At 39.0% G+C, this 205311-nt stretch overlaps 34 protein-coding genes across 42 annotated transcripts; 20 read left to right on the forward strand and 14 right to left on the reverse strand.

Moving 5' to 3' along the window:
• The first annotated feature begins 5473 nt into the window (after positions 1–5473).
• On the forward strand, positions 5474–11209 carry LOC145897756 (octopamine receptor Oamb-like). The gene is made up of 10 exons (XM_082986181.1): positions 5474–5963; positions 7224–7366; positions 7451–7610; positions 7842–7962; positions 8382–8497; positions 8703–8782; positions 8905–9074; positions 9235–10211; positions 10459–10660; positions 10878–11209. Exons 1-10 carry the CDS (start codon positions 5554–5556, stop codon positions 11100–11102), a joined length of 2604 nt encoding a protein of 867 aa, XP_082842307.1. The 5' UTR covers positions 5474–5553; the 3' UTR covers positions 11103–11209.
• Positions 11210–12300: 1091 nt separating this feature from the next.
• LOC145895233 (uncharacterized) lies at positions 12301–12933 on the forward strand. Its single transcript, XM_082984008.1, has 2 exons — positions 12301–12509; positions 12659–12933. Exons 1-2 carry the CDS (start codon positions 12390–12392, stop codon positions 12920–12922), a joined length of 384 nt encoding a protein of 127 aa, XP_082840134.1. The 5' UTR covers positions 12301–12389; the 3' UTR covers positions 12923–12933.
• A 545-nt stretch (positions 12934–13478) lies between these two features.
• On the reverse strand, positions 13479–21926 carry LOC145895222 (glycerol-3-phosphate acyltransferase 1, mitochondrial-like). The gene is made up of 19 exons (XM_082983998.1): positions 21658–21926; positions 21500–21600; positions 21325–21435; positions 21103–21258; positions 20932–21028; positions 20704–20840; positions 20544–20637; positions 20188–20236; positions 19905–20068; positions 19730–19843; positions 19540–19668; positions 16132–16303; positions 15784–15939; positions 15293–15662; positions 15071–15228; positions 14417–14625; positions 14070–14243; positions 13813–14005; positions 13479–13655 (listed from the first exon to the last, which is right to left on the reverse strand). The coding sequence occupies exons 1-19, from the start codon at positions 21772–21774 to the stop codon at positions 13486–13488; spliced, it is 2871 nt and encodes a 956-aa protein (XP_082840124.1). The 5' UTR covers positions 21775–21926; the 3' UTR covers positions 13479–13485.
• Positions 21927–22246: 320 nt separating this feature from the next.
• LOC145908925 (glycerol-3-phosphate phosphatase-like) lies at positions 22247–25256 on the reverse strand. Its single transcript, XM_082996248.1, has 6 exons — positions 25109–25256; positions 24852–25036; positions 24666–24793; positions 24461–24606; positions 24131–24252; positions 22247–22762 (listed from the first exon to the last, which is right to left on the reverse strand). Exons 1-6 carry the CDS (start codon positions 25215–25217, stop codon positions 22535–22537), a joined length of 918 nt encoding a protein of 305 aa, XP_082852374.1. The 5' UTR covers positions 25218–25256; the 3' UTR covers positions 22247–22534.
• A 3380-nt stretch (positions 25257–28636) lies between these two features.
• Positions 28637–30724, reverse strand: LOC145913101 (glycerol-3-phosphate phosphatase-like). Its single transcript, XM_083000676.1, has 6 exons — positions 30693–30724; positions 30386–30521; positions 30103–30230; positions 29905–30050; positions 29620–29741; positions 28637–28864 (listed from the first exon to the last, which is right to left on the reverse strand). Exons 1-6 carry the CDS (start codon positions 30722–30724, stop codon positions 28637–28639), a joined length of 792 nt encoding a protein of 263 aa, XP_082856802.1.
• Positions 30725–30839: 115 nt separating this feature from the next.
• LOC145897661 (long-chain fatty acid transport protein 2-like) lies at positions 30840–35827 on the forward strand. The gene is made up of 13 exons (XM_082986054.1): positions 30840–31092; positions 31151–31292; positions 31414–31594; positions 31694–31789; positions 31859–31951; positions 32015–32173; positions 32321–32445; positions 33178–33375; positions 33684–33754; positions 33816–33942; positions 34084–34273; positions 34330–34450; positions 34780–35827. Exons 1-13 carry the CDS (start codon positions 30920–30922, stop codon positions 34961–34963), a joined length of 1860 nt encoding a protein of 619 aa, XP_082842180.1. The 5' UTR covers positions 30840–30919; the 3' UTR covers positions 34964–35827.
• Positions 35828–37541: 1714 nt separating this feature from the next.
• Positions 37542–42449, forward strand: LOC145898602 (long-chain fatty acid transport protein 2-like). The gene is made up of 13 exons (XM_082987122.1): positions 37542–37912; positions 37973–38114; positions 38221–38397; positions 38503–38602; positions 38672–38764; positions 38828–38986; positions 39124–39248; positions 39884–40081; positions 40367–40437; positions 40515–40641; positions 41055–41244; positions 41296–41416; positions 41500–42449. The coding sequence occupies exons 1-13, from the start codon at positions 37740–37742 to the stop codon at positions 41681–41683; spliced, it is 1860 nt and encodes a 619-aa protein (XP_082843248.1). The 5' UTR covers positions 37542–37739; the 3' UTR covers positions 41684–42449.
• An 873-nt stretch (positions 42450–43322) lies between these two features.
• Positions 43323–48731, reverse strand: LOC145913189 (cholinesterase-like). The gene is made up of 11 exons (XM_083000797.1): positions 48579–48731; positions 48056–48257; positions 47843–47967; positions 47506–47702; positions 47024–47309; positions 46817–46962; positions 46168–46332; positions 45865–45991; positions 45270–45408; positions 43652–43818; positions 43323–43379 (listed from the first exon to the last, which is right to left on the reverse strand). Exons 1-11 carry the CDS (start codon positions 48729–48731, stop codon positions 43323–43325), a joined length of 1764 nt encoding a protein of 587 aa, XP_082856923.1.
• Positions 48732–50634: 1903 nt separating this feature from the next.
• On the reverse strand, positions 50635–53875 carry LOC145913276 (crystal protein-like). The gene is made up of 10 exons (XM_083000916.1): positions 53858–53875; positions 53545–53746; positions 53350–53480; positions 52785–52993; positions 52435–52693; positions 52218–52375; positions 51691–51861; positions 51371–51497; positions 50961–51173; positions 50635–50655 (listed from the first exon to the last, which is right to left on the reverse strand). The coding sequence occupies exons 1-10, from the start codon at positions 53873–53875 to the stop codon at positions 50635–50637; spliced, it is 1509 nt and encodes a 502-aa protein (XP_082857042.1).
• Positions 53876–56413: 2538 nt separating this feature from the next.
• On the forward strand, positions 56414–60531 carry LOC145899658 (crystal protein-like). The gene is made up of 10 exons (XM_082988551.1): positions 56414–56794; positions 57459–57570; positions 57723–57924; positions 58027–58151; positions 58262–58458; positions 58646–58931; positions 58995–59149; positions 59696–59860; positions 60044–60170; positions 60234–60531. The coding sequence occupies exons 1-10, from the start codon at positions 56514–56516 to the stop codon at positions 60396–60398; spliced, it is 1815 nt and encodes a 604-aa protein (XP_082844677.1). The 5' UTR covers positions 56414–56513; the 3' UTR covers positions 60399–60531.
• A 2350-nt stretch (positions 60532–62881) lies between these two features.
• On the forward strand, positions 62882–66611 carry LOC145899648 (para-nitrobenzyl esterase-like). The gene is made up of 10 exons (XM_082988540.1): positions 62882–63246; positions 63728–63839; positions 64008–64209; positions 64310–64434; positions 64549–64745; positions 64887–65187; positions 65250–65410; positions 65483–65647; positions 65917–66043; positions 66137–66611. Exons 1-10 carry the CDS (start codon positions 62927–62929, stop codon positions 66293–66295), a joined length of 1869 nt encoding a protein of 622 aa, XP_082844666.1. The 5' UTR covers positions 62882–62926; the 3' UTR covers positions 66296–66611.
• Positions 66612–69463: 2852 nt separating this feature from the next.
• Positions 69464–73650, reverse strand: LOC145913368 (acetylcholinesterase-like). The gene is made up of 10 exons (XM_083001027.1): positions 73361–73650; positions 72848–72965; positions 72383–72584; positions 72051–72181; positions 71678–71886; positions 71323–71548; positions 71074–71228; positions 70839–71012; positions 70523–70649; positions 69464–69805 (listed from the first exon to the last, which is right to left on the reverse strand). The coding sequence occupies exons 1-10, from the start codon at positions 73648–73650 to the stop codon at positions 69464–69466; spliced, it is 1974 nt and encodes a 657-aa protein (XP_082857153.1).
• Positions 73651–76832: 3182 nt separating this feature from the next.
• On the reverse strand, positions 76833–80452 carry LOC145911517 (terminal uridylyltransferase 4-like). The gene is made up of 9 exons (XM_082998901.1): positions 80320–80452; positions 79622–79706; positions 79150–79364; positions 78535–78693; positions 78055–78258; positions 77739–77801; positions 77516–77659; positions 77103–77258; positions 76833–76874 (listed from the first exon to the last, which is right to left on the reverse strand). Exons 1-9 carry the CDS (start codon positions 80449–80451, stop codon positions 76851–76853), a joined length of 1182 nt encoding a protein of 393 aa, XP_082855027.1. The 5' UTR covers position 80452; the 3' UTR covers positions 76833–76850.
• A 710-nt stretch (positions 80453–81162) lies between these two features.
• LOC145900883 (afadin- and alpha-actinin-binding protein B-like) lies at positions 81163–87869 on the forward strand. 3 transcript variants are annotated; one of them, XM_082988892.1, is made up of 15 exons: positions 81163–81287; positions 81388–81469; positions 81580–81771; positions 81903–82127; positions 82206–82306; positions 82377–82525; positions 82705–82766; positions 82828–82981; positions 83612–83683; positions 83880–83989; positions 84294–84408; positions 84774–84871; positions 85372–85523; positions 86027–86167; positions 87449–87869. In XM_082988892.1, exons 1-15 carry the CDS (start codon positions 81259–81261, stop codon positions 87585–87587), a joined length of 1821 nt encoding a protein of 606 aa, XP_082845018.1. In that variant the 5' UTR covers positions 81163–81258; the 3' UTR covers positions 87588–87869. The 3 variants fall into 3 exon arrangements, with proteins under 3 accessions (XP_082845018.1, XP_082845016.1, XP_082845017.1); XM_082988890.1 differs by having other exon boundaries at positions 86552–87590; XM_082988891.1 differs by having other exon boundaries at positions 82831–82981; positions 86552–87590.
• Positions 87870–88465: 596 nt separating this feature from the next.
• On the forward strand, positions 88466–92505 carry LOC145913451 (neurotensin receptor type 1-like). Its single transcript, XM_083001147.1, has 5 exons — positions 88466–88475; positions 89699–89947; positions 91190–91409; positions 91485–91649; positions 91956–92505. The coding sequence occupies exons 1-5, from the start codon at positions 88466–88468 to the stop codon at positions 92503–92505; spliced, it is 1194 nt and encodes a 397-aa protein (XP_082857273.1).
• A 608-nt stretch (positions 92506–93113) lies between these two features.
• On the forward strand, positions 93114–95972 carry LOC145913528 (L-dopachrome tautomerase-like). The gene is made up of 8 exons (XM_083001272.1): positions 93114–93385; positions 93552–93764; positions 93990–94249; positions 94534–94695; positions 94833–94988; positions 95051–95219; positions 95364–95518; positions 95779–95972. The coding sequence occupies exons 1-8, from the start codon at positions 93114–93116 to the stop codon at positions 95970–95972; spliced, it is 1581 nt and encodes a 526-aa protein (XP_082857398.1).
• A 2660-nt stretch (positions 95973–98632) lies between these two features.
• Positions 98633–101575, forward strand: LOC145904007 (L-dopachrome tautomerase-like). Its single transcript, XM_082992217.1, has 8 exons — positions 98633–98904; positions 99137–99349; positions 99782–100041; positions 100167–100328; positions 100448–100603; positions 100666–100834; positions 100979–101149; positions 101389–101575. The coding sequence occupies exons 1-8, from the start codon at positions 98633–98635 to the stop codon at positions 101573–101575; spliced, it is 1590 nt and encodes a 529-aa protein (XP_082848343.1).
• A 1557-nt stretch (positions 101576–103132) lies between these two features.
• Positions 103133–106580, forward strand: LOC145906802 (ciliary microtubule inner protein 2B-like). Its single transcript, XM_082994259.1, has 7 exons — positions 103133–103385; positions 104404–104578; positions 104798–104897; positions 104977–105155; positions 105385–105523; positions 105613–105864; positions 105927–106580. The coding sequence occupies exons 1-7, from the start codon at positions 103303–103305 to the stop codon at positions 106022–106024; spliced, it is 1026 nt and encodes a 341-aa protein (XP_082850385.1). The 5' UTR covers positions 103133–103302; the 3' UTR covers positions 106025–106580.
• A 1807-nt stretch (positions 106581–108387) lies between these two features.
• LOC145893342 (proline dehydrogenase 1, mitochondrial-like) lies at positions 108388–114826 on the reverse strand. Of its 2 annotated transcripts, XM_082982073.1 has the most exons (12): positions 114411–114826; positions 114236–114343; positions 113943–114069; positions 113636–113765; positions 113493–113574; positions 113245–113349; positions 112411–112575; positions 111172–111411; positions 110674–110837; positions 110380–110490; positions 110227–110318; positions 108388–109106 (listed from the first exon to the last, which is right to left on the reverse strand). In XM_082982073.1, exons 1-12 carry the CDS (start codon positions 114762–114764, stop codon positions 108919–108921), a joined length of 1866 nt encoding a protein of 621 aa, XP_082838199.1. In that variant the 5' UTR covers positions 114765–114826; the 3' UTR covers positions 108388–108918. The 2 variants fall into 2 exon arrangements, with proteins under 2 accessions (XP_082838199.1, XP_082838200.1); XM_082982074.1 differs by lacking the exon at positions 113245–113349.
• Positions 114827–115282: 456 nt separating this feature from the next.
• On the reverse strand, positions 115283–118353 carry LOC145910358 (putative RNA polymerase II subunit B1 CTD phosphatase RPAP2). 2 transcript variants are annotated; one of them, XM_082997456.1, is made up of 11 exons: positions 118169–118353; positions 117708–117806; positions 117272–117420; positions 117103–117203; positions 116698–116939; positions 116525–116636; positions 116332–116462; positions 116170–116270; positions 116023–116097; positions 115678–115746; positions 115283–115605 (listed from the first exon to the last, which is right to left on the reverse strand). In XM_082997456.1, the coding sequence occupies exons 1-11, from the start codon at positions 118304–118306 to the stop codon at positions 115467–115469; spliced, it is 1356 nt and encodes a 451-aa protein (XP_082853582.1). In that variant the 5' UTR covers positions 118307–118353; the 3' UTR covers positions 115283–115466. The 2 variants fall into 2 exon arrangements, with proteins under 2 accessions (XP_082853582.1, XP_082853590.1); XM_082997464.1 differs by having other exon boundaries at positions 116323–116462; positions 116525–116602; positions 116673–116939.
• Positions 118354–119386: 1033 nt separating this feature from the next.
• On the reverse strand, positions 119387–123650 carry LOC145904175 (chloride channel CLIC-like protein 1). 2 transcript variants are annotated; one of them, XM_082992351.1, is made up of 13 exons: positions 123400–123650; positions 123036–123210; positions 122868–122935; positions 122708–122806; positions 122516–122638; positions 122290–122430; positions 122123–122238; positions 121990–122065; positions 121600–121768; positions 121084–121198; positions 120305–120771; positions 119862–119931; positions 119387–119660 (listed from the first exon to the last, which is right to left on the reverse strand). In XM_082992351.1, exons 1-13 carry the CDS (start codon positions 123544–123546, stop codon positions 119483–119485), a joined length of 1944 nt encoding a protein of 647 aa, XP_082848477.1. In that variant the 5' UTR covers positions 123547–123650; the 3' UTR covers positions 119387–119482. The 2 variants fall into 2 exon arrangements, with proteins under 2 accessions (XP_082848477.1, XP_082848478.1); XM_082992352.1 differs by having other exon boundaries at positions 119523–119660; positions 119824–119931.
• A 196-nt stretch (positions 123651–123846) lies between these two features.
• Positions 123847–125970, reverse strand: LOC145913624 (sialate:O-sulfotransferase 2-like). The gene is made up of 7 exons (XM_083001388.1): positions 125829–125970; positions 125663–125771; positions 125413–125594; positions 125081–125285; positions 124777–125027; positions 124299–124493; positions 123847–124196 (listed from the first exon to the last, which is right to left on the reverse strand). The coding sequence occupies exons 1-7, from the start codon at positions 125968–125970 to the stop codon at positions 123847–123849; spliced, it is 1434 nt and encodes a 477-aa protein (XP_082857514.1).
• Positions 125971–126918: 948 nt separating this feature from the next.
• Positions 126919–134901, forward strand: LOC145902023 (uncharacterized). The gene is made up of 16 exons (XM_082989862.1): positions 126919–127131; positions 127349–127464; positions 127855–127968; positions 128546–129338; positions 129604–129842; positions 130616–130841; positions 130986–131226; positions 131310–131455; positions 131621–131702; positions 131761–131920; positions 132026–132182; positions 132407–132563; positions 132627–132794; positions 133108–133287; positions 133605–133835; positions 134034–134901. Exons 1-16 carry the CDS (start codon positions 127007–127009, stop codon positions 134172–134174), a joined length of 3276 nt encoding a protein of 1091 aa, XP_082845988.1. The 5' UTR covers positions 126919–127006; the 3' UTR covers positions 134175–134901.
• Positions 134902–139214: 4313 nt separating this feature from the next.
• Positions 139215–149944, forward strand: LOC145906953 (uncharacterized). The gene is made up of 8 exons (XM_082994404.1): positions 139215–139596; positions 142899–143047; positions 145304–145424; positions 145652–145788; positions 146343–147092; positions 147279–147428; positions 147627–147775; positions 149020–149944. Exons 1-8 carry the CDS (start codon positions 139571–139573, stop codon positions 149140–149142), a joined length of 1605 nt encoding a protein of 534 aa, XP_082850530.1. The 5' UTR covers positions 139215–139570; the 3' UTR covers positions 149143–149944.
• A 245-nt stretch (positions 149945–150189) lies between these two features.
• LOC145910511 (kelch-like protein 23) lies at positions 150190–153624 on the reverse strand. Its single transcript, XM_082997658.1, has 9 exons — positions 153487–153624; positions 153232–153415; positions 152662–152871; positions 152015–152563; positions 151584–151720; positions 151172–151324; positions 150981–151101; positions 150811–150902; positions 150190–150388 (listed from the first exon to the last, which is right to left on the reverse strand). The coding sequence occupies exons 1-9, from the start codon at positions 153560–153562 to the stop codon at positions 150264–150266; spliced, it is 1647 nt and encodes a 548-aa protein (XP_082853784.1). The 5' UTR covers positions 153563–153624; the 3' UTR covers positions 150190–150263.
• Positions 153625–154387: 763 nt separating this feature from the next.
• LOC145907917 (uncharacterized) lies at positions 154388–156632 on the forward strand. The gene is made up of 3 exons (XM_082995036.1): positions 154388–154702; positions 154765–154886; positions 154941–156632. Exons 1-3 carry the CDS (start codon positions 154441–154443, stop codon positions 155748–155750), a joined length of 1194 nt encoding a protein of 397 aa, XP_082851162.1. The 5' UTR covers positions 154388–154440; the 3' UTR covers positions 155751–156632.
• A 271-nt stretch (positions 156633–156903) lies between these two features.
• Positions 156904–158616, forward strand: LOC145913719 (4-galactosyl-N-acetylglucosaminide 3-alpha-L-fucosyltransferase FUT6-like). Its single transcript, XM_083001502.1, has 5 exons — positions 156904–157011; positions 157233–157331; positions 157398–157474; positions 157575–157694; positions 157839–158616. The coding sequence occupies exons 1-5, from the start codon at positions 156904–156906 to the stop codon at positions 158614–158616; spliced, it is 1182 nt and encodes a 393-aa protein (XP_082857628.1).
• A 783-nt stretch (positions 158617–159399) lies between these two features.
• LOC145903592 (4-galactosyl-N-acetylglucosaminide 3-alpha-L-fucosyltransferase FUT6-like) lies at positions 159400–162437 on the reverse strand. The gene is made up of 5 exons (XM_082991690.1): positions 161999–162437; positions 161483–161581; positions 160841–160917; positions 160628–160747; positions 159400–160481 (listed from the first exon to the last, which is right to left on the reverse strand). The coding sequence occupies exons 1-5, from the start codon at positions 162260–162262 to the stop codon at positions 159704–159706; spliced, it is 1338 nt and encodes a 445-aa protein (XP_082847816.1). The 5' UTR covers positions 162263–162437; the 3' UTR covers positions 159400–159703.
• Positions 162438–168500: 6063 nt separating this feature from the next.
• LOC145894914 (D-aspartate oxidase-like) lies at positions 168501–171603 on the forward strand. Of its 3 annotated transcripts, XM_082983622.1 has the most exons (9): positions 168501–168629; positions 168958–169003; positions 169341–169429; positions 169593–169761; positions 169874–170074; positions 170138–170268; positions 170326–170434; positions 170523–170658; positions 170732–171603. In XM_082983622.1, the coding sequence occupies exons 3-9, from the start codon at positions 169343–169345 to the stop codon at positions 170889–170891; spliced, it is 993 nt and encodes a 330-aa protein (XP_082839748.1). In that variant the 5' UTR covers positions 168501–168629; positions 168958–169003; positions 169341–169342; the 3' UTR covers positions 170892–171603. The 3 variants fall into 3 exon arrangements, with proteins under 3 accessions (XP_082839748.1, XP_082839737.1, XP_082839726.1); XM_082983611.1 differs by lacking the exon at positions 168501–168629 and having other exon boundaries at positions 168834–169003; XM_082983600.1 differs by lacking the exons at positions 168501–168629; positions 168958–169003 and having other exon boundaries at positions 169070–169429.
• Positions 171604–173225: 1622 nt separating this feature from the next.
• Positions 173226–179879, forward strand: LOC145908168 (uncharacterized protein C1orf87-like). Its single transcript, XM_082995375.1, has 12 exons — positions 173226–173468; positions 174227–174371; positions 174640–174751; positions 174816–174960; positions 175090–175229; positions 175297–175390; positions 176086–176256; positions 176459–176584; positions 177110–177270; positions 178336–178470; positions 178797–178940; positions 179330–179879. Exons 1-12 carry the CDS (start codon positions 173347–173349, stop codon positions 179515–179517), a joined length of 1683 nt encoding a protein of 560 aa, XP_082851501.1. The 5' UTR covers positions 173226–173346; the 3' UTR covers positions 179518–179879.
• Positions 179880–181417: 1538 nt separating this feature from the next.
• On the reverse strand, positions 181418–187559 carry LOC145896065 (pancreatic lipase-related protein 2-like). The gene is made up of 11 exons (XM_082984894.1): positions 187465–187559; positions 187027–187238; positions 186703–186962; positions 186447–186626; positions 186130–186373; positions 185645–185743; positions 183630–183754; positions 183369–183519; positions 183171–183297; positions 182828–183025; positions 181418–182657 (listed from the first exon to the last, which is right to left on the reverse strand). Exons 2-11 carry the CDS (start codon positions 187139–187141, stop codon positions 182411–182413), a joined length of 1746 nt encoding a protein of 581 aa, XP_082841020.1. The 5' UTR covers positions 187142–187238; positions 187465–187559; the 3' UTR covers positions 181418–182410.
• A 3061-nt stretch (positions 187560–190620) lies between these two features.
• Positions 190621–194447, forward strand: LOC145913815 (putative serine/threonine-protein kinase nek2). Its single transcript, XM_083001610.1, has 8 exons — positions 190621–190756; positions 191229–191428; positions 191652–192125; positions 192185–192414; positions 192467–192637; positions 192711–192815; positions 192888–192956; positions 193346–194447. Exons 1-8 carry the CDS (start codon positions 190724–190726, stop codon positions 193549–193551), a joined length of 1488 nt encoding a protein of 495 aa, XP_082857736.1. The 5' UTR covers positions 190621–190723; the 3' UTR covers positions 193552–194447.
• Positions 194448–196136: 1689 nt separating this feature from the next.
• LOC145907979 (uncharacterized) lies at positions 196137–199763 on the forward strand. The gene is made up of 9 exons (XM_082995134.1): positions 196137–196350; positions 196759–196864; positions 196927–197015; positions 197099–197164; positions 197708–197845; positions 197928–198052; positions 198545–198664; positions 198844–198943; positions 199399–199763. The coding sequence occupies exons 1-9, from the start codon at positions 196213–196215 to the stop codon at positions 199564–199566; spliced, it is 1050 nt and encodes a 349-aa protein (XP_082851260.1). The 5' UTR covers positions 196137–196212; the 3' UTR covers positions 199567–199763.
• Positions 199764–201001: 1238 nt separating this feature from the next.
• Positions 201002–203942, forward strand: LOC145901810 (NAD kinase 2, mitochondrial-like). Of its 2 annotated transcripts, XM_082989623.1 has the most exons (10): positions 201002–201239; positions 201494–201708; positions 201773–201916; positions 201988–202109; positions 202481–202564; positions 202679–202851; positions 202913–203012; positions 203072–203295; positions 203353–203488; positions 203630–203942. In XM_082989623.1, exons 1-10 carry the CDS (start codon positions 201068–201070, stop codon positions 203760–203762), a joined length of 1503 nt encoding a protein of 500 aa, XP_082845749.1. In that variant the 5' UTR covers positions 201002–201067; the 3' UTR covers positions 203763–203942. The 2 variants fall into 2 exon arrangements, with proteins under 2 accessions (XP_082845749.1, XP_082845740.1); XM_082989614.1 differs by having other exon boundaries at positions 203072–203488.
• Positions 203943–205311: the final 1369 nt, after the last annotated feature.

The following is a 205311-nucleotide window of genomic DNA, read 5'->3' on the forward strand; positions in this document are numbered from 1 at the left end:
AGTTGCCAGCTTTCATGGCGGTAATATCGTCGCAAGTTGAAGTTCTTAATGTTCAAAAATAGCCTCCACCATCGCTGTTTGCACAACTTAGGGTTGTGGTTTATTTGTTTAATGAGGTGTGAACACTTAAACGAAATCGCTGTAAACCACAGAGGAGGTTCCAACATGAACAGCAAATGCATTCTGGCTCTGCGTACTGCTGTCCTTATCTTTGTAAGTCGATAAGGTAAGAAGATTTGTCCAGAGCAAGATAAGGATTGGTGTGATGTCACATGGATGTGACATTTAAGTATGTGTGGTAAATGTGGCGGATCTGTTGATCACGTTTCCGCACCGAACGCTGGTGTTATCTACAACAAAATCGATGTCGCGGTTGAAATGGACTTTGGGGTACATGCGTCAGTTCGATTGAAAAAAAGGATATATTTTCGATAGGCGATACAAGTGATAACATTACTGGTGTGATCCATAATACTACGTGGATGTTTTTATAACCGGTATTGCGCATGGGACACAGTTAATGTTTTTGAAAGTTGGTAAACAAACAATGTAGTGAAGAAATTAGTCAGCTACAATCAGCAACAAACGGTTTTGTCACAACTGCATTGCGCAAAAGTTTAAGATCCGAATAACATAAAACCTTTTGCTTTCCTACATTTAACACATCGCGTCACAAACCCTAAAAATGGCGTCAATGCAGAATAAATTTTTATAAATTGTAATTCCAAAACGATTGGAGACAGCAAGTAAGAAACATAAAAACGTTACGTCACATCCTGCGACGTTCAACTGTGTAACCTACAGCGAGGGGTGAGCAGACAGTAAAAGCAAAGACGGTAATCGCAAAGCAAACTTCGGCATGCACAAAGACCCGAATCAGTTCAAGCGTAAACGATACATCTCGGCGTGTTGTGACAGTTGGTTAGTCATTGGATACTTATGGAGAGTTGGGAGTGTTTGCTGACAGCTTGTACGTTCCCCGCTCATAGACACTTGATGTAAGTTCAATAAAGTGTAGGACTGACAGATGGATGGGGTGTTTCATCCAGAAGCAGTCTTTCAATGACAGAAGGTTTAGTTATCGGATAAAAAAAAGGCAAAACTTCTGTCAGTCAATACAGCACGTCACGTTTACAAAGTGCAAATTCAATTAGGAAAGGGGATTATTAATTTTGAGTGACACGGGGTGAATGTGTCGCGGATCAATGTCAACCCGGAGCCAACATAGGAAGGATTTACCCTCTTACTTAGGGTTGTTTTTGTGATTGTAACAGTTGTTTTTCCACAGCACAAACTTTCGTCTTCCGCACTTCGACACGTATTAAAAAAATAGAAAAACAAAATCATAATTCAATAAATACGAAAGAAAAATATGTCTTATTTATAAAGAAACCTTACATTATCAGGTTGGTAACACACCAAAGCCTACGACGTAATAACCAAACGTTGCGTCCCAGAGCGGTTTTGCGACGAATATCTCTTTTTGTGCTTTGTCACATTCAAGTGCCATTGAAACAACACCAACTGACTGGGTTTGTCGCTGCCCTGTTTCTTTTCCTTCATTGTTTCGTTTTTCCCTGCTGACGCCAAGCGCTCTTCAAGCGGGGATTTCGAATTATTGACTAGGGGTCCTTGGAGTTGGCGATGAGGTTACGCGCGCGTGCCCGAAGCTCAACCGAGATGGCGCAGCGGCTAAAAGGAAATTAATCTAACTTCGAGGCGCTCTCCGACTGCAAAACGCGTCACGCATTGTTGCAATAGGCAGAGGCGTGTTATGTGTAAATGCACGAATTCGGGAAGATGAAATGTGAATTTAGAGAAAGGCTGTGCGCATCTATAGGTATGAAAAAATAACTTTTTCTAGAAAATGAAATACGTGATCCAAAATAAATTAGAAGATCCGTAAAGTTATTGCTTCTGTTTCGTTCCTAATATCAAACTAGTTTCAGTTGCGCACTTTCAGTAAACGTAAGTTCGAGGATTTGGTTAGTTTAAGAATATTGAAATAAAATTTACCGCACAAAAGTTGCCAAAAAGAAAACTGATCTTTTCTTTTGATTGAAGCGATTGGCAGCTTTTGCGTGGACGGAATGTGGTTATTAACACAGCAAAAGTTGTGTGGGAAGTAAGTTACCCTTAAAAGCCCTTCTCCTTTAATCCTCGTACAGTTTTAGTATTTACAGTGCCATGGTTGATTTCCAGGGGCACACTTTTAGTTCTTAGCTGCTCGTCGGGCCGAGATTGCAAGGTGGGGGAGTCGACATGATTTCCCCAAAAGGTTGCTGCGCTGTTGCTGAAAGCTGGTGTCAGCAGATGAGCAAGAAATGAAGACAGATCGGCTTATTATTACCAGAATGAATTTACTGTTGAAACAAAGCTGTCAACAGAAATTCTGTTACGTTCATGCAGAAACGCAAGTTGTAACTTATTGGGCGGTTTGTTTAGAGTTTGTCAAGTATCAAATATCATTGGAATGCATCAGATATGCTTTGACGCTAGCTATAAACTTATTGTTTTAAAGTTGTCTGTTAAACATTATTGTATATTGTTAGGTGCCAATTTGTTGACCGACCTCAAGGCAACCAGTTTTTATACAAATTGATAACGGTGTTACTAACAGTGTATTGTGTGATTTTTTATGTGGCGTTATCAAAAGACAGTTCCCCAGACGTTAAGAGTTTCCCAGGGTTCGACAAACCAGGAAATGGTATAGTTAAATTAGTCGGTTCAAAAGTTCACTGAGCGATTTTAGCACCCTTTCCGAAAACTCACGTCGCGCTCTTTCAATGACTCTTGCAAAGGTCAACGCGGCAGATGAATGGCGAATACGCCGCACTTCGCCCTCATATGCTTCGAACTATTGAAGGCCGTGCGTTGAAGCAGGTAGTTGAGGTTACAGGTAGTTGAGGTTACAATATCAGCCGCTCAGCGATGGATGTATGTATTGTAATGTTTATTGTGTTATTATGGTATGTTAAAACAAAGGCATAACTTTATTTAGGGTTAAAACTGCACTTGAAAGGCAAATGCAGCTTGTAAGTGTGCAAAAGGGTGAGACACGCTACGGAAATAACGACATCCTCACCTAATCCGTTCTTGCAAATATCACGCAATTTCCGTTAGCTTTAGCCCTTGCATTATTAATCACGTTAACGTCCATGTCATGAGCATGACACGGCTTTTCACTTCATGATATGGCGATAATTGGTCGCAAAAATCCTTTTTATATTTGTACGTGTTCGTGGATTTTAAATAGCCGATGCCGATGCGATTTAACTTAGACGCCAATCCATTCTCTAGAGGATAAACAACGAGGAATATTCGTAACCAAGTAGCTTTAGAAATACGATATGACAACGCCCAGCACTCTAACAAAGCATTGATGAACAAAAACGAAACCCGACCGTTTCAATCTGCGCAACACGCGTATATTGTCTTGTATAATTGTATGTCCAGTGAAGACTTAATTTGACGTAAAGCAGCGGTCGGTTCTCTGCGTGACACAAAAAGTTGGTGGTAATTTGAGAGGGCCTCGTGTATTGGGATGAGACGGAGGCGTCAATATACCTTTCATAACTAGCAGGCCTTCCTGTGCCGAACACGCAGATTATGCTTCAGAGGAGATTGCCAGGTTATGAGTGGAGACACTGTGTTTTGTGTCGCACGCTGTCAGAATGTAAAGTGATTTCCCTGACTCAGTTTGCAGGCAACAAACTTTTTCCTCTTTGCAACCCTTCGTGTGGTGCTGGGTTGTTGACTTGACTACTTTCTGTCACCTGCGGTCTGTTGCTAAATGCGACCTTGTCGTAGTTACCGCAGCCACTTGCGACCTCCTTGTGTTTTGTCATGGTGTCGGCTGCGAACTGGGCGCAGCCTCAGACGGACTAATGTTTTTTTTTTGCTTCGTGTTTGAGACAGATTTCAGTTGAGCTAACAATTGACATTCTTGTTTGTCGTCAAAAGCGATTCGCCGTAAATTGGCAAGAAGAAGTGGTTTTGTGTGGGACATATAAAGGGGACATGAAACGAACGCGGTCACTAATGGAAACGCAAGGGTAAAACAGCAAGCACTTGCTGGTCGGTTATTTATTTGCTTGCCTGATTTGTTTACCTTTTTTAAAGTATCTTCACCAAAGTTAACGCAGTCGAAACGTTAAAACCAACCAGGACAGGTGAAAATGTTGATTGGAAAATGTGCTGTGAGACGGCATTGTGTCTGGGCAGGGAGCTTCGCAATTGTTTATTTGTCTGTTAGTTTTTAAGTTTCCACGGATGTATAGGAAACTCAGTTCGCCAAATATATACTGCCGCCGGTGTTGTCGCTTTTGATTACATGTCAACATTTCAACGATCCAATCTCGCCGCCAACATCGCGGTGGAAAATCGTTGCCGCCGTAAATCGGCTGTCGATTGCTCGGGCTGATCTGGAAAAAATGTCGATCTGTTGTTTGTGTGGGTTGCGCCGCGGTGAATTGAAATAATTGGATTTGAAGCAAGTGTGACGGGGCGGATTGAGCGGGTAGTGAACGCTAAGATACAGATTCCCCTGCTGCTACCAAAGTGTGGTAATACGCATGGCAAAAATTGAAAATGAACCCCCAACATTCCAGAAAGTCTGATTTGCATTTGTATAAGGTGTAACATCATGCCTCTGTTACTTCTATGCAAGCTATGCACGTTTGCAATAGTTTGTCACGTGTATAAAAATCTACTTTAAAAAACATCAAGTTGTTCACAATGAATAATGCTCGGGTCGCTCAGTGATATAGACAGTACAAAAAGTTGGTATTCGTGTTAATTTGTGTTTAAGGAACGTACCAACTATATGAGGGCTTTTTTTCTTTACTCGAACCAAGGAACAGGCATGTCTAAGCAGAATCCTGCGAGCTAATAAGAACGGGTTACCACAACGCGCTCGAACCTCAAGTCGGATTATAGGAAAACACCTGTGCAACATACTCACCTGATCGTCATCTCAGACTCGGCAATCCCATTGATAAATCGAAACGGGCGTTTTTTAGCGCCATAAAAAGACAAACCATGCATAAATTATGCGAAAGGTGTATAGTTTGACGTCGAAGGATGTATAAATATACTTCAAGTAAGACTTTTTACAGTGATAAAAGGGCAAGATATATGCGGGAATTATGTTACGTCAGTATAAGGGTATGCCAAAAGGTCTGCTGGTGGCATATTCACACAATTTATGTCACGTTATTTGATTGCAGAGATGTCCAGGCCACACATTTTTTCATGTTCTCTTGCTTTACAACTTTAGTTCGTACTTGCCGTGCAATCGGTATGTTCTCAGATGGCAAACATCTGAATAAAATCCTCGACGTTCCGTAATCACATCATGCACGCTTCATATACTGATTATAAAGAGGAAAATTCTTATAGACCCTTAGCAGCCATTCATGGGCCGATATTATTTAATTATTCATAACTCTATTTTGTGTTCAACTTAGTGGTGTGTATGTAAGCATAGGCTTGTGCTTTAAACATGGAAGGCGATACCTTCACATAAAGTGTTCGACGCCAAAATGCACACACATGGATTTCGGCTGGACACCACTCAGCATCAGCGGGAACAGCATGGAAATTTGCAACTTTGGGAACGTAAGCACTGTGGATAAGGCAGCAGCGAACGCAGAGGGGACAACCAACACCGTTTTCGTTGCAATCCTCACTTCTCTTCTGTCTCTTCTGATCGTGGTCGGCAACGGTCTCATAATCGTATCGGTTGCCTTGGTGAAAAAACTTCGACAGCCGGCAAATTATCTCATCGTATCGCTGGCGTTGAGCGATTTTCTGGTCGGTCTCGTGGTCCTGCCTCTGACCATCGTTTATGACATCGTAGGGGAATGGGTTTTTGGACCCATGATGTGCGATATCCACGTCAGCTTCGATGTCATCTGCTGCACAGCGAGCATCATGAACCTCTGCATGATAAGCATAGACAGGTAAGATCATATATTCTCCCAATGTTGCCATAAGCGATATGTGACCTAAGCTTTGATTTTGCAAATAAATGTGGGTTTATCCGACCTGTCAGTCAGTTTATTTTCCGCGAAAAAAATCGTTAAATCGACATACTTTTGTGTAATACCAGTGGAATATAAAATTTAAATTAAAGAGATACCAAAGGTACCGAGTTTTTTTGTTTGTTGTTGAATAAAATACTAATCCACGCCACACAAATTTAAGTATGTTCAATTGTACTTCTTTTGTGTTTAATGTTCCCCAACACCTCCGTTTTGTAACGAAAAATGCGTTGTCATCAAAGGCTGCTGCCTACAGCACAATCGTGTCGGTAGCGCTTTTTAACCGTACCACACCCTTCTTACAACAACTCTCCTATAAGAATAACTAAAACCGCACTTGAGTCCCTTCGCAGACCACTGTTAATCCATGCCTGAGACAACATATCGCACTGACAAGGGCAAATGGCTGCGGCCGATGGGTTCTCACTGGGATTTGGTTGTTCCGCCTTCAAACCCCAGATCGCATCCGCACAAAGCGAGCGATGATAGACAGACATTGCGCTCCGCAAACCAAACTCGAGTTAAAATTCGTTTTGGTCGTTTGGTCTGAAGATCCGTACTGCAAACAAACTTTTCCCTTTGTGACGTGGTCTTATCCTCCTGACGCTGCAATGAGCACGCCACACATTTATTCACTACAGGGATTATTAAATACTTCCAGGGCATAGCGTTGTCTGTGAACTTTAGGGTTTATCGATTGTATTTGCATTGGCGAAAAAGATATGTTGATCTCCCAACACTACATGTTGTAGCAACAGTTGTTTTAAGCACGGTTATTATTCAGTCAGTGGATTATCTCCTGCCGGAAAATGATCAGCTGAAATATACAAGCTAGCAGTATATACAATAGAATACCACAACCCACCAAATTTGTTGATTATTCCAAAGGTCGTTTAAACATAATAAAAGCCTGGAAAACAGATTAATACAGATTGCTTGACCCTTGTGTCCACCCGTTTGTAGACGTTTTTCTTTGTTATATATACATAATGAGTTTAGATTAGAAACAATTAATTATAACTAAATTTAAATGCAAATGACCCATAATGATCACTGATTGCACAAGTTGTACCTATGTGCCCTGATAGGTCAAGCGGGTTTACATTGTCTTCAGTTCACCGATAAAAATCAATAAAAATATAGTGTCTACCTAGTAATTAATAATGATGGCCTTTTCAGGTACCTTATGATCACAAAACCGATGACGTATCCCAAAAAGCGTACGGGCAAGCTCATGTTGCTCCTTATCGCCACCGCGTGGATTATTTCCGGTCTAATCATCATTCCAGCCCTGTTCGGGTTCACTGAAAATGTGAAAGACGGTATGTTGGATTTGCTTCGCTTCACTCGATTCTATGTGACAAGTGAAACGGCACACACGCCTTTTATTATTGATTCCCGTGCAGAACCGGGATGGATTCCGCTGAAACCGAAGGCCATCGTGCAAGAAAGTAAACCGGCCGGGATCGCGGGGGCCAATATGTCTGCCTGGCGGAACGAGCATTCAGCACAATATTTACTTGACGGAGACAGGAACTCGTACTGGAATCCCAACGCCGGTTCGAAGTAAGTTTGACGTCACAAAATGTAAGTTAAACGCCAAATGAAAGTGACATATATAGAATCCATTAAACGAAAGTTGTCTCATCTCACAATTATAACAAACAAAACACAATCTTCATGAATGCGGGTAATAATTTTATAACGTTGTAAATTCTTACTGCCATCCTACAGTAATGACAATAAATTTGTCAATTGTTTGTTGCATATTTAATTGTACAAAACTTTTCGTTGCAGTCTGTTAGCAACTCGCGATATGTACTTCGTACTGGACCTCGGACAAACTTACCGCCTTTCAACCGTCGCAGTCATCAATTCAGGGAATGTAAAGCACGACATTCGACAACTTGGAATACAGGTGAGCTGAAATGCAATGTAAACGGCTGATGTTCAGAAACCCAAACGACGGGTAATACCCCGTTTCGTCACAGTGCAGATTCTATCTTCTATCTTGAAGGTAAAAGGCGTATTTTAAACAATGCATTGCGGTTAGGAAATTTAGGTTAAGTACAGAATGATCTTTGGTGCTGTATAGTATTCAGTCTAAAACCGCGATTAAAATGTGCTGTAGTGTTCCCGGATTTTGACGTTGAAAGAAAATAATCCTTTTCCCTTTGATTTATTGCGCCGAAAAGTAACAATTTATTCCATCCATATCTTTTTCGCTTTGTTTGGATGGTATTTAAGGTTGTGGATTTCCGCATGACAAGGGTTATGTCGAAGTTTTTTAAACTTTTTGTGTAGAAATATTTTTTGGTTTAAACTGATCATATTTAGGAATATGTTTGCAAAACACCTGGAATTTGGGAAACCTTACAGAAAGTAACGTTAACGGAAGGAACAGAAGAAAGGCAGGAAACTGCACTTAACGACCTGCATTTAAAAGTGTTACGGTAAGAGCAGAAAAAAAGTAGTAGTGTCAAAAGTACAATGTTGTGTTCAGATTCGAAAAAAATGCCTTTGAAAAACAATTGAGCTTCACATGCATTTTTTGCTAAATTTCAAAAAGTAAATCTGTTTACCCCGAAAAAAATCATAGGCATTGCACAAGTTCACCTTAAGTTTGCAAATTCTAACACATGCCGAATTATCGCGCAGCGTCAATATAACGAAAACGTACAACAACAGTGTTCAACCAATCATGAGGGAATTTGGTGTTTTCGGCGAGAAAGCTCGCGGTAGGTTTCTGCATTCGTTTGTTTTCAACGTGTAGAAATTTTTCTTGTTTCATGTTGCCCGCAATTTCCTTCATCAGCGTAAGCATCGTCAGACATTTAACACAGATTAATGCGCTTTGCAGGAAAGACTTGTTTGATCAGCCAAGAGGTGTGGTTCACAATTTACTCTACAGTTGGGGCGTTTTATCTCCCGCTCTGCGTCATGCTCTGCATGTACTGGAAAATTTACTTGGAAGCTTCCAGGTTCAACCGCAGACACCAGCTGCGTTCTGCAAACTTTGGCGGTTCTCAGGTGTGTTGCGATTTCTATGCGTCTAACTGCTTTCGGCGTGTGTACCATACTAATTGGTCGCTTAAAACCACAGTGTGGCGCTAAAGATCAGACTTTTACGATGTTGCATTTCGTGTTACAGTTAAAGCAATAAATAATTTTCAAACGCTCCACCCGACAGGAATGGAGTGGAACACCTCTTGCGACACCCGACGCCATTACAGCGCACAGATCACGTGACACGTCGCGCATTATCGTCGGCAACAACAACTACTCGATGACGAGTCGGAAGATGTTGTGCGCGCGCATCTCCGAAGGCTACGACACCAACTCGGAGGAGAACTTGATTGCGCCCTCCAGTGCTCGCAATACCCATGCTGGGTCTACCGACCTAACTGTGGTCGTAACTCCAGCATTTGACAGCGACAGGAGCGACAATGTGTTCGAAGATGACACCCTGTCGTCCGAATGCGACTTCCTATCCGGTGACAAAGCACTCAAGCGTGACGACGCATCTGACGTCACCGCCGAGTCGGATTGTGCAAGTCGTCACGGCGCAACGAGAAACGAGTTCCAATTTTCTAACGGTGACGTCGTTAAGAAAGTAAATGGTTACCACGTGGCAATGGAAGCGTCCCCGCGGGCGCGACAAAGGGCAATGTCGGCATCTAACTACGACGGGTTGTCGGCAATAAGCTTAGGACCGACATCCGCTTCGATGTTGTCGTCACGCGCCGAGTCGACCGGCAATGGACTTGACAACGCGGGCTGCCGGTACACAAATACGTCACGAAGCATCGCATCCGAGCATTTAGGTCTACAGTATACGTCCCAGGATAACGGCATTGCGAACGGCGGAAAATCCCGCGGTGGGCTTTATGTAAACGGTTCCAGCGATCTTTTTACCGGCCGGTCGCGAACGTTGTACACGCGGACGAGCACTTTAAGCTTAGCGAAAGCACAGGAACAATCAACAACTCAACCTTCGACAATAAGTAAACCGCGACATTCCATTTTCTCGGGTTCATCAGCATTTTGTACACGACCGCCGTTTCGGCGGTTGTCGACGACGCCCCCGTCAACGAGGCACGGATGCATGAAGACCGGCGTTCAGACAGGAAAAGGAGGCAGCGAACTGCCACGACTTTCAAGAAGAAGGTAAGATTTATTTTTTAGTGAAGATTTGGTCAAACTTCTTGTCATAATGTGACGCAAGTGATTCAATGAGATTTGCGAATCTGCTTCTTTTCCTGTGCGGTTATTGTGTTTACTCTTTCCATGTATACCAACATAAGCATAAATGGATTAACTGGGTTGGACATTCCCAGCGTAAGCCTTTTTAGTATAGTGAGCTTGATATGTTAAATGTTGTTGCGCGAAAAACGCCTAACTATTTTCTTTGCAGATCAACAGTGTTTCATCAGATACGGCGAAGAGTATCTCTGGCGACATCGCGCGACCGAATGAGAAACGTAAAAGCCACTCGTACTCTGGGCATAATAGTTGGCGCCTTTACGTTCTGCTGGTTGCCTTTTTTCATCGTCACCATACTGAGACCCCTCGTTTGCACTAACCCGGAATCGCAAAATTGCATTTCTTTATGGCTGGTAAGACTTTTAAAGTAACTTTACAAGGCCAATACTTAACAAATGCTTTTGACAAGAATATAGCCTTCCCATTTCTTTCATTGTGGGGAAAAAGGAAATGTGGTATAATTGTGCCCTTGAATATACTTTGTAAGGTTTCGCTCAGGCCACTATATCATGCTTTCAGCAAACAAATTCCACAGGATAACTCTAATCAGATTTGTCTTGTTTATTAAAGGTGCGTTTAGTGCTTTGGCTGGGATATCTTAACAGCGCCCTCAACCCGGTAATTTACATCGGTTTCTCGCCGGATCTCCGTGAAACTTTCCGTCTGTTGATTTGCTGCAAATGTACCAACGTGGATCGTCGCCTTGCTCAAGCCGAGCTGAGACAAGCTTACTCGCGCGAACGAAGAGAATCTTCTGCAAGCAGGACGTACACCCCCGCCGAAAGTATCATGTGACTGCCAACACTGTGAACAACATTTTGTCTATTTGGTTTGTGGTGTGGCTCCCCTATGGTTGTTTAAATCGTTCTTTTTTTCCTTTAGTTGAAGCGTTTAACTTCGAGTCTTGCAATAAAGTTCAGATACTTCATATGCTGCTGTGTTCTTTAGGCTATAAGCGTATCGAAATGGTTTGTAATTTGAGTTTGTAAATAGAAAAAGCAAGTTAGTATTCAAAATTGTCTACAATTATGAAAACAATATTGATGAAATTCGTCAGGGCTCCAGGGTAAGAGGTTGCAAAATGAAAAGGTTTGACCTTACATTCCGAGTGTAGGCTAACTAGTGAACTATTTTAAAAGAAAGATATATGAACGTGGTTTCCCATGAGGTTTATTAATTAAACAGGTTCCATGGCCTTTGTGTTGCGCTGTAATCAAAGCTATTTTTTTTAAATGACAATAAACGAAACATTAAAGTCAGCTATATAGGTCGCAAAAAATGAAGGTAATAAGATTGATAAAATAAACGGATAAGTTTTAGATAGTTTTAAAGGGTCTGCATGGACGAAAACCCGACATCAAGCTTCCGACACCATGTTGGCAGCGGGTCCCGACACCGCATGGTCTGTTCTTGGAGCGAAATTCGGTCTGAGACCAAAACAGAGATCTGGGACCGAACACCGTGATCTGTGCTGGTCGATGAGACCAAAAGCCATGATCTGAGAAATCACAAGGTGATCTGTTAGAACGAAAACCATGATCTGTTTATTTGTGGGAAGAGTCGAAAATATATAGGGATACATCAAAGACGAGGCAGAAACAAAGATGTAACAGCTGCGATTACGCAACAAAGGAGAATTAGAAGAAGTAGCGCAAGTTGAAAGGCGTCAGAAAGTTTGGATGGCGTCAGAAAGTTTGGATGTAAATGTAAAAGTGTAGAAAGCGGTTTCAAGAAATCAAGTTTAAACAAAATATTGAGAATGACAGGCCGAATTCCGTACAGTTTAAATCTAAATTCTAAAGATACCCAAAAAGAAAACAGCTGAAACTTTTTAATTCGTGTTGAGCAATGAAAAGACAACATCCACCTTTCTCAAGTTGCAGTGGATTCATTAAAAAAATATGGAACATAGTTTTTTGGGAAAACTTCTATTGTTGCTTAACCATGTGTGACGTGGGATTCCCCTAAAACCTATCTTTCTCTTTACGGATGATTGAAGATGGCTGATGCAGCAATTTTTATCTGAAAACGACAATTGAATGGGGGTCCTTGTCACACTGACAGAAAGTTTTATATCGTGCAATGACCAACAAGTTTGAGATATCATTAGTTGCTGGTGGAGCTACAATATGTGCGATCGGTTTTATTTACCGTAAATACCAGCAATGGAATGAAGAAGATGACGACGACTTTATTCCAAAGGTTATATTTGCGAATGTTCAGACATAAAAAATTATTGCTTTTTAGTGTCAACAACAGTCTAATAGTTTAAATGTTGTTAAAATGCATGTTGGTATCTTTGAAACTGCTGATATATGTCGACTTTCAATAATATGTGGTAATTATTGCAGGGGACAGTCTTTCCTGATGATGAAGATGTCATTTTTCCTGAAGAATTAGAGTTACTAGATGCTCCATTTGTTCCTAAACCCAAATGGTACCACTTTATTACAAAGTACTTTGAAAAGGAGAAACCTCCTATTGAAAGAAGCATGCTCCAGTTGCATATTATCACTATGTCATACCTTCACAAATTTAAGCCAGATCAAATGCCAAGTGGCCACATTCCGGTGGAAAAAGAGACTTTTAATGATGCAAAGGCCAACATCTCCTAGCAGTTGCTTAATGGGTTTCACAGTCAGCTTGTATTCGCAATTTTGTTACATTTTATTTATCATAACTGCACTATAATTTGGAAAACATGTCTCAGCTTTTCTATTCCACAGACTTATTTTGTTTTATAATTTTTTGTACTTACATTGATTTCCAGATTTGTTCACATATTACAGACTTTAACAACTTTATTTATGGCGACAACATTTGACAGTTTTAAAAACAATGGCAAGCATTGAAAGTTGCAACTATTTAGCAAGCTTTAAATGCATTATTGCATCAAACACCAAGTGTAACGCCAAATTCGATAGCAGCTCGAGGATCATAGGTAACAGCCTGGCCAACAATTTTGCAAGTAAATTTGAAACCAATGACAAGTTTGTTGGTAGAAAAGTAAACAGTGGCACTCAAGTTGGCTGACAACCCACTTTCATTCACCAGGGCTCAGCTGAAACTGAATTGAAACAACCCAAACCTTTTAAATGTTTTTAGATGCAGCTATAAGCTCCTTAACAGACCTAAAGCATGTACACAGTGGTACACTATTTCGTAGCCACAAAGATAGTTACAGCAGGAACTGCGATATTCTGGAAACTAAATTAACAATGCATTCAGAATCATCAAAGTCAGAAGATAGCTTTAGGCTCTTGTTGTCTGGCCCACAACGCAACAAAATCCCATTCCATTGAAAACTTCGAATGGCATTCATTATAATATCACTGGAACAGCTTTCAGCTGTGGAAACAATTTCGATGTTAAATAAATTTACTAAGTTAATTTACATGAGGGTAGTTTTTCAAGTGGTTTACCATGAATTTAGTACATATATCTGTGTACATCATATTTGCGACATACAATTATTTTTTTAAATGTAAACAAAGGTTTAATGCACCTCTCACACATTTTGATTTCACCAATCGATCATGAGCAGCAGCAATCATTTGCTGTTTCAAAGTTAGTTCTGAAATGGGTTCCGCAGTTGTGGTGAGGTTGTGTAACTGCATACTTGCCACCACATAACCTTCCACATGCCCAGCTAAGATGGACTGTTTTGCAATAAGTTGTTGTGCCATTGTTAGGTTGACCTTCACACCAAAAGGAATATTTTCTGTCTGTGTGCATTAAAGAAAAATATTTACAAATACGCACCTTTAGCCACTGATCTGAAAATGTGTCAAGGTCATCTGCATCGAAGCAGAGTTCGCGAGCAGCTTCAGAATTTCGCACAGCAGTGCTTACACCATACACTTCACTAGCCAAGCAACCACTTGACAAAAGGGAATCAATTGCTTGGTTTACTGTTCTCTCCAGGCTATCAGTGACCTACAACAAGGTGATCCATAATGCAGACAACACTGACATGTTGGTTAAAGACTTATCAGAAGAAGCACATATGTGATTCATTAAAATATGCAGTTAAATGAAGCAAATCATTATTTATTAATTACACTCTCAATCAAATCCATTTATTTAGTATTTCTACACATTGTGCTCACGTCACACATTATGAGATCCATCTGCAATAAATCGATTAGTTCCAGGCTTCTTTCCTGCAAGGAAGACCTCAAAAAAGATTTGTGCAGACAATCTGGTAAATCGTCGGTTTCAAGACATATGAGCTTTCCAGCAGAAGATTTTTTCAATATTTCAATTTGCTTTTCAAGTACAGAAAATCTGTAACCTGTGACTGCTGCCACAGCAAGTGCTGCATAAAAGCACAGGAATATAAAAATTACAGCAATAACCACAGTCAAAATATTCTGTAGCACTTCATATTTGGATTTAAATCTGTGACGGTGAATGTAAGCATGATGCAATGTGCTTTAACTTCAGTTTTACCAACAGTACTTGTAGTGTGGTTAATATGTATGAATAACAACACTCAAGGACAATAATGTTGCAGCAATAAAAATGCAAACTGCTATTTCCAGGGAAACAATAATTGTTATGATGGTAAAAATGAATGATTTTGGGTTCGATCAAATACTAAATAAATCTTTTTTTCTGTTGGCATGTCCTTACTAAAAGAATTCGAGACATTTAATACAGTGCATGACAAACTAAGCAATGATATTTATGTGCCAAAACTGTTTTGTGGCACCACTTGTTTTGTATATTTATCATAACATTTGATCTCCAATGTCACTTACCAACTACAGATTCCACTGCATAAACTGGGGCCAAGGCGTTGCTGTAATAAGCCAGCTCAAACACTTGTGGCACTTCCAATACTGGCTTGATAAACAAACAAATGTCACTTTTGCTGCTCCTGCTTGCGTGTGACATATGTGGACACATATCCCCGAAACTGTAAATATTCATGAAAATACATGTATTTTTCATAATTAGGATTAAGCGAGGACAAATTTTACCTTGAGTTCTCAGACCCAGAAGACTGATGGTCATCAACTTCTGAAAGCAGTTGGGTTTCATCATAGACCCCGGACTCCGAGAGACTCATGTAAACACCGGTGGGTAAAGGGTTGCTGCAAACAGGATCAGTGTTCACTGATGGTATGTCGCTATCGGACAGGTCGGGTGTCTCTGCTTGGTCAAAAGGTGAAGAATTGCTGCTTTCTTTTGGAATCGCTTCATCCACGTCCAGTCCAGAATCGGCGCTCTGCCTGCTTTTCAGGCTGATGAAACTTGAGCTTCTGCTCCTTTTTGAAGGTGAACAGTCCAAAGCTACAAGCCTTGTGCCAAGGAGGTTGATCGCGTGTAATACAACTTCACTAAATTCTCCTGAAACACATCAATCGTTAAACATAAGCAAAGTTTTAGTGAGTTCAATATCATTTTCAAAATCAAAAAATTTCCACAAAAAACATAGATTACGAACTAGTGAAAATGGTAATAGTGTCACCTGTAAAACCGATGTCACTTTTTCTTGTCAACAAATCAGTAACGAGATGCCTAAAGCTGCGCACCAACGTAGGCATAGTAACGCCTGATCGGAAGTGATGTAAGAGTAGGAATGCGACCAAATTCGTGGACATGAACGCTTTGCACTTCACCCCATCTAAAATTTAGTTGTTTGGTTAAACATAGTTCGGTTAAATCTACAGTTTTACACAAAAAAGCAATACCCAACAATACACATCACTAACGTAAATTCCGCAAAAAGTAGTGTTGCAATAAAAAGAACAGCTTGCGTTAGAGTTTCAAGCGATTATAGTTATTTTAAAGCCACGGAATTATAACTTCTGCTAACTGTAGATCATTCGCTCAGCAAGGAGGGTGACCAACTTCCGGTCGTCCTGATACTGTTGGGAATCTTCCAATATTTGTGAAGAGGATGGGTGTGACGTTTTATGAATGTGAGGCGTGGTTACAGTTTGTTGCAGCGAAAAGTCGAAGGACGGGGTTGATCGGGAACGCACCGCCTGAAAATGTATTACGAGTTTTTACAGTTGGAAGACAATGTGGTTTTTGCTCAATACATTTAAGCCGGTGTTTGTTGGTTGGTTGTCGAGTTTCTCCTTACCTGTCCTGTTATTACAACACTCCTTCCACAGAGAAAAGCAAGCGTTCCCGGAAAAGACCTAAAATTTCTGTTAACCTACCGCAGAAACCACACTGTAATGCGATCAGAAATGAGCAGGAGATTTCAATGTCTGAAATTTTTCATCGTGTATTTTCGCCTAGTTTTTTAGGACAAGACGCACGAAGTGATAATAAACAATCAACTGAATCAATGCAGGTGAAATTGACCAATTTCCAAGCAACGCCTACTATTCTATTCCGAGTTAAACGATTCAAGTTTACGTCCGTGGCACAATTTGAATTTATTTAAGGACGTACATAAAAAGCACCAGAGATAAGGACCAGTTGAACCAATTCGTTATATGTGCAAGGGCGGAAACTTTTGAAAACGCCCATTTCCAGTTCAGGAACTAAACGCGGACTTAACAAGCAGACCAAGTTCACCTCATCTCAAACTGATATTTTAGTCATGGTGGTTTTCCAAACAACTATTTCATTGACACAGAGTCCATAGACCAATAAGAATCCAACCAGCAAAAAATAAAGTATTTTTTTAACAAACAGCAAGCTAAGAGCAATCAACGTTCCAACACAGGGCAGGACCCCCTGGCGAAGATTGAGGGGCGCCACCCCCGACATTTTCTAAATGTAACATCATAATCACGTCTTTTTTAGCATTCGTCGGTTTAACCGCAGCAAAGGCACAGGTGCATTTTTCGTCTGATTACACTCATAAAGATGCTTATTCGCGATCTACAATTGCGCAACAGAAGCGAAATCACTTGTGGGTGACGAACATGTACAAGAAAGAGGGTTATTGTTTGTATGGAGAAAATTGACTGCCGAGTTCCTCGCAAAACATTTATTCAACCCCACGTTTCGTCCATTTTCGTCGGTCGGCAAGCTACATCGCCGTCAATGTTAACATAGGCTCTATAACCTGTACATACGGCGTGCAAACGACCTTCTAAAGTTGACATATATATTCACCGCTTTCAAATTTTGTGCAAAACTCTACGCCTATGCCAGGATCATCCTGAGGAGCGTAAATACACGGTAGCATTTAGACGAGCAAACTTATCCGGGATAATTCACCACGCAACTATTTCCGCATAAGTGTAAAATGAGATTGGACAATTGAGACCAAACCCGAAACAATGATACCGGACATTTATCAAACAAAATGCACACAAGAGTGATGGCATAGTCACTGTGTTCAATAAGATTCGCACGATGGGACCGCAGATAACGTATGATGCCTTTGCAAATATTTCCTCTACGTTCAACTTCCTTGTATGTTACAAGTACCAAAGGGCATGTGCAAAATTGCTGCACATTGCTCCAAAACAGGAGATAATTTCCTAAGTTTATAGGCTCACATTTCGAAATAAGTGTTTGCGAATGTTGCAGAAAAATGCAACAACAAAACTCGGGTTGTAACAAGGATTAAACGAATTCGTTGTCTCTCACAGTATACCAGTACTTTTAAGTCTACGATTGTCTGTTATTACAGACTTTATATTTAGTCGATAGGAATTATTAGGTCGATAATCCGCACAATTGACGTTGTGGTTTGGCGGCGCATTAAACTCTTTTACAAACCAAGATTGTAAAACTTTTAAGAACGATACCAGAATCGAGAGTTTACGGTTTTTACCCGTAGAAAGTAGCAAAATTGAAACTGCCGAACATCGTTGCATGTTAATAAGATCGCTGTTGTTAACAAATACAAGTATTTCGCTATTTCATCGAATGCGCAATTGATTATCCGCAAAGGTTTGTTATTTTCGACAGTGGCCGCCAATTTGAACAGCAATAATTCACCGACTTAACATCAGCTGTGAACAACGGGTTCAAGGGCCACTTACACCAGCAACGGTTTCCGCGAATTAGTCTGGGCGCCCTACATTTGAAAAACACAAGGTTTTGTAGCAACTTAAGTGGCAATAGTGTTTACATGAACAAACGTTCAAATTCACCAATGAATGCACTATCGCAGCTTACAACGCTACAAGACCATGATAATAAGAGTATTTGTGGGAGGTGGTGTTGGACGTTGAACCGTCGATAAAACATTAATTATTTAAGAAGTAGACAGACTGCGAGTTGGACCTTACACAATTAGTGTTTGGCAAGCAGAAATTAAATTGAAGTCCACCAAGCAGGTCACAGTTACGATAGAAATTTGATAAAAGCAACTATTTTACAAAAACCACAAGGTAAAACACGGAATATAAATATTTTAATTTTCAAGCAATTTCGGACATAATGTCCGAATGCATTTCGGCACCGAGCGTTAAATGCTATTCTGCGTCGCGCCTTGGCTTGTAATGTTTGGACGTCGCAATCGCGATTCTAGGATTTTTTTGAGGTCTCTATAGCCAATAATATGCAACCAGGAGTGCAATGTCGCCTATTACTCACCGAGATATAGCCGCATCATTTTGTAACAATGGGTTTTGTTTTTGCGTTTTTGGTTGAACTTGGGCCAACTTAAAACTACTCCATGTTTTTGCAAACGAACGTTGGCTGTTATATCGCAAAAATTACTGCAATACGTTACTTGCTTGTAATGTTAAATACACGTGGTAAAAGCCCGAAAATGTTTTTTCATTGAAATAGAAAAAACAGCGGGATGCATAACATGCCCACTATGAATCAATTTGTTTTAGTAACTGACGTACGACAACGTTTATATTTTTTTGCAAAAGTGCATTGCGGCGGTTTGCAATATGTTTATCAACCAGACGCAAACAAGTTCGCGAATTAGCATGAATGGACTTTGAATCGACATTTTACGCCTTGCGAGCCGCAGACTGAGCATGTTGGGCAAAATTGGCGTCATTGGTTTCGTTTGTCAACACATTAACGATTTTCTTTGCTGCAAATCATTTATCTGGCAGATGTATGTAATTACAAGCCAACCGATACGGGACACGAAAAAACTCGAGTTGGTGGCGGGGAAACGTGATGCGCATAAAGATTTGTAGGAAGTTTACACAGGATATTTTAAGGTAATGATAGATGCAGTATATACCTATTTCCATTGAACATGAAATTCACAGCCACACATACTCTTAAAAACACTTTTGTGTAATTTACTTATTTTTTTCTAAAAGTAGACAAACACACTTACATCAACACCAAGATTAGGATCACTGTTAATGAGGGTGACCTGTTCATACAGTGACTTAGATCTTGGAAGATTTGAATTTGTTATGGGTAAATCACACAAAGGTGATGACACAATTTCTTGAATAGTTTTCTAAAAAATACAAACATTTTAATCGACACCCGCAACTAAAATATTTTATGTTTTTGCTGACCTTCAATGACTGGGGTGCACCGAAGTTGACCCGTATGTGTCCATAGAAACCACACGCCATTTTTGCAATTGTAAATATGGAAGTCAAAAATGTCTCTGGCTTTTTACTTTGACCCTTCAAGTGGAACAAAGTTAGTAAAATCCAACCACAATAATTGCAATTCATTCAATCCCACCATAAGCTCTCCATCAAAATTTCCATCCATCAGCTTTTCATAACTAACACATACAGGTACCACAGTCACATCAGAAATAACGCCTTTTAACACTGATTCAACAACAACAGAAAAAATTCCAGTTTTAGGTTGGTTCGGAAGCCCACTTCTTGTTCTTGTACCCTCTGTGACAAGGTATGTAATAGTGAAGGGCAACGTTTGCAAACTAAACTCAGAAATTAACATATTATGAAATTAAAGCGTTTAAACATCGGAAGTTTTAAAAAAATATAAAAAACATTACCAATAAAAACTTCCAGGCTTTGGTTTTGCTTCAAAAGTTCCGTTACATACTGAAATTAAAATTGGAACAATCAATGGTGGATCAATAAAAACATAAATCAATAAAGCTTTGTCCCATGCAGATTTTCATGTACATTTAAGCACCATTTTGTTGAAGCATGATAATAATCAATAAAAGGTATACAATTGATGTTAACTTTGTCATTCACAATACGAAAAGTGTACAAATACCTTATCACAACCCATTAGGATGGAGCTAAATCAGTTTATAATTTAGGTCTAACTTTTCACAACCAAAATAGGTTGTTAGAATGACAAATAGCAAAATCTAATTTAACAGTTTTGTTGCAGAATTACCGCATTAAGTACTGCTCTGTATATATAATCCTTTCTAATTCCTTTGTCTATCTTTCTTCTGATGAAAAATCCACCAACATGTCTCATAACTGATCTGTGCAAAAAGATTTTTAGAAATAAGTAAGAGAAGTAAAATCACATACGACTTTTTAATAGCTACCTAAAAAGTGGAATATTTAAGTTATTTCCGCTGGCAACAAAGGGAGAGCGAACTTCACTGTGGTACAATAACAGTGTCAACAAAATGTAATCAAAGTGACTAAAATGCAAAGGCAAGTACAGCACAGGATTGTTGTCCTAAAAAAAGGTAAATAACATATATATAAATATGTTATAAATTTAAAACAAGAAAAATTTCACTAAACTTAGACAAAGCTTTGTATGGTACCTCAGATATTGCTCGTAACACTTCCAATTGGCCTTCATGCAAGTGTACAGAGGATGTAAGTTGCCTTAACAGTGTCAAAAACAACCAACCACAAAACCTGGAAAGATTTTTTCATGTTAATGTACCAACTACCATAAAATAACATTGTCCACTACAGAAACAAATGCCCACTTCAAAGACTTTGATGTTACAGTAGCAAGCATTTCGTCAAGATAGATGGCAGCCCTTTCCATTAACTGTTGTTCAAGAATTTTATCTTGATTTGGATTTGCATCTTTCCCTGGCGTTTCAGTGGAACAAATTGTTTTTTGCACTGCATGATGTAACCTTTATACACAGTGTATGAAAAACAACACGGAATAAGAGGACATTTATGACGGACAATTGACCTACTTTTCATCTGCTAAAATTGTTTGCTTCACCATGTTAAGGTTTGGGTATCCATGGTTTGTTCGTTTTGAAGTTGTTATATAAAAGTAATAAAAAATTCTTGTTAAAAAGCCCCTGTAGAAAAATACTATGTTTTAAATAATGTAATTGCATATCTCTTCTTGGAAGTACTAATTACTTCTCTTGTAGTCCAGGAATATGGAGCAGGTTGTAAAATGGGCGTTGCGATAATGCAACAATATCAATTGAGTCCATGTCAGCTTGTGATCCTGGTGCATTCTGAAATTAAAGGAGTTTTACAAGTAACTGAACCATAGTTAATAATAAAACATATACCAGTGGCTTCCAATGTGTTCCTCCCATTGCCGGGCGTTTTATGCCAACATCAAGGTAAGAAGTATCAAATTTCCTCTTGTATTCAAATAAACTAACTTCATTTTCACAACTTGCCATGATTGAGTATTTAAATAGCCTGCAGTAGAAGACTGCCTTTTTCTTCTCCAAACCAAACAGAAAAGTATTTTTGTACAAGTTTAGGACTAAGTCATACTCAGTAGCATTGAATGATATCCATTTTGTTACATTCCGCAATTACGGTTTTTATTTTTTCTACACACAAAACGAAAAAGTTACTGGTGAGAAAAAATGGGTGCAGAGGGACAAACGACCGATGAACCGAACAACAATGTTTGGCAAAGCATAAGTATTATGTGCTTCGAAAACAATATTATCATAAACATTTTCCAAACGTGACATTAGCTTTCAAATCAACTGAGCTCACCTACAAAACCCAATACAAATTACCGCGTACCGCTATACCATGTTACACAGACAGACATGTGGCTTCTTCTGTTTCTATAAGACCTTGTGACTATCCAACCGTGGCAAAGGTTATTTCGATGACAAATGCTGCAGGTGTGGACAATACTTGTTTTGCCAAGATATACATTACTTTGGTGTTTGTCCAATGAAAATATGATAATATTATAGACCTACATAATAGATGTCAGAAAATATCTGCCCCAACAGGTGGTACACCGCATAGCAAATAGGCGTTTGTCTGCTTGTCAGACCATTCATTTCCACAAAGCACAAACAGTTTATTTGAGCATTTAATGCAATTCGAAACTACATTAAAACATAAAGATGTACCGATGACATGAAGCTCCAGAATTTCAACTACTCGTAAAACTTAAAAGTCACGGTGGACATGTTACGAACAAAATTCCGCCCAATCTCCAAGAGATGGCAACACGAAATCAGGAGATTTTTCCTTGGATTCCAAATCTGTACTTTCTAGGGCAGAATTGAGTGTGGCTTCAGTTTCGACACCCGTGAGCACGAGCAACGTTTTTAACGCGTTTTGCTTTCCAAAAACTATGTCAGTTTTCATGTTGTCCCCCACCATAATAGCACGGCTGGGATCGATATCAATAACTCTCTGAAACAGATAAACGAGATAAAAGTGTTAACACTAACTTCAAAATTGATTTGCGCACACAACGATTATGTTGCAAACGGTTTCACCCAACTGAAACTCAATTCGCAGCTCGTAATTTCGGAATGATTAAATTTGTGCACAATGGCATTCTCATGCACAAAACCCCACAAGAATTGTGAACTCTCGAAAGCTTCAAGACATGAACTTGTTTGTGACCAATGCCGCTTTATCCAATGCGCAGTGTCCTTACGCAAACTAAGGCAACGCTACTTGAATGATAATCAACGTTTGGGACATCATGGTTCAAGTTTACTTTGTGATATTCTTTAAATTATTTTACTTATCCGAACACAATTCGCATACAACAGTTCTGCTGGTGTCTAAATTTATCCAATAAATCAGTTGCATGAACACCGCAAGGTTATACATCGGGTCAAGTGGAAACAAAAAGTGGCGTGATGCAAGTTAACTGTTTCGTCATAAGGAAGATAAAAGGGAGAATCAGCCAAATGTAAAAAAACGGCATGAAGAACACTTCTTTCAGTTATTAGTGGCGATTCACGCAGATCAGGGTTGTCCGTTTGGCCCGAATTTTAAACCGTTTGGCGGGTAGTTTTCGCGTTTGGCTGTTTTTTTAATTGGCCGCAATTTTAGCTATTTTTAAGTTAATTCACTTCTATTTGACAATAATTATCACAAAAAAGTGTTGTAAATTATGTAACCACGGGTTATTTTCCAATGTTGTTCACTGTCATTTTAAAAACGCCTCCGTAAATAGATCACTTAATGACCTTTTGTAAACAAAATCCACAAAGATTTGACCGTTTTTGTATTCTTTATCTGACCTGACGCAGACTGCTCTGCTATGAAAACATTTTTCCGTTTAATAAATACGTTTACAAACAATACTCAAATGCTTTCAATTGCCTCGTGAATTATAAGTTTGGCAACTCTTGTCGATTATCTGTATCTTGACAAAGGTAGGCCCATGTATTTTAACGTTTGGTTGCAAACCGATGTATTCATCGTCAAAAATTAGTGAAACTTCCACAACCTTAAAGGTTTCTCACATTATTTAACCTTTTCGTTAGAAGGCCAACCAGGGTTTATAGATAAATATAAAGGTTTTTGAAAGTATTGCTGAAAAACATGAGAATAACTTGATTGTAGCCCCTTATTGTCTCCTGACAGCAAACTAATTCGTGATTGCAAGTTAAGTTAACATTTAAAATGAGTAAAAATTCCCCAAAAATGCTGTGTAAATTCTACTCACCTGACTCAATAGTCCTATCGGTGCCCATGCCATTTTACATATTTATTGTTCATGAGCATTCAAGATGTTAAAGTGTAAAAATAAAATTTAATTACCTTAATACATTGGAACATATATTGTCCAGGTTTACCCAGCCACACATCTGGTTGCCTTCCAGCTACAGTTGTTACTGCACTTACCATGCATCCTGTTCCAGGCACTACATACGGAGTGTCACCTGCAATTTTTCGACATGCATTAAAGCTAGCTTACATAGTTTGAATAAAGCTGTAATTTGACTAAGCATTTATTTACTTTAGTATGTAAAACATAGTTTATATTAATATAAGTTTTTAACAATATTGTAAAAAATTTTTTGCATTTTGTGTACCCTTTTTTTTTGTTATTAACTGGTTTTAAAAAAAATATAATGAAGTATCAATTACCTAGTGGCAACCTAGCATCAAAGTTGGTGGCTAAAAATAAACAGTTGGGGTTGCGCAGATAGGAACCTGCTTTAATCAATTTTGTGAAGCTGATATGCCCATCGAATCCCACCAATACTGCACCTACATCAGGTTCAAGTGTGCATCTGAGTTGGGAAAGAATAACTGAATAATAGTGGACAATCTACATGGATTAGAATGTTACTTTTTTATGTCACTGTGTTCCTGACTGCATATTTCATTGTCAGGTCCAATACCAAAGTGTTTAATATTGAGCTCATCTAGTTCCATAGCCATGCCTTTATTTCCAACAACATAAACTTTTGTATCAATCTGCAGTGAAAAACATACGTTCATATTTACATTAGATTTAAATAATTTGCAAATAAACCTTTGCCACATGCTTCAGGTACAAAGCACTTGTGTAAGATGTGCCAAATATTTTTTCTTTGGCTGAGGGAAACCCCAATGATGATAATTTGGTAACATATTCATCTCTTGATTTGGTGGTATTGTTTGTCACAAATATAACTTGTTTCCCAGCATTGTGAAGGAAGTTTACAACCGCTGCTGTTCCTGCATACATATAGTTTTTGACTATTTTGAAAGACTCAAGACATTAGACACACAAGTATTAATTTTACATACCTGGAATCGCATTAGTTCCCTTCCAAATCACACCATCACAGTCAAAAAGAAAGGTGTCACAAGAGGAAATAAGTTTATTAAACACTTCTTTAGAAAAAGCTTGTTGCATATTTGGTATTTTTCATCAATAAGTTAAGAAAAAAACAGATTTGCACTCTGAAATATTAAGTGAAAAATGCATGTAAACTTCTCCATATTACTAACATAAAAAGTTTATAGCATAGAAGTTGACAGGGGTTAAACTGAAGAGTTTTGGTGTTTCTTGTTGCAGACCTCATCTGTAATACTAATTCAAGCATTGTTAAAATTCCAAGAATTAACCACATCTTGTTGTTATTGAAATTCTTTTTACTTGTGATTCAGCAATCTGTAGTTCAAACCAGACAGATTCAATATAAACTGCAGCAGATATAGCAAGCTGAATGTAAATGCCAGCGTCAATGATTGACCTTTGATCTATTACCACACTTATAGATTAGGGAGAGTCCCAACAACAAAACACCGGAAGGGATGTTGCCAGATTATGTGAAGTAAGTTTTATGGATAATTTCTTCAATCGATTTAGTATCACAAATCTCCCAAATTATGAGTCCCAATATCACATGACGTGGTTTTCCGTTTAGAATAGACGATTGCTTGTTTAAATCCAAATGCAAACAGAATCATTTCTTTGAGTTTCCGCAAACCAAACTATAAGTGCACCTTACACAAACTCTGTGCCGAAAACGTGGCCAGCGCATTGCGCAAGCTAACATACTACACATCATAATAGAAAATGGCGTAAAAACAACAACTTCTCGTTGTACCATATTGGTTTGCGCTGTCAGGAAAGATTGAATATTGACTGTATCTTTGACTGTGTATCACGAACTTTGTGATGAATAAATGCCTTTTCTGCAATCTGGGAGTTTTGCTAAATTGTATATTTTTATGCATATGATTTACATCCTATTTGTTACATATAACAACATGAAGCCAAAAATATAAATTATGTAAGCAATAGGTAGATGCATGGTCGCTGTATCTACATATAAGGCCTAAATTGGCTAGCCGCCACTACTGGTTTAACTTGTGCTTGTTTTTATCTGTCTGATTACAATCACTTTGATGCTGTGACGGTGATTGTATATTCACCACAATGTGAAAAACTATGCCTGGGTGTTTGACTGGCAAGATCGTCTGCAATAGTCACACCAAGCTTTACTGATGAGTCCAGGTAGGTCTGGGTCGAATGTAGCCTAGCTCTCTTCGGGTAATGTTGTGTGTTGAGTATAACAATAAACAGGATAAGGTTATGTTCATGTTTTCAGTCAAAATGACAGATTAACTGCTCATTCATCGTTTTCATGTGGAAGTTGGTTTATGTAGTGTCGTTATATAACTAATGATGCACCGAAACAGCAATTTTTTTATTCGGCCGAAACCGAATATTCGGCAAAAGTTACCGATTAAATTGGGCTGAAAAATCCGAAACTAATTTTTGTATCCACCTCCTTAAACGCATCAAAATTAAACAAAACATGTGCTGGATTGGATCCATATCCTACCATACAGCCTTTTTTGGGCACTTAAAGAATGACCTCGACTGCTGTACCAACTGCTCAAAGTTGATTTTCATTATTTCGGTGACAAAAAACAAATAAAACGAACACATTCGTACAGTTTGAACAATAATTCCAATCTGCACTAAACTTTGCATATCAGCGTTACATGCAGTAAAAACCTTAGTTTCGGCCGAATAAATTCGGCAAACCAAACTTACGGTGCATCCTGGGTTATCACTAAGTATTTTTTAATGGTGGACCTGGATGCTGCGATTTAGAGACATGTGTAATCCAAAATTGGATCCATCGGAAACTGTAAGAAAGGACATTATTTTAGTATACTTTCACTTAACCAACATTTGGAAAGGTCTTTCGACGGTGCTATTTTAGTTGTTTTTATTCTTTTCTTAGCACAAAAAATGACGATGCATTTCTGGCGAAATTAATATTTCTTTAATATTGTAAAGCACCACCCGTACATATCCCAATTTAATTCTTCACGCATTATAGGAACACAGACAGGCCAAAGGATGCAGAGTTAGGCTTTCCGGCAGAACTCGCACAGATTTCTGGCCTCCGGCTCGACGACAGATCTTTTTCATCTTGACTTGTTTAAATACGTGTTACCTGTTCGCACTTCATTCTGAGGCTAATAGACATCAATCACTCTTTGTAAGTTATTATGATGTGTGTTCATTCCCCTATGTTGTGTTATCTTTTCGTCCATCTTTGTCATGAAAATGCGATAACTTTCACATGATTCTAATAGTTTATGTCAAACTACATTTTTCTGGTCAAGAAGTAAGAAAACATTTTACTGTCCCAGCGGTCTTTCAGTCAGGTGTCGCAATAACTTAAAAGTGCTACCGCAAGGATTACCAGGTCATCAGGACCATAAACAGCAACCTGCATTTTGATGCAGAATTTATTTTAGAAACTTTTTAGGATTTAATTGTGTGAATTATTACGGCAAGACCTTTCTTTTGAAGGCGAACAGCAATAATTTTGTGAAAGGAATGAAAGTTTACAACTGCTTTTGGAAACAGCGATAAAAAGCTGTGTAATGTAAGGGGACAGGTTGTCATCCTTTGTGTTATAGTCGGAGATGTATTTTATGCATCAACGTTAAACCACAATCCATTGCATTTAAATATGGTACGATCCAAAACTTAAAATAGTGGGAATTATGTTTTGCTCGTATTTTTCTTCCCAGTCCCCAGTGCAATATGGGTACCAAACGGGGATAAATTTTGCAAGATAGCAATTTGCAAACATTGTACTGTACGCTGGGTAATATTTTAACGGTTGTATTTTCACAAAACCATTACTTATTTTTATATGATTTCTTGGCTGCATTGTTTATAAGTTTGACACAATTTTGTTTGGGTGTATTTCAAAATCTCTCTTTGAAATTTTTTTTTAAAATTAGTATGTTGTAGCGAACACAGTGAATATTAATATGAAAAATGTAATATTGGAATTGTATATTATATTCATGACCGGTTTCCCACGTACAAAAGGACAACACAAACGTGTGCGACAATAACGCAGAAAGAAGCAACGCCCATAGCGGAACACTGGTTGTTCCGTACGTGCCTATACGGCCCTCCTTGAAATACTGCAAATTCACGAGAACAGCGGATAAGTAAACTTCAAAGAAGAGTTTCCCGCAGTATACAACTTGTTGTAGCCTTATTGTGGTACCTCTTTTCAACTTGGCGTTTCCTATTCATTTTATTGCTTTTGGGTGTTGTGTGGTATTACCCTAATGAAGTCTCGCCTTATTGCCGTCAAAACGTTGGAAGAAATAACGATACGTTATTTTTTCCAGAAGTTCAGCTATATTGTAAACACATGAAACTTTCAGTAAGTCGACCTTTCATGATAAAATATCATGGAGCTCCAAATGCATTGCATTTGTTGTTCAATGCTTAAAACTAATTGTAAAACTGTATTTCTACCAAGAACTGTTGTGGTCATTAAGTTACGAACAAAATTTGGCCCAATCTCCTAGAGATGGCAAAACGTAATCTGGGATATTTTCTCTCGTTTCGGAATTCGAACTTTTTAGAAAAGCATCGAGTGTTGCCACGGTTTGTCCACCAGTGAGAACAAGCATCGTTTTCAACGCGTTTTTGTTTCCAAACGTAATGTCCGTTGTGATGTTGTCGCCCACCATAATAGTGCGGCTGGGATTGATGTCAAAAGTATTCTGAAAAACATCAAACAAGATCATAATTTATGAGGAAAATGGAGCCAATAGTGTAAGTGAGATGACGGAGGCCGTATTTAACACAAAGTGGACGTCTTTGCCTGGACGTTTGGCCGGCATTGTCACTATAGTCACACTTATTGACAAGGTCTTAACAGACGCCATCAGTCTGCAGCTCACAGGAGAATCATAATTTCACTAATGGTGACAAACAGTCTCAGGCGTAATCTTTAATGTTACATAATTATTGATGTGCATGTTCACCATACTTCATTTGTAACATTTGTCCTTACAAACGTCGTAGAAAATATTGTTGTCCCTATTTGTTGGATATGACCTGATTTTTGACTAGCGTACTTGATGTCCTTAATTTTTATTTTGCCAACAGGTTTTGTGTGACATATCTGTGCATCCATCCCCCCCAAATAAAATGTTAGGTTACCTGCCTATATGCGTTTGTAGTGAATAAGCATGGTATTTCGCATAATACATCCCCCAATTGGCGCGATTTACGATTGAGGCCACTGCTAAAGGTCATTATTTCAACACAAAAGACGCCGCTAATACAAACATAATTGGACACTCCAAAACCGCGAACAAACACAATTCCAACAAAAGCTTCCGTGTACAAGGGTATAGTTACACATCTGTGCTTGTGGCAAATACGTATTTGCTACAGCATATGAGAATGTTCATTCCACTCGAATCGCACTCTTACCACCACGTTTGCTCTGCAGACATGCACCTTCACTTACTTGAATGCATTGGAACATATATTGTCCAGGTTTACCCAGCCAAACATCAGGCTGTCTCCCAGTTATGGTTGTTATTGCATTCACCATGCACGCTGTACCAGGGATAACATACTGCCAGTCACCTGCAATTAATCAACATACATTGGAAGAATTTTTAACACGCAAATATTTTATTAATTTTATAATGCTAAATTAAGTTCCTGTGAGTAGGTTTTTAAGTTTAAAAACGAGAGAAAATTCTTTTTTACATGTGCAAAATACATGATACAAAAAGTGAGACATTACCTGTTGGCAACCTTGTATCAAAGTTGGTGGCTAAAAATAAACAGTTTGGGTTTTGTAGATATAAACCAGCTTTAATCAATTTTGTGAAGCTGATATGTCCATCAAATCCCACCAATACTGCACCTACATCAGGTTCAAGTGTCCATCTGAGCAAAGTAACAAAAAAAAAATTAAACTAACATGTAACTTACATACTACCTTTTGACTTCATTGTAGTCTTGACCATGTGTTACATTGTCTGGTCCAATACCAAAGTGTTTGATATCCATTTCATCAAGCTCATTCCCCATGCTTTCATTTCCAACAACATAGACCTTTGTATCAATCTACAGGGAAAACATGTGTTGTGTATAAATGTTATTAGTACGTTTGGGCTATGCAAGAAGATGCATTGGATCAAATAAATCTATAAACTTCTTTGTCTTGTGACATTTGTATACAGTATAGGTTTAAAATAAATTTCTGTGAAACAGAAATAAACCTTTGCCACATGCTTCAGGTACAAAGCACTTGTGTAAGCCGTGCCAAATATTTTTTCTTTGGCTGAGGGAAACCCCAATGATGATAGTTTGGCAACATATTCCTCTCTTGATTTGGTGTTATTGTTTTTTTGGTGCCTTCAGAAATAAACAAAAAAAACAAAGCAAAGGATTCAAAGTCCAATCATGCGTGACCGAGGTTCTCCAAGAAAATAAAGAAACAAAGAAAAGAGGAGCCGTTGCACTACCAAAAGAGTATACTATGCTTTCATGATACTATCATAGGATACTCGATGGTCTGCGTCTGACCGGTTATTTGCACTTAACGCTTGATTGCACATTGCCGCAAGAAGTTTTGCGGAAAGTTGCTTGACTCAAATTGAGCTGCGCCTAAACGTGGCGAAAAAGGGCATAGTTGTCTTCATTCACAAGCGTACATCAGTCCAGTTCAGCACAGTTGCGTGGAGTGTATTTGCCGATTCAGTTTCTTTTTTATTCTGGGTGTAGTTTTGGGTAATTAATATAAGTTTTGCCAAATGGATTGGCTAAATGCTGTGTTATGTGCGCCTATTGGCCTTTTCCTTTTGTGGAAAGGCTTGGTCAAGTACCTGCCCTGGCTACCTGGAGATATTCAATACATAAAGGCTTTTGCCCAATTGTTACAGAAGCTCCAAAAAGTGAAAAAGGCAGAGATACGTTTATATGGGAAGTAAGTATTAAGTGATTGTTCCATGAACATTGCAATAGTGTATGACTTTTGGTTTTAGGCTTCAAGATCAGGCCAAAGAATTTCCTAACCATCCATTTATTCTATATGAAAATGAAAAATGGTCATACAAACAAATGTTATTATGGTCAAACAAGTGCTGTAGAGCTCTTCACTCACTTGGAGTAAGAACTGGAGATAAGGTATACCATGTTTTGTTTTTGGTGAAATTTTAGTATTTTCTTGTTAACTTTAACTGGTTGGTCAATCAAAGGGTATGTTTCAACCTATTTCTGCAACCTTTCAACCTATTTTATTCAAAAGATTGGCCTGTTGATGTATAATGAACCTGCCTTTCTTGCAACATGGATTGGTTGTGCTGCATTGGGTGGAATAACTGCATTCCTAAATACCAATCTTCGGTTGAAGTCTTTGCTTCACTGTATTGACTTAGCTGACATTAAAGTATTGGTGGTTGGTCAGGATGAAGCAATTTTAGAGGCATGTTATTATGTTTTTATACATATTCACTTGAAATACATGTTGTTTATGTATTTCACAAGTGAAAGAAATGCAGCAATAATTTTTGTATATCGCCAGGCAGTTGAACAAATCAAGGAAGATCTAAATGAGAGAAACATACAAGTGTATGTGTATGGAAAGAAAACTAACACATGTTGGTCATTTTTGGACCTAGTTGGTAATTGAATGTTTTGTAATTTTTATTCAAAGGACAATTTTGCCAATATATTTCAAACATTGTTTTCAGATTCGCAAACATCTGAAGATGTTCCTCTAGAGTGGAGTGCCAACTCTGTGTACAGTGACCCTTTATGTTATATTTACACATCAGGAACTACAGGCAAATACAACACATGTCATATGTGATGCATTTGCAAACATGTAAATTTATGTATGATTAAAGGACTTCCGAAAGCTGTAAATGTTGATTACGGGAAATGTTGGACGGGAGCATTTTTATTCAACTTTTGCAAGTTATCACAGATGGATGTTGTGTACACTGCATTGCCACTATACCACAGTGCAGCTGCCCTTCTAGGTTTTTGTGGGGTTTTAACAACAGGTATATCTTTTTTTCGACACGCAACTTATTGTATGCAATGAAGGAATTTGTTTTGAGTATTGGACTCACTTTTAAACAACTGATACCATCAATAATTTTACCTGAACAATAGTTTTGATTTTAATTGTTCTGTTTCACTATTTTCAGGTTGTACTTTGGCGTTGAGGAAAAAGTTTTCAGCAAGTCAATTTTGGCCAGATTGTCGCAAATACAATGTTACAGTGATTCAGTACATTGGGGAGACCTTGCGTTATGTGTGCAATCAGCCAACAGTAAGTAACCTACGGCCTTAAATAACCTGACTACACGATGTATGTAATATATTGTAAAGTTACAAACCAACAGGTGAATTAAGCGTTTTCAGTCATCTGGACTTTGGACTCCAAATGTCAAAAATTGTGCATTTTTTTCGATATGCCCTGAAGCCAATGTAAGACTAAGCACTTGCTGCGACGTGAAAGTAATTATCAGCGGTGATGTTTTTTTACGTTAATTAATTACGTTTTTTAGTATGTATACCTCCGTGCAAAATTCAGAGATAAATCGTATATTGTTGTTCTGCGACCTGAGCTCAATATGTTATTTCTTTTGATTCTTCAACCAATTTAGAGATATGCTACGAACTGATTTCTCTTGATTTGGCACTCTTTTGTATTAAAAAATGCACACTAACTTTCACGAGTACCTCTCGCTTCACCAGGTGTTAATAAACACAATGCAATACAACAAACAAGCGCAAGACGGTCAAAGAAAAAAGGCAGTATGACGTTAGTGGCATCTTCGTGTTGCGGCATCGTTTCTGCGGCATCGTTGTGTTGATAATGACTCACCAACCCCCAATCAGTTCGTGGACATATACAGACTGATACGGCACTTCAATGCCGTATCAGTCTTACATTTACAAATTTGGGAGATATGATAGTGACTGTATTAAAAATAACCCGAAAAAATGACAAAATAGTAAAATATTACCTTGAGAAATTATCGCAAGTTTATATTCGCAGACCTCTGAGGACCAAAAGCACAAAGTACGTCAAGTTGTTGGTAACGGGCTGCGACCAGACGTGTGGAAAACTTTTACGGAACGCTACGGCCAACATATTCACGTATGGGAGTTTTACGGGGCAACAGAAGGAAACGTGGCCTTCCTCAATTATCACAACGACTTCGGTTCCATCGGCAGATTCACTCCACTCATGCAGGTAAGTGAGATGAGCAATTGTAATTATCAACAAACAACCGAGAAGGGAAACGTATCGTAGACTCTGTTAATGTTGTTTTACTGCATGTAAAGCCATAAGTGGTTTAAAACAACAATCTAAGCAAATCGTCTGGGCGGTTGAATTATTAAGGTTTAATAAATTGCTATCCCGCATAATCAACCTGTGGGAAATCCCCCAATATGAAAACAATACCCTCTAAACTTTGCTTTGTCCAACAAACAAAAATTATGGTCGAAAAGTTTTATCAAAAAAAGGCATGAAAAGCAGCCACAACACCGTTTTTCTAGACTATTGGAAACGCCGCTCTTGTTAAGTTCGATCCAACATCTGAAGAAATTGCACAAGACAGAAACGGATTGTAAGTTTCTATTTATTATCCTTCAACAACATCTAAAAAAAATTATTCTAATTTATAATAGCGCAATTCACGCCGGAGTTAACGAACCTGCTTTGCTTGTGGGAATGATCGATAAACGATTTAAAATTTCCTCCTACAAAGGAAACAAAAAGCTCATGGAGAAAAAGATTCTAACCAACCTGTTGAAGGTAAAGGACTTTGTTTGTTTTTTTCTGTGTATTTCTTGCAAATCTAATCGCCCAAAAGCAGCAATGCTCCAAAGTACAAGCAGCGGTTGCAGAAACGCATTAATAGAAAAAAATAATTTATTGCTTGAACTGTGTGTACAGAAAGGCGACAAATATTACAACACGGGCGACCTCCTCATGTATGACGAGAATTACTGCGTGCATTTCTGCGATCGCGTGGGCGACACCTACCGGTGGAAAGGTGAAAACGTTTCAACGAACGAAGTGAGCGATATTTTCGTGCATGGGCCGGGAATAAAGGAAGCAAACGTGTACGGTGTGGAGATAAAAGGTAAACACTAATTTATAGCCAGTATATGTTGGACTTGGTGCAAACTTTTTATACAGGGAGTGAAGGAAGGGTTGGAATGGCAACAGTTGTGTTGGATGGAGAAAAGCTTGAGTGCAAGGCTGTGTACGAATACGTGTGCGAAAATTTGGCCTCCTATTCGAGACCAATGTTTATAAGGTGAGAATTTTCAGCAGTTTGTCGGTGGGCGAAAACAAACTGCGACAAAGACTGGCTTAAATAAGTGTTTCCCAACCGGTGGTACGTTTACCACTAGTGGAACGCGAAGGCATTCCAGGTGGTACGCGAGCACCTTTTCGTTATTTGCGGATATAGTTGGAATTTAAAAAAAATTGTAAGTGATCTCAAAATGTTCGCTACTTTATCTCCTGGGTTACTTTGCAACACTTAACTAGGTACGCGTCGAAAATTGTTTTGCCTCTAAGTGGTACGCAACCACAAAAAGGTTGGGAATCACTGGCTTAAATAATCATGTTTAATTTTATAAGAATCGCTGAAAGCATGGAATTAACCGGAACCCTGAAACTACGCAAAGTAAATCTAAAAAAGGAAGGTTTCGATTTGAGTTTGGTCGATGATGATATTTACTTCATGGACACCAAGCAGAAAACGTACATCCCCTTCACCCCTGAAATACAACAAGGTCTCGAAAACGGGTCCGTTCGAGTTTAAAATTGCAAACATTCTTCCAGTAAATAAGGCCGTAAATCTAATTCCTTATTTTGTATCTTTTCACATATGCTTTCCATGATAGTTTGGTTTATGTTAAGATTTTTGTGTATTGGTTTCGTGTTAATTATCTTACCTTTACTCTGATGTGACAATTTGTTTCATATGTTGGATGCCTTGGGTTTTCTAAACATTTTTGTATATACTATCCTTTTTAACTACCAATGGTTATGATTGTGTACAATGTTCTGTAAACGTAATCACATTATTATATTGCTTGTACTGTGTATAATCGCGGCTTTATTTCGACAATAATATTAAAGTTGTGTTGCATTTTTAACCCTTTATTTTTTTACGAACTATGTAACATGGTACTTACTTATACTTGCCGGATGGGACAATTCTCACCCTTTTTTGCCTAGACTGCAAAATAATGTGTTGAATAGGATGCACGTTAATATTGCGAAATCCAGTGCACGTTAATATTGCAAAATGTTTCGCAAAAAGTGTTATTTGATTGCTCATTTTTGTATCAACCAAGCGATGATTTCGTGCAAGCATAGATTTGGGAATATGCAGTCAACAAAATACGGTAACACAATTTTTCTTGCATTTGTTGTACAACGTTTAATACGCTGGCGCTAATTAGATTCTTGTATGTGTTGCCATGGGTTTGTAAACTGTGTGTTATACTATGTAATGTTTATATCAAACATTAGTTTTCCTGGGTGGCTGAAACACCACATCTGCGGCGTGAACTGAAAAAACTTGAGGTTACGCGTGCTCTCGAAACATGAAACAGATTAAGATTGTTTGACAATATAAACATTTGTTCTAGTAATTTCTTTTTTCTTTTATCGAAATATACGTGTATCTTGTAAGTTACAGAAACGTTGCAAGAATGTATCCTGTAGAAAGGAGAAAATTGTTATTCATTAGACAGAAACTGATGATACCAATAGGCGACATTAATATTTCTATTAAATATATAAATAATAAAATAACGCACTGACACTGATCTTCTGTTTCCCCTTTTGAGTTTCCGTAATCCTGCTGAGGTTCACAACTTTTGTATGATTGCCAATATTACCAGTAAAATATTTGGTATAATCAAGAGTAAGAGAAGTTATGTCAAAGTGTGTTCGGAACCTTTCTTCCACATGGAAAGAATTATATTATACTATAAGTCACACTCTTAAAAGCGATTACACAGTGGTATAAAACATCAAAAAAAACTTATGTGCGGAAAATCTTTTGTATCCTAGATAGAAAATGTAAGGTTTACAACGAACGTTGTATTTTTTTGCTCGAAAAAACAAAACGTACTCTTTTCTGGGCAATCGTATATTATTATTCGATGAGATTTTTGGGTTTCGGCAATGCTGAACTCAAGAGTCCAAAGTCCGATAAGTGAATGATGGCATTTTCGATTTTAGCTAATTTCTCGTCACATTCTCGGCAATGGACTTTGTTCGGGTGGCGTGACTTCATCACATCATTTCTAAATACAGTGCTGACATGCCACGGTATGTAAATTACCGACTTGTTCGTGACGCCTGCCTATCCTTTCTATACGTGTGATGTGAGTTTAACATACTTTAGAAATATTATTATGATTTTATTTATTTCGTTAAAATTGCCTTAGAGTCGCAACTGAAACCAAAAGAACAAAATCAGTTTTTCGGATTTTATCCTGCTTCCTGTTTATGTAACAACCACTTGCGAGTAACGTGTTAAAGTAAATTTTTGACATTGTTAGATTTTTTACTATATATACGAAGTAAACGAGTCTGCTTTTGCTTCTGGGAATGATTTTCTTTTAGCGAATTATGCTTACTTACACCATAGTGCTTGACAACATGCATTGGGAGCGTCGCAATAAGTTATCAAAAAGAAACGTTGTTCTTTATTAGGTGTTTGCGGTTTCCAAAAAATTGTCCTAAAAATCAAAAGATGACTAGTTAAATTATTACCTAAAAGTACTTTCCAGTTCTGAACCAAATCTCTTGCATACGATTTTTGGGTTTCGAAAGTGACCTTTTGGGTCCAAAGTCCGAAAAGTGTATGAAGATGTTTTCTATTTTTCTATTTAGGTTTAGGCAATGGACTTTGCTCGGGTGGAATGACTACATTACATAATTTTAAAATGCAGCGCGACGATGCCGTAATTTGACCACACCGGGGTTGGAACCCAAGATGTAGTTGGTGTATGTAAACTTTCAGCTTGAAAATTGCGTTTATAATAGCCTGATTTTTCTATACGTGTGATTCTAACAATTACTTTGACGAAATAATATTGATAACTAGTTAATATGAGTTGCAAATTGTTATTTTTTATTGTAATGAATAAACCAAGGAATTCATTCATGATTGTATATTAGTCCGCTGTTAAAAATGATGACCAGGTTTTGTGGTCACGCCTGACCTGTTTTCAATATTTACATTTAACGCTTGATTGCACATTGCCGCAAAAAGTTTCAGTTTTGCTGGACACGAATTGAGCTTCGCTTCAACCAGGCGAAAAAGGGAGCAATTTTCTTCACAAGAATACATCAGTCCACTTCCGCGCGTGAGTGGTGCAGTTGCTTCGACTGCATTGGACGCTTAGCTGTTTTTTACGAACGTCTGACTCCCACTGTTCAACGAATAGAAGAATCTCTCTTCGTGTCTGAAACTAGTGTCGCAACAGTGACGGAAATTCCGTACAAGAAAAGAAAAGTTCCGCAAGCCCCAACCTTTCTTGAGTGTTGTCTCGGGTGATCAATATAAGTTTTATCAAATGGATTGGCTAAGTGTTGTGTTATGTTCGCCCATTTGCCTTTTCCTTTTATGGAAAAGCTTAGCTATGTACCTTCCCTGGCTAACTGGAGATATTCAATACATAAAGGCTTTTGCCCAACTGTTTCGGAAGCTCCAAAAAGCGAAAAAGGCAGAGATACGTTTATATGGGAAGTAAGTATAAAGAGTCATTGTTCCATGAACATTGCAATAGTATATGACTTTTGGTTTTAGGCTTCAAGATCAGGCCAAAGAATTTCCTAACCATCCATTTATTCTATATGAAAATGAAAAATGGTCATACAAACAGATGTTATTATGGTCAAACAAGTGCTGTAGAGCTATTCACTCACTTGGAGTAAGAACTGGAGATAAGGTATACAATTTTTTGTTTTGGGTGAAATTTCAGTATTTTCTTGTTAATTGTCAGTGTTTGGTCAATCAAAGATTTGGATTTAACCTATTTGATGCAACCTTTTAAGATTGGCCTGTTGATGTTCAATGAACCTGCCTTTCTTGCAACCTGGGTTGGTTGCTCCGCTTTGGGTGGAATAACTGCATTCCTAAATACCAATCTTCGGTTGAAGTCTTTGCTTCACTGTATTGACTTAGCTGACATTAAAGTATTGGTGGTTGGTCAGGATGAAGCACTTCTAGAGGCAAATACATGTTATTTATGTTTTGTACATATTCACTTGAAATACATGTTGTTTATGTATTTCACAAGTGAAAAAAATGCAGCAATAATTTTTGTATATCTCCAGGCAGTTGAACAAATCAAGGAAGATCTAAATGAGAGAAACATACAAGTGTATGTGTATGGAAAGAAAACCAACACATGTCAGTCATTTTTGGACCTAGTTGGTAATTGAATGTTTTGTAATTTTTATTCGAAGGACAATTTTTCTAATATTTTTCAAACTTTGTTTTCAGATTCACAAACATCTGAAGATGTTCCTCTAGAATGGAGAGCTAATTCCATGTATAGTGACCCTTTATGTTATATTTACACATCAGGAACTACAGGCAATTACAACACATGTCATCTGTGATACATTTGCTAACTTGTATGTTTTATATCTAAAAAAGGACTCCCGAAAGCTGTAAATGTTGATTACTGGAAATGTTGGTCAGGAGCACTCCTATTCGACTTATGCAAGTTCTCTCAGATGGATGTTGTGTACACTGCATTGCCACTGTACCACAGTGCAGCTGCCCTTATAGGTTTTTGTGGGGTTTTAACAACAGGTAATCTTATTTAGGTAATGTGTGACTTACCGTTGAAAGAAGGTATTTGTTTTAGTGTACCAGGCTCACTTTAAAGCAACCAATGAAAGTAATAATCTTATTTAAACCAAAGAGTTTAATTGTTCTATTATTTTCAGGTTGTACTTTGGCGCTGAGGAAAAAGTTTTCAGCAAGTCACTTCTGGCCAGATTGTCGCAAATACAATGTTACAGTGATTCAGTACATTGGGGAGACAATGCGTTATGTGTGCAGTCAGCCAACAGTAAGTTATATATGGCATTAAATAAACTGATTAAATAATGTCAGACATTACCCATATGGTGGAGTTACAAATAAGAAATTTTTCAGAAAAATAATAATTTACAATTAAGATGTTAAATTAGCATACAACCAACCGAACGTTGGACTGTGGCCAATGTATGACATGGGGGGAATTGATGGATAGGTCAGCTACATCCTTCATGTATATTCAGGACTGCCATCCATAAGACACCAAAAATACAGAAGCCTGAAAAGGAAGTGATTTACATTCGCTGATGCTACATTTTATATTTCAACAAAATAACCGTTTTCGGTAAAAAGGCATTCAACGTTGTTTGAGCCAAAACATATTAAAAATTTGTGGATAAAAATACAAAAATGCCTGAAAATAAGGACACCCTGTTTTCAAATAAGATGAAACTTAACGATTCTCTAAGACATCGATCTAAAAAATAAGGAGAAATCTTGAAAAAAGGACGGTGAGGCAGCCCTGTGTATACTGGTTGTTGTGCGGAGCACAAACTAGCCAATTGACTTGCTCACAACTCAAACAATGTTATTGACGCGAGTAACTTTAAACGCTGGTAAAGTAAGAAAAAATTTAAATGTGCAGCTAACATCAGTTTACATTCGTAGACTCCCGAGGACCGTAAACACAACGTTCGTCACGTTGTTGGTAACGGACTGCGGCCAGATGTTTGGAAAACGTTTACTGACCGCTACGGACAACATATTCACGTATGGGAGTTTTATGCGGCCACGGAAGGAAACGTGGCATTCCTCAACTATCACAACGATTTCGGTTGTGTGGGTAGATTCACTCCACTCTTGAAGGTACATAAGATGTAGATTTTGGAAGGTTTGCGATTCTCACACAAAAACTACAGGGTGTTGCTGTCAATTTGGCTTGACTACATGCAAAAATACTCAACATTACGACGTCATCGCATCGTTCTGAGATTATTTGCTCCAATAATAAACCTGTGGGAAATCCCCAACAGCGACTTGCAGTGACCAATAAATAAAAATTATGGTTTAAATCGGGAAGATTGTTTATTGATACTTCATTTATATTTATCAGTTCTATGTTTAGTTTAAAACGATGCGATTTTACTGTAGGCTCTTGGAAACGCCGCCTTCATCAAGTTCGACCCCAAATCAGAAGAAATTATAAAAGACAAAAACGGATTGTAAGATTTTTCTCTTTTGAAATGTCTTCTAACAACTTACGACGTTGTAACATTGTATGGATTTTGATTTATTCAAGTGCAATTCACGCCGGAGTTAACGAACCCGGGTTGGTTGTCGGAATGATCGATGAACGATTTCAAATTTCCGCCTACAAAGGAAACAAAAAGCTTACACAGAAAAAGGTTCTAACCGACTTGTTTAAGGTAAACAAACTTGTCTAATTGTTTCGCTGTGATTTTATTTTGCAAAGCTTTGGGAGAAGGATGGCTGCTGGATGACTGACCATGCGCCATTTTTTTACTTTTTTTTGCTTAATTTAGATGCGCCTGAATTCCCTGAATACTTATTGTAGATTATGCTTTATTTCTAAACAACTCACTTCCAGTCATGAGTGACCTAAAGTTACTTTTCTCTGGAAATCCGTACTTTTTTCGTTAATGAGCAGGCGTGCGTTTTCTTTTACTACCTCTGCTCTGGTATAATGTTAGTAATCGTGCAATGCGCCGTAGGTTGGTCACCCCTGACCTAAATGCTTGACAACTACATTGCTGCAAAGCAAGAGAAACATATTATTTAATGTAAATATTGGAATACATTGCTACAACTGTGTGTACAGAAAGGCGACAAATATTACAACACGGGCGACCTCCTCATGTATGACGAGAATTACTGCGTGCATTTCTGCGATCGCGTGGGCGACACCTACCGGTGGAAAGGTGAAAACGTTTCAACGAACGAAGTGAGCGATATTGTTGTTCAAGGACCTGGTATAAAGGAAGCAAACGTGTACGGTGTAGAGATAAAAGGTAATTGCAACGTTGCATCGATTGTACGTTCTTACGACTTGTTTTATGCAGGGAGTGAAGGAAGGGTTGGAATGGCAACAGTTGTGTTGGATGGAGAAAAGCTTGATTGCAAGGCTGTGTACGAATACGTGTGCGAAAATTTGGCCTCGTATTCGAGACCAATGTTTATAAGGTGAGAATTTTCAGCATTTTGTCGGTGGGCGAAAACAAACTGCGACAAAAATTGGTTGAAATAATCATGTCTAATTTTATAAGAATCACTGAAAGCATGGAATTAACCGGAACCCTGAAACTACGCAAAGTAAATCTAAAAAAGGAAGGTTTCGATTTAAGTTTGGTCGATGATGATATTTACTTCATGGACACCAAGCAGAAAACCTACATCCCCTTTACCCCAGGACTACAACAAGGTCTCGAAAACGGGTCCATTCGAGTTTAAAACCCCAAATATTTTTGCCAACCAGTCCAATGTTAATTTGCTGATCGTTTTCATATAACTTTGTATTCATTTAATTTGCCAACCATGTTAATAGTGTTTTGCTATATCATGTCGGATGCAACCTCGTATTTTAAATGTTTCTACCTTTCAGAATGATCAGCGCTTATAAAGCATGTTCTGTAAATCTTATAATTATGTTGATGAAATATGCATAATCGCAGCCATATTTGTAGGCAATTGTATTATTGTTCTATTGCCCTTCTAACGCTTTCTGCATTTACAAGCTATGCCAGTATATAGGGTACAATAATGCGATTAACCTCTTGATCAAACGATTAACTCCGTACTTTTGTCGCTAATTTTCAGGATGCGTATTTACAAAAAGCAGTTGTACGTTGATATTGCCACATATTCCTTACAAGTGTCGCTATATTGGTCATTTTGTGTTTATCAACCTCCGAGTTTAGCGTACTCACAGATTTTAAACAAACAATGCCATGAATCCAGTATGTCAACAAGATTTTTGTTGTTATCTTTATGAAATCAACTTTTTTCCAACGTCATTTGTTGTGCATGACAGAGCTGAAAACGTCACGTTTAAAATCACAACATAAAATGAACTCGTGTTTCGATTTGAATTACAACGCTAACGATTATTACGCTCACTCTTATCAGATAGTTGCAATGTGTGTCATAATTTCTTGCAAAAAATTTGTTTTGCTATTTGTGAAAATTAGTTTTGCTTAGCGACTGAATTACTGCAAGGGGTTACGGCGTGTACGGAAGTAATTGGTCGTTTGCTGTTGCAACGTCAAACCGATTAAGATTGTATGACAATAAAAATTTCGATCAAAAAATGTCGTTTTGTTTTTGAAGTAAATATGTACAAGACATCCTGTTGGTTTGTCTACATGTTACAGTAGCACGGTCACTGAAAAATATAATGTGGTAACTTTTACACCTGTTTAGCGGTGTGTTGTGTAAAAATAACTGAAGAAACGGTGGCTAAAAGTCTTCATTTTCTTTTTTCCTCATTTTATTAGCAAGACAGTGAGACCATAGTCGTCTATTTTATTTCGCATGGAAAGCAAGGTATTGTTGTGAACTTCAAAAGTCACAGAGTGCGAGTTACAAAAGTCATCCACAGCACCCCCTACGGAAAATGTCGGAGAAAAGTTTCATACAAAACACCGTTAGTTTTTCAAGGCCTCTCTATAGGAATATCTGATCGCATAGATCAGATTTTCGTGTTGGCAATGACCTTTGAGTCCAAAGTCCGAAAAGTGAATGACGAGTTTGTCTGTTTCGATCTGAATGGACTTTGTTCGGGGGGCGTGACTGCATCACATCATTTCCAGACAACAGAGCTGTGATGCCGCGGTATGTAAATTACCACCTTGGTCGTGACGCCTGCCGATGCTTTTTATACGTGTGAGTCTATTTTTTTGGCAATGATTATAAATATTTTTATAGTTCTGTTAAATATTCTTCGAGACGCAACTTAAAACCAATTGAACAGAAACATTCTTTCCAAGTATATGGACGGAACAAACGTCCAATAAATCATTATACACTTCGAGCACAGCCAGACTAGTTTAAACGAACATTCTGAAACCCCGTGATCCATAACTCAAGACTTCTAGGAACGAATTTCTTGCTTTAATCCGAAAATGTCGTTGTCCGACTCCAAAAAAAGCTGAAAATATTTGTTTTTCAATAGACGTGAAAATTTGCACTAAACCTACAATTGTGTACGGATGAGGCTGCATAATATTTGTTACACGCATATATGTGATAACAGACATTTTGAACATCGGACTGGCGTAAAGCTTATGTATTGTTTTTGCGTAAAATAAAGTTTTTTATACTTGTCATCGTTTTGTCTTTCTGAAATATACAAAAAGTATATTTGTGGATTTATGACCCGTGTCGCGAAGTTACAAATATCACGTTAAATTCCAAGCTTACAACCTCCGAACTTTGGACTGTTGATGTCAGAAATCGAACCACGTTTTCGAAATGGCCTGAAGCCAATACAGGAACTTTGAGCAAAGTCACATCACGATGGTTGTTTAAAGTTAACTCAGTGTCGTTTTTCTGGTAAACATCCCTCTCTGCGTCTGATTGAGAGAAAGCTACATAGTTGGAAAAGTGTGTGTCGTTGTTTTCAAACTTTTTTATAACTGCGATGGACTTTGCTCGGGTGGCGTGACTGCTGCATCACATCATTTCTAGATAAGCGAGCTGTGATGCCGCAGTATGTAAATTACAAACTTGGATGTGACGCTGATGGTCACATTTTCTGTAGCCTATACGTGTCTGACAAATGAATCAGTAGTCCAACTTTTAAATTTACAGCTTTATGTTGCTGTGATGGCGGATGTATCGCAAAACTGTAAACAAAACATCTTGCGTGGTGTTAAAAATTAATGACAAATTAACCAAGTACACTGCAAGGTGACGTTATGTTTTTTGTTTTTTTTTAGTGTCGTAAAGATGGTCGATACCATCTTTTTCCACCTTTTGAACAATGTTTACATCTAAGGAGCTATTCACTTGGATTCGACTACACGTTTGAATGAATTTTCAGTTAAATCTTTCCTTTGTAGATCGCATTTTTTTGGAATTCTAAGATAAATAGCCAATCCGAATCTGGTTTTCGCCACGTTTTAGAGTAGGCTACTCCAACGTGGTTATTACATAAAAGTGCTATTATCGTATCAAGTAATGGCGTGAAAATGACAACATCGGACATAAAAGATGGGACAACTAGTCGGGGAGTTTATACAAAGTGTATTACAGTAAAATAAAGTTACATACAATCCATCATACAATGAATAAAAACCAGTGGGTAAAATTCCACTACTAGTGGGGGAATTTCGAGTGACTCCGTAACTAAATATTTTGTATTGTCATTCTGCACAATCGCGCCAAATTGAATGCTTTTATCACAAAATACATATTTGCTGAGCTCTGCCGCTGGGATATTGTTTATTACTGTCGGTAAAGTCTCCGCATCAACCTGTCACTAAGCGGAGTTGCCATATACCGTGCTTATTTCCAAACTTTGTTTATATTTTCAAGAGACGAGCTGAGATTTTGACCGAATCGTGCTTAGTTTGACCAAATGCAGATTGTTTGCTACATATTACAATGTGACAGTTATATAGCCTTTTCGGCGTTGCAATCCACAACCACAGATAACCTTACCAGGTCTCATCAGCGCGCCTTGCCAACTAAAGGTCGCAACATCGGCATTGTCTGCGGCTCACTTATCACAATTTGCTATTTCCTCTGCGTATATATTTAGTTTTTTACACTAAAATTTGTGGAAAACGATTGACACAAAATGGAAAGTTTTTATACATCTAGCTAGTTTACTAGCTAGTTCAGAGTTACAGTCACCTTGTCTGTAGCTCTATGAAAACGATTTTGCGTTATGTAAAATTTATTTTAACACACAAATGCAGGACTTTTAAAATGCTACTTAAATCAAACCGTTTATGTACAATTTGCACAATTTTCAACACAAAGACTACACAAAATATACACAAATAAAGATTGCTGTGGGCGTTTGACTTTTTACTGTTTGCTTCCATCGGCATAGGAGGGTCGATATATTCGTAAACACCGAACTTGTTGAAAATTTCACATAATCCAAACTTGTCCGCGACAACAGAACTCTCCGGTACATTAAGTTCCACGTGTGACCACGGCTTGAACGACTAAATTTATGCCGAAAGTAAAATAGCCAATGCATTAGTCGAGAATTTCATGCTACAGACGTTTCGATCGTTGTATTACAATCATTTTCAGTGTAAAATAAAGGCGAACCGGCAAAATGGAACGGTGAAGTTGCGACAAGTAAAAAAGTGTATTTTATAAAAATTTATAAATTTAATTTGTTTTTTTTTAACCTTTGTTTTTATCACTACCACAGGCAACTCGCTGTTCGGCTTCTAATCTCAACAATTGCGCTTCTTCCACTCTCCCCTTTTGTACTCATGGTAACTTCACCGTACCATTTTGACGGTTCGCCTTCATTTTACTCTAAAATTGATTGTAATACAACAATCGAAACGTCTGTAGCATGAAATTCTCGACTATTGCATTGGCTCTTTGGTTTATATTGAAAATCCACAAAACAGTCAGTTATGTTCTTACGCCAAATGGTACAATACCTGGAATATATTTGTGTATGGTGGCCATTGCATTTCATCAGCACTGGGCATTCCTGTGTATGAAAAGTTTCCCCAATAGCTGCTCAGCATGTTCTGCATGATCTTGTCGTCATTCGAGAAGCTGTGACTGATTAAGCACAAAATTAATTTGTACTACTCTGGATAAATTCTTGGCACATGATTAAATATTCCCCAGCAAAAAAATACTTACTGTAGAAGAGTCTTTTTCGTTGCTGAGCGTTTGTCAAATCGCTCAGGTAATATTTGCTAAAAAATATCTTCATAATATTCTCTTTTACTTACCCGCTTGGTTCGTTGCCAAACAAGAACAAAAGTTCACATCCGTGATAAGCTTTCCCGGCAAGACCTTCTGGAAGGTTGATTGCTTTAAGAAACTTGGCATCCGGCCCGTACTTGAAATTGTAATAGAAATAATTACTTTTTCTTTGTCCCGTCGACTGCAAATACCTTTAAATAAACATGAATTTAATGATGCGTCTGGTTTTTTTATCATAATATAATCATCAGTAACTACATTTTGCTATGTCAGTGGTTTCCCATCTTTTCGGCGTGCGAAAAAATTCACCGCGTCACTCAGTTTTAACTTATTTAGGAGAAATAAAATGAAGCGTTTTAACGAAAAAAAAGGTGAAAGTTATTGTTAGATTTGTGTATTGTGATCAGGATATGCTGGTACGGAAACGCAGAACCTTTAAAGCAACCTTCACATTTTCAATCGGCATTTCTTTCCGGAAAAAAAAATCGGATAAAATAAGATAGCCAAGATAACAGAGTAAGGAACCGCGCAGTGGGCGATCCTGCCTTGTGATGCGATGGCATAAAGCAATTCTAAGAGGCTGAGTTAATGACTCCCGACACTAGCAAGTCACAAAATAAAACTACGCCCTGGAAAGCATAAGCACTGTACGTTCACAAACTGCAACAAATTTACCTTGCCAAATTTCGTGAGGGACATGCAAACACATATGTCGTCAAAAAAGCATCCACAAATTGATTTGTTAGTGATAAGTCCAGCAAATTAACAATCGTTGAGAAATTCTTAATAAACTGCTTTACCAACGCCAACAGTTCTTCACTCTGGATGTAAATTTCGGTAAGATTTAATACATAGCACAGATATTTCGCGATCAAAACCTACTCCTGGATGTTTTTCAAAAATTTCCATCAACAAAACTTCCGAAAACACAGACATCTCATCCTCGTTGTGTCCAACAATGACCTCCTTATCTGTGTTCCACTCACCTTTATGAAACATTGTCATTGGCTGCTTTGGAAAATCGTTTCCACCAATGACTGGACGAAACGGTTCAGCGAAATTAAAGCCGACTTCCAAAAATGTTGCGATAGAAGGAGATAGTGATGGTAATATGTGCTTCTTAGCGATGGTAGTGTGGTGTTCTGTGACATTTTTCGCTGGAATATCTCTGGAAAAGACAAACCCAGCAATAAAATACCAGATGTATTTTTTCATTTGAAAGTATTTTAGTATTGCTTCAACTTGCGTCTTAAATTGGGTTTTTAGGATGTAACTTTTACTTTATCAATATATGACATAAAGAATTTTCAGACTTCATTGCTTTTAGAATTATTTTAACAAACACAATTTATTTGTGTTTTTACTGTAAACATTTCAGTGAATCGCATTTTGTAAGTTCCAATAGCCAGTCTGTGTTGTCCTGTGTTTCTTCCTTGTTCCTGTAACGAGCTGCTGCTGGGTTGCTTTGCATGATGGCTCGTTTGAAGTACGGAGCACTCTTCTTCGATGCAAGGTGAAGCATCACAGATTGACCTCCAGCACTTTCACCAAAAATCGTAACCTGCAAATTCATGTAAATCGCACAAGCAGCAACGAATGTGTTGAATACAAAAGACCTAAATTCAAGAACCTAAATAAAATCACTTATCCAACATTTTATTGTACTGATACTTTCATAACTCTTGCAAATAGTTTTCAAACCTGGTTTCTATCTCCGCCAAATTTCTTTATATTTTGATGAACCCATTGCAGGGCGAGTTGTTGATCTCCGATTCCTTGGTTTCCACTGAGTTCAGTGCCAGCGTATGCCAGAAAACCCAATGCCCCTGCATAAGAAAACATCCGGAAATTTATTTTACACAAATTTATGTGATGTGTCGGGTTGGCATTGTAATCTTGAACATAAATAGTTACCGAGCCTGTAGTTGATGGTCACTACTATGGTGTTGGTTGCTTTGCTGAGCCAATACCCGTCGTACGATGGAAAATTTCCTGATCCGCCAGAAAAAAAGCCGCCGTGAATCCAGAATAAAACTGGAAGTAGATCTATTTCTTCTCCTTCCACTATTTGATGCGGGACGTAGACATTAAGATTCAGACAATCTTCCCTTTGTATCTACGTCACGAAACAAGGAACGTGAAAAAAATAAATTTATTCTTTAAAATATTTAAATTAATTTAATATATTCTTAAAATTTCAGAAGATCAAGACGTCATTACTTTGTGGTTCAAAGACATAAATTTCTGCGACAATAAATGAATTGTCCTGTTTTGGCACTCTTGAAAGAAGACTGACTTGTAAATAATTTTTCGCGAGTAACCCTCGCTTCATCAATGCACCGGTCACCTCTCCACTCGTTGTGGAAACAACTGTGCCTTCTGTACTTTGGCGTTCTGCAACTTTTTTTGAAACACTTTGATAAGAAATTTGGAATACTTGCCCGATGATGCTAAGCAAGGCATTGTTTAAATCATCATCATCAGCCCTTGGTAACGAATGTTCTTCTTCGCATCCCACGGCAGAAATACAAGCAAAGAGCAACAAAATTGCGGTAAACATTGCGTTACAAAACTCAACTTGCTTTGACATGACGGAAGGTTGCAGCCGCTGCAAAAATAACCGAGCAGTTCCTACCGGCGCTCTTTTTGTTTTGCGACGCTGTTATTCTGTCTGTAGTGTTAACACTTGATCGTTATCAAATACACTAAAGGTAAGCGTGATTACAAAGTAGTTGGTCGGTGACTTAGCACCTCACCTTTTGTTATGCGACGCTGCTACGCTGTCTGTATAAACACATGATCCTATTTTTGACTCGACCGGTATCAAATACACTAAAGGTATGCGTGATTACAAAGTAGTTGGTCGGTGACTTAGTACCTCTCCTTTTGTTATGCGACGCTGCTATGTTGCTGTTTGCAAATCCCTGGGGTCCGTGACGATATGACAAATAAGGACAAACATAATTTCGTAAGCTGTTGTGATCATATGTCTAGGTTATCACGTTATTTTTGTGCGGTTTGGATTAGCTTGTTGGGCGAAAAAACGGATGGTTCACTTTTTCTCGGATTTCCAACCTTATGACACGTGATGTTTTAATCAGTGCACCGATAAGTTGAGAAACCCTGTGTTGAAGGGTTGATTCGATGCAAAAGTCCCCTTGCCTACATTTTCGTAAGCGAAGTCAGACGTTACTATACGACCAAAATGTTCAGCATTGACAAAATAAATGGTTTCGCCACCCAGTTAGCTTGCAATTACAAAATATTACTATTTGTGTGGCCGAAGTAGGACCTGCAGCGAATCTCCCGCGAAGTAAACATACGGCTTTACTCTGCCTCACTCCCAAACTATTTTCATAGTAGTTGATCTGGGGTGATAAAATTTGACTAGGATAAAACCGTTGTGATTAATCTGAGCAAAGTCAATTTTAATTTTTACAAAATCATTGTATAAAAAACAACACAGAATTAGATCGAATGTTAACACAGTGCAATAAATATGAAAACATAATGTACAATTCTTGGGCTCTGCCGCTGGACTATTGTTTATTGTAATGTTTATTTGTGCACAGATTTCGTTTATAATATTATTCTGCCGCTGGGATATTGTTTTTTATTGTCGGTAAAGTCTCCACATAAACTTGCCACTAAGCAGGGTTGCCATATACCGTGCTTATTTCCAAGCTTTGTTCATATTTTCAAGAGACGGGCTGAGATTTTTATCTAATCGTGCTTAGTTCAACCAAATGCAGATTCTATGTTACACACCACAATGTGAGTTTAACACGTGTTAGAATCATTGTACAAATTGTACTAAAGCTAAAATTTATTCCATTTGATTTTTTATTATTACAGGAATGATGAAAATCAGCTATACAGTTGGTACACGTTGGTAGAAGTTAGCACAAAATTTATTGTAAACTGCTGGGTAAATTATAAAATCGAGGTTATTCTTGCCAATAGCATCACTAGACCTAGTTACATAAGTCATGAACAGAACTTAACTAAAGTTTTTGTTGACATTTCGCTGGACAACGCTTTTTTCAAATCCAGTAAAACGGCTTTTTTATTTCGGTCTTGAGAATGGACTTTATACATTGTTGCTTGTCTGCTGTACATAATTTGCTCGACGCTTTCAGACACTGTTTACCATATATGCACTGTACGTCGTCTAGTCGCGTTAATTATAATCTTCAAGCATCCGTGTTTCCGCTATTTCGAGAACAAAAATCAAATTTCTTCTTGGGATCGCAAAATACGAAAATGCTCCCGGTGAAGTTTGAACCAATGATACCGAGGCGACTGCTCTACAAACTGATCTATGGGGTTATGGAAATTCGAAATACGGCTGAGATCACTCAGTATAAGGGCCTCATTCTTAATGGAGCTCTCCTGCCTCCTTATGCAATAAAGCATCCTTTTTATTTCTTGTAGGGAGATTTTAAAGTAACAGGATTACAAAAAAGTGTTCAAGTAATTTACTGAAGAATGAATTAAATTTCATGATACACGTTCTAAATAAAAACAAGCAACGTTTATTGGTGTGGCAACAACAAGCTAACAGAATTGCGTTGGTTGAATATTTACATCAGTACAACAACAAATATCTCTGTGATTTGCAATCGTTTGAACGGATTGGAAGACGATACTCATTGAAATTATTAAAGAAACTCAGTATGCGAAAAGCAAATACTTTCTCCTTGGCATGTACAATTAATTAACACACATGACAGAAAAATGCGATGAACAAACAGAGAAAAATATTACAAATCGTTGCTGTGCAGTAATTAGCTGATGAAGTTGTCATAACCGTATCTACCACAGAATTAGTTGTAGTTTGACTCGTTACGTCTATATCACTTTCTGTGTGTGCAGTGGTCACATCTGGAAGGATGGTGGTTGGTGTCGTAAAATTGACGTAAAACCCGATCGAATCCCAGAAATCGCAATATTCCTGCCGATAACCACTCTCCACCGTGCTCTTTGGCGCCATAATGCGGATGTTTGACCATCCCTTTATCGTCCCACCTTCCTACATTTGCAAAATACTGTGTATGATACCTTAATCAGACAAATATCCAAGCTTCGATGTAAAAAAAGTTTAAAAAATATTACAAAACATATATAGAGGTGTGTACATGTCCCCATAAAAACATGCGCAGTTAAATTTAAAGTTATTTTGACGATAAATTTATCTCGCGTAGCACATAGAGTTTTGGGTAAGTTTACTTGTGTTTGTGGGATGTATGGAGGCCACGTGTTGGTGTTTGGTGATGGGTGGCCCGTATGAGCGAAACTTCCCCAGTAATCACTGAACATCGCAACGACAAGTTCATCATCTTCTGTGTAGTCCCACCTACATGCAAGACAGAAATAGAACATCGGATATTTAAATTTTTCCAAAAACGATTTGAATGCTTGTTACTTGGGTTTGTAAAATGGATTACAAAGCATGTCCATGGCTACAATGATAATACATAGACACACAACACAGACGATGTTCAATTGAACACAACAAGTTTAGTTGCTATATTTGTCTTTAGCCATACCCGACTTGAGGTCCTGTCCCGAAAACAAAATAGTTTTCCTGTCCATGTACAGCCATACCACAAGTTCCGTTTGAATCCTCTCCATAACACTGCTCCCCATCCAAAGCATGTTCATTTGCGTATAGATACACTGGAGAAGGTGCTGGAAACGCCGATGTTTGTGACATAAATCTGAGGATAAATCGAACATAACAAATTCGGTAAAAAAAAATTTGAAAAACGGCGCTAATCACCTGAATATTCATATTAAAAATTTTTATTTGCAAAAACAAAACACAGTCGCGTGTCTTTAGATCTTAAAGCGTGCAGCGTGGTCGGCCTGAAGGTTTGGTTGAAGCCAAATAGTTAATTTTGATTAGGCATGCTCAACATTAAATCATATTAAAACATATGTCCACCCATCAAATACTTTGAAAATCCTTCACTGCAAATCTTGAATATTCGGGACGGGACATAACACGCTAATGGTGATGCAATGTTGAATTAATATATATGAAATATGTAAGGTGCATACAAACACCACCTACCTGGCCAGAGTTCGGCTTGGACAGTCAAAAAACATGTCCGCAATTTCATCGGCCAAAGTTGGAGCGCAGTCTGATCTAACGTTGAGACCATCCAAGTCCATGTACGCATCAACGATTTGTGTTCCATAATAGTCACCGAGTAGCGCTGTGTTCAGTGCCTGTAAAACCAGCGATCACGTACCACTTGTATCTAATAACAACCTAGATTTTTTCGTACCCTGTAAAACGCACAAGGCAAAGGAAAGTTTTCAAATAAAGCGTCTACAAATCCAAGCTCGTCGGTTTGTGTTCCAAGCAGGACTTCCTTGTCGCTTTGCCATTTTCCGTCACGGAACAGGTTCAGTGGTTGATCGGTGAACTCCACGCCGCCAATTACCGGTCGATATGGCTCAACCATACTGTAAATATCCCCCGCAAAGCCAGCTGCTGCCATTATTAACGGTCGAACGTTGACAATTTGATCTGGAGATGCTTGTCTAACGTTACAGGAAACTGCATTATTTTCATTGTATTAAAAGTATAAGAATGTTATCATATAAAATGCAAAGTCACCATTTTTAAACTTACCTAAGACAATCAGCGTCACTTTGATTTGCATTGCAGCCGAGTGCTTCTAGTAGCAACTCCGTTATCCACTTTGCTTCGTCTGGTGTTTGGTAATAAAACACAGCCGGGTTGCTTTGCATGAGGGCTCGTTTAAACATGGGTTTGCTCACATTGGATAACAAGTGTAACATCACAGACTGCCCACCGGCACTGTTTCCGAAGATTGTGACCTGAATTTAAAATTTAAACTCGATACCAATATCAACTCTAAATCAATGAATTCTCCAACATAATGAGAAGCTGGTAAACCATTGGTTTCCAGGCGTCGAAAAAACACCAAAATATACACATAGTTGAACATAGTCCATCTTAATGAATTTCAAAGTCTCTATCAAAGTCAAACAGTGAAAAAGGAGATGACAGACACTGTTGAGTATCACTATTAAATAAGGAAATATGTGCGCAAAAATATCTTCTGTTTATCAGAGAGATCAATCCATATCTCAGATAATCAGAAGATATCTTAAAGTTAGGAATTTCATGATATATTTGCATGCACGTATATTTTTTACGTAAAACATTCAACCTGTTCTTTGTCGCCCCCGAAGTTTTCAATGTTGTCTTGTACCCACTGCAAAGCAAGCTGCTGGTCTTTGAGACCTTGATTGCCTTCGAACTTTGTGTCTCCCTCTTCTAACACCAAAAAGCCCAGAGCGTCTGCGACATTGGAAATGCATTAAGAGACTACGTAAGGTCGGTAATATATATATATATAGCCTACCTAAACGATAGTTAATGGCCACCATGATTGTGTTTGTGGTGTTAGTGAACCATCGACCATCGTATAAGTTGACAGTTCCTGCTCCCAGGAAAAACGCGCCACCGTGTATCCAGAACATTACTGGAAGTTTACTTGAGGTCGGATTGCTCAAATCCACCGTGGAGGGGACAAATATATTGAGTACCAAGCATTCTTCGTTGTACTTAAGCAAAAAGGTGATGATTAATTTACTAACTGAAGGTCACTGCGTACTTGCGTATAACAAACTTAACTGCCTCTAAACTTTACACAGTGCAAATATGAATGTTCTTACATTTTTGTTGCAAACCATTTGGTCGGTGCAAGTAGCGGGACCCTCAAAACATCTCAAATAGTTTGGTTCCGACACATTGAGCGATGCAGTATTCGAAATGGGTTGCGGAGGCATGTATCTGTGACAAAAATAAACGTGGTTAATGACTGTCAGATATAAACGAGTTCTAGTAACAGCAGTTTTCCGAAAATACTTTCATCATTAAAAATTCTGACGTTTACTGCATTTAATATTTATGACTAAACAAATATTACTGGTGGATAGCGCCACAAAACAGCATGCAGTTTGGATAACGACCATAAGTGTCTCAGGTTAACGACAGATTGCTTCGTGACGTATGTATACACACCTTTTAGGCACACTGCCGTAAGGAACGCTGTAGAAGGCGTGCGATTCGTCCATTGTTCGTCCAATCAGAGTTCCGCTGCTGGTAGACACTTGTGGAAACGTCTTTGCAGCGCCTACTTCTTTCCCTGCACGTTCGCTTGATTCCTCATGCTTTCTCACAAATTCTTCGACCGAATGAGCAACAGAGGTAAACCATTCCAAATTGCGTGGACCTTCAAACTGCTTGTCTACGGCTTTTGCATTGCACAATGCCGCAATAGCAATCAGTACAAGCAATTGAAAACGACCCATTATCATAAGACTATTATCAGTTTACACAATGTTCTGGCTCTTTAATATTCCTATGCTGCTATTTTCATATTTAATGCACTGTGTTAACATTCGATCTAATTCTACATATTGTTTTATACGAGTCTAAACATTTTTCTCCCTCATGGCTTCGTAAATGACTGGCAAAAAATAATTAAAACGGTTTTATCGCAGACAAACTTTACTATCCAAAATTAACTACCCCTAAAAATAGTTGGGTAGAGTGAAGCCGTATGTTTGCTTCGCTGGAAACTTTTTAACATTGATGAAACACTTGTCTTGTAATTTTTAACCAGCGCCCCAGACAGCCCAACATGGAATTGTGGAAAGGTTACGTTGTGTCAAAAACTTTGTTTGCAAACCGTGGTTGTGAGTATATAATATGCCCAGGGTCGCAAGCCCCGCTTTGCCCACAGATGTAGCACCCTAATGTGGTTGTTGTTTTTACAAACAACGCAGATTTTATACGAACGCCCGGCAAATTGTTCCCCAACCATGCAAACTGTGAGAAGTTACAATGTGGGGCGCAAAAATGACCTTTCACTATTTCTAAAACCTTGTGTGCTGCAGAGGTTTAGCAATCTTACTCACAAGCCCTTTGCTAAAGTTCCACAAAGATCCAATATGTGTTTTAGATGCAAGCGATATGTGTAGCGGAACTTGCACCATTACTGACTCAATGCTAAACAACTTGATCGCAATAAAGTCTGACTTCGCTTGCCAATTCTGATAACACTCTATCCCGCACTGTGGTTATTTGATCCAATTAAAAAATGTAGACAAGGAAATGTTTGCATCCAATCAACCCTCAAACACAGGGTGTCTTAAATTGTTTGGTGCACGGACAAAACAATTAATGCAGCATAAGGTCGACAATTCGAGGAGAAGCCAATCTTACGTCACATCAGTTTTTTTCGCCCAACAAGCTGATCCAAAACACACAAAAATAACGCCACAACCTAGACATATGATCACAACACCTTACAAAATTAAGTTTGACGTTCTTTGTCGTATAGTTATAACAAGTTCGCTGAACCCAGTTTGAGAAGCCTTGCTCCAAACAACTTGAAACACGATTGAAAAGAGCAACTGAAATTCTCGCATCAGTAAAAATACTCACGAAGTTTATATAGTGACAAAGTTACACTAAAGCGTGTTAGGAATGTCGTAAAGCAAAGGCTAACGAGGTAAATGCGAAACGTTACGTTGCGCCATGTCATGTTTGTTTGTCAGTTGTCGTCGGGGTGGATATGGCAATATAAGTGTTTACTTAAACGTTGTTTCGCACCCTGTTTCATAAAACTACATTCTACAAACAAGGGCCCAAAACACATGAGGAAAATCATGTGAATGATGATGGATTTGTTTTTGATTATTTACAGCGATTGCATCACACGAAAATGGAAGATGTTTGGAAAAGGTTAAATTTTAGGTGGTTACTTCAGATAAAAAGGAAATCTACTTCTTGTAAAATATTCATGCAACTTGCGCATTTACGCAACATATATGTGTATTACAAGTCGTCTATATAATAGCAGGCATACAAATCGTAAAAGTTTTAAAGGCGACTAAAATTAAGAATAACATTGAAATAAACACCTTGTATGGGTATATTTGGTTGGAAAGTTGTGGACGGGAGTGTGCTTGTTGTTTGTTGCATGTGTTTTTACCGCACATAGGAATAAAACATTCCAAAGTACGCTGTGCCTTAATTCAGAAATTTAATATTGTGCCGCGAAAGGCTCGGGGTAAAAAATCGAAGCATTCATCAGTCTTGGGCCGTGTGGATCCCATGAATGAGGTGAGTCACGGACCAACTAACTCCTATGTAACCACGCCTACCTATATGATATTTGATACCGACCGTGTCAGAAAATTGAATCTTCAGACAGAATAGCAGCGTCGCATAACAAAAAGAGCGCCGGTAGGAACTGCTCGGTTATTTTTGCAGCGGCTGCAACCTTTTGTCAGGTCAAAGCAAGTTGAGTTTTGTAACGCAATGTTTGCCGCAATTTTGTTGCTCTTTGCTTGTATTTCTGCCGTGGGATGCGAAGAAGAACATTCGTTGCCAAGGACTGAAGATGATGATTTGAACGATGCCATACTTAACACCATCGGACAAGTATTCCAAATTTCTTATCAAAGTGTTTCAAAAAAAGTTGCAAAACGGCAGAGTGCGGAAGGCGCAGTTGTTTCCACAACGAGTGGAGATGTGACCGGTGCATTGTTTTCCGACTCCACTGTTTTCTACGGAATCCCATATGGAGAAAAACCTGTGAGGTGAGTGATTTTGGTGCAAGAGAATGTCAACGACTAAAACAACGATTTAAAATATTTAAAAATGTACTGCTCTTCTGGCATAAAATATTCGTGCTGTATTTCTTCGACGTTTCGTCTGCCATGTGGCGAGACTTCATCAGGTATAACGCAAACAGTGAACTACACTATAACACGCCCGTGCACTTTTTACGTTATATCTGATGAAGTCTCGCCGCATGGCAGACGAAAGAAACACAGCACGCATATTTTATGCCATAAGAGCAGTATATCTTTAAATAGCAATATGCCTGGCAGCAACAGGAATTTCAGATTTAAAATATATGTCAAGGTATATCAAATATCTGGATAAACGTCACGGTTGGTTACACAAGATTTCCATGGTCATTAAAAGACTGTTTTTTTTTGTGAAAAGGGAATCCGTACATCACTTTGTGTTGTATCATCACAATGATAATTTTACAAACAATAGGAAATTATATATAATTTGGCGATTTTTTGGATAATTTCTTTAAGTAAGGGAATGATATAAAATATTTCTAACTGCTCCTATAAGTATTTATTCAATACTATAAGGCAGGTTAACAATGTTGGATTTTTTCACTACATCAATTTTAGATTTTAACTGTTTTGTCACTGTGACGGTTTTGTTTTATTTCTCACACAGATTTATGGAATCTCAGCTTCGTGCGGCCAGGGAACCGATCGATGCAAGCAAGGTGTCCAAAGTAACATGTTTTCAATCATGTATGTCCAAATGTCGATCAGTTGGAGATTTGGTAAGTACATCTGTTAATATTGGTTGTGCTAATAGAGCACCATTAAGCTAAAAAAAACAAGAATGTTTTGATCTCATGAAATTTCAACACTAATAATGAAATATTTGAGAGATTGAGTTTGTTTGATTCACGTTCCTTGTTTCGTGACGCAGATACAAAGGGAAGATTGTCTGAATCTTAATGTCTACGTCCCGCATCAAATAGTGGAAGGAGAAGAAATAGATCTTCTTCCAGTTTTATTCTGGATTCACGGCGGTGCATTTTTTGGCGGATCAGGAAATTTTCCATCGTACGATGGACTTTGGCTCAGCAAAGCAACCAACACCATAGTAGTGACCATCAACTACAGGCTCGGTAATTAGTTCTTATCCAAATTTGTTATACAGGATTACAATGTCAACCCGACGCATCACATAAATTTGTGTAAAATAAATTTCCGGATGTTTTCTTATGCAGGGGTATTGGGTTTCCTGACATACACTGGCACTGAACTCAGTGGAAACCAAGGAATCGGAGATCAACAACTCGCCCTGCAATGGGTTCATCAAAATATCAAGAAATTTGGCGGAGATAGAAACCAGGTTTAAAAACCGATTGCCTTTTTTGTGCTTGTGCATTAATCACTACCAGATTTTATGAATGGTCGACGATGTAGGTTATTTAGTACAATACGATACACTTGCAATCGCAGGTTACGATTTTTGGTGAAAGTGCTGGAGGTCAATCTGTGATGCTTCACCTTGCATCGAAGAAGAGTGCTCCGTACTTCAAACGAGCCATCATGCAAAGCAACCCAGCAGCAGCTCGTTACAGGAATAAGGAAGAAACACAGGACAACACAGACTGGCTACTGGAACTTACAAAATGCGATTCACTTGAATGTTTACAGTAAAAAGCAAATAATTCTACTATGTAGAAAGTCATATAATCAAACATGACATAAGTTTCATAACCTAAGAGTTACATCTTAAAAATCACTGTTAAACGACACGCACAGGCGTTAGAAGCAATAGTAAAATACTTCGTCAAAATACATCTGGGATGATTTTATCGCTGGATTTGTCTGTTTTTTCAGAGATATTCCAGCAGAAAACGTTGTAGAACACCACACTGCCATCGCTAAGAAGCACACACCAACATCCATCGATTTCCAAACTGTTTTGGAAGCCGGCTTTAATGTCATCGAACCGTTTCGTCCAGTGATTGGTGGCAACGATTTTCCGGAGCAGCCAATGACAATGTTTCGTAAAGGTGAATGGAACACGGATAAGGAGGTCATTGTTGGACACAACGAGGAGGAAATGTCTGTGTTTTTGGAAGTTTTGTTTTTACAAATGGAAAAGTTCAAAAAAAATTCTGGAGTATGCTTTGTTTGTGAAATATCTGTGCTATTCGTTTCTAATCTTACCGTCAATTTCATCCAGGGAGAAGAAATGTTGGCGTTTGCAAAGAAGCTTATTGGGGATTTCACAAGGTTATCAAACGTAAAGCTTCCTCATTTGCCGTCACAAACGAAAGAATTTGTGGAAGCTATTTTGACGACATGTACGTTTGCATGTCCCTCACGAAATTTGGCAAGGTAAATTTGGTTGCAGTTTGGAAACGCACAGTTCTCATGTCATCAAGGGCGTCGCATTACATTTTGTGATTTCTTGTGTAGAAGATTGTCACCTCTAAAGTCACAATCTTTCTCAAAATTCCTTTATGCAATCGCATTTCAAGGCAGGATCGCCCATTGCGAAGCTTTTACTTTTTTTTTCTTAGATATCGCATTTCGGTCATTAGATTCAGTAGAATCCGGGCAATCCCGCCTTCTGTGATGTCCGATTGCTTTTAAACTTTAACATGAGGGAGATTGTTTGGTAGAGATACCGAACTTAAATGCAAAGGCCGCTTAAAGAGGTCGCATTTTCATACCAGCGCATCATGACCCGCCAAACAATCTCCCTCATGTTAAAGTTTTTTCGTTTCCTGAGTTTCATTTTTTCTCCTAAATAAGTTAAAGTTGCAAGTTCGTTGAATCTTTCCAAATGCGTCGCTGCAGGAAAGCTTGGGTACCACTGACATGGAAAAATGGTGTCACTGATGGACACAGAAGCAAAACTAAATTTACGTTTATTTAAAGATATTTGCGGTCGACGGGACAAAGAAAAAGTAACTTTTTCTATTACAACTTCAAGTATGGACCAGATACCAAGTTTCTCAATGCAATCAACCTTCCAGAAGGTCTTGTCGGGAAAGCTTTCCACGGATCTGAACTTTGCTTCTTGTTTGGCAACGAACCAAGCGGGTGAGTGGTGTGTAAATAATAAGACGGCATTCCAAGCAAGTGTCCCCTAAGCGGTTGGACAAACGTTTATCCACGAAAAATACAATTTCTACAATAAGTATTTTCTGGGGGATATTTCGGGATTTTATTCATGTGCCAAGAATTTATCTAAAGTTGTACAAAATGTATTTTGTGCTCAATCAGTCACAGCTTTTCGAATGACGACAAGATCATGCGGGACATGCTGAGCAGCTATTGGGGAAACTTTTCATACACAGGAATGCCCAGTGCTGATGAAATGCAATGGCCACCATACACAAAGAAATACGAGGTATTAAACTTTCGGCGTAAATTTTTATGAGGTATTGACACTATTAAAACTATAACTTTTTAGTTATTTAAGTCCTGGCCACACGTGGAACTGAATGTACCGGAGAGTTCTGTTGTCGCGGAGAAGTTTGGATTATGTGAAATTTTCAACAAGCTCGGTGTTTACAAAAATATCGACCCGCCTTTGCCAAACGAAACAAATGATGAAAACTTAAAATATGAACTTTAACTTGTTGGAGTCTATTGTATATAGTTACTGTATGTTAACAAATGCAACCGGTTATACTGGTAATGTTAATTCGTTCTAACGAAGAAAATTTGAATTGTACATAAACGGTTTGATTTAAGTAGCATTTCAAAAGTCCTGCATTTGTGTGTTAGAATAAAATAAGTAAAATCGTTTTTTATAGAGCCACGGACAAGGTAACTGTCTTGACCTGAAAGGTGTCATTACTGCCACTGGTGACTGTAGCTCTGTACTATCTGATAAACTAACCAGGCACAACTTTCCACTTTTTGGTACTCTACCGTCAACGCCGATCCGTTGAGCACGCATAACTAGGTGCCAAACAACAGAGACAAACCACTGTAAAGCACACAATGGCCAAACAAACGTACGAAATTGTAAGAAGTAGCGGCTTGATTTTTTACCACGTAATAGTTTATAGGCTAAACTTTCCTCTCGTTGGAAGCCGCTACTTCGTACCATAGTCGAGTTACCTGTGTCCAAAGTCATCGTTAGCTGGCGATGAGGGCTGGAGCGCGCAAGGGCGTACGGGGTTATGGTTAATATTCGGTTGAGTTGCCCATTTGTCCCCACGAAATTCAATTAAAGCTTGGTAAAGTTCGAAAGCAGGGAATTATAAGATTGTATTGTAAACATATTTGCTGGGTGTCACCTAGTATGTTCGGAGTTATAACAAGGTATTCATATCATATTCATACCCTAATATAAATATGTATTATTTGTAATTTTTATAACGTTAAAAAGTTCGGCCTATGATCTATTGCGTATAATAAACGCAAGCCGCTACCTTGTGAGATAGTCGAGTAACCCCCGTTTTTTTGATAACTAGCTTCCCTCTGGTAATGTACTGCCCTAGTTTTAGTGCGTCTCGTTGGCCCATATCTGAACCTCCGAACTGCACAGTAATGAGGTCCTAAAATGGTGCTTCGCGATACTGCATAGTTTTATTGGAATTTTTTCCAATAATTACTACAAAAATTCCAAATGGACGTTTTAAGCGTATGCACATTATTGCGGATAACAAATTGTGATGTGGACAAAACTCTGCATAAAAGATGAATTTATGGTTATATCACTTTTAGGGTTGGTGAAAGTCTCACTGCATCATTCTCTCGACTTTTTAGTCGCCTTGTGTCGCAAGTCAATTTACCAAATAACAAACAGCGTAATCACTGGGGCGTTACTTCTCGTGGCAAACATCTAAAAAAACGCAAGTAAATAAAGATAAAACGTAAGTGCGAATATCGATAAAAACAAAGAAATAATTCTGTGCGCTGTGTAAACATACAATAAACAAAAACTTGAAATAACCAACACATGAAACCAAACAAAGTTACACGAAAAAAAGACGTCAAGTGCTAGTGTGATGTGCTGTTTAAGGCCACAGAATAAACGAGTTAGGCCTATTTGTAAAACCATCTGTCGTAACAGTTGTTACACGCACTAAATGGCGACACAACAAAATGCTTCAGAATGTCAATGCAAATGCACCTTGGAATGTGAACATTTGGTTGTGGACGAGAATCTGTTTGTTGTTTGTTGCTATCAGCAGTATTACGTAGTAGGGATGAGTATAAGATGTTGTCGCGCATCGAAATGAGACCCAAGATTCGTGTGTCACACTGTTGTGCATTGTGCATGGTTTTCAATGTGTTTGTTCAACTCTTGTTTGCAAAACAAAACGACTTCGCCTGTCCACAGTTAAATAAACTCATTTTAGCCACAGACATTTCAAAACAGGAAAACCCCTGTTAACTGCTGTTAAGTGAGCAAATCCGAGAGGCGTGTTGAATATATCCGGGTTTTCCTTTGCCAAGATATAACGCACAAACAGCCTACAATGGTCAAAATACCATATGATTTCTGTATCTGAAGTTTATTCCTGCGTGATAACCTTCCTGGGCATTTTTATTTATATTAATCCAACATGCGACTAATTGGACCGTCAGATAAATGATAATAATATAAGTTTATGTTTTCTACGTGAGACCGTGTAATTACTTCAGTTCTTCTTATTCTTGTTTATTTTTTCTGCTAGTTGTGGATTATGGAATGAACTGACCTTGAATTTGGAGCGCATGTGAGACTCAAAAGGATTTTCTGGGATTATTATTTTACACCACGTTCGCGATACTTGAATATTCCACATTCGCTTTACCATCAATTAAGCTAAAATAGATCATCTGAAAATGCTTTAATTCCTAAATATTAAACTTTGGACATGACCCAAAAGACGTGAGAAGAAATAGGAATACTGCTATCGACGCTTATGGGCAAATACCACACATAAGGGTTGTTTTGTTGTTCACAGCAGTGTCAACAGGTACATGCATTGAGTCATGTTGCAACCCACGTTTCCTCATTGCTAACTGCACCGACCACCAACACATTGATTCCGGCGTGGTTTGTCACAACTGTGAATCAGGTTTATGTCTTCAAATAACACAGCAGTATAGCTCTATAAAAGTGGTGTTGGTAAGAACTAGTCGGGTAACTTTCAAGTCATACACATGCAACCTTTCGACATGTCACAGGAAGTTGGCTTTCGCAGCGCGATGGCTGCAATTTTGCTGATACTTGCGTGTGTTTCTGGCGTGATATGTGATGAACAACCTGCATTGCCAGGAGCTGATGCTGATCACTTGAACGATGCTATACTCAATACCATCAGTCGAGTATTTCAGGATTCCTCGCATTTTTTCAAAGCAGTTGCAGAACGGCCGAGTACGGAAGGCGCAGTTGTTTCCACAACGAGTGGGGAGGTGACCGGTGCATTGTTTTCCGACTCCACTGTTTTCTACGGAATCCCATATGGGGAAAAACCTGTGAGGTGAGTGATTTTGGTTCAAGAGAATGTCAACGACTAAAACAACGATTCAAAAGATGGGTGCAAATATATGAAAATTCACTGGATAGTAAATGCGCGTGGGATAAATAAGTAATAATCGTCATAGTCTCTTGCACAAGTAAAAACACACAATTTTTTTGTTACAATAAATTTTTTTCGCGGTTTTACAAAAAATATGTCCTTTCGGCATCGGCCCTTTCGCACAATCACGACCTTTTAACCATAGTTGCTGAAAGCAGTAATACCATCTATTTAGTATAAGCTTAAGATGTGTCTCTATTTTAATTTTATATTTATTACACGGTCATTTTATTATCACAATCTCAGAAACGTTAATTTCCAGTCTAAAAATCTGTCAGTCTTGATAAACAAGACAAATGTGTTTATTATCGTCGGGGCCAGTGGCAACAAAATGGGAAACATTTCCCAGAGTCACTGAACAAGGCACATTTTTATCACACAGATTTATGGAATCTCAGCTTCGTGCGGCCAGGGAACCGATCGACGCAAGCAAGGTGTCCAAAGTAACATGTTTTCAGTCATGCTTGTTGGAATGTAGTTATGTGGGAGATCCGGTGAGTGCATCCGTATTAATGCTGTGCTGAATATTAAAACCACAACAAGTAGTTCCATTGGTCCAACAAACTGACAACCATTTGATCATATGAAATTGTAACACGAATAATATTTGTTGATTAAATTTATTTTTATTTATTTTTCACGTTCTTTGTTTCGTGACGCAGATACAAAGGGAAGATTGTCTGAATCTTAATGTCTACGTCCCGCATCAAATAGTGGAAGGAGAAGAAAAAGATCTACTTCCAGTTTTATTCTGGATTCACGGCGGTGCGTTTTTTGGCGGTTCGGGTACTAATTCGTGGTACGACGGACATTGGCTCAGCAAAGCAACCAACACCATAGTAGTGACCATCAACTACAGGCTCGGTAATTAGTTGTTATCCAAATTTGTTATACAGGATTACAATGCCAACCCGACACATCACATAAATTTGTGGAAAATATTCCCGAATGTTATCTTAAACAGGGGCATTGGGTTTCCTGACATACGCTGGCACTGAACTCAGTGGAAACCAAGGAATCGGAGATCAACAACTCGCCCTGCAATGGGTTCATCAAAATATCAAGAAATTTGGCGGAGATAGAAACCAGGTTTGAAAACCGATCGCCCTTCTTTTTTGTGCATGTGCATTAATCACTACCAGATTTTATGAATGGTCGACGATGTAGGTTATTTAGTACAATACGATTTACTTGCAATTGCAGGTTACGATTTTTGGTGAAAGTGCTGGAGGTCAATCTGTGATGCTTCACCTTGCATCGAAGAAGAGTGCTCCGTACTTCAAACGAGCCATCATGCAAAGCAACCCAGCAGCCGCTCGTTACAGGAACAAGGAAGAAACACAGGACAACACAGATTGGCTATTGGAACTGACAAAATGCGATTCACTAAAATGTTTACAGTAAATACCGCATGATATTGTTTCAACATACTTAAGAATAAAAAAACATAAGTCGGTGAAAGTTGATGAATCTAGTCACGATTGTTATGAAATCATATTTGGTTAAAACTGAATTCTGTTTTAAAATTTGCTTCCTTTCAGGGACACTCCAGTGGAGAATATCATAAAACAACATACTGCCATCGTTTTCAAACACCTTCTCAAGCCTTTCACAAACGAAATCACCGAATTCAAAACTTTTATCGAAGTTGGCCTTAATGTCATAGAACCGTTTCGTCCAGTCATTGGTGGCAACGATTTTCCGGAGCAGCCAATGACAATGTTTCATAAAGGTGAATGGAACACAGATAAGGAAGTCATTATTGGACACAACGAGGATGAGATGTCTGTGTTTTTGGAAGTTTTCCTTGTGGAAATTGGAAAGTATATTAAGGATGTGACAGTAGGTTACACAAATGAAATACGTAGGTAGTATTTAAAACCTGATCGTCAATCTTCACGCAGGCGTTTTTGGAGCCATTATGGAAGAAAATAAAAGAGTTGTTTGGTAATATTCCTGGAGTACCGTATTTGAATTCTTCTCAGCTACCGACCCAAATAAAGGAAAATCTTGAAAGAATTTTGACGACATATGCGTTTTCGTGTCCCTCGCGAACCTTGGCAAGGTAAATTTTGTCGCATTGCACAATTGTAGCCATAATAGATGCACTTTACTGTCATTAACATGCACTTTACAGGTATTTGCAGACAACGGGGCAAAGAAAAAGTAATATTTACTTTTACAACTTCAAGTATGGACCGGATGCCAAGTTTATCAAAGCAATCAACCTTCCAAAAGTTCTTGCTGGGAAAGCTTTCCATGGATCTGAAATTCTATTTTTGTTCGGCAACGAACCAAGGGGGTAAGTGGAGTTTGAGTGATGAGAGAATGATGAAATGCCTCTTGTTTTCTAAAAAGCACAAACTTTCGCGAGCAATGAGGATTTAAACCCAAAACAGAAAAAGAAACATGGCGTGTAAGAAGTATAAGCTGTCCTTCTGCTGGTTGCTGTGACATCATAGTGTGCGTAGTGATTCACGAACCCAGTCTCAACATTAAGACCATCGTTAATAAACTTAAAGCAGTGAATGTAATGTTTAGGTCAATGTTTTACACGTTTTTGAATTTAAGTTACAGTTTCTCGAATGACGACAAGATCATGCGGGACATGCTGAGCAACTATTGGGGAAACTTTTCATACACAGGAATGCCCAGTGCTGATAACATGCAATGGCCACCATACACAAATATATTCCAGGTATTTTAACTGTTGGGTGTTCGTTTTGAATGAATTATCCTTTCCTATCATGGAACTGTAGTGTATAATCAGAGATGTTTTCATATATTCAAGTACTGGCCACTCGCGGAACTGAATGTACCTGAGAGTTCTGTTGCTTCGGACTATACGTACTTCATATGTGAATTCTTCAAGAAGATCGGTGTTTACAAAAATATCGACCCACCTTTGCCGAACGAAGCAAATGACGAAAACTCAAAAGATGAACTTTAAAGACAACAATATCGTAAAAATTTTCCTGCAACATAACTTTTTACATGCTGAGAAGTGAAAATTGCACAAAATACAACATGTCCAAATTATGGACTATATAGCAGCCTGTTAAATAAACGTATTTGCGTGCTTTGTGTTACCCTTCAAATATTATAGCCTTGCTTGTCATTCCTTTGTTCTGAAATATACTTTGTATCAAGAAAAGTGTTTAGCATTTTCATTTTTGTTTCATTTTTTTTTGCCAGAAGAAAGTGTTGTCTCTTTTTTTTTTTGGAGATTAAAACTTTCGCTTCTGTGTTTGTATTATCGCATTGTGTTTCCCTAAAAAATTAAAAGAATAAACTAAATAAAAAAAAACCAAAGCTAACGTCATTGTTTGCAATTTGTCGGTCTGTATTGCAAAGGTTCTTGTTAACAGATAATATGGTTTGCAAATGCCATAGTTCTTGAGTGATAATTTTGAAGCCTTTTCAATAGTAATTTCGTTTTAACATTTTAATTAAATGGAATATCAAGTCATTGGAGTTTAACTACAGGGTCGCAATGCTTCAAAAGATGGTGGGATCCTACCTTTCGACCTTAGTAACAGGGTGGTGCTTCTTCATGTGCACTGACTGGTCGCGTGTAGCCTCACCAATGTATGTGTCACTACAAGAGCAAGATATACTATCAACTACATTGTAACGGTAGAGTAATTGCTGCCTGTGCAAAGAACTTTGCAAAATATGTCGTTAATACTGCGCCTAATAATTCACGCCTGATGCGATATAATGCAGGGCAAAAAAAGGAAGTCATGTGTCAATCAGCAGCATCGTAGCTTTGGCTTCTCCTATTTGGTGCATTGCCCATGTCATGCACTGTTTTGCCTGTGGCATCTTAGTGCGTGTGTGTAGTGACTCATAAAGCCCCGTCTCTATTAAGACCGTGGTTGATAGAGTCAAACCGTTCGATGTGGCGCTGTTTCGCCGTTTCTCTGGGGGTAGCTTGTTCTTCTCTTAACCCTCTGTAGCACCATAGCCCTCATGTCTTGCACACTGTGGTCAGGCTTCTTGAAATTGGCTCCTACTGGTTTCTCGGTGTTGTTGTGCCGAATATCACTCTTGTGTCCATTCATCCTTTGTCCTAGTGTTTCTCCGGTTTGTCTGATGTATAAAGCTATAGTGGACAGCGCGCACACGTCAAGGCGTAAATCACTTTGGTCGACTTGCAGGAAAATGTCCCCTGTGGTGTAAAATGTTGCCATGCTTTGTAATGAGATGATTAGCCCGGTATATCAGGTGGCACATTGCGTTTAAATCCCATCGGTTTGTTGCATGTGACGACGATGGGATTCATATGTTTTTTTGCTACCTCGCTGTTTGTGTTGAATAAGCCGGTCTCGTGGGACGATACTTGCTCTTGCCATATCCTTATCTACAATGGTGGATCGGCAGTCATTCCCTATAAACACGTTACGCAATTCACACACGTGTGCGTTGCAGTTATCACGACGGGAACATATTCGTTTGTCAGTGCACAATGGATCGTGTTCCATGGTGAACTGTGTGTTACGATCCTCTTTATTAAAGTCCACGAAGGTTTGAAGGGAATTCTTTCCCCCAGTCCAGAAGAAAAGAATATCATCGATGAATCGACGGAACAATACAAGGGACGGTTTCCAGGTGTTCGTGAGTCGTTTCTGTAGATCTGCCATGAAAATGTTCGTGTATTGTGGTGCTGGGCGTGTGGCCATCGCCGTGCCCTTGACCTGAATGTAGTGTTCATCGTTGAAGAGAAAGTAACTGTGCGCCAGAATGAACTTGTTCAATTGCACAGACATTTATGTGGAGTCATCTTCTTAGGGCAGTATTTTATTCAAAGTTCCGGTCCACGTCCGTGGTCCATGTTGCTGTACAGTGATACAACATCCAATGTAACCAGTATAGCCTCGGATGGAAGGTGTTTGATGGAGGATAGCTGTCTGATAAAATCCGTAGTGTCCCGAATATAGCTATTGGCGGTTTGAGTGTGTGGCTTTAATTTTTCACGTACCCCGATACATTTTCGGTGAGCGTGCCAATGTCGCTTACAATAACGGCTGCCACCTTGTAGCAGAAGACTAGAGGTAGCTCAGATGTTTTTTAAAATATTGCTAATTGTTTTGTTTTACACTAAATTCCTAAATTTTATTTTGTTAAAAGCATTATCCAAAAAACATATGGTATTCGATCGTTTCAGCACACTAAAAATGCATATTACGCACGTATTTTGAAAAAGGTCTCAAAAGACCAAAGTCACTCCAGTACGTAGGTAACATTAAACGTGACTGGAGATTAATCGGACAGTAAGTTTAAAGAGACGTTTTTATGTTTATATACTGAAAAAGTCGCTGCAATATCAGCACTGGGGCATTAGCGCAAAAAATATCATTCAGGCTTTCTGGAATTGTTGCGTGGTCACTTACCGTTCCAAACTTTCCAACGTTTTGGGCGGCATGGATACCTTGGATTTGTGTGTCAACAAGTAAATAATAAACTTTGCCTACCATGCTATATGTTTTGCAACTAAAGCTCCTGCCATTGGTCTCATCAGTGCAGCTATAGTATGACTTGCAACGATTTTGTCAGCTAAAATGTCGGCAAGATTTCCAATTTATTTAAGCCTTGCAGTAACAAACCTTTTCCAACCAATCTAGCAACTCTATCCATTTTTCTCAATAACAGTCTGATAAGACATCTTAGAAACCTCCCAATTCGTTGCACAAACTTTAACAACTACACCGACATTAGACTTTTCTGCAAATTTGCGTATAACCTTACATTACTTTGTTTGTTGTGTTTAAACACCTTCCAAAAACGCAACGGTTCGGTAATTTCGAAATAAGCTGCTTCTCGCATGTAAACAAAGCCTTGTCTGACGTCACTTGCTACAGCGAAAACTTCTCACATTTTTTTTGCAATTATCTCCTTTATATCAGATAATTGACAGCCGAAAAACATCAAAAATATGTTTGATATAGTTGTACCTTCAATTTTATGCAAAGTTGTGATGGCCGTATCATATGTATTTTACAGGTTCGGATATATTTTAACATGTTTTACAGATTGTCAAGGTTTATCAATTTTCGACGATACGATATTCAGAATGTAAAAAAATTACATCGGACAGCAGAAAATTACCAGCAGAAATCTATAGATCAGAAACTGCAAACGCCAACAACAAACAAATGCTAAAAATTGTTGCTGTGCAGCAGTTAGCTGATGAAGTTGTCGTAACCGTATCTACCACAGAATTAGTTGTGGTTTGACTCGTCACGTCTATATCACTTTCTGTGTGCGCAGTGGTCACATCTATACCACTTTCTGTGTGCGCAGTGGTCACATCTGGAAGGATGGTGGTTGGTGTCGTAAAATTGACGTAAAACCCGATCGAATCCCAGAAATCGCAATATTCCTGCCGATAACCACTCTCCACCGTGCTCTTTGGCGCCGTAATGCGGATGTTTGACCATCCCTTTATTGTCCCGCCTTCCTACATTCATAAAATACTGTAGTTATAATGGGTGGAAATACCGGGGAAGGGGAACGAAGGGGATTATTTGGGTGGGTGGGGACATAATATGATTTGTAACACTTGGTGTTTTAAATTCTTCAAATATCAAGTCACTTTCTTCGGATAAATGAATTATTTTAAAGAAACGATACCACAGTCGCATCGTTTGCCTTCCTGTAAAGCAGTGATTTCCAACCTTTTTGTGGTTGCGCACCACTTGGAGGTAAAACAATTTCGACGCGTACCACCCAGTTGAGTGTTACAAAGTAACCTAGAGGGAATGGAGTAACAAAAAATTTGAGATAATTTACGATTTTTTGCTCGCGTACCACCTGTAATGCCGACGCGTATCACTAATGGTAAACGTACATTTTGTCATGTCCAAAAGTAACGTACAGAAAATAAATGTTTGGCAAATTTATTTTCAATACAATCTTCTGAAAAACAAGCACGTTTATTTTCTGAATAACGTGATTATCCCCTCCAATAATTTACCCGAATCTCCACCACTGATGGTTATCATACCTTATTTGGATAAACAACAGAGCTTTCACCTCAAAAAAGTTAAAATATCACAAAACATAAATAGGGTTTTACACAGCAGTTATGTCCACAAAAAACATCCACTGTTAAATTTAAAGTTATTTTGACGATAAATTTATCTCGCGTAGCACATAGAGTTTTTCGTATGTTTACTTGTGTTTGTGGTATGTATGGAGGCCACGTGTTGGTATTTGGTGATGGGTGGCCCTTATGAGCGAAAGATCCCCAGTAATCACTGAACATTGAAACGACAACCTCATCATCTTCTGTGTAGTTCCACCTACATGCATTTTTTGACAAATTTTTGGGTACATTGCTAGTTTGCTGATATGCAACAAGTTAAGAAGGCGTGTAATGCGTATGTTCTACACTATATATAAATATGGAACAAATTTAATTTTAACTACGAAAAGTTAACATTTCGATGACGTTAAAAACAAACCTTTTTTAACTTTGTTACTAAGCATACCCGACTTGGGGTCCATTTCCAAAAACAAAAACACATTCTTGTCCATGCAGAGCCAGGTTGCAGTATCTTTGCAAAGCATTGCCTTCATTGCATTGTTCACCTTCAAAACCATGTTCATTTGCGTATAGATACACTGGAGAGGGTGCTGAGAATTCAGATGTTTCAGACATAAACCTGGTGGTTCATAATTTGACATGAATTTGTGACTGGTGTGGCTATCGCCTTATTCACGTACCTCGCCAAAGCTCGACTCGGGCAGTGAAAAAACATATCGGCAATTTCGTCAGCTCCTGTTGGCGCGCAATTCACCGGTGGAGGATCGTCCAACTCCAAGTACTTTTCCGAAACGAGCGTACCGTAGTACTCTCCAAGAAGTGCAGTGTTGAGTGCCTGTAGGATAGAACATGTATATAGGCTGGAAAAATCGTTTTGCTTTGCACTGATTTTATACAGTGAATAAAAAACAAGGCAGGTTTCTATTTGCGAATGAAGCATCGATGTAGCCCAGCTCGTCGGTTTGTGTTCCAAGCAGGACTTCTTTGTCGCTTTGCCATTTTCCGTCACGAAACAGGTTCAGTGGTTGATCGGTGAACTCCACGCCGTCAATTACCGGTCGATATGGCTCAACCATACTGTAAATATCTCTCGCTAAGCCTGCTGCTGCCATTATCAACGGTCGAACGTTGACAATCTCATCTGGAGACGCGTTACTGTGAATTCAAAACAAAAAATTAGGTGTTCTTCAATGGTGGGGTATTTAAAGGGTCAGATACAGTGCTTCTTGCAATTTCAAAATGAGTTTGTTACATTAAACTAACTGTGGCAGTCTGTAGACTTACAGCAAGCATTCTGCTTTGCTTTGTGTTTCATTGCAGCCGAGTGCTTCTAGTAGCAACTCCGTTATCCACTTTGCTTCGTCTGGTGTTTGGTAATAAAACACAGCAGGGTTGCTTTGCATGAGGGCTCGTTTAAACATGGGTTTGCTCACATCGGACAACAAGTGTAACATCACAGACTGCCCACCAGCACTGTTTCCGAAGATTGTGACCTTTGGGTCCAATGTAATGTTACATTTTGTCCCTTTAACGTTTTATAAAATTAGCACAATGTCATTATCATTTTGCAAAGAAACGAAATGTTGATACCGCAATGTCATCAATCATTTCTACATTAATTTCTTTTCCATCCAATTTCAATGATTTGTAATTAAACCTGTTCTTTGTCGCCACCGAAGTTTTCAATGTTGTCTTGTACCCACTGCAAAGCAAGCTGCTGGTCTTTGAGACCTTGATTGCCTTCGAACTTTGTGTCTCCCTCTTCTAACACCAAAAAGCCCAGAGCGTCTGCAAAATAAACATGAATATATTTTTGCTCAGTGGAGACAATAATATGATATCTGTGAGTTGCAGACAGGTGGCCACTGTTTTGACCTATAAGGTCTCATCAGTGCAGCTTGGTGTGACAAACTTTCCCACAGAAAACATGAATATCCTTAAACTACTTGAGCGTAGTTTGAGAATGTTTGCTCGAGAACATATACTTGCCCACTCGATAGTTTATGGACACCATGATTGTGTTTGTGCTGTTGCTCAGCCATCGCCCGTCGTAAAGTGTCATCGTTCCTGTTCCAAGAAAAAACGCGCCACCGTGTATCCAAAACATTACTGGAAGTTTGTTTGCGGCCGGATTGCTCAAATCCACAGTGGAAGGAACATGTATACTGAGAACCAAGCATTCTTCATTGTACTAACAAGATGAAAAGCAAACTTGGTTTGAACTGTTTCAAATGTTCAACCCGAAAAATTTTAACCGATAAAGTAAAAAAGCTTTGCCCCTGAGAAATGTCAAGGAGTAGCTAATATCAATAATAGGTCTTAATCATATTTTACTTACGTAACTTTATGTGTTAAATATCATCGTGCGATTATAAGTTTATGCACAAAGTTGGTGCAAACAAAAGTATGACATAATATTCGAAAAAGTGGTATGTTTTGCCCATGAAATCTTACATTTCTGTCGCAAACCATTTGGTCGGTGCAATTAGCGGGACCCTCAAAACATCTCAAATAGTTTGGTTCAGACACATCGAACATTCCGTTTCTTGAAAGTAATTGCGGGGGCATGAACCTAAAAGCGTGAGAAGAGGCCAGGATTAATAAATAACAGAAATAAACGGCAGTAAATATTTGTCACAAAATTTCTGTGACATTAATCACTCTGGATATTTACGACTGATCAAATACTTTACAGTTTTATTTACTGCGACATTCGAATGTTGGAATATTGCAAGGTTTCTCAACTGGGGCTCCATGAAGCTCTAAAGGTTTACAAAGATCCATCAAGGGGGTCCGTACTATTTTCCTAAACAGTATAATACTTCCAATTGGTATAGGACGCCACACAAAAAAATCTTTTCATGATGGGGGGTTGCCAAACTCGCTACACTGCTCCACGTACCCAAAAGAATTAAGATACCCTGGCATAGATACAACTCTTATTTAAATCTGTTCACGCAGACACACCGATCAGGCACACTGCCGTAAGGAACGCTGTAGAAGGCGTGCGATTCGTCCATTGTTCGTCCAATCAGAGTTCCGCTGCTGGTAGACACTTGTGGAAACGTCTTTGCAGCGCCTACTTCTTTCCCTGCACGTTCGCTTGATTCCTCATGCTTTCTCACAAATTCTTCGACCGAATGAGCAACAGAGGTAAACCATTCCAAATTGCGTGGACCTTCAAACTGCTTGTCTGCGGCTTTTGCATTGCACATTCCCGCAATAGCAATCAGTACAAGCAATTGAAAACGACCCATTATCATGTTTTGGGTCTTTAATATTCCTATGCTGCTATTTTCATATTTATTGCACTGTGTTGACATTCGATCTAATTCTAGATATTGTTTTACACGAGTCTAAACATTTAGCTCCCTCATTGCTTCGTAAATGACTGGCAAAAATTAATTAAAACGGTTTTATCGCAGACAAACTTTACTATCCAAAATTAACTACCCCTGAAACTAGTTGGGGACTGAGGTAGAGTGAAGCCGTATGTTTGCTTCGCTGGGAATTTTTTAACATTGATGCAACACAGGTCTTGTAATTTTTAACCAGAGCCCAAGAAAGCCCAACATGGAAATGTGGAAAGGTTACGTTGTGTCAAAAACTTTGTTTGCAAACCGTGGTTGTGAGTATAATATGCTCAGGGTCGCAAGCCTCGCTATTTGACACTAAATGCACAATGTTTGAAATTTAGCGTAAACACTGTTTATTCTATAGTCTGTGAAAAGTGCCCTCTTATAAATGCTGTTTGCTTCTAATTAAAACCAAACCTAACTTCATCTGATCATGTATATCATTTCTCAAAAATCTGTTCCTGCCATGAGCGGATAAATAACCGTGTATTTTTTACTGTTCAGTCGTCCTTCCACTCAGTTGGCGTGGATTGTTTCGCAGAAAACGTGAAAAAGGTTACAGTGTCGGAGTCATTCCGCAACATAAAACTGAGCGAAGGTTACGTTGTGTCAAAAAACTTTGTTTGCAAACTATATCGTTGGGCACACGCACACACAGGGGAGCAAATTATTATTGGCATCACATTGAACAACAGATTTCAGACAATTGATGTTTATAAGGCCAGAGGTGACTCAAAAAAATGAGAAGGCGGCTTGTCAAGTATGGTTTCACTTGCTTACGAAATGTAGCGTCTACTACTAAACAAACTCCACCATGGACATATTTGGGCAAAGTAGATTTAAATTCTGGTACATTTAATTTGGCCAAACTCGCTGATAGACAGGTATTACAAACACTAGTCCATCAGAACTAAGAATGCGGCCAAACCACGAGTGTAGCCATATATGTCGCCCTATGAAATTTGTGATAGACCAACACACGACATCACGAAACACGCCAAAAGTTTTGTTAAGGAGGAGATCCGATGACGGGTTTTTATAAATTGTTTTTTGGTAAATTAAGCACCACATTCCCAAATTTTGTTTTGTTGTAAGTAGTGAAGTATTTCTGAAAAAACAGGTAAGGTGGTATGTAGCTGATTTTTAGTACGCTATAATTGCCAAGTAAGCTTGTGTTTGAAAAGGTCTCAAATGTCTAAAGTCACCCCGGGGTGCGGGGTAACATTGGACGCGACAGCGGATAGCTCGGGCAGTAAGTTTTGAGTTTTAACGTTTTTTTGTTACTGAGCAAAGAAATGCACCATCCCCGTCTTATCGAAGTACAGAGTAATGTCGTTGCTGCAAAACCCTTGCTTTTCCAATAATCAGGGACAAATAAGCCCTTGGTTTGTGACGTCACAGTGACATATTTTTGTGTGATGTAACCCCTTGTCCTGACCCTTTAGGAAACGTAATCTGTGGATCCTCCTATGTTTCAAACTATCCGATATCTGCAATATAAGGCGCCTTCTCCTATGTAAACAATGCATTTTTTTTATGCGAGCGCCTTGTGTGATGTCAATTTCGCGACAGCGAAAGAGGTTTTGGTCGCCGCCACTTTTCGTGCAGTTTTTAGTTGACGTAGAACCGTAAAACTTTGGATATATGTTTGTTGTTGTTTTACCTTTAGTTTTACGCAAAGTTGGCATGACCATGTCATATGCACTTTAAAACTCAAAGAATTTTGTCTTCTCGCCATTTTTTTGCAAATAACTCCGACCACTTGACGCCTTGAAGTTACAAAAACCATGGCCGTATTGCTGAACATCGGTCAAAATCATTATTGTCCCATCCAAGAATACGTAGTTGAAATATACAATCAACCAACAATTACTGTAGTTTGAATAACTGTAGCTGATGTAGCTGACCTTACACAAACAAATTGGAAATCTTGGTTTCGCTTATGAATTGACCTTTTTTCGATTATAATTTTCTAAGCAGACAGGATTTAATTCTAAACTTCATGTTAACGTGGGATAGCGACATAAAGCTTTTGTAAAAGTGTTTTAGCAAAACCTAATTGTGACCTAAAATACCTGGTCCGAGGTATCCCCGGTATCTCATACAGAGACAAAGATTTCTAACCGATTTATAGTGGAGAGAAAGCTCCACGAATAAGTACTAACAGTGAGATATTTGTTATTTGTGAATTTTTATTTTGATATATTTTTAATAGATATATCAATTATGTGCATTGGTTTGGATAAGATGATGTCATTTTCAAACTTGGTGAAAGGTCTGTCTTCCCTTAGTGAAGTGAAGTAAGTTTCTGATTTACATTCTGCAGAGAAGGGTAACGCGCAGTGGCCTGGTAGTAGGTTGACAAATTGCATCAACTCTGTGTTGAATGTCCGATAAAACACACGCCCACCTCCCCACCCAACTAGTTTCAAACGTTGTACGACTCATGATATAGACCTATATCAAACGAATATACAGAGTACAATGACGTTGCAGCGGTGACAAAAAGATGAACCTATTTTATGAGGCAATTTAAATTGTTCACAGTTAAATGCCGTGATTGGTTTCATTTGAATCACGTGCTATGAGTGATAGGTGTTATCACTTGATATGGTAATCAGTTGATAACGACGTCTCTTTGACAGTGTTGCCTTGGAAGGTAAAACAGTAATACAAAAATTTTTATTGTAAACACAATCATATCGCATATTTGTTGCTATACGAATGGAGAAAAATTTCACGAACACGTAAACGACTTAATTTCATTCCCATGATGGTGGACAAACGTTTTCACAGTGACAATGATGCTTTCATGGGACTGCAAGAAAATGCAGGCAACGCTTTAAACACCGTTGTAGATACTAAACGTCAGATTTCTTGCCGGCCAGTGCCGGAATGGGCAGTTGATGTTTCGCAGGAGTAAATGACGGTAACACGAAACATGAAAATTTCGACGCTAGCACACTTTGTATTGCATAGCGAGGATTGGCAACATCTGATGTGAAACAGTCTCGGCAATCACGTTTTAACATTTCAAGCTGTTTCTTTTCATGAGCGTCTTGGCTCAAACCGGACCATTGTGAGGTAGGTACAGCGGTAGGCTAGGGCTTCGAGAAGTAGTATGCCTGCAAACAAAATGCAATACACTCAGATTACTAATCATGGGTCAGAAGCAAGGAAGTTACATCATTACATTTTAGAAAAATGAAAGTTATCTAAAGTGTTCAGTTTAAACGGTGGTTGTAATTTATTCTTACAAATCACAAGCAATTCTCAGGCAAATAACAAGGCATGTTAGGCGTCACCATTCACAAAGAATTGAAAACAAAATAATTAACAAAGGAGATACTAACCAGTAGTTGACGATCGGTCGAACCCTTTGGTGGTGGGTTTTTAAACTGGTAAAATGCTTTTTGGAAAGAGTTCTGAATTACAGAAACCTTAGGCTCATGGACAACATTGCCAAGGTTGCGATTTAGTTCAAAGGGGTCTAGAATGGACATTTTGTTCTGCGGTGCATGACATAAGAAACAAATTTTAGTTTGCTTATGCTAATGCAAGAAGAAAAAAATAGTTCAATACAATTAGAATATATATTTAATATGCAGGATACAATCAAATACGGAAAGAAAATGAAACAGTTATTTACCTGTAGTAAAATGATTGTAAAACAAAAATACTATTCCTTTTACTTTCATTGGTAAATCTAGTTCATATTGTCTACCAAAATCATTGAAAATTTCAAGGTAAATTGAAAGTTACAAACCTTATTTTGTTCGGAATTTGCATGTTTTGCAGTGTTTATGGTATCCTGCAAGTAATTAAATTGAAATCCATAAAATTCCAGCATTCCCAACCACAATTCGCCGATACATTGCTGGTTCAAACCCATTTGAGGCCAAACATGCTTCTATAAACACAGTGCAAAAAGCTTTCATTTAGCAGATCTCACGCAATTTAAATTGAAGCAACAGAACAACACCCGTTACCAGCTCTCCCTCATAGAACCACGTCTCATGACCTTCAACAAGCATGCTTCCTGGTGAACCAACCTAAATAAACCAAATTCACCATACAAATTCACCCAAACATTCAATTTTAATTTTTTTTTGTGTGTCCACACTTCTGATTTTATAAAACATGTTTCGCTTTTTATTAAAGCATCTTCAGTACAAATAACATAAACAGAAAAGACAAAAGACATTCACCCAAACATGTTATTTGTAGGTGAATATTATTGAGATCTTTCGACTCCATACTTTTTTTTTTTTATATTTACTATTTTCAATGTTAACCAGTTTTCACCTTTTGCAGCACAGGAAGTATTGGCTCAGGGAGTTGCTGTAAATAGTAGATCACCATAAGAGTGTAGGCATAAGAGGATGGAAAACCATGACGGGCATTTACAATACGCCATGACTTTGTTAGTAGCTTCATCACAAACCCCAACATTTGACACCTGATGTCAATTTCTGCATAGCGGGCTAGCAAAAGGGTGTTCCGAGTAACCTGTGTAATTATAAATTATTTGGGTGCCATTTCACTGAACATATTTGGTGCAGTTTTGCATAATGTGCCATAAGATTGAATTGATGTTAGTGACCAACTTGTTACATTCAATTGCTTGGATACTACAAAAAATTTCGCAATCTTGATATGACAAGTTGTTAAAATTAGGAATAGTAAAGACTTTTTATCCTTTATAAAGCAAGAAGCAAGTATAATGTAGCTCTATAAGATTTCTATTGGTAAATAAGGTATTGACATAATGATTTAGGAACTTACCACAGCATTTATAAAAGATATGTCCAATTCCAAACGAGTTGCTGTGTGCAAACAAGATATCACTGGAACACGTGAATGTGGAATCCAATTCCAAATTTGAAAGGTATTTTGACATTTTAATTCAGGCATAAGCATGTGACCCATTTTTAGGGACAGTTTCTGAAGAAATATTTCACACATAAATGAGTCTACAACCAAGCCACAAAAAATTTAGAATGATACTGATTATCTTTTCGAATATTTTTTATACATTGCAAAAGAAGGTATAATGGTGTAAGTAAGAGGAATGCAGATCAAAAGCTGATTTAACCAAAGTATGGTACTGGTAGGATTCTATTTGAATGAGCAATTGTAGAAACAAAAGATATCTTAATAGTAATGTATATATTTTTTGAGTAGTTTGAGTAGCACTGGCATAAAACAAATCACACATTCTTCAGAAAATGTTTTGTTTCACATGATTTATTTTCTGCTTTTAATGCAGGTGATTTAAGATGCCTCAAGGCACTAATCATTATGACTGCCTTTCTATCTAGGTTTTTAACATGCATTTACATTGTTAAAATATTGAATAGTGCTAACAAAATTAAACCAATATTTCGAAGCAAGAGTAACCTTCTTCTTAACATTTTTAGGTGCATTCAAAGTTTGATCATCTGGGTCCAACACACAATAGTCAAGATCACAGCTTTTAAATCCAAACCCATTAGCTGCGGAACCAAACATGTGAACATTCATGTCTTTTTTCCAAACTGTATTGCAACATCGCTGAAGGTCTTTGTACACACTTTCACGCATTCTTAAGATATTTTCATTTGGTTTCAATAAATCTGAAAGGTAGTACATGAAATACTTTAACTATCATTAACCGTATCAAATTTGGAAGCAAATACCCATGCATTGGAAAGGTTTTAAACAACACAAGGAGTTGTTTAATCAAACTGACATTATCAGTGGATAAGTGTCAAAGAACTGTAATGTCAATGTATCGAAAAACTGTAAACTTTTAAGGTTTCAACCACTTTTATAAACCATCCCACAATAGTTAAAGTACTTGGCATTTAATTTAACTTGAGGGTAAACTTACCAAATGCATGAGTACAAAGTCTGTTTAGCAGTTCAATTTGTTTGTGTTCTACTGCATTAGTTCTTGGACTTTGACTGTTGTTGTGCTAAAATGATAAATAAATAAAGCAACAACACCAAAAAAGTACCAGAGGTGTGGTTATGGTAACATGGTGGAAATTTTGGTTTAATTTATTGCTGGTTTGGTCTAAAATTGCTGATAATTTACAGTGGATCAGAGATTAATGAGGCTGGAAACAATTTGATTATTTTAGAACATTTTCTAAAACAAAAATACCAGCAGTCATGAACTATACCGAGTGCAAGATTATTGTATGTATCTTTAATGCCTGATTGTGACTATTAAAACTTCCACCAGTCAGCAGGTAACAGAGAGGTATAGAAATAAAAAGAAGGAAAAAAATCGTGTTGCATCCAGGTTTAACCGGATCACACAAAATTTAATCTGTGGCAAAAACAATCTCTGTAAAACCATCCATAACATGTTAAGTTTAGCAGGGAATGTAAGTACATAGATGTTCACAATACATTTTCATGTTGAAATCAATTTTTTTAGAATATATCCTTTCTAAAGCTACATGCAAAGATGCAATTTTCGATACATTTGCAATTGTCATCTTGAAATTATGCAACAATAATATATTAATCCTCTTTTTTATTTGAGCTACTAAAAATAAATACTTTTACATTACTACCCACCTTGGCGGTCACATTAGTGCTGTAGCAAGTAAATGAAGGCAGTTCCGTTCCTTTTGTTAACCATGAATTGCCCAAAAGCATGTCACACGAGGAACATATCACAGGAATTCGTGGCAATCTACTTACATTCATTCTAAACAACTTACATACAAACACAAAAGCTATCATAATACGCAAAAATAATTTTATGTAAATTAATGACATGAAATTATATTTCTTTCGATTGTTCATGTGTTACTACATGACATGCGACTCTTAGGCTAAGGGGATTCCCCAAAAGACAAATTCCAATGTCATAAATTTCAAAAGTAGGTAAGCTAAATTTGTAACTTACAGTAACAAAACATTTTAATGTGCATCTATCAAATCATGCTATTCTTTTTATTAATTGGATATAATTAGCCTCACGTGACCAAAGACGGATTTGTATATACATCCAGACCTAAATTAACCAATTATGAATACAGTTACAGGGCAATAGGTCCTTTTACTGATCTCTGTAGCGTTCTACGCAGAAAATACTCCTCACTGTAACGACGCGTCCTTTTATAATGTAAATAAGCATGCTTAAAGTTAAAATACAGAGTGGTAATCACCAACAAAATCAATCCCCATAATTTATGTTTCAGCCAAAACCGGACATATTTTACTGTTAATATTGGCAACGATTAATCGTTACACAAACTTACAGTACTTTCCAACAAATATTTGAAGATATTTTTCCCTCTATTTCTGGTGTATGGGTAAGACAAACGGATAAACACATCCAAAGAATATTTTTATGAACAACGAATTTTCTCGACCGTTAGGTGTCGTTGTGCATTTAAATGTTTCAGAAAAACATATAAACTTGAAGTTCAATGCCTTCCATTGCGCCAAGACGTTATAGTCAGTCTTACCGTTACGAAGTTGCAGCCGTCTTCCCACTTTTTGTTTATCATGGAAAGAGCATCAAGTCACCGAGAAAGGTATTTGGTTTCAAAATTTAAATTATGACTTGTGGCCTTTATATCACTGGAGATATTTAAGTAGCCTACTCTGTTTATAAGTATATGCGTTGTGATTTAGATTTTTAAATGCTGACAACTTGAAGTACTCTCTGTTTTGCAATGAAGCCAACTTCCTGGAATGTGTACAATTTTTAGACCAGGTTATGACAATTTCACATGTGTAGTGTAATGTAGTGATCAACATATAAAACTGATTGGCGTCAATCTCAGTTTAGGCAGTATTTTCTTTTAATATTTTTATATTTTGAAGGAGCTATCTGCTTATGGCTACAAGACCATCACCTCCCACAATAAATTGAATGAGGTTTCTTTAGTTAATGTTACCCGTGACATTCTAATATCATACAAAAAATCCCTTGAATCCCATTCTGAGATGGCTGATTTACAAAAAAACACAGAAAGTGAATTGTCTCGTCTGCAACATCTTTTATCATTAACCAAAGTAAATGTTTTTTTTTATGTTTTTTGTTTGCAATACTTCTTTTATTAACCTGTTTTTGAAATGTTATTTTGTTATATCTTGCATACATTAAGTTTTTATTATAAACTATGAACATTGTTTTCTGCCTTCAGGAGGATTTAGCAAACAAGGATCGTGAGGTGAAAGCCAAATGCATAGAAGAGGCTCACCTTCATCAGCGAATCGAAACTCTACAAAAAAAGCTCAAATCAGATCAGGAGAAATGCCGCCGTTTGTCCGCTGAAATGGTGTCACGAGATGTGCAGTTCAGGCATGAAAAGAAGAAAAAAATGCAGGAGATTGAAAAGATGCAAACAAAGCTCCACCAACTCTTGCAGGTATGTGTTGTAGTCACGTGCTTTGCCTATTAAAAAGTGTTAATTGAAACTCTATAAGTGGCATACATTACATTGTAGGATAAACGACAAGACCGCATGCTTGGAATTGAAATTCTAAACTCTCTGCAAAGGGCCGATGGTAGAAGGGGAAGGTGGAGCACTGATAAAACTAAGAAAAAGTGTGCAGATTATGCTTGTCTATTACTGTGCATATATTAATTTCTAATACAATGCCTATTTTTTGTCCAGCAACGAACAGGATATGTACCGTTTGATCATCATGAATTATGAGGACTCCCAGAAGCAACTTCTCAAGGAAAATAATGACATGCGCAAGTATTTGAAGCAAATGCAAGATGAGTTAATCACTGCCCTAAACCAAAGAATCAACAGCACAAGTATGTGGTTGTACCCATAATAAAATTACTGCATTTTGCTGTAGATGTTGTCAGTCCTGATACTTAGAAAAAGGTTTGTCAAAAATCTATGAAGTAAATTGACCACATTTTTGTAAGCCTTGGAACTTTTGAAAAGTAGGATTTCTGGATGTAAATTGTTATTGGTTCTGTTTTATTAGCTAGCGAACGCAAATTACATGAAAGTGATGAAGAGCAATTTGCTGAAGACTGTAATAAGAAGGTAACATTGACATATCTCTGTCACGTATTGTAAAAATTTTACATTTACAAATTTCTGTTAGCAGCATGCATCTGATCTCACCGATGGCGTATTTGATATGCCATATGACATAGTGAAAGAAGATATTGAGCAAAGCATTAATTCCAAGTGGAAAGCACTCAGGCAGGAAATCCATAAGGAGAGACAATGCTCAATTGAGCAAGGAGTACAAAGTGGTATGTTTCGAAGAACATTGCCTGCACAAATATATTAAAAAGCACAGAGGTATTTTCGACATGAACTTTTCACAAAAATGCAGCAGCTGAATGATATTATGGACTTCAACTATTTAAATATTTTTCGGTTTTACTTTTTGGGCACAATCTGCATACAGTAGTCATGGCAACAAATGCGCCCATTAAACTCCAATTGTGCGGTGGATTAGTGGCGGGAGGTAATTAAGCGCACGGGGATTAGAAGGATCACTAACATGCGATTGACGTGGATTTATATTTCGGCCCAATGGAACCACATGGGCCACGTTAGGTACCAAACAAGGCAATTTCCAAGTGTTGATCCACCCCTCCATACAATTGTGAATTTTTTTTATATATATATATTTTTACGTGCAAAATATTGTTTAATTGCAACTAGTTTTTGACACCAGAAACAACATATTACCAAATTTAATTGTTGATTTGTTAACGTTGAAAAATTCCTATACTTTAGACATAGTTTTTTTTGTCAATGTTATACCGCAAATATATTTTTAAATGCATCTTTGTACACTTGCTTGTTTCTGTCACCGTTTTCGCTTGTACATTTTGTTGAACATCGCTTCGTCAATTTAACTTTATTGCCTGCAGACAAACTCACGGAGTATCAGCGAGTCATCAAAGAGCAGCAGCAGTTGATCGACTACTTTACAACGAGCCACGGTTGGTGATAAAAATTGTTGCTAGGGGTTTGCCACGAGGCTGTGCATGCAAATAAAATACACTTTTCAGAATGTGGTCACAACGTGAACATCGGCTCAGTCATAATGTGGTTGGTTTTTGTTCACCAGAAGCTCATACATTTGTCTTAAATAATCGACCTTTTTCTTTCTTAAAGTTGTTACTTAATGCTTACCAGGGAGCAAGCAAGAAAGCCACGCAATGAAAGACTCTTATTTCCTCGAGGAGAAAGCCGACCTTGAAAATCAAAAAACGAAATTTCGACAGCAGCGATCGGCCTTCGAGAAGGTTACTTAGACTCTTAGAGGATTTGTTTTAGTGCCCTTTCCTATTACAGACTCTGTCCTAAAATCAAACCATCTAAAGCTTATTTGAATCTCTGTAGTTTTTATATGGCAACAATTTCATACCAGAAAGCGTCTCGTCTTTGCTTGAGGGCAATCAGTTCAATGGTTTTGGGTGTTCCGGTAACTATAGCAACAACTATATCGACTTTAAACCAATAGACGTCACCAAACCAGTACATGATAAATAAATTAGATAGAAGAATGTCTTGCTTGTTGTCCCTAAATAAATTTTAAAATAATTTCAGGAACGGAAGTATTACACAGATGCTTTGTTGCAACTTGGCCAAGATCGGCAAAACTTCGAGGAGGAAAAGCGTGATTGGCTGCAAAAGGACTTCATGCAAATCACCCCTTTGCGAGGTGAGCGGTGACCTTTTTTTTGGTTAAAATGCAAGAAGCGTCTGGTGAATTGTTGAGGAACTTAATTTGGAAGAAAGTTATTTCAAAAACGTGAATACGTTATATTTATTCCTAGGGCTCCGAAAGGAGTAACAGACGATCACACCAGCATTCTTAAATAAAGACCTTATGCTGATGTGATCGCCTGTTACTCCTTTCGGAGCCCTAGGAATATTACATTGATTTGTAAAGGCAGATCCGTCGGTTACCGACCTGCAAAGGCTGATTCTTGCAGTCACATTTCTGACGATTTTTCTATTACGTTATATTTACGGTTCTAAGTAAACCCGGACAAAACAGTGCGAAATTGGTTTTATTAACTGCAGGATACCGGAAAATGCGCAAAAAGCGATCTTCTCCTGGATGCAAAGGACCACGGAGAAGCAAAGGATTGTCCTCTAGCTGGAGTGGTATCGCGGCTAAAGTGAGTACTGTGTATGGTAATTTATTTGCAATTTCGGTTTGATTGTGATTTTGGTCTAATGTGCTTGCAGTTAGTGTGGTAGTATACACTTTTTAACAAACATTTGAATTTCAAGATTGTTGGAAACTTAGTCTTGTTGTGCGCCCACACCGTTGGTTCCAATTTTTTTACTATTGCCCTTACACTGGGGTAATTTAACAAAAGAGTGCCCTTTTCTTCTCCTATAACGTATAAAGTATTTCAACATAAGGGGTATTATGAAAATGGTAATTATTTCAAATTGTTAACGGTCTTATTGCTCAATAGAACATGATTGAAGGTTTGGTGACCATAAAATGAAATCTCGACCACCACAGGTTAGACGATAAACGCATTACGTGCTTGACCGCATCATGTAAAACCCCAGGAAAGGTTAATTGCCTTCCTGAATTTGCGTAACGCCTAAAGCATTTAAACACCCGGTATTTCAACTTCATAAATATTTGAACTTATCTCGTCAGAATCTCATGGACACGTCAGACTGCGAGTCATCGAGTAACGAGGATACGTCACCCGACCACGTGTTCAGTTTCAACCAGAAACTCGACAACATTTACATGAAGCAAGCTGTCAACCGCAGCCCATCCCCTGAACACCTGCCACTCACTTCCAGGTGAGTTTTGTTGTCTTGAAATCCACGCCTCTGTCGCGAAGTTTTGCAACAAGTGGATTGCAGCTTGTTAATTATTCAAGGGTTTCTGAACCGTAATTGTTGCGCAGTGGTTTGTAATTAGGTTAAATGAAAAGCGTAAAAGAGAACAATTCCCTCGAGTTTTGTGTGATGAACGTTTTCTGCAGACGTAACGCGGAGGTCGCTTATTTGTTTAAAACATCCGTGAGTTTATAGGAGTAGGCGTTTTCTGAAAATCACATCTAACATGAGAAACCGGACTGGCGTCGTTTTTTAGTAAAAGTATCATATTTTCCGTTCGACCAAGGTGAAGGTTTGGTAAAATTACAACTTCACCACACATGGCAAGGTGCTAAAAGAAAAAGAACCACGTGTATTGGCAAATTGATTTGAGAATTACGATCGTGACGTCAATCTTTACGATATACCTTCATTATTGCACGCATAGCAACTTTTTTTACTTAACCAGGCTCTATTTTTGACAGACCGAACTCCCAGAGGAGTCAAAGTCCCTCCTCGCCTCCAAAATCCTCCGTCACTCCTCACGTTCCTCCGACACCCTCCACCTCAGATCTCTATCGTGTCCTCGGCATCCGTTTTAACGACAAGGAGAATCGCGAGCAGAGGTAAATTCATCCACTGTTTGTGTGCTGTTAATTTGTCACAACCCAGAGATTACTAACCGTGTGTGCGAACAATACACATTTTTTCAAAGTTTTGTGGAGCAATGCACAATTGCATGCATGTGGTTATCCCGGATTTGAGGGTTTACCTGTAAAAAAAAGTGAACCTGATTTCAAATGGTCCAAAATCTACACGTAAATCATTGTTTAAAGGATTTTCTTCTGTAGTATTTCAATCTGTTTCTGAAAGACTAACATATATCGGTCAGTTTACAACTAATTATATTAACACCCCGCATACCTGCATTAACTTTAGAGCAAAATTTGCCACAGTTGCGCTCACCTGCATGCTTTACACCACTAACCCATGCATGTTGTTCTAACAAGCTCACCACGCCTCGCATCGCCTCCTGTACGCCACCGTGCGGATGTTGTGTCTCCGCACGCCGACGTCACGTTCGCCTCTAATTTGCTACTAACCCCAAACTTGCCAACGGAGTGTGGCATTGTCGGTGCTTCCGAAGCAGGGCCTTCATGCCACGACGGTTGTGAGTTCGGAGCGTGTTCGTCACTGTGTACTGAATTTGACGACATTCGATTGGACCGAGAGTGAGCAGTACCAACCGCCTGGATTAGAAATCAAGTGAAATGTGCAAGAATAGCTTATTTCATATTGCGCTAGTCAAGTTTGAGACCGACTTGGTAGGTTAAAATGCTCCAAGCGCTTGCTTTATATGTCCGGTTTTCGCACTCTACTAGATTCTAAGCACAGCGATCCGAATGCAGTTGCCAGGTGCTAATGTAGAATATATTCTGCCTTGTTGGATTATTAGCATCTCTGCTGTGCTGATGTATCGCAATTAACGCTTACCTGTAACAGTAAACCTTTTCATTGCTAACAACATATGTGCAATACAACGTAACCTGCATATTGATTTGACAGTAGTGCGCGATGAGCTTTGCATCTCAAGCCATGTTTGATAAAAAGTAAAATATTGTGCCTTCTTCTTTCTCGCGGTTACTGCTTGCATGTGAGTGCCTTTCACTTTTTGTTTTGCGCGCAACTACCGAAGGGTATATTTAAGCACGCTTGTAGGTAATTCAGCTTATCAGTGTTCCGTTTGCATGTAGTTCGTTCCTGTTTTCAACTTTTGCTGTGCGCTTTGCTACGTTTCATTAATCCTCGACAAAGCTATTCTTACCCTTCTCATTGAGCACGGTGCAGATGCGTGGTGTGGTTTTGTGTGACCAACTTTTACATGTTTACGATCGCCTCCTTTACAGTCCCAGTCGCCCTGAGGAAGCAAAATTACGAACCTCGAAACGTCAAGCCAAAGACTCTGTTGCGCCCCCTGGCGATTGGAAAAGAAGTGGGCGCTGTGTGAAACTTGACGACGTCAAAGTTACTCTCTTTCCCAATTAGTTAGTTTGATGCAGATTACTTCACAAGACATTAGGAAAATTTAAATAGCAATGCAGTCGGTAAATCTTCAACATCTTGCTAGCAGTAGAGAAATTTTGCTTCGAAGTGCCGCTTGATTTACAAAAAAATCATACATACGTTTTACTGCTATGCACGCTTACTGTCCTTAACAGCTTTATGATAAAATAGTTATATGAGAAACTTGCCTGCTGTGATTCGTGTGTTCTTTAATGCGCGCCACCTCCGCTGTGTTTGTTTGCTTTTATTCAATAAACAAAATTAACTCAAAATGTCCAATTCAATACCAATAAACATGCAGTATTATCAGGAGCGTGACAGATTGATGTATATTTTAATAAAGCTAAGATTTTAAGTATTAATCGTTTGTTTACTTTTGAAAAACCACTATGTCATTACCTGGTCCCAAATAATGATTCTAAACTTAAAAGATTTTCCTCATAACGATGCTGAAACTGCGATCTTAAAAAAAATGATTTTAGAAAATTGTTAATTTGCTTCCGAATATATGTTTTAAAAAACTCAATAAAACTAATATTTATGCATGACAATATTTTGTGGGATATTCATATAACACCACATCCGCAACCACTTTTTCTATTCGCGATCCAGATTTTCACTTGTCGCTAAAGAAAGGTTTCATAAATCCTATATTGACCGTTTTGTTTGCCGAATCGAAAAAAATGCCGTCCTCACAATAAGCGGGACCGACCGACATTTGCTTGCAGTGCGCTGTGAGTTTCGTAAACAAAATCAAAAATAGAGTCAGGCAATTGTATTCACATGCAGTGTGAGGAATTCCAAGACTGAATAAGTTCAACATGACTGATTTGCCAACATCGGTCTATAATTCTACGACAATGTCTGAAGGTACGTTATCTGTCTTTACATTGTTGATGTTTTTCTGTTGATAGCTTTTGTTTTATCTTTATGACAAAGGTAATTTAACGTAATAATTCAGTGGTTTACAGCTCTTTTCACTTTTAATTAAGTTATGAATTGTTTTCCCTGACCAGATCTATGAGATATTGTGAAGCAGCGTATATTGTAACGTCCTGAAAGAACTTAGCGACCCACTGGTCGAAAAGCGATGCTCTAATCTTTTCAAAAAGTGTTAGTTTGTTAAGAAAGCGCACGCAAAATTAGCTATGTGTTGCAGACTGCACATGAACTATGTTACATGATCTTCTGCGTTGTTCCAACTTCCCGGTTAAACAATTTTTATCTGCTGTGATCGTAAACTCGGTGACTGTTTTGCATGAAAAGTGAATCGCACAAATTGCATCGGCAACACATTTGCATATGTGAAACGAAGAAATGAATTTGTAATATTTCAGCCCTCTCGACAAAGCAACAATTACGAACGTGTTGTTGTCAGAGAGAACATTTACCAACATTTTAAATAATCAATTTATAATGCTCCAGACACGCAGATGCTCGCCATGTTTTACGAGTGATTTAACACAGACAGTGACGTAGTTTCGCGTGATAAATAATGTGTTTACACATGGCTAATAAAAATGTACGCGCCTTGATGGAAACGAACTCTCAAACTGCTAAAATTGCAATTTCATCGTAACATAGAGTCTTAATTAGGCAGTTGGATTCATATTTGGATTCATACGTTTGAAAACGTGAGAAACTAGCAGAAAAAAGGAACTAACCGATGTGGGCGTTTTTCGAAAAAGTATACACAACTAAAGGAAAAAGCAAGCAAACAATTTTTTCGTTCGAAAGGCGAATTGCAAACAGGTTCAGTCGAAAGAAGCAGGAAATTCATGTAAATTAAAAACAACACAGGGGGTTTTCCGCAAACGCACCAATGTAGTGTTTGCTTTTTCATCAACCCAGCTTGTGACTGAAATTAAAAATTATTTTTTGGGACGGGACCTCTATAGGATATTGAGGCGAAACAACAAAGAATATATCGAGATATGAGAAAGCAACAAACAGAATGTAAATGTTTCCTAAAATAAACAACTTCCCACAATTTGAACATATCGTAATTGTTAAGGTGCTTTCATACAAACCGTGGACTTTGCAACATTACCATACCCGTATGTAATATTATGAATTGCTTTGCTACCCTTCAGAAAGAATTACTTCCTTCACATCCAACGTCGCCGTGTCGGTAATCATAGGAATTCTCCTGATTGTTGGAACTGCGGGCAACATCCTCACAATCATTGTGATCCTCACTAATAAGCATCTTCAAACCGTCTCCAACTCGTTCATCTTCAGTCTCTGTGTGTCCGATCTGATCTCAGCCATCGTGTGTTCGCCGTTGTGGCTTTATCGTCGAACGTGGGGATTCGACCAATGGAAGATTGGCCTGTTTCTTTGTAAGCAAGTTTGTACTTCCGATTGCACGTTAAAAATTTTTCAATGGCGAAATAGACATATTTGAAGACAAAATTATTTACAAACACATGTGGTATCAAGAATATCCGACGGGGAAAAGTACCTTGCTTTTCTAAGGGCATCAAAGTTTTTATTCCACTACCGAAAATTTGTCTCGTGTGCGCTGGTAAAAAGATATCCACTATTATTGATGGTTCAAACCTTGGGGAGCCACAATTGACAACATCGGAACCACGCGTTTCTGTATTTTTGGCCTGAATTTAAAAGTAAATTACGATATTTTCCATTAAACCATCATTGCAACATGAACCGAAACACTCCAGGATGCGGATGGGACAACTCGAAGCGGGGCAGAATCGATAAATATTAAACCGCAGTTAAAAACCTAACTGTGTGTAAAGCAAAATTGTTTATCTTGGTCTCACTGTACTTCCGCTAAAAGACATATGGCGCCCACTCAAAACGTAAATCCATACCCGTTTCGTTTTGCCCCGGCATCGATTTGGTTGACGCCCCTTCCCTAAGTTTTATGGTGCGGAATTGCCACGGTGAGAAAAATATTTACTCTGCTGGCTCTACCGGGAAAACCCCGGTGCACGATACTGGGTAACTGACGCAAGAGCTTGCGATGACAACAGACTTTAAGACCCAAGGGTTCTTAAATATTGATCTTTGGTCATATGTTATAACCAAAGGAAGGTTGGAAAGATGTTTAATTCAAATTTTTCAGTTACTTTTTTTAGATGATTTACTACGTTACGCGGTGACATACAGTTTTGACTGATATACTTAACTTCTGATCTGTTTGCTTAACTAAATCCTCTTGTTTTGAAATATAACTGCAACAAATTTTGTATATCATTCTGTAAGCGTAAACGACAACACGTGACTTCGGTAGCTACAATTATCGATTTTTGAGGTTTAACCTCTTCGTGATATTACCTTTTATGTCGTATTCGGCGCTAAACAAACACTTATACTTGTCCATGGTACAAGGTCTGTAGATTTCCAATCGTTTTTTCTTTCGCTTTTAGAATATAGAAAATCTTCGTGTTTTCAGTGCATATTATATTCACACTTTTTAACTATTAATCCTGATAGTAAGATATTATGCTAAGTCCACACAACATGAGTATTTGCTGAATTCTGTCAAAACAGCAATAGTAAAAATTACTAAATACCTCAAATTATTTCCGGGATACAACAATATTTTCACCTCCCAGGCCAGTTCTATTGGGCGAGCGACTTTGCAACAAGCTACGTGACGTCACTACATATTTTGTCGTTTGCCGGTTTGCGCTTTATCGCCATCAAGCGGCCATTTCTGGTGGCTAAGATTCAAAAAAGAATTGCCTGGATGTATGTATGTTGCCTGTGGCTTTTAGCAATCGTTGCCGCCATTCCTATGACCATGTTTGTCGGAGTTTGCAACAAAACAGGCATGTAATGACGAGACATTTTTTTTTAAATCCCAATACATTTTTTACCTAACTGGAATACAGATGGACGCTTCGGGAGGAGTTGGCCTTCATGTTCTATTCTTGAAAACCCTGAAAGTACTTGTTGCGTGGAACAGTACTTGATCTACATGGCAACTGTCAGCACAATTTTCTTTTATTTACCCGAGATTCTGGTCATTGTTTTTTCGATATGTATTGCTTACTCACTGGACCAGCGTCGCAGGTAAGTTGGTGCAATTTGTAGATTAAAGACATTTACTTGCATCAAGCGTCTATGAAATGTAAAATCGCCGAACTACCAGCTTATTCAAGTACAACAATAAACAACAACGTAACGTTACATTAAAAATATGCAAATGTATACAGCTTATTCAAGTACAACAATAAACAACAACGTAACGTTTACATTAATAATATGCAAATTTGTTACAACTTGTTGAATGTTTTTGTGAAGTATTTCCTTTTTTAACAACTGACCCAAATTCTAATCATGTTTGGGACAAAAGGTTTACGGATTGTCACTTTTTAGATGGCGCCAGAAGTGCAATTGTCCCGTTACGACACCTTGCAACAGTCCAAAACCGAAGGGGCAAGTCAACGCCGTGTTTTCATGGAGTGCAAATCTTCCTGATGTAATAGCGGAAGCCACGAGCAGTCAAGCAGCTCACCAGGAGGGGGCGCCATGTGATCAAACTATTTCACCAGCGGGGAGGCCGTACGCGGTGAAGAAGAACAAAAAAAATGTGGCATGCCCAAAACCTTCTACCTCAAATGAAACCAACTACAGCAACATGCAGAAAGCTTTCATTCAACTTACCCTCATCGTCATCGCGTTTTTAGTCGGTTACGTGCCAACGACAGTGTACCTTCTGTGGACGACACGCACTCTAAAGGACGATAAGTCTGCAGCATTGGCTGATTACTGGTTTGGAGTTGCGTCATACATTTGCCTTCGTTTCAGCGAGTGCATGAACCCACTTTTATACAATTTGGGCTCGACCAACTTGCGGCGAGCTTCAAAACGCCTCATGCGACGACTATTCAATGGCAAGGAACAACCACATGTAACCGTGCACTAAAGTTATGTTCCTGCGCGTTTTCCCCTTATATCAAGAACCTCAACGTTGTGTATTTATTGGTAACTTTCATAAGTTATATCATCTGCCCTTACAGTTGACTTTCCATTTTAGCTGCATTTTGCATTTTTCGCATGTGTATGTTTCTGTTGCTATTGCACTTTTGAGGTGGTTGTGATAACGGAACCGGAGATAAGCGGATTTATTTCGTTTCCCATCACGTGATATCACAGACGTTAACATTAAATTAATCTGATTATTACAATTCAAATATCCGTTTCTGTTTTATCCTAACTTGTGGGATATTTTGAGTCGTATGATCATAATCGGATTTGGAATAAGTAAAGTTCCCGGTGGCAGATATATAAGCAGCGGCCAAGCGACAAGAAGTCATCAGTTGCTGACCAACAATCAGCAGAGCAGTCGTTAACTGAACAGCGAACAGTATTATAGTTACAATAGGCGAAGTTGAATGACCAGCGGTAGAGTATTGTTAAGATTTTTTTAAATAAATCGTTATGTATATGTGGAGACTGCAATGCAGAAGAGTTGTCGGTTCGAAATATACATGGAATTCATTTTACTTTTTCAGGTTAAAACCGCATAATATCATGGCTTACTCTATCTTTGTGATCGTTTGTGCCCTTGCGGCATTATACTGCAACTCCGTAAATGCACAATTTCCTCGCATTTGCGCCACTTTTGAGGCAATTGTGGCGCACGAATGTTGTCCGCTAGTGGGCGACACTGGGTCACAGTGCGGGGAAGCGGAAGGACGTGGATCTTGTCAGAATATCGCAATTGACGAACTTCCACATGGAAACCAATACGTTCTGGTTGGAATTGATGATCGTGAAAGGTGGCCAGAACGTTTCTTCAACAGGTCAGTAAATATTAAAGTGTATTTTTAGGTTGTTGGAATACGTATTTCGTAGGTTAAGAACACGTTTTGACAAATAAATATGTATTATGAGAAAAACAATCAATTTACGATATTCAATAGTACAAAATCCAGATGTGTGTTAATAAAAAATACGTATCGATTCCAGATCGTGTGTGTGCAACTCTAACTATGGTGGTTTCGACTGCTCGGGATGCAAATACGGATGGCAGGGCGATGATTGCCAGCAAAGGAAACCTGCCACAGTGCGAAGGAACATACTTAACATGACTGAAGACGAACGAACAACATTTCTTGACATTTTAGACCAATCCAAAACCGCCATCCATCCCGACTACGTCATCGCCCAGGACCACTACAGGTTGCATTTATGTGGTCCAGTCAAACTTTTTGCAACATGTTATATTACATTTGCGTACAAACAAATACCTCAAATTTGCAATTTATGCATGTAAATGTCAAAAAAACTTCAACCTAAACGGAAAGATATAAATTTAAATACGAATACTTTGAAAAAAGACTGACGTAGAGAGTAAAGACAACATATCGGATCATTAACATCTAGCGATAAATATTCTTTCCGCAGAAACCTCATTCCGGAAAACAGCACCGAGCCAAACTTCATCAATGTTTCCATCTACGATCTGTTCGTGTGGGTTCATTATTACTCGGTGCGTGACACTCTCCTCGGTCCTGGACAAGCTTACACTGCAATAGATTTCTCCCATGAGGGTCCAGCTTTTCTTACTTGGCACCGCATGCATTTGCTCGGTTTGGAAGCAGATCTCCAACGTCTCTCCGGTGACCCGACATTCGCTTTGCCTTATTGGGATTTCGCCGTTGGAGGTTTGTTCAATGTGGCTTTGTAACCACAAATAAGTCAACCTGAAACCCCTGCATAAATGAATTCGGGCGTTATTTCCTCTAATGTCATATATATTTTTTCTAAAATCAATTTAAAACATAAAAGAACGAACATTTTGTGGCCTTATTCCAATGAATATCTGCAGGCAGAAAGTATTTTGTTTATGTAATTGTGTATCCAAGGTGAAGGCCTTGTCAAAATTACTAAACAAAGTAACATGTTCAATAAGTAAATTCCCACGCCCAACATTAATTATTCACGTTAGGTACTGAGTGCGATATCTGCACCGACGATATGTTGGGAGGTCGCGATCCCGCCGATCCAACTCGTCTTGGTCCCAATTCCCGATTTGCCGACTGGGATGTAATTTGTCTCAGTCTCGATTGGTTCAACGACAACATCAAGCTGTGCAACGGAACTGCCGAAGGTAAACAAGACAATTTTTCCCTATAGCTACATCAAAGTAATATTTTATGCTTTGTTCGTATTACAATTCAAAAAATGAACGAGCCACGAATTAAGAATAACATTTTGCACATTTCATTTTTTTTTACTTTTATCCAGGAACCATTCGCCGAAACCCTGGTGGTAACACTGACCGACCCGCCGTCCAATCCCTTCCGAACCCTGAAGACGTGGCGGAATGTGTGGAGGTTGACACATACGACACCCTCCCCTTTTTCTCCAACTCAGCTGGAAGCTTCAGAAACGCACTTGAGGGTAAAATTTACCTTTGTTCATGTAAGTGATTTTAATGACGCGCCATTTTCATTACATCACAGGTTACTCCGAACCGGACGGAGAGTTTGAAATTGGTGTGCGAACTTTACACAACTTGGCTCACTTGTTCTTGAACGGCACCGGGGGACAAACGCACGCTTCGGCAAACGATCCGATATTTGTTCTCTTGCACACTTACACCGACGCCATTTTTGAGGAATGGTTGAAGAGGTGGAGGCCAAAGTTATTTGCCAAGTTTAATTATAGGAAAAAATTGTGTACAATTTGCAAGACGATCAGACATAATTTGATATTTCCTGTCCATTAAAGCGAAACATTGTACAGTTTTGATGCAACAAGATTTTTGTTTTCAAGATCGAATGCCACTACCGCCGATTACCCAACTGAAGATGCACCGATTGGACACAACCTTGACTTCAACATGGTTCCATTCTTCCCTCCAATCACAAACCGGGAAATGTTTGTCGCCTCCGATCAACTGGGATATAATTACGCCGTGGACTTTGCAGGTGACAAAAAAAACATGCGTAGTTTTTGGCAAATCGGTAAGAATAGTAAAAAGGCAAATGCGAAAGGAGGTTTTTGACTGCTATTTCGATCCTAAACTTCTACACAAGGTCTGTGCTTTAATTAAACAAATTGTGGCATATTTGTGTTATTGGTAACAACGAACGTCATTTTCTATTTTTACAATAACTATAAAACTGTAACAGCACAGTAATTGTAATCCTAACACACTAATGTTTTCATTTGATTGTTGTAATTGTAGAAGTGAGCGCTTTGGAGTCGGAACCTTCTTTCATCTGGGCGATAGTTGGCGTTTCGGCATTTGTCGTCCTGGCAGCGTTGGTTGTTGTGTTGATCAGCTCACTTAAACGGTACCGACAGAAGAAGAAGGAAGACAGTCTGTACCAAAGCATCATCGAAGACGACGCCCACAAAGGCGTTAAATACACAGCTTAAAATAAATATCGTTTGCTTCAAGGAATTAGATAATATTCGTCCAGTGAAATATTGTTTGTTGTTGGCGTATTGGTGACTACATTTCGCACATTACACAAACTCAAATGTATGCCTATGAAATTATTGCTTTTGGGGAGGACTAGATTCTGATATATTCAAAGCAAGAACGTTTTAGAACGCAGAACATTCCGTTTCCTATTCGGCGTCAAATAGCAAGGTCTGTAATGAAAAATTTCCACCATACTCCGGCAGATGTCAATGTGAACGTGGCAGCCATTGTATAACTTGATGAAAGTTCCTGCCCAACAACAGAGCGTCGGTCTGATTCGTTTGAAAACAATTGCTTTTCATATTATTTGTTGTGTTTTCAATTTTATTTGCACAAACTCTTTGACAAATATTATAAACGTCCTGTGGAATGGAAAAAATATTGTACCTAATTACTTTTTACACCTAATATTTGTACGATCCTTCGTCATGCTTGGAATCTTTGTCTTATGTGGTTTTCATGGTGTCCCAAAATCGGTGTTCACATTTTGTCAACTATTCACGTGACATAAAACAGGTCAATTACTCAGGTTCAAAGCAGGGCTCATATGGTCTATTATGAGCACTTGTTAATTGTTAGCAAAGTCAGTAGGGGTTGATTAAGTCATTAGAGGACCTGCAGTCTAAACACTCGAGATTTTGATGTGTGCATTATGCAAAATATAAAGATTCAACCACACACAATTTAGTGTTAATTTTTGTGTATTTTCACTACAATTAATAAAGTATCACCCAAACAGCACATGAATGATGAATCTTCGGTAATGCTCTACCAGAATGCTCTTACGTAGGCCTGTGTGCTATTTTGCTTGATAAATAATCCATTCCTGATACCAGTTGGTCGTGGTTTTTCACGTTGGATCATCAAAAAATAAACTTTTCGAAATATATCATACATTGATAAAAATATGTGTTGATTAAAAGTTCTTGATCACACTATATTACACAGTTCAATCCAGACAACTATGCCAACAGACATATATACTGCTTGATAGTCGGGAGAGAATAGGCGACCAGCTCTTCTAAACCAAAAATGAGAGCAGTGTATACATGGGTGCAATACAGCATTATAGACGTTCTGTTATTATAACTTTCACCATATGTTTGCGACATCCTAAGACCTGCCCGTAAAACCACCATCTGCGGTAAACTGGTCTGCAGTGAATAAAACGCTTGGGGTCCAGTTGTGTAACAAAGAGTTTATTTCAACAAAACCTTTCGCGACTTTAGCGCTATTTACAACTGGCAACTGAGCAAACCATTGTGTTTCTATCAGCAAGATCACGTGATTACTGTAGAGATGTACTATTACACAAAATATTCAAATTACAACCAACATTCGGCCGAATCCGAAAATAATCCGAATATTTAATGACGTCATAAAGTTTTGCATCAGTCGGAAAAAGACCTGGTTCCACCACAAATAATGATTTGTTTTGGCCAACTGCAGATATTCGAATTCGGTAGAATACCCATGTTTTTGTGTGGGTACAGCTTTGTCCAGGGCGGCTTGATATCCATTTGTCACTTTCCAGTGCCACTGGCGGAGATCCTTATAGGATATACGATAAATCTTTGAGAGGAAATCACTTTCACAAATGGGCGTAACACTTATAACCTTTTTAATTTTGTCGGTGTCAATGCAATAGCAGTTATTATGTGCAAAAAGATGATTTTATTCTGATGTATTCTTGCACTAGCAACATAATTCCGTTCAGCACATTTATGTAGGATTCAGTGTCAGTATTCGGATTGTGTTCTGCTCATTCTTTGGCATAACCAGAAGGTGGCGCCATGTGATGAGAATTTTTCACTAGCGAGAAGCACAAAGCGGCCCAAAGTACCAAAAAAACCTGGCATGCTTATTACTACAGCAACTTGCAAAAAGTCTTTTGCTTTCCTTATTGGTAATGAGCTTTCAGTCGGTGACATTTTGGTTTCAGCAAGGGCAGAAAATAGGCAAAATTTTGCACAATTTGGGCTCCTCTTACGTGACTGTTCGATGGCGAGGTACAGCCGCAGTAACCATGCGCTTAGTAATGTTGGCACGTGTCTCCAACAACAGACAACATGTTTCAAGTTAACCTCATCGTTGTGTATCAGCTGCAAACTTGCATTTTATACAAAATGAATTTTTGCATTTATTACATTTTTTTCTGGTAACTGCTTTAGTTAAATCACATTTATATGGTTGTTGTTCTAATCAAACAACCACAAATAAAATGATTTATTCCGTTTCCCATCACGTGATATCACAGGCGTTAACATTAAATTAATCTGATTATAACCATTCAAATATCCGTTTCTGTTTTATCCTAACTTGTGGGATATTTTGAGTCGTATGATCATAATCGGATTTGGAATAAGTAAAGTTCCCGGTGGCAGATATATAAGCAGCAGCCAAGCGACAAGAAGTCATCAGTTGCTGCCCAGCAATCGTTAACTGAACAGCGAGCAGTATTATTGTTAGAATAGGCAAAGTTGAATGACCAGCGGTAGAGTATTGTCAGGGTTTCGGGGTGCCTCTATGGAGACCGCAATGCAGAAGTGTTGTCGGTTCGAAATCTACATGAAATCCATTTTACTTTTTCAGGTTAAAACCGCATAATATCATGGCTTACTCTATGTTTGTGATGGTTTGTGCCTTCGTGGCATTATACTGCAACTCCGTAAAAGCACAATTTCCCCGCACTTGCGCCACTTTTGAGGCAATTGTGGCTCACGAATGTTGTCCACTAGTGGGCGACACTGGGTCACAGTGTGGGGAAGCGGAAGGACGCGGATCTTGTCAGAATATCGCAATTGACGAACTTCCACATGGAAACCAATACGTTCTTGTTGGAATTGATGATCGTGAAAGGTGGCCAGAACGTTTTTTCAACCGGTCAGTAAATATTAAAGTATATTTTACAGGTTGTTAGAATGTGTTTAATTGCCGTATTTGTGTGAACGTTTATAAATGCTCTGTTTATCCTCGACCACTTAATAGAGAAAAATTTTAAACACGCAACGCGGAGCCGCATGTTAGCATTAGTATGCTCCAAATACGTCACTCAATGATATGAACAAATGATTATAGTATAACATTGGTATAAAACAATATGTATCAATTCCAGGTCGTGTGTGTGCAACTCTAACTATGGTGGTTTCGACTGCTCGGGATGCAAATACGGATGGCAGGGCGATGATTGCCAGCAAAGGAAACCTGCCATAGTGCGAAGGAACATACTTAACATGACTGAAGACGAACGAACAACATTTCTTGACATTTTAGACCAATCCAAAACCGCCATTCATCCCGACTACGTCATTGCCCAGGATCATTACAGGTGATAAAGAAATACTCGAGTAGATTTTGTTTTATGCGCGAAGTCAGTACTTCGCGTTCCTGGGAATTCGTCGCTCGGCGAATTTCAAGGGTCGCAGAGAGTGTACCAACTTCTCATAGGTAAACATTTTACTGTATACTTATTTCTCAAATTGCACCTCCAGACACGTGTGCTGGGTCAGTAAATTCATATCCATGTGGTTTTCAGTAGTTATTGTAAAATGTCTATTGTGTTTTTATCTAAAACTGTTCAATACGAAGAGTCGCGTCAAATCTTAAATAACTTAAGTTGGTGGAGAAAGTTGGAAACGTCTTCCGTTAAAACTGTGAACTTTGGCGCCACAAATGTGTACAAAGCTACTTAAGATATATTTTCCGTCGATATCTATGGACATATAACTAGACAACTGAATATGAAACGTCACTTCCGCAGAAACCTTATTCCGGAAAACAGCACCGAGCCAAACTTCATCAATGTTTCGATCTACGATCTGTTCGTGTGGGTTCATTATTACTCGGTGCGTGACACTCTCCTCGGTCCTGGACAAGCTTACACTGCGATAGATTTCTCCCATGAGGGTCCAGCTTTTCTTACTTGGCACCGAATGCATTTACTCGGTTTGGAAGCAGATCTCCAACGTCTCTCCGGTGACCCGACATTCGCTTTGCCTTATTGGGATTTCGCCGTTGGAGGTTTGTTCACTGTGGTTTTGTAACCACTAATAAGTCAAATTGAAACCTTTAGGTAGATAATTTTGAGCTAAATAACAAGTTCAAAAAGTGAAATCCCACGATTAATATTAACTTTCATATTTTAGGTACTGAGTGCGATATCTGCACCGACGATATGTTGGGAGGTCGCGATCCCGCCGAATCAACTCGCCTTGGTCCCAATTCTCGATTTGCCGACTGGGATGTAATTTGTCTTAGTCTGGATTGGTTCAACGACAACATCAAGCTGTGCAACGGAACTGCCGAAGGTAAGCAATATAAAATTTCCTATAGTTACATCTAAGTCATATTCTGTGTTTCGTTCGTATTACAATATGAGCTGCGAATTAACAACAACATTTTGCCATCTAATTTCACTTTTATCCAGGATCCATCCGCCGAAATCCTGGTGGTAACACTGACCGACCCGCCGTCCAATCCCTTCCCAACCCTGAAGACGTGGCAGAATGTGTGGAGGTTGACACATACGACACCCTCCCCTTCTTCTCCAACTCAGCTGGAAGCTTCAGAAACGCACTTGAAGGTACAACTTACCTTTGTTCATGTGAGTGATTTCACTGACGCCCCACCTTCATTACATCGCAGGTTACTCCGAACCGGACGGAGAGTTTGAAATTGGTGTGCGAACTTTACACAACTTGGCTCACTTGTTCTTGAACGGCACCGGGGGACAAACGCACGCTTCGGCAAACGATCCGATCTTTGTTCTCTTGCACACTTACACCGACGCCATTTTTGAGGAATGGTTGAAGAGGTGGAGGCCAAAGTTATTTGCAAAGTTTAATTATAGGAAAAAATTGTGTACAATTTGCAAGACGATCAGACGTAAATTGATTTTGCCTGACCGTTAAAGCGAAACATTGGACAGTTTTGATGCAACAAGATTTTTGTTTTCAAGATCGAATGCCACTACCGCCGATTACCCAACTGAAGATGCACCGATTGGACACAACCTTGACTTCAACATGGTTCCATTCTTCCCTCCAGTCACAAACCGGGAAATGTTTGTCGCCTCCGATCAACTGGGATATAATTACGCCGTGGACTTTGCAGGTGACAAAAAACATTCGTAGTTTTACGCAAATCGGTAAGAATAGTAAAACGGCTACAAATGATTAAGTACAAAATTGACTGAAGAGATCAGAATTTCTACTGTGCTTTAGCCTACAAATTTTGTTGAGATAATTGTGTCATTGGCAACAACAAACATCCATTTCCATTTTTACAATAACCAAACTGTAACAGCACATTAATTATAATCGTAACACACTAAAATTTTCGTTGGATTGTTGTAAATGTAGACGCAAGTGCTTTGGAGTCGGAACCTTCTTTCATCTGGGCGATAGTTGGCGTTTCGGCATTTGTCGTCCTGGCAGCGCTGGTTGTTGTGTTGGTCAGCTCACTTAAACGATACCGACAGAAGAAGAAGGAAGACAGTCTGTACCAAAGCATCATCGAAGACGACGCCCACAAAGGCGTTAAATACACAGCTTAAAATAAATATCGTTTGCTTCAAGGAACTACATAATATTCGTTTAGTGATTCATTGTATCGATGTACGTTTCATATAATACACAAACAGAAAAGATTCCGTACTTTCTGTTGATGGAAAATTGTCAGTATAGCAATGATACATGGTACGCTTTGGGGATTCCTATTTGTTATCACGAGTTGGTCTGCATTGAAACGTTTCCCATCACGGGTAGACATCAGTGTAAACGGTAGTCATGGATTAACTCGATGACAGCTCGCAATAATAACAGAGCGGCGGTGAAAGAATTTTTGTGTGCTGGAAAGCGAATCCCTTTGTCTTCCTTAATCCGATCTCCCTTGCAATATCAACACAGGATTACAGTTGGGTGCCTCAGAGGATTTGGCACATAAACAGGCTCATGTAGCCAAGAAGCGAGACTTGTAATTAATGTTTCTATTTCTAAGATTGAGCGGCAGTTCGTATACAAGTAAACGTGCCTAATATGTCGTATTCGTTAAAATTGGTTGAGATATACTTTAACTAATAATGTGTTTTGTTAGTTTTTTATTTGCAAAGATCCGTGTATTTCATAAATGCTCTGCTCTAAAAATTTAAATATTCTACCTTATTCAATTTATACACTAAAAAATAGCTTGGCGTGCCTAAAATGCTTCCCGAAAAAGGATGTGGTTTCTTTTTGTCTTTCTGACATTTTGTGTATAATTTTTACGCCTTTTTAGCTTATTTCTACAAAGTATTAAGTTTCATCATGCATCATCAACTTTTTCGTGTTTTCTACTTAAGATAAAAGTTAGTGAAATGATTTTACTTTTACCTAAAATCACAGGCCGGTTGCGATATTTTTTAATGATAGAATTTGACCCTTGAGAAGTTGTTCTCTGCGTAAATAGTTGACGACATCATTTTACATAAACAAACCCTATTTGCAGTGCCGTGTTACTACCGTTATGATGCCCGCATTCGCCAAAGTTGGTTCAGGTGTGATTGCTTCTGATGTGACAGATATCGCGATACAGTGATGGTAAAGGAATGCGTTTGTGGGCTTCCAATTATCCAAATTACATCGATTATACCCAATAATTATTAGGCGTGGTGTATTCGGTGTATGATCGTCTTCCTAACCGCCAAAAATTAAAGCCGGATATCCAATAAATCCGATGCTGAGAAGCTGCCTTCCCATCTTATCAATATGCGCGGGAGACAAAAGCGTCCGACGAATAATGGGAGGGAATTACAATGCGGAGGGCGGGCGGATTGTTACCGGGGAACACTCGCCGCGTGGTTGGGTGTCATCTAACGCGCGGACCCGACTATTTTGAAACAATAAGAATAGTGAGACAATGCGCACAGCGACACGGGTCGATTGCTCTGCAATAGCGGCAGAAAACTCTCCGTTCCTGGCATAAGCGAACCTCGAATAATTTTCCACAGTCCCGTTGGGAGTTTGATTATTTTTTGAGCTCTAGTGACCGGCGGGGTCGCCTGCAGGTCCCGGGAAGGTTTTATACTAAATGTTATTGATATGATTCGTCAGCGACGCTTTTGTGTTTCAGATTAGGCGCAGGGCTGTTCATGCGAAACTCAATGTCATAGGTTGTCCTCTGGCTCTTCGCTCACAGTGTGTGTTTTGCCGGCAATGCTTTCGTGTTGATAGGTCAGGTGCTTGACAGTCGACGACCAAATCGAACCCGGGCTACTGTCTGAAATCGTTTTTGTGTTCTACTAAAATGCCGGCCTTACTGCCTGAAAACACGTCGCCGGATTTGAGAAGCAGCAGTCTCGCCCCAAAAGAACCTTACCACGTTCCTGGGTAAGTTTTCCATTGAAGGGAAATTGATAAAAATATAACAAATTTAGAAATTGTTAGCAATTATGCTGTTGTATTGGCCTTGATTATGTTGGAAATAGTTGTCACCTTTTGACTTCCCATTTACACAGTGTATTCCTAATTCGTACTGAAACTAACCCTTTCAAATATGTTAATTTTATATAGCGTTTCCAAAGTCCGTTGGTAGTTTGTATAATTTATGTTAATATGTTATTTTGCACGTTTAAACCATAGCGGCACTGACACACATAGTACATAACTGTGTTAAATGAAAAAAAAACAGTAAACCATAAACTTACGTTTTGCAGATTTTTGTGATGTATGTGATTCACTCTACTGATTAGTGAAATGTTTTTAAAACATTTAACTAGGTGGGCTGTTGTGTAGGCGTAACTACACAACGCAACACAATAGGATCAATAGGTGCATCGGCTTTGTCAATCTATAGGCTTTGTTGCCATTACACAACTACCACTGTTTCTGTGGCGTTTAAATAATGTCGCGTCTTTGTTCGGTACTGGCCTGGTGATGGGCACCAAAACCTTGTGTATTTTGAAAATACACCATGGTAAAGCCGCAGAACTCGGTGTCGCATATTTACGTAGAACGAACAAAACAGAAAACCGTACTGCAAAACAGAAAACTGTACTACATATTGAATAATACATATTGAACAATCGTTCTTCATTTAGTGTGTGTAAAACTGTAAATTGAGTGGTTTGTTATGTTGATATCTTGTTTTGGAGGGCTCCCAAAACTTTTTGCTCTCGACACTTTTTATTTGATTAAAATTTTTCGCGACCCCTCGTGTTCGGCAGATAATGTAAAGATATTTTATTTAAAAAAAAAAAAATTCCAAAACTCGGTAACAAACAAAAACGCATTAGTTTTATTAACCTTTTCATTTGTACTGGCCCAGTGTACGTGTTTGGTTTCGTTGTTTGCATCCTATGATTTGTCACATTATGTTTCTATATCTCACGATTTGCATTGCTTTCAGATACGCGGGACACAAATCCCAGTTTAAATACCAATGCAGCGAAACATTCGGTAACTGCACTCACCGGTTGTTGCTATCTCCTGAAGTGAACCAATCTACAAACACCGTACTCCGACCAATTGATCCTCCACCCAGATCAAAAACTGTCCCACTTGGCTTTCATGATGTCCCTAGAGTTAGTGCTTAAGTTTTATTAACTATTTACACACAAAAACTCAATTGCACCGGTACAAAGCGTAGCGTATAGTCTCTTAACAACAGTAACGGTATACATTGTCAGCAATACCTGTCGGCAACATAAAAATGGGACTTTTCTAAAAGTACATGTATACTCTCATAAGATATTAATTTTGATTAAAACTTGGTAAAGTCCATAATCAAATCATTGTGACAGTTGAGCGCAGAAGACTATGCCATCACGGACATACTGGCTAAGCGTCGGGAGAGAATAGGCGACCAACTCTTCAAACCAAACATGAGATCAGGATACATGGGTATTGTACAAAAATTGAAAACGTTCTGTTATTGCAGCTTACATTATGACGTCACAAATACATTTTTGTTCTTCATCAGGGTTCGTACCTAAAGCACACTTTTCCAGCTACCACTCAAAATGCTTTCCGGAAATTTGCAACGACGCCCTTCATGACTTCAGCTGCGACCAGACGAGACACCAAACCAGGCTTCAGCAACTGAGCAAAGCATTGCGATTCCAACAGGGAGATGGCGCTTTAACCAGCTCTGAAAGACAGGCATGACTTCTCCATAAAAATAAAAAATACCGAAATTTTCAAATTTCTGAAAACCTGATGTGTTTTTTACTATTAAAAAAGATTACCACTCATATGTGTAAAGTTGCAAAATAACGGTAAGAGCGGTGCTGTGTCTCGTATAGAAATGGATTGTTAAAGGGGAGTTGCGTGTGAACAAAAATGTTTGTTTTATTTTTTTTTATTTTTCTTGTGTTTTATTATTTTGTAGCTGGTTGCGACGAGACATTCTCTACCACTAAGATCTGTTCGGAACGACTTCCCGCAGTTTGTGTCAAAAAATGCTTACCAGCGACACGAATCACCATACTTTTTAGCGGATGAGCATCCAATGAAAAGCTTTAAGTCAGGTCGGCTTTAATACTTTTATAAATGACGTGTACACATTACATCAAAAGTTTCTGTATTCAATAAACAACCTTTTGTTGTTCGTTGACAGGATTCGCGGGCCATGTTCCGTTCTACAAAGATCTCGGTGGCCACGGTTTTCCTATTGTGACAAATCAAGCATTGAAGGAGTTCACGCAAGAACGTGAACGCCACATGGGGTCAGTAGACAAGCCGCTGCAAAACGAAATGTTGATCCAACCAAGGCCCCCAAAGAAAACACCCACATTTTCAAGTCCACAAAGAAATCGGATTTATCTGATTGATGCTGGAAATATTCCCCGATATGCGGGATATGTGCCAGGTAAAAACACAGTTTTTAAGCTCTTCAAATTGTGTTTGATTTAAATGGTTTAAATTTTTCAGGGCAAAAATTCAGATTTGGGCACACATTTGCTGAGGGAACGAAAAACCCCATGAAAATGAAATCTAGCGAAGCACCGGCAGTTTTGGCAACTTCATAATTTTCTTTTGTTGTTGTTTTCTTTTCAGTCAAACCGGCGTAGACTTTAGTTTTGTGTGTAAATCACAGTAACCTCGAATTAGACATGTTAGCTTATTATCTACAAATTCGACGCAAGATGGTGTCCTCGGTCAAAGATCATGTAATATTTGAAATTGGTTGAATTTGGAAAAATATACTACGAGACTGCTTGAAACTTTCTTATCCGAGTGAAACTTTCTAATCCATTTACGCTTTTATATTATCGAATTATGTGTCTAAAGCTTCGAGCATATGTAGTAGTTAAGCATTGTAATGAACACTTGAGTGATCAAAACCAGATGTAAGTCTATATAGCTTGGTTAATTACATTTCGAGGCAAAAATCTTACATCGTGCTGTTAACACTGCTGTATATTTATCGGATTCAGATTGGGAATAACTGCATGTGTGCGTTTGTTCTATTCGTATCGTGACCTCAAAAATCATGTGTTTGAAGTAATAGCATGTTTGGTTAGAATACTCAACACTTGTAGTTGCTATTTGCACTGTGCTAACACTGTGTTTGGGAACAATAAAGAGACAACAAGTTCGCGCGTCGACCTTTTAATGAAGATGATACACAAACGTATATAAGTGCGTTAAAATGGGATCAATCTGTTTGCTGCATTATAGTTGAAGCTTTTGGAAGAAAAGCCTTTACATCAGATTAAATGTACACATCAGTCATTTTCTTAATTGATCAAAACAAACGTTTTCGCTCAAACCCTCTTTAGTACCTTCTTCGATTCAATGGTCAGAAGGTTGAGCTGCATAAACATGTGTGACAAAAAGTCAGGTTTCACTGTTTTCGTTGGCGATGTAAGCTAAACATATTGCTGGCTCGTTGCACGGTGTATGTTGACGTTGTGTACAATAAAAAACAGGTAGAATTCATTGAAGGATCACGTGTCGAACAAAAAAAAAGCGATCGTACAATCAATGTGTGGAGAATAAACGTCGTCCGAGATATATGGAGGGCGAAGGTAAAAAAATAAACACGTTTCGCGTGCAAATGATCTAAAATCTTGTTTAAATCACAAATCGTCTACAGGGAAGATAATTGCAAGAAGAATGGAGATAAATATTCAGACAGGTTTGTAAAAAATCTGTCCGCGACTCAAACGCCTACGGAGCTCTCGCCAAAGCATGGATCGTTCCACAGCGGAACCGCTCAGCACCGACCTGTTCTCTTGCGCCCTCCGGTGGAGGTAGGGAAGCACCTCGTCGACTGGACCAAACGGAACATACTTGTACACATGATAGCCGGCTTGTCCTAAAAAACATTCGCGACGTCAATATAGAACCGGGGTGAATTACAGGGCCGGTATGTTTTTTTTGTCGTATATATTAATACAGTGACTCCCCCAACCTTTTCGTGGTTGCGTACCACTTGGAGGTAAAACAATTTCGACGCGTACCACCGGTTGGGGAACACTGTGTTAATTTAAACGTTTAGCAAGGCGTTCATATTACAGGTGATTACAACGTGCATTTAGGCAAAAATTTACGGATTGATATTGTAACTACACCACTGATAACATTTACTGTAACTTCGTTAATGATAACATTTAAAGAGTGAGAAGAAATGAAGGCGAGCTTTTAACACTTAACTGTAAAGCATAGTTTCCAAGTTTTGCAAATTGTGTTTGTTTTAAATGGTTTAAATTTTTCAGGGCAAAAATTCAGATTTGGGCACACATTTGCTGAGGGAACGGAAAACCCCATGAAAATGAAATCTAGCAAAGCACCGGCAGTTTTGGCAACTTCATAATTTTCTTTTGTTGTTGTTTTCTTTTCAGTCAAACCGGCGTAGACTTTAGTTTTGTGTGTAAATCACAGTAACCTCGAATTAGACATGTTAGCTATTATCTACAAATTCGACGCTAGAGGGTGTCGTTGGTCAAAGATCATGTAATATTTGAAAATTGGTTGAATTTGGAAAAATATACTACGAGACTGCTTGAAACTTTCTAATCCGGGTAAAACTTTCTAATCCATTTACGCTTTTATATTATCGAATTATGTGTTTAAAGCTTCGAGCATATGTAGTAGTTAAGCATTGTAATGAACACTTGAGTGATCGAAAACAGGTGTAAGCCTATATGGCTCGGTTAATTACATTTCGAGGCAAAAACCTTACATCGTGCTGTTAACACTGCTGTATATTTATCGGATTCAGATTGGGAATAACTGCATGTGTGTGTTTGTTCTATTCGTATCGTGACCTCAAAAATCATGTGTTTGAAGTAATAGCATGTTTGGTTAGAATACTCCACACTTGTAGTTGCTATTTGCACTGTGCTAACACTGTGTTTGGGAACAATAAAGAGACAACAAGTTCGCGCGACGACCTTTTAATGAAGATGATACACAAACGTATATAAGTGCGTTAAAATGGGATCAATCTGTTTGCTGCATTATAGTTGAAGTTTTTGAAAGAAAAGCCTTTACATCAGATTAAATGTACACATCAGTCATTTTCTTAATTGATCAAAACAAACGTTTTCGCTCAAACACTCTTCAGTACATTCTTCAATTCAATGGTCAGAAGTTTAAGCTGCATAAACATGTGTAACAAAAAGTCAGGTTTCACTGTTTTCGTTCGCGATGTAAGCTAAACATATTGCTGGCTCGTTGCACGGTGTATGTTGACGTTGTGTAAGATAAAAACAGGCAAAATTCATTGAAGGATCACGTGTCGAACAAAAAAAAAGCGATGGTACAATCAATGTGTGTAGAATAAACGTCGTTGGAGATAAATGGAGGGCGAAGGTAAAAAAATAAACACGTTTCACGTGCAAATGATCTAAAATCTTGTTTAAATCACAAATCGTCTACAGGGAAGATAATTTACAAGAAGAATGGAGATAAATATTCAGACAGGTTTGTAAAAAATCTGTCCGCGACTCAAACGCCTACGGAGCTCTCGCCAAAGCATGGATCGTTCCACAGCGGAACCGCTCAGCACCGACCTGTTCTCTTGCGCCCTCCGGTGGAGGTAGGGAAGCACCTCGTCGACTGGACCAAACGGAACATACTTGTACACATGATAGCCGGCTTGTCCTAAAAAACATTCGCGACGTCAATATAGAACCGGGGTGAATTACAGGGCCGGTATGTTTTTTTTGTCGTATATATGTCAATACAGTGACTCCCAACTAGTGATGTGTTGCGCCGAATCCGGGTACCCGAACCCGGCCGGATATTGACCAATTTTCATTACCCGGACCCGGCCGGATAATACACTTAATTTTACCGGATAGTTGGGAAAGCATTTTTGTCCTAAAAGCGGACAAACATTTCGCAAATTACTCGTTTTTGGGACCCGGTCTGTGATACTCACCGGCTTCCGATTTTTCGGATGTTTGTTCTTAAGTTTTTTTGTGACGTGTTATACCATATTAATAAATGCCCACGTTTATTTGTTCCACTCATGACAGGCTAACCTTAACATAGCATTCTGTTTGGCAATCAAACATTTTTGCCATAATACACGAATCGGTGTTAACAAACTGCCGGATCCAAATTATCCGGCAGGATTTGATTAATAACTATCCGGATCCGGCCGGGCCGGATAATTTGGAACTGGGAACATCATTACTCCCAACCTTTTCGTGGTTGCGTACCACTTGGAGGTAAAACAATTTCGACGCGTACCACCGGTTGGGGAACACTGTGTTAATTGAAACGTTTAGCAAGGCGTTCATATTACAGGTGATTACAACGTGCATTTAGGCAAAAATTTACGGATTGATATTGTAACTACACCACTGATAACATTTAAAGAGTGAGAAGAAATGAAGGCGAGCTTTTAACACTTAACTGTAAAGCAATAATCAATATTTGTGTTGATAAGCAGTCAGTAATTAGTACTTGCTTGTGTTAAAGTCCGCACTTATAAATCGATAAAACTGCACTCAACGTCAATTAATGCTCGGCGAAGTGCTGTTCGGACGAAAGGTTATTGGTAATTTATTGGTTGCTGATGGTGAGAGTACAAAGTGTACATTTGTTTATACATAGTTGGTGTGCAGTTTATATATTGATAATACAAGCTTCTAACAACCAATATATACATCAGCACAGCTTCGCGTCGGGTTCAACATGTTTACATCAGCAGTGGCCTGACTCATAAAAACATTAACACGATATGCCCACATTTGTATTCACACAATGAACTCACCAAGTGGAAAAGTAATGTGGTCGCACATTCCCAATAGCTGGCCAAAATATACCCGGTGTTGCATTTCAGGTGTAAACTCGAGGTCGTGGATTCTACGAGAAACAATTGAGTGAGATTTGATTTCAAGTTGAATTGCCGTGTTGCACTGCATACTTTTGAAGAGCGTGTTTCACGCTGTTTTCATTGTGTGACGCAAACATGACGTCGGCATTTCCGCCTTCTTTGATGTGCTGTAACAGGATCTCCTGCAGTCTGTGGTAATTTCTGTGGAACAAAAACTGCGTAAGCAACGAGGCTATTTTCAAATTGTAAGCCAGTAAGTTGTGGTAAAGTTTCACAGAATTAAAATGGACAATCATTGCACGAAAATCCAACAAATTTTATCAATAGCCAGTGGAGTCTTTGTGTCACCACTTGATGTTGGATTAAAACACATTGTGTACTGACGCGTTTGTGGCGTCGTAGTTTGGTTGTATTGGGTCTTCGTAATCGAGTTGCGCTGCTCTTTCCCTCTCGTGCTCCATGTAAGCTCCGCGAACCAGCTTCAATCCGAAATGAAAACCTTCGCGTTGCGACAGGGCAAGGTCCTTGCACAAGTTATCTTCGGCGGACTGTAAGAAAAGTCATCAAAAAAATTACACATTAGGTTTCAACAGTCCGGGATAAAAAACAAATCTTTTGTGGAACCCTAAGAAGGTCGTGTCGTGATAGCGATCATTGGTTGATGACGAATATATCGAATCGAAAAGACGTTACATTAGATTTAGGTTCCTTTTTCGACTAGTTTATAATCACCGTTCTCCAAAAGATTTGATAAGCTTATCCCCTCACTGAAACGCACCCTAAGAGTTTACAAGCAAAGACGCTCCACTAAAATAAAAGTTTTTCATATGCCCAGCCAATGTATACCTGGCGACTGTGAGAATGCTTAGAAAATCAGCCCACCTTTAAATAACATTGGTACGTGTTCATTATAACCGTCTTCTTTTTGTTAAACTTTCTCATCATTTCCATGGTGATGCGACTGATCGCGGGCTGGAAGTAGGTTTGTTCGGCGTCGATCATCAGTCTGACGTTCTTCTTCAGTGCCCTCTGAGCCAGAGCATCAACGCGGTTAAGCATCCTCTTCATTTGCGCCTCTTCCTCATCGGTAAATTTGGGAAGCAGTGACTCCGCGTCGCCCGTCTGTCAACAACACAGTTTGTTCATTATCCTAATTATTAGTGGCTAAGAAAGTTACATTGCTGTTGCATAGGAGAAGAAAAAAAATCAATAATTCAAATCCAGATTGTTTGTAACACAAAACATCCGTGTGAATATAATCAGGAAATCACGCTTGGTTTCGATTCAGTTTTGCGGAAATGTTTGGTCAAACTCTGCTGTCGCTACAGCATTAGGAATTTTAGGCTTTTGTGAATCTAGTGTACCACGAATCTAACGAGCGAACCAGCAAAAACGTGGGTTACGTGCATACTTGCAACGTTGAAAGTGGTAATGTTAACGCTCTTAGTCATAAATTTGCTGTTCAAAAGTGACGAACTTAACGTTTAGGTCATGTGTCGGGTAGTAAATTTTACATACAAGCTGCGTTTATTACTTTAAAAGGTCGTGTGGGAAAGCTGGCAAGCTGCCCCATTGTTGGCTGTTTTAACACAATTATTTCGTCAAGTTTATTGCTCTATCCCAAACAGTAAGGGACAAAAAGGACTTCCAAATTTTGGATAGTCATGTGAGCCCCTGCAGTCGTTTTTATTGCCGCACATTTCTAAAGTGCAGCATTTCAAATCACATAAAAATCTCCATGTCATCATGACACAGTTGCGAAACATCAAACAGCTTGATTAAATATTTAGTCCAATATAAGGAATCATTAAAATTAAATCACCCATGGTGGACTTTGGCCTATTTTTGACCACAGATTTAGATTTTAAATTAGGGCACGTCAATGAAAGGGAATCAGCAGTGAACAAACAAAACTCCCATTGCGAAATGGGGTCAAGTTTTATGAAAAAGCTCTTCATACCTAATAGCAGAAATGGCATGTGGTAGCTATTAGCTGCATAGTGTACTGTTAAAGGTAATTTAAATGTGGTTTGCACAATCCTGTGTATACATTCTTTTTTTAAACCTAAATACAAAGTTGTCTGAGAACAAAATTTTGGAATAAATAAGAGAATATCTCACATCTGGGTTTAGAACAACAAAAATATCTGAGAATTTTCGATTCTTTGCTATCATCTCATTCCAGTCAAGGAGATCAACAAAACCAGATTCATCTTTGTCCATCCAGGTGAACCATTTCTGGGATTCATATCGACTCATTAATATCCCCATTTTGGCTGCCTTCGTCTAAAAATTATTTGTGTTAAAAAAGTTAATATTTTGTGTTATAAATAAAGAGCAACTGAGCTGCAGATAGATGTGAACACAATGTTTCAACCCACAAGGTCTCAAAAGTGAAGTTGGTGACTGTTGCCCAGAACTAGCTTATACGCTAGCCAGGTACAAACTGCTTTGTGGTGGTACGATCCGTTGAGTACACATAACTAGGTACTGAACAACAGAGACATATCCAAGTGGGGTGCACCATGGTCAAACTCCATTGCTTGGTAACCGATAGTGCTATAGACTAGGGTGTCACTCAGATCATATCGAAAAAGTGTGTACACAACTTTCTGCAGCTCAATAAATGTTAATGCTCTTTTGCTTCTAAAAGAGCAATTATGTGACCAAACTATGATAAATTATTTGAAAAATTAGACAAGTACTTTTTGTGTTTGTGAATATACAAGTATTTTATGCCGGATCGCCCCATTGTGGAGGTCCTTTTTGGCGATCACAGCTAGCATTGCAGCCAAGCTGGATTAGTCACTTTTGTATCAATGAATGTAGGTTTTCATGAAAAATCATGAAAAAATTTTCACTGAAATCTATGTCAGTAAATCCAATACCACCATTCCAGTTCAAATGCTTCTCAGAAAGCAATCACACAACAAAACCAAGATCAGGGAAAAATACCTCAAATCGCAGCTGGTCAAACTTTCTGTCAATAAGGTTTCCTTTTTTGCCAGAAAACCTTTCAAAGAGTTGTTGACCTTTTGACAGAACTTCGGAAAACTGTAGCTGTGCAAATGCATGCAGAAAAGGGAATGAAAAATTTGTCTACTAATCATTAAGATGCTGCAGTTTGATTAAATCACGTCAAAAATGAAACCAATCAGGATAAATGCCACTACTACAGATTGAATTTTGTCTTAAAGCTTTACCAGAAACTGTGGTCGTCCCAAAGCTGTTAGTTTTATGGCAGCAAAACCACCATCAGTTGTTGCTCCAACGGCATCAATGCACCTAAATTTGATTGGACACAATGAAATAATGTGACCTATTCAAAATGACATGTCACACTCACTTCAAAAAAATATTCATGTTGTCATCGCACTTTGATTCCCCCTCATAAAAATAAGTCCTGGCACTTACTACTTTCTTGCGGCGATCACTAAATTCTCTGTGTGGTTGATATCTTTCGATAGTTTGGTATTCTAAAATATAAATAATTTTAGCAAGAAAATTATCCTCAACCAACATTTTGTTGTACAAAATGTGAAAAAACTATTACAATTTGAAAGCACCAAATTGCATTTTAAGCTGACAATACTGTTAAATGACATTCATGCTAACAAACATGTGAAGAAAATTATACGAAGTGCAAAACCAACCTGGGACAGTGTTTGGTTTGCATGAATCCATTTCTAGCTCTTCAGCTTTTTCCTCAGAAAGATCCTCTTCCACAGCATAATCAAGAATTGCCCCAACCCCATGATCTGTAAGTTTGCCAACCAAACCCTGCGAATTATACTAACTATCAAGAGGGGTTTCAGTTTTAACCATAAATCACACTCATCTACACAATCTATGTACAGTAGGCAAAGTAGGTTTTTTACAGTAGCAAGTTGTGATGTTTAGGAAAGTATGGTTAAACTGAACAAAGTTCTTACTAACAGGTGCAAACCTTTATTTCTTTTTCGTTTTCTCCAGCAACGAAGTGTCCATAAAAGCTAATGTTCATCAGTTGTTTAAAGAGGCGTTTACCGGTCACCTTTTTCATGTACTTGGCAATCTTCCAGTACAATTACTATTAGAGAATATCAAGCGAATCAAAATTGCAATTTATTTAAAACTCTTACTGTCATTCCTTGATCAACCAGAATTCCAATTGTACACAGCTGAAAGACCATAGCTGCTCTAAACAATTCAAAATTTGTTTTGCTTCGGTATGCCTCCACAATATTATTAAAATCGATGTCCCATGGAACTTGGTTTTCAGCAGTTGCAACATTTGTGGTACTTTCCTTGGGTCTCTGGGCATTAATTCCTGAAACTTCTGTTCCCAATGACACATCTTTAATCAGTTTTCTTCCACTGGCATGACTTTGTCGCTGCTGTTGTTTGAGTAAACGGCTTGCAGGTATTGTGACTGTCAGCCATTGTTTTCCAGGATTTATGAACTTGGTACCACATTGAAGGAGACACCTCTGCATCTAGTGTTTTAATTTCGGATTAAAAGTAAAAAAGTAACAAAAATTATCACCCAAAGTAGCATAAAACTGTAACAAAAAACGTAATGTTAAATCAAATGCATAAGCCCGCGTGTGCGACAAGCGGTATTCCATACTAACAGCTGGAGCGTGGCATTGCCTCGGGTCTATAGACACGCCCACCCGCTTTAAAGTTTATTATTATGTGATTGGTTAAAAAGATCGGTTGCCGCCCACTTCGTTCACTGAAGGTTTATTCTGTCCTTTGCAACAAACACTATTGGTTTATGTAGAATTTTTTCAACAATCGCACGATAAGTCTTTCAAAACAGTTGGATCTCTTATTATCGCCTGCAATCACCAAGTGATACGCGCAGCTGTGTCAGCTGCTAGAACAAATGAACAAATAGATTGTTGTCACACACAGCGCAACTAGACCGACGCACTCGTATGCCAGAGTGACGCAACATACCTGCTGCAGGTTCTGGTGTTTCTATTTACAGCTCATGCATAATAGCAGCTACTGCAGGTCCTCTTTATTACATCAATTTACGACACGGTTAACAATTTCGTGTCTTGCAGTCAAAATAATAAAACATGAACCCGATCACAAGACAGTGACAAACTTCAAAGCGGCAAACCGACAACAATTTTAAAAGCGACGTCATAAAACAAAACGTAACAATGGACTCTTTCAAGTATTTGCTACCGGGATTTGAACAAAGTCCTTTCAACGAACTCTTCGACAGAGAATGCATTAAGGTTTAATGATTTCAATAGAGCTTCGATGACACCTTGCGATTGTTCCAACGAAGACTTCATTGCTTCGTGGTTTGAACGCAACCTGTACAGTGTAACGATATATATAATTACCAAATCCATTGAAAAGGTAAATATTTGAAAAAGTTATACTTACAAAAAGAGCAACGTGATGGCTATAAGTGGTACTTCGCTTGTTTTTATCATGACATTGTGACTGTTGAGACTGCAACATAATAATGACATTTGACATGCAAAGTATATGCTGCAGATGCAGTCAACAGTAATTAGATGTGATTTACTTAGTTAATTGCAATTTTGTGCTGACATACAAAACAATGAAGAATTTCATGTTTGAAACTTAAAAAAATTATAGTCATAAACAGTCGTACAAAAAGTTTGTTTAACAATATTTTTCTTGCCATAAAAACAGAATTTGATACAACATGTTGCATTCATGCCAAACACTTATATGCTTCTTCCATTGCTTAATTGTACTCACCTAAATGTTGAAATAAGATCTTTAAGAAGTAGCGATACAGAGCCAACTGGCAAGTTTGGAACAAGGTCTTGCATTCTGGTCACATTAACAGGATAATAAAAATACAAATTAAAATTCTTGCATTATTTTTTAAACTTTAAAACCTACATTTTATTTAATTTTTGATAAAGTATCCTCTTTCTTATTATCATTTGATCTCTGGAGTCGACTGTAGGAAGTTCTACAGGTTTGTCGTCTGATCCATCACACTTTGAAAAAAATAAAACAAAAATGAGTATTTCCAATTTTCCAATGGTTCACATTTCCCACTTTGTTTTCTGGCAATCCTTTAAATGTTACTTTTGGTCTGTGTTCCAGTTGTCCTCGAAAGTATTGCTCAACTCTTCCAGCATACACCTGTGTGTCATTGTCTTCTGTTTGTACACTCCTTTTGGCAGAATCTTTTGCATACAAAATTCACAATAAACTCATTATGACACAAAAGAAAATTGCATTTATGTACCAAAAGACTTATAGCCAGTGTTGATTTTCATGATCCTCTCTTCAAGTAATTGCATTTTTTCGTTGATTCTCACCTCATCTGTTGTAAAACCCTCAGATGCACTGGCAACATTCTGCAATAAAAATTATTGAAACATTAAGATTTAGACTAGCTGCACATAGACTTGTCTTTACAGTTTTCACGTTGAAGTTTGACGGATCTCTCAAAAATAAAACAGATTTTTCAGTGAGCCATGAGTCCACTGTGGAGAAAGTGTTTTGCAAGACAACTGCTTCTGGAGGTGACTGGAGTTTTGTTTGTGAGACAGAATTAGTTTTACGACATTTTGGGTCTGCAACACCCCGACTTGGTCCAACATTAATTTCTTCTTCGTAAGCATTTTGTGGAACAACAATTGACTCAGGAAGATCTCCATCTGTTGAACATGTGAAGGAGTTCATTTTAATTATGAAGTGATCAGTTTAGTTGTACTTAAAACCCTATCTTACATTTATTTTCTGAAACAATGTTATTACTTCCTTAATATTCGCAACATAAATGGACATTTGATGAGCAAAAGTGGTGACATATTTTCTCACCAGTTGTTATTTCTATATCACTGGATTGCACCACATGTCTGAGATGAATTTCCTTTCCTTTTAAACCAGAAGGATCTCTATCCAAAGTTATTGGGTCCACACTACAAAAAAAAGAGTTAAATAGTAAAGTCAGTCTTTTGTAAATTTACAAAAGCAGCAGTAATGCTACCTTTTTCGACTTCTCAGCCACAAAGGTGTGGAGGGAATCTGTAGTGCAACATGTTCAGATGATTTGTAGCAAGAATTGCTGCAGAATTTTTTTCTATCAGACAGATCATAAACCCGGTTTCCAGAGATTTTGTATTGTTGCTTTGGAATCTATAAAATAAAAAATCATGGCTTCTTTTGCTGGTATGAAGGGACAAATCCACATGTTTCGAATATTACTTCATTTATCATGTAAAAATATTAATAATAATTTTTATTTTTTCCGTCATTGACGAGAACTGAACAGCTTTGAACCATAGGCGGTTATGTAGACAACATATCTGTTTAGGTAGCAGCAAAATATAATACAAAACTGTCTGTGGTACAGACCAAACATATATTGGCAAAGAAATCATTACATGAGTGTGCACACCAAAATATTACAGGTCATTGCTTACATGGCACAGTGGATTGTCACACAATGGGTAGCCACATAACTTCAATATTGCCCGTTCTTCAGTGACATCTTGGTAATGTTGATTGCTCAAATAGGTAATCTAATCAGCAGTGGTTTGATTAGTTTCTTGTTGGTTATATTTAAAACATCGAGTTAACTGATAAAAATCTAATCATTTTGTGCAGTACACTATAAGGCAGGGCTTTAAAAATGCACAAATAACTGTTTGAGTTGTGCATCCCTGCTGTACCTGTAAGGTAATTGAACCAAATAAGTTAATTGAGTCAGGAGCTAATGTAATGCAAAAAAAAATATATATATATCGAACAACAGTATTTTTAAGATAAGCAAACAGTATTTTTATTTGTTTACATGATCAATATCAATAAACACAAAATAAAAACAGCGAAAAAGTTTACTAAAGTAGCGGCAATAGTTTATGTTTTAAAAAATTTGACCAACCGAACTTGTAAAAAATTCCTGGGTGATATTTTCTTCAAGCATTAGTTTTACAATTTCGTGCGCCCGTTTCTCAGCTAAAACTTTGCGTTTAGCATCGTCTAAGGCTTTCCGATCTGCGGCGTTATTTTCAGAAGACATTCTTGTAGATGGTGACGAAGTTTTGGAAATCAATTGTTAAAGTACTATTTCACTTGGGACTGAACAACCTCATTTAGGGAAAGTACCCGTAGGTGATTTACATAGGTGCCGCTAAAACAACCAATATTTATAAGCCCCGCTTATTAGATAGGTAAAAGACCATCTATGTGGCCAGCCCCTAAAAAGAAATGGAAGCGCATCTTCAACTTTTAATAGTTGAATTTGAACGGTATTTCCCAGAACTCGCCAGCACTGAATTGCCAGATTGGAAAGAGACTAGAAATCCTTTTCGTCTCAATGAAGACCTTCTTTCGGATGATTTGCAGGAACGACTGCAATAGACGACTTCGTAGCCATGCCTCTTACCGATTTTTGGGTGAAATACGTGCGGTTGTACAAGAATGTTGACAGCGTGGCATTGCGCACTCTACTTCCATTTTCTACAACTCATTTATGTGAAAGTGACTTTTCTTCACTTGTAAGTGTGAAAACAAAAGCACGCATTAAACTCGACTGTGCAACCGATCTGCGATGTGCATTGTCGTCCACAAAGCCACCCATTAAACACCTGGTTTCAAAAACGCAATCCCATCCCTCCCATTGACGAGTGATAAAAAACTATAAATACCTCAATAGTTGATTTTTAATTGTGCATTGATCGATTTGTGGGGGAGTCGCAGGATACGACAAATAGTATTAGGGCGAAACACTTCATGAATTTCGACGAGTTTTTGTCGCCGAACGAACCTGAATACGACTAGACTCTCAAAACGGTAAACAACCTTCAGAAACATCAGGACACAAATTGGAGATTTTAATAAAAACTTACAAATTTTGAACTAAAAATTTTGGTTCCGGTCATGACCTTCTAGCCACCCTTTAATCCAGTTGTCTCTCAACGAATTTAAACCAGTTAAAGGAACAGTATATAGGCTGTAACTGATATGCCACTTTCTAACAGTTTGTTGCTTGCCACAAGCTAGTTGCCTACTGTTCTGTGAAAACTAATCGTAGAAAACATTTTTAACGGACGTATCAACTTCTATAGAAAATCTACTTCAATCCAAATGTAAAAGAAAATAGCTAAATAATTGTGTTTTGCGAATTTACCAAGTTTCACAATTCTTGTAAAGAAAAAAGAAATTTACAAAGAAAAAACAATGGAGCAGATCCTGTCTAGGTTTCCCTTTCGTCTGGAGAATCTCTGGACAACACCTCTATATCTGACAGGTCGCTATCGTCGAAAGACTCGTGGGTTTCTGCTTGGCCAACCGTCTTTACTGTTGTTGTTGAATCCTGTTCGGCTTCATTGTCAGTAACAGGTAAGTCGATGATTCCTTCAAACCCAATGGGCCTATAAATACACAAGAATGCATATTATTAAGAAATGCAATTTTCCGCGCAAAAAAAAGAATACGGCAACCATGTACATTAAATGACTGGATGCAGCTAAATAATTCTTTTCAGAATAAACTCAACTACATGTTGCAATAGTGCGATTGGGGTCAAAAAATCACCTATTTAAACAGAAAGGAATTATGTTATGCTTCCAAACCTTCCAGTTCCTTGCTCTACATTGGGATAAGGAAGGGGGTTGTGAACTTGCGAGTAAGGAGGCGGAGAATCTGTGCAAAATCAATATAAAAGTTAAAGTTACCACAAGCAGTATAATTAAAGTTTAGCGCCAAACTGCTATCTGCAATGTTTCAAGAAGGGTTGTACCGGTGTCCTTCCAAACCTCGTCATTACAAATCGAGTTAGGCTGACGTTTAAGTTAGTCTATGAACACACATCTACGTCAAATACATGTCATAAACTGAGCATTAGATTCAAACAAAAGTTAACTAATAAGCAAGAAAAATCTAAGGACATTTCCGTTGTTGAAACAGATTTCATAAGGCAAGTTAATCCCATTCAATGCAACAAATTTGTTATCGCCGTTTAACGTTTAGGTTATGGAACACAAATAGTTTACGACACCTCTACGACGTTACATACCTGGGCGAGGCGAACTTGGGGAAGGAGGATCCTGTACTCGATCGCCGAAAGTCGACCGGTCTCCGGGACCGTCACCGCAGTCAAACGCAGTAACGAAATTGTCAGCGGAAGTTGGTGAAGTTGTATTGAAATGAAAATCAGTGGTAGTTTGCTGGGGATAAGGAGGGCGATTGACCCTTCTTCTAACTTGAGGAACATCGGGCATCGTTGGCATTTCGTTTCGCCTCTGCTGTTCCTGGGAGTTGGATTCTGGTGCTGTTGGGTAGGGCGGGCCGGTGGGTAGGTTTTGTGACGCATTCGATTGTTCTGTTGCGCGAGTGGGGGTTCTGCGGCCGCCAAGGCCGAAAGTTCCAAGCACGGAACCAAGAAAACTTGAAGTTTCGGTGGGCTGTGGAGGGGCAGGGAGCGCCGGGGTCGGTTGCGAATTCTGACGCTCTATAGCGGCCTGGAGTACCTGAAGCTGTTGCCTTTAAACAAAGATGTTTCAACAACACGCAAATGCAAGACGAATAACTAATGTTTGTTTTATCACCACAAAATATAGATCGCATATGTAAAAAAATCAATAATGCAGCTTTCTGTTAAAACGAATTTATCTTGTTATGTCAAAGAAAACATTTGTCATGAAGTACGACGGTATCTACGAAACAAAATTAACTTCCATTGCAACATTGAGAAATATTTATGCCTTGAATCGTTGAATTCGTAGTGGAACCGGGTTCGAATTAAAAAACACATAACAATAGCGCAAATCAGTAAAATTGGACATAACGTCATGCCTCTGATTTTCCATCAATTGTTCCATTTGCCGAGGCGCGTGAAGGTTTCTCTGAGGACCAATCTCAATGCCGGACCAGAATGGCAAATTTACGTTCCATGCGTAACCGAAGCAAACTAAACAAACCATGTATTTGATACAACGTGGTGATAGCAGCGAAAAATATATAGCTTTTTTGCCATTGGGAGAAAAAGTCAAATACAAAAAAGCGTTTGACTAAATTATGTGAGTGGAAATGTGGCTTTATTTACAATACCAATCCGAAACTATAAAATCTTATTATCTTGTATGATGTAAATGAGACAGCCACTATTTTTTGTTAAATATGGTTCTTCTGAAGCAAAATGCAAACTTTTGGTTACCTTTAGATACTTTTTCAAAACTGTTTGTTTACATTTAACAAAATCTTAGGGCAGTAAAGTTTGTTTTTTAAAAAAAATTACCTTCCGCAAGTATAAAAAGGATGAGTAGCACAGCTCTACTCTGCATAGTGTAGTGTCATTACAACAGTACTCACCTGAAAACAACATCAGGCCAACAATCATGATCACTATAAGAAAAATAAATGCAGGAATCCAAAGTTGCACAGGAAGCTCAGAAAACATGTTGCGAAAAGTTTGACTGAAGGTTGTTCCGAAGTGACTTAATGGCTCAAGGAAAAACCTTGTCATTGTTACAGCCAAAACCTATTTATGAAAATGCAGTTTTCATTTTTTTTTCACCAACTGTTTATAAATTTGCATGATACAATACCGCAATATCAAACAAACGGAAAACATCTGAATCAAGCAACTAAACTAGCTCAATAGGGTGCATTGATTGCTTGGCAACATAAGTCACAATTTAGAATGTATGCAAACACCTTTGTTGTGGACAAGGCCACTCTATATTTCATTAGCAATGTTACCTTTGTTGGTGGGACTTTTATGATTGGTGCAATGAGGTGGAATTCGTGATATTCCAAACAGGGATCTTTTGTGGTGCTGCAGAATGTAAATAAGATTGAGCCACAAAATTGCATAAAATTGTCTCAAATGTACCTGAACCAATGTCTCAGGGAAATAACAACATCATCATAAATAGAGTTGTGTTTTTCTATTCTCAGGCAATGTTCTGGAATGTTCGAAACCTTGCTTTTGTGTTCAGCAACAGCGACCTGCAATGGTGCCATTTATTAAACAGTTCAGATTTCTGTATCAAAACTCACTTGATATTCATGGAAAAAGGTGATTGGAAGACTTATGATGAAAGCAAGTATGAAAAGTCGCTTAAGTTGCGATGTCCAAGAAACTTGACTAAACATTTCCAGGCATAAACCAGCAACCAGTACAAGTATTAAGAAACCAATCTAAAAAAATACACCCGGTGACCACCAAGCATTTTTACTCACACTAATGTTAGAATCGTGCTTGTGGATAATAATTGCATCATACTGTTAGTGCATCTTGTGAAGACATATGAAAATAATCCTCAAACTTCCACCATAAATGAGAGTTCCATTCTTTGCTTCCTGGACTAACAAAGTGAATGATTTCTTCAAGACTTTCACCCACGTCCTTAAAGAAGTTCAAGTACAAATCCACAGTTTAAATGTTGCACAAACGATCAGAAAAAGTTGCCCTCACTTGCACAGGAACCTCACTTCCTTCGGCAAACTTAGTCAACAGATCCCATGACCTCTCAGTCAGATCTAGTTGCACATTGTATGAAATGTAATCTGGTGGCTATCAGTAAACAAAAATGTTACACAATGGTAGTTACGATAGTGCAAATAAAAATGTAAACCTTGCCAACAGATTGGAGCTTTTTAATGAGCACAGCAACAAATCTTCTAAAAAATATGTCCCGTGTGGCTGCAAAAACAATAACAATAAACACAATGATCAGATTTTTTCATAAAAAAACTCCCAACATAACTTTAAAACCAAGAAAAGTGATAGTCCTTAGTAAAACCTTGTTGTAAATTTGTTTCTGAGCACTTCGGACAATCTGGGCATTTGGGACAGGACACCTGGAGGTTGGTTTTTGTGCAGTCTGTACAATCAGGGCATTTGGGGCATGAACTAACATCTGGAAGTGTTTCCTGCTTTCTGTCACCAAATGTTTGTGAATGATCAACATGTGCCATCTGAAAACACCAACATTTACATTTAAAAGTATACAGAAACAAGTTTTAGGTGTCTAATGCTACAAAGAGAAGCCAAATATTATGTTACATGCATTGGTTATAGCAGAAGTGCAAACTTTAACTTTCATAACCTCGTGTACATTGATACATCTAAAACACGTATTGTTATATGAAGTCTAATGTATTTACCTGCTTTATATTCTGTTTTGACACTGGATCAAAGCTAAACATGTCACCCGGATCAACCCAATCGTCAGGATATTCAAACCCTTCATTTTGGTCGCTTTTTACGATTGTAAATGCACAAACCACGATCAACATGTAGGCGCTTTTCATGACTTTTTTGCATGTGCCAGCAATGAGTGAGCTCACATAATCTTTTGTACACGTGTTTTCGTTGGGACAAGACACGTCACTTGCAACTCGCAACAAAATGTAACTTTGGCACCAAAAGGGAAAACTTTCGGTGCTTTTTCTTAGCCATCGAAATCACATATATTGTAGTACGAAAAAAATAACCGAAATATATTCTCATTAGAACGCGACATAAATAGTAGAAATAGAAGTAGACTGTAATGAATTTTATTCCTGTTGCTTTCTTTTTGCTTTCGATACATTTGTGGTGATAAAATGGTTCTACTTTTCGTACTTGGGTACAGTTGGCAAATTGCGAACAGAAAAATGTCTTCGTAACGTTGCTATATACTCGTTGATAACTTTAAAGTCAAGGGATACAAATGGATCAAATTCTTTCCCTCTGTTTTTTCTCTTGAAGTAACCTGTCGAGTTGTCTTCGACACAGAGCAAACGATCTTCCAAGTTTTGAACAACGACGCCCAAAAACTCAATAATTTTTCGAAGTTCGGTGCAATAATCTTGCAGCAAGTTTTCATAGTAAACGACCAACACCCTCCCTGCTGCAGCAATGTACTCTTTATTCATCCACAGCCAACGGCTGGCAAGTCTATTGCACGTGTCTGCCCACTCTGAATACAGGAAAAATAAGCTGACATTATTGAATGTTATTGCCTTTATTTTGGCATATTTCTGAGCTAAAACATGCCTGTGTTTTGTAGTTGATCACTTACGTTTGGTGAGAAAGTCACGTTGATCGCGCAAACCTGTGTGCGAGGTCCTTCTTCGATTGAACTCAGCAACGCACACGTCGTAAGGATCGCGAATTAACACAATTGCTTTGCGCGTGTATTTCCTGAATGTTGTCGTATGGTCTTTAAACACGAGCGTTCTTCCGCTGTTGGGTTTCCCAAACTCCCCAAGAAACCCTGGTATTTGAACATGGTAGAGTGAGATACATTTTTCCACACCATCATGCCAAACGCACCAGAAAACATTACTACATTACAGAAATTTAAAGGAAAAAACGTCAGAAATGTGACTGCAAGAATCAGCCTTTGCAGGTCGTTAACCGACGGATCTGCCTTTACAAATCAATGTAATATTCCTAGGGCTCCGAAAGGAGTAACAGGCGATCACACCACACCATATTACAGAAATTTATCAACGATATGGTTTATTTTTAATAAAAAAAAGTAAAAATACCCCAACCTTTCGAAACAAGACCAACATCATTATACACGCTGCCCGTGTATGTTCCAGTCGCACTTTCGATGAGATATCGAAGCCAAGTGTTTCCGGACCCAGGACGACTGACAAGAGCAACTGGTTGAAACGAGCCCCGAGGAAGGAATCTCCGTGACGCACAACGGTAATCAGGCACACTGGTGCGATACACAGCGACCAAATTTTCATCTGACGTTATTCCTCTACCGTGAGACGTTTGCCGTGATAATCTGAAACTTTATCTAAAATGTTTGAAATCTTGAGCGCTTTAAGCAAGTATAGTTTTTACCTGGTAGTCGTTTGACCGCAGTGGCACTTTTGTTTTGAGTTTATCATTGACAAGGTTTGTCCACTTGCTTCACAAAACAGGAGACACTGTAGTGGGGTCCGCACATCATCCGCCACTGCTGAAGTTGCTTCAATAAGATGCTTGGGCGTGACTTGTACATTTCCAACAAAGGCGATCTCAAGAACACTATCTGTATTCACTTCCACTGCGGAAAAGAAAGTGCTGCATTACAATACTAATCATTGAGAGAGTCTTTACCGCAAAAAATATTTATAAAGGTTTTTGCGAAAGCTTATTTTCACAAAAACTTCTATGGCGACTAATATTCTTACCAGATGTGCAAGGGGAAGGGATAAAATAAAGTTCCAATGCGGGTTCCTCCGGCGTACAAGACACACTAGTAGGTAGACTCAGAGTCCTGTTGCAAGCAGCACTGTGTTCTATAGTGGCACCTGCAGCTATTCGATGTGCACACAAGCATGATGTACCTTCCAGCGCTGATAGTTTTGCACCTCTGTACAACATGAATTGTAAAAATAATCTGTCGTATAGCAATGCACTAATATCGCTTAATGTATTTACCGTTTTGAACACGAGTAAAAGCATTGTTGTACACTGACGGTTTTCTTGACTGTCAACACAGTGGATATGATACTTGAAGCCTTTTGACAAAAGCAGCCGAGGAATAGAGCTAAAAATTAATAACTGAAAATGTTTCAGTATTTCAGATTTTTGTTTACTCGAGTACCTGAGCATCTCAATTGTGAGATAGCTTTTTCATTGTCTTTTTGGTAAGTTTCAAGTGCTGTACGGCGCTGAACTAAAATTTTTCCTTTCTGTTGGCGCACATCTGAACCAATGTCTCTAGCATCGGGTGTAATACTTTCCATCCCATTCTGCTCGAATTGAAAGGCGTATTGTAATGCCAAACTCGCTGCGAACATAGAGGCCAAGAAGCATAGCACGAGACAGCGCGCATGTTTCGACAAATACAACTTGTAGTTTCTCCACGCCATCCGTCGAATATATCTTGGAACTAAAAGCTTGGTCATTGGATGTGCCACTAACGCTGTGTTGGTTTACCGCACCAAAGCAAACAGTTCCCACAGAAAATAATGTACTGCAGGAAACAAGGTTGCTAATAGTGTGGTCACGCTATAAGCCTCAAAATCCGGATTTGTAATTCGCGTAAATAGATTTAGATTTTGTTTTGTTGCAAACACGTTAATGGAAGTTCAATCATTTTACACCAGACATCTTCGCCACGGGGACAAGATTTGGCCTGACAGGGGTGGATATAAATTAGTGCCACTCAAAAAATTTTGTTCATGCTGCTGTCTAAAATGTAATATAATTAGACCTATTTTTTGCTTTTCGTTCACAGTATTTAAACCTTATTTGTAAATAAGTTGGAAGCTATGTAGTGTAAAAACAATTAAAATTTCTGGGCCACCTGTACGAACAGTGATAATTTCCGGCCCGCGAGCCGGAAATGTTACCGCTCTGCTCTATGAAATATAAAGAAAAGCACAATGCATGTATACAAAGTAAATCTAATTGAACAGTGTACCTGCACTGGAGTTTTTTTAAACCATGGATGACATAATCTGCCCAAAAAATCCCCCACAGAACGTGATCAAACTTTCCGGAAACAGGCCCTTCGACGCAGTAAGTTGCATCATGCAGGCGACATAAGCAATCGAAGGCAGGCTGGCGTTCATTCATGCGCCTTTTTAGTGGTGCGCAACCTGGTGAACTGTACACTTCGGATGCTGCGTAACAGTAATTAAGCTTGGGTTTAAGGTTTTGGCAGTTTGTTTTGTTTTCGCAGGAAACTTTTGCTTATAAGGGAAACCTGATGACTAAAGGCTTGCTTGCTTGACAAAAAGGTTTATAAAAAGTCCTGTAACAAAATGACGTTGTAATATGTTGAGGGCGCCTTCTACTGCGCTTTTAACTTGTCTGTGGCTATGTTTGTGTATTCTTGTTTGGGAAATTGAATCGCGATGGACTCCCCCAGTAGAGCAATGTCCCAAAGTTAATGGCTGCAGGTGAAATACTATTTATTATATTGGTGATTGTAATCTTATTTTTGCACTCGATTTATTATATCTACTACTGTACGTGTCCACAACTGGTAAATAGTTGGGTTTGTGTTACACACAGAGCGTCCTTAAGACGGAGATGAGCTTTTAGTAGGTGTGCTTTTACTCTTTACTCTTTATTAAAAAGTTATATTTGTTTTGAAAAGTTTTTTTGTTTAAGCAGCTGTCACTTCATTTCAAAAAATCAATCAGTTGTTGGATTTCAAGCAACCTGCAGAGGCGACAACCCAGATTTTTTGAGATTGTCGTTAGAAAATGTAACTTTACTGAAACTTAACAGTAAGTTTGAAATGTGTGTCGACATTACGGAGGGTGTATTAAGATAAGTCATACTCTATATTTCGGCAATCAATTGGTTTGTAAATGGCAGGCGCACTTCGTTTGACAATGTCTTAGAAAATATTTCCTTATTGTTGACCACGAATTTATGTTGGTCAACAACAATGTTAAATTAGGCTTCTTTCCATCTTTTACCGACACAGAGTCAATCATAAAAAAGTGCTCACACAATTCTTGCTTTGTTAATATTTGGCACTGAAATAGAATACAACTATGTTGTTGAAAGAATACAACTATTTTGTTCTACACCCCTGTGGGAAATAATAAACATATGTAATATTCATGGCTACAAAAAAATGCCATAATTCAATAAGTTTTTTTTTCGCACAGATTGCAAGTTTTCAAATGAGACCATATTATGGAATCTCCAACGAGCGGACTTATCGGGAGAGTTTAGTTTTCGTAACACACCTGTTTCGGCTTTTAACTGGAACTGGCTTCCAGGTATGATCATGTCAAGAAAATCCTTGACGGGTTGTAACTATGGGTTTTATTGCTCTTTATACCGGATAAATGGAATTTGCTATTTCTGATGAAATAAGTGCGGGTCGTTTCACACACAACAGCTTTTGAAAGCCTTCTCTGGCGAGTAGTGAAACACAACGAAAACTGCGAAATTGAAGGGTCCAAAAAGACGACAAACATATTTATAATATATATATCAATACTGTTATTATATATCCAACATTTAGTCAAACGCAATATTTTTGGGGGACCAATTAATTTTACGCAGCGCGTAAAGACTGGCCTTCATTATGTGGAATATATGCAAAGAATGTAAGCAGCATGTGAGCCGCATATCTCCAAAAGAAAATTCGAGGTGACGATTATATGCTGGCGAGATTGAGAAGAAAGATAAATAAAAAAGCTTCACCTTTCGTTCTCAGAACCGAAAGCATTGAAATTTCGGAAAAACGTACATGCAAATCCTTGCGCAACCAAAGTGTTGTTTTTTATTTTGAATTTGTCGACCTCTTGCGTGAGATTGCTAACAATACGTGGTATCATTTTGTTGTTTCAGACACGACGACGAAAGTTTTACTTGGTTACTTCCCGCAAGGCTTAACCCTCGTTAGTGAACAACACAACAAAACTGAAACAAACCTAAACAGCACATGCGCATTCAGAAGCACGTACAACGTCAGCAAAGTCTTCCTATATTCAATAAATTACACAGATATACCGAAATGCCTGCCACCCAAGACTACTTCCTTGTCCTTGGTCGATGTTCCTTTAACGGATTTTACCATCACAAGCAACAAGAACCACGAACGTACGATGAAAGTATGGCCCCCTTCACTTCGGGTGGTTTATATAAAACGTGCCGCAATGACAAGCATCGGTCAACACGCTTTTCAAGGAATGCCATCCACTTTAAAAAAGATAGTTTTGGGATCGTGCAAAAACCCATTGGGACGTATGCCCAGTCACTGGCCCGCCAGCATTACATGGCTGTGGGTAATGAACTGTGGCGTTGACTTGATTACATCAGAAGATATACAAGGTTTAAAGCAACTGGAGAAAATAAACATTGGCGGAAACATGTTGGTATTTTTGCCGGACATTTTTCCTGTATCGGTGAATCAGATTTATGCAACGATAAACAGAATAACACAAGTTCGCAACGTCCAATGGCGACTGCTCACCAACCTCAGATCAATCGACTTGTCCGACAACAAACTGACATCTGTGCCACTGGATTTGCCAAAGTCGTTAAACAACTTAATCTTAAGGAAAAATCTGATTGATTACTGCGACAGGAACGCACTTATCCACATGACCAAACTTAAATCGGTTGATCTGTCATTCAACAAGTTAGTACGGAGTGCAACAAAGTAGTTAAACCACGATTGTGAACCAATTTGTGTAGATGTGCGTACGACATTATGACGCAACACATGACTTAACTTTCGCGTGGGTTATATACAGTTGATATCTTAAAGTGTTTGTTAAACCACAAGAAAAACACATATAGTTTGGTGCCTTGTGTTCACAAATTACTCCAAACCCTGCAGTTGGTATCAAATCATAAAGGGGTTTATTACGAAGGTTTAACAAGGTCTCTATTACTTTCAACAGACTGTTCAACATGCCGGAAAACCTGCCTACAACTATCATCTACTACAATCTAAGGAGCAACAGCATTGGTCTTGTACGAACGCCTACCAGTTATGAGTTTTGCGCGAACTGTATTTACGTGGATCTCTCTGACAACCCATGGGTTTGCGATGGAAAAATGATAGACATGATAATATGGTTGGGAAAGCAAAACATCGAAACGCTGAAGTTCCACGGACAATGTGCATCCGCAGCAAGCTGTAAGTCAATTGACGACTGTTCACACTTCATCAAAACGAATTTACTTTTCAACCAACGAGATGTTCGCTAAACTGGTTTTAAATTCATCGCAAGCGTTCTTTTTTTTGAAAAGTGAAGAAATTTGCATTTTGTTGCAGCAACAAAATTAAAATTTTATGCGAGTTTTTAAAACAAAAAATATAACTGATGTGAAAACATTTTCTCGTAGGTTATTGTTAAATGCTGCATTTCAACTTGTGAAGTTGATTATTTATCGCTTACTTCCCTCTGACGTCAAGCACTTGTGGACGCATTGTCATGTTTTGCGTCACAACAAACTTCCTGACATGAACATGCTAAATTGCAGACCCAAAATGTCTGTTATATTTTTTGAAAGGCGACGAGTTTTTGACCTATTAATAGATTGTGTCGCATTAAACACAACTAATTGGCATTGCGAAAAGAAACAGAGTGTGTAAAAAATGTTTCAAACTTTTAAACATACCTTATTTTAACCAAGTCTAGATTAGTTATAACTTAAAAATATATTAACGGACATGTTACACTGCTGTTGCAAATAACATTCCTGGATAAAACGTTTCTTCAAAGTAATTCTGCACCAAGGGTTAGGCGTTTTGTAGGTTCGTGTTCAATGCACTTCGTGATTCGTGTGACCTCGCAATAACGGATGCTAGGTAACTCGGGTATTGACATCATCTACTCCATCATGTTTGTTATTACAATTTTCAAGCGCGTCCGAAACAAACAGAATCAGAATCTTGTTTTTTTCCAGCACTGAGTAACGACGAACTCGACGAATTCTTGGGTTATCTACAGTATCTACGCAAAGAAGTTGGAAAGTGTTTTTACGACGTTAGAACATTAGCTTGCAACTCCACATCTATAACAACATTTCCTAAAAATCCGCCGCAAGGTCTGAAGACGTTGGAAATAAGCGGCAATCCCTTGCTTACAATCATACCACCTGACTTGTACAAAAGCCAGAAGAGCTTGGGAGTGTAAGTTTTTGCTCAGTAAAAATTGCTCAGTAGATTTTGCTGCCCAACAGTTACTAGTCCTACAGCCCTTGTAACTCCTTCTTCTACGACACCTCTTGCAAGCTTCGGAAGCTTTTATTTAATATTCGCTTGTTTCCTGTTAAGAATGTTCTTGGAATCAAACAACTTGACAAACTTTCCTCGCGGAATTCCTTCGTCCGTACGCATCCTCCGACTTTCTCACAACAAAATTACCGGATTGACCGACGGGGACCAGGATACACTGAACAGCTTGGTTAACTTAAGAACCCTTACGTTGGTGAACAACCGCATCACCACCATTTATGACTATCAACTCGCTCCACTAATTTCTTTGCAAAACTTCCTGATGACGGGTAATCCCCTGGTGAGAAAACTTTTTGAATTTCTGTTATAAAAGTTGTTTTTTTTGTGCAAAGGGTTTTTATAATTTCCTGTTCTCTTTTGCAGCACTGTGACTGCTCCCTGCAGTCTCTGACTGTATGGTTTTCACGGAAATACACAAAGATCCACAACCAGATCCAATACATACCGCAATGTGCCTCGCCACCAGACCGCAAAGGTCAACTTATCAATCAACTTAGAGGAGCGTTTGAGTAAGTATCTAAAATAATAAAACGCACGTGTAAAAACAGTTAGAATTTAAATTTGTGCTCCGATAAATTGATTTGTTTGCTCCGATAAGCGTCGACGGTGCTGAATATACGATCACAACAAGCTTGAAACTTGCTTTTGACAGTTTTGTTTGTTTCTCATCGCAGATACGAGTACAATTGCGCACCGTCAACTTGCAACTGGAAAATAGGTGAAGGGATTCTCAACTGTTCCAGGAGTTTCCAGGAGGTTCATTGCGTACACTTTGACCAATTTGTTGAGAAAAAAATCATACTTTTATCGGTAGAGTGTCATCAACTTGGACAACGTGACTTTCACAACCGGAGTGATGCCGGTTATCCCAGCTAACAGTTATTGGAGATCACTCGATCTTTGCGAGTTGCTGCTTACGAGCGAACAAGTTGTCACCAAACATTTGTCGCGCCTGGAAACCTTAAACTTGACAGGTGGTTGATCTTGGAAAAATAAATTGACTGTTTGTCTTAGTCTTGGAGAAATTTGTTTAAAATGAAACACTCGACATGTCACAAACTCAAGTTTTTGTTTTGCAGGAAATTTGGTCACTTTCATTCCTGTCAGTAATTTGTCGTCCAGTCTAATACGTTTGATTCTGATTGGAAACAAAGTGTCGCATCTGCCTAGATATGAAGATGTCACCGAATTGTTACCAGTGCTGGAGCTTCTTGATTTGCGTCACAATCAAATCACGTATGTCATTTTTACACGGTTTTCTTCACTTTGACTTCGATGTAGGCCTACTTTAAACTAGTTTCACCCACCAAATCCGAATTTTCGGACAAATCAATTATTTTTTGAACCAAAACTGTCATGTGTACTAATTGATCGCCAACGTGGCCCACTTGACAACTATTTAGTTTCTGATCCTCAAGTAACAAAATTAAGTTTAGAATTGTACATTTGTTTCTTTGAAGATCTATCGATCAGAACGAAGTGAAGTTGTTTCCGTTAATAAACAACATCCTTTTGCACGGAAATCCTATTTTGTGCGATTGCAAAATGCGCCCCCTAGTGACTTGGATACAAACAACCAAAGACAACCAGCTTGGTACGAAGGTGCATCACTTTGAGGTAATCAATGATTTTACGAGTCAACTTTCCATCCACCACGTCCTTCACCTTGTTATCTCATAGAATCTTAGTTGTTCTGCCCCACCTCAGTTGACCGGTAAGTATTTGCATCAGTTGCGAGAAGAGGAATATTGCAAGACAGTGCTCAACGTGGCTCTCATCAGTGGTTTGATAGCCGGAATTGTCGTGGTCGTTTTGGCTGCCGTGATCAGCAACTTTGTTTTGCACAGTGTATGTATTACTTATTTTGAAAAGTTTTGTCGTACATTTGAAACCTCCAGAACAATATATATTATATTCCTGGAACTCCGAAAGGAGTAAAAGACGATCAGCGCCAGTATAAGATCTATATTTATTAACAAAATATTAATTTCGCCTATTGGGGTTTTCAAATAAAATCAATGTAATATATAAATTGATTCGCAAGGACAGATCCGTCGGTCACCGACTTGCACATCAGGCTAATTCCTGTAGTCACTTTTGAAATTTTCTCTACTCCTGAACAAAATTAATTATTTGACCCGCTTTGGTCACTTCTTAACAGCGTCGAAAGAAACAAGAAAGGAAAGACGTGGTACAGGGCTTTAGAGATCTTCTGGAACGCGAGGCACTTGTGGCCCACGACCCGGAGACAGGTATATGCGAACAGGAATACGAATACGACGCATTTGTATCATACTGCGGTGGTGGGAACGACGAGGATTTTGTGTTTGACTTAATAGAGGTAAGAAAATCACAAATCAAATTAACCCTGGAAAAAACCCACGTGGGCGATTCGTTTTGGAAAAAGTGCAACAGTAGTATATCACCTCACATACATTTGCAGATACCTTCCTAAAATAATTATAAAAAACAAAAACTCACACGGAATCGAGTGACGCTTATCATTAACTTTGAGTTCACAATTTTGTGTCACAATATTTTCTATTCTGGAGAAAGTGAAATAATATAAATAAAACTTCTGACAACCTGATACTACATTGGAATAAACATAACAACAGAACGTTTTGTGAAACTCTTTGTTCTGAATGTTTTTCGCAGGAATTAGAAGAAAACCAGGGTCGTTCTCTCTGTGTTCACGAGCGGGATTTTGTGCCAGGACGCGGGATCGCCGATAATATCGTTCAATGTATTGTTGCCTCGCGTAAAGTGATTCTCGTAGTATCGAGGAAATACGCATCGAGTAGCTGGTGTCAGTATGAAGTGCAAGTAGCCCTGGCCCAACTTCACGAGAACAGACGCGGAAGGCTTCTGGTTCCTGTGTTGTTGGAGGTAATTGCGTTTTTGTGGATTATTGGATTCACTTGTTCTGGCCATATAGTACTATTCTTGCTGCCACTTGTTCTGGTCAGTTTTCGACAAGCTTTCAAAAAATCTGCACATTAATCAGTACAGGTATGAAAACTTAAAACTTTCTCCAAAATTTATCAAAAACCTGAACCAAACAAATGGCTGTACCATTGACCGCAGGATGTCACTAGAGACGAAGCGTACGCTGGAAGTGTGAAGACGATATTATCGGCTATTACGGGAATCCACGTCCCAGTAAACGAAGATTCGGCACGAGCATGGAGAGAGTTCTGGGAGAAGTTAATCGCAGCTTTGAAGTGACCAACAACGATTTCTATTGTTGTTACATGTGTTGTCGAGATGGCGGACTTAAGTTTACAGTAAGACTTACATTCACTGCAATGTAACAGTCTACGTCCTGCTACTTAACAGAGCGTTACAAACAAACATTTTATGGTGTGATATTACCTTCAATCCATGCATTGTAATGCTTTGTCAATCTACGAACAATTATTTTCTTTGTCCGGCCAAACGAAGTGAATCAAACCATCCACACGAAAACGAAAATCTATGACGGCGTAATTGGGGGATTGCGACTGTCTCGTCGAGATATACCCAAAACCACCCGACTTATGAAAAATGACAGCGCGAGTTCGGCATCACTTCTTCAGTTTCGAATAACTCTCTGGAGAGCTCAAAACACACACACAAAAGTCTGGTGTTTTATTGACAGCATGACTGCAATCGAGCGTGTCGATTGTTGTGGTAAGAATATAAATGATCTCGCCTTGAACGAACTCGGCTCTTCGGCGTAGACGGACGACATTAGGGAGCGTTTGGTTTCACCATTATCGCAAATTGCATGCAAATCGACGCGAAAACGAGTGAGGTGTTGGCTTTGGCAACATAGCAAAAAATAGCCTGTAAGCTGGAGATAGTAACAAAATTTTAAAAAACGCTTTGTTGCAGAAATTTGCATTTTTGGTGCAAGGAAAAGCACGTACATGTTTTGTGCATTGCCAATCCATCTTTTTATTGTACATTACCCTTCCAGTTAAGCTTATAACGTCTCAGTGTTTTTATGCGTTCATGTGTTCGACATTTTGGGGCAGAATAATAAAACTAATTTGGATCATCTGCTATCGTACCAAGGCATCCTGAAGGGCTGCCAATCATGCACACTTGGAGCACTTTCAACGTCGTCGTGCGAGCCTTGTCCAATGCTGATTGACAGTCATAATTATTTCCTGTAGAACACAAACAATCGTCTGCAAGTGTACGGTGAAGAAAGGGACGTCATGATCGGTAAGATGACGTCGGCACGACGATCGAAAGCGACGGTGTGTGGGAACTTTGTCTTCAGTCCGCATTTAATTGCGCCGAAATTACAGGTCCGTCTACACGTGGTAATTGCGACGAGACAAACCGTAAAAGAAATTTCTCTTACGATGCCCATCATCTCCCAATCGTGAATCCACACAACGAAATATATGCGGAGAAACCAGGGGTGGAAAACCATTTTCGACTTCAGCATCATTTTTTAATTTTAATTGCCACAACTTCTGAAAATTAGTTTTTTATGTGCAGGCATGCTTTTCTTCCATTTTCTCTGGAGTATTATGCTCCACTTGTACTGCGCCATAGGTTGGCCACCCCTGTGATAAACAGATTATCGCGAATATTTGATTGGTTTTCCCCACATCATACAAGCATGGGTATTGTAGGTTTGTTCTGACAAGAAGTAAAGGAAAATAGAGGGTTGCTAAAACTATTGTACTTGCCCAACAAACAGAAAAATGATGTATTTCCAATACAAAGAAACAGGAATCCCGGCTTTCCAACATTCAATTCCACATTAGCACAAAACCACTCACTTGATCGCATGCAAAAATACGTTTCTACCCCCCGACAAATTGCAAAAATTAGTTTTGATGCAACGTTAGTTGGCAGGAGAGTTCAATATCTCTGGCGCTCTTTGATCCTCTACATGCGATCTTATCTGCACCCTATCTTGATTGTTTACTTCTTGTTGGCGGAGATTTTTGGCGAACTAATCTCAAAGGCTGCATCTTGTAAGATAACGTTGGGACGGTTTCCGATCACAAGCTACAAGTTGCTGTCGCAAAAATATGCATAATTGCGTCACTGTTTACTGCGCTCTTAGTCTAAACTTGTAACTTAAGTGGAAACACGGTTTGTGGCGGGTCGTCTGTCGCGAGTTTGATTGGTGGCTTTCAAGCACGTGGTCAAACCCAGTGTCCATTTCAACAGTTCGCATAATTGTGGGTGCTTTTGTTAGAAAATCATTAAAACACGAGGTTGGAAACGGAACCACGCGCTTCCAAATTTAGTCAGTCATTTGCGTAAGTGGCTGATTTTAATGAGGCGGATTAGGCAAATTGAAGGGGATTTTTGCTCGAGATAAAGATTTCGGTACGACTACACCTTAAGCTTTGAATCGTTAGAAAACTTCATGATTTTACGAATAATTCCACGAAAATTAAATCGAAAATGGTTGTCCTAAAATAAAACCTCTTGTGAAGAATTGCGAACTTTTTACGAAATCTGTAACTTGCATAAAGTTCTTCCAATTACGAAAAAAACTGTTTATGCATAACATGGTATATTAGTGTAAATCGAAACTACGGACAATTTTCAATGTATAACGAAGTCCTTATTTCAGGTAAGTATGATAAGAGATCATGACGCGAATGACCGAGGTACTTTTGTGACGGAATGTTTATTCCCTAACTAAAATGCATTTCTCCTGTTCGTTCGTTGTTTATGTGTTTTCGTTTGTGTCAGCGTGCGTCACCTCTGTAGTAAAGGTGGCAAGGTCGGCAGCGCGCGTCGAAAACAGATTGTCAAAAACGCGTCGCTGCTCTTTCCCAAACCTTATCATTGTTTCCCTCTTCCCCGGGGGGCAAACTGCGGACGAATAGAACATGAAGAAGTTGCTGCGAAGTGTCGACACGCGCACCCGTTTGCCTTTGCAGAATTATCTCGGACGTGTTAGGGACAACGCACAAGGTCATGCAGGCAAGAATTGCGCACCATTGTTTAAGGGTGTGCAAAACTTCAATGTTTTGTATTGGATCCGATAGTTCAAGGTACGCATCGTTTGCAATACACGCTAGAAGACAGAATTTGCCTCATTTTTATGGCAACAACAAGCACTCTTTGTCGAACCTGACAGTAGAATCAATAGCATCTGAATTTAAGGCTTATTTAAAACAAATCAATTTATGTCATGACGAGGTCGTAGATTCCGGGATGTAAACCTGTACACCTCGTTGTATGTAGGCATGGGCAAGATCGTCTTGTTAATGACGACGTTTAATGCCCCCAACACTCATTACATTCCCTTGATTAGCGACAACACAAACAGCAATTACAACTCCATCGCTTGTACGAAATGTTGTACGTCTGTGGGAAATGGGCCGTAGATCTTGTCACGCAAAATCCGTTTCTCGACCATCAAGTGCGCAGATTACTTCTGACTTACAAGATCGCGAGCGCGCAGCTCCCCTGCAATTAGGGCAGATACGTAATGCGGTTTATATGAGCGAACTTGCCGCGAGGTTCCCGTGAGGCAAGGGAGAGAGTAGAAGAGATTGACCAAACCTGCATCGCTTGTCCAGTGTAAGTACGGCAGTGAGAAAGCCAGCAGGTTGCCCCGAAAACAAACGGGGCGTGTTTTGCGATGGACGGAACAGGCAAAGGAGGGCAGTTTGTGTGTTTTGACAGTACACGGAGAGGACACGCATTTTGCGGTGATTGCTTATCTCAGGCATGCTTACAATGCTCGAGTTGTAGTTAACGAAGTTACCAGTACCGAACCTAGATGTGGTCGTGCGATCGAGGAGGTATGATAACAGGGCAAAATGTCTAGCTTGGCAAAAAAGAGTTATTTGCCTGTTGTGTGTTATGTACACATGTGTGTAAATGTCACCTATAAAGAACAGGTTGTGGCAGCACATGATTTCCAAAACAAACAAACAAAATACCGCAGGTCGTCGGAACTGCCGTAATTTTGGTTTATGTGGGAAGATGTACAGGGAGATATTGGCCAAACCTATGTTACAAGGAACTCCAGAGTTTAGACCGATAACAAGAACTGTATTGTTGATGATGATTGGAAAGACGGCAAACTTTATTGATAAGTGTGGGTAAATCCCATGAAAAATCCATTACCGCCTAATATAGAAGATAGAGAGGCTTTGGCACACCTTTGCTAGTTCGTGACTTTTTGCACAGACCCATAAAGCGTTTAGTCGGGTGGACCCGTGTTATCGGGGCTTACTCCATGCCCGATGTGTTTATTGTTATCGTGACCGATTAGACACCAGTCCACCTTTACCGAGAAATGTTGACCGTCCTGTATCTTGCGGGTTAATGCTGCAGTTTGTCCGCTAACAAGACGACGGATTGACTTTTTAGTGAGAATAATCAGAATATAAGAGCCTATAGGTGTTTTACATACATTTTTTAAGATGTCTGTCATTTTTACAGTATTGCTGATAAAACAGATGAATTTTAATTTGAAATATTTGTCGTGTACGCAGCAAGTCAAGAAAAAATTGGTAAAATTAATACATTTTGATGAAACCGGTTTACCTGTCGCATGGCTTTTGCTTGCCGCCATGCGCCTTTCTTAAGAAACTTATCTCCTGAATTATGCAGCAGCTTTTCATAAGCCGTAGGTGACGTAGCAATATAGCTGTGGGTAAACCAAGCAACGAATACCAGAGAGCTTTCTTTGTTGTCGCGGTCTAAGACATTACTACTAATGGGATAATCAGTAAACTTATTACGTTCATGAGTAGAAGAGGCGGAGAAATAGTGCAAAGTGGTTTTGGGATGAACGTCAAAAATAACTGACGAATTCTGGGTGTTTTTTAAATAAACTTGGTATCACAGTAAAGCAAAACCCTAGAAACCAGAGCAGGAAAAAAGATGATTCAGACCCTTCAGATCAAACTTCACTGTTTATGCATATTCGGACATAGCTTAGAGACGGCAGCGGTTACCGGAGGCAGATAAAAGCCTTCCTATCAAACCATAAGTGACCTGGTGCAATAGGTAAGCAATTTATTCCAGATATAGGTCGCAAATTGCCGATGCTACAACGCGGTGTGGTCTAATGGCCAGTACTCAGTGGGAGGTGCATAAGAGATGATACCGCACACGCCATGTGAGGATATTTTGACAAACATCCAAAACATCGCCCAGAAATGCACTTCGCCCGCACGAAAACTTAATTGGCCCAAAACTCTCCCGATCTCTCAGGAAATTAATTGGCGTTTTCGGTCGTTAATTAACGCTGTTCGCGTTTTTTTCTTCTTGCTCAAGGCTATAGTTTGTCTGTAGAAATAAGTGAACTGTGCTGTGCGAAGAGCAAAGACTTTGTCATTTCATCTCCGAGAGCAGATATCGCCACTGGAAGTTTTCGCCAAGCCTAATAGGCCACCCTCCCATCTGAACACCGGGTACAGGATAGAATTATCCCTTCACAGCCAAGCCTTGCAGAAGGGGCGTTTTCGTTTTGGTTCCGTGCCGTGCTTTGCTCTCGCGAAAGTATCAGAAAAACCTCAGACGTCTTCAGGACAACCAACCGCGAGGAGCTTTGTGATAATCTGCGATTATATTGACCTCTAGTCGAAGCAAGTCGCAACACCAACAAACAGATTTCGCTGGATCTGCTTATTCCTTTAGTGATGGATACTTACAACTTCAACTCAAGGTTAGTCGGGACTCATCATTGTTTTGTTAAACGTATTCAGGATTAAGTATTATAACTCATAAAAAATATAGGTTTGCGAAAGCATTGCGGGGATCGTTATTTCATCTACACCTAATAACACGTTGTAGCGAACTGATCGGTTTCGGCCTGTGGCGGAGTAACATGTAACTGTGCTTCTTCCTTCCCAACGAAATTCTTGCACCGCAAACAAATTCCTGGAAGTGCGGTCACGCTTTCTACATTTCCTGTTTATTGGGTTTGCCCTTTCCACAAATTTCAACACCGCAATCTGTAAACGTGCAGAAGCTTATGTTAACAAAGCCGCAACTCGACATTCGCTAACCCCATTTCCGTGCATGTCGCAACGTCATCAGCATTCGGAGGCAGCCTTCGCCTCAAGGGGAACAAAAATAGGCAGATAATTGATTGGAAAAATGCCGCGGCGATGTGCTTATTTTTCGAAGATCAATGATTACGGGAGGCTGGGTGGCGGGCAACACCCAGAAACGCTTTGATCTCAGATTGCCCACTTGTTCTCCGACTGTTCGCGAGATCTCGAATGAATCAATGCGTTTCGTTGTTTTGAATTTGTGCCCGTGGTAAAAGACATTAACGGGGGGCAAAATTATTTATGCCACAAAAATTACCTTTTCTTTGGGGCAAACAACTGCGATATTTGTTCGACTGTTTTTTGTATGTTGGAATAATGTCTACGAACGTTTTTTGGAATATTAAACTTTGCCAAAGTGGGAATACCGTCAATACTATATTTCTTTATATTTGCATAACACGCGACAACAAATGTGGGGTTGGCGAACATGAGATCTCGCATGTTGTTCACACAAACTGCTGGTGTCGAATTTTTACACGTCGAGTTTAACTTTAATATTTGTAAACCGAAACGAACGCCGTCGTGTCGTCAACGTGGTGAGCGAATTGGTTGGGCGGGGGTCGCGCTTCAATATGACATGACAGCATTACCTCGGGTTCTTTGTGGTAAATTTTTTGTCTGTTTTTTTTTCGACAAAAGTATTTTGAAACTGTGCAACGTTATGAGGCATGGTAGAGAAATGTTGCAATCGATGAAAAATAGTCGCGCAAGATACAAGAAGCGTCATGTTTTTCCGAAACTCTAAATCGCCTTTAAAATTAATCCCAGATGTCCTCTGTAGATCCGAGCATGGGTAAAGCGTTCTCGCGCGGGTCGTGACATCACGTAATATGCCTAAATCGCGAATTTCACGCAATATGTACGTCACGGATTCGGTTTGCGGTGAGTTGAGATTAAATCAAAATCCCGATTCAGCGAACTGCGGTTTGAAAGGCGTTTGGCTGTAAACAAAAGATTTATGACGAGGCATCGGCTGGTACATAAAACTTGATTGCGAGCGATCAAGAGCTCTCTCAGTAACTTCTAAATCTTCTGTCAACAATAATTGAAGGCAAATGTGTTTTGGAGGGGACTTAATTGCGAACAATCTATGAACTCCCATCAATCAAGGTGTACGCCTTCGCGGAAGCCTCAAAAAAACACATTAAATGTGCTTCGCGGTGCTACCTATATGCAAACCCCGTTTACACTTGTGGCCGTAATGACACGCCGACGCGGTGGAGATCGTATTGTGCGTTATCTGCGAAGGGGAGCGCACGGCCTCGTAATTTTATCTCCGAAAGTTGCATTCCTGGCAATTCGCTCGTCGGTCACTTTACGACAATCGTAATACGGTCACAAGGACCGGGGAAGCTTCCTTCCTGGTGCCACGAGAGGCCCAAAAGGAATTTTCCTGGACATCATCTACGTTAGCTTGGTACTGAGAAAATGAATGCCCTTCTCGACAGCCAAATTCCGTCCTGTGCGCGGATCATCGGCAATTATCCAATCGAATGGCGCATGCCAGCTGCTGTTTTAATGCGATTTTTCCGCAGTTGTGAAACGTCAAGTGGGAAGTAGTAATAATCAATTCCATCGTGAAAAGCTTAACTTTTAGTGACGGTGGTAAGCAGCTTTGTATCAGCTGTTTTCTGGCATATGTTATTACCTATTCAGCTGAGATAAATGGTTGTTTTTGAGCAACTTTCAAGGAGTCACACCTTAAACGCATCCACGTTTAAATGTTGCCTGGAATTTCGCCTCAAAGAGGGTCGATCTCTAAAATGGCCAACCGTTAACTCGATAAAAGTGTTCTTCACTCCAAATGTAGTCGCGCCGTCCTGCAACAACTTTTTACTTGACAGAGATTCAACTGGAAATTAGGTGTTTTCAACTAATAGGTGTTTTCATTTGTTTGTTAAACTGTGAATGGGTGTAAACTATTGAAATTCACTTGTTGTGCAATTTAGGCTTTTATCTGTCTGTCCTAATTAATTTTATTTCTGTGTGTTTTTGTTTCTGAGGCGCGGGATAGTGGATATAAATTATTTAAGTCGATGCAGGGGCCCAGGCGGCGGCTTATCTGCATAACAACGTGTTCCCATCAAGTAAAGGGATGTTCTAAATGAATGCGACAGAAATTTGCTGCAAGCAAGACGGCGTACGTGTAAAAACAACAGATTGTGTTGACATGATTAGCATAGCGTGTTTCTTATGGTCTGAAAGATTTTTCATACCATAAACCAGTATTCTGGGTGCTTTCAGCATTCGATCATTTTTTAACGATGTTAAACTTCTTCATCGTTTTTTTTCTTTGTTACATGGATTCTTTTGTTGATTCAAGTCCGACTACAGTTTTGTTACACATGCAAAGGTTGAGTGACTCCGCACGCAGCCATTTGAAAACGTGACGTCGGTATGACGACATGTAGCATGTTCCCTTAGGGTGGCCCGTAAAACTGCGTCCATACCAGCGGTGGAGACGACGAGTGGTTGTTCTGTTGTTTTTTATGGCACCTACGAATCGTTTAACGCCTGGGGAGCTGGCCTAATAATGCCATAACGTTTCTGTCCAATTTTTGTGGATGGCCTGACAAAATAAACCTGACACTTTGCTCAGGCAAATTACCCGATGCCCGGTTGTCGTCCACCGGTCCGCCCGCACGGAAAGGGCATCCGCATCAAACGACGATCTAATTATGTTGACCACTGCTCCATGCCACGTCGCACCTGCAATTTTGCACCTGAACCTTTTCGCCAGTGACATTCCCCCACAATGTCCTTCGCTCAAATTCGATGTTGGATTTCAGTAATTCCAACTTGCTCGTATTTATTACCGCCTTTGTTCATTGGATCCGACCCGACTCAAGTGTTGGGTGTTGGTCACAACCACACGATTGGAGGTTTTAAAATCCCCCCTGTTTCTTTGCAGAGCTTCAAAGATGATCTTCCCACTACTTTTGGTGAACCTGTTTTCGTTCCACTCGGCGTGCGGTGACGTCATCAATCGCGTCAGCTTACAGAAGGAAGGGAGTGCGGATGCCACCGCCGCTCCAGTAGAAACTACAACGAACGTTGATGGTTAGTTATTGTCTTGGAATAGTTAATACGTAACGTACGGGAATAATTCAAGTATGGTTTTGTTACGGCAAATTTGTGGAATTGCCTTTTTAATGTTGCGAAGATGTTCCAAACTATATATGCGCAAGTTGCAAAAAACATGACAGAAATCGCCAAATTTTCATAATGTGTTTTGTCACTTCACTTCAACGAAGTATCGAGTAAGGCATCATTTCAATGTTCTCCTCCAAAAATAATCAAATCACGTGGCGTCATTTTGCTTTCTCAAAATTTAACCCAACAATCGCATCGGCGGCGAAATGTTTCGCTTAACCACAAACTCGCGTACCAGCGGACGTCAGTTTGGCCCAAACTTGTGATAAATTTAAACATTTCGATCATCCTTTCGATCTGACCGATGTCAGCTGTCGTGATAGCCGGGCAACATTGTTAACATTGGCTTGTGGAGGTCTCTGTCGGTAGCACGGTTCCATAAACGATTGTTGGGAGATTTTATTTATCAATGTTATATCTTTTTTTTTTTTTTTTTTTATATCTGAATAGGATACGATTAGAAGCAAGTTTCTTACCTCCTAGAGGTAAAGTAATTTGGTCTCGACGAGATCCAACGTGGCCTGTATTATATTCAAACTATGACTGTAAACCATTGGATTATTTGGGGAATGGAATTCATTGGATGGTTGTGGAATGCTGGAACCTTTTACATTTCAGCCAACATTCCATTTCCAATTTACACACTAAATAAGGCGATAAATTACGAATTCAAAGTAATGTGTCTTGATGGCTTTTACATTCACATAACCCACTTGCCTATAATCGTTTCTACCTCACCGTAAGTGCAACATCCTGTAATTGCCACATGGAGGCGCGCAATCTCTCACATAGTGTTTATTACGCTCAGTGGCATTAAATGTATTTTAGATGTTCACCTCACGACCTTGTCCAAGCCAATAATTAAAGAAGGACATAACGTGGTTTGTGGTAATATATTTCGCAATCCTAACCTGGTGAAATACATTCTGCGGCTTAACCCTTCTTAATTTTCTCAAACCTTCTTAAATTTTTGAGATATAGAGAAGAAGTACAGCACGAAAATATTTTAATACCCGATTAAATAAACAAAAACGTTTTCTTTTGAAACAACAAGGTCCTATATGGGGATACAAAAATACACTTCGTTAAAATGAGCGAAACTTTTAGAGAAAAGTGTTAAATCGTTTGGTGAAAAAATTTTGTAGCATCTCTGTCCATCCCAACACGTTTAAAATTATTTTTATGCGGACCACATGAAAATCTGGTCATAACAAGTTTCCATCGTGCAACAGCGTCATTACCATTTCGTTTATCCTATGAACATCAAAACATTGCTGCACGCCATATACTGAACAAAAGAGCCAAATCTAGATGCCACGCAATCAAACTTTTGTCTTCGCCCGCGGCAACTGCGACAACGAGGCAGATTGCCTGATGGCTGAGGAAATTCATGTCCGCGTAATATCCTCTCCATTTTTTTTCCATACACCAGCAAGCTTTTGGAGAATATTCCTGTTGTATTCTCCAGTTTTGAATATTCACGCGCGCGGTGTTTTGACCCTAAACAATCGAAAATCAGAATACGTTTATACCTCCGGGTGGTTTGCATGTAAACAATGACAAATTCACAGGAAAATCTATTTAGAATCATTTGGGAGATTTTTTCCGCACGTAATGCTGTTGGAACGTTTGTAATCCTTTTCCGCGTAAAGGTTTCGTAACACCATTAAATCGAAATCCACCACAAGATTTTTACATTCCTCTCTATTGAGGGTATAGCTGCTCATAAAATTAGGGCGGGAGGGGCAAATACTATCAAGTGCAATTTTCTATTGAACATCGAGCGGTGAAATTGATCAAAAATGTTGACGACCGTTGTTCGTTCTAAACGCTGTTTACTTACAATGGTGATGTATTACCTCGTCGACGTTGCCCGATGGCGTTCACGACCCCGCACGATTTTGTTGCCAACAAAAGCTGTTTGTTACCATTGTTGAGGCACGTGCCTCACCCATAGTTAACTTAAAACCTCGGTGGATACTTAAACCCAGTCCTTCAAATCCGCGAGATCGAATTCCGCAACAGGATTAGCCGCGGCGATCTCCTTTCCAGTAGGACATGCGCAAGGATTAGCTCGAGAAAATCAATATGAACTGACCTCTCGTATCAAACAGAGTCTTAACTAAGTTCTGTTCCTCCTTTAAAAGTTAACATTTTTGGCAGAATGTCTTGGCTCGTTTGTCGGTTACGAAGACACCTACTTACAAGGGGTCAAGGAACATTACTTTATTTACAACCGCACAACCTTTTCCGACTGTGAGGGGATTTGCTGTAGAGAAACAAGGTATATCACGAATTCACGAGTTTTTTTGTGTGTGCCTAATACCATGCTTTTGAAATTAGGTAACTAACACAAACAGTTTAAATGTAATGATGAGACGCCTTTTCACCAACAAAATCTTCGCGTAAACAACATGATTGTAATTACGTTTCTCGACTTGTACACAAACAGAAATGTTTTAAGCTTCAAACACAACATCACTACAAACCCATTTCGTCCTGTTGTTTCAGGTTTGATGAATGCCGGTCTTTCAGCTACTCGGCCGTGTTAGAGATGTGCATCGTGATGAATATCACTCGTTTCGACGAAGGAGCCCAACTCCAAAAAACATCCATATTCCGTCATTATCATCGATTCTTCCCCGGAGGTGAGTGCTGGATGACGAGTAATATAGGCATGTACGTTGCACGCGGTTCTTTTCTCCTAACCCGATCTTGTCCCGTGTTGTTCGCTCCGGATTGAAGGTTTCCGGGTAGCGATCATCCTGACTTACTTCGCATTCCAGTACGCGATTTACAACGAAATTTGTGCGATTGGATTCGACTTTTATCAAATGTTTTTCTTTCTTTACTCTTTTGTTTGCAACGAGTAGAAGCTTTAATCTTGATATTTAATGCCCACCTATACTCAGACTTGCCCAACTTTTTAACTTTTCTTTCAAAAAATGTTTCTTATCTTTATTTCCCTTATTCCCTAAGTGGTCTTTAACTTGCTTATAACCATATATTTGCTTGAGAAAGACAAGTTTTCTTTTCGACATGCGTCCCAGTTCTTATTAACCCCGCGGATATCTCGAGGCCAGTGACCGTCGTGCTGAAAACGCGCGCTCGCAATCCTGGCCGACTTTCGCATGCTGCCTAACCAGTACCACGTGACGTGGGTTTTGAACCGTCGCAAATATTTATCAATTGTGGGTCGCAGATAACACGACTGTATTGCCTGAGACAACGACATATACATCGCCAATGCCGGCAAACGAAACAACGCCGGATTCCACAGCTGACGCCATTGCCGTCACAAACGAAGTCGCGACCACGCCAGAGGCCGCCCAGCAAGGTGAAGCATCCCCAAAAACATCGGCCCAGTCCACCTCCGCAAAACGTTCGACAGTCGCTAGCATCGCGGCCACGAGCACTGTCGAGCCCACTACCGCCTCTAGCGTGCAAACCGTGACTACTAGTGCAGGTAGTACCTCTGCAAAGGTTTCACCCACAACCGAACGTAGAGTACAAACCATGACTACTAGTGCCGGTAGTACCTCTGCAAAGGTTTCACCCACAACCGAACGTAGAGTGCAAACCGTGACTACTAGTGCAGGTAGTACCTCTGCAAAGGTTTCACCCACAACCGAACGTAGAGTACAAACCATGACTACTAGTGCCGGTAGTACCTCTGCAAAGGTTTCACCCACAACCGAACGTAAAGTGCAAACCGCGACAACTAGGGTTGGTGTCGGTAGCACCACGACAGAAGTCGCTAAGGCGTCATCTGGTACTGGCGATGGTAGCTTGTCAGCGACCGCGCGGCCCGTTACTACCGAAACGACTGAAAATATCCCAATCTTGCCAGATACGACTACTGGCGTCGTAGAAACGACGAACACGACTGGCAACAGGCTGGCAGTTTTTGGCAGCACTGAAGCTATCGTCGGGGGCCCGTCAACAGCAGCCAGTAAGTGGATTTTTTACTTGGGGTGTCTTGCTATCAGTGTAAATGTTTTCAAATTTTTGTGTTGGTTGCGTCACACTTGTTTAATTTTACCTGCCGTAGCACATCACAATTAGGTTTGTGTGGAAACAATACAATTTAACGTGACGCTGACTTTAATTTGTTTCTAAATAAAGTTGTTCGAATCAGGTTCGTGTCCTAAGGATTGCAAAAACGGTGGAAGGTGCGAATGGGTAATCACCGAAAAGGACGAAACGAAAAACATCAACTACGCAAGTTCTAAATGCATCTGCTTAAATGGATTTCAGGGCAACCAATGCGAACAACGAGCATTAAAAGGTAAAATTTTGGTCACTTGTAACAACAACATAGTACTTTTTTCCTGTTGTTCTAATATCACACAGTATTTCAATGCCAGAATACTGAGTCATTTCTCTGTGATAGATTCTTACATGCAAAATGTTTTAAGCACATACCATGCTAGTATTCATCATTATTGTGTTGAAAGTAGGTCCTAAATGAAATGTTTATTTTCAGCTGGCGTTCCTTCCTACATAATTGCCGCAGCCGTACTTGGTTCGATCATTCTCATCCTATTTTTAACGGTGGTCATCATCTACGCACTATACAGAAGTCGCACTGGAAAATACAGAGTGCGGGAGCAACGAGACAGGTGGAACAAAACGGTACACGTCCATCATATTGTCGCATGCTGCTTGCTTGTAAAATAGTCTTGTCTGTACTTCTGTCTTACATGATTTCTGCGAATATTTCCACGTTAAGTTGTGTCTAATTGGCAAAATAGACGTTTGGTATTCACAACATAAAGCGGTTTAAACAGAAGAAACATGAAACGTATCTTAAACATTTATTGTACGAATGCGAACTAAACGGTTATTGCGAAAAGTATTTACATCTTATCAAGGCTAATGTTTGTAGGTAGGTAAGGTTGATGCAGCAAATTAAGTCATATCTGACTTATTCCGTTAGCTGAGTGCAAAAACGCGTCGTGGATTATTACAAATGGTGGCCAAAAAAGGCTATGTGTAAACCCGCCAACTGTGACGTCATGGTTTTGGAAATTCGTTTAAAACGATCGCAGGTTTCGAACACGACGTAATACGCCATAAACAAATAAACTTGTCGTCGTTTAACCCACGCCGGGGGATGTGGAGTCTTGTAAGCACAACGAAATTAATTACCTTTAAATGCTACCCACACAAGCGCTCATTGCCCTGGGTTTACCCGACCACCACGTTCCGGCTATAATTTGCGCTTCTCTCGCTGCATAGCTCAGTCACCATTGACATATAGCGTGAGTTATTTGCTGTAGGCGTTCAGATAACAAGACTGGACTATCTTAAGAGGCCATCTCGTAGACTTAGTTTTGTAAATCCTCCACACCACGCGTATTGATAAGTTCAGGAAATACCAGGAGTGTGTTTGGTGTCGACATTCTATTGTCTTCTCGTGTTATGCCCCAAAGCAGTGCTTACAATGGGCGATAATTCTTGCATATACCGCTTCCGCAGTCAGTCGCGCAGACGGGTAAGGCTGTACAGACTTTCCAATCCGTAAGCCCCTTATGTGTAGATTACATTTCCTTTACCGAATCGAATCGTTGTTATTGTCGCGTTATACTTTATAATTTGCAATGCGAAAATGCGAAAAAAAGTCAGAATAATGCAGTTCATACATACAAAGCTGATACGGCACTTGTCATAATATCAAATTTTTCGTTATTGTGTATTTCTCCAAATTCTTACGTAATAATTAGAATTGCACGCATTCTTTAAAAACAAATGCAGCAATCGTGGAATCAAGAAGGCAATGCAAACATAGCTATAAATTTTTAAATACGTAGTTTATGTGGCAAAACCTTCGAATAAATTGAGATTTACCAGATATGTCACTTCTGCGTTATTTACAGACATCAGCACGCAGAACCCAGAGTTTCAACTCCATGAACCAGCGGTCACCTGTTGGAAGTGAACTCAGCGTTCCCGGTTCCGTCAATTCGACCACAACCAGGTCCACTGCCACATCGGTGTGATTTCCACTGCGAAAAACTTAAAGCGCCCTATAAGTTCCAAATATTGGGTGGTCGGACATGGCTGGCAAAGTAGCAGCTAAATCATTCCCGGCCAATGTTTTTGTTTCCTCTTTTACGCCGATTTCATCTTTACTTTCTGTGTTCCAATGCGTTTTTTAATGAAGCCTGACGCCATTAGTTATTTTTTGCGCTTACATATCACGTACTAGACAGTCGCTGTATATGTTTTTGGCCAGCCTTTGTAGTGTTTAATGTACATATCTCTGCATTTGGATTTGTTTGGAAAAACAAAAGAATCGTTTGGCTCCACGTTATACAACCGCCTTAAAACTAAATAGCTTGCTTAAAGTGAGTTACAGGTAAATGGCCTGGAGTCACTGTGAGAGTAATTGTTTGTACATACGAAGAGCTGTCCCAAAGTTCAGGGAACAAATAATGCTATTGGTCAGGTGTAACCATAAAGGTGCCATTTTAATTACTTCCGCCTATGGCTTTGCAACCCTAAAATTTGCAGTGATGAAATTTTTAAATACCTGTCGATGTCAATGCTTTCGAATCAACAAGAAACTAAACGATACCTTATTTTTTTGTAGCAATTCTTTTCTGTACATTGTATTTTATAAAGCCTGTTTTAGCGCAACAACTAGCACAAAGATAAAAACGCTGCCACGAATCTTATTGTACTACACGCATGCTACTATGTATCCATACCCTCCATATGTCTTATTGCATATATTTCTTGTGTTTATTCGTTTCTTTGTGTTTATTCGTCACTTGAACCGCGTGCCTTTTGCCTGCTTTGTACTCGAATCAAGCCATCTACTGGATCAAGGACTGAGCGATTGTATATAGCAACGCTTTCGCGAATCCCGTTTTTCCAAATAAAACTATTTCAACAAATCTGGACTTTTTTACATTTGGTTTTAACATGTAGCCTACGGTTTCACAAATGACAGACTTGACATACGTTGATAGAAAAGCAATTTATTGCAAGGTCTTTCTGGTTAGTACGGAAAATGTACAAAAACAAGCCAAATATATTCAGCGCTTCAAATATCATAAAAATATTTCCAAATCCAATAAAGGGAAAAGGCACAGGCAATGTCGAGATAGATCAAACGTCATCTTGTGACGTCGAACACGTAGCAAAGCCCTGCATTTCTTGAGTGTTCCGATAATCTTGCACTTAATATCGACCAGGTATCGTTTTCTTTGTCATAAGCTTCAACAGTGTTAAAAAACGTTCCTGAAAACAATACTCCCATTGTTAAAACGTCTTGAAAGGTTGCCCAAGATTCAAATGCAGACTGCAGTATAGAAATGGTAAGTTATTGGTATGTGGTGGAAACCTTGTGCTTTCCATGTACCGATTTTTTCGCATGTAATTCTTATGTGCCACAACTTTCATCCCATTTTATTCTTTAAAAATATTCGGATTTTAGGTCCGACTAAATTTCAGTAAAAACTCACTGCTGGCAGCAAGTTACAGCATGTTATAGTTTATAATGGAAATCAGTTTACTATCTTTTCATGCGCGGACAAGGTTTTTGCTTCTGTCATCTCTGGAGTATAATGCTCCACTTGCAATCGTGCGATACGCCACTGTATGCGCTCTCACCTTATGATTAGGCAAAAATGCAATATCTACTAAAATTAAAAGTCCTTTACCACGGTCGTAGTCGTAACCACCAGCAGCCAAAAGTCTTCCTCTGTAAACTGTCACGTGCGTTCCCACTCTTCTGTTCAGCATGTTGGATAGTCTGGTCGACAAGCAAAGTTTAGTTGACAACGTACAGATATAGGCTGATTGTTATACGCTGCTGAAATAAGGTTTTCACCTTTTCCACTCTCCGGTTTTAACATTGTAACAATCGACGCGAACAGTTTGTCCACCAACAACGTAGAGAACGTCTTCAATCGTTCCGCAACTCATACCGTACTCGGATAGGGGGTGAAACACTGTTTGCGGAAAATAGTTTGTTGTTGTTGTAACGCTGTCGGGTGGATTTTATCTGTGTTAAACTTATACCTGGGGAGACGTATTCTGTGGGTAAACTCCATTGCCGAGCGGTCGTATTATATTGCTGCACTTGACTTGTAGTTTTGATTGAAGTTGTACCAAACTGACCACACACCACGTATACACTTTCACGAAGTGAAGCACAAGCAGCATTCCCAACTCCTGTAGGGAAACGGCTGGTGTAATACAACTTTACTTAATTTATTGTTTGAAGTAAATGAAAGCACGGAAGCATTACATATAAGTAAAACTGTGATAAACTTCAAGATTGTTGTTCTTTAAAAAATTGTTATGACAACAATGTGTTTTTTTACCGTGAAGAATAAATTGAAAGGTTTGAGTATTAATTGTACCACTTCTGATATAATTTCTCACAAACAATTAGCCCTTCCACTCGTGTTCTTCAAACAAAAACTTCTACCTATTGGCATCTTGGGTTCCTCGATCCAGACGTCCTTGTTCGTATCGTACTTTTCTGTTGAGTTGTGAACGAGTACTCCGTCATACCCACCGCAAACGTAGATTCGCTCGTCGACAACAGCGGTACAGTGCATCATCCTACAAACGTTTATGGGACAACACGTCAAACGCATGTCGGAAATGAGCTATAAAACAGCTATTTGTACGAAATGGTATATTTTCTATTACAACTCTTTTTTATGTCAAGTCGCGACAATACAAATTGCCAATCCCAAATAACATTTGGAATTACCCATTCGAAAGCTCATTAAACACTATTTAAAACGTATTTAAAAGTGCAACAGAATAATTTTTTGTCTAATTTTATATGTAAACCTTAAATCCATCTTATTAAAGTTAATTAAAGTGAACACAACTGTTGTTTGGACCAACCTTTTGTGCTTCATCTCGCTCACTTTTATCCACTCATCCGTTCTGGTGTCGTATCGCCATGTAGCGCCAGACGGCAAAAGTTTGTCATAATAAAATCCACCCATGATATATATGTTTGTGCCAACAGAGGCGATTGTGTAGTCCTCGATCACGTGATCAGGAAAAGTAGCGATTGGTTGAAAATTAGCCACGTATTTCTCAGGTTGGATGAGACCTTGCGAATCCGACGGTAAGTCGTCAGAGTCAGAACCACTGCTTACATTACCGGCAAAAATGTCAGATTCCGCCCAACATTCAACGAACTTGACAAGATCATCGCATTCCACTACGTGGCAATCGGTAATTGGACGCAGCGCATAACCGCCGATGTGATAGAACTTGTGTGTGAAGCTGAAATGAGCCATAGCTGGTATCGTAGAACAATTTGCTAATGATTTGCAAGGAGTATCCACTTCCTGAACTTCCAATATTTCGGAGTGTTGTTTGCGGTATACTTTATTCCTCTTTACGAAGTTAAAGCTGGAACATTCTTGCACGTTTTTTGCGCTCCTATAACAAAGCTCTTAATTATTGTATATTTTCTCACAGTATTTTATTTGTTACCGATAGATTTTATAACCATTCGGCAAGTATAGCGCTAAACACACCTTCGTAGCGCCATCTCCCGGGCGGTTGATTTGAGGATAGTTTCCCGACTGTAAGTGTCCGCGAGGGCGTATGTCTCGTCAAGGTTAAATGGTGTTATCTTGCTGCATATGTAACGGTCCAACGCACTTGATCCCGCTGCAAATCCCAGCATATCCGCTATTTCTGTCAGTTCCCATGCTTCTTCCAAATTTTTCACAATATGGTGGAGTCTTTGCATGTAACAGTGTTGTTACATTCTCGTAATGTTAATCATATTAATAAAGTCTCGTAAAATAAAATATTTAAAAAGAATAGTTTATACACAAATCCACACGCAACACAAAACACAGCACTGTAGACGAACAGGGTGTGTGTTAAAAACGTTAGCAACATCAAAATGGCATTTAGTAAATAGTGAAAAAATTTAGTGAAAAAAAAGGTTCTTCTGCTTGTATTACTAGTAAGATATTGCGTTGAGTTGCATGCACCTTGCAAGGCAAGAAGTAATAGTTAGCAAATGTGGGACATGTTGGCGTTCCTTTAGAAAAGTTACGATAGCAGATCACAAAACAATTAAACACATTTGTTACCTTGTTGTTGGTTTGCTCTCGCCAAGGGCAATAACTTTTTGTAGCTGATTTCGAGAAATGTGCGCCAGATTAACATGTCTATGGTTTCGCTCCATAAAACTTCCGTCAAGCAGTCCCCGCACATAATCGCTCGCTCCCGTCAGCGCAGATTTCGAACAGTTGAATTCCCCGTCAGAGCATATTACTACATGTAAAACCATAGCTTGTCAGATGTCTGTGCTGTAAATGCATTGCTAACAAAGTTACGATACACACCAGCGATGACGTCTCCATCTGTAGTAAACTTCTCTGGACCATTAACCACATCACCGCAATCTGACTCGTCTCCCATGCTTGCATTAAGCCTAGGAAATCACCATCCAAGATCTACCACAAAAATCCAAAGTTCTATCTGGAACTACAAAACAATTCTCACCCCAACCAAAAAGCCTAAAAGACACAGTTCACGTTGAATGTATACAAGTTGACTATCAGGCGGTTTCTTAAATGTGGCGAACAGAAGCAGTTGATAACGATGTGCACTGGACTCACCATTAACCTCGATTTAGGCTTCATCATATCTTCGCTCAAGTAGCGCTGCGCGACAGCTGTCTGTGGTACGTCACATCTACGCCATAGATGCATTTGTTTGTGCGTGCTGTGCTCGACGAAAATGAACCAAACCCTGATGAAATGCAACGTTTTTGGTTTTCTCGCAATAGTATTGGAATCAAGAAGAAAGATTTAAGTTTTTAACATGAGCCTAATTGTGAACAACTGAAAAACCTCTCAGGAGAGGGCGTACTTTATACAATAGTATGACCAAAATGTTGTACTTTGTGTGACATTTACACCCAGTATGGGAACAGGATTTTAAAACTTGATTTCGGAAGTTGCTGTTTGAATAGATTAGTTTTATTAATATTTTCCAAAAAGCTTACTGGTAGGCTACCTGAAAAAGCATACTGGCAGAACCAGTTATTTTATCAACTCAACAAACATTCACGTTCGTCAAAAGATTGTCAAAAGTATACGCGGGATTTTGCTACTGAGTTTCTGACAATATTTATGATGTAATTAAATGAATAAATTCATGTTTTTTTGCAAACTTTACGGTTGATTGCAAAGGCAGTAAAGCGAAGCAGAAATTGCGGTACTGCATTGGTTGCACGTGAGCGCCATGAGGTGTTTCGAGGTGGTTGAAAGGTTTGCTCCTGTAGCTAAGACAATATGGGACATGACAACATCATTGAAAAGAACCCTGAAGTTAATGAAAGAACAACGGCTGCATTGAACCTAATAAAAGCTAAATTGCAAGATGTGCGGTCGCTCAACGACGGAAATACCATCACCGGCTATGTGGATGGCAAAGAAACCTTAAACGATTTTCTGAAACAATATGATCAAGTGTGTTCTACTTCGTATAGTGTACGATCATCCGGGAAAAAATCGATGCCCTCATTAAAGAAAGCACAAAGATATGGTAACCAAGGTACCGGTATCCTTGTTGTAACATTATGAATATTTAAAATAAAAGACAGTTAATCATGACAGACCGAATATACTGGGAATTATCCAACGGGCAACCCAAAATTCCATTCATGGGCATTCCATTTGTTGTTCGCTCTTCAGTTATCAAAGATTGCCAATATGGCCCACGTTACTACAAGCCAAAGGTACCCTACCAGTGCTTTCAAATTGTTTGTTTTAACCAACTTTTTTCATGGCAGAGGAAAAAAGACAGAGTGGCTGCATCAAAAAAGAGAACTGTTACCTCTCATTCTAAGAAAAACAATTGTCCAGCTAAAATAGCCTTTAGGGAAATTGTTGTGTTCAAGGATTACACTCTTCCGTCAGTTTCTGAAGGCGTTTACCACAGGCAAAGAAAAAAGGAATTAATTAAAGAGTTACGAAACAAAATAAACATTGAAAACATTTTAACCGTAACCCGTTTCTATGTTCAAGTGCCCATGCCCAATGTTCATCATTTTCATCCAAGTTGTGCAAAACCACTGAAAATTCTTTCAAACTCTGATTTTTTACCTACACAGAAAAACCTTCATAAAACATTCAAGGATGTTTTGTTGGAATTGACTAATTTGGACCATTCTTCAGCTAAAAATGAATCATTGGAAAGTGCAACTATACTGTTGCAACAAGCAGTTAATGTGTTAAAATATGATGGTGTTTCTTCCAACCATGAAAATATATTTCCTGGTTTTAATGAAAATTGGAGCCAACAACGAAAGAGACCCAAATTAACATCTGTTCAACATGCAGCACAAGAACAGAATGGCTTTTCTACTTTGATGAAAGTTCCACAAAATTCATATCCTACAAATATTGTGCACCTCTACAGCACAACAAGGCAAACTGCTTTGGCTCAATTGCCATCATGGCCAAGAAACAGTGATGTAAATTGTGTGATCCCATTGCCTAGTTTACCCACACAGACCAAAGGTCAATTCTTTCACACTCCGTTGCAGATGGTAAAACTGCACTCATTGAAGGACCAAATATGTTGTGATGAAAACGTTTGAGAGTACGATCAGAGAAATGTTCTTTCAGTGAAATGAAATGTCACATATTGTTTTTTCCCCCGTTTATTGTAATATGGTGCTTAACAGCTATGCATGTGTAACACACCATACTATTACTGTCTGTAACTAATTTTATCAATTTTTATACAACAACCACTGCTTTATATTTTCATGTGTGTTGGTTTCTCCTTGTGTGGCACTTTATGATTGGCCCTGCCTGATATTTTTGACATTAAAATACCTTAAAACAAGGTAATCTTTAAACAATTTGTTGCTGACACTACCAGGCATAATATTCAAAGCTCTAATGGTAAAATTTATTTATTTGGTTGACATTTCAAAAGTTTTGCCAGAAGATCTTTGAATTTGTTCAAGGTACTCTGCTTGATATTAGATAAACACGTTAATAGTTGGTTAGTAAACATATGTTTAGTACTATGGAAATTTACAAATTGTTGGCCTGGAAAAACGGCACAAATTTGTTTCTATATATCTTACCATGTCAGTTTATTTAATATCTATGATGGGACGCCCATGTCGAAAAATTTTGCAGCACGTGGATATTTTTCAACCGTTTTCCTTGCATCCATTTCCCCCCCACTGTTCTTCCTTCTTTTATCAGCGAATTTAAAGGCTGGTCGACAAACGAGACCAGCCAGAACCAACAACCACAGTGTGTGGAGCACACTATGGTCAAAAAGCAATTGCTTGTATACAGAGCTCTGCGCAAGAAAGTCGTCAAATTGTTGTTTTGACATTTCAAAACCCCAAAATAAGTAACGATAATGATGTCAGTACGACTGTTTCATGAGAACAAAAAAACATTCTCTCAACCAAATCTTTACCATATCTATCTATAGACTTTTTGTGACATCATAATTTGCCAGTGACAAGCGCCTTACTTTTTGTGACATCACAAATTGTTGTTGCAAATACGTTTATGCTCCGTCATTGTTGTTTTTTGCAAAGGCATAAGAGCAACATTTTGATTAGTGTGCCGTGTGCTTACTGAAAGTGTGACATGAGTGGAAGCGGTAAAGTAAGCAGCCAAATACTGTTTTTGTTTGTGTTAGCCATTGGCTTTCTGCTGTTAATTTATACAAACGTCAAAATCGCCAATGGGACAGCTTTTGATATGACACACGAACATAATATGTGGAAATCCATCTTCAAAGGAAACGATGCTTCAGTGGACGAGGTGTGGGCTTTAAATACGCAAGATGCGTTGACTGACAACTCTACAGTGCTGTCCCCATATAAGGTAAGCTATTGGTTAAGTAGATTTGGCTAATTTTGCATTGGACACAGATAAATTGTGTCAACACCAGAAACCGTACTTCCTTTGCAGCAGTGGTGTTGGAGAAAAGTGTCATGTCTTAATCACATCCCCATATATATCAAAAATTACTAAAATATGTCATAAAGATTTCATTTTTGACCTTTATTGCTTGCAAATCGTTGTTTCGGTGTTACATTTTTCAGAATATTCTTCTGTGGGATAGTGTTTCGTGGTTTGCTCTGAAAACTGCTGGAAATGTTGATGCGTGCGGAAAGTGCTACATAACAAGAGATAAGAAAAAGGTCCAACTGCAAATTGCATAGCATTTGCATTATTTGTAAATTGTAACACTTGACTGAACCTAGTAGATTGCTGAGATAAACACTGGGGCAGTTCTTGTTGAGTGGAGTTCTAATCCCCAAAAACCACCTGGCAAAACCCAAAGGTAGGGGAAGGCAGATTCTATCTGCTAAAATATGTACAAAGGATTTGCTCGTTGTTACCAGCAATAGATGTATAACCATTATGGGAACTTTTCCATGCAGGCGGCAAGATCAGTTGTACGTTTGGTGGAGTATGGAGGGACCTTCCATTGCCAAGGGTGGCGACCCACAACGGTTTAAGCTTTATCCAAATGGTTTCTTCAATGCTACTCTTAGCTTCAGGTGACTGTATAGGTAATACATGATCCGCAATTTCCATGAACGCTGTAGATTTTGTGATCCAGAGTTATTTCTTCCATTGATTTGTTTCATAGCTTATATATCCGATTTATTTTATTCACTAATAAAAATTCAGTGATTACATAGACGAGACTCGACATTTTACAATCCTGTGTGGATATGGTTCGGCAACATCAGCATCGTCAATCTAGTAAAAACACGTTTTGGAGGTATTGAAAATAATCTTGATAAACTCCTGCTGCGCAAAAGCAAAGTTGCCGCCTGGATGGTAAGCAACTGCGGGACAGGTTCAAACGCAAAAAGAAGAATAACTTTTGCCCAAGAACTTGTCGACAACGGATTAAAACTGGAGCGATTTGGTAGATGTTTTCCAAAATCCGGATCAACTCCTAAGCGGAATACACCGGAGTTCTTCCGGTTTCTCGAACCCTACAAGTTTTACATGTCGTTTGAAAACGCCATCCACTGCACCGACTACATCACCGAAAAGTTCGAAATTAATGCATTGGCGGCAGGCGTGGTTCCTGTGGTCATGGGCGCGGCCAGAGAAGAATACGAAGCAATCGCCCCTCCACATTCCTTTATTCACGTGGATGATTTCCCGACGGCGAAGAAACTAGTAGAATATCTCGATTATTTAGATAAAAACGCAACTGCGTACGCCGCATATTTGGCGTGGAGGACTATGGACCCTTATGAATTGTTTCCGTACGGCCGACATATTGGCTTTTGTCAACTTTGTCGGACAATGTACGGTGTATCGCCTGACGATCACCGACCTTTTGCTGAAATATATAACACCCGCAATGCCAGCTATCCGAGTAATAGACCGATCAAGCAATACCGATTCGAATCGATATACGACTGGTGGCACGCATCCCAAACTCAGGAGTGCTTGGGATAATTAAAACTGCGTCTTTATCTTTTCATTTTGAGAATGAACTCCTTGGTGCGAAGTCACGTTTACGTCAACCTAAAATTTAATGTAATATTGGCACCGATTTACCACTAGGCACTCTAACAATCGTTTACTGATTGGATTAGAAGTGTCCTTCAAAGAAAATGACGCACAGCACAAAGAAGTTGAGCATTGCATTGCACGTTTAGTGTTCAATGCACCATTATGCGTAAGAGCGTCATGTATATGTGTCAATTGCAACCAACATATTTACCTCGTTGAACTTGTGCAACTTGACTGAGAAATCGCGTTCAACCACTGCCATCAGAAGGTTACACAAATCCCGGATGTTGACCAGGATGTATTTCAACATCGCTGCTTTGTCCCTACTTTGTCCAATATCGTTTACAAGCACTTCCTCGGTTGTAATACCAAGCGTTACTGCGACTATCGAAATCTGCTTCTCGTGGTTCAATATTGATGTGGTTTTGTAGTGTCATTAGTCCGTGTATGACCTGTATGGTACCTATAGGCGCTCTTTATGTTTTCAGGACGGTTCACCAGTCTGCCACTGTCCACTTTTTCCATTGTATATAAATGTAAGTGCATGTGCGATCTTGTCATGGTTTTGTTTGTAAAATGATAAAACCATGCAAAGTTTGTTGATAAAACCATGCAAAACACAGCCGCAATATTTTTGCAGTCGTGACTGAGCTTCAATATGTCTTCGTTTGTGTATTTCCCGTTTCTTCATTTCGATTTTGATTTGGTTTACTTCTTCCGATAAACTGACTGCTACAGATTCACGTTTATTTGATTCACAACACAAGTACCAAAATTGCTACTAGTTTCAAGTACAGTATAAGAACATGCATAGCTATATTTGTTAGAACGTTTGGCAGTAAGTTTCAAAAAAGTACATAAAGCAGCACCTCTGTGAACGGTTAGCGCGCACAAACCAGCAGAACCTTTCACAAACTTTGCGTTTGGGCAAATGAGCATTTTTCGTTCTTGCAAGTGATACATTGGCACCTAACAGTTACAAGAAGTGATAAAGGTCATTGAAAAAGCGAATTTGCGCCTCATTTTTACATCATCCTAAACATTCTTTGGTTTGGGAGGCGTGCCACCAGTCGTATATCGATTCGAATCGGTATTGCTTGATCGGTCTATTACTCGGATAGCTGGCATTGCGGGTGTTATATATTTCAGCAAAAGGTCGGTGATCGTCAGGCGATACACCGTACATTGTTCGACAAAGTTGACAAAAGCCAATATGTCGGCCGTACGGAAACAAATCATAGGGGTCCATAGTCCTCCACGCCAGATATGCGGCGTACGCAGTTGCGTTTTTATCTAAATAATCGAGATATTCTACTAGTTTCTTCGCCGTCGGGAAATCATCCACGTGAATAAAGGAATGTGGAGGGGCGATTGCTTCGTATTCTTCTTTGGCCGCGCCCATGACCACAGGAACCACGCCTGCCGCCAATGCATTAATTTCGAACTTTTCGGTGATGTAGTCGGTGCAGTGGATGGCGTTTTCAAACGACATGTAAAACTTGTAGGGTTCGAGAAACCGGAAGAACTCCGGTGTATTCCGCTTAGGAGTTGATCCGGATTTTGGAAAACATCTACCAAATCGCTCCAGTTTTAATCCGTTGTCGACAAGTTCTTGGGCAAAAGTTATTCTTCTTTTTGCGTTTGAACCTGTCCCGCAGTTGCTTACCATCCAGGCGGCAACTTTGCTTTTACGCAGCAGGAGTTTATCAAGATTATTTTCAATACCTCCAAAACGTGTTTTTACTAGATTGACGATGCTGATGTTGCCGAACCATATCCACACAGGATTGTAAAATGTCGAGTCTCGTCTATGTAATCACTGAATTTTTATTGTTGGATAAAATAAATCGAATATATAAGCTATAAAATAAAAAACACGATTTTGCCATAAAAACCATTAAAAAAATCCACAGCGGTCATGGAAATGGCGGATCACGTATTACATAACAGTCACCTGAAGCTAAGAGTAGCATTGAAGAAACCATTTGGATAAAGCTTAAACCGTTGTGGGTCGCCACCCTTGGCAATGGAAGGTCCCTCCATACTCCACCAAACGTACAACTGATCTTCTCTCCTAGTTAAAGGAAAAGCAAAATGCAATCAAGATACTCGTTTGTTAATTTGATTACTTGCCGTTGAATTTAAATACATTAATTTTTTGCGTTACCTTTGGTCTTGGGTTGGTGCGTTTTTTGGATGAGATGGCCATTCAATGAGAACCGATCCTGTGTTTGGGTCAGTAATCTGAAAAGTTTGGAAAGAAAATAACGTAAAGTGGATGACATCAAAATAACACCTTCCATAGGTGCAGAAAGCACAATGGAAGCCACATATGTGTCAACCTATAAGCACGGTTTCGTCATTTCGAAAGGTGATATTTTGTGAGGAAAGTGACTTAGTTGAATCTTGTTTTAGCTTCAAATTTACTCTTTTTCGTTGTTGATTTTGTTACAACTTTTTGACAACAAAAGACTTGTTTATTACAAGTAAGTTTTTGTGATAACTGGTAAAAATATATTTGCGTAACATAAGCCCAATTTAGCAATGCATTAGGAAGCACTATGTCAGGGTTTCTCAACTGGGAGTTCATTAAACCCTAAGGATCCACAACCACTCTATAGAAATGGGCACAATACTTCTCCAAACAATGATACTTTCAAGGATGAAGTGCATTTTGTGTAGGGTCACTACTAACGCAAAGGTCTTTGCATATTTTTCAGTGGTAATGGGGTCCACAGAGTTAAAAAATTCCCAATAGGTCGTGGACCCGAAGGAGTTAAAAAACCCTGCACTAAATCGTGTGGCAAACTTTTTGTTTGTCTCTTGTGATGTGGCAGTCTCCGCAAACGTTGGCAGGTCCTGCAGTCTTCCTACTAAACCATGAAACGCTGTCCCACAAAAGAATGTGCTGTTGAAAAAACAACGCGGATAATAATACGCCGAAGCAAAAAACACTTTAGTACTGTTGTTGGAGCTTTTGATTTAAAAATATTACATCAGCTTTTGCAACTCAACGTTACTTGGGAAAATAAAAAGGCGGTAAGAATTCAATATGTTAATTCATTTGATGCGATAAATGTGCATTCAGTAGGGCAATGACTACACTACCCTGTTAGGTTACATAAAAGGTAAATGTATACTGCCTTTTACCCGACTGCTGATGCCGAAATGATTAACGAACTGCTGTCCAAACAAACCCTTTGAGACTGGTCGTTACAGCAAGACTACAATTCATTGGCCTATATATTTATCGTTACAAAATACACGAATGGAAGTTACATGAAAGATTGAATATAGGTTTATCAGCTTTGCTCGCGTTGCTTACTTTGGCTGAAAGCTGTGGAAGCTGCTCTTTGCTTGAAGATAGCGTGACCAATGATGTAACCACGTCAGTTGTAATTGTCATGTCCACTTTCACCATTTCGGTGGTAGGATGTTGTTCAACTGATGTATGAGCTAATTTCTTTACTCCATACCTGTCTGTTTGGTAGCTTGCATAGATAACTAATAATAAACAAGCCCCAAACAGCAAGTAAAGAACTAAGTGGAGGTTTATGCCAGTACTACTGCCTGAAGGGCCGTTGGCCATTTTGTATCCTAAATGTATCAAACTGGTAAGTACGTCTGCTGACTGAACTACTCTTAGGAAACATATGCCCAATCAACAAACAAAACACACTTTGTTACAAATTGTATCAACTGACTGGTTGCTGTAAGCACAGTATTTTGCAGCATGGGCTCTAATGCGGCTACGCTACCTCCCACTTCTCCTACATTTCCTGAAACGACCACCGTCATTTCGGCGATATGGATATTGGTAAAGACAGAAATTATTTCATGCAATAGTGAACACGACTTCAAACGATTGTGTTCACACAAATTATGCATTAAATCATTACAAAAAAACAAAAATCAGTTGTGAAAACAAACATTTTAATCAACAAGGTCTCCAATATTTTCAAAACAATATCTATATGCTCACGGCGCGGCAAGCGCCAAAAATACGCGAATGCTGGGATTCACACAGCGTGACCGCTGTCAAAAACCCATTTCGTTAGGATATACTTTATAGGTGTTCAAAGAACGCAATGGCAATGTAGATTCTCGCCGCCATTTTTGGTTACGGGTGTTGGCCTTAACTACGTAATAATGCGTACGTATATCACTGCCTTTGTGCGCCATTACAGTGCCATTGTCTTGGTCTGATGGCGGGCTTTCATTTCGTTAGTTGAGTTGTTGTGTTTGGTTGTGCTGCATGTGCTTTGTTTAATGTTCTGTTTTTGTAGATTATTTTTGAATAGGGAGGCGGTTAACATAATTAACGCTCATTATTTGAATGCACAAAGAAGTTAAGGCTTGCCTTACGTCACAGATCGGTAAGTTTGCTGGCTAGTTGTGTGGCGCTGTGTTGTAAGTCGTGACATGTACAAATCTTGTGTTACAGAAAACCGCGTTATTTTGCGTGACGCGCGTCTTTTGATTTGACAATAAACAACGAGCACTGGCAGTTTGACAAGTGTTGCCCGAGGGTCCGGCGTAACATCGTATTCGAACCTTCCTTGACGGTGAGTCTTTTGTCAACTCGACATTTGCGAACTCTTTGGTCGTTCGGTGGATGAAAACATGGATCCTGCCGAGGACAAACCGAACCCTGACGATAGAGTGAATCAATGGGTGGAAATCATGGATGCAAACATCCGAGGCCGTTCACTGTAGTACGTCGGCTCCAGTATTAATGGGCCCGAGTTCGTATCACCGAACATCTGGACCCAGCAGCATTGCTTCAACAACGAGCTCTCTTCGCATGCTTAGATTTAAAGAGAGCAAAGTGAAGCTGCAGCTCGCTTAAGTCGAGGCTCGACAAGAGCGAGGGCGTAGAGATGAAGAAGAAGCGAGAAAAAAAGCTAGAACGAGAGCTCGAGGAAAGAGAATTACGTGCGAAGAGAGAGCTGGAAGAAAAAAAATCCGCACTCGAGCGCGAACTAGCCGAGAGGGAATCCAACCGAAAACTTGAACTTGCTTAGGTCGAATTCGAGGCTTGGGAAGAAGCATCCAATGATAGGAGATCATGTCCTGGGATTCAACACCCTGGCTTTTCTGGATCTCCGGCGCCTCTTATAGACAGTTCTGGAACTAGCAAACCAGAGGGAGTCGTAAAAGCACAGCCGACCACCAACCCTCAGGTGGATTGCGGTGATCTTCGATGGCCTACAGCCGGGCAACCATGGAAACCGAGCCAATATCATGAACCTGCACGAGCTGGACCATCACCATACAACGGACTACCCAACTTGACAGATGAACGACCTGTTCAACGTAACTGACGTGGTCAACCGGAGGTTGGTGAGCGATTTCTTCCAAAACCTCTTGTCGAGAAATTTGACGGGGATCCTATGGATTATTGAGGTTTTGTTAATCGTTACCAACTTCATAAAGCGGACAGGGTCGGTTCGTACGGCCTAAAACTCATTTATTTGTTGCAACACTGAACCGATGCCTGGGATCGCAACACATGGTTCGCGATTGCGGAAGTGCAACGCATTGCGGCAAGGACGGATGTCGTAGCATCAATCTCCACGCGGTACTTCTCAACTCGAAGTGGACTGAAAAGTCTCAAATGGAAGAGAAACCAAACGTTACACAGTATGAGCGCCGACTGTACGTACTCCTCGTCGGTGCCGGAAATGTTAAAACGTGCTCCCGCTTATCTCTATATTGTACCCGTACGCGTCAGTAACGGGAAATGCGAAGTTGAAACGTATATGCTCTACTCCAGGGGTTCCCTATCGGGGGTGCTCGTACCTCTTGGGGGTACGAGATTGAACATCAAGGGGTACGAAGATGGCCGGGCGGGGACATGTCCAAGACGCCGACAGCCCATCGGAACGAAAGTACATTTATTCGGAGCGCGATCGTCACCGAGCTGTGCAACGTTTTGTTTGCGTCAAACCGCCAAAGAGCACGGGAAGTTCTTTGATCCGCGAGTGGCAAGTGTCGTCCGAAACAACTTCTACCCGCGGATGACACGGCCGGGATAAGATTGATCGAGGACCTGCGAAACCTGTTGACAGCGGGTGGTTTTAAATTGACAAAATGGATATCAACAAAGCAGTAGTGGAATCGGTGCCACACGAAGAAAGGGCTAAAGCTGTACAGGACGTCACGCTTCTTGGTCAAGTGCAGGAAAGAGTCTTCGGGATCGGTTGGAACGTTGCTAACGATGATATCAGGTTTAATGCCGATTTGCCTGACAAACCTCTGTCCCGCCGCGGAATGCTTGCCATAACAAATTCACTGTTCGACCCACTAGGGTTTGTTGCCCCGGTGGTTGTACTTAAAGCTCGACTGGTTTACCGAGATCTGTGCCAACAGAAGCTCGATTGGGACGAGGAAGTCCATTGAACAATTCGCTCGCGTTGGAAAAGGTGGAGCGACAGCTTGGTTCGACTCCACGACATGAAGATCCCCGTTCGTTGCAACGTGTTTTGGACGGATTCCTCAATCCTCCTGCAGTCATTGAACGCCGACAGCAAATGTTTTGGGAACGGATGATACGCTCCGTTTGAAGAATTTTGGCGATACTCCTCCCCAAGAAGCCTTTGGATGACAGTATTCTCCATACGCTGTTACTGGAGGCCGAAAACATCGTGAATTCGAGGCCACTGACCGACGTTCCACTGGAAGCTGAAGAGGGTCTGCCCCTCACCCCGAATCATTTGCTGAAGATCAATCCGAGCGTTGGACTGCCACCTACCGTGACAGCGCCAACCGACTGTTACATTCGCCGCCGTTATAGGGCTGTACAATTTCTAGCCGACGAGTTTTGGCGTCGCTGGGTGCGAGAATACCCACGTTCAATCATGTCGAGGCAAAAGTGGCATGACAAAAGGAAAACCTTTCTATAAACGACATCGTTCTAGTGATGAATCACAACACTCCCCGGGAGCAATGGCCTCTGGGTCGAGTTCGAAGCTTGTTTCATGAAAAGCACGAAGTTGTCAGGAGTGTGGAGGTGACTACGATGGCTGGGGTTGTACGACGACCAATGCCAAACTTTGCGTGATTATGCGCGCAGACGGAGATGAACACGACGGAGAAGGACTCTAAAGAAATGTACGCCTCGCTGGAATCTTTTGTGAATGTAAAAAATTGGATTCGCATTTTATGATGCTCCTTCCATTTTGCCGGAGGAGGATGTAGATTCTCGCCGCCATTTTTGGTTATGGGTGTTGGCCTTAACTACGTAATAATGCGTACGTACGTCACTGCCTTTGTGTGTCATTACAGTGCCGTTGTCTTGGTCTGATGGCGGGCTTTCTTTTCGTTAGTTGAGTTGTTGTGTTTGGTTGTGCTGCATGTGCTTTGTTTAATCTTCTGTTTTTGTAGATTATTTTTGAGTAGGGAGCGGTTAACATAATTAACGCTCATTATTTGAATGCACAAAGAAGTCAAGGCTTGCCTTACGTCACAGTTCGGTAAGTTTGCTGGCTAGTTGTGTGGCGCTGTGTTGTAAGTCGTGACATGTACAAATCTTGTGTTGCAGAAAACCGCGTTATTTTGCGTGACGCGCGTCTTTTGACTTTGACAATAAACTGTACGAGCACTGGCAGTTGGGCAAGCGTTGCCCGAGGTTGCGGCGTTAACAGGCAATGTGATCTACATGTTCTAAGCCTACTCTACGTCAATTTTTTAAAAAATTCTATGGCCCGGAACATTTTCAAGTTGGTCCTTGTATGCAGCGCCGCAAGACCTTGTTGATTGTCATATCGCAACCAAATGGGTTTGACGGTGGTCACGCTGTGTAAATTCCAGCATGTGCGTTGTTCGTCAAAGCGTAGACAGCGAGCAATTGCGGCGCTGCACACAAGGACCAACTTGAAAATGTTCCGATCCAAATAATTTTTTTGCCGCGCCGTGAGTATAGATATTGTTTTAAAAATATTGGAGACCTTGTTGATTGAAATGTTTATTTGTACAACTGATTTTTGTAATGAGTTAATGCATAATTTGTGTGAACACAATCGTTTGAAGTCGTGTTCATTGATGTGTGAAACAGTTTCTGTCTTTACCAACATCCATATCGCCGAAATGACAGTGGTTTGTTACGGTTAAACAAACATCACTGTGAAGCAGATAAAAAAACGCGATATGGCAGACAAGCTCGGTGGGGGATTGACGAAATCGTTCATTTCAGGAACTTCGCTTTGCTGTTCTCGAAACTCGCGTCGCTGAAATTCTAAGCAATAAAAACGTTTCCGCGTAACTTTACGTCCGAGAGTTTGTAAATATGTTCGGCTTTTGACTGAGAATGCTGCCTTTTGTCGTTTGTTAATTGATTACTATTAGATTGGTCATATTGTGCATTGGAATAACCGCGCAACAAACCACAAAGTGACTGAAATTTGGATAGTTTGAATACTTTCTAGCTTTTGTATGGACAGATAAATGTGCTGTCAAAGGATAAAGTTTTGTACCGCTCAGAAGTCCTGCATCGAATATCCTTTCCAACATAAAAGCAAGTTTAATCCAAAGTGAAATATAGGACAACGTGTGGGCGCTCCTATACAGAAACTCGCCAGATACCTGAGTACACAAAGGCTGTACGATGTGACGCAATTGCCGTAGGCCTAAGTGGAAACGAAAAAGTGATTTTGTAAATGCTTAAGGCAAAGGTTTTTCCGAAGATCTACGTGTTTCCTTTAAAAGTGGGTGGCACTTGCATTGAAAATTTTCTTCGTTTGGGTTCCATGTTTGCCAGAAATAAAGGTTTATCTTTCATAGCCTGTTACCTATAGCATGTTAACAATTTCGAGGAAGTGTGTGTGTCGGTATTATTCGAATAACAAATGAGGTTATTGGTTAAATAACAATACTAGCAATGTGTGCAAAAGTGCCACCGGCAGTGCTCAGTGAGGTTTACTAGCGGGGGGGTTAAAGTGCATATGACACGTAAAAATTAAACATGGTAATAATCAAACTAAGAGATGTTCATAACTTTAGAACATTTCTGGCGAATAAAGTAGCTTGATACGACGACTGGTTTCTGAGATACAGCTGATCAAAGTCGCACTTTTACCGCTGCGAACGAAATCGTGCGAAAGCGAGATATTGTTGCATGACGTCATAGAAGGCGTTTCTGTCGTGCGCGAGTGCTGGCAGCAAGCCTTATGCGTAGGAATGGAAGACATTGCAAAACTGGTTTAAGCATATTATTGCAATAAACAGGGGACAAAAAGTGAACAAGTGCAATAAACGGATTTTGATGTTAATTTAAGCTGAAGACAGACGGCCGCTGTTCGACCCATTATGTCTTATTTAGTTGTGTAATAATAAAACAGTTACTGGGACAGGATGTTCTTGTTGTTACAGCGTTTATGATCGCTAACGTGATACATGAACTTTTGAAAACACGACAGAGACAAACCGTTAGTTTAGCATTGTCGTTTTGTCCACTCACAGTAATGTCATGTGGTCTTCCTTTAATTAGGAACAAATAACCCTTTGATTCGTGACGTCACAATGAAAAATTGTGTCTAACTCATTGGTCATAACAGAACAATTCCCCCAACAATGTTAAAAAGTAGCCTACAATAATTGTAGCGTACATGTGAACATGCCCTGAGATTTATCTGTAATATTCTCTTGTTCTACGTACTAAGTATATACCTCGGAATTTGTAAAATATGTTTTGTATTGCTGAAAAGAGTTTTTATTGAGCTTTGTAACGGTGACAGTTGCTTTTCCTATTGACATGTGGAAAGTTGAGACAATTTACAATTCATAAGTTTTATTTATATTAGCATCAATCCAAGTGATTAAATAGTGGAAATTTGACAGTGACTTTTTTGGAAGTTTCCGAAATTGACAATACATTGTGATGTTTCGTGTGTAGTGTAGTTTTCTGAAATAGAACACGCATCTATACGTGCGTTTAAAGTTTTGTCGTCTTAAAAAAGGTTTGTGGAACATATGTTTAAATAGAGATCAGTTAGGTTTCAAAAGTTAATCCCGGAACATTAGCATTAACATGAATTACGCCACCAACTACACAAATATTATATTTAAGCTTAATTTGTCAATAAAAACATAATAACCATTCTTTTGCATTTCAAACAATTTACTTCAAATGTTTGTCGTATTCATAAAAGGAATATTTTGCAGTTTTCGTTTAAATTTATCGACAGACATTTGTTATTTAAAAAGGAATGTTTCACCGTTACCTTTTGGCTAAAAGAGCGTTCCATTTGTGGTCAGTAAAATGTATGACGTAATTCCTTGTTTCAGGACACTTGACGTAAAATTCTATTCTCTCTGCTGCAGTCCAAAGGGGGTAAGTTTTGGGGGATTTACCTTTGTTATTTTCTAGAACGTGATTACGTGACGTCTTGCACGATGTTGCCCAATTTGACCCCACTTATATAACAGTTCCGCATTAAGAGTTGCGACAAGTTTCTGTGTTCTTTAAGGCATTTGTATGATTCTTATGTGTCAACGTGGACTTTAGGGCACCATGTCTAGCGAGCTATGTAAAGTTGGCATAAATCTTTCCTTGAAAGTTGTTAATAATTTACCAGCATGCTTGGGCAAACAAAGTTGGCCAAACTTTGCCAATGTTTTTCCGACCAGTAAGCAAGTTAACTTTGTCACAACTAGTACATGCAACACAGGTATGAAGCCAAAGATTTGTGTTGTTGGGGGAGGAGTTATTGGATTGTCAAGTGCTTATAAAATCTTGCAAGATACTCCCAATGCATCTGTGAGTACTTTTCCACAGAAAATTATCAATCTAACATCCAGTTGTTTGTATAGCTAAAGTAATGGCTGCCTATCACACTTTATTTAATTTTAGTGTTATTTTAAGGTCTAGGTCTAATTGATTTTAATAAGCCTACACTAAAACAACTATTATTATTGTGCAGGTAACTGTCTTTTCGGAAAAGTTTTCACCGAATACAACTGCAGACATATCTGCTGGATTTATATTTCCATATGCCTGTGGTGGAGATCAAAAATTGCTTGGTCATTGGTTTAAACTGACATTAGATCGACTTTGTCAACTTTTTAAGAGGGATGATGCATTTGAAATCGGTTAGTGAAAAAAATTACACTTATTCATTTTTCTAATTTGCCAAACAAAAGGGTTTTTAAAATATTTATCAAATATTTTACCAATTTGTCTTTATTTGTTTGTGTGATGCAGGAATTGCCCCACTCCCAGGTTATTTGGTGGAGGCAGAAATTCCTGAATCAGTTCCAGACAACTTTCCTGATTTTAGACTTGTGAGTGAACAAGAAAAAGACTTATATGTGCACCGCAATGAGGTTACGCATCATTTGACCACCTACACTTGCGAGTGTTCCAAGTACCTGCCTTGGTTAATGAAACAAATAGAAGATCTTGGTAAGTTTGGAGATATTGATTGGTACGTAGCTGTTATTATTGAGGATGCCAACTTTTTCCAAGGTGGAAGTTTAATCCAGAAGCGGATAAACAGCTTTGATGATGTTTCTGAATTTGACATTGTGGTGAACTGCACAGGCATTGAGGCAAATAAATTAATTTCCAATGATGACATGATTCCTGATCGTGGACAGGTACCTTTAGTCTCTTAAGTGGTAACCAGACCTTGGATTAGCTCCCTTTTTTGACAGATCATACTTGTCAAGGCTCCTTGGGTAAAAAACTTTCTACTGTATGGAGATGACACATACATTTTACCCCGTCTCACAGATGTTGTGCTTGGGGGCACTCATCAAATGGGTAAGATGGTGATTGTAATAGTGTCATGTGTTGTTGAGTAACCACAGAGTGACTTATATCTTATGACACACCTGTCGCTTGTTGTCAGGCAACTACAGCTTGGAAGTAGATGAGTTTGACAGAAAAGATATCTTTGCAAGATGTTGTAAACTGATGCCCAGTCTAAAGTATAGTGAAGTGATAGGGTCCGAGGTTGGTCTTCGCCCAAGGCGTTCAAGTGTCAGGTAAGTGGTGTCAACTAATACTGTTTTGTAAGGTGTTTTTGTCGCTTTCACCATCCATCTTTTTCCAATGCAGACTTGAACTTGTCAAAACAAATATCGGAAATAAATCTGTGGCAATAGTTCACAATTACGGCCATGGGGGTTCTGGTGTCACTATACATTGGGGTTGTGCCATTCAAACAAGTGACCTTGTGAAAGATTACCTTGCTAAAGATTTCTCACCAAAGTTGTAGTTGCAATTTACTTCGCGTGTTCTAAAAAGCCTTCAATCAATGTGTTTAACCAAACGTTAATCTGTGCAATAGTTTTTGCCATATTTGTGCAAAGGCAAGTGTGAAAGAATAACTATTAATAGAAAACCAAAAGTGTCTCCCAAATTGTTTTCTAAAACTGTAGATTGTTTGTCATTTTAACGTGTCTGTAATGGGTAAAGGAGATCCAAACAGTTATAATATTGTTCCCCGTTTTGAAATGTTTCAGATATATCGATGTTACCTTGTGTTGCAAAAAAAGCAATAAAGCTTCTACTGCATTTTTTTATGAAATTTGTTGACATATTTTCAGTAACATTTGCTCATGCCATAGTATGTTTGTAAATTTGCCTAGCTTTAATTAAAAATGTTTCTATCCTTTGTGTTTGCTTCTAGATTTTAATTTTTTTTAAAGCAGCAATTGATGTAGAGTTTTATTCGTTAATCTTTAATGAGCAAATTTTTTGTACATGTCATATGGACCTTTCAGTATTTTCTGCATTTGTTATAACAACATAATTGCTACAAATAGAAAGTTTGGAACAATTTACGATTTCAGGATAATGTATTGTGTGTTTTCTTTCGTGCCTAATAATTATTGCATCACATTCATGGCTGAAATCGAATCTTTTCTTTGTGTGTGGCACACATCGACAGGTATTAGCACCAATCACAATGATTCATGCCAAAAGCATCAACGTTGTCATCTTGTTCAGTTTCAAGTTGTAAATTCAGCTGTTCAAGACAAGCACTAGAACCACAATTGCTTGATGGTCCTAACACACAAAAGTCTATCACACTCGTCAAGCTCCGGACAGGCAAACATTTTTTTTACAGAATTTTAATCATTTTGGCAGGGGTTCTTAACTACCAAAGAGATGCTAGTCGACAAAACTTCAAACGCACATATCTCTGCCGTTACCAATGATGAGAGCTGTTTGGTAAAGTTGGGTGCATAAATACTTTGATACGCTTATATCAGGGGATTGCAAGTACTGCATGGTTGGTGATTTCAAAGGGGATGTCGACAAGGAAAATTGATAAGAATCACTGCTTTATTCTTCTCATGTTTGACGAGTATTAACCATACTCTTATGCGGCCTTTAAAACTCTTCTCACGGACCAAACACATTTCGGCCATAAAACCGTGAAGGAACAAAAGATTAAATGATACAAACAATGTTTTTGTCACAGAAAAACACCACACTTTTTGCAATTAATAATTACTGAACATGCGTTTTACACAAGAAAATACGGCCACAACGGGCGCTTATCAAGTTTTTTTGACCTGCGTGTTTTAGCGGCCAACAATCCAGTTTTATGGAGTCACTACAAAACAACCCGTGGTACAAAGCCACCAATCAACGTTATATGCACACTAGCTCACAGGCTATGCAGGCCAACACTGTAACCACTAGACGGTTTTTGGTGTTGTAAGGGTTTAGCCTACCTACTTCACCAACAAACGGTTGAATATTGAATAATAAAAAAGCGGTTGAATCCGAATAAACAGTTTATTATCAGAATAACTTTATTTTCAGAATAGCTTGTAGAGTCTCAGTAATAATAGTAGTGTCATGTCACCGAATAGAAGATCAAAGAAAGAACGATGATTCCGAATAGAGTAGTGTCGAGCCGAATGCAAAGAGTCGCGTGCCGTCATACATCACTTGGGTTAATATAATACAAGAACAAAGGTGTGGTGTGACATAAGCATAGGAGATCATTTTATGTGGTAAACAGGATGTTGTATGGATCACTTTACTCGAAATCATTCGATGGATAAATCATTTGGGTCACATTATGGGATTATGTTTATAATTTTTGTATTTGCTTTTGCAGAGCTTGTAATTGCTTTTGCAATGCTGGAAACGAAATGAATTTTTCTCTGAGGTAGGTCCTAATACAAATATGTCCTAATACAAATACTGGTTTCTGTGACGTATGTTACAGTGGTCCGTGGCTGGATTATACTTATATTAGGACCAGGAATTTGTACTTTCTGCCTGAACTGATGACTTACAGACCGTTATTGCCCGCGGCATGGTGGTTGGGAAGTTGGCGACCCCTGCCTGATTAACCCAATTCTAGTCTACCACCAACCTAATCTAAACTGTAATCCTGTCACAACAGAAAAAAACGTTGGACAACGCTGGAAACAAAACCCCGACAACCTGAAAACAAAATTAAGGACAAGTTAATTTACTCGAAGTTTTACGTGTCAATAAATTTTATCGGTATTGTTTAATTTCACATCGCTTCAGTTGTAAGGTTGAAACTGTGTTAAAATAGTTGCTACAACTTGAAGCGCCGCACCAAAATGCAAAACGGCATTTATTGCTATCGAACACAGTGCAGCAGGTGTAATGTCGCAAGCCAATGTGTGCTCTTTACTTAAATACATGACATTGTAAAGTTGGTTACATGGTGTTTGGTGATGAATTGGGTCACGCAAAATGCTCCTTTTGGGACTGACAACACACCAGTTTTGGAGGTTAAGATAGTGGGCGGAAAACGTGTGGAAGTGTTGGCTGACAGTGATAATGATCCCAATGCAGGGTGGGTGCACGCAGTAAAAATAGTTGTGTTTGCATCTTTTCTTTGTGACATGTATTTACATTTGTAACTACTGAGAAGCATCTATATATGCTGCTATGCCTTCAAGTATTGTATTTTACGTATATACACAAAGTGTCATGCAATGCCCAGCTTATAGGCGCAACTTTTTTTCGTAATTATGTACTCATTAACAAAAACTTATTCCAATCTGTTTTACATGTGATTTGATTCACAAAAAAACATTTATCGCTTGCTAGAACCCGCACGACCACTTATTGCTATTATAGTTAGTGTGAACAGTACAACGCACAGCGGTCAGGTTGCCAATGTAAAGTTTGCACAAACATGAAAATACTCAACATACAAAAGTAAACGAAATACACAATAGAATACTGAAGCTATGTTACACATGACAAGATTTTGTGTGCACAAGTGCAAATACGAATTCTAAATGCAATCACGAAAGCCAGGCACTTTTCCATAAATAAATTTGTAGAAACACTGCTGTTGACATCAGGCAGGTTAGGAAGTCAGGATTTTAGTCAAAGTCCTAAATATTCAAGTTGTTTCCAATCCAATGGATAAAAAGTGATTCAGAAATATTGGAAAGTTGTATTTCTAGTTTATTGGAAATGTAGACTTGATCTAATTTACACTTTTAAAAACGAAAGTCTAAAACTTTAGTTTCAGTATTGTAATTTCTAACAATTGTTTGATTTTATTAACTGTTCCTATTCTAAACATGCTTTGTCTGTCAGATTTCAACACAAAGAGACTATTTCCCCACCCAGAGGACCACATGGGACACCATCAATGCTTACACAGCCCATGTTTAGAAGTTATGCTTTTTCAGACCAGCAGCATGGTTTCAATACAGCCAAGCAGCACCAAATTGCAAGAGAGGTTGCCAACAGCACTACTTTCTAATAAAAACAACTCCTATGTTAAAGAAATTGTTATAATAACAGTTTTACTGTTATCCGTGTTTGTTGCAAATAGAAAACTTCTTGCTAAAATAATCAGGAATGGACCAAATGTAACAAGTTTTGGTGTCAGACTTTTTTGCAAATTTTGCCACATTATTTTAAGTCAAATATAGAAGTAGAATTATAACGAATATTTTTTATTACTGTTATTATGAGAATCATTAAATTATTGACTAATATTTCAGGTGACTTCATACACATCTCCCAATGGTGATCGCAGCAGATCTTTCCGACATGGTGCACCACTTCTCAATAAACACCCTGTGTTACCACCGATTGGAGCATCCCAACCTCCTGGTATGTTTGTTTTGTGGTTCACATTTTGCCATGTTATATTCAAGCATACGCATGTGTTTTTTAGGAAATACAGCAGCACATCCAGATGAGTTTTTCAAACAGGATTTTTACCCAAATTCACAGCATATTGATAATCAACATAATGATGATGTTTCTTTAGATGCACTTGTTGCGCATCAGCTAAATGGATTTAGACATGATAAGCTAAAGTATGTTTGTTCATTTGTGTGCAGCACTTTAAAAGTATTTTTGAACCATTTAACTATTATCTGTACATTACTGCAACATTTTATTATCTGAAAGTATTTTATTGTTTTATGCTTAACCTTTATTTGTAGAGACATGTACATTGAGTTGACTGGATTTGATCGACACCTCACGGGTTCAGTTAATGAGGCCCAGCTTAATTTGGTTGCTATGAGATATGACCTTCCAATTAAAATGTCCACACTTAAAATGCTTTTGCACAAATTTAGAGGTACTGGAACTGTCTGTCACCCTTTCATAGTGAAATTTTGCAATTAAAATGTCATTTTGCTGTTCAGACAGGAATGAAAGCAGATCAGTCAAGTACGAAAAACTGCTTCAGTTTTTGTCTCAGTGCTTGTCATCGTCACCACAAAAACTTAAAGCTACAGAGTAAGTAAATGTTAATTCTTAGCTAATTGTAGTCGTGTAATGTGGTATGATGCATACTTTAGCCATAATCATCAATAGATACTTTAAGTGGTTTGTGGAGCCATAAACTGAATAGGCAAAAGCATTGTGAATGGTGCTTATGTCTTAAATTGTATACAATTAGGTTTAGCAATGGCATCGCCAACTCAACTCATCATTTATTAATGTCACAAAAATTTGGGTTTAAATATGTCCACTGCATTCATACAAAATAATGGCAATTATGACATGGTTCATGCGGGTTTGTAACAATGTGGCAGTAAATAGTTTGTGTAATGTTTTTGTGCCAAGAAATATTGTGGTAACGCACACAAAGCAAAAATCACTTGTTTTAATACAGCATCAGCCTTGCATAATATAGGAAAATATATTTTGCCCTATGGGCATCATCAATTTCGTACTCAAATAGAACCACCAAAAAGCGCAGTGATCCCCAGATCCCCCTCTGGAGTTGGTGGTTCAGATCCTCGTGTTCCACACTAGAAGTCATTTGTGAAACAAACACTTTTCATTGTGTAAACCTACCCACACACTATTTGTAACCAACGAAGCATTTTAAGTATCATTCTGTCACACAAAAATGTGGACTGTTACCAACGCCCACCAAAAGTTAACAAAGCACGCTAATTAGTAATTAAAAGCATGCCCACGTGTAGTGTTGCACCGTCTGTGGAACGCAAATCGAGCGTGAAAAAGAGCGCGACGCCCCTTCCAGCTCCTGGTAGCGAAAAGGATGAAAAGCTTCTGAGTCTGCTTCGTGTCCAACTTAGTGGTTCGGAAGAAATCAACGTTCGAGACCTGAACGCTGCGTTTACCACTGCAGACAGGTAGACCATTGTTCGTTGTCAAATGTTACAAATGTTATCGCACCGAAACAACTGCTAATTTATAAACGATCAGCCCAAAGCATATTCAGCTGACTTCGTTTGGATATTTTCACAATAGCTGGGAAAATTTTGCTGTAAATTCCCTTATTTTCGATCAAACTAGGTTTTAAAATTTGATAAAAATGTGTGAATGCTTTTACAGACTGGCGAACGGAGAGCTTCCCTCGTACACAGTTGAAAAAATCTGCGTTGAGCAACGACTTCCACTGACCAGTTCCGTTATCTTGAAGATGTTGCAATACACAGAAACGTCCCACGGAAATATAAAGTAAGCCTGGTTACAAAATTGTGGTGTTTCGCTTAAGTGCTTTCCTGTCTGTGAAAATTTTGCAATTTTGCACCTGGTAAAGAGTTTACAAACACTAAACATTTAAAATTAGAAGTAAAAAAAAACACCAGACTAAACTGTGCTGGTTTGCTAAAACTTTCCGAACAGTATTGTCAAGTGAACTATGCCATTGTGTTAAATGAGAAGGTACATTTAACGAATAATGTAAACTACTTTTAGGTACACTTATCCTTGACCAACCTCTAATTGAAAGATTTTCGTACAAACCCATTTAGATAGAAAACATACCAAGTAGCAAAAATCAGATACATAATATTAAAATTCGAGTTTTTTGTGGCTCCTTGTAGTGTAACAGTTCAATAATTACATGTCCCCACAATGAAAACTATCATAACTAAATAGTTAACTTATCAGCTAACCTATAGGAACTTTGTGCAGTAACCTTTTTAATGGTGATTGTCAGGAAGCTAGATGGCGCTATTGAGGCAAAACATTGTATTGTAGTTGGAGAGAGTTCGTTGATCTTCTGATGCGAGCCGATGAGCGAATCGAACACGGGGAAGTGAAGAAGCACGCCACTCCGACCCGAACACCTTCACAACGTATGGTGGAAAAGCATGAGAGCGGAATGTGGAAAAATGGTCAAACTGAGGCTTCTTTACCAAGTATGCTTTGGCCATTGATGTTTGATTTTTTTAATACTGCGTGGTGTGCTCTTACATCGAACACTGATGTAGTATTTAGAGTACAACGATTTAGTAATAAGTGATGACAAACGCGTATGAAACAATTTTTATTTCAATTCGGAGAAAAGTTGATTCAGCTTCATGTAAAACATTCGTTGGTTGAAGACCGGAAAACCTTTTTTCGAAAACACCTCTGTGTACGTGATTTACAGAAATCGAAAAAACGCAAGGGCACACTAACCCTCGCGTCATGTGGGTAAATAACTCGCCGGCGTGGCCGTGCCCACATGATTTACGCGTGTTTGGTGAGAACAAACAGCTTTACACAGTTGGTGGCGTGGTGCTAGCGTGGTGGCGTGGTGCCGGCATGGGGATGCGGCTACAATACCCACATGCTTACAACACCCCTACAAATTCCTCGGGTTATTCGGGGTTAAAACCTACTTGACAAACCCATCATGCTTGTTTTCCGCTAAAATTGTCACCCAAGCTTGTGTTTACATATGTAGCTAATTTGTACGACTATCGCCTTGTGTACCAAACAGCCACCGGAATGCTGTAAAAAACGGTTTCGCAAATAAAAGTTTTAAAAAACAGTTTTAAAAACAGTTTTGTACAAGTTGGATTGCACATACAATGACTTCATACATTTGCTGCGTCTTCATCAATGTTGGAACCCCAGCAAAACTCGAAAAAACGCTGTTTCGATTTGATGTGTCTCGCTTGCCACTGTTCTCTAAATGCGTTTTAACCGTTTCGTTTCAATTTATAAGACCAATTCCACTTACAAGCTGTTACTGTTGATTAGGCGATTAAACAGCAACTCTAATATGTGCTCAGAAAGGCAAAATAGGCGCATAAGCTTATAACTTTCAACAGAAAAGACAAGGCTAAGGTGGTGCACGCTTTTAACACAATCTTAGCTTTGACTTTTCTATTCAGAGGTAAAATAAAATTATGCTAAAATAAAATTATGCTTTGTCAAAAAAAGTGTATTATGTAGATTAGTTGCTCGTTATTAAAACGTTTTGCTTATGTTTAAAGATGGGGTCACAGGGAGGTCAACGGAAATTGACGGAAACTTTTCGAAAACCTATGAAGGGTTTCATTCGTCGCGTCACGGAGGTGAGGTAACCGCCTCTCCTACTTCGTCCAAGCAGAGCCGCAACATGTCTACAGGTAAACTGGCAACTCCTTTCAGGAATGTTAATTAAATAGATACGGAGTAGGATTAGCGTAACGGCTTGCTACCGAGTCTAATTGTTACGTAGGTAATAGTTAGCATTCTTTACCTTTCTGAAGGCTTGAATAAAAATGATTAAAAAATTTTAAACAAACCGTTTCAAAATGCGTAAAGTCGATTTTTAGTGTTACGTGATCACGCAGGTTGTATTTGGTATCACCATTGCACAATTTAATCCCCTAATAGTATTCAAGGGCAACCAAAGAGGCTGTTGTTAAAAATAAGTCATGTCACCCAGCAGTGCTTTTGCCATCAAACACAGGTTGGGATGAGCGTGAACCAAGACCTTTAGACGTCAAGGATCAACAAAAACTGATGGACGCAGAAGTCAGAAAAACTGAAACTTGGATTAGAAATTTTACCCGTCTCGCCCACGCCCTCCGTAACTACCACCCTTACAAAAATGGTGAGAAGAATATAATCAAAACATTGAAAATACTACTAAACCAGCGTGTTTTAAATTTTGGTTTGTATTTACTTGGGTCAATTCCTGCGTTTTTTATCCGCTCGGTGTTGCTATTGAGCTAATTTTATCCTTAACGGTGATAATACCTCGAGGCGTATGACCTTGCGTTGACGACAAAGAAACGTGAAACCATGCGAGCGCGCTGTTGTGTTGTGTTACCGTTCCAAATATGGATCATGCCAATAGAGGCCCTTCGCGATGGTACGCAGTCTGTCAACAAACACAACGGCATGTAGTAGATGTTTTGTTGTGCCTAAGAATGGCACGCCACGCTGTGTGTGCTGATTTGTTTGAACGTGGAAGCCTTGAAACTTACGGATACTTTGCAGATGCTCTGCCGCGCGGCGAAGTTGCGCGAATGGCGAATAACTACAACCTGATATACGGCCTCGGTTTCTCCAAACGTCACTTGAGCGAAGCCATCAGCCGGGCAGTGACGTCACACAGCAAAGATATCACCGATCAAACGGTATCTGTCGACAAACTGCTTGAACACCTCGCAGGCATGGCTGAGTGATTGACAGCCCGAAGGACGACCGACCCATATTGTCGATATGTTTGTCGTAGTATTAGAGCAAGCATAAAGTCGAGTAGTTGTTTGGTATTCTTCTGATCGACCTATTATCAGATACACATGACATGCAGTAACCGTGTTTGCATTTTTCTTTCTCTCAAAAGCGAACGCGCAAAAGCAAGATTTTACAGCTAGCGCGTTTTTTAGACTTGCAGCTTATTTTATGCGTGCGACAATCCTTTTAGGCTTCCAATCCTATAGTAGCGTTATCACTGTGTTATGTATAAGTTGCGTATCTCAATTGCCTCGCATTTCCGCTACCTGTACACAAATAATGTAATGTGCCTTACTTTATAGATAGCACTTGCGATAATAAACTTCTTGCAAACAACATTTCCTGTTATGGCAAAAATTACAGCTGGTCATTTTGTCCATTCGCCACCATTTGGCAACTGATTAGACTAAACAGCGTTGTGTACAGAATTTTGCAATTGTTGTACAACATTAACAGCATTCGAATTTACGGTCTGCAGAGATCGAAATCCACATTAATGATTTTTCAATCAATGTTAGATGAATGAACCCCAAAGTAGCAAACCTCTGAAGTACTCGGTTGGTGACTTAACTTCAACTTTTTTGATTAAAATTGCGGCAAAATTTTCGGTTACAAACGTTAACTGCATAAGCTTTAAAACCGATATTGCAGACCGTTTTTCCGCAAAACCTATAGGAAATTTAATATTTACCGAAAAAATCTTTTCGTATATTTCGTCTGTCAAACAGTTTTTTCAAAAAATTTCCAGGTGGGGCGTATATAGATTGGCAACAAAGCCATTGCGCATAAATTCCTTCTCATAAAGGTCTAGTGTGTTGTCATGGAATGTAAACATGGGACAACAAAGAATTTATGAAAACTTCCTCCTACTCGGTGGGGGAAGCACAATTGGATTTTTATCAAAGAAATGCAGCGTAATTCACCCTCCCACTGGACACACCGCTTTGGGGGCGTTGCCGGTTCTATTTTGGTTACAACACAATATTATTATTTTAGTTGCGGGGTAGTCCATACATCACATCCAACGATACAGGTACGCACAAAGCGTGTGGCGAAATCAATGCTGTCTACACCCCCCTAAGTTACTGTTCTCCCTTTCTTGGTTAAGCAGTTCATTTTTTTATTTAATCCCAACAGCCGTGATGGCGCGCATGATCGTCGTATTCATCAGGGTCAGACTGCGACTGTCTCCGATTTGAAGCAGATGAATAGCGGACCAAGCATTAATGAATTGCTTCGGACGACCAGCCATATGCCACGTTTCGATACAAACGGGATATCTCGACCTCGGCCGTCAGAATAAATCAATGGAAAGCTCCTGATCAATTAAAACTAAATCCTTCGCAGGTCGTTGCTTAGAAGAACTTTTTTATTTGCATTTGTTCGTGCGAGCCACGGGGTTTGAACAAAATCGAAACACAATTTTTTAACCCAATATAAATCGTGATGAAAGTCCAGTGCAAGACATTTTTTCCAACTGGCGTGCCGAACATTCAACGCCCACCATCCACCCTGGGCAAAGTCGACCCACATAAACGATTGGAAGAGGCAAAAATCGACTTTGCTCTCTTGGGCATGGGGGTGTGAGTGTAATATCAGCCCTACATAATGTGTTCACCCAAATGAAAACAAAAGCTCGATATCCTGCTACTCTCAGTGAGAGGTCGACTATTTTGAAACCTAATCCTTGTAACTTACATAACATCTCGTTATTTAGGCACAAGGTGAAGCTGGGTATTCCATTCTGCAACGTCAGCTCTCGAAATGAAAACAATGCCCTTTTAACCATGCGTGGGTGATTTATGGCTGCTACATGGGCTTCAGACAAAACAGACAACCTTATTCTTTTTCATCAGTTTTTTTTTGTCATACAGAAAACACGGTAATCACCATAAACGAAAAATCGCGATAACCAAAAGAAGTTTCACAGTGAACGAAACGCTAATATTGAACAATTTTGTGCCGCTGAACATTCCTCGTACACAGCACAGAGAATCAAATCAAAACGCAGAGTGGCGAAAGCACGACATTCTTGTTGATAAACGACGGTTTGCAATATTTGAAAGCGTCTTTCCTTCGTCAGTGGAGCGGCCATCTATTGCACAAATTTAGTTACAGGGGCCGGGTCAACATACATGTGTGTGAAATTGGTAATCACGTCATAGAAGGAGAGGCAGTCGGCGTGTTGTGTTTTTTTCGGTTTTCTATAAGGCACTTGTGCGAGAACAAGCCGAAATTGGAGAGCAAGTCGAAACGGATGTATGCACGTCCACCGGAAAACAGCGCATGAAAACTGTTGCTGATTCATTTCACAAAGCGCGGTTGCTTAGATACAAGAGAGGTAACGTCAAAGAAGAGTGTTACGTCACTGGTCGGTTAGGGTTCGGGCCAGCAGCAGCGAACACGTCAGGCGAAATACATACGCAGGGGAGAAACAACAGCAGGTATGGACGCACAGTGGTGGATAAACGGATGTTGTTTCGTACTTCACATCACACGCGGCACCAAATTGTCTCAGCGGGCGCGTGTTGTACAGAACGATTCTGTACGTGGCGACAATAAATAATTTTAGCAATATGAATATAAATATAAATAAAATAAATACTAAACTTTGTTTTTGTGGCGTTGAAAGAAACGAAATGGGACAAATGGTACCACTATGTGCAATGCAACTGTTTCGGCCTTGAGCGTGAAGCTCGGCCACCATCTCATCTGCACTCACTTGATGCTGAGACACTTTTATTTGGCGTGCATCTTTACTCCGAAACGGCGCGCTATGGCCTCCCGAAGGCCGGTATTTCAGCTCGCGTCTTGTCCTTGGCGTGCGCGTCAAAGCTCCTCTTAATCTGTTGTGTGTTCCGTCTTCGCCATGGGCGACGATACAAGCTCACTTGAAGGTTTTGAAGTGTCGGATTCGGAAGCAATTTCCGTTAATTTGGGGTTGACGATTGGCGGGTGAACAACGAGACCGTTACGCGGCGCTGGTTCTTTGTATTGGCGACGTATCAGTTCGAGCGGTGTGTCGGGGAGAACTTCTTTGGTTTTCGAGCGTCCTTTGCTGCTTCCAGCCATCGGTGTGTACATGTAACTGCAATGAGGACACGAATTTACAATGTTGGCCACGTGTGTTATATTTGTGTTCAAATTTCTGATTATTCTTTGTAAGGCGTTTCCTGTCATAAAATTTCGGTGTCTTTAAGTGTCCGAAACCGGATACACAAAAAAACGACAAAATTGAGAAATGTGCGAAAAACCCACCGGTGTTGCTCTGATGCGTCGAAGATTTTGATGCGCTTCAGTCTCACGTTCTCTCGGTGACAGTTGAAGAAGAGGTTCCAACAGGAAGGCTGCTCCCAGCGAAACGTAATGCTCTCGATGCGTCCGACGTCCTCCTCACTGTCTTGTGTAACCAGGAACCTTGTAGTTTGGCCGGCAACAACGTGGAAGGTGGTACCGCTGCAATTAGAAAACAACCTAAGTTACGCTGAAAATAGGGCCATTGCAGGTATTTTAGGCGCCATTGACGATGGTCCCAAGTCACGCGTCCGTTTGAAGTACATGAAGAAGGGGAATTTAAATCGTGATCATCCGGCAAACTTACTCGTTTAACGATATTTCCGAAGAACTTCCACGTTCGCCGTGCAACGTCAAAAACAGTTTTGCCTTGAAGCCGCTTGGCGAAGCATCCGTGTGATTCCACCAGTGAATTTGAACCTGGTAGTGTTTCACTAAAAAAAACACACACATGGTTACGAATTTGAGAACAAAAAATTGGTGTTGAATTAAAACAATTACCAACCTGTGAACGGGGCCTGCGCGCCTGTAACGAGATAATACTGAACTTGGTTTTTCTTTCCGCGAAGGGGTGTTGCCCAGTATCCCATCAGCCGACACCGGTTTCCGCCTTTGTATCGGCCACCGCGGCCCCTACATCTAAGACAGTTGCCACGCTGAAAACGCAAACAAAACTCCCATTAATTTTATTAAATACAATGAACTTGCGGATTTCTAAGATAAATACGCATTGTGTGAACAAACTACACTCAGTCGCCGCACTTACTTTGAATTTTTCGAAACTTTCACATTTGTATCCGTCCATTGTGTGTTGTGGGTCTACGGCGTTAATGCTGTCCTTGAACAACTTGGTGGCCCGCAAGTGATCGCACATTGTTGCGTCGGTGACAGCTGTAATAAAATAGCGTCGTAAAAAAGCCGATCATTAAACCACTTCGTGCATGATCCAAATGTTTGCTTCTATAACGGATTCAACCGTGGTATTTTAGGTTTATAAAGTAGATTCTGGTGTTGTTACCGAACAACAATGCATTGTATTGTTTTTGCATTGTACAAGTTTTTGTTGCTGACTACCAAACAAACAATTGCTGAACCACCAAACCCAATGCGTTTTGATCTTAAAAAAACTAAATCGCGTTTACTCTGAAACTTTTCCGTCGAAGGAGCGAAAAGCGGAAGGTCGCCCACGCGAAGGCAAAACATAGAATCCCCGCGGGCGTATGTTGTTTCACGTTTCGCGGCGCAAGTTCAGCTCGTGTCAAAATGCGGTGCTGACTGTTTATTCCAGGCAAGCCAAGATTTACCAGCGACAAGTAAACGGTTCGCAAGCAAGGCGCCGAAGGATTTTTATGCAAGTGTGCTTAACAGGTCGATACCTCGCGATTTTCACGCGTCACATCATCGACCTAAACATCTTGCGATGGTTCCCATACGTGACACACAATAACCCCGACAAAACGGCAGCCCGACGTGACGTGTTGCGGTTAATGCGCAGTATTTTCCGCTTGGTTGGCGGTGATCTCGAGTAACCCGCCGCCGTAAACTGCCTCAATCGGATGTTTGTGCTACGCTTAATACAGTGCAAGCTACCCATATGGCACAAAGTAACTACGCGCCACGCGCATAAAAAAAGTCGTCAATCCATTCGTTCAACGAACAAAGTCGCCGGTTGATTTTACTACACGTAACCAACTGGAACCGGCGAAAGCGATGAATCAATAGGTCACTCTAGGGCAATGTGACGCGGCATCCAATGCGCTTTTCCTATTGGCTAAAGGACATTCCTCAATGGCATAGTCGAGTGGACGAAACAATCGGACGATGGGCGTCGTCGCTACGCAACGTGTCATCACGGGGTGCCCATGACGGCAGAGTCACGTGCGACACAGATTCAGGGGTTACTGAATTCGCGGACGTTGTAGAGATTTTTATGTCCCAATGTACACACAGATTTCCGCGTCTTAAGAGAGAAACAACTTGTGCTCGACAAATGTTTGACATCTTATTGACGTCACTGAATGGAATACGCCCGATTGACTGGAAAAATTCAGTGCGGAAGTGTGACGAAGTGATGGCAAAAGCGACGCGATCCATATTTGTAAAAGAATTATTCGCCACAGATAAGCACGAAACACGTAATATCCGCCGGAATTCTTTACATCGCGGAAGCTCGTTGGACCACAACCGACTGACTGAAAGTCACTACTCTGACGCCGACGTGACAGAGAAGTGCATGTCATGTCACCATTAATTAGCACTGACAATGGAAGTGCACGTGCTGAAAATGCGCGTTCCAGCCGTATACTGCAATGTTTGTGCACTATGTATGTTTTGCACTCGAGTGGCCACTTGTAATATGTAGCTTGCACACACTTTACAACAGACCGATCAACGAAAGAAAAACTGAAACTTCTGCGCCTAAAACAACACAAGCAATTGCGATAACATACGCTTCATAATATGCCATGGCAGAGGAAGAATCGATATTTCTGCCTAAACTTAACAACCTAGGCTCCCTAAGCTCCTAGCATCCTGCCACGCCCCTCGCGCTTCGCGAATCACTTTCCCTCTGTGCGATGACGTGGGAATGCGTACTAGTGCCTTCCATGACGTCATATATAGGTCTAAGATTAGACGTGAATACTTGGCGGCAAGGTCACGCGTTAATTCCCACGTGACAACGTCCATACAGACTGACGGCGTCAAACTTACAATAGTTACCCGCTGAAAAATGGCGGACTGCGCTGTGGTTATTACCAATAAGATGGAAAACGAAAATACCTTTGATCCAGTGCTTTGAGCCATCATGACATCCAGTTTGGTCAGCACCTCCATTGGGGTAAAAGTCAACGTGCCCGAGGTTTCGGTTGATTCCATTAGCTGCAAAAGTTATTAATTGCATGATCCGATTTAATTGATAAAAAGGGCTCTAAAACAGAGACGACATTTCCGGTGAGCCACAGTTCAAAAGCGCCGAATCAACAGTCCCGTGACTAACTTCGTAGGGTTAATTGAACGGCGCAAACGCCCTACGCATATCATATTACACTGCCAACGTGTTCGCGCGTGGCCCACTGTGAGTACATACCATTATGGGCACGGCACAAAACGAAAACGGCTGAAAGGAACGCACCAAAGCGGAGATGCTAAATGTGTGGACATAAAAGAGCAACATTTGGGCAACATGCTAGTCTAGCAGCTAGAGTAATGAAACCGTGTCAGTAAATAGAAAAGATATATCGATTAGGTATAATACTGGTACTTACCCATGCCAAACAATGTGCTTGTGTCTGTGTGTATAACATCGACAAACTTCGCATCCGTCCTATCTAGTCGTACGGTGGAGTTGTCGTAGTTAAAACCGGGGTTGGCTGGGTCGAGACCGCTGATACGTCCCACCATCAGGCGTTTACCACTTTCCTGAACCTTTTTTCCAGCGAAACCGGCGACGTGGGCGCCAAGACTGAACCCAATCAAGTGAAAATCGTTGGCGTTCGCGTTTTGTTCCGCCTGTGCGACCAACATCATAGATTTAGTATTTATGACTTGGCGAAAATAACCGTCGAAGTACAACAATCCTTACCAGTAGAGTTTTGATGAGGTAGGCGACTTGGGCACCCACCACCCTCGTATTCGAAACGGCGTTGTCGTAAGCCACATGCGCCCCAACCACCCAGTTAACTTGTATCACGTTTACGTCCTCTTTGTACAGAATGGCTTCCGTCACTTCGGGAACCCATTTTGCAAGTCGTGCTTCGATAAACTAAAAGATAAATGAGTTTAGGCGACGCAATCGTCAAGCCATCATATTCATGTCTATAGCGTTTTCGCCAACTCACTGCATATCCGTGAATGATGATCTTGGTCGGTTTCGATGGGTCGAAATGCGAGTTAGTGAGATTTTTCCGTTCTGGTATAATTTCTTGGCCGTCTTTCGAATTATTGCGGGTGTACAGAAAGTATTTGGTTTGTATTTGCTCCGGTGACATAGGCAATGGCATTTTAGGCGAAAAAGGTGGTAGGACGCTGAAACATCCGAGGTGCTGGTAACACACAGTCTGCTTGTTCTCGATTCCAATCGAACGTTTGTGCTTCAGGCCTAAAATCAAAGAATTACGGGTTTATGTTTTTCAACTTTCGAGCAATCAGACAAATATAGGTACCTGAAGTTTTTTCTGTGTGGAATGCAATGGCCAGGTAAAAGAGCAGTAGTTTTACGCATGTCTTCCCTTGCGCCACTGAAGATGTGTCAAATTTAAATGAAGCTCCACTATGCATGTCCGATGCGTACGGATACTTTGAATAGTGAGCAAATGATGGTGTGTATTCTCTAAGCAAAAGTTAGGAAAACTGAACAACACAATGAAACTAGAATCTGAAACAAAAAATAGGCTACATTATATATGTTTCCATATTTTAAACATTAGGCATATTTTGTATTATCTGCGCTGCTCATTTACATTTTATATAGTAGGCAACATACAAAAATGTTTCGTACTAACTAATTTATCATTGACATTCAGTATGTAAGAAAGCTATAAACACGACATTTCATCTTTATCTAATAGTATTAAATAGTCCACCAAAAAAATACTATTTACTTCTTTCTAAACCCAGATCCTCTGCGTTTCACAGCCTGCCTGCAGACAATTGACAGTTGACATACCTATAAGTGCCTCATGCATACTACTCAAACGAAGTCAAAGCATGTCTGTACAGACTGTCCGACATCACAGCCTCTCAACCGGCTTTTACGCTCTGATGACCCCGTAGTACGTTCTTTCCAATTCACGACACGGGGTCAGGCGATGCATTGTCAGCCAATCAGAAGGCCGGAGAACAACTACGCCTGAGTTCGTAGTGGAATGATACGCTGTCCTTGCATTCTTGGTGTTTAAATGTGATATTTCTTGACTGACAGCAAGATAAACTATTAAAATCATGTATGTAATGTTTACTAAAGTTTCAGGATTACAAAAGTGCGCAGTAGTTTTTGATATGCGCAACGACACAAGGTTAATCACCGAAAGTTTTAACTATGGTCGTTTAGGCCAAAGAACAAGAAATAACTCAACTTAGTCAAGTATAAGCTTACACACTTCTAGAAGGGACTTCATAGATCGATATACAAATGGCAGTGCTGTGTTTGAACGAATGTTACAGTAAATTTGTATGGAATGACCTAAGGTAACCTCGAATAGCAAACCGCAGTATGTCCTGGAGTAAACTCCATCGACGTTTTTCTAAATGGCTCTGCCATTACTTTAATTCATGCCCGATTGCCCGTCACTGTAGTCACTCCTGAGAAATGTATAGCGGTGGTTTTGGTAATGCTGTGAAGTACTTTTATGGGTGTTGTGGAAAACTGAGACTACTTCAAACGAAAAGAATGTAAATCTTTGCGGTCCATAAACTAACTGAACTAACCTGTTTGTGCGAAAACAATTGTGGTTGTAACACAACAATCAATTCAAAACAATCTGAAATATACGTTTTGGGGAAAGCATTTGTTGCCACTGACGCTTCTTTGACATCAGTGAAGCCGTATTCTTATCAGAAGCTGACAGATGTTGTTCTAGAAGTAATTTCAATCACTTTTTATGTGTTAACCAACACAATTAGCGTTAAACAATATCTTAATATTGTCCCCACTGCGTTTTAGAATAACGTTTCGAGATATTTCCGAGATTTTTCACAAATGTTTCTGCGCAGCCTTGAGATTATTTGCCTGCAACTTAGCTACCACATAAACATTGAGTGGCGCTCTACTAACAGAAGCAGTACGTTTAAAGGTACTGCAGTATTCAGGTCAATAAGACATTACATGATGAAAATAAATGTTCGTCCGTACGTTGACATTGTTATATCATTAAAGTTTTGGGAGAAAGTCCGGGGAGAAAATAAAACAACTTTGTATATGCATGGATTGGCGGTAAGATCAGCGCATTGCATTTTTTGCTCAACACCGCTATCTAACGGAGTGTTTCCCAACCATTTTGAGGTCACGAACCAACACTTGGAGGCAACGCAACGACTGGCTGCCAGTTTTTGTTCTGAATGTAACTTTTGCTTGTACAAATGTACAGTAAACCTCAGTGAAGCCGGATTCGATTTGACGGACAGATTCGTCCGGATTAAGCGAAGTTTCTGATTATCGGAGGACGTTTGTTTTATGCTTGACGTTGGGAAGATAGTATGACTTTTGACTTGGTGACAGAATTTTTCTTTTCTTTCAGTAACAATATATACAGGAAGAATATAACCTTTTGGCTTTTGTGGCAGAGCAAAAGGTTTATAAAACCAATAACTTACATAAAATGCAAGTTAGTTATCATACATTACTCCAAACTCGCTATAAAGAGAGGCCTAACATGTGGTTTTTGTTCCATCTGTACCATTATCCAGCTATACATTATTTTAGTCGTAAACACGTTAATTTCGCGTGTTTTACCCACAAAAACATTGCATGCACTCTTGTTTACCATGCCGAAAAACGCGTCCCAACCAATGATTGTTTCATTTCTTAAAAGAATCACAGCGGGTTTTTACCAGGAAGTTGGTTACGTTTAATCATAAAAGATTGAAGTGGTGACAAAATGTTACAACCTTATTGACCAAAGAGTTAAGCTCGTAACTGTTCCATCTCATTTGTTTTAGTGCTTTTCTGCAATCGTATCAGGCCATGTCTGATGCCATCGATCTGAAACCGAAACTAGGACGATAATGTCTAAAAATAAGGAAGCATGCACAGTCACAAATCAGGACAAATATTAGATATATGCCTTAAACAATTCATATTTAATAGTTAGGTAGAATTGCGTGAAATTGCATCGCCATCATTAAATACATAGATGGTGGGTTGTTGCAAGAACTTACTTTATCCTGAACAATATCGGAGGTTTCATTTGAATTATGGCTGTGAGTTCGTTCCCATAATACCGCAAAAAATAGAGTTGATTTAATTTCGCCTTTATAACGTTTTATGATTATTCTTTATGATTAGTTTTAATTAACATATAAACGTATATAAGCAAATAAATTGTTACTGATGCTGCCAGGCATATTTATTGCTTAATACTGCTCTTCTGGCAAACTTTATTGTATTTACGTTTCTCGACGTTTCGGCTATTATGCAACAGCCTTCATCAGGAGGAAGTATCTATAAAAACCGTGCGGTTAGTGATAAGTATACTGTGCAGGTGTGTTCGCCCTTATCGCTTTTTCGTTGTTTCACTTTTTCTTTCTTTTGTAGCGTTTTTGTTTATGTGCCTCAAATTGTCCACTGTGGTAGACTTAGATACTTCCTCCTGATGAAGGCTGTTGCATAATAGCCGAAACGTCGAGAAACGTAAATACAATAAAGTTTGCCAGAAGAGCAGTATTAAGCAACAGTATATAAGCAAGCCAAATCCGCGGGACATTGACGTTTTACCGTTCTAATCCGCAGTGCATTTGTATTTCTAAACGATTGAACTGGCCCGACTATAAAAATTTTTATAATTTTTGTCGTTAGTGGAAAAGTTTGCCCACCCCGGCGATGAAAGTTTGCATACGTTACCTTTCCGTGTAGTGAACACAAAATACTGCAAGAAAATAACGACGGATCGAATTCTACTAAAAAGAAGTGTCGTATGTTTTTCGATATTTATCCAATTTTAAAACGAAACGATGCAGCCTCATTGGTCACGATCTAACAAAAAGATGTTTAGGTGTTTTTTAAACGAATTTACGTTGTCGGTTGTTTCAAAGAGAAAACAGAAGCGGAACAGACTGTTTTATTTCAGCCAGAAAGTCCCAAACAGTGCGGACTGGCTGCTTACTTTTTGTGAATGTAAGTTTTTTCGGTCCAGACGCACGTTCATGGATCAACCAAAAAATCCAGAAACGGACAAGGTAACTTTATTATTGTTGACTTAGCGACAGAACAATCAAGGGAAATTCTTCCAGTAGCAATATACTTACATAAAAGCGAGTTTTGACTGCAGTGCGGTGAGAACGTTTTTTACTTCTGGGTTTCCCTAGCTAGACCGTCTGAGGCTAAACCGATATCTAAAATGCATGTAAATTATATTACACTCGCTTAACAGCTGTTATAGTCAGTAGTCTAACAAGTAAGTTATTATTGCATCAACTTATTGTAAATCTTACTTTTTTGACATCATAATAGATGGATTGCAGTAAATGCAACTTGTTTTAATTCATTCAGTCATTATAATAATATTCAGTTCTCCAAACAAAATGAACTTTGTAGCAAAAGTGTTGATTCATATGATGAAAGATTATGGGCTCCCTGAGCAGTCGACCTGAAGGTGTCCCCTATAAACTCGATGAGTCATCACTGACGATTTTTTATTCCCTAAACTAGAAATACCATCGGTTTTTTACGAGGAAGTTGCCCACGCTTAGTCCCAAAACATTTAAGACAAGTTACAACAAAGACGATTACTTGGGTTGTGGTTCGTATGGTCATGTTCGGCGGTGTTACCATGAAGAGTACGATACAGTGGTGGCCAAATGTTACAACCTTACTGGAAACAGCAGTAAGCAAAAATGTAGACTGGAGAGGTAAGCTTGAACAGTTGAATTGGTCCTTTGTTTTATAGTTCTTTGTTGCAAACTTACATGCATCCACTTTCTGTGATTAGGATATAGAATTATACGTGAATGAGTCTAACAAGGTTAAATTCTTTGTGTTTGTGATCTGTGTGTTCATACTTTAGAAATAAATAGTTTGCTACACATCGTTATTTATCAAAAAATTATTTCTTTGTCTCCGTGTTTGTTTCAGCTTATCAGGAGAAGCAAACATTCTCAGCAAATTATATCATGACAACATCGTTAAAGTTCTTGGCGTCACGAGTTGGGGGAATTGCATCGCCATCATAATGGAATACATCGATGGTGGATCATTGCAAGAACTTATTTTCTCCGGAAAAAATCCGGAGATATCACCTGATATTTGGCTGTGTGTCGTCCGCCAAATCACTTGTGCGTTGGATTACTTGCATACTTACCTTGTTGAAACCGTTATTTGCCACGGCGACCTTAAACCTCCCAACGTTTTATTCACTAATAATTTCGTGATAAAACTAGCCGATTTTGGTTCGGCCAACGTTCGTAACTCAATTGGTAATAGGGGCGGATCAATCTTGTTCGAATCCGTAGATTTCAAGCAGTCAACACAATATACCCTGGCATACGTCGCTCCTGAATTTTTAAGAAATGTGTCCAATAGCAAACTCCCGTCGATGGACATGTTCGGGTATGCGTTGACATTGGCGTTGTTGAATTTTGTCTTTACACAGGGTTTCACAATTTCAGTTTATCCATGAATATTTACGAAATGTTGACCAGAAAACCTGTTTATGATGGGGCAAACAGCATCCGCCTTCACAGCCATATACTTGCAGGAAGGTTGAGACCCGACTTAAATGTAGTCGAGAATATATACACTCACCGTCTCTATCAAAACAATATTATTTCATTTTTAAAACAAACGATGATCCAATGTTGGAATGAAGAACCTTGCATGCGGCCGACCAGCGGGGAAGGTGAGTTTACAGTCTTTAAAATCAAGGCTTCCCTGTTTTCAATTGTTTGCAGTTTTCCGAGAGGCTTCTTTGCAATTGAAATCATGCAGCGGTCTCCAAATACACTGCGAGTGGAAAAAAATATGTAGAATTCTCAAAGGAAGACCTCTTGAACTTTCTCCAAATCACGCATGTGTTGACTTGACGGAGTTCCGCAACCAGTTCATTGAGATGCAATCAAACGGTATTACGAGCAAACTGCAAGCACTAAATACAATAATTGTCATCATGAGATTTGTATCCACTGATATTTGTAGAAAGTGCATCCAGCAGTTTTGCACGTCAACGCAATGCAACTATTTCATCCCGGACAGTTGACAGTTCGGTTGGAAGTCGACTACGCGGATCTTTACAACACTCGAGTAACAATGCAGTTTAAACACAGTACCGAACTTTTTTTATTCAGAAAAAATTTATATTACGCTTGTTTTTAGAATCGTTCGGTTCGTACACTTTCGTTTCAACTGCTGCATTCAAAACAACTGACGATCCACAATACCTAGGTAAGTAAATTGTGACTGAGTTTCATTTATAATTGAAGGCGATTACATAGAACTTATATATTTAAAAATAATAATAAGGCCGAATATTCTTTAAGATTTGAAGCAAAATTAAAGAAACAAATGACTGTGCGTTGACTCGTAGAAATTGAATGTTGATATTTTCTCTTGTAAGTATCGTACATCACACACACGCATGTAGTCCACATTTAATCAAAACATTAAAAAAGGTAAATGTACAAATTCCGTGTATGAAAGATTTAGAAAAACAAATAGGCATGGTTAAAATTATAGTGACTCAATTGGGATATATTCTGGGTTTAGTTCCACGCCAGTTGCATCGTACCGACAGAAACATTGAGCCAAACATAATGATATTGTTATTTCCACAGACTATTTGGAACAGATCGCCCGAGAAATAACCGAGATTGCGAAAGTCCCAGACGATAATAAACAACTGGAGAAAAACTGCTCCAAACTGTTAAAAGCACTTGACAAAAAAATGCCAACAAGAAATCAATTTTCCCTTACGATGAGTTGCATTGCGCTGTCGAATTGGAAAAAAGAGCTGAGTTTTCCAAAGCCATTGACTTTTTGAATGCATCAACAAAACTTTATGACAAACTTGCAATTGGATGCACCAATCGTCGGTTCTGGTTTGCAAACATGTCGTCTACTTGCAAAATCCTGTCGAATGCAATGGTGAAAGACTTTAAGTACGATGACATTCGCGACAAAATTATGCCAATATTCGTGGGTATCATGAATAAGATGGTGGACAGCAATGTTGAATACACGGAGAAAGTTATTTCTTGCCACAATGTGCTCAATCATATTTTGAGTGTAATCAAGTCCATCGAAGACTACTCTTGGGCAGAAAGGATCGCGGACGTGTGTTACGACATAGCGACAAAACATAATTCTGCTTTAAAGATCAAGCCCTGTCCAGTAGCTAAAGTGATTGATAAAGCTGGTGACCTTTATCAGAAGGCGAACTACTATAGTCGTGCGAAATTGGCATATGAAGAGGCCATTAAAGTCGTGAATGCATCACACGAATGGACCTCAAAAACACAGACAAAAAGAGACTTTGTAGCAACCATCGAACAAAAAATGGAAAACCTGCCTCGTTTGTTTGAAACAGTGGACGAGGAAGTTTACGTGTCATGCAATGACGTTAGTGTATCATGCGGAGGTATTGTTGATAAATAACTTGCAACTTCCGCGTTGGAAATGAAGCATTTTATAGACCACATTTAGCTATAGATATGGCGCATCTGCCAACAAATATAGAACAATTTCATGAACAACAAACTTGATGGGTGTTTTGCACCACAGCAACGAGTCGTAAAAGATTATTGTTTATTACGACAGTAGTCGATTCGTGACAATATTGCACACATTGTATTTATTATTTTCCTTGTCAATTTGACACCGCTATCTAAACTGTTTATTCGGGTTAATCTACTTGCTAATGACACAGAGATGCAAAGAGACAGTTTGAGGAGACAATTTGCAGATAAGTATTTGGCCTCCCACAGAATGCGTCATCAGGGACGTTGCAAGTATTGGTGACAACCCAATAACTGCATGCACAGCCCAGAGCTGCCACTATCTTGCGATTGTGATCGTACCTTTACAGAACAAAACCTCTGCTGTCTTCTTTTTAATGATTGGGGTCAGAACAAAATACACATTACATGATTTTATTCGTTGTCAAAATCCTTCTATTGGTTTTTGTGCTCATCATACACTGCCCGTCGCGAAAGAATCACGGAGATATAGACTACGTTATAACGTTGCCAAGCATGTTACTCATACACGGGCTCTTTAGAAAAAACTAATTGTAACCTCGTCAAATAAATGATTAGCTTCACTGCGGGGCCTTTATATGAATATCACATGAGATGACATTTAGAACCAAGCCTTTGCGGGTTCACAGAAAACAATGGTGTTATTCATGGCCTTAGACTCGTGGGGGCTAGACATTTATGTGCCCCGTTAACAGACAAACTGTTAAAAAAACGATACGCCAAGAGATTTTGTTTGATGCTGCATCGTGATATGATAAATAACGTGTGTCTTTCGCCCAGACTAAGGACAGACGTCTAAAATAAATTTAAGTAATGGAACTTTCAAGCTTAGTTTCATACTCCTATCTGGTCACGATCTGACCAAAGTTTATCCGTACTTAGCATGTTTACCATAACACCACGTGGCCAAGCCTCTATTGCGCTACTTCTCCAAGTTAGATGCCCCCGACAACGTACACTAACTTGCAGATTATTTTGAAATATTGTTTTTAAAAAAAAAAGTGTTTGGTCCGGAAGGTACTACTACACCGGGTCACAAAGTTTTCGTCAAACTTGATCCACATATGAGTGTGTGTAAAACAGAAAGTACTAAGTACTTAGTAGTCTCTGGTCTACTGATCTCTATGTTCTATAGAGATTAGTGGTTTGGGAAGATACTTTTACACCGGGTCACAAAGTTTTTTCCAAACTTGATCCACATATAAGCCTATGTAACATAGAAATCTGTGCGAATATTAACGCTACGATTTCGTGTAGTATTTCACTTCAAATTTATAAACAAAAATAACAGGCGGTGGCCCTGTTCACGCCTAATCATTAAAATTCGCACAGATTTCTGTTTACACATACTTATATGTAGATCAAGTTTGGAAAAAACTTTGTGACCCGGTGTAGTAGTTTTCCTGTGGTTTGGTCTCACGAGATAACGTAAGTGAGTTCGCGTCATTGATGTTTTACCGGTTCCACATGATCGAATTTTATCGATGTTTCATTTTATTTGCGTTTTTTGCCTTGGAAAACAATCATCTGCAGTAACATATCTAAACTGTCAAAACTACTTATTAATAATAATCCATAATTGGGTATCTTATACAAATACCGACCTGCATAAAATATGCTCGTATTAGACTCACTTGCACGAATTTGTAACCTTTGACCCTTTGTTTGTTATTTTCTTTGTCGCCACTTATTGTTGTTCTATTTTATTTTGTAATTGGTAAAACTGAATTGAATAGGTGACCTGCTGAACTTTTACTGTTTTTTTCCCTGGAAAGCAGTAGTTTATGTGTCGTATAGGACGCTAAAACAGAGATATAAATATAGCCTATTATATTGCTGTTCTGATCTTGTTAATTTTTTTTCCAGATATTTTGTGTAAATCCTATGTATATATAGCGATCTTGTTTCTGATACAACAATATTAAATACCAAACCTCATAAGCTGCATGGCAATGTTTGCCAACCAGATGGCAGTGTACTGTATGTTTCTCTTAAATTTCCTGTTTGTCTCTACATGTGCAATGGGATTGAGTGGTTTCCGATCAGATCCCAATGCATGCCAAACAAATTGTACACACAGCAATGTACGTTGGTTTGGCAATGATTTGTTGCTTTTGATTTTGTGTTACAACTGTGTAAAACTTAGGTGTATAGTTAAAATCCAGACTGGAAAAAATGTCGTGTGCGGAGGATTTACCCGAAAATTTACTGATAATCTGTGCAATATTATTGAGCTAATGCATTACCATATGAAAAAACGTTGTGATCTACCGCGCAATTAACGATCACCGAATCAAAATCTTCTGGCAAAAAACAAACTTTCTAATCTGGGTTAAAATCAAACATGTTGTAGAAGTGCAAAATTGTAAGTTTGAAAAAATGGTGTGATAAATCCTCCACGCACTTTTACGAAAATTTACCGATAGCCTTGTCTTGAGTTAAATTTGTCCCACCAGTCTGGTTATTTATACCAAAGTATTATATTTGTTTAGGATCGCAGAACTGAAGCTTGCATGAAAGGGTGCAGACTTTACAGCATTTGTCAATGGGTGACTGAACCAGGAAACAGTACCCAGACTTTACAAGAATGCCATTCTGGTATGTTGTTGGGCCAACAATTTGGTCTGGGCCAAACTTTAAAAACTTACTGTTTTGTGTAGCTTGTTCGGAAGCATATGAAAAACAAGACTTGTTGAAATCCTGTCAAGATGGCTGTGCAATCTCTAAGTCATCCAATGAAGCCTTAAATGTAAGGGATGTATTTTTACATTGTAATAAATACCATGGTTTTGTGACAGATTAACTAACACAAAATTTTTGTCTGTGAGACAGAGAGTTTTTGATCCCTTCAACCAAAACAACAATGATGATGTCTTTGGCACTGGTATTTTTGATTATGTAAGTTGGGCAATATCTTTTGTGACAATATTTATTTGCATATTAAATGTCAATTTCTTCCCAATCCCGGTAGATATTGACTACCTTTAATATTTTCAGTTTTTATTTCCTTTTGCTGTTTATGCCATGTACTTGTATAAAATCAGTTCTTGTTGCTTTTATTTAAGAAATGTAAATATGACAGATTGTTTTTATAACAGGTAAATTTAAATTTTGTTTTAATGACAGGTGAATTTTAAAGTTTCTCATTACTTGTATACTCTGATGTTTTTCTTCCACTAATCTTTGTTAAATTTGGTGTTTTTTTTTGGCCCTTTACAAACTTGTTTTTTTTGCATTTTGTTCTTATCATAAAAAAGGGTAAGAACCACCAGTTTTGATACTTGGATGCTTGAGTCGGGTAATTTCTACTAGAGTTCAGTGCATATTGAGAGCAGCTGCACTAATGAGACCTTACATGTTGAAATACTGTGTGTACACCCTGTCTGCAGCTCTCAATTAATATGGCCTTTTTTGCACATTCATTGCATATTTTTATTGCAGGCTGACAGTTTAATGAATGATTTCATGAACTCTGCATGGCAATCCTTATCTATGATGCAGTCATTCATGCCTTTTGCAGCGGATACGGAGATAATTGACATTTCTGATGGTACACACCATGACATAATAATCATACAGGTATTGACTCATTAAGATATTGCGGAAATGTTTTTTTGATAAAATTAAATATATTTTTTAATTTGATATGCCTATTGTTTAGCATCATCAACCAGAAATAAACACAGAATATCCCAACAAAAAGTTAAGCATAAATACTGAAAATGACAAATCCAAGTCGACAGAAAAAGAAAATATTGAAACAAATCTTCAAACCAATGCCAACAGGTAATATGATTTCCATGTGTAATGTTTGTTATTATTTGGTGAAAATGGTAGGTTACAATTTTATGCAAGCACACAACCACACTGTATGTAGTTTGCTGCATACGTGCTATTTAACATAATGTACATAATATATAATGTGTAAAATTATGCAAGTAATGCAACATTTAATATATTTTCAGCTAAGTAGGTTTCAAACAAAACATGTGCCTGCTGTGTGATTGTGAATTGTTTCCTGTATGTTGTCTAACTTACATCCATGTTCTATTCTGCTTGTATTGTTTGTAGGTCGATAACATTTAACCTGATAATATGCAGCTTTTAAGCAGACATTGCCAATGTATCTTCTAAATAAAATGTGTATACAAGTTTATAAATAAATAATCTCTTCAGTAAACTGCTTTAAAGCTACATTTGTAAATTGTACTGGCCAAGAATATGTGGAAACAAGGAACATTGTATTTTCATAATACTGTTGCATTGTTTACTTTTTAGCCCTGGATCATTTGGGGTGTTTAGCTTGTACAGAAGAAATGACGAACCTGATCTAGCTGATACTGCATATGACCATTACTGGCAAAAACTTCATAAAAGCTGGTGGTCATGCTTTACAAAGTATGAAAATATTTGGTTGTTTTTTGTCTTTAAATTGTTTTTTTTTAATGGATTACTAAATTTCTGAAGGTGGCAGCCTGTCAGGGACAGCAAAATAATGTAACCATTAATAATAGACTACATTACCAATCATTAACTCATTTGCTTTCTTGTACATGTTGTATTGTTCTATGTTTCAGAAAACAGGGTCTTCCTGAGTTGGTATTCACACTTTTTTGGATTTCCACCTTTTTGCTTCTTCTCCTCAGTTGCTGCATTCAGTTTGGACCAAAACCACAGGTTACTTTAGAGCAAACATATTAAGAAAAAGGCATAACTGACCTTGGCTATAAAAATTGAACATATGGCACAGTTCGTTGTTATCAGCCTCTGTTATAATAAGTGGTTTGATATTTGTAGTTTTTTTGCATAAGGCATCTCCTGGTGTAAATATTATACAAATACATTTGCATAGCTGTGTCCTTCCCGAATTTGTAAGTCAAAGATTCATAAGCAGATCCTTCTCAAATATCAGAAATGTGGCTTAGCTTTAATAAAACTGGATGTAATTATGTAGACTTTACGTTTTCAGCATGTGAGCGATATATTAATCCAAACACCCACCAGCATTTTGAGCAGGTTCTGTACTTCCAAAAACATTGCCAAAACTCCGAATTGCTAAAAATCGTGAAAATGTTTTTGTAGATTCGTGTTGATGAAAAATGTGCTTTGCATGTCATATATTATTTTTATAGTTGAGCGTCAACGGCGACCTGGCTTTCATACGGGATAGCGAGGGTAAGCTTCCCACCTATATGAAGACCTACCCCGCACCAGATGGCGCAAAGGTTTCCCCATATTTTTCTGCTTCCGTCGTCAGCTGTCAAGACAAGAAGCCGCTCTTGTGTGCCCAGCAATATTAGTGAAGCGGTGCTGCTAGCACTGAAAATATAGACTCGTAATTTGCTTTGCACTTAAACTTGTACAAAACTATCCTATCGTTGCGACTCTGTTGACTGGTATGCTATCTTCCGTAAACAGCATGCCTTGGGGCCAAGCATGCTTGGTTAATAGATGTGGTGGTTGGCGTTGCTCAAATATTATAAACAAGCTTTACTGATATGGCTGTCGGAAAACATCTGTGATGGTCACATTGTCAGTTTAGTGTCATACAAAATACAATCGCAACACGGCGATTAACCTGAGACGAAGCCAGGTAGGCGTGATATAAAGTTTTTGCAAGAAAACCCCTATTGAAGTTGGGTCATTTACATGGCAGCGTCAGCAATATACCGTTATCCAAAACTTACTCTGTAACTATATCTTCATGAGGAACGGCCTTTTAGTAAGTTAAGTTTTATTTAAATATGAGGGATTTTCTTCCAACTTTTAATTCATGAGGAACGACGACGCCAAAGATGTGCGAGGAATGTAGCAAGATTATTGGCCATAAGACTGCGTCAATTCTGGTTAATAGGGTATAAATGGTCTAATTACTTGTACAAGAAATATATATTCTGTGAGCTGCATTGTGCAGCTTGGTGTGACCTTGGACGATCTTGCTGGTCTAACGGCCAGGGCAAAAAATCCACTTTGTGGTGACTATACAATCACCATCATTCTTTGGGCACTGTAGCACCACGCATGTTTCCCGACAGACCTTTTTTCATCGTAAAACTTGTAATATACGTGCTACCGCACTTCATTCTCTGATTCACTATATTCACTGTGTTCGCTACACCACCCAACTAACTAACAGGCACGTGGTAGAAGTTACTCGCACAGTCACTAACGCGCTTGGAACAATTTAAGGTTACGCCACCTAATATTGCAACGTGTCTTTCTATTCAATAAAGTAAGTTTGCTCACGGAGTCAAACTTAGTAGCTAGCCTATATTAAAGAACGTGCAAGCAGACTTAGTTTCAGTCATAGCAGCATACAAGCAAAACATGCAAAAGCCGCAGCACCAACAAGATGGAAACAATATGATAAAGCAAAAGCTAAGACAATAGTGCCATTATGCCCCGTGTAACTTCAAATCATATTCTGTGAACTAAATTCATATTATTGGATCCGTGCTTATTTTTAAGAAAATTAACTAGAAGACAGAAGTGACGTAGTTGGCCTACATTTAAACTTTTCGCGACCCAAAATGGACAGGCGACCCACCAATTTGCGGACCCCTACACTACAATACAGGATGAAATTTTTTTAATATTCGATTCACAAAAATCTAAAAACGTAACACGTAGGCCTATAAACAAATCGAAAATACAGATACACAGATCCTCCTTTCGGAGAGCTGGGTTGTGTGCGTACAAGTATCCTGTAATTCTATTCTCGTTTGTTGTGATTTGTACAAATTGCAAGAAGATGCGCGTGTTGACCGTTGTGTTGTTTTTTGCGTAATATTTCGACGCAGTATGTCTGCGCGCATTGTAATTCGTCGCAAAATTGCGCAGCATTTTTCAAGGTGTTTGTCACGAATGAATCTGTCGTATTCGGTTCGTTCATCGACCTACTGCAAACATTTTTGCGTCAAACGGAATCTAACAAAGTTTGATGCCTCGTCGAGACTCTTATTGAATTTTCTGCGTAAGTACCTTGGTCTTTGTTTTTCCTATATACTTAACTATCTATATTATTCTAAAAAATTATTTCTCCAAGCTAATAGACTATTAGACCCGATCAATGCACTTATTTTTTCATTTCAAAATATCTTAAATACAACTGTGTCAATTAAGTGCAGTTTATATTGTACTATTTCCCCAATTTTGTCAAAAACTCCATAAATTTTATCCTGAATGACTTTTGCATTGTTTGCTGCCATTGATTTGAATAATATTTAGGAACTAAAGGCAATTTGATTGCAATGGCAACCTCGCATTCATCTACCTACTGCAAGCATTGGGAAACATCATGTGATGATGGTGATGAAAACAATCAATCAAACCATGGCCTGAATCTGAGTTTAAAAAAAGTTGCTGTGATTGGAAAAATGACCAGATATGAGTTTGAAAAACAGCGATATGAAAGTTATACAGAAGACCAATTTAAAGAAGTGGTATAGTGCCATGTAGTTTTATGTTACCTGTAGTGTGTTTGGTAATATAGTATTTGTTGTACAGTTGAAACTGCGTGGCTCAAACCATGGAGCACTTTTATCAAAACACAGAAAGCATTTGAAAAATTTAGAGCTCCTTAAACAAGTACTTTTAAGGCGAGGTATCGAATTTAGGATGAGTACAAGAGGAGATACATCATTCACAAAGGTTTGTAAACAGTTATGTTGTGGAGATATTTTATTTGCTCGATATTAATGTATGTTGTGTTTGACCAACAGGAATGTGTCGAGTGGGCTGATGCAATTATAACTGCTGGAGGTGATGGAACTTTTTTGTCAACAGCAACTAAAATAAAGAATAGTAATAAGCCACTGATCGGTATAAACACTGCACCAGACAGGTTGGTTTGGTTATATTGTGTGGAGTAAGTTAATTTCGGAAAAGAATTTGAAACCATGTGACAAACACAAATTGTTCACTTATATTTTTATCAAAATTTGGCCAACAAAAATGCAGTAGTTGTAACTGTACTATGGGCAACTGGTAATGCTTTCTGCAAACCATATTTAACTGTGAGTTTACACAATGTTTTTGATATCCTTAAATTACTGCTTAGAAAATAATGACAAATGAAAGTTTGTATGCTTTGTATCCCCTGTTTTCTTTATGGTCTGCAAAACTTATAATCCATGTCATGCAAAATGTGCTGAAAATGAAAATTTAATTGAGGAAACCTTAGTATTTGTATAATTTTAAGTTCACTATTTGTAGGTCAGAAGGGCATCTCTGCTTACCAGCAAAATATACGACAAACTTAGATGAGGCCCTTGACAAACTCATGAACGGCAAGTTCAAGTAAGTGGATTCAATCAAGACAGTTGGCAATGACAAGTTCAAGTGAAAAATAATACATGAATAATGTGCATAAAAGTTGTTGCATTTAATAATCTTGTTGTCCAACATGTTTAGATGGCTGTTTAGGCAAAGAATTCGCATAACACTTTCTGGCTGTGATACTGATCACAAGCCTATCAACAACAGTACCATGTTAAGAGATAGAATGCTTGGAAATTATGAGCAAACACCATCCCCTAATTACAGTGATGATGATTCTGATGACTCAAGCTGTTCATCTTTGCATGGTTACATATTAATTTATGTAAAAGGTAAAAACATCTGACTGACTTTATGAAACCTTTGCAGATTCCTTAAATGACAGTGTTCTTACGAAAAAGAGATTCAACCAAGCACTACCAGTTCTTGCACTAAATGAAATTTTTATTGGGGAGTCCATTGCCTCTGTGTAAGGTCTTGGTACTTTTCTCATTGTACCACTAGTCTTTATAACCTGTTGCTTACTAGACCTTCCTTGTATGTGATTCAATCTGATGACAAGGAGCCAGAAAAACAAAAGAGCTCTGGTGTTTGCATTTCCACTGGCACCGGTTCCACTGCGTGGTCTTACAACATATGTCGTTTACATTCTTCATCGGTGAACACATTACTGAAAATTGCACAAAACCTCCAGACTGCAAAGTATCCACTTGACACAGTGCAGAAATTAGAGGACTCGATAATAAATGAAGGTAAATGTGTAGTTTTTGGTATTTTTTTTGATTTAAAACAATCATTTATATTTGTAGCCACTGAGAGGTTTGCGCATTCTTTTGTTTTTGAACCAAGCGAACCCAAAATGTTGTTCTCTGTGAGAGATCCAATGCAAAATAAAGTTTACTCTTGTGCTCAGCCTTATGGTTGGGCTGAAAGTATCGTCATCAGGTAACTTGTGTTTATTTCTCACATTTATTGAAAAACATGGACCCAAGTACAATGTACAAACACAAAACACTGTGTTATTACTTGTTTAAACATGTTGAATAATTAAAAGTGCAATCTTTGATATTTGAACGTTTTGCGCAGGTCCCGTTGTTGGGATGCAACTTTATGCATTGATGGAGACACCTCGTTTGCCTTCAACGATGGAGCAATTGCTCGCTTTGAGATTGTCCCGAAAGACGCATTAAGAACAGTAATATTAGACGAAGATGAATAGCAGACACACGCAATATGTGTTTACTCCACGTAGATCGACGAACCGCTACCGACTGTGTCACGTCATCCCCTTTTTTGTTTGATTTTGCCTATTTTTATTTTATTTCGTATTTTTATGCAGGTCAGTGTGCATTGTGCGTTTTGTTATTGCTTGTCGAAAAATAAAGGTTTATGTGTTGGTTGTAAAGCTGTACAAGTACCATTATCCTGAGGAAGCCTTGCTGGATTGCAGGCGAAACGTCGGTTAATAAAAGATACGTTTTAATTTGCCAGAAGAACAGAGTATTAAAATACAATATGCCTGACAACAACAGAAACATTATATTTGGTTGTAAAAATTCGCATTTTCGTTGCTAGACTTCGCACCCAGACCTGCCAAGGGTCACAACTTGAATTTTCTGAATCTCCTCTCGCGTGAACCACAGTGACGGACGACTTGGTTTTCTGCACTTATTAATCGTATTGCTGTGGATCAAAGCAGTCAGATGAAACACTTCCTGTCACCGCTTTTTTTAAGTATTTTTTATGGGAAAAGCGGCAAATAACGGTTAAAAGTGGCTACATGTAAAAAAATAAACTATTTATTGATTTATTTCTTGCCTGCATTTCGTGGCCAACGTGCTGCGCTCCTTTAAATTTCTTCTAAAGCCTAAAGAAGTCAATATCAATTTCAAAAATTTGCGGTACAGATTCAACACATAAATTTTGCTGAGTAAAACGTACTGAAAGAACCTGCTTGTGGTCCTTCTGGGCCATGCGAATTTTCACCGTCCTCTTCACGGACAAACTGTTCGTCTTCAACAGCTGCCAATTTCGGGTTTGTTACGTCCGAATTATGGTGTTGGCCTGGTTAAAAGAGAGGAGGCATATTTAAAACGTGCCTAACCTGAAATCGTACTCAATCAACATCATTGTTTGAGTACGATTGCATATAAAAGTAATCTATTCGTTATTGTGCCACATTTTATGCAATCCCTACAGAAGGTTTTTCGTTCGTTTTAGCTTACTAAAAGTGACCATTTAGCTCGGTACCGGGGTAACATCGGACGTGACTGGGAATATCCCTATATAGCTCGGATAGCAAGTTTTAACAGACGTTTTGTTGTTTATTTAACAAACACCTGAAATTAAAGTCGGCGCAATATCGGCATTGGGGCATTAGCGCATAAAATATCATTCAAGCTTTCTGGAATCGTTGCGTGGCCACTTGCCGTTTCGACCCTTCCGCACGTACAGGATTTCCAATGTTGGGTTTAACTCGTGTACACTTCGTGGCAGCATGGCTATCCTAGATTTTAGGGTCAACAAACGAATTTTTGTCTTTGGGCTCCTTTTACTGCCAAAATTCGATCATTTCATCCAACCTCTGTTTATTCTCCTCTATGACCTGATAATTTTGCCTAAAACTCAGAAAGTGTTGTCTTCTCACCATGATTTCCGAAGTATCCCCGATCACGTGACGACATATAAATTACAAAAATGTGGTCGTATTTTGGACGTTGGACAAAATCATCATTGGTTCATCCAAGTAAACGTAGTTGATATAATTC

The sequence above is a fragment of the Ascidia mentula genome, chromosome 1, assembly GCF_947561715.1.
Source record: "Ascidia mentula chromosome 1, kaAscMent1.1, whole genome shotgun sequence".
Classification (NCBI taxonomy): Eukaryota; Metazoa; Chordata; class Ascidiacea; order Phlebobranchia; family Ascidiidae; genus Ascidia; species Ascidia mentula.

Coding starts and splice junctions, on each gene's coding strand:
- LOC145895222 (XM_082983998.1), bottom strand. CDS start 21,774: ATGGCAAGTTGTGAAAATGAAGTTAGTTTATTTGAATACAAGAGGAAA. Junction 21,029..21,102: donor GTAACATCAAAGTCTTTGAA/GTGGGCATTTGT, acceptor AAATCTTTCCAG/GTTTTGTGGTTGGTTGTTTT. Junction 15,940..16,131: donor TGCTGAGCGAATGATCTACA/GTTAGCAGAAGT, acceptor ACTAAATTTTAG/ATGGGGTGAAGTGCAAAGCG.
- LOC145913624 (XM_083001388.1), bottom strand. CDS start 125,970: ATGGAAAGTATTACACCCGATGCTAGAGACATTGGTTCAGATGTGCGC. Junction 124,494..124,776: donor TGTTGGTCTTGTTTCGAAAG/GTTGGGGTATTT, acceptor TTCAAATACCAG/GGTTTCTTGGGGAGTTTGGG. Junction 124,197..124,298: donor ACGTGACTTTCTCACCAAAC/GTAAGTGATCAA, acceptor TCCTGTATTCAG/AGTGGGCAGACACGTGCAAT.
- LOC145908925 (XM_082996248.1), bottom strand. CDS start 25,217: ATGCAACAAGCTTTTTCTAAAGAAGTGTTTAATAAACTTATTTCCTCT. Junction 24,253..24,460: donor TGATGCTAGGTTGCCACTAG/GTAATTGATACT, acceptor GAAAAATTGCAG/GTGACACTCCGTATGTAGTG. Junction 22,763..24,130: donor ATATGTTCCAATGTATTAAG/GTAATTAAATTT, acceptor TATCTGTTTCAG/AGAGTTATTGATATCGATCC.
- LOC145908168 (XM_082995375.1), top strand. CDS start 173,347: ATGAATTGGGTCACGCAAAATGCTCCTTTTGGGACTGACAACACACCA. Junction 174,961..175,089: donor TTTAGACATGATAAGCTAAA/GTATGTTTGTTC, acceptor CTTTATTTGTAG/AGACATGTACATTGAGTTGA. Junction 175,391..176,085: donor CAAAAACTTAAAGCTACAGA/GTAAGTAAATGT, acceptor GCCCACGTGTAG/TGTTGCACCGTCTGTGGAAC.
- LOC145913528 (XM_083001272.1), top strand. CDS start 93,114: ATGGCTTACTCTATCTTTGTGATCGTTTGTGCCCTTGCGGCATTATAC. Junction 94,696..94,832: donor GTGCAACGGAACTGCCGAAG/GTAAACAAGACA, acceptor ACTTTTATCCAG/GAACCATTCGCCGAAACCCT. Junction 94,989..95,050: donor CTTCAGAAACGCACTTGAGG/GTAAAATTTACC, acceptor ATTACATCACAG/GTTACTCCGAACCGGACGGA.
- LOC145904175 (XM_082992351.1), bottom strand. CDS start 123,546: ATGAAAAGCGCCTACATGTTGATCGTGGTTTGTGCATTTACAATCGTA. Junction 122,936..123,035: donor AGAAACAAATTTACAACAAG/GTTTTACTAAGG, acceptor TTGTTTTTGCAG/CCACACGGGACATATTTTTT. Junction 122,239..122,289: donor CCTTTTTCCATGAATATCAA/GTGAGTTTTGAT, acceptor GCACCATTGCAG/GTCGCTGTTGCTGAACACAA.
- LOC145910511 (XM_082997658.1), bottom strand. CDS start 153,562: ATGGGAGACGAGTCAGATTGCGGTGATGTGGTTAATGGTCCAGAGAAG. Junction 151,721..152,014: donor AGCGAGATGAAGCACAAAAG/GTTGGTCCAAAC, acceptor AAACGTTTGTAG/GATGATGCACTGTACCGCTG. Junction 151,325..151,583: donor GGAACCCAAGATGCCAATAG/GTAGAAGTTTTT, acceptor GTTTCCCTACAG/GAGTTGGGAATGCTGCTTGT.
- LOC145913189 (XM_083000797.1), bottom strand. CDS start 48,731: ATGTCAAAGCAAGTTGAGTTTTGTAACGCAATGTTTACCGCAATTTTG. Junction 48,258..48,578: donor TGCTTAGCATCATCGGGCAA/GTATTCCAAATT, acceptor TTCGTGACGTAG/ATACAAAGGGAAGATTGTCT. Junction 46,963..47,023: donor TTTTTGAAAAACATCCAGGA/GTAGGTTTTGAT, acceptor ATTTACATCCAG/AGTGAAGAACTGTTGGCGTT.
- LOC145899658 (XM_082988551.1), top strand. CDS start 56,514: ATGTTTGCCGCAATTTTGTTGCTCTTTGCTTGTATTTCTGCCGTGGGA. Junction 57,571..57,722: donor GTCGATCAGTTGGAGATTTG/GTAAGTACATCT, acceptor TTCGTGACGCAG/ATACAAAGGGAAGATTGTCT. Junction 59,150..59,695: donor CCCTCACGAAATTTGGCAAG/GTAAATTTGGTT, acceptor GTTTATTTAAAG/ATATTTGCGGTCGACGGGAC.
- LOC145906802 (XM_082994259.1), top strand. CDS start 103,303: ATGCCGGCCTTACTGCCTGAAAACACGTCGCCGGATTTGAGAAGCAGC. Junction 103,386..104,403: donor GAACCTTACCACGTTCCTGG/GTAAGTTTTCCA, acceptor CATTGCTTTCAG/ATACGCGGGACACAAATCCC. Junction 105,156..105,384: donor TAACCAGCTCTGAAAGACAG/GCATGACTTCTC, acceptor ATTATTTTGTAG/CTGGTTGCGACGAGACATTC.
- LOC145901810 (XM_082989614.1), top strand. CDS start 201,068: ATGTCTGCGCGCATTGTAATTCGTCGCAAAATTGCGCAGCATTTTTCA. Junction 202,110..202,480: donor ATAAACACTGCACCAGACAG/GTTGGTTTGGTT, acceptor CACTATTTGTAG/GTCAGAAGGGCATCTCTGCT. Junction 202,565..202,678: donor CTCATGAACGGCAAGTTCAA/GTAAGTGGATTC, acceptor CAACATGTTTAG/ATGGCTGTTTAGGCAAAGAA.
- LOC145897661 (XM_082986054.1), top strand. CDS start 30,920: ATGGATTGGCTAAATGCTGTGTTATGTGCGCCTATTGGCCTTTTCCTT. Junction 31,293..31,413: donor GAGTAAGAACTGGAGATAAG/GTATACCATGTT, acceptor TTTATTCAAAAG/ATTGGCCTGTTGATGTATAA. Junction 34,274..34,329: donor GTACGGTGTGGAGATAAAAG/GTAAACACTAAT, acceptor CTTTTTATACAG/GGAGTGAAGGAAGGGTTGGA.
- LOC145893342 (XM_082982073.1), bottom strand. CDS start 114,764: ATGCAGAGGTGTCTCCTTCAATGTGGTACCAAGTTCATAAATCCTGGA. Junction 114,070..114,235: donor AAAACGAAAAAGAAATAAAG/GTTTGCACCTGT, acceptor TATAATTCGCAG/GGTTTGGTTGGCAAACTTAC. Junction 113,350..113,492: donor TGGGACGACCACAGTTTCTG/GTAAAGCTTTAA, acceptor GCATTTGCACAG/CTACAGTTTTCCGAAGTTCT.
- LOC145913368 (XM_083001027.1), bottom strand. CDS start 73,650: ATGGGTCGTTTTCAATTGCTTGTACTGATTGCTATTGCGGGAATGTGC. Junction 72,966..73,360: donor TACGGCAGTGTGCCTGATCG/GTGTGTCTGCGT, acceptor TCACGCTTTTAG/GTTCATGCCCCCGCAATTAC. Junction 70,650..70,838: donor GGAAATGGACCCCAAGTCGG/GTATGCTTAGTA, acceptor AAATGCATGTAG/GTGGAACTACACAGAAGATG.
- LOC145899648 (XM_082988540.1), top strand. CDS start 62,927: ATGCAACCTTTCGACATGTCACAGGAAGTTGGCTTTCGCAGCGCGATG. Junction 64,210..64,309: donor GACCATCAACTACAGGCTCG/GTAATTAGTTGT, acceptor TATCTTAAACAG/GGGCATTGGGTTTCCTGACA. Junction 64,435..64,548: donor TTGGCGGAGATAGAAACCAG/GTTTGAAAACCG, acceptor TTGCAATTGCAG/GTTACGATTTTTGGTGAAAG.
- LOC145894914 (XM_082983600.1), top strand. CDS start 169,184: ATGTCTAGCGAGCTATGTAAAGTTGGCATAAATCTTTCCTTGAAAGTT. Junction 169,430..169,592: donor AAGATACTCCCAATGCATCT/GTGAGTACTTTT, acceptor ATTATTGTGCAG/GTAACTGTCTTTTCGGAAAA. Junction 170,435..170,522: donor TGGGGGCACTCATCAAATGG/GTAAGATGGTGA, acceptor GCTTGTTGTCAG/GCAACTACAGCTTGGAAGTA.
- LOC145913276 (XM_083000916.1), bottom strand. Junction 52,694..52,784: donor AGTGACGCTGATTGTCTTAG/GTAAGTTTAAAA, acceptor CTGTAACGTTAG/ACAAGCATCTCCAGATCAAA. Junction 51,498..51,690: donor GGGACAGGACCTCAAGTCGG/GTATGGCTAAAG, acceptor TCTTGCATGTAG/GTGGGACTACACAGAAGATG.
- LOC145895233 (XM_082984008.1), top strand. CDS start 12,390: ATGACCAACAAGTTTGAGATATCATTAGTTGCTGGTGGAGCTACAATA. Junction 12,510..12,658: donor ACGACGACTTTATTCCAAAG/GTTATATTTGCG, acceptor TAATTATTGCAG/GGGACAGTCTTTCCTGATGA.
- LOC145898602 (XM_082987122.1), top strand. CDS start 37,740: ATGGATTGGCTAAGTGTTGTGTTATGTTCGCCCATTTGCCTTTTCCTT. Junction 38,115..38,220: donor GAGTAAGAACTGGAGATAAG/GTATACAATTTT, acceptor CAACCTTTTAAG/ATTGGCCTGTTGATGTTCAA. Junction 39,249..39,883: donor ATGTGTGCAGTCAGCCAACA/GTAAGTTATATA, acceptor TTACATTCGTAG/ACTCCCGAGGACCGTAAACA.
- LOC145910358 (XM_082997456.1), bottom strand. CDS start 118,306: ATGTCTTCTGAAAATAACGCCGCAGATCGGAAAGCCTTAGACGATGCT. Junction 116,463..116,524: donor CACTGGCTATAAGTCTTTTG/GTACATAAATGC, acceptor TGTATGCAAAAG/ATTCTGCCAAAAGGAGTGTA. Junction 115,747..116,022: donor GATCTTATTTCAACATTTAG/GTGAGTACAATT, acceptor ATTATGTTGCAG/TCTCAACAGTCACAATGTCA.
- LOC145904007 (XM_082992217.1), top strand. CDS start 98,633: ATGGCTTACTCTATGTTTGTGATGGTTTGTGCCTTCGTGGCATTATAC. Junction 100,329..100,447: donor GTGCAACGGAACTGCCGAAG/GTAAGCAATATA, acceptor ACTTTTATCCAG/GATCCATCCGCCGAAATCCT. Junction 101,150..101,388: donor GCAGGTGACAAAAAACATTC/GTAGTTTTACGC, acceptor TGTAGACGCAAG/TGCTTTGGAGTCGGAACCTT.
- LOC145913719 (XM_083001502.1), top strand. CDS start 156,904: ATGTGGAAATCCATCTTCAAAGGAAACGATGCTTCAGTGGACGAGGTG. Junction 157,012..157,232: donor CAGTGCTGTCCCCATATAAG/GTAAGCTATTGG, acceptor TACATTTTTCAG/AATATTCTTCTGTGGGATAG. Junction 157,332..157,397: donor TAACAAGAGATAAGAAAAAG/GTCCAACTGCAA, acceptor TGAACCTAGTAG/ATTGCTGAGATAAACACTGG.
- LOC145902023 (XM_082989862.1), top strand. CDS start 127,007: ATGTTGAGGGCGCCTTCTACTGCGCTTTTAACTTGTCTGTGGCTATGT. Junction 127,465..127,854: donor AACTTTACTGAAACTTAACA/GTAAGTTTGAAA, acceptor TTTTTCGCACAG/ATTGCAAGTTTTCAAATGAG. Junction 130,842..130,985: donor AGCCAGAAGAGCTTGGGAGT/GTAAGTTTTTGC, acceptor TTTCCTGTTAAG/AATGTTCTTGGAATCAAACA.
- LOC145896065 (XM_082984894.1), bottom strand. CDS start 187,141: ATGCATAGTGGAGCTTCATTTAAATTTGACACATCTTCAGTGGCGCAA. Junction 186,374..186,446: donor ACCTCATCAAAACTCTACTG/GTAAGGATTGTT, acceptor TTGGTCGCACAG/GCGGAACAAAACGCGAACGC. Junction 182,658..182,827: donor GACGCATCAGAGCAACACCG/GTGGGTTTTTCG, acceptor TCCTCATTGCAG/TTACATGTACACACCGATGG.
- LOC145913451 (XM_083001147.1), top strand. Junction 89,948..91,189: donor GAAGATTGGCCTGTTTCTTT/GTAAGCAAGTTT, acceptor TTCACCTCCCAG/GCCAGTTCTATTGGGCGAGC. Junction 91,650..91,955: donor TCACTGGACCAGCGTCGCAG/GTAAGTTGGTGC, acceptor GTCACTTTTTAG/ATGGCGCCAGAAGTGCAATT.
- LOC145897756 (XM_082986181.1), top strand. CDS start 5,554: ATGGATTTCGGCTGGACACCACTCAGCATCAGCGGGAACAGCATGGAA. Junction 5,964..7,223: donor TGCATGATAAGCATAGACAG/GTAAGATCATAT, acceptor TGGCCTTTTCAG/GTACCTTATGATCACAAAAC. Junction 7,367..7,450: donor CACTGAAAATGTGAAAGACG/GTATGTTGGATT, acceptor ATTCCCGTGCAG/AACCGGGATGGATTCCGCTG.
- LOC145913815 (XM_083001610.1), top strand. CDS start 190,724: ATGGATCAACCAAAAAATCCAGAAACGGACAAG. Junction 192,126..192,184: donor CCGTCGATGGACATGTTCGG/GTATGCGTTGAC, acceptor TCACAATTTCAG/TTTATCCATGAATATTTACG. Junction 192,415..192,466: donor GCGGCCGACCAGCGGGGAAG/GTGAGTTTACAG, acceptor AATTGTTTGCAG/TTTTCCGAGAGGCTTCTTTG.
- LOC145903592 (XM_082991690.1), bottom strand. CDS start 162,262: ATGGCCAACGGCCCTTCAGGCAGTAGTACTGGCATAAACCTCCACTTA. Junction 160,918..161,482: donor TCACAAGAGACAAACAAAAA/GTTTGCCACACG, acceptor CAAACTTTTCAG/ATTACTGACCCAAACACAGG. Junction 160,482..160,627: donor AATGCTACTCTTAGCTTCAG/GTGACTGTTATG, acceptor GTGATTACATAG/ACGAGACTCGACATTTTACA.
- LOC145913101 (XM_083000676.1), bottom strand. CDS start 30,724: ATGTGCAATCAAGCGTTAAGTGCAAATAACCG. Junction 30,051..30,102: donor GACTACAATGAAGTCAAAAG/GTAGTATGTAAG, acceptor TACTTTGCTCAG/ATGGACACTTGAACCTGATG. Junction 28,865..29,619: donor ATATGTTCCAATGCATTCAA/GTAAGTGAAGGT, acceptor GATGTTTTTCAG/AATACTTTTGACATCAATCC.
- LOC145907917 (XM_082995036.1), top strand. CDS start 154,441: ATGGGACATGACAACATCATTGAAAAGAACCCTGAAGTTAATGAAAGA. Junction 154,703..154,764: donor ACAAAGATATGGTAACCAAG/GTACCGGTATCC, acceptor TAATCATGACAG/ACCGAATATACTGGGAATTA. Junction 154,887..154,940: donor CACGTTACTACAAGCCAAAG/GTACCCTACCAG, acceptor TTTTCATGGCAG/AGGAAAAAAGACAGAGTGGC.
- LOC145906953 (XM_082994404.1), top strand. CDS start 139,571: ATGGATACTTACAACTTCAACTCAAG. Junction 143,048..145,303: donor AACTACAACGAACGTTGATG/GTTAGTTATTGT, acceptor CATTTTTGGCAG/AATGTCTTGGCTCGTTTGTC. Junction 147,776..149,019: donor GAGACAGGTGGAACAAAACG/GTACACGTCCAT, acceptor CGTTATTTACAG/ACATCAGCACGCAGAACCCA.
- LOC145911517 (XM_082998901.1), bottom strand. CDS start 80,451: ATGAATGTAAGTAGATTGCCACGAATTCCTGTGATATGTTCCTCGTGT. Junction 78,694..79,149: donor CTAAAAATGTTAAGAAGAAG/GTTACTCTTGCT, acceptor ATATTTCTTCAG/AAACTGTCCCTAAAAATGGG. Junction 77,802..78,054: donor TACTTCCTGTGCTGCAAAAG/GTGAAAACTGGT, acceptor TGGTTTATTTAG/GTTGGTTCACCAGGAAGCAT.
- LOC145900883 (XM_082988890.1), top strand. CDS start 81,259: ATGGAAAGAGCATCAAGTCACCGAGAAAG. Junction 81,772..81,902: donor ATCTTTTATCATTAACCAAA/GTAAATGTTTTT, acceptor TTCTGCCTTCAG/GAGGATTTAGCAAACAAGGA. Junction 82,982..83,611: donor TGAGCAAGGAGTACAAAGTG/GTATGTTTCGAA, acceptor TATTGCCTGCAG/ACAAACTCACGGAGTATCAG.
- LOC145907979 (XM_082995134.1), top strand. CDS start 196,213: ATGGCAATGTTTGCCAACCAGATGGCAGTGTACTGTATGTTTCTCTTA. Junction 196,351..196,758: donor CAAATTGTACACACAGCAAT/GTACGTTGGTTT, acceptor ATATTTGTTTAG/GATCGCAGAACTGAAGCTTG. Junction 198,665..198,843: donor TGGTGGTCATGCTTTACAAA/GTATGAAAATAT, acceptor TCTATGTTTCAG/AAAACAGGGTCTTCCTGAGT.